The sequence below is a fragment of the Coregonus clupeaformis genome, chromosome 18 (assembly GCF_020615455.1).
Source record: "Coregonus clupeaformis isolate EN_2021a chromosome 18, ASM2061545v1, whole genome shotgun sequence".
Taxonomy (NCBI): Eukaryota; Metazoa; Chordata; class Actinopteri; order Salmoniformes; family Salmonidae; genus Coregonus; species Coregonus clupeaformis.
In genome coordinates, this window is record NC_059209.1 from 57,259,471 (window position 1) to 57,537,740 (window position 278,270).

Below are 278,270 nucleotides of genomic sequence, written 5' to 3' on the forward strand. Positions count from 1 at the left end.
AGGATAATTTGTCAAAAAGTCAGTCATCTAAAACAAAGTTTGGAACATCCGTGCTTCACAACGGGTAAATGGAGGTTGGGTTTTGATTTGACAACGTCCATTTGCCCACTAATATGGGGTGAAATGCTGCGGTGAATGCGCTCTATCCAATAGCATAGACATTGAGACAGACCTGCCCAGCAGCTCCGACTTTGTTTACATGAGACTGCACCAAACACCTTAGTTAGATGTAAAATTGCACAACTAAAACATCCTCTGCAAAAACTTTTAAATTAATTACAGATTTCTGCAGTTATATTAGATTCATTCTGGGAATTTTGAGGAAATGTCTCATGGGTACGAACATCATTAACCAAACGCGGAATCAGTCAGGAAACACACCTCCAAGACTGAAATCTTGTTTTTCTAATGAGCAACAGAAAAACACATGCCAATCGGTGTGTTCAGTGGCTCTTTAAGGTAAGGGTTAAGGTTAGGGTAAATGTTAAGGTTAGGTAAGGGTTATGGTTAAGGTTAGGGTAGGGATGTCCCAAGGATCCAGGATTGCACTAACCCAAACTGGATATGGTCAACGCAACTAAATATCAAAATTTGAAGGAGATGTATCTTCTGCTTGGGTAGTTCCATCTGTGTCACTGACTTAGGGCTCTATTCATTTGTATCGATTAATCGTATACAGATTTAATAGAGCCCTTGGTTGTTCCTGAGAGACAGTAGGATTGAGACAGAGGAGCTGGTTAGTCTGCGCAGCCTCAGTGCAGAGTGTCCACCAGCCTCTGGTAGGCCTCCCTCTCATGGTCCAGGCTGTGGTGCTCCTCAACGTAGCGCTTCCCGTTCGTCACCACACGCTCCCGCAGCTCCCCGTCTACCAGCAGCCTCTGAGACACACGCACAAATTCCTGGAGGTGGGGCAAGGACAATCAATGCTTCAGAAGTTACTGAATGAAGCACACATCTGTACTAGTATTTTACCCAAAAATAAACATTCCACTTGTAATTTTATTTATTTATTTAACAAGCCTCTAAGAACCCATTAAAGCAGTGAGTTAATTAGGTGTAACCAACCACAGCAGTGAATGACATGAGGGAATGTTGCTATTCTGACTGGTAAACACTCATTGAATGTGCTCTGCCTTGCTAATTGATGGAGACATCTGTGACCAGTTTCAAATAGGCCCGTGCAATGGCCCTTTGCAACATATTCTGATGGCTGCTGCTTCCTATTTGTTTATGAAGGGAGTGGAACACAAACAGTGTCTGTCTGCTGCTATTTAATGGCCCTGCCACACCAGCTGTCAGGATGAGATGGGGAGAAATATATCAAGCAATTACAAAATGAGTAATGACATTATCCCTGAGCACCGGTGGAAATGTTTGGAGTCCATAAGGTCCTTCTTGGATTCTGGCAGCTTTTTTAGTGGCCTGGGAGGCTGCGACCAGGGATGTAATAACACAGATTCACACAGCCTTTCAGTAAGGGCTCAGGCACAGCAGCCAAGATCTCCTGGAGCAGAGAGCCTTGTGGGTAAACAGAGCTGCAGCCAACGCCAGAGCATCAGGCCGTTTTACTTCACTCAAGTGATGTGATCATATTTGGAGTGCCTCTTCATTTGAGTTGAAGCCATATGAGAGCCATGAATTCCCAGCAAAACCATTAAAAGTCAAGTTCTTCTATATTCAATGGACTCCATCAAAAATATACTACAGTCGTTCTGAAAATGCCATACTGGTTATAGTGCTACAGGCATCCAAGTGCTTGATTTTTTGACAGCTTTTATAGTACATTTCGAACACTCTTGAGGAGTGTTATGTACCGTGTCAAATGAACAAGTCAACACCACAAATTGATGAATGGCCAATAACACATTATCAGCGCTGGGAAAGGCTTGAGCAACATGTAAATTATCCTGTGTGAAAAAGTTGTGTCAGCCAGAGAGTTTCAGTTGAAACAGCAGAAGCTGTTAGCTAGAAGTCATGGTTTAGCTAACCCTGGTCTCTGCAGCAATCTGTGTGAGGTTCCCCCTTGGAGGGATTTCTCCACGCCTCAGCTGAGCACACGTGACACGACCTCCCCTGGAGAGAAGAGGACTGACTTATCTCTTGGCATCATAGCAGCATTACGCTAATGTCGCCCTCCTGCCTGCCACCATACCATGCTGAGGACGTACCCACTGCCGGCTGACACCTACCGCTGCTCTCACATAAAACCTCTCTGAGCAGTTAGTTAAAGTGACCCTCCAAGGACCTCTCGCTTTCTCCACATGCCTGGTTGCTGCCGTGTACCATTATACAGTTCACTGGATACTGTTCACTGGTCTACATTCTCACTAAAGTCTAGGCCCCTAAGACATGTTGAATCCCTTTTTACCTACTTACGCACCACCAAACTATTATGTCATTTTGGGTTGTTATTTTAAGCCTAACAAAAAACTATAGCATAAAGATTGTGTCTAGTACAGTAGGTTAATACTCAGAAACAGCAGACTGTAATAGGGGAAAGACAGCCGCATTCTATGGTCCTTTGTAGCTGAGTTGGTAGAGCATGGCACTTGTAATGCCAGGGTAGTGGGTTTTATTCCAGGGACCACCCATACGTAAAATGTATGCAGCATGACTAAGTTGCTTTGGATAAAATTGTCTGATACTTGGTCCTGTGTAGCTCAGTTGGTAGAGCATGGCGCTTGCAACGCCAGGGTTGTGGGTTCAATTCCCACGGGGGGCCAGTATAAAAAAAACTCACTAACTGTAAGTCGCTCTGGATAAGAGCGTCTGCTAAATGACTAAAATGTAAATGTATATATTATTATTATATTCTTTTAGGTGGGTCTAATACACCTCAGTGGTAGGCTCAGTTATGTTGCTGCTGCTGGTGGCTGTCTTTCTTCTGCATTAGCCTCTTGCACAGTGGAAGTGAAAGTCATCTTACAGCTTTGACTGGTAACCATTGGAAGGGTTCTTACCTTAGGGGATGAGTAGAGCAGACCAGTGACCTCATGTTGCACCACCGCTGTGTTGCCTGGGATGTCACGAGCCACCACCGGTACCTCCAGATCCATTGCCTGAACAACACAATACATGACACAGACACAGCTACATCAAACCCCACACACCTGACTCGGGAACGGCTATTGTTAGCTAGCTGGCATCTTCTAGCCCTTAATTTACTTTACTTGTTGGTATCCCCTTGGGACTTAACTGTCATTAATTCAGGTAATACCTCATCAGAAGGTTCTGGAAGTGAAACATGCTAATCAGTGTTTAAGCCTTCTGTGGATTGTTTTAATCTACAGTGTTTAAAACAGATTAAGAGGATTACACCCAATTCTGGAAAGATAGTATGACAAGCTATTCATTCTCATAATTGCTCTGGTACAGGTCATTTAACACTTTAATCAAATAATACAAATGTTCCCAGGGTGGAATATTGGTGCCTTGAAAGAGCTGCATGTGACACCAACATATTATATTCTGAGCTGAATTAACAATATACATTGTGATAGATTTTGTGGGCGGAGCATGCCAGTGGAAATAATGACAATGATGACTGTAATGATAAAAAGATGATTGCTGACTTTGCCCCATATAGTGATCCCTCACCCCTGAGGATAAGCACCTCTAAAATGGCAGCGGACATCCCCTCGGAGACTGAACTGTTAACCAGGGCAGCTGACCTCCTCATAGCAGCATGGAGCTCCTCTTGGCTCATCTCCTGGGCCAGGTAAACCCCTGCTAACCTGGGAGAAACACAGCAGTAGCAGCACTCTGCGTGACACAGGGCTCACCACGGGGCACACACAGCCGTGAATGACAGGCAGGAGTGACAGGTGCAGGGCATGATGCACGGACCGCTGGCGCCACGGTGCAGTATGATTGACATGACATGCTCTGAAAGTACATGAAGTCCTAACCATAGAGAGACAGGGCTGTTTCCTCACTGTCTGAAACCACATTGACCAAGAGGTGAAGCCCTTTGGTTAATATCTCTCAGAACTGAGCCATGCCTCTGTCAGGGGGTGGAAAGATAACAAGCTAGACTACATCTTTTTAATTTACATTCTGCTAACACTACTGAAGACATAAGCAAAGTTTGTTTACATGCTTTCTTGGGCCACACGGGATAAAGCGTTAGATAAGCCTGGGTGTCTTTGAATTTCTCACATGAGCGGCAGGGTCCATATCAGTTTGGCAGATCTTTAGTCAGCGATAATGTTCTACTAAACTGATAACCATTAAAGAAAAGTTTGAAAGGCTTTACCTTTTACTGATTGCTTCTACTTCTTCAGTAAACACAGGATCAATCTAAGAGAAAAATCAGAGAAAACAAATACTTTAAAATACACTTTTTGACATAACTATCTATTTGGTGGTAAAAACTGTCTATGTTCCACTCAAAGCACGTTAGACTTGATGCTGTTTAACTACACTGAACAAAAATATGAACGCAACAGACAACAATTTCAAAGATTTTGCTGAGTTACAGTTAATAGAAGGAAATCAGTCAATTGAAATAAATAAATAAATGTAGGGGCGTGGATCAGAAAACCAGTCAGTATCTGGTGTAACCACCATTTGCCTCATGCAGCACGACATCTCCTTCGCATAGAGTTGATCAGGCTGTTAATTGTGGCCTGTGGAATGTTGTCCCACTCCTCTTTAATGGCTGTGCGAAGTTGCTGGATATTGGCGGGAACTGGAACACTGTTGTACACGTCGATCCAGAGCATCCCAAACATGCTCAGTGGGTGACATGGCTGGTGAGTATACAGGCCATGGAAGAACTGGGACATTTTCAGCTTCCAGGAATTGTGTACAGATCCTTGCGGAATAGGGCCGTGTATTATCATGCTGAAACATTAGGTGATGGCGGCGGATGAATGTCACGACAGTGGGCCTCAGTATCTCATCACGGTATTACATTTACATTTTAGTCATTTAGCATACGCTCTTATCCAGAGCGACTTACAGTTAGTGAATACATATTTTTTTATACTGGCCCCCCATGGGAATCGAACCCACAACCCTGGTGTTGCAAACGCCATGCTCTATCAACTGAGCTACATCCCTGCCGGCCATTCCCTCCCCTACCCTGGACGACGCTGGGCCAATTGTGCGCCGCCCATGAGTCTCCCGGTCGCGGCCGGCTGCGACAGAGCCTGGATTCGAACCAGGATCTCTAGTGGCACAGTTAGCACTGCGATGCAGTGCCTTAGACCACTGCGCCACTCAGGAGCTCGTGCATTCAAAATGCAATTGCGTTCGTTGTCCATAGCTTATGCCTGTCCATACCATAACCCAATGCCACCATGGTGCACTCTGTTCACAACGTTGACATCAGCAAACCGCTCGCCCACGTCTTCCATCTGCCCGGTACAGTTGAAAACCAGGATTAATCTGTGACGAGCACACTTCTCCAGCGTGCCAGTGGCCATCGAAGGTGAACATTTACCCACTGAAGTTGGTTACGACATCGAACTGCAGTCAGGTCAAGACCCTGGTGAGGATGACGAGCACGCAGATGAGCTTCCCTGAGACGGTTTCAGACAGTTTGTGCAGAAATCCTTTGGTTGTGCAAACCCACAGTTTTATCAGCTGTCCAGGTGGCTAGTCTCAGATGATCCCACAGGTGAAGAAGCCGGATGTAGAGGTCCTGGGCTGGCATGGTTACACGTGGTCTGCGGTTGTGAGGCCAGTTGGACATACTGCCAAATTCTCTAAAACAATATTGGAGGCGGCTTAAGGTAGAAACATTTACATACAATTCTCTGGCAACAGCTTTGGTGGACATTCCTGCAGTCAGCATGCCAATTGCATGCTCCCTCTGTGGCTTTGTGTTGTGTGACAAAACTGCACATTTTAGAGTGGCCTTTTAATGTCCCCAGCACAAGGTGCACCTGTGTAATGATCATGCTGTTTAATCAGCTTCTTGATTTGCCACTCCTGTCAGGTGGATGGATTACCTTGGCGAAGGAGAAATGCTCACTAACAGGGATGTAAATAAATTTGTGCACAACATTTTATAGAAATTAGCTTTTTGTGCATATGGAACATTTCTGGGAACTTTTATTTCAGCTCATGAAACATGGGACAAACACTTTACATGTTGTGTTTATATTTTTGTTCAGTATATTTAATGAGCTTGAGCATTCGTTTATATTTCAAGAAAGTATTCATACCCCTTGACTTTTTCCACATTTTGTTGTGTTACAGCCTGAATTTAAAATGGATTACACTTAGATTTTGTGTAAGTGGCCTATTCACAATACCCCATAATGTCAGTGGAATTTTTACAAATTAATACAAAAGATGTAAAGCTGAAATTTTTTGTCATGGCAAGCATAAATATGTTCAGGAGTAAAAATGTGCTTAACATGTCACATAATAAGTTGCATGGACTCACTCTGTGTGCAATAATAGTGTTTAACATGATTTTTGAATGACTACCTCATCTCTGTACCCCACACATACCATCTGTAAGGTCCCTAAGCCGAGCAGTGAATTTCAAACACAGATTAAACCACAAAGACCAGGGAGGTTTTCCAATGCCGCAAAGAAGGGCACATATTGGTAGATGGGTAAAAATAAAGAAAGTAGACATTGAATAGCCCTTTGAGCATGATGAAGTTATTAATTACACTTTAGATGGTGTATCAATACACTTAGTCACTACAAAGATAAAGTCACCTTCCTAACTCAGTTGCTGGAGAGGAAGGAAACCGCTCCGGGATTTCACCATGAGGCCATTGGTGACTTTAAAACAGTTACATAGTTTAATGGCTGTGATAGGAGAAAACTGAGGATGGCGCAACAACATTGTAGTTACTCCACAATATTAACCTAATTGACAGACTGAAAAGAAGGAAGCCTGTACAGAATACAAATATTCCAAAAACATGCATCCTGTTTGCAACAAGGCAATAAAGTAATTCTGCAAAAAAATTTGCAAAGCAATTCATTTTTTTGTCCTGAATACAAAGTGTTATGTGTTGTATTGGACTTGCACATAACATTACTGAGTACCACTCTTCATATTTTCAAGCATAGTGTTGGCTGCATCATGTCATTGGTATGCTTGTAATCAATATGGACTGGGGAGTTTTTCAGGATAAAAAAAGAAACAGAATGGAGCTAAGCACAGGCAAAATCCTAGAGGAAAACCTGGTTCAGTCTGCTTTCCACCAGACACTGGGAGATGAATTCACCTTTCAGCAGGACAATAACCTAAAACACAAGGCCAAATCTCCACTGGAGTTGCTTACCAAGCAGACAGTGAATGTTCCCGAATGGCCGAGTTACAGTTTTGACTTAAATCTGCTTGAAAATCTATGTCAATGATCAACAACCAATTCGACAGAGCTTGCAGATTTTTTAAAAGAATACTGGGCAAATATTGTACAATCTAGGTGTGCAAAGCTCTTGGAGACTTACCCAGAAAGACACAGTTATAAACGCTGCCAAAGGTGACTGTAACATGTACAGTGGGGGAAAAAAGTATTTAGTCAGCCACCAATTGTGCAAGTTCTCCCACTTAAAAAGATGAGAGAGAGAGGCCTGTAATTTTCATCATAGGTACACGTCAACTATGACAGACAAATTGAGAAAAAAAATCCAGAAAATCACATTGTAGGATTTTTAATGAATTTATTTGCAAATTATGGTGGTAAATAAGTTTTTGGTCACCTACAAACAAGCAAGATTTCTGGCTCTCACAGACCTGTAACTTCTTCTTTAAGAGGCTCCTCTGTCCTCCACTCGTTACCTGTATTAATGGCACCTGTTTGAACTTGTTATCAGTATAAAAGACACCTGTCCACAACCTCAAACAGTCACAATCCAAACTCCACTATGGCCAAGACCAAAGAGCTGTCAAAGGACACCAGAAACAAAATTGTAGACCTGCACCAGGCTGGGAAGACTGAATCTGCAATAGGTAAGCAGCTTGGTTTGAAGAAATCAACTGTGGGAGCAATTATTAGGAAATGGAAGACATACAAGACCACTGATAATCTCCCTCGATCTGGGGCTCCACGCAAGATCTCACCCCGTGGGGTCAAAATGATCACAAGAACGGTGAGCAAAAATCCCAGAACCACACGGGGGGACCTAGTGAATGACCTGCAGAGAGCTGGGACCAAAGTAACAAAGCCTACCATCAGTAACACACAATACGCCGCCAGGGACTCAAATCCTGCAGTGCGAGACGTGTCCAGTACATGTCAGTACATGTCCAGGCACGTCTGAAGTTTGCTAGAGTGCATTTGGATGATCCAGAAGAGGATTGGGAGAATGTCATATGGTCAGATGAAACCAAAATATAACTTTTTGGTAAAAACTCAACTCGTCGTGTTTGGAGGACAAAGAATGCTGAGTTGCATCCAAAGAACACCATACCTACTGTGAAGCATGGGGGTGGAAACATCATGCTTTGGGGCTGTTTTTCTGCAAAGGGACCAGGACGACTGATCCATGTAATGGAAAGAATGAATGGGGCCATGTATCGTGAGATTTTGAGTGAAAACCTCCTTCCATCAGCAAGGGCATTGAAGATGAAACGTGGCTGGGTCTTTCAGCATGACAATGATCCCAAACACACCGCCCGGGCAACGAAGGAGTGGCTTCGTAAGAAGCATTTCAAGGTCCTGGAGTGGCCTAGCCAGTCTCCAGATCTCAACCCCATAGAAAATCTTTGGAGGGAGTTGAAAGTCCGTGTTGCCCAGCGACAGCCCCAAAACATCACTGCTCTAGAGGAGATCTGCATGGAGGAATGGGCCAAAATACCAGCAACAGTGTGAAAATCTTGTGAAGACTTACAGAAAACGTTTGACCTGTGTCATTGCCAACAAAGGGTATATAACAAATTATTGAGAAACTTTTGTTATTGACCAAATACTTATTTTCCACCATAATTTGCAAATAAATTCATTAAAAATCCTACAATGTGATTTTCTGGAAAAAAATCTCATTTTGTCTGTCATAGTTGACGTGTACCTATGATGAAAATTACAGGCCTCTCTCATCTTTTTAAGTGGGAGAACTTGCACAATTGGTGGCTGACTAAATACTTTTTTCCCCACTGTATTGACTCAGGGGTGTTTTTATTCTGTACAGGATTGTAACGTATTGACTCCTGAACTTATTTAAGTTTGCCATCCCAAAGGGGTTGAATACTTATTGACTCAATACATTTCAGCTTTTCATTTTTTAATTAAATTTGTAAAAATGTCTAAAAACATTACTCCACTTTGACATTATGCGGTATTGTGTGTAGGCCAGTGACAAAATCTAAATGTAATCCATTTTAAATTCAGGCTGTAAGGGAGTGAACATTATTTATAATAAGGGTTACATGGAGAAAATCAGACCTCTCTGAAATGAAAATTGATGGCCCTCCTTTCAGCAAAATATATTTGACCTAAACCCTCCCTGAACGCTTAAAAAAAAAGAAAAAAGAAAAGTGACCCTACCCTTTACCCCAAATAATAACTAAAACAAAGTGGATTGCAGAGAACATGTCTACCGTTTACCCTCAATTCTTGGATAGACCAGAGCCTTAGATATGCAGTTTTAGAAACTATTCTTCGTCCTGCAAGCATTACATGGCAACGCAGGAAGGGCTGCGGGCCAGAAGGTTGTGGGTTCGCAGACTACTGTGGACAAGAGTAGGGGTGGAACGATCTCCTTTATAGTAAAAGCATTGCATTAACCCATCATCGTATTTGCAATTCCAAGAAAAAAACTCATTTTATAAACATGTCATGCAATTCTACGTCATTTTACATATTAGCAGAATATTTTTTTATACCACAGAAATGACAAGCTAAGAATGGACAGAGAGATAGGGCTGTTCAGCTTATATGTCTCCAATGCCAAATAAGTGTCTTGTTTGCAACGAAACTGTCCCAGTTTGCAAATAATTAAATCTGAGAAGTCATTAGGAATCTGAGCATGGTACTTTCAAAATGTTAGGCATATCTTTCCACCCCAGACAGAGTAGGCCTACCGATGCAGTAACATTTAAGCTTTAACTGCTGGCTACTCTTCTTCTGTGTCTTAACCCAAGTGTTTCCCTAAAAGCGGTCTGGATTTAAACATATTATAAATGTACAGAAAGTGAACAGCTTAATCAATTGATAGTGACCCTCCTCTTCCTGGTAACCATTGTGTACATTTCGATCCATCCCTAACACAACAAAATGTGGAAAAAGTCAAGGGTTGTGAATACTTTCTGAAGGCACTGTATGTAAATGTAATATTTCTGTATTTCAATAAATTTGCAAAATTTTCGAAAAACATGTTTTCACTTTGTCATTATGGGGTATTGTGTGTAGATGGGAAAATTGTGAATAATTCTCAAGGGGTATGAATACTTTCTGAAGTCACTGTACCTCTATGACATAATGACAGCCATGCCTTAATCATGACCATAAGATATACAACAATGTCACAGCTTATCATTTCTAACATGCCCAAATCATTTTCTGAAAATCCTGTATTTTCAGAGATTGGGGTCAGGGTGGGGTGGGTGCCCAATCTGATTAATTGCGCTGTGGGATTTGTGTGCATTAGCTGGCCCACCGCAAAGTCCAAGCATCATAGCAATTTAGGTCAAAGATACAGCACGCAAGTTGGTTTTTCCTTTTTTTTGTTTTATTGTCATGCTTATCACTTTTCAGAATTGAAATGTGATATTTAATGCGCATTTGTGTATCACATGCAAATAATCTTACTTGAGAATACTCAACATCCAGAAACAAAGCTAGGATTTACAAAGATAAAAAAGGGTCAGGGAGACAATGGCATCAGTGATTACTACTCCTTGATATAGTACTGATACAGATATCAATATATGAATAGATTACTGGTAATATAATCGTTTTAACAAACTAGACAGAATAACAGAATCTGTGTGAAATTGTTTGGAGAGAGAGACATACCTTTATATCTTACCCATCAACCTTAAACAACTAGATTATCTTGCATTTAATAATTAGCAATACATCTCCAGCATAGTGTTTATTTAACATAGAACGGATGGATATTTTGTTGCCTTCATATCTTAGCGAACAGAAATACATTTGAGCACAGACACCACTGTGTTTCATTTGATGTCGTCTACATGAATCACTAAAAGACTCTGCTTTCACTGAATCTTCTTATCAAACAACAACACAAACCACAGCAGAGCAGCAATAACATCAGCCTAGACAGTAGTGTGCCCCTGGCCAATTCTACTCAAAGATGCCTTTGAACAACGCAAAAACACAATAGACCTTTTTATGATACTGCTATTTCAGAGAATCAGTTAAACAAAAAAATACAAAAACAACATTATTTGATGGCGTGATTAAAGCTGTCTGTGGGAGGAGGCCCACACAGAATCAATAGGAAAAAACCAAATGGTGGAGAACACACAAGAAGAGAGAGCAGGGGTAAAAGCACCAAGGTGGCCTTTGTCAGCTAAGGTACAGCATCTCTTTGGCAGCCCTTCTCAGAAGATCAATACTCAAGCACAGAAAGTAGACTGCAATCAAATCAGTGGAAAACGTTCATGTTTTAGTGCTAGAGGTGAGAGCACCCTTCTTCCTGCTACTATGCAGTAATGGTGATTTCATCTGGCATTCTGGCTCTACTCTTTTTAACCAGGTTTTATCAACTATCATGCCAATGCAATACAAAGACTTTGAAAAATAGCAACAAATGAATCAAGACAGTGAAAGTGCATTATCAAATCAATACTATTTCATAAGCTGGTCATAATAATTGTAAATGAAATATAACTATTCATATTTTTTAATAAATCAAGCGAACCACTGCCCTCTTAACACACAGTATGTGACAGAGAGAGATCTATCAGCAGCCTAATCCCATGCTGCCCTCTATGACACTGGGGCCCAGTGGTGTGTGACCGTACCCCTGGCAGGGTGGAAACCCCTGGGTGGGCCAGACTATAAACTAGCCCAGCAGATTTCTTGGTGCTGGGGCTTGTCCAGTGGCTGCACTGCAGCAGTACAGTGGGCTGGCTGCTCTGAGAGAACAGGAAGGCAGAGAGTCAGGCGGGTAGGGGCAGCCCAGCACTGAAACTGTAACTCCCCCTGGCTCCTAAGTCTGCAGCTCGCGAGCCGCTCAATGCCGCCCGTTATTCCAGCTAATGCCGGCTAATGCTGTTCTTTGCTACATCCAATTAGAGGAACCTTTGACCTACCTCCGGAGGCAGGTTGCTGGCCGTGCACTGATCTGCTTTAACAGACACATGCAGACAGTAAAGGAGGTAAAAAAGGCTTGACCTCAGCTGTACAATCACCCTGATCCTATTATAGTCACTCACCTTAGGTCCGATGATGATGAGCACTACCAGGGGATTCTCAGTGTGCCACTCTGAAAGAGATCAACCAGAGACAGTGACTGATTTACTTTCCATGTGCTTCTGTGTGGCAATACAAATGTAAAATTAGCTCAAATACAAGATCAGATAATGTAATTGTAGCAGGGCTTGTGTCCAGTGAAAGTCAAGGCAGAGGATGTACTTAGGACACCATATAGGGACTAGGTGGTAATCCTGTACCTGAGAATGCCTCCAGCAGATAGAGAGGATCTTTCACTCTCCTCAGGCCACAGACCAGTAGGAACACATGCAGGTCCTCCACATCCTCCCCACTCACACCTGGGAGCAGACAGATAGGCAGGCAGGTAGCTAGAGCAGTGTATGACACAGACAGACAGCAGTGTATCACAACCCATTATAATTAACAGGGAAACTACCACACAGATAATGACAGCCATTCATCTGCCTAGGTAATGAGGAGGAGACAGCAGTGACTAATGCTCTAACATAACTCTCAGATCACAGCAGAAACATAGACGGAGAACAGAAGCGGTGGTTTATTGAAAAGCATTGGGAAGCTGTACTGTGTGAGTCATACAGACATATCTGTTTCATAGAAATGTGTAATACAGCAGCTGGGAGTCACATGGGTGCATTCCTAAATTGAAATTGACTGACTCAATATCAGACTAACCACATCACTGCTTTTATACTGTATGAATTGAGAGGCAGACAAACTAAATCTGCTCTTTTCTCAGATCATCCACCTTCCATGCTTAATCTCCCCTCCCCCAGATTAGTGAGGTACTGGCTGGCCTGTAGTGGGCCTGGACCTCCATGCCAGTTATAACTGCACCTGACCTGCCAAGCAGATCAAAACACAATCTCCCCAGCTAACCCCTGCCCCTAATAACACACTTTGGCCTACTAGGCACAGCAGTGTGACTCACTGTCAACAGTATGACACTCCTAGTAGCATCACCCACCTGTCATGCAACGTAATAGAAGGGACCAGCAGAGGTGGAAATACTGCTACAGTAAGTATGATCTATAGGATAGTGGAGAGGTTATAGTGGTGTAGTTAGGGGGTTACAGCTGTGTCAAGGTGTAGGTAGGGGGTTACAGCTGTGTCAAGGTGTAGGTAGGGGGTTAAAGCTGTGTCAAGGTGTAGGTAGGGGGTTAAAGCTGTGTCAAGGTGTAGGTAGGGGGTTACAGCTGTGTCAAGGTGTAGGTAGGGGGTTACAGCTGTGTCAAGGTGTAGGTAGGGGGTTACAGCTGTGTCAAGGTGTAGTTAGGGGGTTACAGCTGTGTCAAGGTGTAGGTAGGGGGTTACAGCTGTGTCAAGGTGTAGGTAGGGGGTTACAGCTGTGTCAAGGTGTAGGTAGGGGGTTAAAGCTGTGTCAAGGTGTAGGTAGGGGGTTACAGCTGTGTCAAGGTCTGAACAAATATGGGGGCATGTGGAAAGATTATACCACTTACGGTGCATTCGGAAAATATTCAGACCTCTTCACTTTTTCCACATTTTGTTACGTTAGAGCCTTATTCTAAAATAGATTAAATACATGTTTTTCCTCAAACTACACACAATACCCCATAATCACAAAGCGAAAACATTTAGGCAAATTTATACAAAATTCAAAACAGAAATACCTTATTTACATAAGTATTCAGACCCTTTGCTATGGGACTCAAAATTGAGCTCAGGTGCATCCTGTTTCCATTGATCATCCTTGAGATGTTTCTACAACTTGGAGTCCAACTGTGGTAAATTCAATTGATTGGACATGATTTGGATAGGCACACACCTGTCTATATAACGGTCCCACAGTTGACAGTGCATGTCAGAGCAAAAACCAAGCCATGAGGTCGAAGAAATTGTCCGTAGAGCTCTGAGACAGGATTGTGTCGAGGCACAGATCTGGGGAAGGGTATCAAAACATTTCTGCAGCATTGGAGGTCCCCAAGAACACAGTGGCCTCCATCAAATCAAATTGTATTGGTCACATACACATATTTAGCAGATGTTATTGCGGGTGTAGCGAAATGCTTGTGTTCCTAGCTCCAACAGTGCAGTAGTATCTAACAATTCACAACAATACACAAATCTAAAAAGTAAAAGAATGGAATTAAGAAATATATAAATATTAGGACGAGCAATGTCGGAGTGGCATTGGCTAAAATACAGTAGAATAGAATACAGTATATACATATGAGATGAGTAAAGCAGTATGTAAACATGATTGAAATTACTAGTGTTCCATTATTAAAGTGGCCAGTGATTCCATGTCTATGTATACAGGGCAGCAGCTTCTAAGGCGCAGGGTTGAGTAACTGGGTGGTTGCCGGCTAGTGATGTATATTTAACAGTCTGATGGCCTTGAGATAGAAGCTGTTTTTCAGTCTCTCGGTCCCAGCTTTGATGCACCTGTACTGACCTCGCCTTCTGGATGATAGCGGGGTGAACAGGCCGTGGCTCGGGTGGTTGATGTCCTTGATTATCTTTTTGGCCTTCCTGTGACATCGGGTGCTGTAGGTATCCTGGAGGGCAGGCAGTGTGCCCCCGGTGATGCGTTGGGCAGACCGCACCACCCTCTGGAGAGCCCTGCGGTTGCGGGCAGTGCAGTTGCCGTACCAGGCGGTTATACAGCCCGACAGGATGCTCTCAATTGTGCATCTGTAAAAGTTTCTGAGGGTCTTAGGGGCCAAGCTGAATTTCTTCAGCCTCCTGAGGTTGAAGAGGCGCTGTCACCACACGGTCTTGTGTGGGTGGACCATTTCAGATGGTCAGTGATGTGTACGCAGAGGAAATTCAAGCTTTCCACCTTCTCCACTGCGGTCTCGTTGATGTGGATAGGGGCATGCTCCCTCTGCTTTTCCTGAAGTCCACGATCAGCTCCTTCGTTTTGTTGACGTTCAGAAGAGGTTATTTTCCTGGCACCACTCCATCAGGGCCCTCACCTCCCCCCAGGGTACCAAAACATTTCTGCAGCATTGAAGGTCCCCAAGAATACAGTGGCCTCCATCATTCTTAAATGGAAGAAGTTTGGAACCACCAAGACTCTTGCTAGAGCTGGCCACCCGGCCAAACGGAGCAATCGGGGTAGAAGGGCCTTGGTCAGGGAGGTGACCAAGAACCCGATGGACACTGACAGAGCTCCAGAGTTCCTCTGTCGAGATGGGAGAACCTTCCAAAAGGACAACCATCTCTGCAGCACTCTACCAATCAGGCCTTCATGGTAGAGTGGCCAGACAGAAGCCACTCCTCAGTAAAAAGGCACGACAGCCCGCTTGGAGTTTGCTAAAAGGCACCTAAAGGACTTTCAGACCATGAGAAACAGGATTCTCTGGTCTGATGAAACCAAGATTGAACTCTTTGGCCTGAATGCCAGGCGTCACATCTGGAGGAAACCTGGCACTATCCCTACGGTGCATCATGCTGTTGGGGATGTTTTTCAGCGGCAGGGACTGGGAAAATAGTCAGGATCGAGGGAAAGATGAACGGAGCAAAGTACAGAGAGATCCTTGATGAAAACCTGCTCCAGAGCGCTCAGGGCCTCCGACTGGGGCGAAGGTTCACCTTCCAACAGGACAACGACCCTAAGCACACAGCCAAGACAACGCAGGAGTGGCTTTGGGACAAGTCTCTGAATGTCCTTGAGTGGCCCGACCAGAGCCCGGACTTGAACCCGACCGAACATCTCTGGAGAGACCTGAAAATAGCTGTGCAGCGACGCTCCCCATCCAACCTGACAGTGTTTGAGAGGATCTGCAGAGAAGAATAGGAGAAACTCCCAAAATACAGGTGTGCCAAGCTTGTAGCGTCATACCCAAGAAAACTCAAGGCTGTAATCGCTGCCAAAGGGGCGTCAACAAAGTACTGAGTAAAGGGTCTGAATACTTATGTAAATGTTTTATTTCCATTTTTGTTTTTATAAATTTGCTGACATTTCTAAAAACCTGTTTTTTATTTGTCATTATGTGGTAGTGTGTGTAGATTGATGAGGGGAAAAAAACGATGTAATCAATTTTAGAATAAGGCTGTAAGGTAACAAAATGTGGAAAAAGTCAAGGGCTCTGAATACTTACCCGAATGCACTGTAGCAATTGATGCAGGCACTCAGGATAAAACTAAGAGTGCCCTTACCGGAGACAACCCATAGAAATTCAATTTCTGTGTCACGCTTGAACTCCTTCCAACCTCTAAGAAGAATGGGGGCTTTATAATGATCCTTACCTTAGTTGATGGTTCATGTGCTGTGCACCACTGAGATTTCAACTAATCTTATTTTGGCTGCTTAATATAAGAGCTCAAGGTATACAGTAACAAATACAGACAGCTTCTTGGAATGAAACAGGGGTGATTAAAAGGCCTACAGTTAAGAGATATTGTCGCAATCTGGCCAACCAGCAATTAATGACATAGTTTATGAGTGTGACAACTACAGCAACTAAAAGGGTTGACCATAGGGAAGAAATAACAGGTTGTCAACAAACCAGGACTATGTTAAACCAACATGCAACTGATGCATTAAAGTAACCAGATCCTTCTCACGTTAGGTCAGGCAACAATTCTAACTTAAGAGTCTGTAAATCCACATGAGTCTCTGACATTGTGAAATTGTCATTGACCTAACAGGTGCGGTTAGTACACCCAGAAAATGAGACCGACAGCCATTACACAAAGGAGGATAATATAATGTACTACAGTTGAAGTCGTAAGTTTACATACACCTTAGCCAAATACATTTCAACTCAGTTTTTCACAATTCCTGACATTTAATCCTAGTAAAAATTCCCTGTCTTAGGTCAGTTAGGATCACCACTTTATTTTAAGAATGTGAAATGTCAGAATAATAGTAGAGAGAATGATTTATTTCAGCTTTTATTTATTTCATCACATTCCCAGTCGGTCAGAAGTTTACATACACTCAATTAGTATTTGGTAGCATTGCCTTTAAAATTGATTAACTTGGGTCAAACATGTCGGGTAGCCTTCCACAAGCTTCCCACAATAAGTTTGAATAATGAATTTTGGCCCATTCCTCCTGACAGAGCTGGTGTAACTGAGTCAGGTTTGTAGGCCTCCTTGCTCGCACACGCATTTTCAGTTCTGCGCACACATTTTCTATAGGATTGAGGTCAGGGCTTTGTGATAGCCACTCCAATACCTTGACTTTGTTGTCCTTAAGCCAACTTTGGAAGTATGCTTGGGGTCATTGTCCATTTGGAAGACCCATTTGCGACCAAGCTTTAACTTCCTGACTGATGTCTTGAGATGTTGCTTCAATATATCCACATAATTTTCCCTTCCTCATGATGCCATCTATTTTGTGAAGTGCACCAGTCCCTCCTGCAGCAAAGCACCCCCACAGCATGATGCTGCCACCCCCGTGCTTCACGGTTGGGATGGTGTTCTTCGGCTTGCAAGCTACCCCCTTTTTCCTCCAAACATAACGATGGTCATTATGGCCAAACAGTTCTATTTTTGTTTCATCAGACCAGAGGACATTTCTCCAAAAAGTACGATCTTTGTCCCCATGTGCAGTTGCAAACCGTAGTCTGGATTTTTTAATGGCGGTTTTGGAGCAGTGGCTTCTTCCTTGCTGAGCGTCCTTTCAGGTTATGTCGATATAGGACTTGTTTTACTGTGGATAAAGATACATTTATACCTGTTTCCTCCAGCATCTTCACAAGGTCCTTTGCTGTTGTTCTGGGATTGATTTGCACTTTTCTCACCAAAGTACGTTCATCTCTAGGAGACAGAACGCGTCTCCTTCCTGAGCGGTATGACAGCTGCGTGGTCCCATGGTGTTTATACTTGCGTACTATTGTTTGTACAGATGAACGTGGTACCTTCAGGCGTTTGGAAATTGCTCCCAAGGACGAACCAGACTTGTGGAGATCTACAATTATTTTTCTGAGGTCTTGGCTGATTTCTTTTGATTTTCCCATGATGTCAAGCAAAAAGGCACTTGACTCAAATGATGTCAATTAGCCTATCAGAAGCTTCTAAAGCCATGACATCATTTTCTGGAATTTTCCAAGCTGTTTAAAAGGCACAGTCAACTTAGTGTATGTAAACTTCTGACCCACTGGAATTATGATACAGTGAATTATAAGTGAAATAATCTGTCTGCAAACAATTGTTGGAAAAATTACTTGTGTCATGCACAAAAGCAGATGTCCTAACAGACTTGCCAAAACTATAGTTTGTTAACAAGAAATTTGTGGAGTGGTTGAAAAACAAGTTTTAATGACTCCAACCTAAGTGTATGTAAACTTCCGACTTAACTGTATTATTACCTATGCCTAATTGTCTACAATTGTTTGATTGGCATGGTCAGTAAATTAGACTTAAAAACCTGTATACTTGTCTATAATCAGTGGTGTAAAGTACTTAAGTAAAAATACTTTAAAGTACTACTTAAGTAGTTTTTTGGGTTCTGTACTTTACTATTTATATTTTTGGCAACTTTTACTTCACTACATTGCTGTAGAAAATAATGTACTTTTTACTCCATACATTTTCCCTGACACCCAAAAGTACTCGTTACATTTTGACAGGAAAATGGTCCAATTCACACACTTATCAAGAGAACATCCCTGGTCATCCCTACTACCTCTGATATGGCGGACTCACTAAACACAAATGCTTTGTTTGTAAATTATGTCCGCCAATAAAAAAATAGTGTCATCTGGTTTGCTTAATATAAGGAAGTTGAAATGATTTATACATTTTAGCAATTCCATTTACTTTTGATAATTAAGTATATGTAAAACCAAATACTTTTAGACTTTTACTCAAGTAGTATTTTACTGGGTGACTTTCACTTGTACTTGAGTAAAAGTAAAGATACCTTAATAGAAAATGACTCAAGTATGACAATTGAGTACTTTTTCCACCACTGTCTATGACCTATTCTCTAATTTAGAAAATAATAATAATAATAGCTACCAATCAATTCCTAACATATCTCTACCTCAATTACACATACAATACATACCAACTCCTGACACGGACTCACAAAAAAATATAATCCCACTCATAAGCAAATAAAATTGCTTGCACACACACAGAGCCAGTAAACACGTGACCGTGCTGCAGTGACAGACAGTGAAATCCCTTCCTGCCAGATAAGGCCAAGTCAAGAAGATAAGGCAGACATTTAATACTATTACAGAGCATCTTAAAATGACAGCGCACAGAGTGTGTGACAGTCAGGCCACTGACCCCAGGCCTGCTGGAGCGTAGGGAGGAAGCAAGCAGACTGTTGAATCCCAGCCAAAACCAATACAAAATAAAATAAAAAAACACTGCACTGTTCACAAAGGGGATGATTAAAGACACAAGCAGCACCAAGTGAGGTAGGGATCAGGGCCCTACTGTATCACAGCTTTCATTTATATAAAACAAAGCAGTAAAAAAAGATGTGGCGCATTGGTTACTTTTGTGAGATCAACAAAATCTCCCATCCACCCCATACAGTCTGTGCAGCATAAGACTCTGCAGCAGGGACATTGAAACCTGATACTTCAGCACTCCCTGATTTCCCCTTCCCTCCTCTCTTTACCAACAGCCCTATGGGACCTGGAGGAATACCACAACTCGGAACCTGTTTTTGTGACTTCCTTACCGGCCTTGTGAAATGTTCACAGGTCTATGATGCAATAGAGAAATAATACAATAATGTGTAATTTAAACTGAATTTCCTCCCACCAATTCAGGGGAGGACAAAGGGTGTCAGTTAGGATACAACCTTTTCACGACTTCAGATCTAAATGGAGACAGAGAAAGAATGTCGAAGAGCTGGAAAAAAAGTTCACAGGCCTGTCAAAGCAGGCAAAATAATCCAATACAAACAGAGAAAATAAAACCCTCCGGAGACTTAAAAACAATTCATCTTTCTTCAGGGGAGAAACTGAATTGGACAAATTGTCTGTTGTGCCAGCAGCATTTGTTTTTTGCCTGTCTCCTGTCCCTTGTATCGCAGAAACACTTTTTTGTTCTTCTGCCTTTGATCTTGAGGGGCACTTTGCATAGCTCCCTGTCATTGTTCAGTGTGTGTGTGTTCTGTGGCTCCTGTCAGTACGTCTGGGGACTGCCACATTGTAAAACATACTGAACACAGAGGCTAAATAAGAGCTTCTGAAACACTGCAGCTTTCCAAACATAATTTAAACGGAATTTAGGGCAACCATAGGGAGTTAGACTTGGGACAGATTCAGAAAACCCATTCCCTACAGTGTAAAACCTGCCTTACCTCAGAAGACCCCTGCCTGTACCCGGCCCTCACCGCCCCCTCAACCCCCTGTGATCCACCAGGGCTGTCTGTCACTCACCAGCCTGCTCTCCTTGGCCCTGCACCTGCCTACACCCTCAACCCCACAGTGCACACAGCAGGGGGGCACCACTACTGATACTGAGCCTCTTTGATGGAGCTGCAGCCTCAGGATCCTCCTAACACTACACTCTCTGCCCTTGGAGGTTTCACCACAACCAAAGGGTAATACAGAGACAGAAGCATCTTCAATCAGGCAGCTGGGTTGCCTGGGCCTCATGTTCCACTGAGGTGGTACACTACATGACCAAAAGTATGTGGACACCTGCTCGTCGAACATCTCATTCCAAAATCATGGCATTAATATGGAGTTGGTCTCCCTTTGCTGCTATAACAGCCTCCACTCTTCTGGGAAGGCTTTCCACTAGATGTTGGAACAATGCTGCAGGGACTTGCTTCCATTCAGCCACAAGAGCATTAGTGAGGTCGGGCACTGATGTTGGGCGATTATGCCTGGCTCGCAGTCGGCGTTCCAATTCATCCCAAAGGTGTTCGATGGGGTTGAGGTCAGGGCTCTGTGCAGGCCAGTCAAGTTCTTCCACACCGATTTCGACAAACCATTTCTGTATGGACCTCGCTTTGTGCACGGGGGCATTGTCATGCTGAAACAGGAAAGAGCGTTCCCCAAACACTTGGAAGCACAGAATCGTCTAGAATGTCATTGTATGCTGTAATGTTAAGATTTCCCTTCACTGGAACTAAGGGACCTAGCCCAAACCATGAAAAACACCTCCAGACCAATATTCCTCCTCCATCAAACTTTACAATTGGCAGTATGCATTGGGGCAGGTAGCGTTCTCCTGGCATCCGCCATACCCAAATTCGTCTGTCGGACTGCCAGATGGTGAAAAGTGATTAATCACTCCAGAGAACGCGTTTCCACTGCTCGAGTCCAATGGCGACAAGCTTTACACCACTCCAGCCGATACTTGGCATTGCGCATGGTGATCTTAGGCTTGTGTGAGGCTGCTCGGTCATGGACACCCATTTCATTAAGCTCCCGACAAACAGTTATTGTACTGACGTTGATTCCAGAGGCAGTTTGGAACTCGGTGAGTGTTGCAACCGAGGACAAACTATTTTTACATGCTACACACCTCAGCACTTGGTGGTCCAGTTCTGTGAGCTTGTGTGGCCTACCACTTCGCGGCTGAACCGTTGTTGCTCCTAGATGTTTCCATTTCACAATAACAGCACTTACAGTTGACCGGGGCAGCTCTAGCGATGCAGAAATTTGATGAACTGACTTGTTGGAAAGGTGGTATCCTATGACGGTGCCACGTTGAAAGTCACTGAGCTCCTCAGTAAGGCCATTCTACTGCCAGTGTTTGTCTATGGAGATTGCATGGCTGTGTGCTCGATTGTAACACCTGACAGCAACGGGTGTGGCTGAAATAGCCGAATCAACTAATTTGAAGGGGTGTCCACATACTTTTGTATATATAGTGTATCTTGGAGTGCGCTCCCTGGGCCATGACTCTCGCTTAGATTAACATTCTACCCTCAAAGACCCCCACACACACATTTTGAGCTTAAAAGGGCCTACTCTAACCTACATACAAGAGGAGAGTTTTAGTTATCAGCCATTCTCACTGTGTGTCATGGTGCAATTGCATGGGAGGGCACAACAAGCCTTGTTTGGCAGAACGAACATGCTCTGCTTTACTTTGAGACAAAACAAAAGGAAAGAAAAAAACTGATATTGAAAAGGAAAACATGCAGATGAGAAAGGGTCCCCCACTGTGCCGAAGTGTGTGTGAAGACATGGAGGGGACAAGTTGACAGGATAGGCTAAAGGATTGATCTCTTTCTGACGCTGGAGGCGTTGATTCTGCCAGCACGTTTTGTTGTGTCTGAGAAGAGCCTAGAATTAAAGTTATGAAGACTGAATAATTATTATTCTGGGAGTAGAAATAGGACCTCAGCATGCCAAAGTACAAAAGAGGGAATATAACAACTAATCTGGTAAACAACATGGAAACAAAGGCATCCAACAAGAATCTAATAACAACCACAAGACTGCATGAAAATCAACTCTTTTTCTGACACTGAAAAATATATATATTTTTAAATACTAAAAGGAGCCTACAATTTGTAACTGTTAATTAATTCTGGTTTACATGTTACAAAGTTTTATTAGTTGGATGTACAGGATACACATGGTATACACCGTACCATGTCCAGGTAGGCAGGATATTGCATGCTTTCTCACACACAAACATGCAGAGAAAAACAGCACAGGCAGTCTTTTTCACACCTTTATATTAGAAAGTATTAAACTACAAAGAATCAACAGCTGAGCAGCCACTCTTCTCTCATGTATACTGAATGGGGAAGTGACTGTTGGCAATCAGTATTACTGGCACCAGTGTAGAAACCTGGTTAGGAATGGCCTTGTATAGGAGAGCTATTAATCACAGGGTGTTGGAGAGCTGCATTCCTGAACTGCCCTGAGCTCTGATGTACCTGGGATGGAAATCGTCCTACAATGTTCAATTTAAAGTCAGGGCTGTGTGTGGGGAAGCTACTTTGAGTAATGACATACATTTAATATGGTGGTGGTGGGATAGGGACTGAGAGGAGTAGATGGAGCAAGCGAGGAGAGAGGGACGAGGGGGAGATGGGTGAGAGCGAGAGAAAAGGGCTAATGTGCATGTCCTCCAGGTCTTCTTCCATGTTGTTGCTTAAAAACCTGTCATCTATGGTTTATTTCCCCGATTTGTTTCCAAGTTAACTTTTGTGAAAAAAGTACCTGAGCGCCTTAGAAATTCCCTCCAGCTGAAGCTCTGAGCCACCTCAGTCTTGATCCCTTCAGAACCAAAGAAAAGAAACAGTGTGTCTGTGAAAGAGGCCACATCCAAAGGATATGTCATTGTATTTTCCAAGAAAGAGTTAAGTAATATTAATGGTCCATTGCAGCCGTTGTTATCTCAATATCAAATCATATCTGGGTAACAATTAAGTACCTTACTGTGATTTAAAATGATTTAAAAAAAATAAAAAACTTCTTAGCAAAATAACATTTCTCAAGCAAGAATTTTGCTAGGACTGTCTGGGAGTGGTCTGAGAGAGGGGCCTCATTAAAAGGAGCCTAATGGGAGGGATATGTAACCTTAAAACTATCAGTTATTGGCAGAGAGGAGGGCAAACTCACTTTGTTACATGTCACCAGGCAGTCCAAAAACCACACCCAGCCAAACAAGATGAAATCTCAGACAGTCTTTTTAAACAGCTCAGATACTAAAAGTGCATTATAATCATTTTCACAATATTATTCCAACCTCAGTGTAGAAATATAAAACACTGAAAAATCTATTTTTTGACTGCACTGCCCGTAATACGGACATATAGTATGTCATCTGTGGGCGGTAACTTCGGGGTCATAGGATTAATTATCATTTACTGAAGTCCCTGACTTTCTCAAAGGTTCATATCTATCATTAGGTCAGCCTCCTCCATATGAACACGCTAATGTGCTCTGCATCTCCGTGCAACTTATCACACATACTCCACATTGGGTGATGACGATTGACCACTACTGTGTGACATGAGGTAAGATAACACATCTGGGATTGCTAACTGCTGACACGTTACATCTTTCACAGGTGGGTGCATGCATCATGTTTTGTTTGTGCTGGTCCGGGGCACTATTGGCTCAGCAGACTTACGGCTTGGAGACCTACAGTACACCTCTCTGTGCTGCTTTGGGCTGACCCATGTGGTGTGACAGATAGCCAATGGCAAGAGCGACTCAAAATACTCTACTGCAGCATGTTATGGTGGGAGAACTGCCAAAGCTGCTTAATGCAACAGCAAATACTGCCACAGACACACAGGGAAGCACAGCTATGGGCAGTGAATATTTCATCCTGCAGAGCTTACCTTGCGGCTGGACGTAGATTTTGCTGCTTTGGGACAGCTGGTAGAATGAAAACAGAGAATATGATATTGGAAAAAATACTGAAAGTTGAATGCAGCAATTTAAACATAATAAATTATTTGCAAAGTAAGACATACCCCATTAAGTAGCACTAACAAGTATGGTGACAAGCAGTTTCATAACAGAATATTTTTTCTCCCACAGATAACTGTTAGCAATAATATGTGTACGGTTTTCTTTTCTTTTTTTGCGTTCAATTTGCAGTGTACAAATTATTTATAACTGCTGTATGTTCCGGCCCCCCGACCTCAGGGAAAAGGGGATGGTCGGGGGGCCGGAACATACAGCAGTTATAAATAATTTGTACACTGCAAATTGACCGCAATAATCACAAACAGATACAGTATTTGACAAAAACAGAATAATTTCAAACCTTGATGACATTGGGATACGATCACATATGCCTCTCTATGCGTGGGAATACTTGGGAACAGATTTCCTAAGTTAAAAATCACTTTGAGATAGATTTGCTGTGGAAATTATCTTTCTTGGTAATCTAATTTAACCTTGGCATATTTGTATACAGTGCCTTCAAAAAGTATTCATATTCCAAATGTTGTTGTGTTACAGCCTGAATTCAAAATGGTGAAAAGTGAAAACATGTTTTTAGAAATGACAGCAAATGTATTCAGAATGAAATACAATATATTTGCACATTATTCTTTTTAAAATTCTTCAAGCTCTGTCATGTTGGTTGTTGATCATTGCTAGACAGCCATTTAAGTCTTGCCATAGATTTAAACTGATTCAAGTCAAAACTGTAACTAGGCCACTCAGGAACATTCAATGAATGTCATCTTGGTAAGCAACTCCAGTGTATATTTGTCCTTGTGTTTTAGGTTATTGTCCTGCTGAAAGGTGAATTTGTCTCCCAGTGTCTGTTGTAAAACAGACCAGGTTTTCCTCTAGGATTTAGCCTGTGCTTAGCTCTATTATGTTTATTAAAGACTCCTGAGTCCTTGCCGATGACACACATACCCATAACATGATGCAGCCACCACCATGCTTGAAAATATGAAGAGTGGTACGCAGTGATGTGTTTGTTGTGTTGGATTTGCCCCAAACATAACGCTTTGTATTCAGAACATAAAGTTCATTTATTTGGCACATTTTTTGCAGTTTTACTTTAGTGCTTTATTGCAAACAGGATGCATGTTTTGGAATATTTTGATTCTGTACAGACTTCCTTCTTTTCACTCTGTCAATTAGGTTAGTATTGCGGAGTAACTACAATGTTGTTGATCCTCAGTTTTTTTAACTGTAACTGTTTTAAAGTCACCATTGGCCTCATGGTGAAATCCCTGAGCGGTTTCCTTCCTCTCCGGCAACTGAGTTAGGATGGACACCTTTATCTTTGTAGTGACTGGGTGTATTGATACACTATCCAAAGTGTAATTAATAACTTCACCATGCTCAAAGTGATATTCAATGTCTGCTTTTTTTATTTTTACCCATCTACCAACAGTTGCCCTTCTTTGCGAGGCATTGGAAAACCTCCCTGGCCTTTGTGGTTGAAATTCACTGCTTGACTGAGGGACCTTTGAGATAATTGTATGTGTGGGGTACAGAGATGAGGTAGTCATTCGAAAATCATGTTAAACACTATTATTGTACATAGTGAGTCCATGCAATTTACTATGTGACTTGTTAAGCACATTTTTACTCCAGAACTTTAGGCTTGCCATAACAAAGGGGTTGAATACTTATTGACTCAAGACATTGGAGCTTTTCATTTTTAATTAATTAGTAAAAATGTCTAAAAACATAATTCCACTGACATTATGGGGTATTGTATGTAGGCCAGTGACACAATCTCAATTTAATAACATTTTCAATTCAGGCTGTAACACAAAATGTGGAAAAAGTCAAGGGGTGTGAAGACTTTCTGAAGGCACTGTGCATCACCACCGCAAAATAAGCATAAACAGTCATCACCAAGTGAAAGGGGTGAGCCCATGCCAATAATTCACAGTTGATGGAAAGGTAATTGACTGGATGTTATCACACAGGCTAGATCTATCCCTCATGTGTGTTTCAATAAAAAGCATGGCACAAACTCCCTGCGCCTGCCCTGATTGCATGCTGTCACTGCTAGATGACAGTGATAAAGCGTGCCATTCACCTTAATCTGGAAATAAAACATGGTAATATTGTTTTATTGCCACATTATTATGGGACAGGGCAGGATATTGTGTTTTGGTTAGTAAAACCATTCTGTTTTATTTATTGTGGCTGTCAGGTTCCTGCTGTCTTTTGATGTGCTGTAAAATGGAAGTGAAAAATATTTAACTCGCTTCCACAATGACCTCTGAGATGGCTTGCCCCTTTAGACTGCCATGTTTTGGCTATCATTACACATATCACACACATCATTTTGCACAATATTAGCAGAAATCTCCATTACGACTGCCATGTTCTCAATACAGATTTAAATTAACATTTCAATGAACCAGCTCCTGTATAACTGAGAGACATACTGTAATTAAACACTATGGTAGACTTAAAACACACCTGGCCATGTACTTGAATGAGCCAGCTTTGAACCCCCACTTTACAGTAAGTGTACTTGCTTGGTTTAAAATGATCATATGTGAGCACTGTACTACAAGTAGTAGTTAAAACTGATGAATGAATCATAGCTACCAGAAATACTTCAGCCTCTGCCTTCAGTTTGTCAGTAAATGCAACAGCAAATCTGTAAAAAATAAGAAAAAGAAAACCCATTACTTTACATTTACATTTTAGTCATTTAGCAGACGCTCTTATCCAGAGCGACTTACAGGAGCAATTAGGGTTAAGTGCCTGGCTCAAGGGCACAGACAGATTTTTCACCTAGTCGGCTCGGGGATTAGAACCAGCGACCTTTCAGTTACTGGCACAACGCTCTTAACCACTAAGCTACCTGCCGCCAACTTTAGTTAATGGTCATGGACAGTATGATAATAAAATTGTCTTTCCGGGTTGGCATCTATGTCACACCTTTCCAAACAATAACAGTTGAGAAAATATCAGAGCAGAAATCAAAGGCAATGACAGCAACTCCACAAAAACCTCCTAACTGAGGATGAGTAGGTGAGGGTGGAGAAGTTGCTGCTGCTGGTTTGAGGAAGGATTTGTGCGTGAATTTATATGTTTTTTGGGGGGTCTGATACCAATTCAGATTTTTGGGGAGACAAACCTAACTGATACCGGTATATCTGTCGATATACTGTTTTACAGCAGGAAAATGAAAAAGTGACATTTACCACACAGACTTCTCAAATTGCCTTTAAAAGGAGCAATTGTCCAATATAAGAATGGCCGCAAGTGTTCAGATAAGCATGAGATTCCCTTTTTTCACCCTATTTATTGTATATCGGTTATTGGTGGAATAGAATTATCGCCGATAACGATAAAAGGCCAATGCCGGCTGATAATATCGGTGAAACGATATATCGGTCGGGCTCTACTAAGAATACAAAGGGAATGTTGAACAAAAGACAGTAGTGTGCTATATTTCGTAAGGATTGTGAATTGGGCCAACAGGCCTAGCTATGGGTGACTGAATTTCATGATCAAGGTTTGTGAGGAGAGGCGGTAACAGCAGGAGGTGCCATGACTGAGACGTTTGAAATCATGGGACCCAGCTTACACCAGTGCTCCCCAGAGGCAATTATCCCTTTAGACTCACACTAGATGGGTGTTTTACGGTCTGTAAAATCAAACAACACCCTTGAAAATAAAGACACAAAGTTCTCTGTGAAATAAGACGTATAGCCTAGGCTCAGATATTGATGAGCCAATGCACCACTAGCCAGCAGCATTAGGGGCAGGGCGGGATCTCGGGAAGACAGAACACACAACCAGCCCAGCTGGGGTTAGCTTCACTGGTAAGACAGTTCAACCTCACTGTTTCATGCCAGTAATACAGACCCTAGAAGGTCTCCTAGTGGTAGCTCATAGTAATCCTGTCTTTATTTTCACACACATTCACGCTGTACTTCAGCGAAACCCCTATGGTGGACTATCCACTATATACAGAAACAGTGCAGTCAAGGCAGCAATTACACAAGTGTTGTGTGTGTGTGGTCTTAAAATGTGATACTGTAAATTATAACGTATTCATTCAATAGCAAGTTTATCGGTGTTATCTTTTTCCGATCAACTGCATGTGCTTTTTGGTCATGTGTTCAGGGGTAGGCTTATTTAAAATTGCATAAAAGCAAGGGAACTGTCCAGAGTACAGTAGTTGAAAATGGTTAGCATGCATTCTGTATGCATGCTCTGTGGTTCAACTGGACATTAATGGTTTCCAAATCTAGAGTCTGAGAGGCTTGACTTCACCTGGCTTTCAGCAACACCTGCTCCATAACTGCACGCTTCTGCTCAACTTTCACATCTTCATTAATGTCTGTTCCACCGAAGACTACTCCAAAGGGCACTTGGGTATCTGGTATAAAGAGTAGAAAAGGGGGGTTATTTTAAGGATGTTGATACATTTGAAGGAGTTGGAACCTTTATCCTTATATTATTAGCTAGTTTAGCTACTATGAATGACATTATCAGTACAATTCACCTCAATGAAAGGGTGAATCAATAAGGGAATAAGAAAAGGTGATGAGGCAAACACAGTGCCTTCAGAAAGTATTCACACCAGACTTATTCCACATTTTGTTGTTACAGCCGAAATTCAAACACATTTCCTCACCCATCCACACACACACAAATACCCCATCATACCAAAGTGATTTTTTTGCAGTTGACATTTTTGCATAAATATCTAATTTACATAAGTATTCAAACCCCTGAGTCAATACTTTGTAGAAGCACCTTTGGCGGCGATTACAGCTTTGAGTCATCTTGGGTATGTCTGTATCAGCTTTGCACATCTGGATTTGGGGATTTTCTCCCATTCTTCCTTGCAGATTTTCTCAAGCTCTGTTAAGTTAGATGGGGAGCGGCGGTGAACAGTGATCTTCAAGTCTTTCCACATATTTTCAATGGGATTTAAGTCTGGGCTTTGGCTTGGCCACTCAAGGACTTTCATATTCTTGTTCTGAAGCCATTTCAGCGTTGCCTTGGCTGTATGCTTGGGGTCATTGTACTGTTGGAACATAAATGTTCACCCCAGTCTAAGGTCATTAACACTCTGAAGCAGGTTCTCATCAAGGACTGGCCTGTATTTGGCTCCATTCATTGTTCCTTCTACCCTAACCAGTCTCCCAGACCCTGCTGCTGAAAAGCATCCCCATAGCATGATGCTGCCACCACCATGCTTCACGGTAGGGATGGTGTTAGACAGGTGATGAGCTGTGCCTGGTTCTCCAGACATAGTGCTTTGCATTCAGGCCAAAGAGTTCAATTTATGTCTCGCCAGACCACTGAATATTTTGCCTTATACTCTGAGTCTTTCACATGCCTTTTTGCAAACTCCAGGTGTGCTGTCATGTGCCTTTTTCTCAGAAATGGCTTCCGTCTGGCCACTCTCCCATAAACTCCAGATTGGTGAAGTGCTGTAGAGACTGTTGTCCTTCTGGCAGGTTCTCTCATCTCATCCAAGGAACTCTGTAGTTCTGTAAGAGTGGTCATTGGGTTCCCTGACCAAGGTCCTTCTTGGCAGAGTCTGTGTAGTTCCATATTTTTTCCATTTCCCAATGATGGAGACCACTATGCTCTTGGAAACTTTCAACACTAGAAATAGTTTTATACCCTTCCCCAGATATATGCTTCATCACAATTCTATCTCGATGATCTACAGACAGTTCAGCGATATTGTTTGATACAGTTTCGGCTCTGACAGGCACTGTCAACTGTCAGACCTTATATAGACAGGTGTGTTTCTTTCTTAATCATGTCCAAACAATTGAATTGGTCACAGGTGGACTCCAATCAAATTGTAGCAACGTCTCAAGGATGATCAAAGGAAATTGGATGCACCTGAGCTCAATTTGAAGTGTCATAGCAAAGGGGTGTGAATACTGATGTAAATGCGGTTCTGTATTTCATTTTCAATAACATTTTAAAACACATGTTGTCACTTTGTTATTATGGGGTATTGTGTGTAAAAAATATATTTAATCAATTTTGAATTCAGGCTGTAACACAACAAAATGTGGAATAAGTCAACAGGTATGAATACTTTCTGAAGGTACTGTAACTTCACCTAGAAGGAGCCTGCCTCCTTTGAACAGGTGAATGGCAATAGCACCCTCGAAGGGTGGCTTCTGTTCTATCAATCTGGCCACCTCTACCGATGACTTGAAACCCGCAGCATCTCGAAGCTCACAGGTGTGACCCGCTGATACAATGTGTGCCCTGAAATGAAAAGATTGTAGCTTACAGTTAGCTAGCACTATAGCTATATCTCGATGTGTAGGTTTAATGGATAGCTAGCTAGATAGGAGCACATATTCTTATTCTATGGTATATTGGCAATTGCACCATTTAATGTGCATCCCGCCACCTACTGTGCGGGATGGAAACAGGATTCCCCCCCGAAAATTTTACAAACTACCAAAAATAAAATAAATAAAATAAATTTACTGTTAAAAAATAAACAGATCTGATCCCTACACAGGCTCAAGTGGAGCCTGGGAGTGTGGGCCATCTTCCGGCACCAATACCCCTTGCAAGTCTTCAGATGTAAAAGTCCTTAAAACTTTTCTGCCGCAGCCACAATAATGTGCAGTTTCTTAGTCTTCTTTGAGACTTGAGCCATACAGTTTATAACTGTGGCAATGAACACCACAAAAATCTACTTTTTTAACACACAGGGTGTCTTTTGACTGACAGCAAACATTTACAACAGGCTGTGGTGCATCCACTACCTAGGATTACTTGTTTTCTCAATTATTTTAATCGCCTCCGCATGGGAGATTCGAATGGTCGCTCTAACTTTTGCCACCTCAAACTCTTTCACCCCAGGAACTCGGGATCATGATCCCCACCACAATTGCAACACCGTCGTCCTTCTACACAACGTTTTTCAGTATACTCCATCCGTCTGCACACACTTGAAACATGGCCAAAACCTATAGAGTTATTACACTGCAGTGGTTTGGGAACGAAAGCTCTTACGGCGTATCTTACATAACCAAGCTTCACATGTGTAGGTAGATGCTCTTTATCAAAAAACAACAGGACCGACAGAGGCTTTCTTCTTTTTCTCCATTCACCCAGGTCAGACGCCGGGCACCAACCACACCAGGAATTCTCTTCAGGAATTCAACCTGAAAATCCATTGTCACCCTTGAGATGACTCCTTTGACGAGTGCTCTACTCTAAAGTTCAAAGCACAAAACTTCTGTTGTCCGGATTCTTTTGAGGCCCACTGCAATCTTCCTCTGTTCTTCAGAAATACAATGAATCAAAATAAGAACACTACTGGTAACTCTGACAGACTCCACTTTTCCCAGCGCATACTTCACCATTTTTTTCAACTCAAACGGGTTTCCCACATATGCATCCTTACTTAACAAACGCATCCCAACAAGAAGTGAATCATTATCATTCATAGACGTATCCTCCACTCCTATTTTAGACAATTTCCTTTTTGATCCAGTTTTCGACACTATGGTAGTCCATTCAGGACATTCATCTTCACCAACTTTGCTCGACGCGCTGCTTGATTCGAACTCAGCATCCACTTCCGCCATTTTACTCCAACTCCAATCTCCTATTAACGAAATACTTTAATTCATTTATTATGTTATGTTCGCTTCATCGGCAGTTCGGCACTGACATTTCTCCGTAAACGAACCCCCCTCTTCCTCCTCATGTTAACATCCGATCCGTCTCTAGGCGTTCATGTTTTTGATTGATCACGACTGATTCCCCGATGGGAGCGCTGATCCAGCTGATATTAGCCAATAGATTTGACAGCCAATGACAGGCGAGGTGGGTACTGACCAGAGCCGTGCAGTTAGATAAATATGTGGCTCTGGCACTGAACATTGAATGGGAATCATTGGCCATTATTAAGCATGTATTGCAGATCCAACAAGCTATGATTCCTTCTTGTATGCTAAGTCAATTGAGTTCCGGTTTCCAATCATTTAGTTCCCACATTTTCCTGACAGTGAGCTAGCTAGCTAGTACGTTACTTCCTTGTTTTCAAGACAACCCAAAAGCTAGCTATCTAACGTTACCTTATTCTCTCGGCTGTGGTGCAGTTTCCCGTTTTTGGACTGAGGCATGCAAGGAAAAGCAATTTCATAGTTATACATAGGGCTGTCTCTACATTTACAATTTGAATAGAGGTTAGATATAAAAAGAATGTTCAATTAGTGTAGAGCTGCCTGAATTACATGCTGTTTATAGTTCATCCTGCTGACACCCATGAGCTACGTCAACGTTGGCACACGTGGGACTGTTGTTTACAAATGACAGTCCGTCTTTCATAATGTTCCCCTGGAAACGAGGAACCTCTCTCTGGCCCCCTCCAGAAAAAGCCTCAGAAAAAGCCTATACCCCTTGTACAACCTAGCTACCATGTAAAAAAAACAATGTAGCTATATATGAATTTATATGGCTATATTTTTAATTCGTTTTATTCAATTTGGAGTACTCTGATCTTCATTCATGACACTCAAGAGAAAGAGGAACTGCAAGTCCTGCAGGAAGCGTTGAAGAAATTGTGTTGAATGGCTTCCTTTTCGACCAATAGATTATAAGCATGTACCATTCTGGCCAATGGATCTGGGCTAAAATACGACAGTGGGTAGAATTAACATAACTCAACTATGTGCATCTAAACAGCACAGCAAATGCACAAATCACAGATTTGTAAACTGTAGGGATTGACTGCCTCAGTCGCTCAAACTGTCAGTAGTTGTATGCGAAGTCGTTCCATCTGTTTATGGTATGCGGAAAAAAGCACAATTTAGACTGCTGAAGGAGTTTACAGTCACGCGCTAGTGCTGTGACAGGCAGTGTGATTGTCAGTTTCAGTACAGTTACCCGAGTAGCTAGCTAGCTATTCGCTTTTCTGAACACATTGATTTTGTGGCAGGTCGAGCAAATAAACTGTTAAGATAGGAGCTAAATGGCAGACGTTGGAACGTGTCATTCATTAAAGGTACTGTATACTACTTCTCAATGTTATGATGCGAATCATCATCGTGCTAAAGCTAGCATGCTGATGTCATGAACCGCACCAAACTTTGTAAGCTAGCTAATATTCCATACCTTAGTTAGCTATTTTTAAAAACAAGTATCTCTCAAGCTGAACTGGACCACCCTGTTGTAATCTCTCCAACATCTTAACTATTGCAACTATTGTCATAACACTACGTATCATTGTATTTTAATCATCTCGTGGTCATTTTGTTTAGGTTTGACGTTTTTCCAGTAAACATTTCAAGTCAACAAGTCAGCTAAAGATGGCCAGCAGGGATGCCAGTGAGAGCACCCCTCTTTTGGACAGCAGCTCTGTGACTGTAAACAGACCTGTGTCAGTGTTCCAGGGTAGAAGACTGGCATGTGCAACTATTCTGCTGGCAGAATCATTGGAACGAGTGGCATTCTATGGCATCACTTCCAACCTGGTCCTTTTCCTCAACAGTAGCCCATTTTATTGGGAGGGAACTCAGGCCAGCCAGGCACCACTGATGTTCATGGGGGTTACATACCTGATCTCACCATTTGGTGGCTGGCTGGCTGATGCATATCTGGGAAAGTTCTGGACCATTGCTGGCAGTTTGATCCTGTACTTCCTTGGCATACTGTTTTTCCCATTTATCGCAAGTACAGACTCCAGGAATACCCTGTGTGGTGATGAAATGGCATTTCCAGTGCAACCTGCTGAGTGTTTGAGCATAAACAGTACCCTTCCAAGCAATGTGACCTGCCCCACACGGGCACCTTACTGTGGGCCAGTGATCTACACTGGCCTTGTTCTAATTGCCCTTGGTGTGGGAACAGTGAAATCCAACATCACTCCATTTGGGGCAGACCAGGTACAGTATATCTTATGAGTAAACAAAGCAATCCCTCTAAGATCTCTTATGAAAACTTAATGAATGCTCAATTTATTATGCTATCCAATCTAACATAGCCTAATTTATAAAGCCTGAAAGGTTCTAAACATGATCTTACTTTGGTCAGCCTTGTATATGGACTGAAATGGTAATTGTAGAATAGGCAACATTTTGATGTAGTATGCCTGTCATCTCTCTTGGTTTACCATGATAACTCAATCTGCAAGACCCCTGCTGGTTGTCGCAATTTGTCATTTGCATCATGAGGTTTACATTTGGTTAATGCCATCAATCAGGTCAACACACCAGTCATCTAAGGCTGAGAAGAATGCTAGATGAGTAATTGTACATCAACATAGGAAGTGAAACTCACATCTGTCTCATTCTTTTTCTCATCGAAATTAAGGATTAGGCCTACCTATAAGACCCTTCATGAAAGAGGAAAGCCCATTGCAGTGGGAAATCTCTGAAAGGTTACATTGTTATTCAAATCTAGCTAAACCACACTGGCCAAAATAGTTATCAAAGAGGTGGTGACTTTGATTAGCACATATTTCAATTCCATCGTCATATGATTTTCAATTGTTTTTTCTTGCTACATTTTTAGTGGATGATTGGTTTAGGGACACCTTTTTTTCATTTTGATTGGTAAATGTTTCATGTGGGATACAAAAAGTAATATTGGGGTAAAATGGTCCATGCCACTCAGTAAAATTAGTTGTTCACCTTCAAAACATTATTAGATTAGCCTATTCATGAGTTAGTGGACAGTCGTATTGCTTTTCACAAGGTTACTTCCCCTTTTTTGAAGCACGGAATAGAAGGAAGATATTAGCAGTGTAGGATGCATCACGTGGTAGTTATACAATCATTTGCTGCCATTGAATGATGGGATTTACAATAACATATTTCCTATGATTAGGCCTACTGTGTATTTTAGATGGCCATACATGCCCATGTTAGGTCTCGCCTATGTCTTGAGTTTGATATAATACTGCAATTCAGTTTTTTTTCTAAAGGATGCTGATGGAGTACAGAGGTTGAATGATGATGAAATTGGTTGCCATAACAAGCCTTTTTGCTTCACAGGTAAAAGATCGCGGCCCAGAGGCCACTCGCAGGTTCTTCAACTGGTTCTACTGGTGCATCAACCTGGGGGCCATCTTGTCCCTAGGTGGCGTGGCTTACATCCAGCAGAACATCAACTTCCAGTTGGGGTACATCATCCCAGCTGTGTGCCTGGGTGTCTCCTTTCTGGTGTTCCTGCTGGGGCGTACAGTCTTCATCAACAAGCCTGCTGACGGTAGTGCCTTCACTGATATGTTCAAGATCCTGGGTTATGCCTGCTGCACCGCACAGCCCAAAGAGCCCAACCTGCTACGGTAAGAGGGGCCAGCCAGATCACCATTGTGTTGCTGTTACTTAGTAGTACTATCAGTAGATGGATGTGGGCTTGATCAAGGTTGTGAATGAGGCTGGGCTCTCTCTGATCTCGATGGACACCCAATACTCTTAACTTTATAGCAAACATCTTCAAATCTACTTTAGGATTTTAAAAAAGAAAGCTATGTGGTCCTGTATAGCTCAGTTGGTAGAGCATGGCGCTTGCAATGCCAGGATTGTGGGTTCGATTCCCAGCGCCACCTATATGTAAAATGACTAAGAAGCTTGCTTACAAGCCCTTAACCAACAATGCAAAGTAAAAAAAAAAAAGAAAGAAAGTGTTAAGCAAAACAACCGGGTTGGGGGTGGGGGGGGCAGTGCAAATAGTCAGGGTAGCCATGATTAGCTTTTCAGGAGTCTTATGGCTTGGGGGTAGAAGCTGTTGAGAAGCCTTTTGGACTTAGACTTGGCGCTCCGGTACCGCTTGCCGTGCGGTTGCAGAGAGAACAGTCTATGACTAGGGTGGCTGGACAATTATGAGGGCCTTTCTCTGACACCACCTGCTATAGAGGTCCTGGATGGCAGGAAGCTTGGCCCCAGTGATGTACTGGGCCGTACGCACTACCCTCTGAAGTGCCTTGCAGTCGGAGGCCGAGCAGTTGCCATACCAGGCGGTGATGCAACCAGTCAGGATGCTCTCGATGGTGCAGCTGTAGAACCTTTTGAGGATCTGAGGACCCATGCCAAATGTTTTCAGTCTCCTGAGGGGGAGTAGGCGTTCTCGTGCCCTCTTCACGACTGTCTTGGTGTGTTTGGACCATGATAGTTCGTATGTGATGTGGACACCAAGGAACTTCAAGCTCTCAACCTGTTCCACTACAGCCCCGTCGATGAGAATGGGGGCGTGCTCAGTCCTCTTTTTTTTTTCCTGTAGTCCACAATCATCTCCTTTGTCTTGATCACGTTGAGGGAGAGGTTGTTATCCTGGCACCACACGGCCAGGTCTCTGTCCACCTCCCTATAGGCTGTCTCATCGTTGTCGGTGATCAGGCCTACCACTGTTGTGTCGTCGGCAAACTTAATGATGGTGTTGGAGTCATGCCTGGCCATGCAGTCATGGGTGAACAGGGAGTACAGGAGGGGACTGAGCACGCACCCCTGAGGGGCCCCCGTGTTGAGGATCAGCGTGGCAGATGTGTTGTTACCTACCCTTACCACCTGGGGGCGGCCCGTCAGGAAGTCCATGATCCAGTTGCAGAGGGAGGTGTTTAGTCCCAGGATCCTTAGCTTAGTGATGAGCTTTGAGGGCACTATGGTGTTGAACGGTGAGCTGTAGTCAATGAATAGCATTCTCACGTAGGTGTTCCTCTTGTCCAGGTGGGAAAGGGCAGTGTGAAGTGCAATAGAGATTGCATCATCTGTGGATCTGTTGGGGCGGTATGCAAATTGGAGTGGGTCTAGGGTTTCTGGGATAATGGTGTTGATGTGAGCCATGACCAGCCTTTCAAAACACTTCATGGCTACAGACGTGAGTGCTACGGGTCGGTAGTCATTTAGGCAGGTTATCTTAGTGTCCTTGGGCACAGGGACTATGGTGGTCTGCTTGAAACATGTTGGTATTACAGACTTAGTCAGGGACATGTTGAAAATGTCAGTGAAGACACTTGCCAGTTGGTCAGCACATGCTCAGAGTACACGTCCTGGTAATCCGTCTGGCCCTGCGGCCTTGTCAATGTTGACCTGCTTAAAAGTCTTACTCACATCGGCTACGGAGAGCGTGATCACATAGTCATCCGGAACAGCTGGTGCTCTCATGCATGCTTCAGTGTTGCTTGCCTCGAAGCGAGCATATAAGTGATTTAGCTCGTCTGGTAGGCTTGTGTCACTGGGCAGCTCGTGGCTGTGCTTCCCTTTGTAGTCTGTAATAGTTTTCAAGCCCTGCCACATCCGACGAGCATCAGAGCCGGTGTAGTACGATTCAATCTTAGTCCTGTATTGACTCTTTGCCTGTTTGATGGTTCGTCGGAGGGCATAGCGGGATTTCTTATAAGCGTCTGGGTTGGAGTCCCGCTCCTTGAAAGCGGCAGCTCTAGCCTTTAGCTCATTGCGGATGTTGCCTGTAATCCATGGCTTCTGGTTGGTGTATGTATGTACAGTCACTGTGGGGACGACGTCATCGATGCACTTATTGATGAAGCCAGTGACTGATGTGGCGTACTCGTCAATGCTATCTGAAGAATCCCGGAACATATTCCAGTCTGTGCTAGCAAAACAGTCCTGTAGCTTAGCATCTGCGTCATCTGACCACTTTTTTATTAACCGAGTCACTGGTGCTTCCTGCTTTAGTTTTTGCTTATAAGCAGGAATCAGGAGGATAGAGTTATGGTCAGATTTGCCAAATGGAGGGCGAGGGAGAGCTTTGTATGCGTCTCTGTGTGTGGAGTAAAGGTGGTCTAGAGTTTTTTTTTTCCTCTGGTTGCACATTTTAACATGCTGGTAGAAATTAGGTAGATAGCGCCACTATGTGTTGTTGGTAGCCCTTTATGTTAAACCTTTCTTTGATCCCCAGCCTGTACTGTATATGTTTTTTTTGGTCCTTCCTGGCATTCATCATCATTCGTTGTGGAGGAAAGTTATTTCAATGTTCTGTTGCTTGACTTTGAACCTAAGTAGCATAATCAGTCCAAAAACTTGACATTTAATGTATTTAGTTGGTCAATCCTGCATCCTTTCAAGAATTTCTTATTAAGGCTTTTTATCCAGAGATGGGGATTATAGGCTTTAGTGTAACGTTTCTGCCCTTTTTCACTAGAAGTGTTGTTATTTTAAAGGAGAGACATTCACAAAAAACTCCTAATTAAGTCTCTTAACTCCAGAATTTATTTGAATAGTAGCTGAGTTTATGTTTATGGGATATTTACTAAATTGTACGGCCCCTATCAAAACATACAGTAGCAGCTTTGTATGTCTTTAAAGTTGTTAAAATGTGTTGTTGTATTTCTTCTCTCGTTAAGGGCTAAACCGACCATGCTGGACAGTGCCAAGGTGACGTATGGAGGGAGATTCCCTGAGGAGAAAGTGGAGGAGGTGAAAGCAATGCTTAAAGTTCTCCCAGTGTTCTTTGCTCTTATCCCATACTGGACTGTATACTTTCAGGTGAGAGATATTTATTTACCTATCCTCCTTATGGTAACAAAAAGGCTTTCGTTTTCATAGATCTAAGCAACATTAATTAACATCAGGATCAAGCACAGTAGGTTTGTTCAGTGTTTTTGCAGGCAAAATAGCATCACTTAAGAAATATGAATTTTATTTTCACTGTGCTGTAGATGCAGACAACGTATTTCCTCCAGAGCCTACATCTAAGGATTCCTGACACCAGCACAGGCACCAACAGCAGTGACGGCACCCTCCAGGTAAACTCAAATTGAACCCCAGCTGATTTGGATGGCAGTGTTGTATCTGTCTAAGTGCTGGCATGTGTGCTATGATTATACCCACTAGGCAGAGATGTGATTTCAATGTCTAGTTTTGATTTACATTTGATTGAATTGTCAACTAACGTGAATTCAATGAGAAATCAGCAAAAACATTCACCATGTTGTTGGATCTAGGTTAAAGGTTTGGTGAAAAAAAGACTGAATTCCTTTCCGTTTAAGACTTTTTGCAAATCCAATCATTTTTCCACGTTGATTCAACGCCATCACATTGAATTGTTTTGTTGAAATTACGTGGAAACAACATTGATTCAACCAGTTTTTGCCCAGTGGGTAGTCACTGTTGCTCTGAACAAATGCTAGAAAGCATAGTCTGTCACATTTTGGGCATTACTCGAACTTGAAGGTTAAATATCACGTTTTGTTTGTTGGCAGACAGCCCCACAGGTCCAGTTGGCTGTCTCTGTCTAACCTGATTTTTAGAATGGGAAGGATTAGTTTCCCTGTAGAAAAAGCATCAGAGACAACAGCTGGAAGCAGTCAAGGTTGCTAAAGCCCAGAGGATTAAATCTAAAGTTTGACCCTCTCCCTAATCACAGATAAACAACCTGGTTTTTCATTGTCTCTTGTGCTTCGATCAGACATTTTTTTCCTGGATGATGCCTCTGACTAGACTAGGCTAAATATCCTCTGTTGTAGTGTGTGCCCCAGTATCTCCCAGGGAGTAGCCTATGTGAAGTGTTTAGTTAGTCCACATCACATACTTTGACTACAAATAGGTAAGAGACTAGCACCTGTTTGGGTTTGTTGCTACTTTTAGATTCAAAATCTGACAGGCATTTGAACATACACATGCATAGGGTGATAAGGGAAGTGTGTAGAGTAAAATGTGAACTGAAACACTTTCTCTTTAACCACACATTCTAGGGTGGTAAAACATCCACCATCTTAAAGGGGGAAATCCGTAGTTGAAATAATAACAAAGCAGCTCCCTGCCACTGTTTCAGTAAAAAGTCGAGGGATGGGGCATGAGAAATGTAACCACTCTCAAATTCATAGACATAGCTATGGATGCAAGGAGTGACCATACATGATATCAACATTATAGTTTTAACCATGTTTTGAGGCAATAGTGTTTGTTTACTTTTACTTTGTTTAAAAACATTGGAGTAAAATAATCGTATATTTTGTGTTCTGATAGGGTACGACTGTTGAACTAAGCTTATGAGGCATTTATAAGTTATATTCTTCAAGAATCAATGGATACATATTATTAATTTCTATGTCGAAAAATTTACACTACCAGTCAAAAGTTTGGACACACCTACTCATTCAAGGGTTTTTCTTTATTTTTACTATTTTCTACATTGTAGAATAATAGTGAAGTCATCAAAACTATGAAATAACACATATGGAATCATGTAGTAACCAAAAAAGTGTTAAACAAATCAAAATATATTTTATATTAGAGATTATTCAAATAGCCACCCTTTGCTTTGTACACTCTTGGCATTCTCTCAACCAGCTTCACCTGGAATGCTTTTCCAACAGTCTTGAAGGAGTTCCCACATATGCTGAGCACTTGTTGGCTGCTTTTCCTTCACTCTGCTGTCCGACTCATCCCAAACCATCTCAATTGGGTTGAGGTCGGGGGATTGTGGAGGCCAGGTCATCTGATGCAGCACTCCATCACTCTCCTTCTTGGTAAAATAGCCCTTACACAGCCTGGAGGTGTGTTGGGTCATTGTCCTGTTGAAAAACAAATGATAGTCCCACTAAGCCCAAACCAGATGGGATGGTGTGTCGCTGCACATTTCTTTGGTTACTACATGATTCCATATGTGTTATTTCATAGTTTTGATGTCTTCACTATTATTCTACAATGTAGAAAATAGTAAAAATAAAGAAAAACCCTGGAATGAGTATGTGTGTCCAAACTTTTGATTGGTACTGTATGTAGCAACTGCAGATTGCCCCTTTTTAAAGATCTAAAATAGCAAAAACATGCCACTTATTCTGTTTTTCATTTGTATTTCAATACTACCTGTTAAAACAGCTTTCGGGTGAAATGGCCATTTCTCAGAAAGTGATTCTATGAAAAGGTCTTTACATTCTGAAGTATCATTTAAACTGGAAATGTTATTGCTTATTTTCATTCTCAGCATGTAATATTTCTGTTTCCAAAAAAAGGAAGTGCCTTTACCATACTCTAAGCAGTCATCAAATAGAAAATGGAAGTGAGATTAGATATCTTTACTTCAGTTATGTTGTGCGCCTTTATTTCTGACGACACATTTGAGCTGTAACTTACAGAGAATACAGTTGAAGTCGGAAGTTTACATACACTTAGGTTGGAGTCCATTAAAACTTGTTTTTCAACCACTCCACAAATTTCTTGTTAACAAACTATAGTTTTGGCAAGTCGGTTAGGACATCTACTTTGTGCATGACACAAGTAATTTTTCCAACAATTGTTTACAGACAGATTATTTCACTTATAATTCACTCAATTGAGTGGGTCAGAAGTTTACATACACTAAGTTGACTGTGCCTTTAAACAGCTTGGAAAATTCCAGAAAATGATGTCATGGGTTTAGAAGCTTCTGATAGGCTAATTGACATCATTTGAGTCAATTGGAGGTGTACCTGTGGATGTATTTCAAGGCCTACCTTCAAACTCAGTGCCTCTTTGCTTGACATCATGGGAAAATCAAAAGAAATCAGCCAAGACCTCAAAAGCAATTGTAGACCTCCACAAGTCTGGTTCATCCTGGGGAGCAATTTCCAAACGCCTGAGGGTACCACGTACATCTGTACAAACAATAGTACGCAAGTATAAACACCATGGGACCACGCAGCCGTCATACCGCTCAGGAAGTAGACGTGTTCTGTCTCCTAGAGATGAACGGACTTTGGTGAGAAAAGTGCAAATCAATCCCAGAACAACAGCAAAGGACCTTGTGAAGATGCTGGAGGTACAAAAGTATCTATATCCACAGTAAAACAAGTCCTACGTCGACATAACCTGAAAGGCCGCTCAGCAAGGAAGAAGCCACTGCTCCAAAACCGCCATAAAAAAGCCAGACTACGGTTTGCAACTGCACATGGGGACAAAGATCATACTTTTTGGAGAAATGTCCTCTGGTCTGATGAAACAAAAATAGAACTGTTTGGCCATAATGACCATCGTTATGTTTGGAGGAAAAAGGGGGTCGCTTGCAAGCCAAAGAACACCATCCCAACCGTGAAGCACGGGGGTGGCAGCATCATGCTGTGGGGGTGCTTTGCTGCAGGAGGGACTGGTGCACTTCACAAAATAGATGGCATCATGAGGAAGGAAAATGATGTGGATATATTGAAGCAACATCTCAAGACATCAGTCAGGAAGTTAAAGCTTGGTCGCAAATGGGTCTTCCAAGGGGACAATGACCCCAAGCATACTTCCAAAGTTGTGGCAAAATGGCTTAAGGACAACAAAGTCAAGGTATTGGAGTGGCCATCACAAAGCCCTGACCTCAATCCTATAGAAATGTTGTGGGAAAAACTGAAAAAGCGTGTGCGAGCAAGGAGGCCTACAAACCTGACTCAGTTACACCAGCTCTGTCAGGAGGAATGGGCCAAAAATTCACCCAATTTATTGTGGGATGCTTGTGGAAGGCTACCTGAAACGTTTGACCCAAATTAAACAATTTAAAGGAAATGCTACCAAATACTAATTGAGTGTATGTAAAGTTCTGACCCACTGGGAATGTGATGAAAGAAATAAAAGCTGAAATAAATCATTCTCTCTATTTTTCTGACATTTCACATTCTTAAAATAAAGTGGTGATCATAACTGACCTAAGACAGGGATTCTTTACTAGGATTAAATGTCAGGAATTGTGAAAAACTGAGTTTAAATGTATTTGGCTAAGGTGTATGTAAACTTCCGACTTCAACTGTATATTTTTCCAGGAAATCCTACTCTAATGATGATAGCTGAGAGCAGGTAGCCAAGGTAAGCTTGGCAAAGCAAAGGCAAGCAGTAAAGACATCAAAAAGGAATGAAAGATTTTATATTACTGGCCAGAATAATAAATAAATAATGTAGTTTTATAGTATTTTCCCCTCCCAGTTAGTTTTAATGTGTAAGTGTTCAGGCAAGGCCAAATGGGTACAGTAGAGAGGCAGTCACATGTATTCTCTCTGGTTCAATTACTTTCTTGACAATTTCACATTGTAAGGTAAAGGGCAGAAAAGCCCAGAAGAGTAATAATTCATCCTAATCTTCCAAAGTGCAGAGACTTCAGTAAAAACCAACACTCTCCAAAGTTAGACCACCTGTGTTTTTAGGGTCACTTGTCTGCATACTCAGTCCAAGGGAAGAGTAGCTGCAGGATAAAGAGCCATTCCCCTGTATGGGCTGTTTGTCTGCTTAATTAACACTTACCAATGTTATTGTGCTCCCTCTGGTAGCTCCCGAGTCGTGACTACTGGGTCACCTCTGCCAATCAAACTAGACTCACCCAGGTGCAAATACTTAGCACACTTTCATGTTTTGGATATGATAATGAGGAACGATAGGGAGGGGGGGCACACACTCTCAAACCTCAAAGGCACAATGTATAAATTACCAGCGGTTAGTCTAAGAAATGTAAATTAAATCAGAGAATTAACAGGACCATCAGATGTTTAAAACTAGAGATGTTTTGGGAGTTCAGGAGGCACTTAACATTTGAATTGCAAAATAAATAAGGACTACGCCTTGCAGTTTGCTGTAGCATTTTCTCTCATTCCAGTAGAAATTACTGTTGAATTGTATGCTACGTTTCGAATAAAACATTTCCATCTTGGTTAATTTGTTATCCAATATATTCGTATGTATAATTTCAAAGAGTATTCTGCCAATAGACTTCTTGGCCTATAATAATAATGTGCTCTCCATCTTTGGTCTTTTGCTAATGCTAATTGCTACTGCAACAGTCTATCATTCCACCCTAACATTTACATTTACATTTTAGTCATTTAGCAGACGCTCTTATCCAGAGCGACTTACAGTTAGTGAATGCATACATTCTTTTTTTTATACTGGCCCCCCGTGGGAATCGAACCCACAACCCTGGCGTTGCAAATGCCATGCTCTACCAACTGAGCTACATCCCTGCCGGCCATTCCCTCCCCTACCCTGGACGACGCTGGGCCAATTGATACGAACCAGGATCTCTAGTGGCACACCTAGCACTGCGATGCAGTGCCTTAGACCACTGCGCCACTCGGGAGACCTGCTGCTAACACACTTGCTGATGGGACAACATGTTACCCACATAACTTTGAGAAATTCTGAATTATTCTAATCCATGATTAATTGTTCTTTAGATGGAAGGCTTCATCTTACCAGATACAGTTTGTGTGCAATAGATTTTGTGAAATGTAAATTATACTTTCATTTCTGTTTTTAATATCACTTTTTAACTTGAGTTTTGGTTCAGTTTTAGTTCTGTCCAGCTGAGGGCGCCAACACGGTGGCACTGGCAAGGCCATCAGCACATCACTCCCTCACCCCTGAGGAACTGGACTGGAGTGCACTGACATTCTCTGTATTGTTTTCCATGCCTTTTGTTCTTCTTGTAAATAGTTTTTCTCATGTTTGACTTCTTCTGTATTCCTGACAGATCACGTTCCGCTTCCCTGCCGCCTGGCTGACAATGTTCGACGCAGTGCTTATTCTCATGCTGATCCCCCTTAAGGACAAAGTGGTGGACCCCATCCTCAAACGGAGAGGTCTGCTGCCCTCCTCCCTCAAGAGGATCGCAGTGGGGATGTTCTTCGTCATGTGGTCAGCTGTGGCGGCTGGTGAGTGGAGTCAGCACTGAGTGCAGCAGCTAATCCTTACTGTGAATATGGCATGTTTTGAGAGCCTGTCGTGGTAGATCATGCTAGTAAATCTTCCATTTATACCACCCCACATCCTCTTCAACCCACAGTTTCACAATGTCACATGTTAGGGAAAAACCCGGCTCCTTGATCTAACATCTCTCAGTGATCTGTGTTGCTGTTCCTTATTCTGTGGCTGGGTAGATGATGTCAGGACTCACAAGGCAAACAGGACAAGCAAGCCAATGTTGCTTTGCTTTATTTTAGCAGTATGTTGCTCATGTTTCAACAGTTTCAAGGACTTATTTGAGGAGGGAAAGGATAGGCAGACAGGGATTATTTGCAAAAATTCTCAACATCCATACAACATATATATTTTTTTATTTGAGTGAAAGGGAAGTGGGATACCTAGTCAGTTGTACAACTGAATGCATTCAACTGAAATGTCTCTTCCGCATTTAACCCAACCCCTCTGAATCAGAGAGGTGCGCGGGGCTGCCTTAATCGACCTCCCATGTCATCGGCGCCCGGGGAGCAGTTGTTGTTGGGGGTTAATTAACTGCCTTGCTCAGGGGCAGAACGATAGATTTTTACCTTGTCGGCTCGTGGAATCGATCCTTCAAAAATGATTCACACCCCTTGACCTTTTCCACATTTTGTTGTTGCAGCCTGAATGTAAAATTGATAAAATAGAGATTAATTTACAATTAAAAGCTGAAATATCTTAAGTCAATAAGTATTCAACCTCTTTATTATGGCAAGCCTAAATAAATTGCAAGGACTCATTCTGTGGGCAATAATAGTGGTTAACATGATGTTTGAATGACAACCTCATCTCTATACCCCGCACAGATTCAACCACAAAGACCAGGGAGGTTTTCCAATGCCTCTTTGATTTGACCTATTGGTAGATGGACACTTAATGTCCCTTTGAGCATGGTGAAGTTATCAATTACACTTTGGATGATGTATCAATACTCTGTTGCCGGAGAGTAAGGAATCCGCTCAGGGATTTCACCATGAGGCCAATGGTGATTTTAAAAACGGTTACAGAGTTTAATGGCTGTGATAGGAGAACTGAGGATGGATCAACAACATTGTAGTTATTCCACAATACTAACCTAAATGACAAAGTGAAAAGAATGAAGCCTGTACAGAATAAAAATAGTCCAAAACATGCATTCTGTTTGTAATAAGGCACTACATTTAAGTAATACTGCAAACATGTGGCAAAGAAAATATATATTTTTGTCCTGAATACAACGCATCACTGAGTACCACTCTTCATATTTTCAAGCATGGTGGTGGCTGCATCATGTTATGGGTATGCTTGTCATCAGCAAGGACTAGGGAGTTATTTAGGACGGTGGTTCCCAAACTGTGGGGGTGGGGGGGGGGGGGGGGCTCTTGAAAATTGTAAAAGTAGAATGCACAAGGTGCAATTTCGAAATTGGGTAGTGCATCATCAGTTTGCCTCTTGTCAAGTCAGTCATTGCATACCTTAGAGAGCTATTTCTAACTTGTAAGAAATGTCCAGATCAACTAGCCCATGTCAGCTAATGTTTTTTAGCCCATAGATTTTGTAGTAATGTTTGCGTAACTCAAATATCACATGAATACACATTAGACATGGCAAAATTCATAGAATTGCAGGAAATAAGCTTTAAACCTACAACATTTTCTCTCCGTCAACAAGAGGGGTGTGATCAATTTGTGTCATGAACAGTGCTTGTGCCCGGGATGTTCCTCAATGCTGGAAGGGGGGCCTGAGTAAAAAAGTTTTGGAACCCCTGATTTAGGATAAAAATAAATAGAATAGAGCTACGCACAGGCAAAATCGTAGAGGAAAACCTGGTTCAGTCTGCTTTCCACCAGACACTGGGAGACAAATGTACCTTTCAACAGGAAAATAACCTAAAACACAAGGCCAAAAATACACTGGAGTTATTTACCAAGAGGACATTGAATGTTCCTGAGTGGCCTAGTTACAGTTTTGACTTAAATCAGCTTGAAAATCTATGGCAATATTTGAAAATGGCTGTCTAGCAATGATCAATGATCAACAACCAACTTGACAGAGCTTGAAGAATTTTTAAAAGTATAATTGGCAAATATTGTACAATCCAGGTATGCAAAGCTCTTAGACTTACCCAAAAACACTCACAGCAGAAATTGCTGCAAAAGGAGATTCTAACATGTATTGACTCAGGGGGTTGAATACTTATCTAATCAAGATATGAGTGTTTTATTTTTCATTAATAAATAAAAAAAATTGTAATTTTTCTTCCACTTTGACATTAGAGTATTGTGTGTGGATCGTTAACAAAAAAGGACAATTAAATCAATTTTAATCCCACTTTGTAACATAACAAAATGTGTAAAAAGTTGAGGGGTGTGAATACTTTCTGAAAGTACTGTATATTTGACCAGCCTCACTGTCCTCTAAAAAGAGGAGCTGACCTTCATAGGGCTGTTTGTTCTTCAGGACTCAGCAGGTAGTCTGTCAGTAAGGTATTCATATTCTTTGCATCAGAACACCGCTCTCTGGTAAAATGGTATCATACAGACTTGGAAAATAAAAAAGCCCCAAAGGTGTACTTTGTTTCCTCATCCTTATATAGCGTAGAGAGTAGATATATGGCATCCCATCCTCTATTCTGGTTCTGTTTGACTGCACCCACATCGAGCACTACTCAGTTCAGTTCCAGCCCGTGGATTATCTTTGAAATAGTCTCAGCCTAGTCTGTCACTGGCTGCTGCATTGATGTATTCAGGCTAAAATATTTTGAGTGAGACGAGCCTTTTCTCAAATCAGTGGCACGCTTGAGAACCAATACACATTTTATTTTCACAACCAGGGTCTCTTTCCTCCTCGTCGATACATTTTCACTCCAGCATATAAGCACATTAAATGTGCTGGTGACCTTGGGGATGGTGAGACAATAACTTTTTAATTCACAGCTGAATACCGTTAACAGGCTTTTGTAAAGCATAATTCATATCTAGTGTGGTGTAAATATTTTGTTCACAGTAGCATTAAACAACATGCCCACACACAGTCCCAGTAGTCATTGCTTTATTCTTATTGATATTGCATTACATTCTGCTGTATGAGGCGTATGACTGTGTGATAGAGGGATAGTGATCCAGAGGCTCTAGCTAGCTGGTAGCTGGTGCCCCGTGTGGGGATGTCATCAGAGCCTAATGAAGACCCCAGAGACACAGCCCTCCCTCCCCATGGACAGACCGGCTCAGCTGGATCCCACTCACTACTGCAGCACCGTCATTAATAAACCACAGCCAACCACAGGCACCTTGCAGAAGGAATTACTTACCAACTTACTGTCTAAACATGGGTTTGTATGTGTGTGCATCTATACTAGGTACTGTAGTGTAGGTAGGTGGGGATGTGTATTTGTGTGAGAAAGATTTTTCATTTAGCCTGTCTGAGACAGCGCCTGTATACAGTATTTTCTTTGCTATTGTATCATTCTATTAACCAACTCTAATGACGCTATTCTTTGGACACAGACAATGCTGTCTAGATGCTCACTGTGCCACTACTATTGCGAAAAGGAAATGTATTTAGTATATGTTTGTTTCATATGGTCAAAGGCTTTTCTTGTCGTTTATTTACCATAACAACATTTAAAAAGAAAATTGCAGCACTTGAAAGTAGGGAGAAGAAAAATGTTGAATATTAAACAATTTAACTATTTGAACTCACAGTAGTGAAGATAAAGGGTTTATGGCAGTACAGCAGCCTCTACTGTGGCCACTGGTCACACAGAGGACAGGTAGGGGGTGAATGCTGCATAACTCCTTAACTCTACTCTTGCATGTCCCAACCTCTTCATACTGGATAACTGTGGTCTGACAGTTCACACTGATTTAGCTCTCTTTAATGTGTAAGGCAGCAAATCACGTAGCTATTATAGTATAATAATTTGTTTTGGAAACACTAATTTATGTCCTATACATTTCAGTGTCTGTAACATGTGCTATGTTCTACTTTGGAGAGGGCCTTTATAGTTCATTGACGGTCTATACTCTGTTACTCCTGCTAACTACTATATTAAAGAGGCCTTAATCCTCTGCTGCGCAGTAACTGACCTAATGGTGTATAGGGAACACACACCGTAGGACACAGATGGGCAGCTGTGCATCTGCCATAGTGGTATCTGTTGCCTCGGGCACAGCTAGCATCAACACTACCTTGCACGCCTGCCATCCTCAGTTCACAGGGTTGGCATCTATCGCTATGCCGACCTGCCCTTGTTGAGTGGTGGATCACAAAGCGGGCCCTCACCACATGGTGTGGGAAACATGGCAAAGCTGCGTTGACATTGCCTTTGAAGGCCATTGACATTGCCTTTTATCAGTTTCAACAATCTCTTAAACTGAATTCTAATCTGCTTTAGCTAGTGCTGAATGTGTTCTATATTAGATATGCAAAAGTAGCTCTAGCTTATTTTTTTAAAGCACCCAGGGATAGGGCTCAAATGCCAGATATGATGTTGAAAAAGCAGTATATGTGTGTTTATGGCGAGTGTAAGAAGTTGCTTTGGGCAGGGCAGCGACCGCCTTGCCTTGCCTGGGATGGACAGGCGGTATTATAGGCTAGCTGGATTAGAAGGCCCCATCCCCTCTCAAATACAGCATAAAGTGTGGGGAGATGATAGGAGGCTGTCGCTGGGCGTTATCTGGAAATAGCTGCTGGTTCCATGATAATGGTTATCGAATAAAGCTTTTAGGAAGCAGCAGCTGCTGATGACAACTGCTAGGGGTGTTATTGTTGAGTTGTCGGCTCTCCTCCATTACTGACTGCATGCAGATGTGATCTTAATGAATTGACTTGACACTTAAGCCCTAATGGAATGTTAGATCCCCTTTCTCCTGCCACAGAATCTGTTTGTCTGTTTGTCCGTGGCTCTTAATTTAGAACGCTTAGGACTTTTACAAGTATTCTGTTTTTATGACTGTTGTATATTGAGGGCAAAAGTGGTGCATCTCGGCAGAGAAAGTTTAAAAGCTGAGTCAGTCCTCATCTTTTAGATGGTGCAAATCAATATTAACAAGGGGTGATAGCCATTGCTTTCTCTTGTAGTGTTTTTTTTCCCTCATTCAGTTTACAGACAAAATTAACCATTACATATTTTCATAATTCAAGTTTTTGTTCCTATCGGTGTTTGTGCACTGACATAATTCAAGCATCTAGGCCTAATTTACATTCTAAACACATTTTGTGCCTCCTTCCCTACAGGTATACTGGAGACAAAACGACTTGAGATCATCAAATCTAATGGCACCATCGACCAGGTCTTTGGCGATGTCATCTACTACGCAGCAGATCTGCCCATATGGTGGCAGGTGCCTCAGTATGTGCTCATCGGAATCAGCGAAATCTTTGCCAGCATCGCAGGTATGTGGAATGCTGTTCTGTTGGCCAATTGATATAGAAATGGCCAAAGGAAGCGTATATTGCATATACCATTATAAAGAGATACAGAGATCTGATAATGACAATGATAATTGTCTAACAGATTTGGTTACAAGTGATAATTTGGTCTTACAGTCAGTACTAATAGATGTCGATGAATTGTTATAATTGATTATCTTGATTGCATCACCACTATTATCCAGTAGCCAATTATATAATGTTTTGTTAAAGAGCAAATTTGAAGTGCAGTAGTCTATGTAATGGTAAAGTAACCTTTAATATGCATTGTGATTAATAGTATTCCTCTCCTCCAGCCTTTGAACAACCTGACATTTGTTTTCCTCTGCTTCATTCTTATGTCCTAATTACTCATCCAATCAATGGTTTTCTGTTCTAAAACACAAAACCCTTCCTGCATCCTTACATTTGTGTAGCAACTGTTGCCTGTGCTATTGTTGAAATTGCTAGGTAAGGAATCCAGGGAGGGATAAATCAGTAGGGGTAGATTTAGCCCCAAAGAGATACTTTATTGCAGGTTTTAAAGTCAGATTTAGCATTGGAGTTTGCTGAGCAGCATGTTCTGCAGCCTCTACAGTACCTCAACAGACAATGGACAACCACGTTCATATATTTTGATTGTTCTCAGTAACCACCACCGGTGTTGGCATGCTACAGTAGTTCTACCACTGGTACCTGTACAGCTACTAAGGGTAACATTACATTCTATAACATTGACCCTGTCCATGAATTGACATCTGAGTGAATGGCAAAAATACATTGTGCATTCGGTTCAAGGATTTTGAACACAGCAGGTAGGCTACTAGAGCTCTTCTCAGAAGCTCACCCATACTAGTTGACACCCTCACACAGTGAATTGGACCTGCAGTGAATGGTGCTGTCACTGAATGGTGCCGTCTGAGTAAATGGCTAAAATACATCCATTAATTGCTATCTGAGTGAATGGAATATGTTGTGTGGTAAATAAGGATTTTGGTCTTGAGCATTTGGTTCAAATGACTTTGTAAGTAGGCTATTTCGAACACAGCATGTAGGCTGCAATCACAGAATTATGGCTGCAAGAGCTCTCCTCAGAAGGTCATCCTGGTTGATACCCTCACACAGTGATACCCTCCCCAAGGACATTATTCAATTATAGTTTTAGCTTGTTGTGGTATACTGTCCGAATAGTTTTTCCCTGAGAGTAAATAAAACCCTATGAATCCTGTTAGCATATGCGACATGATGGTTGATATTAAGCGGGTAAGGGCCACTCAGTTTCTAGCATAAGGGCTTTACTCTCCCTCAGTGTTTGCAGAGAGCCATTATATGGTTGATGACAAAAAAGTCTAAGCAGTAACACAATAGTATGCGACAAATACATGGGCTCTGTGTATGGGCATGGCAAAGCTAAAAGAAGATGCTACAATATGGATCTATAGATAATTATTATAACAATCATGTTTGGAAGTGAAACCAATTCACACTGATCCACTCAGTGAAAGTAAAGCAAAGGGAAATTATGCTTTGAATTGTGGATATGAATTGTCAGTTGTGCAGAAATCATTTGTATACTTAGTGTACAAAACATTAAGAACACCTTCCTAATATTGAATTGCACCCCCTTTTGCCCTCAGGAGAGACTCAATTTGTCAGGGCATGGACTCTACAAGCTGTTGAAAGCGTTCCACAGGGATGCTGGCCCTTGTTGACTCCAGTGCTTCCCACAGTTATGTCAAGTGGGCTGGATGTCCTTTGGGTGGTGGACCATTCTTGATACACACGGGAAACTGTTCAATGTGAAAAATCCAGCAGCGTTGCAATTCTTGACACAAACCGGTGTGCCTGGCACCTACTACCATACCCTGTTCGAAGGCACTTAAATCTTCAGTTCTTGACACATCTACACTGATTGATTTGAAGTGGATTTAACAAGTGATATCAATGAGGGATCATAGCTTTCACCTGGATTCACCTGGTCAGCCCATGTCATGGAAAGAGCAGGTGTTCTTAATGTTTTGTATACTCTGTGTATATGGCTCTGGGCTAGGCTATTTTCTACCACTTGCTCTTGAACAATTATTGTTCCTAATGTAGATGTTAGCATCTTCATTTAATTGTCAACATCACCATAGCGATCGACTGAAGAACAGCTCCACTGTTGACCCAGTGCAGTCAAAAATGTGATTTCCACACTGAGGTTGGAATAATACTGTGAAAATGATGATAATGCCCTTTTAGTGTAAGAGCTGTTTCAAAAGAACGCCTGCAATTTCAGCCTGTTTTGGTGGGATGGAGTTTTGCCCTGCCTTATGACATCAACAGGCGGTCAATTAGTTAATAGACCAATAACAAAGAGTTCCAAACCTCTCTGCCAATAGCAGCTAATTTTCAGTTTTCCCTTCCCCACTCAGAGCACTCCCAGACAGTCCAAAGAAAATTATTGCTTGAGAAATTGCTCTTTGCTTAGAAGCTATCTTTGTTTCTTTTTGACCATTTTAATTGAAAACAATTACAGTAGCTAGGTTTCCATCCAATTGGCAATACATTTTCATGCAAATATTCTAGAATCTGCATAAAGAAAATACAGTGTATTTGGAAAGTATTCAGACCCCTTGACTTTTTCCACATTTTGTTACGTTACAGCCTTATTCTAAAATTGATTACATTATTTTTTTCCCTCATTAATCTACACACAATACCCCATAATGACAAAGTGAAAACAGGTTTTTAGAAATGTTTGCAAATGTATTAAAAATAAAAAACAGATATCAAATTTACATAAGTATTCAGACCCTTTGCTATCAAAATTGAGCTCAGGTGCATCCTGTTTCCATCGGTCATCCTTGATGTTTCTACAACTTGATTGGAGTCCACCTGTGGTAAATTCAATTGATTGGACATGATTTGGAAAGGCACACGCCTGTCTATATAAGGTCCCACAGTTGACAGTGTATGTCAGAGTAAAAACCAAGCCATGTGGTCGAAGGAATTGTCCGTAGAGCTCTGAGAAGGGTACCAAAAAAAGTCTGCAGCATTGAAGGTCCCCAATAACCTTTCCCAGGCTTAGCCAGCGCACATTTGAATGGTACAACAAGTCCTGGTGCTCTGCCTCTGTGTCATTGAGCAGCTGAATGAACTGATGATGGTTAAACCCCCTTGCCCGTATAAAATTGACAAGTTCTACAACCACTTTGACAACATTTTCCAGCTTTAACACACTTTTACACAGGGCTTCCTGATGAATAATACAGTGAAGAAATATAAATTCCTCAGAGTTAGGGATTTCTTCTTTTACTTTGTCTTGTAATCTTTTTAGTAGGCCAATGTTTTTACCAGTTACATTTGGTGATCCATCTGTTGTGATGTTTGTCAGTTTTCTCCATGGTAGATTCATTTTTTCCAAGCAGGCAGACACCCTGTCATATAAGTCAGAGCCCCTGGTTGTTCCCATCATTGATTCCATCGCAAGAAGTTCCTCTGTTATTTCAAAGTTCTCATTTATTCCTCTTAACAAAAAATAAAAGTTGAGCAGTGTCTCTGATGTCAGTATTCTCATCCAGTGCTATAGAAAGCCATCCGTTTTTTTTCCGCGGCACTCATTTTTCACATCAAAAGTCATCAAGCAATGAAGTGGCTATGATGACTGAGCGCATTCTGAATCTGACTGTATGCCCAAATACAGAGCGCGCTGCCAGGCTACAGTGCCATCTATTGGAGGTTGCTTGTATATCATGGAATGAGTAATTTTAGGCTAAAAATGTCTCGCGGGCCGGATTGAAGTGCCCGGCAGGCCGGATACGGCCCGCGGGCCCTACTCTGCCCCCCCCCCTGATATTTCAGTATTTTTCTTTAAATATACATTTGCAAAAATTTCTACAAAACAGTTTTTGCTTTGTCATTATGGGTTATTGTGTGTAGATTGATGTGGGGGAAAAACAATTTAATCAATTTTTGAATAAGGCTGTAATGTAACAAAATGGGGGAAAAAGTAAATGGGTCTGAATACTTTCTGAATGCACTGTATATGCGCATTTTCCCACCAGTGGTATGTTTCAACCAAATGCACTTGTTGCGGATAAAAATCAGTGCTTGATGACGTAGTGCACACAATGTACTTTTTCGCTTACGTTTTCATGTTCTGTATAAAAATCCAAAGTTCAATGTGTTTCCATCGCATTTTCATCTCTACCTATAGTTTTGTCACAACTTTTGCATTAAATAGCAAATGTGCCTACTCTGGTCGTGGCATCTGCGCTCTAGCCAACAGCTTGCAGATACAGTGTGGGTAGGCTGTGCGGGTTGTCTAGTCTACATGATGAGATTATTATGGATGAGAGTGAGAATATATTTTTTATTTTGTCAAACTGCAGTCAAGCATCGATCATCATGTCACCAAAATAAGACCTTATATATTCATTGGAAAGCAGCATGAATCTCACCGTGCACTTTCACCCTGTGAAGTTCATCATAATGTATTTAATCTGTAGCCTAATAAACTGCATGGTTTCTCGAGTCGTAGTGGGAGGACCACACACCACATATCACGTGACTTCAAATTTACTTTGATATGATGGTTATTTTATCTATTTGCGCATAAAGGCATTTCCACCGCCATTTCCCGCATAATTAATTTTACAGACACAAAAAGATCCCACCATGTCGAATGAACAAATGATCTATCAGCATTTATAAAATTACTCAGAAACGTCATGATTCCATCCACAGCTGTCGTGATTTTATTTATATATATGACTTTACTCGCATAAAAACTGTGGATGGAATCATGGTTAGTAAGGTACTTAATTGTTACCCAGAAATGATTTGATATTGAGATAAAAACTGTGGCATTGGACCTTTTTTAAATGAGAAGGTGGTGAAATCCAAACTTTGAACTTCAATTTACAGAACTATATTAGATGTACAGTATTAGCAAATCATGTCTAGCATGTAATCTCTCCTCCCTCACATCTTTGAAGGTTAAGGTATTGTGAGATATTACATAAGCTGTTCATCTTGGCTCTATGAGCAGAGCACCATTGAAATCAATAGAATCATACCACATTATTATTTTCATTCTATTTCTCCTGCAGTCATGATCATTACCAGGCTCAGGCTTCCGTTACGGACAGATTTCAATTACCTGCATGACTGGGGTTGTTGAGACCTCTGTCCATGATTGAGCCATCCTCCTGTCTGTCTTTGATCTATTTGGCTCGCCGTCATTGCAGTCACTTCCTCACTATATTTTACATTGCATAGTTTCCAAAAAATATGTTTTGTAAATCCTTAAGGTCTATTGTTTCATATAAGAGGAATGCTTTTTTTCCTGTCTTTCATGCATAATCTCTCTATCATTTATAAGCTAGTGCTAGTTGTTACTGAAGATTGTGTTTCTCCTCCTCAGCCCAACAATGGCGTCGCCACATAGGAGACCCATAGCAACTTAGTGTTTAGTCTTTGTATTGTGCCTAGGCGAGTAGACTGAAATGTGAACCAGATGACTGACTGTTCAAGACTGTCTTGAGTATCCAGTTATCCACTCACTCCTGGTACCCTTAGCCACTGACTCATTCTAAGGAAGTGTATGTTTTATTTATTTATTTTTATTTCACCTTTATTTAACCAGGTAGACCAGTTGAGAACAAGTTCTCATTTACAACTGCGACCTGGCAAAGCAGTGCGACTAAAAACAACAACAGCACAGAGTTACATATGGGATAAACAAAAACGTACAGTCAATAACACAGTGTACAGTGAGGGAAAAAAGTATTTGATCCCCTGCTGAGACAGAATAACAACAAAAAAATCCAGAAAAAACGCATGTCAAAAATGTTATAAATTGATTCGCATTTTAATGAGGGAAATAAGGATTTGACCCCCTCTCAATCAGAAAGATTTCTGGCTCCCAGGTGTCTTTTATACAGGTAACGAGCTGAGATTAGGAGCACACTCTTAAAGGGAGTGCTCCTAATCTCAGTTTGTTACCTGTATAAAAGACACCTGTCCAAAGAAGCAATCAATCAATCAATCAGATTCCAAACTCTCCACCATGGCCAAGACCAAAGAGCTCTCCAAGGATGTCAGGGACAAGATTGTAGACCTACACAAGGCTGGAATGGGCTACAAGACCATCGCCAAGCAGCTTGGTGAGAAGGTGACAACAGTTGGTGCGATTATTCGCAAATGGAAGAAACACAAAAGACCTGTCAATCTCCCTCGGCCTGGGGCTCCATGCAAGATCTCACCTCGTGGAGTTGCAGTGATCATGAGAACGGTGAGGAATCAGCCCAGAACTACACGGGAGGATCTTGTCAATGATCTCAAGGCAGCTGGGACCATAGTCACCAAGAAAACAATTGGTAACGCACTACGCCGTGAAGGACTGAAATCCTGCAGCGCCCGCAAGGTCCCCCCAGCTCAAGAAAGCACATATACAGGCCCGTCTGAAGTTTGCCAATGAACATCTGATTGATTCAGAGGAGAACTGGGTGAAAGTGTTGTGGTCAGATGAGACCAAAATGGAGCTATTTGGCATCAACTCAACTCGCCGTGTTTGGAGGAGGAGGAATGCTGCCTATGACCCCAAGAACACCATCCCCACCGTCAAACATGGAGGTGGAAACATTATGCTTTGGGAGTGTTTTTCTGCTAAGGGGACAGGACAACTTCACCGCATCAAAGGGACGATGGACGGGGCCATGTACCGTCAAATCTTGGGTGAACCTCCTTCCCTCAGCCAGGGCATTGAAAATGGGTCGTGGATGGGTATTACAGCATGACAATGACCCAAAACACACGGCCAAGGCAACAAAGGAGTGGCTCAAGAAGAAGCACATGAAGGTCCTGGAGTGGCCTAGCCAGTCTCCAGACCTTAATCCCATAGAAAATCTGTGGAGGGAGCTGAAGGTTTGAGTTGCCAAACGTCAGCCTCGAAACCTTAATGACTTGGAGAAGATCTGCAAAGAGGAGTGGAACAAAATCCCTCCTGAGATGTGTGCAAACCTGGTGGCCAACTACAAGAAACATCTGCCTCTGTGATTGCCAACAAGGGTTTTGCCACCAAGTACTAAGTAATGTTTTGCAGAGGGGTCAAATACTTATTTCCCTCATTAAAATGCAAATCAATTGCTAACATTTTTTGACATGCGTTTTTCTTGGGTTTTTTGTTGTTATTTTGTCTCTCACTGTTCAAATAAACCTACCATTAAAATTATAGCCTGATCATGTCTTTGTCAGTGGGCGAACGTACAATATCAGCAGGGGATCAAATACTTTTTTTCCATCACTGTACAGTGTGTGCAAATGTAGTAAGTTATGGAGGTGAGGCAATAAATAGGCCATAGTGCAAAATAATTACAATTTAGTATTAACACTGGAGTGATAGATGTGCAGAAGATGATGTGCAAATAGAGATACTGGGGTGAAAATGAGCAAAATAAATAACAATATGGGGATGAGGTAGTTGGGTGGGCTAATTACAGATGGGCTGTGTACAGGTGCAGTGATCGGTAAGCTGCTCTGACAACTGATGCTTAAAGTTAGTGAGGGAGATAAGTGTATCCAGCTTCAGAGATTTTTGCAGTTCATTCCAGTCATTGGCAGCAGAGAACTGGAAGGAATGGCGGCCAAAGGAGGTGTTGGCTTTGGGGATGACCAGTGAGACATACCTGCTGGAGTGCATACTACGGGTGGGTGTTGCTATGGTGACCAATGAGCTAAGATAAGGCGGGGATTTGCCTAGCAGTGATTTATAGATGACCTGGAGCCAGTGGGTTTGGCGACGAATATGTAGTGCGGGCCAGCCAACGAGAGCGTACAGGTCACAATGGTGGGTAGTATATGTGACTGGCTGTCTGCAGCTGATGTCCTCTCATCAGGCGCCCTGTCTTGTCATGGTCATAAGCTCTGTGGATCCCCTACCATGACACAGGCCAATCATGTTCCACACTATGGCCCTTGGAGGCATTACTGCTAACAACCGCAACCAGGACTAGCCCTAACCAGGGAAAAATACACTGTAGGTAGCTGTTGTATGGCTGAGGGCATATGCTAAGACATTGCACAGATACAAAGATAATTTATTCACCTGGAGTAATGTATTCACTATTAATTTTTTTATATCCACATTATCTGTTCAATTTAACATAATTAAGTTATGTTTGGAACAGTGTATACACTGGTTTGCCCAGGTGTCTATTAAAACCACTGGCATTCATACATTACTACAGTACCAGTACACCCATTTAATTCAAATACAGACAGAATAAAGCTGTGGGGAGCCCTTAAATAAACTTCCCCTGCACTTCTTCCACATCACCCCACTGGGGATATCTTCAAGGAAAATTGGATGACAGAATTGTGACATATGTCTGGAAAAACAGTTATTATTCTGTTTGAATACATCATTTTAATACATCTAGGTACCCACCTCCTCCCCCACTACAATTCCTTCAGCCTTGGAGGGACTATGGTAATTATTTCCTTATGCACCACCCGAAGTGTGCCTGCTTTCGGGCATTAAGGATATGCAAAAATGTTGCAAAATGATCCCCTCTGGGATTTTTTAATGTATTGCTCTTTTGAATTTTTTTAAAGGTAATGTTATTTTCCAAGAAAGAAAAATCACCCCTCCAACAACACAGCCCTAGGGAGAAGGCTAAATAAAATATTTTAACTTTGTTTGTTTTTTGTGTGGTTGGGAAGCGGACATTACATTTTTACATTTTAGTCATTTAGCAGACGCTCTTATCCAGAGCGACTTACAGTTAGTGCGTACATTTTCATACTGGTCCCCCGTGGGAATCGAACCCACAACCCTGGCGTTGCAAGCGCCAGGTTGCTCTACCAACTGAGCTACATGGGACTGGACATCATTATAATTTAATCTTAACTCATTGTATCCACCTCCACATAGACAAGTAAGGGATTGAAAATTAGGGATGTGACAAATGTAAAATGTTTCTTTTTAAACTAAATGAAAAAAATCTTTAAATTAATGTGAATTCACAATTCAAATTTGGTCCTGCATATGACCACTAGGGGGCAATGCAGTTCAATCTACCGCAGTCATGGCTACCAGACGGCGCTCACCTTACTGCTGTCCCCACCCACTCAGCAACGATGGTTAATGCCGTTTTTAGGTTCTCAGTTGTCAGTACATGGGACTTTATGTCCCACTTCTCATCAATGTGATGGCTCGTTGCAGTGATGACAGTGTGTTCTTAGACATCCAACAATCTGTTGTTAACGCCACGTATGGTGTTTGAGAGCTTGCGCTTTGTACTTTGTGAGCAAACATTGTACAGTTTCTCCATCCAGGCCGTCACGGTTTTTCGACATGGCATCTTGTAGTCTGCTTCTATATATGCCATCAGGGCAGCGAAGCCGACATCCTCTACCATTGACAATGGCTGCATATCAACTGCAATCATTTCTGTAATCAGCGCTGTGATTTTCTCACTCCGACCCTTACTGCATTGCTGCCAGCAATGGAATGGGTCTCACAGTGCCTCCCTTTCAGATGGTTAAGCATTACACCTGTACTGCTACTGTAGCTCAATTCCACCTCGCAAAGTTTGCATTTCACCACCTTTCTCTTTTAACTTCCCAAAGTATTGCCATACAGGACTTCACTGCTGTCGCTTCTCTGTCTCACTCTGCCATTTTTCCAACTGTTAACGAAGATGACGTGCGGAGCACTTTATATCCGTGGCAAATCATTTTTAAAAAGGTTATCTTCTAACGTTACAGCATTGTTGCGTTAGGTTTTTGTTTAATTTGTATTTTTCCCTTTTTGATGATGATCTGGACCTGTTAGTGGTAGTTTTGTTATAACTGCACTGTGATGTACATTTTGTAAAAAAATACATCCGGTTAGGGACTTTTTCTAAACGATCCCAATTTTGTTTAAACGTTCACACGCCTATTGAAAATAGTCCTGCAAATACCTCTGTTCACTACATGTCCCATTGTACTGCTGTGCATTGTCCGAGAGACCTAATGCATTCACCCTATATGTATTACATTAAACAGTAACCAAGACCAGGGCTTTTTTTATTTGCTGTGAAAAGGTTAACTGACGATATAACTAAATGTTTACAGGTGGAAACAAATTGAAAGGTCAGGTGTGTTGTGGCAGAGCTTTCTATTAGGAAAGTGTTGTTTTGTATCGTAACAAGCTACGTTAGTCGCAGTCCAGGTAGCTGTAAGAGGAGTCGTATCTCGCATGGATTTCTTGTAATGTTCCCCTCGGAGGAATGCCTAAAAAGGCATCCGTACTTAAGAGGCTCCTTTATCTCTCCTGACAGCCACAGCTATAGGGCCTTATTTGAAAAATCACAAGTTTGAGGCACCATGAAATTATCAATGTCAGCTAGCAGGCAGCTCTTATGGCAAAATAAAAAATATTTTATATTTTTTTCATTCGCTCTCCCTCTCCCTCAACCCCCTCCTCTCTCATGACACATAAAATATTGAGAGACCTTTTCCAGAAACAATTGCAACTGAATGGGTACTTGAGATGGGTCCCCTGCTGCTGTAAGGTAGCCTGCGGGTGTAGGAGGAGAGAACAGCCCTATGTTTCTCTGATATTTAGCAGTCAAACAGTGCAGCGGCATGCCAAGCCTCTCTCTCATGTATATAAATTGATCATGAAAGGCCTGTTATTCTGATGCAAATCTAATCTCCTGTAAGTGGAGTTCTACAGTGATGCATAGGAGGTGTTTCCATAGTGATTGCCACCTGGCTACTTTGTCTGGGTGGGACCCATGGGTATTAAGTCATCCTCACTGTAAAACACACTGTCTACTGCTGACCACTACATTACATACTAGGCTTGGACGGTATACTGTATACTGGGGTATTTGGAAAAAGCCACAGGATGGTTTTTCAATACCGTCAATACCGTTGAAACTATTTATTTGACGTTTTTAAATCAATTGTAATATTTGTAGATACGTTTTAAGTAAATACCTGCAGTTAACTTGTGCAATACGTTAGGAAATAAAGAACATTGCGTTCTTCATTTCACCTGGTAGTCCCCAGTTACGTGTCACGTGGTGTTTGTTTAAAAGCATTAAACGATGAGAAACCGGAGCCTTGTGAGTCACTCACTGTTGTGCAGCATGCGCCAGGTGATCTAATTACAGTATGGAATTGACAACTAAATGTTTGCCAGCTAGATATCTTATAACTATTAAGTTAACTGTCTAAAATGTGCTAAATGCTCTGCAGTTGTGCATTTGGTTTGCTAATTTAGAAGCTAGTTAGCTATCTAGCAAACTGGTTAGCTTCTTCCAAAATCCAAGCATTCCAAGCATTCGCTTGGTAACAGCAGAGAATCCTCTCCTGGATCAAGAGCCTTGGTGGCTAATATTTGTTTTGTGCGTCCAGCAAACTGTGAGTAGCATTTTTTAGTTACTTGTATAGCTTAGGTCAGAAACTGTACAAAATGTTTTTTTAGTTAGCATTCTCTATGGGATTCTACATGTACTTGTTAGCATTGCTAACCTTCGGATTACAGAGAATCAGTGGGTTTTGAAAACAGCACCCCTTGTGTTCAGTGCCAGTATTACCAAATACCCCTGTATGACAATCTGGATACCGCCCAAGCCTACTACATACAGTGGGGGAAAAAAGTATTTAGTCAGCCACCAATTGTGCATGTTCTCCCACTTAAAAAGATGAGAGAGGCCTGTCATTTTCATCATAGGTACACGTCAACTATGACAGACAAAATGAGAAAAAAAAATCCAGAAAATCACATTGTAGGATATTTAATGAATTTATTTGCAAATTATGGTGGAAAATAAGTATTTGGTCAATAACAAAAGTTTCTCAATACTTTGTTATATACCCTTTGTTGGCAATGACACAGGTCAAACGTTTTCTGTAAGTCTTCACAAGGTTTTCACACACTGTTGCTGGTATTTTGGCCCATTCCTCCATGCAGATCTCCTCTAGAGCAGTGATGTTTTGGGGCTGTCGCTGGGCAACACGGACTTTCAACTCCCCTCCAAAGATTTTCTATGGGGTAGAGATCTGGAGACTGGCTAGGCCACTCCAGGACCTTGAAATGCTTCTTACTAAGCCACTCCTTCGTTGCCCGGGCGGTGTGTTTGGGATCATTGTCATGCTGAAAGACCCAGCCACGTTTCATCTTCAATGCCCTTGCTGATAGAAGGAGGTTTTCACTCAAAATCTCACGATACATGGCCCCATTCATTCTTTCCTTTACACGGATCAGTCGTCCTGGTCCCTTTGCAGAAAACAGCCCCAAAGCATGATGTTTCCACCCCCATGCTTCACAGTAGGTATGGTGTTCTTTGGATGCAACTCAGCATTCTTTGTCCTCCAAACACGACGAGTTGAGTTTTTACCAAAAAGTTCTATTTTGGTTTCATCTGACCATATGACATTCTCCCAATCCTCTTCTGGCTCATCCAAATGCACTCTAGCAAACTTCAGACGGGCCTGGACATGTACTGGCTTAAGCAGGGGGACACATCTTGCACTGCAGGATTTGAGTCCCTGGCGGCGTAGTGTGTTACTGATGGTAGGCTTTGTTACTTTGGTCCCAGCTCTCTGCAGGTCATTCACTAGGTCCCCCCGTGTGGTTCTGGGATTTTTGCTCACCGTTCTTGTGATCATTTTGATCCCACGGGGTGAGATCTTGCGTGGAGCCCCAGATCGAGGGAGATTATCAGTGGTCTTGTATGTCTTCCATTTCCTAATAATTGCTCCCACAGTTGATTTCTTCAAACCAAGCTGCTTACCTATTGCAGATTCAGTCTTCCCAGCCTGGTGCAGGTCTACAATTTTGTTTCTGGTGTCCTTTGACAGCTCTTTGGTCTTGGCCATAGTGGAGTTTGGAGTGTGACTGTTTGAGGTTGTGGACAGGTGTCTTTTATACTGATAACAAGTTCAAACAGGTGCCATTAATACAGGTAACGAGTGGAGGACAGAGGAGCCTCTTAAAGAAGAAGTTACAGGTCTGTAAGAGCCAGAAATCTTGCTTGTTTGTAGGTGACCAAATACTTATTTTCCACCATAATTTGCAAATAAATTCATAAAAAATCCTACAATGTGATTTTCTGGAAACATTTTTCTCAATTTGTCTGTCATAGTTGACGTGTACCTATGATGAAAATTACAGGCCTCTCTCATCTTTTTAAGTGGGAGAACTTGCACAATTGGTTGCTGACTAAATACTTTTTTCCCCCACTGTACACACACACACCACACGGCCAATGGGCTGTCCTCTGCCAAAGTCATCTAAAAAACACTTTGAACTGTTCCTCACCCCAGCCAGGATGTGCCATGGTTGGAACATGTACAGACATGGACATTGTTTGCCCAGAGTCTACAAATGTGTTTGGATTAATGTTAGCATCTGTCAATGTTTACTTTGTATGACCAGATGTACTGCATCATTGTGTTTATGTTTACTTGTTAGTATTTATTGTTTATTCTATGGATCTCTGTTGAGTTGCGTGTCTGTCTCCTGTCCCAGGTTTGGAGTTTGCCTACTCAGCCGCCCCCAGGTCCATGCAGAGTGCCATCATGGGACTGTTCTTCTTCTTCTCTGGGATTGGTTCCTTCGTGGGCTCCGGCCTACTGGCCATCGTCTCGCTCAAGGGGATTGGCTGGATGTCCTCCCACAAGGACTTTGGTAAGAGAGAGCAAACACACATCCAATACAAGTTCTTAAAGTAGGTTCTTCTTATGAGACAATGTTCATTACTCATATTATAGGAGTTGAACAGGCTCTTCAGAGAGAAGCAATGTGAGTGAGAATGACGGTGCATTGTATCGACTCAGCCAGCATAATGATCTGTATACGGACTCTAGGGAGGCCTGCCGTCGCAATCGGCTTTAAACATGGCCTCTGAAAACTACCTTCAACCCCCTGGCCATTGATCTGTATGAACACAGTTTTCCAGGGATGAGGAATAGTATAATATTCTGGCTCCACTCATGCACACTGTCTTGAGTTTCTATAGATGTTACTGTAAGATTGGTGTGACGAAAACATCAGCAGTGTGTCATAGCTTACTGTTGTCCTCATATAGAAGAACACAGGATTGACATTTGGATTCCTTCCGCATTATTTACTTTCACAACATCAACAGAAATGTAGTTCCTGGGAGGACGTGTCACAAGAATTGTCATGTCTCGTTCTGATTGAAAATCCACTTAAGGAGTTTGTAAATGAGTTGTGTCAAATAAGAAAAAATAATACTAGTGCAATTGTCTTGTTTTAAGTGTTTCCCGTAATAAATAGAGATGTCAGACTAACGACAAAAGGTTTGTGTAAATCTGTCGTACTGCTAGACTAAATAGCGTGGCGGTGGCAGCAGATGGATGTGTTCCCTGGTGAAAGGAGCCCCCCGGCCCAGATGCACTTTCCTGTGAGCACGCGGAAAATACGCAGCACTGTAAATTGTTTAGTCACAAACACCTAGTAGCTCATTAATACAGTGTGCCAACAGGTTGGGAGGTATTTTTGATGATGTTAGCACTTGGAGATGCTTGGCATGGTTTATAAATCCATCCAACGACTTGCCTCGCCTGAGGAGCCGTTTGTTTAGTAAGCATCATTTGATTGTTAAACGAGAGCCTGGTTTGCCTGCAAGCTTTCTTTCTCGCTCTTGCTGTCTCTCGCACTGCTTTTTGAAAAAGCAATTTTAAAGAGAGACCGCACAGGGTAGGGGTGGGCGAACAAACAGAATAAAACATCCAGGTGGCCAAAGCTTTGGCCTCAAAGCCTGTCAGAAATCACAGTTTGTTGTGCAGTTGCTCGTCTTTCCTCCACATACTTTGCTGGGCTTTACCTGTCTCTATCCCCCCACCCCCGTGGCTCAGCGCTCTGCAGGAGCGATGGAAGCGGATCCACCTTTTTTCCATGGCTGACGGCTGTGTGATGCAGAGCGAAGCGTGGAGTAAACAGGAGGCTTGGTGAGCTGAGTAGAGCAGTGTGGCGCAGACCTGGGGACAGACACCCAGTATTAATCACAGGCTGGGAGCCTGATTACACAGCCCTCTCCTCTTAAGTAAAGCTGCCCCTGGAGCACGCACCATAGAGCTGCCACAGCCAGCTAGCTAGCTACCTTGGCAGGCTGGAGGCTACTACTCACCTCTGTCTCACTACACCATCTTATCCGCACAAACTAGCAGCAGGCATGCACAGGCAGAGAAGCAATGTTAGATACAACGATACAGTCTAAAAGTCTGTCCAAATGTAAAAGCATATGCCTTTGGTAACTGTAGTACAGTCACAACCGAAATTATTGGCACCCTTGATAAAGATGAGAAAGAAAACAATAAAGTAAATAATTCCAATACTGAGCTAGTGTATGCTCAAAACAATCCTGAACTGTATCCAGTACCTGGACTTTTTTTGCCCAAAACCTGGTTGCCTCTGCCAGGAGGCTGTAACTTGGCTGTGGATCTTCCAGCAAGACAATGACCCCCAAGCACACATCAAAATCCACAAAGAAATGGTTAATTGACCACAAAATCAACACTTTGCAATGGCCATCTTAGTCTCTGGACTTGAAACTCATTGAAAACCTGTGGTTTGAATTGAAGAGAGCTGTCCATAAGTGCTGACAAAGGTTATCAAGGATCTGGGAAGATTCTGTGTTGAGGAATGGTCTAAGATACCTCCCAATGTGTTCTCCAGTCTCATCAAATATTTTAGAAAATGGGTCCGTGCCATTTTCCTCACAAGGGGAGGGTGCTGGAGTATTGAAAACAGGGGTGCCAATAATTTTGACCCCTATTATTTTTTATTTTATTATTTTAAGTATTACTTGTTAAACAAAATATTTTTTTCTGAGCAATTGTATCAGTATGAAATAATATATTTCTCCCTTTTTTTTGTTGCCTACGAATATAGCTCAGTATTTGTATTACTTATCTTACTGTATACAGTCTTTTTAGCTCATCTTTGTCAAGGGTGTCAGTCATTTTGGTCGTGACTTTATTTGTATTATGTTTTCGACTTGGTGACTCCTAAAATCCACAGTCAGGCTGACATCACATCTGACTGGTCATTCATCACAATCCTTTATTTGGTCCTAGAAAAGGCAGCCATCTCACCTCCGCTTTGACAGAGACTGTAATGTGCTCAGTTAACCCCACAGTCAAAGTCTATGAAAGGTCAGCCTTCTCTCCTTCTACCTCATGAGTTTGCTTGTACACATAAAGATGGTTTGTTCTGCTGAAACGTGTGCTCCTTTGAATTGTTGCCCAATGTATTCATCCACCATCGACTTTAAGGAACACAGAGCTTGAGGCTCTGAGTACGTAACTGCAGTCACAGACCAGGAAATTGTCTTTTATTTTAATTGTACCAGGTTCAAGTCCTGACTGGTCCAGGATCAGATGTCAGGGGATCTTTAGACATTCACAGTTTGGGTTGAGACCCGCATATCCTGCTCAAGACTCATTGGATGATACTTAATGAAATGCCCGTGTTTTAATGGAGGGCAACGGTGCAAAAGCAGGGAAAATGGTCACGAGCTCTACTTATATGAGCTCTTCTTGAGATTGGTGCTCAAGTCTTCCTGCTTAATAGAAGGTAGTTTTTGAACAAAAGAATAATCAATGTGAGATTTATGTTTTAAATACTGTAAATGGCAGCTTATCAACTGACAATAACGATGATATTTCCAGCCTATCTAGCTAACAGCAGATGCTTGTTCTTTCCTTTAATGGTGTCAGAAAGAGTTCAGGGTAGTGATTTCTCCATTGATAAGTTAATAATGGTATTGATAGATGCAATTATCAATGGATTTACAATTACCAGTACTCATTATTGATCAACTGCATCCATTTAGTCTCTAGTCAGTCCAGAAGAGAAGTCAGAATATGTATACAGCTGGGGCTGAAGATCATTGAGGGTCTGTGTGTTTCAGAGTTGTTGTTGTTATTGCAGCAGCTATCTGCCTAATGAACGTGTCATGGTGGCTAATATTATTCAGTTAGAGGCAAACAGACAGAGAAGTTCCCTTCAGTGTTCCAACTCTGGATAGCGTTGCATTCCACCGTATCGATCGAGTTGCACTTTTTCCTTCCCTACTCAGCGTTTGCCTGTTTTTTAAAATATCTGTCAAATATGTATGGGGTTCATTAATGGTTTGTACAACAAGTCCTTGTTTTGTCTTTTGCTGCCGTAATTACCAGCCAAGTGGGCCCTGGGGAGGCATGGGTGGAAAGGAGGTAGGCCGAGGCAGACATAATGAAATGAAGACCGTACAATTACAAATTGTGCAGGGTTTACATTTTTTTTCAAACACACCCCATAAACTGAGATGTCAAGATTTGTTTTGGTTTTAGCTAATCAGTCGTCCCCTGATATTTCTCAGGATCCAGTTATATTACTTCTTCTCTGGGGATGTTTATTGAATCTATAGAACACTACACAATTAAGGTCAATGAACGCGTGGCTCTTTCCCCTCAACATGCATTTATTCAGCTGCAGTTCTGTCATGGCCTCTCCTCTCCCAGCCCCCTTAAGGCCATCTCCCCTGTGTTAATTAAAGCTGTGCTTGCAGACTGAGTGTCGGTTAAAGCGAATTATCGATTTGAAATACAAGCAGTAGACTCTGCCGGCATACCACCCCCCTGCCACGTTCTAGCCTGCTGTGCACATTGTTTCATTCCCCATGAATGATCTATGAATAGGTCTGAATATTTTCTTTGGTCTTTCACTTACATTAAAAAAATGTCCCAGCTTGAGTAAGGTTGGCAGCACCAACAGAAAAGGCCTGAAGTGGAAAGAGGTTCAATGTGTTTGGCTCCTCCATGCTATTTGTACACTGACTGAGCTTTACCTGTTGTAGAATCACAAAATGACTCTCACCAATCTAATCAGGAGAGAGATTTCCTGTCCTTTGAATGTTAGATGAAAGGTTTTCAATTAGTGAAATTACATTCACATAGATGGGCAACGCTGTTGAATTGTATGATATTTCTAAGAAGACATGGTTAAGGTATTGTCCCCCCCTCTGTGAACATTATCCTTCCGGTCTTCTCCTTTTCCAATTATCCATAAAGAGCACAGACAGAAGCAGAGAGGCAGTGGGACACATCTCCTCTGGGTGTGGATCAGATATGGATTCAGATGTGCTAGGGACAGGAGTTACAGTACTGCGCCACTCATAAAGGTGAAAACAATCCTATGATGAACTACAAAGGACACAATTTAGACGGCTTGCAGAGTGAGTGCTCTGTTACATTTTGGAGGTTCTTTACGGTTAAAATTTCCCAACCTGCATATCTTCTGCTGCCTCCCCTGGTGAAGTGCTGCTAGCAGTGATCCATTGAGTTTGTAGACGTGATATAGTTTCAGCTAATGCTTTGAGTGAGTATGGTTTATAGTTTTATGTTTTGGAAGGGAATGAGAGATCAGAGGTCTTGGGATGCGCCCTGCATTAAATCATGTCTCCTTTTTACTGCTCTGTACAGAGGCTTCCCTTCCAGGGAGGAACAACTTTTTATAGATTGGTTTGCATATTTGGCCGTATTGTCACTAATAAGTTAATTGTTAGTGAGAATTATGCAAAAAATTAATAATGCAATCGAACGGTATATTTCTTAGTGTCGTATTTTGGTCGTGACTCAGATTGTCAAAATTATTTCAGCAAATCCCAAAGCGTGTCCAGTCAAAAGTTCAAGCCCTTGGTTAATTGGGGTCATGTTGATGACCGCACCAGTATCATGTGTGTGTTTGACCTTTTCCCCCTGTCGTGTACACGGTGACTGTGTGAGTCCTTGGCCCCAGTTTTCCTGGCCCCAGGGCCCCCATCTCTGAAGGGACCGGTATAATTGGACTGTCTCTGAACCCCAGGGTCCGGAGGGCCGTCAGACCACTCTCCCTGTTCATTCTCTCCCTGGCCATCCGTGCCGCCCACCCTCACCATGGGAAATGACAAGACTTCTGTGGGATTACCCCCTTCTCCAATTAAAATCAAGCCTGGTCCTCCTCTAGGTCGTTATTCACTGTGACAGTCCCATGCGGAGAACTTAATAGGTGCATTCTTTTGACAGCCCACTGCCCTGGAGCTTTGGACTTCCTCATTTGAAGATACAGTATATAGGCTAGCTAGCTGAGCTCTGTCCGTTCTCCCATGTATCCTTCCGGGCTAAGAAACCGTGCCATGCTGTGTGCCTATTATATAAACTCAAACCCTTTTTAATAACCTGGAGAAAAACCCTATGCTGGGTACTCGGATAGGGCAGCCGTCAAAATAATAGTTGTGATTTGCTTCAAATGTGATGCTGGCTAAACATTAAGGCCAGTAAACCACTGCTTAACATGGCCAGGGGTGGAAAGCTTCTCTAACGCCAACACAATTGTCAGACAAAGCACTGTTTTAAGTTGCAAAATCAACGATTTAGTGCAGCTGTCGGCTTTTCCCTTCATGTGAAACTGTAGCGGGGGGGGCTAGATTTTGTTTAGAATTGCCCTCCAGTGTTTGTTTGATGAATAGGGACAACCACTCCAATCAGCAGTGTCAGCATTCAGAAGTAAAGACTGCAATAACTTGGTGCAAGCATAAACCACGGAAAGAGGCTTGTTCGTAACGACGCACTGCGGAGACTAGTGATGTTGTTAGCTAAGAAAGGAGACAGAAGGGTAATGTTGGGTAATGTTGTCTTGGACAGTTTTAAAATATTTTTTTCACAGTACAGTATTCTAGATTATAAGGTGGTGATATGGTTTAAGGTTGCGGAGTTGCTCTCACGAGGGTCTCGGTTAGGGAGATGGTGTTTGTACTGTAAATGGTCAAATAGCATTTCTATGACATACGACGCCAATATCTCAAATGCATACCAAGCGTGACACACACTCATATTTCAATCCTGCTAAGCCAGATTGAAGGCTAACAATGAAGTGAGCATCACTGTGTTTTTACGCCTTGTTATTGAATCTGTTCCCCCAAGGAAACAAACAGTCCTTTCATAGTGTTGAGACTCCCTGCCTGTCCTCACAGCTGAGGGTCCAGAATGTTCTGTTATTTTCTCATGCTTCAATCCCAGATAGTCAATAATGCCATCCATATGAGCATTGAAGTGTGGGGTCAAACTGCGTCGAGCATCTCATAGTAATAAGACATGAAGTGGCTTCCAGCTGCACTGACAGAGCTGTCTTTCTTCTCATATGTAAGCCACTTTAGACAGATTTAATTTCTCTTAAAAGAACGAGCTAAACCTGGAGACATAACAACTGTCGTTGCCATGTGACATTGCCAGGTTATGCCCATATGCCTGAATGAACAGTTGTATGTATCCCTTTAATGTGGAATGCTGCTTTGTGATGTTGGTGTCATGCTCCCGTCCCTCTCTACCTCTTTTTCCCTCTCTGCAGGATGCATCAACCACTGCGGTTTGTCAGTTTTTACCCTTTCATTCTAATAATTTCTATATGCCTTTTTATTGTGACCCATCTCTTCCTCCCTACAGCTTCTTGTGGTGTCTCTTTCTGAGGTGTTGCACTTGACTTCATAACAATGCCACTGTTCCTACCTCCTCTCTCCGTCCCACTTTCCAGGTAACATCAATGACTCCCAGCTCAACTACTACTTCTTCCTGCTAGCGGGGATCCAGGGCGTTACCCTGCTGGTCTTCCTCATCGTGTCGGTCAAGTACGACAAACAGAAGAGTAGAAGAGCAGGAAGCCAGAGGCTGGGCATCACTCCCTCTTGACCCCAGGACTGACCCCTGTCCGTCTGACTTCACCCTACCTGCCTTAGTGGTTAGTGCCAAAACACCTCTGTGATTTGGTACAGGATAGAGTTTGTTCGTTTTCCTCCTCAATGGGTTTGTAAGACTATTACATTTTAAAGGAAAAAAATGAGATCATGAGATCAAGTTCATCTTAATGTATATTTATTGTACAGTAACCTTATTTAAGTGATCATTACAGTGTCTGAACCTGTTCTATCTACAGAGATCAGGGGTTTCTTGAATACGAATGGTGTAATTTTCAATCATTTAAATCAATTATTTAATGTAAGCTGATCAAATAACTCACTCCTGTTGTCAGATAAGTATGGCATTACACGACTGAGTGGCCTTTTCACTGGTATCATAGATCAATGAACAATTTAAAACAAACCCCCCCAGACACACCACTTTGAAAAACCTTAGATGCTTCATCGACTTGTTACTGACTGATCCAGTTTGTACTTGTTTGTTTGCTCTTAAAGCCTTTCTTCTTCTAGTGGAATTGTGCCATATTCCGACTGTATTGAACATTACTCAAAATTGTGATTAGGGCCTTGGTGTTTGACATTTGCTAGATTGCTTTTTTAAACGTGTGGTTATCATTGACATGTATGGGTTGAATAGAAAAGGAGCTTTTACTAACCATTATTTTCACCTACTGTATGTGTTTTCAATATGGTACTATGTTTTCAGTCTCTTAATTTTGAACAATGTCATGCTGTTGTTCATTTATACATATACTTTGTTTTGAGATCTAAAGTTACTTAAATATTGAAGGTTTGTATTACATTTGTCTGCTAAATCCATGAATAAGGCTTAGACTATTACTTTTCCACTATACAATGATTTAATCACACTTTAATCTGATTACAGAAAAAAATGATTACGTATTAAATGGCTATAGTGCCAGCTGGTTCAACTTGTATACCATTTTGGTTTATTTACCATCATCATTTACTCATAGACTAACCATTCCTAGCCTGCAAAAGCACAATATGTTATTCCTGAAACGGGATGTTCTGGGTCGTTCCACCAATTTGGTGCCTTTTGAGATGTGTAACTTGGTGAAAAAACAACAACTTTTGACCATCAATAGAATTGAAAATGCGATGGAAACCCATTTAACTTATATTTTTTACATGGGAATTTAACCGCAAATGTTACTTTTGTGCATTACGTCATCACGCACAGCCTTTTATCCGCAACAAGTCAATTTGATGGTGGGCAAATGTGTATATTGTTTTTATTTTTAAATATTTGCTTGAAAATTGGATGGAAACCTAGCTTGTAAGGTCGAAATAACATGAGGATAATGCCCTTTTTGTGATAGAGCTGTGATAGAGCTGTGATAAATCCTGGAATTTCAGCCTGTTCAGGTGGGATGGAGTTTTTGGCCCAGATCATGACATCACAATCTGATCTGATTATTCTGACCAATGACTAGTCGTATTTTATTTGCGTACAGTATGTATCCTCCTACTTTGAAGGGGTAAGCGGGGTAGGCTTTAGAGTCTAGATGATCCTATCAGCCAATCAGGGCTGTATATGTAAATATATTTACATTTATATCAACACCCCCACAAAATCAGACTGTTAATTTCAATGACAAAAGGAGGCTCGGAAAATAAATCACATTTACAATTTTCATGAAATAAACACACACAGTGATTGGTTGACATCACTAGGAAATGGCCAAAAAGAGTAGAACCAGCTCACCTGTGTTTACCCTATGATTTTACTATTAGGTGTTCAATGTTTCTTTTGAAATATGTATTTAAAAAAGGAATAGTTTCACCATAAAACGAGTTCAGTTCACGTAAAATGGTTGACCTTAAAATGAGGGACATATGAATCACTAATCACATTAAATAAATAATTTTCAGAAATGACTTTGTCAAAGCAACAAAATAACTAGGGCTTTACAATGATGGTGAAAACTTGGAGACATTTTGGGGTTAAGTGGGTTAAAATCGTCCTCTAAGTCAGAGGATGCACGGAGGGACATGTCAAAAATGCTGAATTTTGCAAGTCTTTATTCATATAAAAAAATTGGATATATAGAATTTTCAATGTGGTGTATATTAAAATGGTGCTTCATTGAATATAACAGGCATTTAAACTGCAATATTGATGCACAATTTCTACTTAAAATATCAAAGGGACACAAAAGGCACTCATTTCGTGGAACGACCCTTCTGTGATTTCTGCAGCAGCAAATTACGTGGATTGCATCAAATTGGTTGTATCGTAAAAAGTACATGTTTTTTTACTGTTGACTGTGGCACTTGAAAACTATGCCCAGCAAACCAAAATTGGTTCTGTGAACGTTCCCAGAACATTCATTAGGTTGTCCCAAAAGTTCTAATAACACAAAAACTGTCCAGTTGTGCTGATGATTATACAATGTTTGTACAAAACATTCACCTGATTTTGCAAGGACATTCCCAGAACACATTAGGTTTGCAGGTAATGTAATAAATAAGAACCTTAGGGGAATGTTCTGTGGTGGTTGTTGCAGATGTTGTGCACAAGATTTGAAGGAATGTTTGGAGGACATTTAATTTAAAACATTATCTGAATAACATTATTTGAATGTTTTGGGGATGTTATCCTAATGTTCGAAAAACCACTAATTAGAACTTAATGGGAATGTTAGCTAATGTCCTGGGAATGTTCTCGGTTTTCTGAGTGTTTTGTTAAACAGCAAGATACACAACGTATTTTTGTTTGACCCAACAAGTGATTTTTTTAGGAGTGATCTGCATGTTTGCTTTATCTAGACTTCAGTGCAAGAAGTGAAAGCTGAAAGTAAGGTATTTTATAAACCAAAATCCACTCGGGGCTCAAGGGATGTGGAATAATTCATTATTAAAGACTGCCAATACAACTGTTTAGAAGAGTTAGTAAACTACTTTTGAGATCTCATGATTTATAGCTGTTTACAGATTATCAGGTATGTGGCTTGAGTTTACCTTTAGCTATCACATTGGAACCACTTACTAACTCAATGACAGTGTTTGAAAACATTATTTTGGCCATTTATTATAGTGTTTGTTGGATGAATGGTGTTTATTTGTGGTTATTTTTGCCAATAAAATCTATTACAATCTTTTAAATTGGTCATTTTCTACATTTGATACTCTAAAGGAAACACTATTTTAAGCCTATCCTTATCCTTTAGGACTTGACATGTAATGACATCCATTCTTACACTTGCATGACTTTTAAACATGGGCAAAAGCCAAACCTTAAGCATTTTAGTGATATTGATGCTATAAGTTACCATACAGTTGTAAAACACATGTTAGCATATCTGCCATCAGCATATATCTGCCATAAGCAGGGTTATGTTATGGAGCTATCACGACAAGCCACTTCTAGTCTTAGAAATGGAAGACCCCTTGGCAGGTTGTCATATAATAGGTTGCATAACACAGTTGTATGAGACCTTATTGTGACTCATGGATCAAGTTTATCATTTCCAGTGAAGAGGAGGCATATTTCTTGATAGTTTCGTCAGACTGGGATTGAAATCGGCACATCACATCACAAATCATGCGTTAATGCTGAGGCCTTACAGCCGAGGCTACAACGCCGGGCCGTTTCCTATATAGTACAGTTGATAGGGACTGGTGGTTGGATTCAGACCACACAAGCGTGACGGAACAGGCGGCTCGAAGCTTGAACTTAACACAATGCCTCCAGGTTATTCTGTAGCTGTGTGGCTGCTTGTTTCTCATATTTAGATGCATTTTTGGCAGATATGAGTGGTTATGGAGGAAGTCTTGAAGGGCATTAACATTGAAAAATACAGAAGAATTGAGATATTGCTCTTAATGTTCAGAGTTTTGGTCAGATTTATAAACCAAGCTTTACAAAGCAGTGGAGCTGGAGAAATGTTTGCTATTTATGACATCAATTGTTTCTTATGTGTATTTCTATTCGTTATCTAGACTAATAGATGTACAACAGGGTGTGAAGTCATTTGGATAGTAGTTTAGAAGCAGGTTATTGAACAAGATTAATCAAGCTAAACATCAGTATTGATTATCATAAACGTATCAAACAGCCTCACTAATGATAATTGAGTCAAACAGTTGTAATTCTTTAAAATAAAGTTGTAATTATTGAATAAGCCAGTATTATCACTCATTTTCTCAAAATGTTCATTAAAACCCTCTAGAGCAGGGCTCTCCAACCCTGTTCCTGGAGAGCTACCCACCTGTAGGTTTTCACTCCAACCCCAGTTGTAACTCCCCTGATTCAGTTTATCAACCAGCTGATTATTAGAATCAGGTGTGCTAGATTACGATTGGGGGGGGCTTCTACTAAGCTAACATATGTAATTGTTTTAAGATGGTCATACCAAGGATCATTTAGCTATTTGATTTGGAATTTTAGGACCCCTTTAGGTATAATGTTTTTTTTTATATAGAAAATTATTTGATAGTGTGGCTTGGCGGAGTCGTGTTTCGGAGGACGCATGGCTCTCGACCTTCGCCTCTCCCGAGTCCGTACGGGAGTTGCAGCGATGGGACAAGACTGTAACTACCGATTGGATATCACGAAATTGGGGAGAAAAAAGGGTAAAAAGTACAAAAAAAGTAATAATTATATTTGATGAAACATTGAATTTGGCCTTACTACTATTAGCCCATAGAAACACACTGAATAACATATTCATACATGGAATAACAGATTAGTAAAAAAAAATCAAAATGAAGTTTTTTTTAATTGTTTGTGCTATATCCGAGAGATATAAGAAAGATCAGGATATGTGCATTTTTTGACACATATTTCACCCCTTTTTTTAGGTACTAAACTACTTCCATAAATAATTAAAAACAAATTTTTTTACTGGTACGGGGCTACCGTCAGACGAGTCTGTGATGCTTGTGGGAGGCCAAACCGTTCAGATGCTTCAGACATTTTGTGAGAAGACCAATTTTTCTGGCTGTCTCATGGTCTGACAAAAACCGCTTATAGCTCGGCCATTCCACCGCAGATGTGGAAGGCCGCCATTGGCAGATGCGATGGATTGAGACCAGCCCATGCACAAAAACATTACTCTAGCTTAAACAGACGGATTTTGATGGGGATTTTAGTATTATGCTAATTAATTTTACGCGGGGGCGGCTCTAGGGGGTTGTTTAAGATAAGCTATTGGATCCATTAAAACATAAAAATAGCTTGAGCCTTAAAGGTACCCAGACCATCCATAATAGACTAATCAGTAGTGTTTATACATACAGTAACAGTCAAACGTTTGGACACCTACTCATTCAAAGGTTTTTCTTTATTTTTACTATTTTCTACATTGTAGAATAATAGTGAAGACATCAAAACTATGAAATAACACATATGGAATCATGTAGTAACCAAAGAAGTGTTAAACAAATCAAAATATATTTTATATTTGAGATTCTTCAAATAGCCACCCTTTGCCTTGATGAAAGCTTTGCACACTCTTGGCATTCTCTCAACCAGATTCACCTGGAATGCTTTTCCAACAGTCTTGAAGGAGTTCCCACATATGCTGAGCGCTTGTTGGCTGCTTTTCCTCCTCTGCGGTCCGACTCATCCCAAACCATCTCAATGGGGTTGAGGTCGGGGGATTGGGGAGGCCAGGTCATCTGATGAAGCAGTCCATCAATCTCCTTCTTGGTAAAATAGCCCTTATGTGTCCTGGAGGTGTGTTGGGTCATTGTCCTGTTGAAAAACAAATGATAGTCCCACTAAGCCCAAACCAGATGGGATGGCATATTACTGCAGAATGCTGTGGTAGCCATGCTGGTTAAGTGTGACTTGAATTCTAAAGAAATCACAGACAGTGTCACCAGCAAAGCACCCCCACACCATAACACCTCCTCCTCCATGCTTTACGGTGGGAAATACACATGTGGAGATCATCCGTTCACCCACACCGCGTCTCACAAAGCCATGGCGGTTCGAACCCAAAAATCTCCAGACAAAGGACAAATTTCCACCGGTCTAATGTCCATTGCTTGTGTTTCTTGGCCCAAGCAAGTCTCTTCTTCTTATTGGTGTCCTTTAGTAGTGGTTTCTTTGCAGCAATTCGACCATGAAGGCCTGATTCACACAGTCTCCTCTGAACAGTTGATGCTGAGATGTGTCTGTTACTTGAACTCTGTGAAGCATTTATTTGGGCTGCAATTTCTGAGGCTGGTAACTCTAATGAACTTATCCTCTGCAGCAGAGGTAACTCTGGGTCTTCCATTCCTGTGGCGGTCCTCATGAGAGCCAGTTTCATCATAGCGCTAGATGTTTTTTGCGTTTTCTTCTTGAAATGTTCCGTATTGACTGACCTTCATGTCTTAAAGTAATGATGGACTGTTGTTTCTCTTTGCTTATTTGAGCTGTTCTCGCCATAATATGGACTTGGTCTTCTGTATACCTTGGTCTTCTGTCTACCTTGTCACAACACAACTGATTGGCTCAAATGCATTAAGAAAGAAAGAAATTCTACGAATTAACTTTTAAGAAGGCACACCTGTTAATTTAAATGCATTCCAGGTGACTATCTCATGAAGCTTATTGAGAGAATGCCAAGGCAAAGGGTGGCTATTTGAAGAATCTCAAATATAAAATATATTTTGATTTGTTTAACACTTTTTGGTTACTACACGATTCCATACGTGTTATTCCATAGTTTTGATGTCGTCACTATTATTCTACAATGTAAAAAATCGTAAAAGTAAAGAAAAATCCTTGAATGAGTAGGTGTGTCCAAACATTTGACTGGTAATGTATATACGACACATAGAGTGCATTCGGAAAGTATTCAGACCCCTTCCCTTCTTCCACATTTTGTTACGGTACAGACGTTTTCTAAAATAGATTTTTTTTTAAATGTCCTCATCAATCTACACACAATACCCCATAATGACAAAGCGTAAACAGTTGTTTTGAAATTCTTGCAAATTTCTTTAAAATAAAAAAAACTGAAATACCTTATTATTATTATTAAGTGTTCAGACCCTTTGCTATGAGACTCGATATTGAGCTCAGGTGCATCCTGTTTCCATTGATCATCCTTGAGATGTTTCTACAACTTGATTGGAGTCCACCTGTGGTAAATTCAATTGATTGGACATAATTTGGAAAGGCACACACCTGTCTTTATAAGATCCCACAGTTGACAGTGCATGTCAGAGCAAAAACCAAGCCATGAGGTTGAAGGAATTGTCCATTGAGTTCCGAGACAGGATTGTGTTGAGGCACAGATTTGTGGAAGGGTACCAAAAACATTCTGCAGCGTTGGAGGTCCCCAAGAACACAGTGGCCTCCATCATTCTTAAATGGAAGAAGTTTGGAACCACCAAGACTCTTCCTAGAGCTGGCCACCCAGCCAAACTGAGCAATCGGGGGAGAAGGCTTGGAGTTTGCCAAAAGGCACCTAAAGACTCTCAGATGATGAGAAACAAGATTCTCTGGTCTGATGAAACCAAGATTGAACTCTTTGGCCTGAATGCCAAGCGTCATGTCTGGAGAAATCCCTACGGTGAAGCATGGTGGTGGCAGCATCATACTGTGGGGATGTTTTTCAGTGGCAGGGACTGGGAGACTAGTCAGGATCGAGAGAAAGATGAACAAGCAAAGTACAGAAAGATCCTTGATGAAAACCTGCTCCAGAGCGCTCAGGACCTCAGACTGGGGCGAAAGTTCACCTTCCAACAGGACAACGACCTTAAGCACACAGCCCTTGACAACACAGGAGTGGCTTCGTGACAAGTCTTTGAATGTCCTTGAGTGGCTCAGCCAGAGCCCGGACTTGAACCCGATCGAACATCTCTGGAGAGACCTGAAAATAGCTGTGCATCGACACTCCCCATCCAACCTGACAGAGCTTGAGAGGATCTGCAGAAAATAATAGGAGAAAATCCCCAAATACAGGTGTGCTGAGCTTGTAGCGTCATACCCAAGAAGACTAAAGGCTGTAATCGCTGCCAAAGGTGATTCAACAAAGTACTGAGTAAAGGGTCTGAATACTTATGTAAATGTGATATTTCAGTTTATTTCATTTTATAAATGTGCAACAAAAAAAACACTTTATTTGCTTTGTCATTATGGGGTATTGTGTGTCGATTGATGAGGGGAAAAAAACAATTTGATGCATTTTAGAATAAGTCTGTAACATAACAAAATGTGGAAAAAGTCAAGGGGTCTGAATACTTTCCGAATGCACTGTATCTGAAATGTTGTTTATGATTTCTTGGTTCATGGGCATTCTGAAGTCCCCTCTGTTCCATTGCAGGATTTTCCTGAGCCATATTGAGGGATATTCTCAGATATTTGTTGAAGTTGAGGAATTTCGGGCACACTGGATCTGCAGTAAGAAGATAACCCTGTTGAAGGGGAGGTGGGATGTGAAGCTGTTTAGTCTCACACAGTCCAGCCCAGGATTAATTATTCACATACAGTTTCTATTGTTCAGTTCAACCACATGTTTTGTCTTCTAAGTTTCTATAGCATTGTTCTGTGGGGCAGGAGGAGCATTAAGTTGTGCTACATTAGATTGGCCAGACAGGTGATCTGTTAAACAAATAACTAGAAAAACACTTTATAGCAGGATTTGTTGCTGAGATTTTTGTCATTATCTACTGGGTTTGTTTGTGTAGGGATACAGACAGACTCCCATAGTCCCAAACAATTCTCAGCCATGACAAAGCTTGCTGCTATTAATGTTACCAGCATGTGGGTCGTTCCACAAAATAAGTGCCCTTTGTGTCCCTTTGATATTGTAAGTAGACATTGTGCACCAATATTACGTTTTGAAAGCCTGTTACATTAAATGAAGTGCCCTTTAATATAGACCACATTGAGAATTCAATAAATCAGATATTTAATATGAATAAAGGCTTGCTAAAGTGCCAAAATTCAACATTTTGACATGTTCCTCCGTCAACCCTGTGTCAGTTCTAGGAAGATTTTAACCCACTTAATCCCAAAATGTCTCCAAGTTTCACCATCATTGTAAAGCCCTAGTTATTTTGTTGCTTTGACAAAGTAATTTCTGAAGATTATTATTTATTTCATGTGATTGGTGATTCACTTACGTCTGTCCCTCAATTTAAGGTCAACCCTGTTACATTAACTGAACTCTCGTTTTAATATGGTGAAACTATTCCTTTAAAAAAAACATTGATCATCTAATAGTCAAATCATAGAGTAAAAGGAGGTGAGCTGGTTCAACTTTTATTGCCATTTTCTGGTGTTTTGTGGTGGAAAACTGAGCGGGTCGATAGACAGACTAGAAATGTAAAAAAAAAAAGAATTGTGAAGCTTGACCTTTGGTATGATGTTCTTACTGTGGATGCAGAGTTTGGTTTTCGCCAGGCATTACTGGAACCATGTCGTCCAAAAAGTTATATTTTTGAATCATCTGTCCATAGAACGTTCTTCCAAGAGTCTTGATGATCATCCAGGTGCTTTTTGGAAAACTTGAGTCAACTTTTTGGACGAGATGGTTCCCATTATGCCTGGCGAAAATCAAACTCTGCATTCCACAGTAAGAACATCATACCCAAGGTCAAGCATGGTGGTGGTGGTGTGATGGTTTGGGGATGCTTTGCTGCCTCAGGACCTGGACGACTTGCCTTAATAGAAGGAACCATGAATTCTGCTCTGTATCAGAGAATTCTACAGGAGAATGTCAGACCATCCGTCTGTGAGCTGAAGCTGAAGCGCAACTGGGTCGTGCAGCAAGACAATGACCCAAAACACACAATCAAGTTTACATGAAAATTGCTAAAAAGCAACAAATTGGAAGTTTTGGAATGGCCTAGTCAAAGTCCAGACCTAATCCCAATTGAGATGTTGTGGCAGGACTTGAAACGAGCAGTTCATGCTTGAAAACCCACACGTCACTGAGTTAAAGCAGTTCTGCATGGAAGAGTGGGCCAAAATTCCTCCACAGCGACGTGAAAGACTGATCAACAACTACAGGAAGCATTTGGTTGGAGTCATTGCAGCTTAAGGTGGCACAACCAGTTATTGAGTGTAAGGGGGCAATTACTTCTTCACACAGGGGAATTGGGTGTTGCATAACTTAGTTTATAATAATAATAATAATATGCCATTTAGCAGACGCTTTTATCCAAAGCGACTTACAGTCATGCGTGCATACATTTTTTTTTGTGTATGGGTGGTCCTGGGGATCGAACCCACTACCTTGGTGTTACAAGCGCCGTGCTCTACCAGCTGAGTTACAGAGAACCACATGAAATAAATATGTAATTGTTGTGTTATTTGGTCACTTGTGTTCCCTTTATCTAATATTAGGTTTTGGTTGAAGATCTGATAACATTCAGTATCACAAATATGCAAAAGTAGAGAAAATTAGAAAGGGGGCAAATACTTTTTCATAGCACTGTACTTTGTATAACTAATTTACTCAAGTGTTTCCATTATTTTGGCAGTTACCTATATCTCTCGGGCCCTGTAACCTTCACTTGTTTTCAAACAGGCAGAAAAATGCCCCACCCTGTCTTGGAGTGCTGGCTGATATGCTGCTCTGCCACATTTTCCCACAAGCCTCACTATTAATCTATATGACATGGTTGGGTGCACCCCTCATCTTGCAGCTGGAGGCTTTTTGCCAGCCAGTCTTTCATTGCCTTTGGGTGTTTGAGTCGTTACTGCTACTTACTGCAGTGGATCCAGGGGGTGGGGAAGAGGGGGGAATTTTGTTTGTTTCCCGCTGAGGTGCACAGGTCAGGCGGGAGTCTTTGTTTACAAGGCATAGCTACTTGGCTCAGGCACCAGGGTTGTGTTTATGAACAATGTCGTCTGCAATTCCCTGTGGCTCCATCTGTAAAAAAATAAAATAATAATTGACCGGAATGTCAAGCTGACCTTGACAGCTACTCCTTTACCTCAAATGGTATGAGGTGTGTGTGCGTTAACTGCGTTTGGTGTGAGTGTGTATGTGTTTGTTAGTATAAGGCAGTGCATTGTTTTTTACAAAGCATAGGAAAATATTTTTGGGATTAGATATAAAACAATAAGCTACACCAATCAGTGAATTCAGAGAGAGAAAACACAGGCCCTGGACGTCACTACCACAGGGAGAACAGAACAGCTAATCATTTACTGGGAGTGTACTGCTGGTCTCACATGATTAATTCAATTAAGTCTATCCAAGTGGAGCCTTTGGAGTTTTATTTCCGTTTGCCTGGACTACAAAGCAAATAAAAACAAGCCTCACACCCCTCATTCCAAAGACTAGAAAACCCTGAGTACACTCAATATATCTTCAATGTCATGTAGGTATTCCTGTTTCCAAACACAAGGCCGAAGCCACCACTGGGCAGTGGACACAGAAAAGAAAGTCACAGTGGTGTGTTAATTACAGAGGGCCCTCTATCAATCATGTCCCTTGTGGCTGACAGTTAAATTCCTACTAGGCTTTCTGCGCCCATCACAGTCCGCAGGCTGTGCACAGCGTTCACCGTCCCAGCGCACTGCATTGCACACAACCCCCACATCAATCCCCCTCCGCTCCACTGATAGAGCCACAACACAGGCCAAATCACATGGGGGAAGAAAAAAGAAAGAATCATTCATCAGGACAGTGGAGAAACAGAGACAAAGAATGAGATGAGGAGAGAGAAACAGATGGAGAGGGAGGAAGGGAGAGAAATAGAGAGCGATGGAGGTAAGGCCTTTATTTCATCTGGTGTTTTCATTCAACATAGAGCGTAAGATCAATAGAGGAACCGTAGGAGCTGCGGGGAATCAAGTAGACAAGCTACTTGAACTAAATGAATAAAGGAATGAGGAGGGTCCCTGTCAGTGCACAGCACAGGATGCTTCTGAAGGGAGGATGGCTCATAATAATGGCCCGGAACGGAGCGAATGGAATGGCATCAAACACATGGAAACCACGTTCCAGTTATTCTGCTCCAGCCATTACAACGAGCCTGTCCTCCCCAATTAAGGTGCCACCAACCTCCTCTGGTGCACAGGACCTTTCAGGAAAGCACTATTCAACGGGCCTTGTAGACACTGACGCAACAACTAGCAGTGTTTTTAATTAAGCAATATAAAGGATATTTCTGTAATTTGCTGGCTCATCTGTCTGTTTTAGAGGAGTGTTTGCTCGTTGTCGGACTAGCATCTACTTCCCAGCAACAGATATTTCAACATGATCTCACAAACTCACATTGATTATTGACCTCAAGTTGATATTATGACTGTTCTGGTTAGCTAACGGATTCATATATGAAGTATGTTTTTTCTGAACCTCTTTCCCCACCCACTTTAGAAGGCTTTTTATTTATTTATTAGGGTTCATGATGGGAATTTTCCATTTCAAAAGAGCGAGTGGAAATCCAATTCCACTTTGTCCTCGCCAAGCATTTCTGCAGGCTCCAAGACATGGGTTAATTAGACCATAATTGGTATTTTTGCAAAAGCTTACAGTAATTTAATTTGAGTTATAGTCCAATCATTAATCAATGTAATCACCATTTCATGCAGTAGGCATCATGTTATCAGTGTTATTTGGGTTGTTAATTGGATTCATTCTGACATTCTTGATTTCTTGTTTCTAGTTTTGTATTATTTGTTATTTGTGTACTTGTTTGACATTTTACTGCACTGTTAGGAGCTAGTAACACAAGCATTTTGCTGCACCCGCTATAACATCTGCTAAACTGTGTACACGACCAATAAACTTTGATTTGAGAAGCACTAATAGTTGCTGGCAGAATAATTGGTGACAGATTCATCCTTTATCCAAATCTAGATGTTGTGCTACCAAGTTTAATGGATTGGTCAAATATACTGTTGAGTTCACTGTAATTAAAGTATGTTTGGCTAAATTCTGAAAATAGAAGAGCAGAAAATGACTTCCAGTGGCTTAATTTTTCTTTATCATGGAAATGTAATATTTGTGAAATGATTCCATTCCTGGTAATTTTTGTAGTCAATTACAATTCCTACACCATATTAGGCTACGAACGGGATTTGTGCTGTGTGGCTTATATGAAGTCATAACCTGGAAAAGCACTAATCTCCATTCAGTCATTGAAGAAAGTGGGCAGGAAAAAGGAATTTATGCTGGCGTGTGTAATGTATTTGCATGTGGTTGGTGGATTGAAGTGGACACGCACGCTACATTGTTGTATGTTCTTTAAATGACAGTTATGAAAATACAATATACAGAGCAACAATACAATGCCTTGTAGGAGGACTGTTCAGTATATACATACAGCCGTTTCTCTGTGTCTTCTGGTAAAGATTAACCTAAAATTTGTGCCTTTATTTCAAACCACATGCAGGACGTTCTGTAGGCTCTGGTCTATCCTGGGGGGCCAGACATTTATCAAAAAACAAAAAAACGACAGGATGTGGAATAGGAAATCAATATTCAAAATGTTACAAAACTTCCAAAACCTTTCTATGAGTACTTTATATACACATCTTGAATATTTGTTCATTTACATTCTTAAATCTACATGTCATCATCTGCGTAACATTTCAAAGTTTTGTCAGTAATGCAGAGCTAGTCTGGGAACATGGCTTGAGTCTACCTACAAAAGAACCATCATGAAATAATGATTAAAAGGTAGGATGATATTAAGAGATAATTTGTTTATCTAAAAATTATATGTTTATTTTCAAGTTAACGATTTGCCATTAGTCCTGTGTGGTATCATTACTATTTTTGTCCTATTGAGTTCATTTTCCCTTTGGCAGTCCCACGTGATTCACAAAAATGTTGCTTCCAGATTTCAACCTCTTCTGGGTTCAGCGTTAGGTGCTGTCCAGGCCCAGCTCACTGTGAAAGGCATAAGGGTGAGTTCGCTATAAGTGCACTGAGCACACGGACTACAGCACCTCTTTTAAAGCACTGTCATTTAACCTCTCCATGTAGTTCCGGAGCTCCTTGGAGTCCCCCAGCTCTACATCTTGGCACACCCACTTAATGTCCTGGCTGTGGCCCATGCTCAGTGTGCTGACAGTGGGGCAGCCATTGTCTGGTGGGATGGTGGTGAAAGTGGTGAACTTCACACGCTTCCTCTTTGTGGTCGGCGAGTCTTCTTTGCTGTCCTTGGCCGTGGCTGTGCAGCACGCCCTGTCTGCCGCCCGGTGCACCTGGCCCTGCACGTTCTTCTGGGAAGAGCCCCCATTGAGCAGGTGGCTGCCCTCTTCCAGCCCGGCGCTGCAGTCCACCATGGAGGTAAGCTCGTCCTGCTGTGGGGACAGGCTCATGTGACTCTCCAGCAGCTCTGCCTCATTCCCCAGCCACACCCAATCGTGGGCGTGGTTCATGCTCTCCTGGCCCTCGATGGACAGCTCCTTGTGGCGGTACTTGAGGGTGTAGGAGATGCAGTTGATGAGGAAGACCAGGATGGCCAGGCAGAAGACCCCCAGCAGGGCGTACATGCCGATCTCCAGGTCAGTGAGGCCCCGGGCTGTCTGGATCAGATCATCATCCATGTTGCGGCTGCGAGGGAGGTCCACCTGGGCAGGGAAGTCTGGCATGTTCTGGACCTGGTTCCCATCGTCTGACAGCTTGTCTCCATTGGGCCTCCTGATGATGGTACTCTTGGTGGTGGTGGTGACCCTCCTCATGACCCCGTCCTCCATGTCAGAGATGGAGCTGCCGTAGTAGTGGGCTTCCAATCCAGTCCTGTCCTGGAAGGGGGACTGCTGCCTGCGGTCGCTGGCCCTGTTCTCCAGCTCCTCGCCCTCCGGCCCATAGTCACTGCTTCTGGAGGTGCCACTGTCGCTCTGGCCAAACTTCACCTTGACGTTGCAGTTCCCTGCAGCCAAAACGCTGCGCCGCTTGAACTTCTGGCAGAGCTCACAGACGGTCATCTCCACCCTGACCAGCAGGCCCTGGCCCTCGGCCTCAGTCACGATCACAGGCCACTTCCAGGAGGGGTCCTGCTGCACTGTCACCACCTCCTCATCCAGAGATGTGGCCGTCAGGACAAAGTAGTCTGGGTTGTACAGATCCAGAGGAGCCATGGAGCCATCACTGAAGTGTAGCCACGCGCTGATCAGAGCCTCCTATACAAACACACACAAAACACACACAGACAGTGAGTAGGTAATACACACATAACCACACACAAACAAGAGCAAAGAAAAAAAAAAAGAAAAACATAATATAATAATATGCCATTTAGCAGACGCTTTTATCCAAAGCGACTTACAGTTTACGTATGGGTGGTCCCGGGGATCGAACCCACTACCCAGGCGTTACAAGCGCCATGCTCTACCAATTGAGCTACAGAGGACCACCCAATGTAACACTGACAACGTCCTCACACAGGGTCACATTATCACATTTTGTAGAGCAACAACCTCACCATTAGTAGAGAATAATTTTAAAACCAATTTAAAACCCATTTATTCATTAGTTGTAAGAATGTATAAATGAGACAGAGCCTATTTCAGAAATGTTCCTGTGCTATTATTTCATTAGGCAAGCTTATCTTATACATCACTGTACAGAGTAATTGGTAACTGCCAGAATTAAAGAAATCGAACCATTTCCTTGAGTGAAACGTTTCTATCACAGGAACAAGAAAGCAAACAAAGTTGCCTGACTACTGGAGACTTCAAACGTGCAAGGTTCAAAGGATCAGAATGTAAAATTACAGCAACAAAATATACTTTTGTAAATTTTTTTGCATTTTTAGAAATGTAGGACTACAGCACTGTGAGTCATAAAGAGCCATATACACTATATATACAAAAGTACTGTATGTGGACACCCCTTAAAATTAGTGGATTCAGCTATTTCAGCCACACCTGTTGCTGACAGGTGGACCGCAGAGTGCTGAAGTGCGTAGCGCGTAAAAATAATCTGTCCTCAGTTGCAACACCAAACTGCCTCTGGAAGCAACGTCAGCACAAGAACTGTTCGTCTGGAGCTTCATGAAATGGGTTTCCATGGCCAAGCAGCCGCACACAAGCCTAAGATCACCATGTACAATGCCAAGCGTCGGCTGGAGTGGTGTAAAGCTCGCCGCCATTGGACTCTGGAGCAATGGAAATGCGTTCTCTGGAGTGAAGAATCACGCTTCACCATCCGGCAGTGCGATGGACTAATCTGGGTTTGGCGGATTCCAGGAGAACGCTACCTGCCCCAATGCATAGTGCCAACTGTAAAGTTTGGTGGAGGAGGAATTATGGTCTGGGCTAGGTTACTTAGTTCCAGTGAAGGGAAATATTAACGCTACAGCATTCAATTACATTCTAGACGATTCTGTGCTTCCAACTTTGTGGGATTTGTTATGTTTCAGCATAACAAATCCCTGTGTACAAAGCGAGGTCTATACAGAAATGGATTGTCGAGATCAGTGTGGAAGAACTTGATTGGCCTGCACAGAGCCCTGACCTCAACCCCATTGAACACCTTTGGGATGAATTGGAACACCGACTGCGAGCCAGGCCTTCCCAGAAGAGTGGAGGCTGTTATAGCAGCAAAGGGGGGACCAACTCCATATTAATGCCCATGATTTTGGAATGAGATGTTCGACGAGCAGGTGTCCATAAACTTCTGGTCATATAGTGTATTACATTAGTGGGAATCATAAGGTAGGGGATAGCTCACTAAAGACCCACTGTTTCGCTAACAGTGCTGTGCTCAGCAGTGGAGGCTGCTGATGGGAAGACGGCTCATGATAATGGCTGGAATGGAGCGAATGAAATTTGATACCATTCCACCTATTGCGCTCCAGCCATTACCACGAGCCGTCCTCTCCAATTAAAGGTGCCACCAACCTCCTGTGGTGCTCAGAGAGCTGAGGGGACACAGATTAAAAGATAGGGAAAATACAGTATCAGACAGTCACATTAAAGACAGCAAATGAGGATTTGCCACAGACAAGCATCTTAAGTCCCTTTCTGCAATTTGCTCTTTAATATGGCCACAGGACAAATCCCCGGGAGCAGGGGAGGAGATCCCTGTGGGCTGCAATTGCTCTCTAATTACAGATCCTCTAGGGGAATTCCTGGACGCTTATCCCCGCACGGACATCATCCCTACAGAGATCGGACTGATAAAACTAGCCTGTCCTCCATTCTATCCTTTCTCTAGAAAGAGAAAGGGATCAAAGCGTTCACAAGAGAAGGAGAGCAAGGGAGAAAGTGAGGCGAAAGACGATAGGACAGCAAGAGCTCGGCCTGTAAATTGTGTTTTCTTACAGAAACTTTTACACACTCTGAGATTAAGCTTCCCTTTCTATTAGATGCCTAAGGAAACACATTCTGTCACACTCTGCTTTTCAAGAGTTGGAGTTAAGAGGGTTAGGAATGCAGTGGAACGAACAAACAAGCACAGGCATTCACACACACACACACACACACACACACACACACACACACACACACACACACACACACACACACACCGTATTCACAGTACTTACTGAATGTTTACATTAAAGGACTGCAATTGTGTGAAAGGGGATCCAAACAGTCAAGGCTTACATTAAATAATCTACTATAAACTGTTTCTTAAATCACATTTTTAATCAAAGGGATGTTAACTGATCGTTTCCAAAGATCTCTACAGTATGTTGAACAGACCTGTTTTGGGCTCTGCAGCACTTCCTGTGTGGTTGCCGTGGCGAGGATTGCCCTGTTGCTTCCTGGGCTGAGCTGCAGGTTCAGAGCCAGGCCGGTGACCAGCTGCACCCCCAGCTCTGTGATGGTCACTTTCTCATTCACTACCGTCACCGTCTTTTCTGCCAGGATGGAGTCCGACAGGGGGGACAGGACCTGGGACAACACAAGGGAGAGGGAAGGAAGGAGGGAGGGGGAGAGCGAGAGAGAGAGAGAGAGAAACCCTTGGAATTAATCCAGATTAAAGATGGGACATGAAAAGCATTACTCTTTGAAAGAAACAAGTTACTTTTTTCCCCAAGAAAACATCAGAGGGGATGTGAGGTGAGCGGGTCTTTCAAAACACAGGCTTTTATATTAGATATATAAAAGCCTGGTATAACCGTGTGCATTATGCAACACACACTCATTCACATCCATGTGCTCACAGCTGTGTGGACGTCAAACATCACCTTCACAGTGTTGTCACACAACCATGTTACCTTGTTTAAGTAGGGAGACGCTCTGTAAATCCTGCAGTGATTCTCAGCTCTGACCTTGATGCCTTCCAACATTATGCTGGCTTCCATTTAATTTGACAAGGATATAGATTGAGTTATTTGTCTGTAAATGGAGTGACCTGAACAAGCCCTTCCACTATTCATTGTCAGGTGTTTATCCAGGAAACATTAATCAAATGATGATGTGAAGAGAAAACCACCAGCAATACACACTGGAGTAGGCAGAAACCTGATGTTAATGGAACTTTCCTGGTAATCCAATTAGTGCATACCTAATTTCATTTTGAAAATAAATAGATCTTTCCCTGTGTACCCATTCATTGAGATCCCTCTCTAGCTCTTTGTGAGGAAATAGGTGTGACACTAATATAGATTTTATCTACTCCACTCGACATTTGCAAATCCCATTGTTATGACTGACTTCAGATGACTGTTTTTAAGGTATTTTCAGCTCTATTATTAAAACAGACAGGGATGTTTTACTGTTCTATTTTCCAGCTCCTTCCACCTCCCCTCACTCCTCTCTCTAGTCAAACTTGTTCTGTTTATTTTTACTCATCCGTTGTACTGAAACACCTGATCATAACACACATACAGCGTACCTGGATGGTGGTCATCCCCATGTCTAGTCCCACCAGTATGTGCCCGTCCTGTAGCTGAGCTATCTGGGGGTCCTCCACCTTCAGGAAGTCCCACACCAGCCCAGTGATGTCCACTTGCCAATCACTGCCCAGCATGAAGGTCAGTTGACCACGGGGGTCGGCGGATTCGGTTACAAAGTGTGTCAACACTCGAACCATGGCATTCTGGTACTGTAACGTGCAGCTCCTTCCTCTCCGGTCTTCATCATCCTCATCATCACTGTCCCGTGCAGACCTGCCATCACAAACAAAGCCAGTCATATAACATGAGAAACTAACCCCAACACTGGACAAGTCTAACATGAACATCTCTAACACCCACCCACTGATAGCAAATTCTGTTCAGGATGCTATAGGCATCCAATCATCTTCTCAAAGAAGGGAGTGTGTCTCAATGAGAATATTTATTGCAGTGTGAAAGCAAGTGTGAAAGCAAGACTTACAAGGTTACAATGTTGCTTTTGTATGTGGAATTTACCTGTAAAGTTGCTTTTAAACAAATGCTGCCACAACAGCACTGATGTCAAGCAATGGGACAGGACAGGCATGCCTCTGGTAAACAGCAATGCTTTATCAACAGTGTGCTAATCACAGCACTGCAAAAAGTGAAATCTAAGCAAGCTTAAATATCTTATATTGAGTGATAATTCACTTAAAATTGTGGGGGGTTTTCAGTTTTTTTCTTACCAAGCTTAATTATCGAACATCATTTTGCTTATTTTAACCTTAAAGGGCAACTCCAACCATTTTCAACCTCATTTTCATGATCTCCAGCACAATAGCAGTGTCTACATATGTGAAAACAGCGCATTTCTACATTTTGTCAACAACAACAACAAAAAACTACACCGTTCTACCCGATGACATCATCAAAAGTTTAAACACTTTTCAAACACTGAGATTCGCAGTGATGTGGAGAGCAAAATAATACTCTCCCTCTAGCTAGAAACTCGTTGCAGGTTTTGAAAATCACTGTTTCTTATTTTTAATCCTACCCTGTGAGCATTTTTTAGGACCTTTCTTATCTTTTTAACCACAGATCATAGAAATGTGCCATTTTCATATACAGTGCTGTGAAAAAGTATTTGTCCCCTTTCTAATTTTCTCTACTTTTGCATATTTTTTATACTGAATGTTATCAGATCTTCAACCATAACCTAATATTAAATAAAGGGAACCTGAGTGAACAAATAACACAACAATTACATACTTATTTCATTTATTTCATAAACAACGTTATGCAACACCCAATGCCCCTGTGAGAAAAAGGAATTGCCCCCTTACACTCAATAACTGGTTGTGCCACCTTTAGCTGCAATAACTCCAACAAAATGCTTCCTGCAGTTGTTGATCAGTCTCTCACGTCGCTGTGGAGGAATTTTGGCCTACTCTTCCATGCAGAACTACTTTAACTCAGCAACATTTGTGGGCCATCTGTCTGTGAGCTGAAGCTGAAGCGCAGCTGGGTCATGCAGCAAGACAATAATCCAAAACACACAATCAAGTCTACGATTTTTAAAGATATTTTACCTTAATAAAAAATAAAAAATGAATTATCACTCAATATAAGATATTTAGGCTTTCTTCCATTTCACTTTTTGCAGTGAGGGCCTCGCCTATCCTGTTGCCTCATCTCCTCATGTCTGGCCATAAACACACACACCCACAAGGTTTGATATCATAATGGGAGAGAAAAGAGTGAAAGTTAATCTCTTGAAATATAATTATTGTGATTATCCTCTCTCGTTGTCTCTCTTCCTGTCCGACACCCTTAATAAGTATCCCTCGATGTGTGGCAGAATGGGGTCTGGCAATGAAGAGTGAAGACGCTAGCTAAGCTGGTTAGAGATCAGCCTTAAGGCTCATGATTTCCACTGACAAGATCAGAGGAATTTCAGGACAAGGGTTATTTTGACAAGTACTCACAGCAATTAATTAGTATTCAGTAAAACATAATACAAAAAGGAAAGTGAATAAAGAATTGAAAATGCCTGTCTGTGTTTATTACACTGTGGTGTGACATTTCCAGCTTAACTGTAGTTTGGGTTTAGCAGCCCATTCTCTTATGGAATATGCCTGGAGGTGTCGATTCTGCATGTACCAGATTACGTTTGGACCTGGCGAAATGTGGAAGCTATACCATCCACTAGGGGTAACATGAGTGCCTATTACCATCTAGTAGGTTTGTGGCTTGCTAGGGTGTTGTGGATGGGGATGGTGGATGGGCGTTTAAGCCGCAGACTCTGGCTCCGAGGGTCGGGTGCTAGGCTAGGTTTTAAGCCTTTCCCAAAACCTTAACCCTTAACTTAACCACGGAATTAATGCCTAACTTAAGTTGAACCCTATCACTAACCTTAACCCTAAACTTGACCATTCGAAATTAATGCCTAAACTTAAGTTTTTGTTTAATTTTTTTATTTGGCTGACAGCTAAGAGTTTGGCTGACAGCTAAGATACGGCACTAAATGGCGTAATTAAAACGTCAAGCCATGGCGTAGATTCTATGACAGCTAATATACAGCAGCACATGGCGTAATTCTGTTGCTGCAGTTACGCCACAGGTTAGCGTTTTATTTGGCGATTGGGTTGGCTAATCTAGTTTACTAATACTGTAGTGAGGGTCTCCCAGCTCCTATAGGCCAGGGTCTGGGTAGTGGACAGGTCCAGTCCAGGGGGATTATTCCAAGTATGGGCAGAGTGAGAGAATGTGATTGGGGCAGAGTGAGAGAATGTGATTGGGACAGAGTGAGATAATGTGATTGGGGAAGAGTGAGCGAATGTGATTGGGGCAGAGTGAGCGGAAAACAGAGGGCGTATCGATCAGATGTCCTGTGTGCATTTAACTCCTGACATACACTACCAGTCAAAAGTTTGGACACACCTACTCATTCAAGGGTTTTTCTTTATTTTTACTATTCTTTACATTGTAGAATAATAGTGAAGACATCAAAACTACGAAATAACACATATGGAATCATATAGTAACCAAAGAAGTGTTAAACAAATCAAAATATATGTTGTGTTTGAGATTCTTCAAATAGCCACCATTTGCCTTGATGACAGCTTTGCACACTCTTGGCATTCTCTCAACCAGCTTCATGAGGTAGTCACCTGGAATGCGTTTCAATTAACAGGTGTGCCTTCTTAAAAGTTAATTTTTTGAATTTCTTTCCTTCTTAATGCGTTTGAGCCAATCAGTTGTGTTGTGAGGTACAAGGTATGCTGTGATGAAACCAATGTTACATCATGTGTGTTGGATGAACTAAAACAAACAGCTATTAATCACTTATTTTCTGTTTTGTGCTGTAATTAGGTAATGGATCCATATCTTGTTAGCCTCCAGGACAGCCTAGACCGGAGGTTCCAACACCTGGAGATTCTGGGGGTCTTCAGTGTGTTGGGACCTCAGGCTGTGTTCTGTAGTGAGAGGATAAACATCTTTAACCTGACCCTCCTCTCCAGGCAGTTCTTGCAAGAGCCAGAGGCTGCTGTGCTGCAAGAGTGGCCCTCTTACAAGCAACGTGCTATTGGCGCATTCAATGTATGGCATGAGTGTGACAATCTTTTGAAGATAACATTTTAGGCCAGTGTTGCCCAACCCTTTTTCCTGTTGAACTACCACTCTGTTGGCTCTTCTTTAATGTTGTACATCTTTTAGTTTTTCATGTATTTCAGGTGTTGGACCAGCTGACGGCAATGACAAAGCTGGCCTCACAGTTTGATGAGTGGGGGCAGTCTACCCCTGCCTTAGCCAGCTGGCAGCATTCGCACTGACTATACCAGTGTCTTCCGTTAATTGTGAGAGGGACTTCTCTGCAATGAAATGAGTAAGAACATTTAAATGTGAAAGAAGATCCTCTTTGTCCATCTCCCTTCTCTTATTATTCTTTCTGTTATTGCAGGTCAAAACAGACTTGAGGAACAGATTGCAGGGAAAGCATCTAGCCGCCTGCATGCGGCTCTCCATCAAGGAGCTCAATTACAGGAGGGAGTTGGAAATCTTTTTACCAAAAGCCCAGAAGAATAAAGTGCTCTGACAAAGGCTGTAAACTATGTCAGAACCAGTTTTTGTCAGAACCTGGCAAGAGATTTCCAATGCCCTCCTTTATAATATAATATAATATGCCATTTAGCAGACGCTTTTATCCAAAGCGACTTACAGTCATGCATGCATACATTTTTTTTTGTGTATGGGTGGTCCCAGGGCTCGAACCCACTACCTTGGCGTTTCAAGCACCGTGCTCTACCAGTTGAGCTACAGAGGACCACATCAGGACCACACCTTTTGTGATGAACATGAATTAGTGGGCTCTAATTCATGTTCAGTCAAATGTTCCTCTGTTAATTTTGTCAAGATAAACTTTTTTATTTAAGAAAGAAGGTCTCTTGATTGACAGCCGTCCCATATAGATTGCAAAATAGTTGGGAAGAGATTTTTGACGTACCAATCCCATGGCATAGTGTTTATGAACTGATACGCAAAACGACGCCGGATTCAAAACTTAGAATTTGTATTATTTAAAATTCTTGCTACCAATAGAATGTTATTTATATGGGGGATACAATCTTCCCAGCTCTGCAGATTTGACTGCGAAGAGACAGAATCATTAGATCATTTGTTTTGGTACTGGCCATTTGTAGCTTGTCTTTGGACACAGGTCCAGGAATGGCTAAAGGATTGCAATATTTACCTGGAGCTAACCCTGCAGATAGCATTACTGTGTGCTCTGAAAAGTCATAGTCAATCGATCAATAATATAATAATACTTTTAGCAAAAATGTTTAATTTAATTTACAATCTGTAGAAACAATGAGAATAGAAAGGTTCAGAACTTTTGTAAAACATCACAGTACAGTTGAAAAATATATGGCAAATAGAAATACAATATGGATGGTGTTAAGAGATAGATGGGTGGTGTTGAATGGAGTTGAAGGATGGGACTAATAACAACTAACAACAATTAATAACAACAAGATAACTAACAATGTAAGCATAATGTGTCCATAAAAAGTATATAGGTTATAGGTTGAGAGCTTTTGTGAAAGAGCACAGTTAGAAAGATATGGCATATAGAAGCAAACCAGATGGACATCATGAAAATGATCGGAGAGGTTGAGGGTAGAGGAAGTTCAGGAGTAAAAACAAACAAAATAGAATTATTGTAAAATTGACTGTCCATAAAATGTATATAGTATGTATAAGCTGGAAGTAGAGGCCTAAGCATTGTTGTTCATTAGTTTACTCCAATTAGGGAAGGGGTGTTGGGGTTGGAAAGTAATAAAGGGAAATATATATTTTTAAAGGATATGTATATGTATGTATGTGTATGTATGTATGTATGTATGTAAGTATTTGACCCCTCTGCAAAACATGACTTAGTACTTGGTGGCAAAACCCTTGTTGGCAATCACAGAGGTCAGACGTAGTTGGCCACCAGGTTTGCACACATCTCAGGAGGGATTTTGTTCCACTCCTCTTTGCAGATCTTCTCCAAGTCATTAAGGTTTCGAGGCTGACGTTTGGCAACTCGAACCTTCAGCTCCCTCCACAGATTTTCTATGGGATTAAGGTCTGTAGACTGGCTAGTCCACTCCAGGACCTTAATGCGCCTCTTCTTGAGCCACTCCTTTGTTGCCTTGGTCGTGTGCTTTGGGTCATTGTCATGCTGGAATATCCATCCACGACCCATTTTCAATACCCTGGCTGAGGGAAGGAGGTTCTCACCCAAGATTTGATGGTACATGGCCCCGTCCATCGTCCCTTTGATGTGGTGAAGTTGTCCTGTCCCCTTAGCAGAAAAACACCCCCAAAGCATAATGTTTCCACCTCCATGTTTGACGGTGGGGGATGGTGTTCTTGGGGTCATAGGCAGCATTCCTCCTCCTCCAAACACGGCGAGTTGAGTTGATGCCAAAGAGCTTGATTTTGGTCTCATCTGACCACAACACTTTCACCCTGTTCTCCTATGAATCATTCAGATGTTCATTGGCAAACTTCAGATGGCCCTGTATATGTGCTTTCTTGAGCAGGGGGACCTTGCGGGCGCTGCAGGATTTCAGTCCTTCACGGCGTAGTGTGTTACCAATTGTTTTCTTGGTGACTATGGTCCCAGCTGCCTTGAGATCATTGACAAGATCCCCCCATGTAGTTCTGGGCTGATTCCTCACCGTTCTTATGATCATTGTAACTCCACGAGGTGAGATCTTGCATGGAGCCCCAGGCCGAGGGAGATTGACAGTTATTTTGTGTGTCTTCCATTTGCGAATAAATCGCACCAACTGTTGTCACCTTCTCACCAAGCTGCTTGGCGATGGTCTTGTAGCCCATTCCAGCCTTGTGTAGGTCTACAATCTTGTCCCTGACATCCTTGGAGAGCTCTTTGGTCTTGGCCATGATTTATTGATTGCTTCTGTGGACAGGTGTCTTTTATACAGGTAACAAACTGAGATTAGGAGCACTCCCTTTAAGAGTGTGCTCCTAATCCCAGCTCGTTACCTGTATAAAAGACACCTGGGAGCCAGAAATCTTTCTGATTGAGAGGGGGTCAAATACTTAATTCCCTCATTAAAATGCAAATCAATTTATAAAATTTTTGACATAAGTTTTTCTGGATATTTTTGTTGTTATTCTGTCTCTCACTGTTCAAATAAACCTACCATTAAAATTATAGACTGATCATTTCTTTGTCAGTGGGCAAACATACAAAATCAGCAGGGGATCAAATACTTTTTTTCCCTCACTGTATATATAAACTCAGCAAAAAAAGAAACGTCCTGCCACTGTCAACTGCGTTTATTTTCAGCAAACATAACATGTGTAAATATTTGTATGAACATAACAAGATTCAACAACTGAGGCATAAACTGAACAAGTTCCACAGACATGTGACTAACAGAAATGGAATAATGTGTCCCTGAACAAAGGGGGGGTCAAAATCAAAAGTAACAGTCAGTATCTGGGGTGGCCACCAGCTGCATTAAGTACTGCAGTGCATCTCCTCCTCATGGACTGCACCAGATTTGCCAGTCCTTGCTGTGAGATGTTATCCCACTCTTCCACCAAGGCACCTGCAAGTTCCCAGACATTTCTGGGGGGAATGGCCCTAGCCCACACCCTCCAATCCAACAGGTCCCAGACGTGCTCAATGGGATTGAGATCCGTGCTCTTCGCTGGCCATGGCAGAACACTGACATTCCTGTCTTGCAGGAAATCACGCACAGAACGAGCAGTATGGCTGGTGGCATTGTCATGCTGGAGGGTCATGCTCATTCCTTCGACGATAAACGCGAATCCGACCATCACCCCTGGTGAGACAAAACCGCGACTCGTCAGTGAAGAGCACTTTTTGCCAGTCCTGTCTGGTCCAGCATTGGTGTGTTTGTGCCCATAGGCAACGTTGTTGCCGGTGATGTCTGGTGAGGACCTGCCTTACAACAGGCCTACAAGCCCTCAGTCCAGCCTCTCTCAGCCTATTGCGGACAGTATGAGCACTGATGGAGGAATTGTGCGTTCCTGGTGTAACTCGGGCAGTTGTTGTTGCCATCCTGTACCTGTCCCGCAGGTGTGATGTTCGGATGTACCGATCCTGTGCAGGTGTTGTTACATGTGGTCTGCCACTGCGAGGACGATCAGCTGTCAGTCCTGTCTCCTTGTAGCGCTGTCTTAGGCGTCTCGCAGTACGGACATTGCAATTTGTTGCCCTGTCCACATCTGCAGTCCTCATGCCTCCTTGCAGCATGCCTAAGGCACGTTCACGCAGATGAACAGGGACCCTGGGCATCTTTCTTTTGGTGTTTTTCAGAGTCAGTAGAAAGGCCTCTTTAGTGTCCTAAGTTTTCATAACTGTGACCTTAATTGCCTACCGTCTGTAAGCTGTTAGTATCTTAACGACCATTCCACAGATGCATGTACATTAATTGTTTATGGTTCATTGAACACACATGGGAAACAGTGTTTAAACCCTTTACAATGAAGATCTGTGAAGTTATTTGGATTTTTACGAATTATCTTTGAAAGACAGGATCCTGAAAAAGGGACATTTCTTTTTTTGCTGAGTTATATATATATATATATATACAGTGGGGAAAAAAAGTATTTAGTCAGCCACCAATTGTGCAAGTTCTCCCACTTAAGAAGATGAGAGAGGCCTGTAATTTTCATCATAGGTACACGTCAACTATGACAGACAAAATGAGAAAAAAAATTCCAGAAAATCACATTGTAGGATTTTTAATGAATTTATTGGCATATGATGGTGGAAAATAAGTATTTGATCAATAACAAAAGTTTCTCAATACTTTGTTATATACCCTTTGTTGGCAATGACACAGGTCAAACGTTTTCTGTAAGTCTTCACAAGGTTTTCACACACTGTTGCTGGTATTTTGGCCCATTCCTCCATGCAGATCTCCTCTAGAGCAGTGATGTTTTGGGGCTGTCGCTGGGCAACACAGACTTTCAACTCCCTCCAAAGATTTTCTATGGGGTTGAGATCTGGAGACTGGCTAGGCCACTCCAGGACCTTGAAATGCTTCTTACGAAGCCACTCCTTCGTTGCCCGGGCGGTGTGTTTGGGATCATTGTCATGCTGAAAGACCCAGCCACGTTTCATCTTCAATGCCCTTGCTGATGGAAGGAGGGTTTCACTCAAAATCTCACGATACATGGCCCCATTCATTCTTTCCTTTACACGGATCAGTCGTCCTGGTCCCTTTGCAGAAAAACAGCCCCAAAGCATGATGTTTCCAACCCCATGCTTCACAGTAGGTATGGTGTTCTTTGGATGCAACTCAGCATTCTTTGTCCTCCAAACATGACGAGTTGAGTTTTTACAAAAAAGTTATATTTTGGTTTCATCTGACCATATGACATTCTCCCAATCCTCTTCTGGATCATCCAAATGCACTTCAGACGGGCCTGGACATGTACTGGCTTAAGCAGGGGGACACGTCTCGCACTGCAGGATTTGAGTCCCTGGCGGCGTAGTGTGTTACTGATGGTTGGCTTTGTTACTTTGGTCCCAGCTCTCTGCAGGTCATTCACTAGGTCCCCCCGTGTGGTTCTGGGATTTTTGCTCACCGTTCTTGTGATCATTTTGACCCCACGGGGTGAGATCTTGCGTGGAGCCCCAGATCGAGGGAGATTATCAGTGGTCTTGTATGTCTTCCATTTCCTAATAATTGCTCCCACAGTTGATTTCTTCAAACCAAGCTGCTTACCTATTGCAGATTCAGTCTTCCCAGCCTGGTGCAGGTCTACAATTTTGTTTTTGGTGTCCTTTGACAGCTCTTTGGTCTTGGCCATTGTGAAGTTTGGAGTGTGACTGTTTGAGGTTGTGGACAGGTGTATTTTATACTGATAACAAGTTCAAACAGGTGCCATTAATACAGGTAACGAGTGGAGGACAGAGGAGCCTCTGAAAGAAGAAGTTACAGGTCTGTGAGAGCCAGAAATCTTGCTTGTTTGTAGGTGACCAAATACTTATTTTCCACCATAATTTGAAAATAAATTCATTAAAAATCCTACAATGGGATTTTCTGGATTTTTTTCCTCAATTTGTCTGTCATAGTTGACGTGTACCTATGATGAAAATTACAGGCCTCTCTCATCTTTTTAAGTGGGAGAACTTGCACAATTGGTGGCTGACTAAATACTTTTTTTCCCCACTGTATATATATATATATATATATATATATATATATATATATATATATATATATATATATGATATAGATATAGATATAGATATATAGATATATAGATATATTTGCGAGAAAAAAACATATGGGGGATTGGAAGTGATGCAGACAATTACATTGATGGAAGTTACAATCTATCTGCAATATTAAAGCTGATTATTTAAGAAAATTATTTAAAAAATAAAATAAAAAAAAGGTATCTTGTGTTTCTTTAGATAGCTGCAGCACTCAACCTTAAAATGCATACTGTATACTATAATAATTTTACCAATACGTTATTGAGCTCATTTCTGGGGGTGGAAATTATATTTTAGATGGTTTATTTGAGGTTTTTTCCTTTTAAAAAGTCATCAGAACCAAGCTTTTCAGTACTTATACATATTTTTTTTGTTTTTTTGGGGGGGGGGAGACCCAGAACCCCCCCAACTGTGGGACCTTATATAGACAGATGTGTGCCTTTCCAAATCAAGTCCAATCAATTGAATTTACCACAGGTGGACTCTAATAAAGTTGTAAAAACATCTCAAGGATGATCAATGGAAACAGGATGCACCTGAGCTCAATTTCAAGTCTCATAGCAAAGGGTCTGAATACTTATGTAAATAAGGTATTTCTGCTTTTCATTTTTTATAAATTTGCAAAAATCTAAAAACCTGTTTTCGCTTTGTCATTATGGGGTATTGTGTGTAGATTGATGAAGGATATTTTTTTTTTGACATCTTTTTTAAATAAGGCTGTAATGTAACAAAATGTGGAAAAGGTCAAGGGGTCTGAATACTTTCCGAATGCACTGTATTAACCATCATATCAAAGTAAACTTGGAGTCACACGATAACATGTTGTGTGGTCCTCCCACTATGACTCGGGAAAGTATGCAGTTTATTAGGCTACAGATGAAATAAGTTATGATGAACTGATGATGAAAAAAATTATCTTGCTCTTTTGTCCATAATAATCTTATCATGTAGGCTATTCATGCACAGCCTTTTATCCACAACAAGTCAATTTGATGGAAACACATCTCTGATGGGAAAATGCGCATATAGTTTTTATGCAAATTTTAGAATATTCGCATGAAAATTCGTCGCCAATTGGATGGAAACCTAGCTAATAACGTACTTAATTGTTACCCAGAATTATTTGATATTGAGATAAAAACGGCTGCATTGGACCTGTAATCTAATAGGTAAATCCAACAGGTAACAACCTGCATCTGAAAGAAATGTCTCCCTCCTCTTCATTCACTCTCATTCCCAGATTGAGCTTCGGAAGAGATGTTTGTGTCATGCTGATTTTCCACTGCCCCGTGGACTCTGTTGGGTATTTGTTTTGGCATTTTGCTGCATGTTGTTTTACTGTTACAAAGACATAATGAAGATAATTTGGAGAGAGATGGACGGAACTGCAGCTGCATTTTGTCTTCCAAGAAAATCTATTGCTTTTATGGTCTACATTTCTGAATAACATTAAAATACGGGTACACAATGTACTGTCAAAGGAGGCCAGTTAGTGCCATTGTTTTGGCAAGGTCAGCATTTGAGGATAATACACAAGCACTTACAGTACCAGTCAAAAGTTTGGACACACCTACTCATTCAAGGGTTTTTCTTAATTTTTACTATTTTCTACATTGTAGAATAATAGTGAAGACATTGAAATTCTTCAAATAGCCACCCTTTGTCTTGATGACAGCTTTGCACACTGTTGGCATTCTCTCAACCAGCTTCATGAGGTAGTCTTCTGGAATGCATTTCAATTAACAGGTGTGCCTTCTTAAAAGTTAATTTGTGGAATTTCTTTCCTTCTTAATGCGTTTGAGTTGTGTTGTGACAAGGTAGGGGAGTATAGAGAATATAGCCCTATTTGGTAAAAGACCAAGTCCATATTATGGCAAGAACAGCTCAAATAAGCAAAGAGGAACAATAGTCCATCATTACTTTAACACATGAAGGTCAGTCAATACGGAACATTTCAAGAACTTTGAAAGTTTCTTCAAGTGCAGTCGCAAAAACCATCAAGTGCTATGATGAAACTGGCTCTCATGAGGACCGCCACAGGAATGGAAGAGCCAGAGTTACCTCTGCTGCAGAGGATAAGTTCATTAGAGTTACCAGCCTCAGAAATTGCAGCCCAAATAATTGCTTCACAGAGTTCAAGTAACAGACACATCTCAACATCAACTGTTCAGAGGAGACTGTGTTAATCAGGCCTTCATGGTCAAATCGAATTGAAAGAAACCACACCAATAAGAAGAAGAGACTTGCTTGGGCCAAGAAACACGAGCAATGGACATTAGACCGGTGGAAATTTGTCCTGTGGTCTGGATAAGCATTTAGGGAAAACTTTGACATCTATTGTTATCTCCAAAGTTTTGGCATTTTCCATTCAGCCGCGAATCCGCCATAGAAATAGAAAGAATAAGATGAAGCTCTGGTAATATGGATAGCCTAACTATTGAACGGTTTGGATTAGAGACGCGTTTTTCTACATTATAATGAACACGGTGAAACATTTGGTAGGCTACTGGTAGGCTATTCGGCTAAATTCAATTTAAAACTAAAACATTTCTCTCCGCCGTCAAGAAAGGGGCCACTAAAATGTTTTGCCAAGAGGTGGGGGGCCCCCCAACTAGAAGCTAGAGCCGGCCCTGACTGTCACTCCCCCTCTCTCTCCTCTCTCTCTTTCTTTCTCTCTCTCCCCTGTGTCTGTGTGGAACACTTGGCAGCCAATCAGACGGAGGCAGGTCCCTTCTCTTGGTATTGTGGCTCTGAGTGGCCCCCTGCACTGTGGGTTCCCTGGACTGTGGACAGTGCCGGTGCCCGCTCTCGTCACTAGTCACACCTCTACTTTGCAAGGTCACGCCTGTTATTCCCTAATAAACAAAGATGGTCTGTATCCCAGTGGTCTGTCGGCAGCCATGCCAGACCGGACACACTCTCATTAACAACGACAACAGAAATGAGCTATCCCTGCCAAAAGAGGCATACCAACACACATTTGGAAAACAACGTCGCACACAACAAAACAAGCCCCCACCAATCCAAACTACAGTGAGCTCCAAAAGTATTGGGACAGTGACACATTTTTGGTTGTTTTGGCTCTGTACTCCAGCACTTTGAATTTGAAATGATACAATGGCTATGAGGTTAAAGTGCAGACTGTCAGCTCTAATTTGAGGGTATTTTATCCATATCGGGTGAAACATTTAGAAATTACAGCACTTTTTGTACATAGTCCCCTCATGTTAGGGAACCAAAAGTATTGGAACAAATTCACTTATATGTGTATTAAAGTAGTCAAAAGTTTAGTATTTGGTCCCATATTCCTAACAAGCTATGATTACATCAAGCTTGTGATGCAATGTTGGATGCATTTGCTGTTTGTTTTGGTTGTGTTTCAGATTACTTTGTGCCCAATAGAAATGAATGGTAAATAACGTATTGTGTCATTTAGAATATGTTTCTAAACACTTCTACATTAATTTGGATGCTACCATGATTACGGATAGACCTGAATGAATCATGAATTATGATGAGTGAGAAAGTTACAAATGCACAAATATCATACCCCCAAGACATGCTAACCTCTTACCATTACAATAACATGGGAGGTTAGCTTTTTGGGGGGTATGATATTTGTGCATCTGTAACTTTCTCACTCATCATTATTCACGATTCATTCAGGTCTATCTGTAATCATGTTAGCATCCAAATTAATGTAGAAGTATTTAGAAGCATATTCTATTCTTATTTACAGTAAAAGTCAATCCAAAATGACAATACATTATTTACCATTCATTTACCATTCATTCCCTCAAATGAATGCTGACAGTCTACACTTTAACCTCATAGTCATTGTCTCCTTTCAAATCCAAAGTGCTGGAGTACAGAGCCAAAACAACACAAAATGTGTCACTGTCCCAATACTTTTGGAGCTCACTGTATATGCCTCTCTGTCAGTCAGTGAAAAAGTTTAATGAGGTAACAGCTAATTATAAAGGAGCCAGAGGCCTTTATTACCAGGCTGGCAGGTGAGGGAGGGGACACGTTCCAGATCCACTAGTGAATATGTCCAGTACTAATTACAGTAGGTGGACCTGACGTCTGCTCCCACCATTGGAATGTGAGACCAGCAGCACAAAGAGTGTGAGGCCAGCAGAATAAGGTGTTGGTGGATAAGGTGTTAGAGGAGACGAGGTCTCGCCCTGGTGGGAGATGTGTGACCTTCACACAAAGGTTCATACAAAGTGCAGAACAATATCATATGTTGAAAATAAGAGCTTTTGTGCATGCTCTTTCGATCATCCCCATTTTATATTGTCTGTCTACTTACCTGGCGAGGACTGCATGGGTGAAGAGTCTGTCTATGTGATTCTATGGAAGGGGACGAGGGACACAACATACAGTATCTCACAAAAGTGAGTACACCCCTCACATTTTTGTAAATATTTGAGTATATCTTTTCATGTGACAACACTGAAGAAATGACACGTTGCTACAATGTAAAGTAGTGAGTGTACAGCTTGTATAACAGTGTAAATTTGCTGTCCCCTTAAAATAACTCAACACACAGCCATTAATGTCTAAACCGCTGGCAACAAAAGTGAGTACACCCCTAAGTGAAAATGTCCAAATTGGGCCCAATTAGCCATTTTCCCTCCCCGGTGTCATGTGACTCGTTAGTGTTACAAGGTCTCAGGTGTGAATGGGGAGCAGGTGTGTTAAATTTGGTGTCATCGCTCTCACACTCCCTCATACTGGTCACTGGAAGTTCAACATGGCACCTCATGGCAAAGAACTCTCTGAGGATCTGAAAAAAAGAATTGTTGCTCTACATAAAGATGGCCTGGGCTATAAGAAGATTGCCAAGACCCTGAAACTGAGCTGCAGCACGGTGGCCAAGACCATACAGCGGTTTAACAGGACAGGTTCCACTCAGAACAGGCCTCGTCATGGTCGACCAAAGAAGTTGAGTGCATGTGCTCAGCGTCATATCCAGAGGTTGTCTTTAGGAAATAGACGTATGAGTGCTGCCAGCATTGCTGCAGAGGTTGAAGGGGTGGGGGGTCAGCCTGTCAGTGCTCAGACCATACGCCGCACACTGCATCAAATTGGTCTGCATGGCTGTCGTCCCAGAAGGAAGCCTCTTCTAAAGATGATGCACAAGAAAGCCCGCAAACAGTTTGCTGAAGACAAGCAGACTAAGGACATGGATTACTGGAACCATGTCCTGTGGTCTGATGAGACCAAGATAAACTTATTTGGTTCAGATGGTGTCAAGCGTGTGTGGCGGCAACCAGGTGAGGAGTACAAAGACAAGTGTGTATTGCCTACAGTCAAGCATGGTGGTGGGAGTGTCATGGTCTGGGGCTGCATGAGTGCTGCCGGCACTGTGGAGCTACAGTTCATTGAGGGAACCATGAATGCCAACATGTACTGTGACATACTGAAGCAGAGCATGATCCCCTCCCTTCAGAGACTGGGCCGCAGAGCAGTATTCCAACATGATAACGACCCCAAACACACCTCCAAGACGACCACTGCCTTGCTAAAGAAGCTGAGGGTATAGGTGATGGACTGGCCAAGCATGTCTCCAGACCTAAACCCTATTGAGCATCTGTGGGGCATCCTCAAACGGAAGGTGGAGGAGTGCAAGGTCTCTAACATCCACCAGCTCTGTGATGTCGTCATGGAGGAGTGGAAGAGGACTGCAGTGGCAACCTGTGAAGCTCTGGTGAACTCCATGCCCAAGAGGGTTAAGGCAGTGCTGGAAAATGATGGTGGCCACACAAAATATTGACACTTTGGTCCCAATTTGGACATTTTCACTTAGGGGTGTACTCACTTTTGTTGCCAGCGGTTTAGACATTAATGGCTGTGTGTTGTGTTATTTTGAGGGGACAGCAAATGTACACTGTTATACAAGCTGTACACTCACTACTTTACATTGTAGCAAAGTGTCATTTCTTCAGTGTTGTCACATGAAAAGATATACTCAAATATTTACAAAAATGTGAGGGGTGTTCTCACTTTTGTGAGATACTGTACCTTTGGCTGCTGGTCATGATGGGCACCCTCCATCCCTTGATCTGGCTGAGCTCTGTGTCAGACACCTCGATCTGGAGGGGCAGCCGTGGGATCCACACGTTCATCTCCAGCTGGGCACTCAGGTAGCTGTAGGTGAAGTTCACCATCATCCTCATCTTGCCCTTCATCTCCTTCCCGTTCACAAACACGTAGTCACACCTGTCTGACACCTGGACAGGAATAGGAGAGGAGGGGAGAGAAGCATGTGTAAGTATCACCTAAAGAGATCCCCAACCAAGCAGCCCCATCAGAACCAGACAAATCCAACTCAATGGACAAGGCCGGACACAAGCACGCACGTGGACACACACAACTTTATTTTCGTGACATTTTTGGACTTTTTGGGGAGTATAGATTTTTCAACATTAAAAATCTTATTTTCCCTAACCCTAACCCTAGCCCTTAACCTAACCTTAACCCTAACCCTAACCTTAACCCCCCAAACCCTAACCCTAACCTTAACCTTAACGCTAACCCTAACCTTAATCCCAAAACCTAACCCTTAAGCTTAAAATAGTATTTGAACAAATTCAGGACATGGAAAAAGTCCTGATTTAAAAAAAAAAGTTATTGTTTTCATACCTTGTCAGGACATTGGGGTCCTGATAAGGTAGGAGAACAAGTACACACACACACACACACACTTTTCAAACTGTAATGTACTGGACTGTATTGTACTGTAGGTCGTCTTCTATCTTGACCCTACAATGAGATGCACTATAGGCCAATATGAGATGCACTACAGTGTTGTGTGTCCCTCTGATGCATTATTTCTAGCGTTTGTCCTTTGAAAAATAAGATGAAAGCTTCACTGGCCATCCCTTTATTCCCAACTACAAAAGGAGAAAGGAGGAGGGCAGGGGCACATCTTAAATGTTTGGAGGGAGGGTTGCAATGCAGGCCCCTAGATGACCAATGCATCTGCCCAGGGCTACGTAGCACCAACAGATGGCAGCTAGAGAGAGGAAGGCAGGTCTCCACTGATAACATGAAAACTCAAAACCATCTGTTTTACAAATGGCCTTTCAGAGGAAATCACTGGGCCAATTGCATGACATTGAAAGAGGCAGGGCTTCACAGCTCGCCGTCGCTTTAGCTGGCTGACTCGCCCCTTCACTAGCAACTACTCTTTGATCCACACTCAGCCTCTATTTCTCAAAGCCTTATGATGAAGACAGTTTATCACCACAAATACAAAACACACACACACACATAACCAAACAAAACCACAAAGGTCCTTCAGAGGGGTGGCCGGCAGCTACAGGAGTGCATCAAACACAAAAACACATGCACACACACACACCCACACACAAATATTCTAAAAGCATATGGAGAAGGCAATTAATCTATTTTGAAAGCAGATATTATGATCAAATTTCCGTTAGCAGTTTACTACTTAAATGAGATGAATTGAGATTAAATCATACAATATTTTTTCAATTTCAAAGTTGTTTCTTTACTGTTAGATATACAGTGCCTTGCAAAAGTACTCATCCCCCTTGACGTTTTTCCTATTTTGTTGCATTACAACCTGTAATTTAAATTGATTTTTATGTGGATTTAATGTAATGGACATACACAAAATAGTCCAAATTGGTGAAGTGGAATGAAAAAAATTACTTATTTCAAAAAAATAAAATAACGTAAAAGTGGTGTGTGCATATGTATTCACCCCCTTTGCTATGAAGACCCTAAATAAGATCTGGTGCAACCAATTACCTTCAGAAGTCACATAATTAGTTACATAAAGTCCACCTGTGTGCAATCTAAGTATCACATGATCTGTCACATGATTTCAGTATATATACACCTGTTCTGAAAGGCCCCAGAGTCTGCAAGACCACTATCCAAGGGGCACCACCAAGCAAGCGGCACCATGAAGACCATGGAGCTCTCCAAACAGGTCAGGGACAAAGTTGTGGAGAAGTACAGAAACTTTGAACATCCCACGGAGCACCATTAAAGCACCATTAAATACATTATAAAAAAATTGAAAGAATATGGCACCACAACAAACCTGCCAAGAGAGGGCCGCCCACCAAAACTCACGGACCAGGCAAGGAGGGCATTAATCAGAGAGGCAACAAAGAGACCAAAGATAATCCTGAAGGAGCTGCAAAGTTCCACAGCAGAGATTGGAGTATGGAGGTGGCAGCATCATGCTGGTGGTGGTGGCAGCATCATGCTGTGGGGATGTTTTTCATCGGCAGGGACTAGAAAACTGGTCAGAATTGAAGGAATGATGGACGGCGCTAAATACAGGGAAATTCTTGAGGGAAACCTGTTTCAGTCTTCCAGAGATTTGAGATTGGGACAGAGGTTCACCTTCCAGCAGGACAATGACCCTAAGCATACTGCTAAAGCAACACTCAAGTGGTTTAAGGAGAAACATTTAAACGTCTTGGAATGGCCTAGTCAAAGCCCAGACCTCAATCCAATTGAGAATATGTGGTATGACTTAAAGATTGCTGTACACCAGCGTAACCCATCCAACTTGAAGGAGCTGGAGCAGTTTTGCCTTGAAGAATGGGCAAAAATCCCAGTGGCTAGAGGGAAAAAAGTATTTGATCCCCTGCTGATTTTGTACGTTTGCCCACTGACAAAGAAATGATCAGAGACAGAATAACAACAAAAAAATCCAGAAAAACGCATGTCAACAATTTTATAAATTGATTTGCATTTTAATGAGGGAAATAAGTATTTGACCCCTCTGCAAAACATGACTTAGTACTTGGTGGCAAAACCCTTGTTGGCAATCACAGAGGTCAGACGTTTCTTGTAGTTGGCCACCAGGTTTGCACACATCTCAGGAGGGATTTTGTCCCACTCCTCTTTGCAGATCTTCTCCAAGTCATTAAGGTTTCGAGGCTGACGTTTGGCAACTCAATCCTTCAGCTCCCTCCACAGATTTTCTATGGGATTAAGGTCTGGAGACTGGCTAGGCCACTCCAGGACCTTAATGTGCTTCTTCTTGAGCCACTCCTTTGTTGCCTTGGCCGTGTGTTTTGGGTCATTGTCATGCTGGAATACCCATCTTCAATGCCCTGGCTGTGGGAAGGAGGTTCTCACCCAAGATTTGACGGTACATGGCCCCGTCCATCGTCCCTTTGATGCGGTGAAGTTGTCCTGTCCCCTTAGCAGAAAAACACCCCCAAAGCATAATGTTTCCACCTCCATGTTTGACGGTGGGGGATGGTGTTCTTGGGGTCATAGGCAGCATTCCTCCTCCTCCAAACACGGCGAGTTGAGTTGATGCCAAAGAGTTCCATTTTGGTCTCATCTGACCACAACACTTTCACCCAGTTCTCCTCTGAATCATTCAGATGTTCATTGGCAAACTTCAGACGGGCATGTATATGTGCTTTCTTGAGTAGGGGGACCTTGCGGGCGCTGCATGATTTCAGTCCTTCACGGCGTAGTGTGTTACCAATTGGTGACTATGGTCCCAGCTGCCTTGAGATCATTGACAAGATCCTCCCGTGTAGTTTGGGCTGATTCCTCACCGTTCTCATGATCATTGCAACTCCACGAGGTGAGATCTTGCATGGAGCCCCAGGCCGAGGGAGATTGACAGTGCTTTTGTGTTTCTTCCATTTGCGAATAATCGCACCAACTGTTGTCACCTTCTCACCAAGCTGCTTGGCGATGGTCTTGTAGCCCATTCCAGCCTTGTGTAGGTCTACAACCTTGTCCCTGACATCCTTGGAGAGCTCTTTGGTCTTGGCCATGGTGGAGAGTTTGGAATCTGATTGATTGATTGCTTCTGTGGACAGGTGTCTTTTATACAGGTAACAAGCTGAGATTAGGAGCACTCCCTTTAAGTCAACCTCTGATATCAATGACTGCTTTAGACTTCAATACCCAAATGGATTTCTTTCCACTGGTTCTCTTTCAAATCCTTGTTTCGATGTCTCACACTGGGATTCACTGATAGGCGGCTTCACTTCAGGAAGAACGAATCACAACGTCTGTTGGAGACAGACAGGTTGAGTGGCGATTAAGGTGAGCCCCTCCCTTTTAATAAGGCGTCACTCGTCCTGCCCTCTGGTTATTCTCTCTCTCTACCTTGCGAAGATCACTACACTCCTAAAGCTCTCCTCAGCACGACTTGATCACTGTCTTCCTGCTCAACTGTTCTCAGGCGAACCACAAGGTTAACGCTGCCGAAAGTAGAACCTCAGCTCTTGTCTTTTTGTGTATAACAACTGACGAAAGGAAAGTTAGCTCTTTTGCTTTTTATACTCACTAATTCTTCTGTCGTAGCTAGCATCACACGGCTAGCTACTGAGACTTGGCTAGCTAACCTGACTAGCTTGCTGAAAGGCCAGCTATACCACCAAATTCGCTTTTATACCTGGCCAGACGGTAGAATTGCTAACTCTCCTCTCTCGTTTAGTGCAACCCACGTCCCCTTGTGTCATGTTGACTAGACTTACTGTCCTATCTTTACAGTTGGAAGGTCGAGAGAAACACTTTGTTCGTCGAGAGACTAAGAAAGAACACGCTTTCTCTGGCTAGCACTGTGCTAAATAGCTAGGCTATTAACCCACGAGCGAACGCTAGCCAGCTTATGCTTTACCCGAGGCCATTCTCTCATTTAGTACAACCTACGTTCACTCGTTTGTGTTGACTAGACTGACCGGTTTAGTCTATTCTACCCGAAGATGAGTACTCACGTGGTTCCCTTCGGCTAGCACTGTGCTAGCTTTAGCATGCCTTTAGCCCACAAGCTGGTTGCTAGCTAGCTAACGACTACACTAGATCCACGGCTCGATGATGCTGGGAAACCAGCTGCTACTAGCTCTTCCACCTACGATGGAATTGTCAGCTTACTCTCTCGTTTAGTACATCTAACTTTCACTCGTTTTGTTGGCTAAACAGACCAGTTATATCTCACTGTGCTATGGTCAATAGAGACTCTCAGGACGGAAGAAGCAACACTATTCACGCTGTTCCCTTTGGCTAGCACTGTGCTAGCTTTAGCATGCCTTTAGCCCACAAGCTAGTTGCAAGCTAGCTAATGACTACACTAGCTCCACGGCTATAGTGTTTATACACAGTGCTCACTTCATTAGCCACGAGGCATCTAATAAGATAGCTCACGCCTGTGAAGTCTAATTTGCAGCAGGCTCTACTGGGTTAGCAGACACTTTTCCACAAATTAGGGATGTAGGGCAGGTAACATTTGCTTGACCGCGGCCCAACCTGACTCTGCGGTTCAACAAATTATGATCACTGCTACCCCACCTGAGGGTGAACCAGGCTAGGCACTCGAACCCCCTCGCTCTTGAGCTGGTGGCTCGATGATGCTGGGAAGCAAGCTGCATCTGGCTCTTCCACCAACAATGGAATTGCCAGCTTGTTATGGTCAATAGAGACTCTCAGGACCGAAGAAGCATTGCTATTCCCATGTTTTCCTTTGGCTAACGCGGTGCTAGCTATAGCTAGGCTATTAGCCCACTGGGTGAACACTAGGTAGCTAACACAAAAGTCTCATGGCTATGCGCCGACTAGCACATGCATAAACCTGTTAGCAATACTTTTTTCCCCAGAGGTATTATGGGTCCTCGTACCCCATGGGAAACAAACATGCTCAGGCAGCCCTCAAACGAGTCCTGCAAGTTTTGTAAGGTTTTACCAAGTACCGGCCCATGCTAGCTTAAGCTACGCTACTAGCCCTCACGCGAACGCTAGCTAGCTAATCACCGTCTAGCTATTGTTAGCTTAGCTCCCATATTTAGTTCACCAAGCATTAAGTTGCTTTGTGCCTACTAACTGAACCAGTTCCACCATGAGGTGATCTGGTCCATGAGACAGCCTTAAACAGGTTAGCTAACGTACCAAGGCTGGCTGTACCACTGCTAACCTAGGCTAGGCGAAACTCTCAAGTCTCCTACCTCAGCTAGCACAGCGCTAGCTAAGCTCTCTTGCATAGTTCACATAACATTCAGCCGTTTTTGTGCTTACTTACTTAACTGGCCCCACCTACGAGGTTTTCCGGTCCAAGAGACTCAAAAACCAGGTCAGCTACTGCATCAAGGCTAGCCTTGACAACACCTGCCCCGCAGAACCAAGAGTCTTCATGTATTTTTTTTGTAGCTGTCTATTTACCACCCCAAACTGATGCTGGCACTAAGACCGCAATCAACGAGCTGTATAGGGCCATAAGCAAAATAGGAAACTGCTCACCCAGAGACAGCACAAATAGTGGCCGGTGATTTTAATGCAGGAAAACTGAAATCCGTCTTATCTAATTTCTACCAGCATGTCACCTGTAAAACTAGAGATTAAAAAACTCTAGATCACCTTTACTCCACACACAGAGACGCATACAAAGCTCTCCCTCGCTCTCCATTTGGCAAAAATGACCATAACTCTATCCTCCTGAGTCCTGTTACAAGTAAAAACTCAAACAGGAAGTACAAGTGATGCGCTCAATACGGAAGTGGTCCGATGAAGCGGATGCTAAGCTACGGGACTGTTTCGCTAGCACAGACTGGAATATGTTCCGGGATTCATCCGATAACATTGAGGAATTTACCACATCCGTCACCGGCTTCATTAATAAGTGCATCGACTTTGTCGTCCCCACAGTGACCATACATCCATACTCCAACTAGAAGCCATGGATTACAGGCAACATCGGCACTGAGCTAAATGCTACAGCTGCCACTTTCAAGGAGTGGGACACTAATCCGGATGCTTATAAGAGATCCCGCTATGACCTCCGACGAGCCATTAAACAGGCAACGGGTCAATACAGGACTAAGATCGAATCCTACTACACCAGCTCTGATGCTCAACGGATGTGCCAGGGCTAGCAAACTATCATGGATTACAAAGGGAAACCAAGCCGCGAGCTGCCCAGCGACGCGAGCCTAACAGACGAGCTAAATGCCTTCAATGCTCGCTTCGAGGCAAGCAACACTGAACCATACATGACGGCACCAGCTGTTCCGGACGATTGTGTGATCTCGCCCTCCGTAGCCGATGTGAGTAAGAGCTTTAAACAGGTTAACATTCGCAAGGCCGTGGGGCCAGATGGAATACTAGGAAGCATACTCGGAGCATGCGCTGACCAGCTGGCAAGTGTCTTCACTGACATGTTCAACCTCTCCCTGACCCGGTCTGTAGTACAGTTGATGTCCGAAGTTTACATACACCTTAGCCAAATACATTTAAACTCAGTTTTTCACAATTCCTGACATTTAATCCTTGTAAGAATTCCCTGTCTTAGGTCAGTTAGTATTTTGAGCATTGCCTTTCAATTGTTTAACTTGGGTCAAACGTTTCGGGTAGCCTTCCACAAGCTTCCCACAAAAAGTTGGGTGAATTTTGGACCATTCCTCCTGACAGAGCTGGTGTGACTGAGTCAGGTTTGTAGGCTTTTTCAGTTCTGCCCACACATTTTCTATAGGATTGAGGTCAGGGCTTTGTGTTGGCCACTCCAATACCTTGACTTTGTTGTCCTTAAGCCATTTTGCCACAACTTTGGAAGTATGCTTGGGGTCATTGTCCATTTGGAAGACCCATTTGCGACCAAGCTTTAACTTCCTGACTGATGTCTTGAGATGTTGCTTCAATATATCCACATCATTTTCCTTCCTCATGATGCCATCTATTTTGTGAAGTGCACCAGTCCCTCCTGCAGCAAAGCACCCCCACAGCATGATGCTGCCACCCCCGTGCTTCACGGTTGGGATGGTGTTCTTCGGCTTGCAAGCATCCCCCTTTTTCCTCCAAACATAACAATGGTCATTATGGCCAAACAGTTCTATTTTGTTTAATCAGACCAGAGGACATTTCTCCAAAATGATCTTTGTCCCCATGTGCAGTTGCAAACCATAGTCTGGCTTTTTTATGGCGGTTTAGGAGCAGTGGCTTCTTCCTTGCTGAGCGGCCTTTCAGGTTATGTCGATATAGGACTCGTTTTACTGTGGATATAGATACTTTGTACCTGTTTCCTCCAGTGTCTTCACAAGGTCCTTTGCTGTTGTTCTGGGATTGATTTGTACTTTTTTTGCACCAAAGTACATTCATCTCTAGGAGACAGAACGCGTCTCCTTCCTGAGCAGTATGACGCCTGCATGGTCCCATGGTGTTTATACTTGCATACTATTGTTTGTACAGATGAACGTGGTACCTTCAGGCGTTTGGAAATTGCTCCCAAGGATGAACCAGACTTGTGGAGGTCTATAATTTATTTCTGAGGTCTTGGCTGTTTTCTTTTGATTTTCCCATGATGTCAAGCAAAGGAGGCACTGAGTTTGAAAGTAGGCCTTGAAATAAATCCACACGATTTGCCAAAACTATAGTTTGTTAACAAGAAATGTGTGGAGTGGTTGAAAAACGAGTTTTAATGACTCCAACCTAAGTGTATGTAAACTTCCGACTTCAACTGTACCAACATGTTTTAAGCAGACAACCATAGTCCCTGTTTCCAAGAATACCAAGGTAACCTGCTTAAATGACTATCGCCCTATAGCACTAACATTTATAGCCATGAAATGCTTTGAAAGGCTGGTCATGGCTCACATCAACACCAGCATCCCAGACACCCTGGACCCACTTCAGTTCACATACCGCCCCAACAGATCCACAGATGATGCAACCTCTATTGCACTCCACACTGCCCTGACCCACCTGGACAATACAATAACTATGTAAGAATGCTGTTCATTGACTGCAGCCCAGCATTCAACACCATAGTCCCCTCCAAGCTCATCACCAAGCTCAGGACCCTGGGACTGAACAACTCCCTCTGCAACTGGATCATAGACTTCCTGACGGGCCGCCCCCAGGCAGTAGGGGTAGGCAACAACTAGGGGTGTAACGGTACACATATTCGTTGATAAACCAGAATTGGAGGATCCTCCATTATCATTTAAATCTCCAGTTTAGGAACATTTTGGCTTCCCAGTAGATTACAATGGAGATTGACAAAGAGTTGTGGACAAAACGTTAACAGTATGTCGTCACGCTCAACAAGAATAGCCTATGCAGCTAGCAACACCTCAAATATGTTGACACATTTATGCCGACATCACCCCAGTATACCGGAGCAAGACGGAAACGCAAAGAAACAACAAGACAACATTGTCTCCCCTCTGCAATCAAGCAGCCCTTGGCAGCTGATTCTGACTGGGCCAAAGACATTACAAGAGCGATAGGTAGGCTATGTTTATATTTTTACAGTCTTTGGATTATAGCCGCGGATATGCGCCCATTCTCGGTGGTTGAGAATAGGGGGTTTCAGCACCTCGTGAAAGTGCTCGAGCGATGTTAGGAACTTCCCTCTTGCACCCATTTCAGCAAACAAGTAGTACCCGCTCTATATAAGCAAACCAAAGTCTAAGTTTTCAATGATTTGCCCAATGCACCCTGTGTTGCGCTTGCTTAACAGTGACAGCCCATCACATTACCCCGGAGTGGGAGATATTCCAAAGATTTTTATAACCAACCCAAGATAGACCACAGCCTGTCATTTACAATGGGAGCTAATTAATCATAGTGGGCAGAACAAGCAATAAAGTGGGCAGAGCCAAGCACGAGCTAGCGAGATCCTATTGGCGCATTCTAGCATAGATTTGCATATTTCCGTTAGGGAACACCTACCCTGTAAAGTGCACGTGTGCAATAACTCAATTTGCCCTCGCACTCCTTCTAAACAATGCATTAATATTTATTTTTTGGCCAAAGGGTAAAGTCTACACAACATAGTCCACTCCATAATATATTCTAGTTTTGGAAACAGAAAACTGTATTGAGATCAATGAGAAAATTAGCAGAATGTCGGCCAAAATCGATCTTGCTCAATCTTCTCCCACTGCCAGCTATTGGGGTTCCTCTTATCAGCATATTTGGTGGTGAGTGGAAACACCAACCGGATGCCTCTGGTGAAACATCTGGCTCATTGTTCTATCTGTGGATGTACCACGCTACAGAATAGCCCGCACTATGTCATGGTGCACATACAACTGGGGGGAAATCAACTTGAACAGCCCTCAAACTGGTAATTACTAGTGGGAAACTTGTCTATCATCCTGAGCACCCTCCCCCTACATGGTGATCTGTGACGTCACCTACTAAGGACATGGCCTTTATAACAGCATTTCCAGGCAGTTAAATGCAACAACAAAACATTATTTATAAAAAGCAATCTATAATGTGGTTTTTAAACTCTATAATTTGTTTACAAGCATGCTAGCTGTACTTTTAGTTTATGGTTGACACAGCTTGTTGGCCATTAGCCAATCGGCATTTCTCAACGTGTTCAAATCACATGGATGCATCAAACTGGTATTTACAACTTCATAACTGGTAAATTCCCACCTCCCAAATGCAGCATCAGAGTGGAAACTTGAGAGGCCCAATATAACAATCCAGTCACAACAGACAATGCAAGGAACATTTTGAATGCTGAATATTATAAATGACATTGAGAATTTTCCCACTGTACCGAAACTGAAACCCCAAAACCGCAATATGTACCGAACCATTGGTTTGGTGAACCGTTACACCCCTAGGAACAACACATTCGCCACGCTGACCATCAACACGGGGGCCCCTCAGGGGTGTGTGCTCAGTCCCCTCCTGTACTCCCTGTCCACCCATGACTGCATGGCCAGGCACGACTCCAACACCATCATTAAGTTTGCCGATGACACAACAGTCGTAGGCCTGATCACCGACAACGACAAGACAGCCTATAGGGAGGAGGTCAGAGACCTGGCCGTGTGGTGCCAGGACAACAACCTCTCCCTCAACGTGATCAAGACAGAGGACCGAGCACGCCCCCATTCTCATCGACGGGTCTGTAGTGGAGCAGGTTGAGAGCTTCAAGTTCCTTGGTGTCCACATCACCAACAAACTAACATGGTCCAAGCACACCAAGACAGTCGTAAAGAGGGCACGACAAAACCTATTCTCCCTAAGGAGTCTGAAAAGATTTGGCATGGGTTCTCAGATCCTCAAAAGGTTCTACAGCTGCACCATCGAGAGCATCCTGACTGGTTGCATCATTGCCTGGTATGGCAAGTGCTCGGCCTCCAACCACGAGGCACTACAGAGGGTAGTGCGTACGGCCCAGTACATTACTGGGGCCAAGCTTCCTGCCATCCAGGACCTCTATACCAGGCGGTGTCAGAGGAAGGCGCTAAAAATTGTCAAAGACTCCAGCCACCCTAGTCATAGACTGTTCTCTCTGCTACCGCACGGCAAGCGGTACCGGAGCGCCAAGTCTAGGTCCAAGAGGCTTCTAAACAGCTTCTACCCCCAAGCCATAAGACTCCTGAACATCTAATAAAATGGCTACCCAGACTATTTGCATTGCAAATAGTCTGGGTGCTAGTCTGTTTATTATCTATGCATAGTCACTTTAATAACTCTACCTACATGTACATATTACCTCAATTACCTTGACTAACCGGTACCCCGCACATTGACTCGGTACTGGTACCCCCTGTATATAGCCTCGCTATTGTTATTTTTACTGCTGCTCTTTAATTATTTGTTATTTTTATTTCGTATTATTCTATATTGTATTTTCTTGTGATTTTTTGGGGTATTCTTTCTTAAAACTGCATTGTTGGTTAAGGGCTTGTAATTAAGCATTTCACTGTAGGGTCTACACCTGTTGTATTTGGCGCATGTGACAAATAAAAACACCATCATCAAGTTTGCTGATGACACGACGGTGGTAGGACTGATCATCGACAACGATGAGGCAGTCTATAGGGAGAAGGTCAGAGACCTGGCAGTGTGGTGCCAGGACACAATCTCTCCCTTAACGTCAGGAAGACAAAGGAGCTGATCGAAGACTACAGGAAACGGAGAGGCGAGCACGCCCCCATCCACATTGATGGGGCTGAAGTGGAGTGGGTCGAGAGCTTCAGGTTCCTTAGTGTCCACATCACTAAGGAATTAACATGGTCCACACACACCCACACAGTTGTGAAGTGGGCACGACAGCGCCTCTTCTCCCTCGGGAGGCTGAAAAGATTTGGCATGGGCCCTCAGATCCTCAAAACGTTTTACAGCTGCAACATTGACAGCATCTAGACTGGCTGCATCACCACTTGGTATGGCAAATGCAAATGCAAAGGCACCCGACTGCAAGGCGCCACAGAGAGTGGTGAGTACGGCCCAGTACATCACTGGGGCCGAGCTCCCTGCCATCCAGGACCTCTATACCAGGCTGTGTTAGAGGAAGGCCCAAGAATATTGTCAAAGACTCCAACCACCCAAGCTATTGACCATGGGTATTCAACTCTTACCCTACGGTGTCTGGAGCCTGCTGGTTTTCTGTTCTATCTGATCATTAATTGCACCCACCTGCTGTCCCGGTGTGAATCAGTCCCTGATTAGAGAGGAACAATTTTAAAAAGCAGTGGAACTGGCTTCAAGGTCCAGAGTTGAGTTTGAGGGCCATAGACTGTTCTCTCTGCTACCACACGGCAAGCGGTACCAGTGCACCAAGTCTGAAACCAACAGGACCCTGAACAGCGTCATAAGACTGCTAAACAAGATTACTAAACAGCTAATAAAATGGCTACCCGGACTACCTGCATTGAGTCCTCTTACACTGGACTCTACCCACACACACACACACACATACTTACACTGACACCCCAACACACAAATACACAATACATACGCACATACACACATAACACATACACACATGCATACTGACACCACACACACACACACTCACACACAAGCTGCTGCTACTGTCTATTATCTATCCTATTGCCTAGTCACTTTACCCCTACCTTCATGTACACAGCTACCACGGCCAAAGAGAACCATACTCTACAGGTTGGCTAGACTTACATCTATGAGCATGTGTGCTAAATTTCATCACTCAAACAGATCAAAATATATAAATATGTGCCCATTATAGCACCATCGTGTGGCTGATCTAAATGTGCTTGCATTTGTTCAGTCTTGACAGTGTTTGGAACATATGCATCATGTTTTGTTACAATACAAGTATCCATGTCTGATTTATATGTGCCAGACCATACCCACGTGAGAGTTTTTTGGTCAGTAGCGGCCATGTTGTTTGAGCTACTAGCCTGTAAAATATTGCGTTGAGAAGCCTTGGTCCATAGATGCCACATATCAAGTTTCATATTAAAATTCAAAATGGCGGAAAATCCATCATGGCGGGTCCTTGAGGAAGAAAAATCCATGTGAGGAGAGACCTATGTCCCGAATTTCAGGACTCTAGGTCTCACGGGCTGAGGGGCGTGACTTTTCAAAATTGTCATCTTGAATTGCTTGTTATAGCGCCACCATGTGGCCAATTGACATGGCATAGCTTGAGAGGGTGTGGCCCTTGGCCTTTTACCTTTTTGCAAAGTCAACATTTTGTAATTCTTATCATCTCTCTGGAATTTACATGTGAATTTTCCCTTACGGAAGAAGAATAATAAGAACGGCAACGAATACAATAGGGTTTCACCCAGCTTCGCTGCTTGAACCCCTAGTTATGACTACAATGATTTAAGATTACAGGAATAATGAAGATAATGATGATGATGACAATGGCATGGTTTTATTATAAAGACAGGCAGAATTGCTATTGCTACTGCTTTTTAATAAAGTTCTTTAGAACTCTGATCCATTTGAGCAGATTTTTCTCTGTCAGAGCTTAAACTGGTACCAGGCTAGTCTTGTGAGGCTTGTGGGCATCCTAGAGCAAAACATGTACGTGTTCGTGAGAGACTCACCTTTCCATAGAGGGGTCATATTAGTGTGTAGCCCAAACTGTTCGAACGCTACAGATATTTTCTCATTGTCTGACGAACACAGCTGTAGCTCTGCCACCTTTCACCGCAGATGCGGAAGGCCGATATCAGCGGATGCGTTGGATTGAGACGCAGCCCATGCAGAAAAAATTATGATATTTCTAGCTTAAAGTTGCACTATGCAGAAATTGCTCCACCATTTCCTGGTTGCTAAAACTCTAATAGTTCACCAAATTTCAGTTTATGTGACAAAATAAGCTACTATAGTGTAGAGAACCATCGTACCATCTAAACCGCTGTGAAATACAGTGCCTTCGGAAAGTATTCAGACCCCTTGACTTTTTCCACATTTTGTTACGTTACAACCTTATTCTAAAATGGATTAAATTAATAACAATTCTCAGCTATCTACACACAATTCCCCATAATGACAAAGTGAAAACAGTTGTGTAGACATTTTTGCAAATGTATTAAAAATTAAACACAGAAATACCTTTACATAAGTTTTCAGAACCTTTGCTATGAGACTCGAAATTGAACTCAGGTGCATCCTGTTTCCATTGATCATCCTTGAGATGTTTCTACAACTTGATTGGACATGATTTGGAAAGGCACACACCTGTCTATATAAGGTCCCACAGTTGACAGCGCATGTCAGAGCAAAACCCAAGCCATGAGGTTGAAGGAATTGTCCGTAGAGCTCCGAGACAGGATTGTGTCGAGGCACAGATCTGGGGAAGGGTACCAAAACATTTCTGCAGCATTGAAGGTCCCCAAGAACACAGTTTTTTACATTTTACATTTTAGTCGACGCTCTTATCCAGAGCGACTTACAGTTAGTGAATACATATTTTTTATACTGGCCCCCGTGGGAATCGAACCCACAACCCTGCCGTTGCAAACGCCATGCTCTATCAACTGAGCTACATCCCTGCCGGCCATTCCCTCCCCTACCCTGGACGACGCTGGGCCAATTGCGCGCCGCCCATGAGTCTCCCGGTCGCGGCCGGCTGCGACAGAGCCTTGATTCGAACCAGGATCTCTAGTGCCACTCAGGCGCAGTGGTCTCCATCATTCTTAAATGGAAGAAGTTTGACAGATTTTTCACCTAGTACGGTCAGAATTCGAAGCAGCAACCTTTTGGATACTGGCCCAATGCTCTTAACCGCTAGGCTAGCTGCCAGTGTAAGTCTGTCTTTGGACTGAAAAAGGAGTCCTCACTTCTTATCAGGCTCTATTGTTTGCTTCCTCCTCTCTCTTTCTCTCTCTCAGTCTATAGAGAGTAAAGTGTCTTTGACAAGGGTTGCAAACTACCGGTAATTTACCAAAGTTAACGGAATCTTCAGTAATTTGGTAAGTAACAGAAAACCTATGGCAATCTATCTTAACTTTGGCAATTTATACTTGAATACGTTTTTTAACAATTGTATTCATATGTAGTATTCATTTATTATATCTGTGTCAATATTGTCCATGAGTTTTAATAGATAGACCATATGGTCCAAGAGAAAATTGCCTAATTAATGAAAAAAGCATCTAATCAACAGTGGCATTATTTTCAATTAACTCTTCCAACTATTTAGTTTTTTTCACAACTGCCACCAGTTTGACACCAACACATTAAAAAAAATAAACGTTTGACATAGTAAAATAAATAAATACAAGTTTGTAAAAATATATCAAGGATATTTCATGCTGAAACCCTCATATTACACATCAATGGTATTCACTAAGTTGATGGTTTATATTTAGGATAATGTTTTACAGCTTTGTCATTCTATCATATTATTCAATTATTTAATGTGATAAGGCCAGACAGAGGGCCAGGGATTATTATAGACACCTGTGATCATCTGAAGTACCCAAAAGGGCCACTAGATGTCTTGTGATAGACTACACAAAATCCTTGAAAGATCATTGAAGATCTGGTAGTTTACTGGTAAACTTAGAACGTTTTCAGTAATATACCCTCCCTTTGCAACCCTATCTTTGACAGAACAATGTAAAAGCCACTTTTCCTAGAGTTGGAACTACAACAGGTCGGCACAGCCCATCACATTCAGATTGGAAATACCCAAAATGACTTAACAGTGATCATTGATGGTATATGGTAGTGACATTACTGGTAAACAAAATGGCACTCAGCAACATTTCTTCAAGTACCATCCATCCATGTTTTTCATCAAACACGGTCACAGCTCCAAAGCGTTCAGGTGTGGCCACCACAATGCAACACTGTTTTTGATTCACAGCAGTGCTGTCGCCGCAAAGATAATCACTGTCTAAGATATTATATTACACCTACATCTGTCAGGACTGAGTGTTGAGGAAAGCAACATGGTCTGACAGTGTGTCTGAGTGCTTGGGTTGATTAACATACAACACTATGGCACCTGACAGCCAAATGAACTGCCTGCTTGCGCTTCTCTAATCCACTCACAATAATCTGAGCAGAAACAATTATGGAGGACATGGCAGATGAAGTCCAGCCATCCTAACACATTACACTGATGGGCTAACACTGGCCCCCAGTGGCACATTATCGGCCAGCTTAACTCACAATCAATACTTTAACATAGACACTCACCTTCCTCCTCAGTAGGCAGACTGGGGAAGGCTGGTATTGTATAGAGGACTGGAGTGGAGCGACCGCTTCACTGTGAGTTATACAGTCTCTGTCAAACTCATCCCTCAAGGTATCATAAACGTCCAGGAGGATCAAGAGGCGCATTAATCAGACACATTAGGCAGCTAACGGGAGAATACTTACAGAGGACATTAAGGCTGTCTCAAGATCAAGCCCAGGAAATTAATGACTCGCCCAACAGATACAATCAGTGGCAGATATGAGGGATGGGACTGGAGAGCATGAAGGTGTGCAGGCCTAGGTGATGAATATAGAGTTGGCTTGACAGAACCAATTAAGCAGCCCACGGCCCACGGCACCCATCAGCCCAGCCTGGTCTCAGAGCAAAACACATTATAATGTACTAAAATCGGTGCCACTCCATTTAGTATGATGTTACTTTATGTCAGGTAACATTACATTGGCCTACGTAAATCCAGGACATTCAAACGTTTGGTATGAGAGCAGGTCACTTAAGGCAAAAACAAAAGGAGGGTGGTTGGTCATACTAAAGCAGTCGAACGTAATATATCATACTAAATGGGTCAAAGCAAACTGGTGCGATTAAGATGTAGGATACTATACGTCCTACAATTCATATTATATTGTACAACCGCTATTACATTGGTATGCCAATGTAATGTATCCTAAGGTAAAGGAACATATCATACTAAATGGAGTGGCACAGACTTTAGTAAAATATCATACGTTTTGCTCTCAGACCAGGTTGGTCAGCCATGCCACTCACATCAGCACCGTAATGTTGCCTAGGGGGAACACTTGAATCCTCGCAGGTTGACGTCTATTAGGTTGAATCTTGTCCTGGAGGCAGAGCTGAGCAATTTCCACTAGATGGGCCAGCAGCAAAGTCAAAATTGGCCATATATTGTAACAATTCATTTGGTCTTAATTTAAGGGTTAGGCATAAGGTTAGCAGTGTGGTTAAGGTTAGGTTTAAAATCAGATTTTATGACTTTGTGGCTGTGCCAGCTAGTGACTACCCTGCAGAGCTGCCTCCAGTACATGAGTCATCCCAATAAATGCAAACCTGCTGAATCCTCCCACGCCCCCTCCCTGGTCATGTGTGCATACATTTATTTATTTTTACATATGGGTGGTCCCGTGGATCGAACCCACTACCCTGGCGTTACAAGCGCCATGCTCTACCAATTGAGCTACAGAGGACCAGAGTTATTGTGTTAAATGTAGAATGTCCCCAACATTTGTATCTATAAAGCTACAACGATCAGAGAAGGAGAAAACAAGAATGCGTGATGATGTTGCTTTCCTGAGAACTGGTCTATACAGCTATCATTTATCCTGAGTGCAGTGGTTCCTGTCGTGACAGCAGGGCTCAGTGGAGTTGGGAGAGGAGAATTACCCTAGATCCCAGCTATCATAATCCTTCTACACTGACTCAACCTATAGTTTGTAGCTTTATGGATTACAGAGATATGGATTAAGACATAACACGTTTGGAGCACGGGGTTGACTAGCTAGTTCAACAAAGGGTTAATCTAAGCAATTTCAAGCAGGAGGAGAAAATAATTCCACATAAATATCACATACATGATTGTGAAGCCAAAGAATGAACAAAGGATAGTTACAGCAATTAAGTTAGATCAATCACAGCAGCCTGCTAAAGGGGGCTGTATTTGTGATGAAAATGTAATCTCCCTTGCTCTCACCATCTAATTCAAATGCTAGTGTGCATGGTGAGGTACAAGAGTTCATGCTCCCTGAGTCAGTTACTTCAACCCTAAAAATATTCAAACCTACATGGGAGGTTTGTATTGAAGCTAGGTCTAGCAGAGTGGCAACAGTGATTGAATGTGAGCAATCATTCTCCCACCACTATCTTCAATGAGTGATGTCAGAAGCTGGCTGAGAGGGCCCTGCGACACACATAACCTAAAAATTAATGATGAAGGCACAGTAATGCACAGAGTCTAAACGAGTCAAGAGTTAGAGCAGAGCAGAACGTGTGGGTAGGGCTGTTGCGGTGACCGTATTACCGCCACACCGGAGGTCACGAGTCATGAAGGCAGTCAAATTCCACGTGACCGTTTAGTCACTGTAATTAGGCTTCTCCAAGCTCTGATGATGCTGATGGTCATTAATAGCCTATCAAACTTGCTAACTGCCTGGTACTTAACACTCTATTGTCCCTCGAATCACTCTGACATCAATGCAAATGTGTTCGAAAATCTAATCAAACACTTCATGAGAGCCCATGAGCTCATGTTGCACAACATTTCTATAGGCTATGCAATTGCGCGAGAAAACAGATTGATGGCCTCTACTAAAAAGAGGAGGATCCCATCAGCTTTCTATAGGCTATGCCTACTATATTTATTTCTCAACGTTCCTAATATTAAGCACATTGTTTATCTTTACAACAAGAGTATAGCCTACATTGCTGGCATGAAATTGAACCACAGGAAAAGCGTCCTCCATTAATTTACATTACATTTTAGTCATTTAGCAGACGCTCTTATCCAGAGCGACTTACAGTTAGTGATTACATATTTTTTTTATACTGGCCCCCCGTGGGAATCGAACCCACAACCCTGGCGTTGCAAACGTCATGCTCTATCAACTGAGCTACATCCCTGCCGGCCATTCCCTCCCCTACCCTAGACGACGCTGGGCCAATTGTGTGCCGCCCATGAGTCTCCCGGTCACGGCCGGCTGCGACAGAGCCTGGATTCGAACCAGGATCTCTAGTGGCACAGTTAGCACTGCGATGCAGTGCCTTAGACCACTGCACCACTCAGGAGTCTCACTCATTTGCTATTTAAGTGCAAAGATGACATGTATTTTTTCCCGCTGCCCCTGTTTCGATACAGGTGCATGATAATGGTCCATTCTAAATCAAGATTAAATCAAGAATAGTCTGATGGGTGACAATATTAGCCTATCACTTGTGAATTATATATATGTGTCACGTTCGTTCATAGACGGGTCAGACCAAGGCGCAGCGTGATATGCATACATGTTTATTAAACGAATAAACACAACGACAAAACAATAAACCAACGATACGTGACGTCCTAAGGTACACACAACAAACCTCACACGGAGGCTCTGTCGTAGCCGGCCGCGACCGGGAGACCCATGGGGCGGCGCGCAATTGGCCCAGCGTCGTCCAGGGTAGGGGAGGGAATGGCCGGCAGGGATGTAGCTCAGTTGATAGAGCATGGCGTTTGCAACGCCAGGGTTGTGGGTTCGATTCCCACAGGGGGTATGAAAAAATTAAAAGTATAATAATAATGTGACTAACTGTAAGTCGCTCTGGATAAGAGCGTCTACTAAATGACTAAAATGTAAAATGTAAAAAAATGAACAAGATCCCACAACTTAACGAGTGCCAATAGGCTGCCTAAGTATGATCCCCAATCAGAGACAACGAGTGACAGCTGCCTCTGATTGGGAACCACACCGGCCAACATAGAACTACACATACTAGAACATAAACATAGATATACACCACATAGAAAATCACACCCTGACTCAACAAATAAGAGTCCCCTGAGTCAGGGCATGACAATATGTGACTCGTTTCAGGAAACTAGGCATATGATAGGAGAGCCATTTGAACGTAAACAAAACAAAACAAAAAATCTAAATGTGCCTTAACTTTCATGTGCCTTAATAACAAACTTGATGCCATCTGTAAATACGAATAAAAATTGTTAAATTACGAGCCTAGTTCGTTTAGCCACAGAAAAAGACAGCAACTTTCCCGCTAGCCATGATTGGCTGAGATAATGAGTGGGCTGGACATGCGGAGAGATTAGTTTGGATTGGTCTGCCATGTTGCACGCTTCTGTCTATTTGAGCTGGTCAGTATGTGTAGGTAATCCTGTCTAACGTGGCTTTTTTAAAAATATATTGTATAGTACAACTGCATAAGTGTTGCTCTCCACTTTCTGGAGGACCGAGTTTTGAAATCAGTGGAATTAGAGTATGATAGCTAAGGAGATGAAGAAAACATCTGTCTCCAGATTGCATCTTCAAACTAAGGGCAACCATGGCATCCGTGACAGTGAGAAGCGTCCGTCCATGTATACGGGTAAGATAGTCTAGCTGGCTACATTTTCATATATTACACGTTTCTAATTTGAACCTGGTTGGTTAGCTACCTGCAGATTCATGCAGGGTAGTAATGTCATGAGTTGGGGTTATGGTGCATTGTTTAGCTAGCTAGCTACATGTTTTAACAAAAGACTCCATTATGCAAGTACTGTTAACATTGAACCTGGTTGGTTAGCTACCTGCAGATTTATGCAGGGTAGTAACGTCATGAGTTGGGATGATGGTTCATTGTTTAGCTAGCTAGCTACATGTCTTAACAAAAGACTCCAATATGCAAGTAACATTGAACCTGGTTGGTTAGTTACTGCAGATTCATGCAGGGTAGTAACGTCATGAGTTGGGATTATGGTTCATTGTTTAGCTAGCTAGATGTCTTTTTAACAAAAGACTCCAAAAGACACTCTGGCTATCTACTCTGATTTCAAAGCAGTCTCGTCTGAGTGTGCCAGAGCGCAGAATAACTGACAAATTTACGAACGCTCAACACCTGTTGAATATGGCTGGTGTCAGTAAACGTTGGCAAAAAAGCGTAAATTGTTGCCAGCAGCACAGTTGCCGTCACCAACGCTCTGGATAACATACAAACAGCCTAACCAGCTCTGCCAGGGTGAGTAAACGGTTAGTGAGCTGTTCTCTCATTTGTGTCTGGAAGTAGCTAGCAAGCTAGCCAATGTTAGCCAGTTAGCTTGGGTACTTGACTGCTGTTGTTAGGACAGAATGCTCAGATCAACCCTTAAAGAGATGGGTAGGGCTAAAGCTTAAGAGGGTGTGAACGATGCTGAATGGGTGTAGACAAAGAAGGGCTCTCCAGTAGTAGTACCAAAACATTCAAAGGCCATTTTCTCAAAAGTGAGGTTAGGGCCCTACAAGTTTATCAACTTTCAAAGCAGAATTACTTTCCCATTGTTCCTCAATTGTAGTGTATGATATACAATTTTATAGCTCTGAGTCTACTTTTATCCAATGTAAAAAACACCATTTCAAATTTTGCTACATAAGACCGATTTGAGCCGGTCGGTCACATATGATCACTTGTGAATGATGCCCAGCACAAGAAACAGCCTTTTTTTGCGACTTTTTCTAATCATAGTCGCACACCTCATGTAGCCTAGCCCATAGGCTTATATGTTTTGATAAGGTCTGTATCACAACTAAAGTGGCCAAATAACTTCTTAAAATTAAGCACATTAATCCACTTTACAAGCGGTTTAGAGACTAACTGGCATACATAAGCAGAGAGTGAGTTTCAAGTTTGGGGAAAATAATCTTCACCATAAAAATGCACCTTTATAATAAAAGCATTACATGCATAATCGCATTTGGTGTTTTCCCGCTAATGGAACATTTGCACTTATAGCCTACTGCCATGTGCGCACTGCTGTGCTTATAATGTGAAGAAATAGCCTAATAGTTTATCAACATTTTAAGCTAAATGTTCTGATCTGTTGCGTCAGCCACATTGCGTAAAAAAGTTTTTTTTGATGCTAGTGGTTGTATTAATTTGGGATCTATTGCATCCCACAACTGTCCCAGACTATGTTTGGAATACTTATTTCTTGCACAGAATAGAATAGATCAACTTTCGTACTATGGGGGATAGTAGATTGACATAGGCTAGTGCTTTTGCTGTTTGTTAGGCCTACTCATCTTGTTGGCTGACGAAAAGTAAATGTGGACATTTCTTCCAATACTTTCAATATGAACCTCTGAATTGGATAAGGACGCGTGCAGTTGCGTCCCCGATGTGTCTGTCTTCACTTGTAGCCTGTGAGAAAGACCCGATCACGTGATGGAGAGCCATGTGAGTGAGATGTGCTTAGGAGCTCACAGCACTCAGGGAGAAGGGCACAACGCAGCACTCCAGGCCAAGGGCACAACGGCCACTGGCGGCAAAAGGCATGGATTTTTTCAAATTGAATGAGAGACTAATGAAGAGTGTACAGTCTGCGCAAAAAAACAAAGCAGAGCTCTTGCCTTTCAAGCAACTATTTTCAAATCATCATTAGAGTCGCTGTTGCACAACATAAACATAACAGGGTAGGGGCCGGGTGGGCATTCCGCCTCGGAGGCGGATCCGGCTCCGGGCGTGACGACCTCTTACTCTCCGCCTCCCTGTTGCGCCCCTGGTCTGGTCTGGACCTCGGCGCACTGCTTCCCCTCTCCTTCCTCCCACGATACGCCAGGCCCTGTCTGGACCCTGGTGAGGGAGACCCCGAACCTGGAGAGGGGCTGACGTCATGGTCTGGAGTGGAGCCGCTGACCGGAGCTGGATCAGGCACCGGTGGAGCGGACTGCTCTGGCTCCGGATTGGAGCAGCCGACCGGAGCTGGACTGGACCCCGGTGGAGCGGTCTGCTCTGGCTCCGGAGTGGAGCCGCTGACCGGAGCTGGATCAGGCACCGGTGGAGCGGACTGTTCTGGCTCCGGAGTGGAGCAGCTGACCGGAGCTGGATCAGGCACCGGTGGAGCGGACTGCTCTGGCTCCGGATTGGAGCCGCCGACCGGAGCTGGACTGGACCCCGGTGGAGCGGTCTACTCTGGCTCCGGAGTGGAGCAGCTGACCGGAGCTGGATCAGGCACCGGTGGAGCGGACTGTTCTGGCTCCGGAGTGGAGCAGCTGACCGGAGCTGGATCAGGCACCGGTGGAGCGGACTGCTCTGGCTCCGGAGTGGAACCGCTGGCCGGAGCTGGACTGGACCCCGGTGGAGTGGACTGCTCTTGCTCCGGAGTGGAGCCACCGGTGGAACGGGCACGGGCCGTGCCGGACTGGACACACGCACCACAAGTTTGGTGCGAGGAGCAGGAACAGGCCGGGCCGGACTGGCGACGCGCACCACTGGCTTGGTGCGAGGAGCAGGAACAGGCCTGGCCGGACTGGTGACGCGCACCACTGGCTTGGTGCGAGGAGCAGGAACAGGCCGGGCCGGACTGGGAACGCACACCACTGGCTTGGTGCGAGGAGCAGGAACGGGCCGGGCCAGACTGGGAACACGCACCACTGGCTTGGTGCGAGGAGCAGGAACAGGCCGGGCCAGACTGGCGATGCGCACCACTGGCTTGGTGCGAGGAGCAGGAACAGGCCGGGCCGGGCCGGACTGTGGAGGCGGACTGGAGGTCTGGAGCGGAGAGCTGGCACAACCCGTCCTGGCTGAATGCCTACTTCCGCACGGCACGTGCGTGGTGCAAGCACAGGACGTACAGGACTTTGCCGGCGCACTGGCGACACAGTACGTAGCTCCGCATAACACGGTGCCTGCCCAGTCATACGCTTCCTCGCGTGAGTACGGGGAGTTGGCTCTGCTCTGACACTAGGCTCCGCAAACCACCCCGTGTGCCCCCCCAAAACATTTTCTTGGGGCTGCTTCTCGGGCTTCCTCCTCGACCGGCCTCCTCCGTGTTGCTGTTGCACCTCTCCTGCCTGGGCATCTACCTTAGCCCATGGTCCTCTCCCCGCAAATATCTCTTCCCATGACCACACATTTCCCACCTGTGACCTGGCTATTCGCTCTGCCTGGGCACGCTGCTTGGTCCTCGTTTGGTGGGATCTTCTGTCACGTTCGTTGAATGACGGGTCAGACCAAGGCGCAGCGTGATATGCGTACATGTTTATTGAACTATAAACACACGACAAAACAACAAAGGAAACGAAACGTGAAGTCCTAAGGTAGATACACAACTAACCTTACCAGGAACAAGATCCCACAACATGACAGTGCCAATAGGCTGCCTAAGTATTGTCCCCAATCAGAGACAACAAGCGACAGCTGCCTCTGATTGGGAACCACACCAGCCAACATAGATCTATACATACTAGAATACAACATAGAATATATACAACAAGGAATATACACACCCTGACTCAACATATACGAGTCCCCTGAGTCAGAGCGTGACAGTCGCATCATGCAGCCATATAGCCCAACGTTTGTAGAACAACTAAAGTTACATTAATAACTCTAATTTAAGCATATAGGAGTACCTATTTCTTTATTAACCGCTCAACACAGAATAGCCGCATGTGCGCACTCCCTCAAATAGTTTGGAGAAAAAAATTATATTTGTTCAATTATATTCTTCATACTATAAAATAATGCCATGGAATTCTAAGCAAATCTTGTCTGCTAAATGAACTAGCCATTTGGCATAGCCAGATCAGGACCTACAGTGAGGGAAAAAATTATTTTATGCCCTGCTGATTTTGTACGTTTGCCCACTGACAAAGACATGATCAGTCTATAATTTTAATGGTAGGTTTATTTGAACAGTGCGAGACAGAATAACAACACAAAAATCCAGAAAAACGCATGTCAAAAATGTTATAAATTGATTTGCATTTTAATGAGGGAAATAAGTATTTGACCCCCTCTCAATCAGAAAGATTTCTGGCTCCCGGGTGTCTTTTATACAGGTAACGAGCTGAGATTAGGAGCACACTCTTAAAGGGAGTGCTCCTAATCTCAGCTTGTTACCTGTATAAAAGACACCTGTCCACAGAAGCAATCAATCAATCAGATTCCAAACTCTCCACCATGGCCAAGACCGAAGAGCTCTCCAAGGATGTCAGGGACAAGATTGTAGACCTACACAAGGCTGGAATGGGCTACAAGACCATCGCCAAGCAGCTTGGTGAGAAGGTGACAACAGATGGTGCGATTATTTGCAAATGGAAGAAACACAAAAGAACTGTCAATCTCCCTCGGCCTGGGGCTCCATGCAAGATCTCACCTCGTGGAGTTGCAATGATCATGAGAACGGTGAGGAATCAGCCCAGAACTACACGGGAGGATCTTGTCAATGATCTCAAGGCAGCTGGGACCATAGTCACCAGGAAAACAATTGGAAACACACTACGCTGTGAAGGACTGAAATCCTGCAGCGCCCGCAAGGTCCCCCTGCTCAAGAAAGCACATATACAGGCCCGTCTGAAGTTTGCCAATGAACATCTGAATGATTCAGAGGAGAACTGGGTGAAAGTGTTGTGGTCAGATGAGACCAAAATCGAGCTCTTTGGCATCAACTCAACTCGCCGTGTTTGGAGGAGGAGGAATGCTGCCTATGACCCCAAGAACACCATCCCCACCATCAAACATGGAGGTGGAAACATTATGCTTTGGGGGTGTTTTTCTGCTAAGGGGACAGGACAACTTCACCGCATCAAAGGGATGATGGACAGGGCCATGTACCGTCAAATCTTGGGTGAGAACCTCCTTCCCTCAGCCAGGGCATTGAAAATGGGTCGTGGATGGGTATTCCAGCATGACAATGACCCAAAACACACGGCCAAGGCAACAAAGGAGTGGCTCAAGAAGAAGCACATTAAGGTCCTGGAGTGGCCTAGCCAGTCTCCAGACCTTAATCCCATAGAAAATCTGTGGAGGGAGCTGAAGGTTTGAGTTGCCAAACGTCAGGCTCGAAACCTTAATGACTTGGAGAAGATCTGCAAAGAGGAGTGGGACAAAATCCCTCCTGAGATGTGTGCAAACCTGGTGGCCAACTACAAGAAACGTCTGACCTCTGTGATTGCCAACAAGGGTTTTGCCACCAAGTACTAATTCATGTTTTGCAGAGGGGTCAAATACTTATTTCCCTCATTAAAATGCAAATCAATTTATAAAATTTTTGACATGCATTTTTCTGGATTTTGTTGTTGTTATTCTGTCTCTCACTGTTCAAATAAACCTACCATTAAAATTATAGACTGATCATGTCTTTGTCAGTGGGCAAACGTACAAAATCAGCAGGGGATCAAATACTTTTTTCTCTCACTGTAACATAAGGACAACTCAGAGTATGCTATTCTGTTCTTCTGAAATAGACTACATTTTCTTCATATTATGCTTCTTTAGACCTGTCTAAAATAAATAATGTATTTATTGTGAAGGTGTAGGCTATATTACATGGATTTATTAGGTTTTTAAAAATGAGATTTTCTAAAGGTCTGCATCAGTGGCTTGTAGGCTATGTGTGGAAGCCAGGAGATGCTAAATGTGTTTATGTTAATTAACGGTAAATTACCGTGAGACAGACAGTTATTTGCTTGACAATCACCGGCTGACGAAATTTCGTGACCGCCACAGCCCTACGCGTGGGAATGCCTAACCCGTCCTGGAGAAGGTGACTCACCTACCGACACGAGGGGCTAATAACCTCAGCGAACCCACAAACACCACACAGAGTGGGATACCAAACTGATCTGGGACCAGGGGAGAGTATGGGCCTCTCACATACAGTGCACTCTACACATCCTAGTACATTTGCTGCATTTGTCCTTTTGAAGCCCTGTCAAAGCCATGCACCTAAATAAATAATTGACAATATATGAATGCAACAAAAAAACTATGGCAGAGCCTAATGTCTGCCTATACCTGTCAACACAGATTTGTTTAAGTAGCATTATTCTCTAGCGGGGGTTAAGGGAAAAGCATGTCAGATAACGTATCCTTTCAAAAGCATGCAGTGTAATTATAAATATACTTAAAACTGCCTTTAATTCCCCTGGCCCAAATTACATGAATTAGTAATGTTTACACTCATGTGCCACGGCTATGATTAGAAATGAACTGATACAATCTAGGTCTTCTTCACCCAACCGGTTTATGCAAGAATAAACATAGTTATTTCTACTCAAAGCACAAACATCCTGTGTCGGCAATCTCTTTATCTGAGGTTGTTCCCTTTTCTCTGAAACTCACTCTGGCGTGGAGGGACTTCCATTCTCTATCTATAACACAATGCTAATGTGGTAGAGTAGGATACAGAAAAAGTTTCCTCCTTAACACACTTTAAGAAAATCATCTTTAAGATGTTTAGCGCAAAAACAAGGCCAAATATACTTCCTCACTATAGCTCATTAGTGTATACTGAGCTATTAGGATGGCCCAGGTTTTTGTCTCCTTGGCTGAAATCATCGTCATGACATGTTCAAAGAAAGTGAAACAGACATCAACTGGCGGAGTCTTTGGCACATAATGGACCTGTCTATAGATAGCTCAGCCAGTTATGATGGGAACTGACTGTGGACAGATTGAAGTCTCTGTACTCCAGGTGGTGGTTTGGAGAGTTAGCCATTCCATGGATAATTTACCAGTCATTGTTATGAGTCAGAAGGATGATTTCTCAGAGAACAGCAGTGAGCCATTGATGTGGAGGCTCTGCCTGAATCCCACTATACTGTTCAGGGTTTGGTGTTGTGTTTTGTGCGGTGTAGCCTCGGTTTGAGAGAGGCACAGAAAAGAAAACTCAAGCGACCTGTCATTGATGTTTTCATTTCAAATGCTTTCTTTTGCTCAGTGTTTGTTTATCCTGTCTTGAGACTTAAATCTGAAAATATATACTCTAAAAATAGAGAATCTTCTTATCTGTTACGGATTTGTTTATTGATTTAACACAAGCGGTTATGTAGAATGTACAAATGCCTGTATGTTGTCAATCATCACAGATTTATCTCATTCACTCCAAATAAATGATTCCCAGTGTCTTAGTTATTTCATAATCAGGCACACCTACAGTATATGCCTTATTGTTCTCTCTTTACTGCTGTGCAAATGAAACAATTATGTTTGCCTGCTACCAGCATTTGTCACCTGTCAGTGACTAACCTGAATAGAATCCTAAGCAGTGCTTGACTTGGGCAGGAGCTCACCGGAGCTCAGTACCGGCACCTCAAATGTTATACTGCTTGAACTCCTGTTCCTCTTATAGAATATTAGCTCAAAAGTATTGTGGATCTCCTGCATCTAAATGTAAACAGTACCAGCACCCAAAATGAGTACCCGCACCTATTTCAGTCCAAGTCAAGCACTGATCCTAAGGCACATTACAGCCTGTGTATAGCCATTGAGATTATAATTAAACTATAGATAAACACAAGCAGCAAACTTTGAGAAAAAGACACCACAGAAGTCAATATCCAAAGTCGTTTCATCACCAGAAGGTTGAAAAGAATTCGGACAAAATGAAACACAAATCAATGTTTCAAAATGTACTTGAGTTTTATCCCTTCTTGCAACTGGCAATGAGTCAGGCTTGGACTGTGCCAGCAGTCAATACAACAATAAATGGCCATGCAACTGAGTGCACTTGGCCATTCTTCATTACGCTCCACCTTCCATGAAATGTCTGAAACCCATCTCACTGGAAACTCAATCTCAATCAGTCACCATCAAACCACTAAACACAGGTCACTGGACAATGGTCACTGGAATTCAATTAAGACATCTGCACACTCAAATAATAACAACATGTAAATAAACAGCAATTGCATGAGCCTCGTGCAAACATGCTGTCATTTTTTCTAACCACATTTTTTTCAGACCATATGAAAACCATATGTTAACCTGTAATATCCTTTTCAGTGGAAAAACAATTATTATAATTTTGATAATAAAAAGTTGTTTTGTCTATAAATCGAATAACTTATTTCTGATTAGACTCCACTGACTGACCTTAACCACATCTTCATCTGTGGAACGACAGTCCACTGCCTCTGAGACGTCAGTGACCATGCCGTCCGCTCCGATGGTCACCACCTTCACCGGGACAGCCACAGTCTTCCCCGTCAGCACAGCTGTATTCAGGATCTCTGTGTCCTGAGAGAAAGAGAGAGAGGACCAGCACCAGTCAAACACAGGGTAATATCAGTACATTACACACTAAGGAGAAAAACAGCGCCACAATCAGAACCGTTACTGAGTGGACAGCTCCAGAATCAGCACCATTACTGAGTAGACAGCACTAGAATCAGCACTGCTACTGGGTGGACAGCTCTAGAATCAGCACCATTACTGGGTGGACAGCTTTAGTGTGGACATCTCTAGAATCAGCACCATTATTGAGTGGATAGCTCTAGAATCAGCATCATTACTGAGTGGACAGCTCTAGAGTGGATAGCACCAGAATCAGCACCATTACTGAGTGGATAGCTCTAGAATCCGCACCATTACTGAGTGGATAGATTACATTTACATTTTAGTCATTTAGCAGACGCTCTTATCCAGAGCGACTTACAGGAGCAATTAGGGTTAAGTGCCTTGCTCAAGGGCACATTTACGTCATTTTTTTTTTTTGGGGGATCTGTTACTGTTAGTGAGTTCACAGCTCAGGGTAGAGAAACAAGCTCAGTTCTATTAGTGAGTGGGCAGCTGTGTCTGACCTCAGTATTGTTATTAAATGGAAACCCTGGTGGAGAGAGAGGATCAGCAGGGGTTCATTACTCCCAATAAAGCCCTTAACCTTTCATTACACAGCCATCATACTGTCAGAGGAGATAATTGGGCCAATTAAGACAGGCCTGGGAAAGGCTTTACTGCCTTAGCCAGACATGAACATGAAATTGTCTGTTATAGCCATTTACTTCATTACAGTTTGATTTCAATTAGACAGCTAAGCAAGCTGAACCAGCACTAGAAAGGCCTTGGAGCCAAGGCACACAGCCTTTAGATAATTGAGGACTGTCTGCTCTTTGCTTTATTGAGGACCCCACATGACATAATTTAATCCTATAGAGTGAAAAATGTCATTCCAAGCAAGGTCTTTTTGTTTAATTGCTACTGTGAAACCTCAGTTAAAGCTGTGTCTGTATTGAAGACTTGGCTTTCAAATGCTTCTGCGATGGCATGACATTATGCAGAATTAAGGTATGGTTATTAACCTAATCCAAAACGATGTCTATAGAAGACACTAACATATCTTTTCATATCACTAATACTGACACCTTGTAACAGGTTCTATCTGCTGTGTGTATGACATCCTGTCAACATATTCCTTTCTCTGCATGAGGGAAGAACACATGAATTTGTATACTGCTCCATATACTGCCAGCATGGGTCCTTAATACTTTTACTTCTGTCTGTGTGCTTGTGAAAAAAAGAGAGAAAAGGGAGATTAAGTTCCGTTAAAAGGAGCCTGGACGTTTGTAACCGTCAATTACCCAGTCCATTCAGGCTTTGGAGTGAAATGATTATTAGCTGTGCCAAAAGATACCAATGAATCACAAAAACACTTTATGTGGCACTATCTTCAAATAGCTTTTCATTACATTTTTATTGACTTTGACAGTCTTACATAGCATATAATAGCATATAAACCTCTCTCTCCCTCTCTCGTGCTGACTTTGCTTCAATTCCCCTTAAAATAGGGGCTGCAGTAAATTAATTCTATCCCTGCTGGGATTCCACCATTTCCAAAGGGTCTTTTATAATAGATGATGTGGTAAATGGTTGAGACCTGCTGAAACACAGGGCAGTATTACATTACAGCAGTTGGAAGTGACCCAGCAGGCTGGGACCAGCAGAAGAGAGAGAGCAGGTCCTGTCAATGGCCCTCACAGCCAGCCACACACACACTCACACAGACAGCACGATTAAAGGCAAAATAGAGAGATGTGGTGCACAACAGAAGAGTTACTTACAGCTGAGTCTGAATGGGACAGAGGTCATAGTGAAATATGAGCCAGATTCCTGTAGTACAGGAATGATTACTCTATTAACCAGTAGGCTGTTAAAATAGAAAGACTCAAAACACCATCATTGTGTAGTAAAACCATGAAAAGTAGTGCACCTTAGCTGAGATCTGGTGTTTGGAGGGTGTTTGAATGTAAACCCAATGCAAGTGTTATGATACATTGAATGTTTTTCAAAACAGAATGGAAGTACTCTGAAACACCCAAAGTGGCTCTTCAATCTGAATAATTGTGTTTTTAAGAGATTGTTGTGAAAACACTTTTTGGTGTTTCGGTCAAAACACATCACACATCAAAACACAAAAAATAATGCTTTGGCAGATTGTGTCTCTCATATAATCAAATGTTTTTTAATTGCAAATTATATATTGCATAAATATTGTTTGATAAAAAATATGGATTGAATTTTCTGTCAATATTTTGATTAACATTTTAAAGAAGACACTGGGAATTTAATAATTTTCCTTGGGTAGACTTAGGCACTAATTATAGGCTACAGTTGCCAGGCATTTATAAATAATGTTACAATCAAAACATTTAGGGCTATGCAAGTTAGAGCACAGGTAACATGTATGAAGCAGACCTTCATCACTGATATTCACGTGAGGAAGTGGATGTGAACCCAGGTCTCCTACTTGTCAAAACACTGCCGTAGTCCACTCAGCCATTCTTCAGGACTAAACTGTTGTGCTGAACCACCCATGTTACACTGAGCACTATGCAGAAATTGCTCCGCCATTTCCTGTTTGCTAAAACTCTAATAGTTTGCCTAATTTCAGTTTATGTGATGACATCTACACTATAAGCAAGTATAGTGTAGATGTCACGCCCTGGCTCTGGGGACTCTTATATGTTGAGCCAGGGTGTGGATTTTCTATGTGTGATTTTCTATGTTTAGTTCTAGTTCGTGTTTTCTATGTTGGCCAGGGTGGTTCCCAATCAGAGGCAGCTGATTCTCGTTGTCTCTGATTGGGGACCATACTTAGGCAGCTTGTTTGGCACTGTTTATTGTGGGATCTTGTTCCGTAAGGTTTGTTTTGGTGTATTAACCTAGGACTTCACGTATCGTTTGGTTTGTTGTTTTGTTCGTGTGTGTACGTAATAAAAGATGTACGCATATCCCGCTGCGCCTTGGTCCGCTGTTTATAACGATCGTGACAGAAGATCCCACCTCGACTGGATCAAGCAGCGTGACGAGGAGAGAGGATGGACCTGGGAGGAGATGAGTGAGAGTCTGGCAAGAGGGATGGAGGCCCTGAGCACGGGGGAGAGACAAGCCCAAAACATGTTTAGGGGGGGGCTCACGCCTTGTACGACGAGGCAGCAGGAGGCCGCGATAGAGCGGTTCAGCCGGTTAGCAGAGGAGGCCGCTAGGTTACGGGGGTCACTGGTCACGAGGGAGAAGGAGAGTGTGGAGGCACGGCGAGAGGAACTGAGTAGGCAGCAGAGGGAGCGGAGGTTTATGAGGAAACCCAGTCCCACTCCTCGCACCAAGCAAGTGGTGTGTGTCACCAGTCCAGTCCGGCCCGTTCCTGATTCCCGCACAAGGCCAGTGGTGTGTGTTCCCAGTACGGTCAGGCCCGTTCCTGCTCCCCGCACTAAGCCTGTGGTGCGCGTCGCCAGCCCGGTCCGGCCTGTTCCTACTCCCCGCACCAAGCCAGTGGTGCGCGTCGCCAGCCCGGTCCGGCCTGTTCCTGCTCCCCGCACCAAGCCAGTGGTGCGCGTCGCCAGCCCGGTCCGGCCCGTTCCTGCTCCCCGCACCAAGCCAGTGGTGCGCGTCGCCAGCCCGGTCCGGCCCGTTCCTGCTCCCCGCACCAAGCCAGTGGTGCGCGTCGCCAGCCCGGTCCGGCCCGTTCCTGCTCCCCGCACCAAGCCAGTGGTGCGCGTCGCCAGCCCGGTCCGGCCCGTTCCTGCTCCCCGCACCAAGCCAGTGGTGCGCGTCGCCAGCCCGGTCCGGCCCGTTCCTGCTCCCCGCACCAAGCCAGTGGTGCGCGTCGTCAGCCCGGTCCGGCCCGTGCCTGCTCCCCGCACCAAGCCAGTGGTGCACGTCGTCAGTCCGGCACGGTCCGTGCCTGTTCTACCAGTGCCTGGTCCGGCACCGGTCAGCTGCTCCACACCGGACCGGGGGCGCTGCGGGGGTGGTAGGAGAGAGTGGTGGTCACGCCCGGAGCCGGATCCGCCTCCGAGGCGGAATGCCCACCCGGCCCCTACCCTCTTGTGTTTGGTTGGCGCGGTCGCAGTCCGCGCCTTTGTGGGGGGGGTAATGTCACGCCCTGGCTCTGGGGACTCTTATATGTTGAGCCAGGGTGTGGATTTTCTATGTGTGATTTTCTATGTTTTGTTCTAGTTCGTGTTTTCTATGTTGGCCAGGGTGGTTCCCAATCAGAGGCAGCTGATTCTCGTTGTCTCTGATTGTGACGATCCCGGCTGTCTGAGTCGGGTCCTGTCTGGTGACTAGTGTTCCTGCTCGTATTCTCCAGTTTCCCGAGGGTTCGGGAACGCTCCGGGGAGCGCTCTGGTTTTCCGCACCTGCATCCCATCAGCAATCTGCACACCTGGTCCTGATCATCACCCTTCTTAGGCTCTGGCCCAACATCCAGTTCCTGCCGGATCGTTAGCCATGAACATCTCTCACCCGGAACCTTCACCCAACCTCTGCCTGATGGTCGGCGGCTGCCGAGCCAGTACCGGACCAACCACTGCACCCTCAACAACCCATCCACGCCACCCGCTCTGTTCCCTGGATTATTCAGCTTCACTCGGACTCTAGTAATAAACACTCACCTTTGTCTCACGTACCGTGTCCTGGTCTGCTTCTGGGTTCTGGCTTAGTTAACCGTGACACTGATTGGGGGGGGACCATACTTAGGCAGCTTGTTTGGCACTGTTTATTGTGGGATCTTGTTCCGTAAGGTTTGTTTTGGTGTATTAACCTAGGACTTCACGTATCGTTTGGTTTGTTGTTTTGTTCGTGTGTGTACGTAATAAAAGATGTACGCATATCACGCTGCGACTTGGTCCGCTGTTTATAACGATCGTGACAGTAGAGCAGGGGCATTCAACTCTTACCCTACGAGGTCCGGGGCCTGCTGGTTTTCTGTTCTACCTGATTTATTAATTGCACCCATCTGGTGTCCCAGGTCTAAATCAGTCCCTGATTAGAGGGGAACAATGAAAAAATGCAGTGGAACTAGCTTCGAGGTCCAGAGTTGAATTTGAGGGGTGTAGAGAATCATTGTACCATCTAAACCGCTGTGAAATATCATTTCTATAACCAAAAATATTGTATTTTCAGCTGTTTGAAGCTGGTGTACGAAAGTAAATGACGCAAAACAAAACTTAAGAACGAGAGGCATAGAAATAGCGCACATAGAGCAGATCTCGTCTTAGACTTGTGTCACGGATTCTGCCGAGGCTGCTCCTCCTCCTTGCTCGGGCAGGCTTCGGCGTTCGTCGTCCCCGGAGTACTAGCTACTGCCGTTCGATGTTATCAGTGTTTGTTTAGTTTTGTCTGTATTGTTTACACCTGTTCGTCATTATGTTAATTGTTTCCCTTATAATTACCCCTGTCTCTCATCTGTACTTTGTGTGTGATTGTTTTCCCCTTCACGGTTGTCTACTTTTGGTTATTTCCTGCGTGCAGTTATTCTCTGTGTCCTTTTGGATCCTTTTCGTATTAAAAGTACGTATTTGAGAGTTCTGTGTCCTGCGCCTGACTTCGTTTACCGCATCTCACAGACAGTCGTGACAGAATCACACACCTTACCATGGAGTCAGCAGGAGCGACGGCACCGGCTGGATCACTCGAGGAACGCGTCCTACAACAGGCAGCGATGCTCCAAAATCTTGGTGCCGCTATGGATAACGTTATGAACACTTTGGGACGATGGTAGAGAGGAGGTTTGCCCACACCTCCTCCAACGATACCACCACCATCGGCTACTCCTAGCGTCTCACATCCGGAGTCCAGTGGGATTCGGCTCTCGCTCCCGAGGGCTTATGATGGCACCGCAGCCGGGTGTCAGGGTTTCCTGCTCCAGGTGGAACTTTACCTGGCAACCATTCACCCGGCACCCTCGGGATATGAGAGCGTGTCCACACTCATCTCCTGTCTGTCCGGCAAGGCACTGGAGTGGGCCAACGCCGAGTGGGGAGGGATAGACGCCGCTACTGTGAACTATGCGGAGTTCACCCACCGCTTCAGGGCAGTGTTCGATCATCCCCCGGAGGGGAAGGCGGCGGGTGAGCGTCTATTCCACCTCAGACAGGGGAGGAGGAGCGCGCAGGAATTCGCACTGGACTTCCGGACTCTGGCTGCCAATTCGGGATGGAATGAGAGGGCCCTCATCGACCACTACAGATGCAGCCTGAGGGAGGACGTGCGTCGAGAGCTGGCCTGCAGGGACACCAACCTAAGCTTCGATCAGCTGGTGGACATGTCGATTCGCTTGGATACCCTGTTGGCTACCCGCGGACGTCCAGCGCTGGGGCCGTCCATTCCATCCCCCAGCACCTCCGAGCCGAGCCCTATGGAGCTCGGGGGTGCTGGTAGTAGGGAGGCCAGGAAGGAGGCTGTCCCCTGCACCAACTGTGGCCGCCGAGGACACACGACGGTTCGGTGCTGGGGAGGGTCTCCTCGGATTCGAGGCGGCAGGCAGCGCACTGATGAGTCATTCCCGGTGAGTAAGGTCCCAACTCACCCAGAGCTCTCTGCTGTTCATATGTGTTTCCAAGTGATGTTTCCAGAAGTTTCTTCTTACTCCCAGCATAAGGCGCTAGTCGATTCAGGCGCAGCTGGGAATTTTATCGATCGCCATTTCTCATATAAGGTAGGGATCCCTATATTACCAGTCGATGTGCCCTTCCCTATCCATGCCCTAGATAGCCGGCCTTTGGGGTCGGGATTGATTAGGGAGGTCACAGCACCACTGAAGATAAAAACGCAGAAGGGTCATGAGGAGACTATACAGTTGTATTTAATTGACTCTCCTGCGTTTCCAGTGGTGTTGGGACTTCCCTGGTTAACAGAGGGCTCTCAAGGGATGGTCTGATCAGTGTGTGGGGGCGGTGTATAGGTGTTTCCGTAGGGGCAACGACGGTGGAGAGTCCGAACCAAATGCCCAAAATGCACATTCCTCCTGAGTATGCCGATTTGGCAAGCGCCTTCTGTAAGAAGAAGGCGACTCAATTACCACCTCATCGACAGGGGGATTGTGCGATAGACCTCCAGGTTGGCACGGCGCTCCCTCGCAGCCATGTGTATCCTCTGTCTCAGGAGGAGACGGCTGCTATGGAGACATACGTCGCCGAATCCTTGAGACAGGGATGCATACGGCCTTCCACTTCTCCTGCGTCCTCAAGTTTCTTTTTTGTGAAGAAGAAGGATGGGGGTTTACGCCCGTGTATTGATTACCGTGGTCTCAATCAGATCACTATTAAATACAGCTATCCTCTCCCTCTGATTGCTAGTATGACGGAGTCATTACACGGGCGCGCTTCTTCACAAAATTGGATCTCAGGAGCGCTTACAACCTGGTGCGCATTCGGGAGGGAGATGAGTGGAAAACAGCATTCAGTACCACCTCGGGTCACTATGAGTACCTCGTCATGCCATACGGTCTAATGAATGCTCCTTCAGTCTTCCAATCATTTGTAGACGAGATTTTCCGGGATTTGCATGGACAGGGGGTAGTGGTGTATATTGATGACATTCTGATATACTCCGCTACACGTACCGAGCATGTGTCCCTGGTACGTCGGGTGCTGGGTAGACTGTTGGAGCATGATCTGTATGTGAAGGCAGAGAAATGTCTGTTTTTCCAGGAGTCCATCTCCTTCCTGGGACACCGGTTGTCTGCGTCAGGGGTGGAGATGGAGATTGACCGCGTTTCAGCCGTGCGTAATTGGCAGACTCCAACTACAGTAAAGGAGGTGCAGCGGTTTTTGGGTTTTGCCAATTACTACCGGAGGTTTATCCGGGGTTTTGGACAGGTAGCGGCTCCCATTACCTCCCTGCTAAAGGGGGGCCCGGTGCGTTGCAGTGGTCGGCTGAGGCGGACAGGGCGTTTAGTCATTTGAAGGACCTGTTCACCTCAGCTCCGGTGCTGGCACATCCGGATCCCTCTTTGGCGTTCCAAGTCGAGGTGGATGCGTCCGAGGCGGGGATCGGTGCTATACTGTCTCAGCGCTCGGGCACGCCTCCAAAACTCCGCCCCTGTGCTTTCTATTCTAAGAAGCTCAGTCCGGCGGAGCACAATTATGATGTGGGGGACAGGGAGCTGCTAGCTGTGGTCCAGGCCTTGAAGGTGTGGAGACATTGGCTTGAGGGGGCTAACCACCCTTTTCTCATTCTGACTGACCATCGTAACCTGGAGTACATCCGGGCAGCGAAGAGACTGAACCCTCGTCAGGCTAGGTGGGCCATGTTTCTGGCCCGGTTTGTCTTTAAGATCACGTATATCCCCGGGTCACAGAACGTTAAGGTAGACGCCCTGTCCCGACGATATGACACAGAGGAGAGGTCCATTGAGCCCACTCCCATACTACCGGAGTCTTGTCTCGTGGCACCGGTGGTGTGGGAGGTCGACACGGAAATCGAGCGGGCGTTACGTACCGACCCTTCTCTCCCAGAGTGTCCAGAGGGACGGAGGTACGTGCCGCTCGAGGTCCGTGACCGACTGATTTATTGGTCTCACACGTCACCCTCCTCTGGTCATCCTGGTATTGGTCGGACGGTGCACTGTCTTAGCGGGAAGTACTGGTGGCCCACCTTAGCTAAGGACGTGAGAGTTTACGTTTCTTCCTGCTCGGTGTGTGCCCAGTGTAAGGCGCCTAGACACCTGCCCAGGGGGAAGTTACAACCTCTCCCCGTTCCACAACGGCCGTGGTCTCACCTGTCGGTGGATTTTGTCACAGACCTTCCTCCCTCCCAGGGGAATACCACGATCTTGGTTGTTGTGGATCGGTTTTCTAAGGCCTGCCATCTCATCCCTATGCCAGGTCTTCCTACAGCCCTACAAATGGCCGAAGCCCTGTTTACTCACGTTTTCCGGCACCAAGGGGTGCCTGAGGATATAGTGTCTGATCAGGGTCCTCAGTTCACCTCTAGAGTGTGGAGGGCGTTTATGGAACGTTTGGGGGTCTCGATCAGCCTTACCTCGGGTTTTCACCCTGAGAGTAATGGGCAGGTGGAGAGAGTAAACCAAGATGTGGGTAGGTTTCTGAGGTCCTACTGCCAGGACCGGCAGGAGGAGTGATCGGGGTATATTCCCTGGGCAGAGATAGCCCAAAACTCACTCTGCCATTCCTCCACTAATCTCAATCCTTTCCAGTGTGTGTTGGGCTATCAGCCGGTTCTGGCACCCTGTCATCAGAGTCAGATCGAGGCTCCTGCGGTGGATTAATGGTTTCGGCGCTCGGAGGAGACATGGAACGCTGCGCACGTCCATCTGCAGCGGGCCATCAGACGGCAAAAGGCGAGCGCCGATCGCCACCGCAGTGAGGGTCCGGTTTATGCACCGGGAGATCGGGTCTGGCTCTCGACCAGAAACCTGCCCCTTCACCTGCCCTGCCGGAAGCTGGGCCGGCGGTTTGTGGGGCCATTTAAAGTCCTGAGGAGATTGAACGAGGTATGTTATAGGTTACAGCTGCCTGTTAAATATCGCATTAACCCCTCGTTCCATGTGTCTCTCCTCAGGCCGGTGGTAGCTGGTCCACTCCAGGAGAATGAGGTACTAGAGGCCCCTCCGCCCCCACTAGACATCGAAGGGGCTCCGGCGTACTCAGTCCGTTCCATCGTGGATTCGAGGCGTCGGATTGGGGGTCTGCAGTATCTCGTGGAGTGGGAGGGGTACGGTCCGGAGGAACGGTGCTGGGTCCCTAGGAGGGACATCCTAGATCCCTCCCTGTGGACAGAGTTCCACCGGAGTCACCCAACTCGCCCTGCTCCGCGTCCTCCTGGCCGTCCCCGAGGCCGGGGTTGGCGCACGGCTGGAGCCGCGCGTCAAGGGGGGGGGTACTGTCACGGATTCTGCCGAGGCTGCTCCTCCTCCTTGCTCGGGCAGGCTTCGGCGTTCGTCGTCCCCGGAGTACTAGCTACTGCCGTTCGATGTTATCGGTGTTTGTTTAGTTTTGTCTGTATTGTTTACACCTGTTCGTCATTATGTTAATTGTTTCCCTAATAATTACCCCTGTCTCTCATCTGTACTTTGTGTGTGATTGTTTTCCCCTTCACGGTTGTCTATTTTGTGAGCGGGTTATTTCCTCCCTGCGTGGAGTTATTCTCTGTGTCCTTTTGGATCCTTTTCATAGCTCAGCTGGTAGAGCACGGCGCTTGTAACGCCAAGGTAGTGGGTTCGATCCCCGGGACCACCCATACACAAAAAAAAATTATGCACGCATGACTGTAAGTCGCTTTGGATAAAAGCGTCTGCTAAATGGCATATTATATTATTATTATTATAAAAGTACGTATCCGAGAGTTCTGTGTCCTGCGCCTGACTTCGTTTACCGCATCTCACAGACAGTCGTGACAACTTGCTTCAATGAGAATGACAGATCTATAACACACTTTCTATGTGAATTTGGTCGGATCACCCAAAAAGTTACATATTGCAGCTTTAACATGTACTCCAATTTTTTTTTACTAAAGTAAATAAAAAGAACAGGTCCATGTTAAATCAACTTATCTCAAGTCTGAATAGGGCCTAGGGATAATGTTATTTTGTGAAATTCCACCTTATTTTTTTCTCCATACATTCATATCAGAAGACAAATGTTTAGATTAAAGGCAAAATGTTAACTTCAAACATTGTGCTGCTGTACTGTTCATAATTCCCCCAGTCTGTCATGCCCTGACTCTGGTGACTCTTATTTGTTGAGTCAGGGTGTGATTTTCTATGTTGTATTTTCTATGTTTGATCTATTATGTGTATTTCTATGTTGGCCGGTGTGGTTCCCAATCAGAGGCAGCTATCGCTCGTTGTCTCTGATTGGGGACCATACTTAGGCAGCCTATTGGCACTAGTGGGTTGTGGGATCTTGTTCCGTGTGAGGTATGTTGTTTGTGTACCGTGGACTTCACGTTTCGTTTCGTTTGTCGCTTGGTTATTCGTTCCAAATAAACATTTATGCATATCACGCTGCGCCTTGGTCTGACCCATCTGTAAGCGAACGTGACACAGTCTGAGGCATGGAGGTGGAGAGGGCATTCGAGACAGGCGTGCCCTCTAGTAAACTGTATGGTCAAGTATAAAAACAGGCAAGTTTGCATGCAGCCCCCCTATATTAGGGTTCTTCACGAACTCAGACAGGTGAGAGCACACCAAACGCTCAGATGAAACGCTCCAACACAATCCAAGAAAGAATGTCAATAAAAACGTGAGTACAAAACGTTATCACATTGAAAAAGGAAAAATATAATTCACTCAATAAGAACATTTGTTTTGTGTAGGATTTTGGCCGCTAATGCTAACAGTCCAAGTAAAACAGCCACTTTGATTCATTGATCAGTTTTCTTGATGCTACATTTACTGTAGTTAATTGACACCTCATTGTTTGCACCTTTCGTGCACATTTATGCAAATTAAGGCCTGCTTTTTAGTTAATACTTCTGGCTTGTTTGCCTAATAGCTTTATGAGTTTTATCTACTGTTTAATGTATACCCAACATACTATATGCTACACTAAATAGCCACTGCCATTTTAGCCTGCTCTAGCTTTGGCCTAACACACAACATGTTATTGCATCCCACTTTAACATTAATATTGTTATCTTGATGCTATCTATATTTGCATAGCTTAATCACGTATATGCTTTTTGCATATTGGTATTGATATGTTTAATAATTGTATTCATACTGCAATTTAATATTATAGCATTTGATAATTTAATTATGCTTTCATGTACTGTCATTATTGCTTGTTATTGTTTGCTATTTCTGTCTCCCTGCAGAAAAACATACATACTACGTTACCCACAGGCTGGCCAATCCTAACCACAGCTAATCACGACATGGATCACAGACTACTGTCAATCATATCATCTAACTCAACTGTACTATGATTCAATTAATTTGAACAACCTTCCATGCCATGTACCATCATCTGAATATAAAGACTCAGGTCAGGATATTCGCAATGGATGATCGGTGGATAGCATTGAGCCCTGGGCTGAAGTTTTGTATGAGTGCTACTTCTAACGTTAGCAGTCATTGCCTGTATTTCTTTCCATGAATGTGAAATATAATGCCACATTTCTATTGATTTTGAAGAATATGACACATCTTACAGATCTTTGAACTGTCTTTATCAATATAAAAATGTGAAAGACCTGTTAATGTTTTGTCATTTAATAATTTGCAAATAAAAGAAAGCATTTCAAGCTTCAATCAAGTATTGAAAAAGTAATTTTGTACTCATTAGTTATCCTGGACAAACAAAATAATTTATTTTCACAAAACTATATTTTCTTGTGTCCTTTGTTTGAGCATAGTAATGTACATTTGAGCTTTTGGAATTACAGATGAGCAGTTAATCAACACCATATAAGAGCAGGGAATATACAATAAGAGGAGAGACTCCCATTTACAGTATTTGGAAACTCCAGAAGAAGGAATCTAATTCTGCACTAGACAGGATTCAAAACACCATCATAGAGTTTAGGAGCTTTAGAGAGAGGGAACGAAACCAAAAGAGAAGGGATCTACAGTAATTCTGCACTAGACTTGACTCGAAACACAATAATAGTGTTTTCGTGCTCCCAGTCTCTGGCAAGGTGGTGCACAACTCTTGATTAAGTGGAGTTAGAACAAACCATGTCATGTTTCAGAACACCTCAGGATGAATGTTTCAGTACACTTTAAATACCCTCACAACCATGTGTTTCAATACTCCAGCAAAGTTAAAGTTTTGTCTCCTTTAAGGTGGTCGCAGCTCAGTTGCCACTAGTTTTAGTGTCACAAAGCACTTTATTTTAACAGTGTAATGCTACCACCTGGCTGGGAGATTTAGACTTTTTAGGAATGGGATACATTTTTGTCACCCTTATACCTGAGGAACCAGATACCTAAAACCCACTTATTTTGAGTGACTCCCTAACACTATTACCTTGCAGGCCTTGATGCGGGTTGTTCTGTGACCCAGAAGCAAATAACTACCAGTTCTGGAGATCCTATTTGATAGCCAATCAGCCCTGTCTCAGCCACACAGATTGAGTGTTTTTCAGCCTTTGCCTTGAAACGTGTGGGAGAAGTGGCTGATTATCATGGGCCTCTGTTAGCATTCAGCACGGTACGGTCGCTGCTTGGAGATGTGGTCTGAACCATAATTTCTGCCCGCGTCTGGCTTGTATCTGAAAATAAGTGAGATTTATGGTGTCAGCCAGAGTGACACAGCCAGCATGAGAAGCAGCCAGCCAAGCTCCCTGTGCTGTCCCAGGCTACAGGCTAGTGATCCGTTCACCACATCTGCCTCTGCCTGCCCTAAAACATTCACATTCTAACCCAGCCACCTTGACCACTGCTCCCACTAGAGCAGGTCAAGCACAATGTTGAGCAGGGGATTTGAAAGGCTTGTATTATTCATAAAGCACCGGTGTGGAGAGAGAGAGAGAAAGCGGTAAACACACATCTGGTGTGGAGAGGGAGAGAGACCCATCTGTGCTTATACTTATGTCAACACATCACTGGGTCGGTTTGAAACCCAGCTTAATGTGCCTTGCTCACGTAGCCTACCGTGCAAATAAGTGGGAGCATCTCATTGACCAATGCAAACTTATCTACTCAATAATACACTGCTCAAAAAAATAAAGGGAACACTTAAACAACCCAATGTAACTCCAAGTCAATCACACTTCTGTGAAATCAAACTGTCCACTTAGGAAGCAACAGTGATTGACAATAAATGTCACATGCTGTTGTGCAAATGGAATAGACAACAGGTGGAAATTATAGGCAATTAGCAAGACACCGCCAATAAAGAAGTGGTTCTGCAGGTGGTGACCACAGACCACTTCTCAGTTCCTATGCTTCCTGGCTGATGTTTTGGTCACTTTTGAATGCTGGCGGTGCTTTCACTCTAGTGGTAGCATGAGACAGAGTCTACAACCCACACAAGTGGCTCAGGTAGTGCAGCTCATCCAGGATGGCACATCAATGCGAGCTGTGGCAAGAAGGTTTGCTGTGTCTGTCAGCGTAGTGTCCAGAGCATGGAGGCGCTGCCAGGAGACAGGCCAGTACATCAGGAGACATGGAGGAGGTCGTAGGAGGGCAACAACCCAGCAGCAGGACCGCTACCTCCGCCTTTGTGCAAGGAGGAGCAGGAGGAGCACTGCCAGAGCCCTGCAAAATGACCTCCAGCAGGTCACAAATGTGCATGTGTCTGCTCAAACGGTCAGAAACAGACTCCATGAGGGTGGTATGAGGGCCCGACGTCCACAGGTGGGGGTTGTGCTTACAGCCCAACACCGTGCAGGACATTTGGCATTTGCCAGAGAACTCCAAGATTGGCAAATTCACCACTGGCGCCCTGTGCTCTTCACAGATGAAAGCAGGTTCACACTGAGCACATGTGACAGACGTGACAGAGTCTGGAGACGCCGTGGAGAACATTCTGCTGCCTGCAACATCCTCCAGCATGACCGGTTTGGCGGTGGGTCAGTCATGGTGTGGAGTGGCATTTCTTTGGGGGGCCGCACAGCCCTCCATGTGCTCGCCAGAGGTAGCCTGACTGCCATTAGGTACCGAGATGAGATCCTCAGACCGCTTGTGAGACCATATGCTGGTGCGGTTGGCCCTGGGTTCCTCCTAATGCAAGACAATGCTAGACCTCATGTGGCTGGAGTGTGTCAGCAGTTCCTGCAAGAGGAAGGCATTGATGCTATGGACTGGCCCGCCCGTTCCCCAGACCTGAATCCAATTGAGCACATCTGGGACATCATGTCTCGCTCCATCCACCAACGCCACGTTGCACCACAGACTGTCCAGGAGTTGGCGGATGCTTTAGTCCAGGTCTGGGAGGAGATCCCTCAGGAGACCATCTGCCACCTCATCAGGAGCATGGCCAGGCATTGTAGGGAGGTCATACAGGCACGTGGAGGCCACACACACTACTGAGCCTCATTTTGACTTGTTTTAAGGACATTACATCAAAGTTGGATCAGCCTGTAGTGTGGTTTTCCACTTTAATTTTGAGGGTGACTCCAAATCCAGACCTCCATGTGTTGATACATTTGATTTCCATTGATAATTTTTGTGTGATTTTGTTGTCAGCACATTCAACTATGTAAAGAAAAAAGTATTTAATAAGATTATTTCATTCATTCAGATCTAGGATGTGTTGTTTAAGTGTTCCCTTTATTTTTTTGAGCAGTGTATTTTACTTGATTGATGACTTGTGCATAACCTATTATAATACTTGGCGTGCTGGCTGACTCATTACATTTTTTTTTACTTGAGCAGGTGATGAATTAATATGACGGGATGTGCATATAAAATGTGACAGTCCTTCAATAGTCAAGCAATTTAAGTGAATTATTTACAAAAAAGCTTAGATAACCCACTACTCTGAGATAAACAAGTGTTTTCTACCTTTCACATTATTTGTGTGTGTGGAAAATGTAAAAAGGGCAGAAGAAGATGATGACATATATGTTTCAGAAAATAAATGACAATCCATCTGTGTCATGAAGCTATTAAAGTGGAACTGACAGCGTTTTAGCAACATGAAATCTTATTAAAATCTGTTCATTTACACCCCCAGGGGTGACAAGTGAGCACTTACAGTGCATTCGGAAAGTATTCAGACCCCTTGACTTTTTCCATATTTTGTTACGTTACAGCCTCATTCTAAAATTGATTCAATAAAAACATTTCCTCATCAATACCCCATAATGACTAAGCGAAAACAGATTGGATTTTTTTTGTGTGCAAATGTATAAAAAAAAAAAAACATAAATATCTTATTTACATAAGTATTCAGACTTATTTACATAAGTATTCAGACCGTTTGCCAGGTCGGAGTTGTAAATGAGAACTTGTTCTCAACTGGTTTACCTGGTTAAATAAAGGTGAAATAAAAAAAATAAAAAAATAAACTCAGTACTTTGTTGAAGCACCTTTGGCAGCGATTACAGCTTCGTGTCTTCTTGGGTATAATGCTACAAGCTTGGCAGACCTGTATTTGGGGAGTTTCTCCCATTCTTCTCTGCAGATCCTCTCAAGCTATATCAGGTTGGATGGGGAGCGTTGCTGCACAGCTATTTTCAGGTCTCTCCAGAGATGTTAGATCGGGTTCAAGTACGGGCTCTGGCTGGGCCACTCAAGGACATTCAGAGACTTGTCCTTAAGCCACTCCTGTGTTCTGAAGCCACTCCTGTGTTGTCTTGGCTGTGTGCTTAAGGTCGTTGTCATGTTGGATGGTGAACCTTCGCCCTAGTCTGAGGTCCTAAGCGCTCTGGAGCAGGTTTTCATCAAGGATCTCTCTGTACTTTGCTCCGTTCATCTTTCCCTCGATCCTGACTAGTCTCCCAGTCCCTGCCATTGAGAAACATCCCCACAGCATGATGCTGCCACCACCATGCTTCACCATAGAGATGGTGACAGGTTTCCTCCAGATGTGACGATTGGTATTCAGGCCAAAGAGTTCAATCTTGGTTTCATCAGACTAGAGAATCTTGTTTCTCATGGTCTGAGAGTCTTTAGGTGCTTTTTGGCAAACTCCAAGCGGGCTGTCATGTGCCTTTTACTGAGGAGTTGCTTCCTTCTGGCCACTCTACCATAAAGGCCTGATTGGTGGAGTGCTGCAGAGATGGTTGTCCTTCTGGAAGTTTTTCCCATCTCCACAGAGGAACTCTGGAGCTCTGTCAGAGTGACCATCGGGCCCTTCTCCCCCAATTGGTCAGTTTGGCTGGGCGGCCAGCTCTAGGAAGAGTCTTGGTGGTTCCAAACTTCTTCCATTTAAGAAGGACGGACGCCACTGTGTTCTTGGGGACCTTCAATGCTGCAGAAATGTTTTCAAATCAAATCAAATCAAATGAAATTGTATTGGCCACATGCGCTGAATACAACAGGTGCAGACATTACAGTGAAATGCTTACTTTTTTGGTACCCTTCCCCAGATCTGTGCCTCGACACAATCCTGTCTCGGAGCTCTACGGACAATTCCTTCGACCTCATGGCTTGGTTTTTGCTCTGACATGCACTGTCAACTGTGGGACCTTATAAAGACAGGTGTGTGCCTTTCCAAATCATGTCTAATCAATTGAATTTACCACAGGTGGACTCCAATCAAGTTGTAAAAACATCTCAAGGATGATCAATGGAAACAGGATGCACCTGAGCTCAATTTCGAGTCTCATAGCAAAGGGTCTGAATACTTATGTAAATAAGGTATCTGTTTTTTATATTTAATAAATCCGTTTTCGCTTTGTCATTATGGGGTATTGTGTATAGATTGATGGGGATTTTATTTTATTTAATATATTTTAGAATAAGCCTGTAACGTAGCAAAATGTGGAAAAAGTCAAGGGGTCTGAATACTTTCCGAATGCACTGTAGATATGGTCATTTTCAAGTTTTCTTAAATTCATAGAATGTTTGGGAATGACGTAGAGTAAGGCATTTGTGAAAATTCTATAGCAGTATAGAGTCGGGAAGCGGCCGTGCGGTTGTACAATTAATAGACACTGCAGTAAATAAAACCTAAGAAAAATATGTCAGTCTTGTCCAGGACCGGACTCTACACAGACCGGTGCGCCATAGCCAATCAGAAATACAGTAGGCCTTTATGCAAATAAGCCATTTGCCACCCGGGCCTGCCATCATTCACTTTGAACTGGACTGTGTGTTTACAGGCAGTAGCAACAGCGCAACTTTAGATAATTAGAACGCATTCTCCAAAAGCCACAAAATACACCTGAATGAATTTCTGCAAATATGTGACTCGTTTCAGGAAACTACAGTAGGCGTATGTCGCACATCACTACTTCACAGGAGAGGCATTTGAACGTTAAAAAATTGTTTTATCAAAATGCGTTTTTTGCCAGAAATGCCTTCTGGAACATGTCAACTTTTATGTGCCTTACATTTACATTTACATTTTAGTCATTTAGCAGATGCTCTTATCCAGAGCGACTTACAGTTAATAACAAACATGTATGCCATCTGTAAATACGAATATAATTGTTAAATTATGAGCCTAGTTGGTTTAGCCACGAAAAAAGACAGGAACCTTCCCGCTAGCCATGATTGGCTGAGACAATGGATGGGCTGGACATGCTGAGAGATTAGTTCGGATTGGTCTGCCATATAGCACGCTTCTGTCTATAACATGAGCTGGTCAGTATGTGTAGGTAATCCTTTCTAACACAGCTTTTTTGAAAGCTATCACGTATTAGAACTGCAAAAGTGTTGCTCTCCACTTTCTGGAGGTTGAAGTTTTGAAATCAGTGGAATGCCCAGTGGAATTAGAGTATGATAGCTAAGGAGATGGAGAAAATGCTGGCATGTGATTGCAAATATGCAGAGGGAGTCAAAAAGAGAACACACAGAAGGCTGTTGTATAAAATACCTGTCTCTGGATTACATCTTCAAACTAAAGGCAACCATGGCATCCGTGACAGAGAGGGAGAAGCATCCATCCATGTTTCTGGGTAAGAGAGTCTAGCTAGCTACATTTTCAGATATTATACATTTCACATTTAGTCAGAAAGTTGTTCTCATTTCAAGTGAAAGCGTACTGTTAGCTAGCTATCTAACGTTAGCTGGCTGGCTCGCTAGCTAACATTACATGTATGATCTGTGTAGTAATATTATTTGTATCTCAGAGCCATTTTAATTGCTAGTTATAGCCGAATGTTAGCTAGCTAGCTAATATTGAAACTGGTTGGTTAGCTACCTGCAGATTCATGCAGGGTAGTAACGTTGCAGGTTCATTGTTTAGCTAGCTAGCTACACGTCTAAACAAAAGACTCCACTATGCAAGTAACCATTTCACTGTACTGTTTACACCTTCTGTATCCTGTGCATGTGACAAATAAAGTTAGATTTTATTTTATATAGTATGTGTTTACCAGAGATGGTAATGTGAAGAACAACATGACCTGCACCAAAGTCAAATTAGGATATAACGTTAGGCCAACGAGACAGTGTCCAAGTTCTAAGATTCTCTGGTAGAAAGCTCTGCTTTTATTTCGTCACACTCACAACCGTAAGCTATTTTCTGTAATTGGGTCGACATTAACTTGTAAATAATGATCTTGTTGTGAGTTTTGTTCCTGTAATAATGAATACAAATGAGCTAAAGTGAAGACGTTGTCAGCTATATGACATGGTCATTATTTGAACTGGCTAGCCAGCTAATTTAACATTAGCTAGCTAGCTAACAAGCTAGAAACAAACCAAAACATTATTTAGAAAGTAGCTTTTAGTTGCCTGGTTTGCTAGATTGACATATCCTAAATTCATTTTTAAACAGGTGGGTTTATTGTTGTTAAAATACACCAGTTATGCAACTTTGGACCACCAGGCTGCTGATGTCATGCAGCCTGTAGTTTTTGTTTATATATAGAATGTTCATGATGTCACTGTGACAACTGTCGATAAACATAGTATAAACCAGCATTTAGTCTTGAAATCTTTGGTTGTTTAGTACATGGCCTCATGTGAATCCTTAAAGAGATGGGTGGGGCTAAGGCTTAAGAGGGTGTGAACAATGCTGAATGGGTGTAGACAAAGAAGAGCTCTCCAGTAGGTGTACCAAAACATTCAATGGCTATTTTCTCAAAAGTGGGGTTAAGTTTATCAACTTTAAAAGCAGAATTACTTTCCCATTGTTCCTCAACTGTAATGTATGATATACCATTTTCTAGAGTCCCTACTTTTATGCAATGTAAAAAACACAATTTCAAATGTTGCTACATATGCCCGAATCGAGCCGGTCGGTCACATATGTAAATACCACGGGAGTTCTCATACATTTGGGAACTTTATAGTCCTATTGAGAAAACAACCATGAAAAGGTAGGTGCTTTCTCCCTCAGTTATGCACATCAACAAGAATAAGATTAACAACTAATGCTAGCCAGAGCAAGATGAGCTAAAATCTAACGAGGGGACATTAGCTAAACCCTCTCAAACCTTTTCTGTTTGTTTCTTTTCTGTCTGTTTGTTTCATAGCTGCAAAGTAGTTAAAACGCTTTCAGTTCCACTTTAAGCAGGCTAAGAGAGACCTTCAAAACATAATTTATTTCCCATGTCCTTTCATCCACTCTCCTCTCTGTGTAGTGCCCAGTGTGCTCTTCCTCTCTCTCTCAGTCCAATGGGCTTTTAATTGGGAGGAAGTGAACATGGTGGAGGAGAAGAGAATAAAGTCCTGGTTTGCACCACGCAGAACGATTTATCACTGCCTGACAACTCATTGAAGTGTTGGGGACGTTTGTGAAATGAACGCTCCCTTTTAATGAGGGTCTCTCCATTTCTCTCTTTTTCTCCACCTGAGACCGAGCCACCTCTCTCTCTACTTCCCTTTTTCTCTCTCCTCAGAGAGGTTGTAACAGGTGGGACTGCTGTGTGTGTGTGTGTCACCGGGAACAGGTCATACAGTCTCTCCACCAGGCAGTCATCCCTCACTGCCTCCTAAAACAACACTAACCACTTTCCAATAGGGTCAGCTGGACCTCCAGAGCCCGCTCATCTCAGAGCTTATCTTCTCATTAGAACAGGCCAGTGCAGGGGAGGCAGGGTGAGAAGTGCTGCTGGATTCAATGGCTACTTTAATAGTGGAGATCACGACGGAGGCCTCATTTGTCTGGTGGTGTTATATTTAATTTCTCTTTACTTAATTCAGGGCCATTATATAGAGAGTTGGTTGTTTCCTGGAAAGCACTGAACTCACCACTCACTCACTCATTAACAAACTGCAATGCCCTAAAGAAAGGAGGAATGGGTTTGAAGAGAGAAGATCCAGGATAATATCTAGGAGAGATAACATTCAGACACAAGTATATATCACAAGTAAATACAATAATTTGAACAAACATTTTTAAGGAAAGTGCAGTATTCACTGATTTATGAGGTTCCTATATTCATAGATTACCCTATACGGTAAGGAAAATGACATGCTGCTCTGACAGACAATACATACAGTATACTTAAAACAGAAGACTGCCCTCCTCTCTGTCTGTCATGGATGTGTATGAGGGGGTTGCTGGGGCATGGGAATACATATTACAGCTCATGGATAGTACTGACCCTTTGGTCTCGTTGAATTGCTCTAGTTCTACATTATTTATGAGTACACATGATTTATGGGTAAACCTCTCCTCCAACAACCAAAGTTTCTCTATGACACACTGGTGACTGGAAAAATCCTTCCCTAAAATATTAATTACATTATGGTGTGTGCTCCATTCCTTAATTTGCATGGACAAGTTTACAATAAAAAAGAAAATACCTTGATGTGAGTTGAGAGGTGTAAAATACAAGGTGGACAAATCACAAAACTACAGAAGCACTTTGAAGCTGCAAAAACAACAGCATCAAACATGGATTCAAAAAAATGTAATAATTTGTTGTTGTGATGTTTTTGTGATTACGTTTTTGTTCCTCAAAAGCTTTCTGGTGATTTCTTGCTCTCTTCACGGTCTTAAAAAAGTATTTGTCTGCGAGCTCTTCAAACATTTTTCTTCAAGGGAATCACTTAAAAATCTTAGGACATAAAACCTTTTAAATTACAATACTACTCTCTCTTTAATGTGTACCCATGTTCAACGTATTCACCTTATTCACCAGCATGCTCTCTCATTAAACTGCCTCCTTCCCCACATGTACTGTAGGTTTCAAATGAGTGTTCTACACAGGTAAACATATAAGAACTCTGTGTAAGTACAAATTACCTTCCTTTTGGAAGGTAGTTTTGAGTAGTTATTGAGGGTTGGCTCTTACATTGAACAGACAGGAAGTGAACTACCTTCTGGAACACAGTGGCCAGGAATTGCTTCTTCTCATGCTGGGCTAGGAAGCTGGTGAATAAAACATGTCTAGAAGTAGAATCACTATATTTTAACTTTATAGGACAATTCGCCTGCAAGGCTTATGAATACCACACCTGCAATATCTACATCAATGGATCAGGTGGGTGGGAGGAGCCCGTATCCCTGATGAATACAAATGACAGCGAGTTTCAGCACTCCAGGAGAGGAGACACCAAGGTCAGGCACCAGGGACACAAGGGGCTCTCTGCCTGCCCCAAAACACAGGCAGGGTTTGGGGAGGAATGTGGGCAGCAGCAGGGGGGCTAATGCATCTGGACTGGTTGATGATGGTATAGCGATGCCCTGCTGACGCTCTGCTTCTGCCTGTTCATCCGTGGAGCCTGGGCTGAGCCTCAGGGCTATAGGGATGCAGCCAGGGATGTAGCTCTGTCAGTATCAGCTTTCTTTATGTCAGCCTCATATCTATCACTTTCAGTGGATCGATAGAGAGCTCTTCCCCTGCTCGGGTTCAGGCCTGGTAGGGATGACCTGATCTCTCTGACTGATTTTCTCACCCGGCTCTGATCAAGATTCATACAGCCAGCTTAGCTTGGCTTAGCTGCCCTCTGGACAGAAACCTCCCTATGCAGGCTCAAAGGTCAACTCCACTACTGACTCCATTACCACCAGCAAAATCCACCCACCCGGTTTTCTCTCAAGCCTCACAGGGTCACGTTTGCTTTCAGATAGAAGACAAAACAGACCATCTGGGAAAATACTGCCTTAGTGATATGTCAAGAAATTCTTATTTTTGACAATCCTCTCTATCCATTGTTTTAGGGATTTGATCTATCCGTTTTAAGAAAACAACACATTTTGTATCAGTGGGGCGTCTACATTTTGGGAAGATGTTTGGAGAGTAAAACCTTTGAGATTCTAATCATGAGCTTGCTTCTACTCCTGTTTACACCAATAAAATAGTGAACTTTAAAGGAAGCCACAATCACAACACATTTTTTAGCCTTTCAATTATGTAGACATTTCAAGACAGTCTATATTTTACATCTGACCCCAAAATAATACACCATTAAAATAAGCACTTCCACTCTTTTGAATATGGCAAACTCGCAAACTTAGTTCCGCACAAGTGCAGTTCTCGCCCACACTAGGCTTGCCACTTGCAGCTTTATCAAAAACAAGTGGGAATTGCATATTGTAGAGAAGGCTTTGTAGAGAAGGAACAAGGATGGATATAACAGATCCTTCTCATTTAGAATGCAGTTTAAATAGGTATTTAAACAGAGAGTCCTCTGTGATCAAGGAAAGAGTGGTTCCGGATCAGAGGACCGTTCATTACATGTGTTGTACTCATTAACATTACATGTGAACACCGCAGTAGACTCAATTAGCTAGTGCTCTCTCTCATCAGCCTCCCAGCTATTAATGGATTGCCACTTCAGGATTCATACATCAGCCTCCATTGTAGACTCTATGAGTCATGCTATGCAAAGAAATGCAATGCTTTCAGTAGTCAATCAGGCAATCAGTAGTGCATGAGTGCCATTCAATAATGGGGAGGTAAATACAGGTCCCTGTATTGTAGTGTAGTGTAGTGTAGATTAGTGTAGCGTAGTGTAATGTAGTGTAATGCAGGCGTTCCCAACTGTTTTTCCCCAGGGCCCCCTTTTTCACATTTAAAATGTTTTATTGTTTATTGACATAGCCTACAGTATATTAAATACAACACTAGCTTGATTTTGTATAATTTGAGGGACCTTTATTAAGCTAATTTCCTGCAATTATACATAGTTTAATAAGACTCGTGAAATGTTTTAGGTAGGCTATTTAAATATAATAATAATAATAATAATAATAATAATAATAATAATAATAATAATAATAATAATAATAATAATAATAATACAAATTATAATTATTAATAATAGATAAGGAAAATAAAGTCTAGACCCGATTTCCCCAAATGTTATTCCATTACCAAATATGTTTTATTATGATAATTGATATGAATCCTTAATTTAATTATACATATTCTCTTTTACAGAAAGTTATTTGATCAATTGATAGCGACAGAGTCACACATTGTATAAGATTACTTCCTAAGCAAAGTCACATTTATTTGTTTCCTCGACTTTAGAAGGTCGTAGCTCAGCTTCTCACTGTTACAGAGATAAACCAAAGATATTCCCATGTGCATCAAGTTTTACCACTTGTTTCTAGCCTAAAGCATCACGGATTTATGTGTCGCTTTAGATCGGTATAAACAATTGCAAATTGTTAATTACATTTTTTAAAACTTTGCCCTCAAAACCCATGGTGTAGTGTATTGTTGTATCGTGTTGTGTGCTGCTCAGACACTGATTGAGACCAGAGTACTTCAATCTGTTGTCCACATAATCTGACATCTCTACTTACAGGTATACCTTAATACTTGGAATATTCAGTTGTATATTATTCTATCTGCACCCAGCCCCTGATATTAAAACAGTGTACAAACTTCAAACTTCACTGTGATGTCTGTGTGCTCATGTCTGGCAGGGTGCTCTGCTCACATACATGTGTGTATGGCGACATGTTTGATAAATCACTTTCTTGCTATTTCACTTGCCTGGCACTAAGGTGCAAGGAATTAAATGAATGTGGGAAAATAATACATCAATAAGGAAACATTATGAATGCATGCATAACAACATCTACAGTAAAGTGTTACCAAACATTCAACTGAGTATCGTTGATGGATTACTGTATCATTTGGGAGAGGAAGTGACCGGAGAAGGCCAGGGTGATGATGTATTGTTTAACGATACCATTCGGAAAGCACATGAATTCAAACCCCTCCTTTCATTTCTCCTAATCTCCATGCTGTTTGAATGAGCTGTGTGTAAGTGAGCACAGTTTGCTGCCGAAGCTGGAGCAGGAAGACATATGAGTGGTGATATGATGCATGCCCTGTCCTCTCGCTCTCTCTTCATCACTGGATTAGTGCAGCGTGGGTAATGATCATGAGGCTGGGCTGGACAGGAGCGTATTACTTCAGGATAGTAAAAGATACCTCCTGCTGCATTGCTGAGGAATCAGCTCAGCCTCCAATTAATGCCTTTAAGATCCATCCATGACCCAAAAAACGCACAGCTAGTTACCACTAAAGGGGAGAGGAGAGACACCATAGGGGGAGGTGAGGAGAGGTACTACTGTATATTAAAGTCTGTTTGTCTGGAGTAAACAGAAGAAGGGAGGAAAGAAGAGAGGGGGAGAGGGAGGTAGGAGGGAAAAAGGTGTGGGAAGGAAAGCTCTTCTGAAAGTGAGAAAAGGAGAGCTGTAGACAAGGGGAGAGAGAAGTGTTTTTAAGGTGTTTCTCTGCTCTTTCTTCTCAGATAATTCTGAATTCCCTTTTTAAAAAAAAGGCTTTTAAAATAATTGCAGCCTTTGCAGAAATCCTGCTTCACGATTTGAAATGGGTGACAAACCATTGAACAGAGCAGGGAGATGGCAGCGTGCAGGTGTCCCTGCTACAGGAGGAGGCTGCTTCAAAGAGGAAAGAAGAGAGCTCATCTTTCAAAACATTCTTCTCTCTCAGAGGTGTCACCTACAGTAGAGCCCTATCACTTGGCTCTGGAAGTGCAATAAAAAGGCATTTTTTGTAATAATCAATTAGAACAAGGGCACAATAATTTAGAGCATGCTGTAAATGGGTTGAGGAGCAACTGAGGTAATAAACCATAAATGTTATCCAACCCTGAATAAGCTTGCCATTATTAATAATCATTAGCTTTATTACATTATAACCTTTAAGGCATGGTCACTTATGGATTCCCCCTTTCTGTTTAAGGGATTATTTCTGGCCTAAACTCAATCAGCTTTTCTGTCATGGCAAAAGACAATCTAGCCTATTAGCCTAATTAGTCCTAATTACAGATGAAAGCCTCTTCTTAACCAAAGTGACAGCGCTGTTGTGTCAACAGATGCCTTCAGCATGCTCTCTGAAGTCTCCCCACTCAACTCCATTAAAGAGATTAGAGCTCTCTCTCTCTCTCTCTCTCTCTCTCTCTCTCTCTCTCTCTCTCTCTCTCTCTCTCTCTCTCTCTCTCTCTCTCTCTCTCTCTCTCTCTCTCTCTCTCTCTCTCTCTCTCTCTCTCTCTCTCTCTCTCTCCTCTCTCTCTCTCCCTCTCTCTCTCTCTCTCCCATCACTGATAATAATGCTATTCAACCTGGCCTGTAAAGAGCTGCCTGCTCTCCTCTGTGAACCCTCTACATCCCCAAACAAAAGGGACCAACAGCTGGAAGACATCATTGTTGTGTCACTGATATAGGTTTCTGTCCAGTCTCCTATCCTGTCCTACCACAGAGACACAGTGTAATGCTGTCTTTGTCTCAGAAACACAGTTCATGTTCTTATTTTCCCACTGGCAGGGGGGAAGTGGGGCTGATCAAGCACTGCACTCACAAAAATATCTTTAAATGTATTACTTCCTCTGTTCCATCAGTAGGTTGAGGAGGGGAGGATGTGAGGAGAGGAGAGGAGAGGAGAGGAGAGGAAGTTATCTATGGGCTTTTCATGCCAGAGTGATCCCAAGTAATTTAATTCAGCCTTCCTCGCTGTTTTGCCTTCTCTTGCATTGACGCATGCAGATTGCACAAACACATTTACAGACACATGCTCAAGTCTGTGTGTGTGTGTGTGTGTGTGTGTGTGTGTGTGTGTGAGGGTACTGTACAGTGCCTTGCAAAAGTATTCATCCCCCTTGGCATTTTTCCTATTTTGTTGCATTACAACCTGTAATTTAAATGGATTTTTATTTGGATTTCATGTAATGGACATAAACAAAAAAATTCAAATAAATAAATAACGGAAAAGTGGTGCATGCATATGTATTCACCCCCTTTGCTATGAATCCCCTAAGATCTGGTGCAACCAATTACCTTTAGAAGTCACATAATTAGTTAAATAAAGTCCACCCGTGTGTAAGGCTGAACGATTTTGGAAAATAATCTAATTGCGATTTTTTGCCCCCAATATTGCGATTGCGATTTAATATGCGATTTAATTTATTTATCCTTTTTCCCCTACAAAACATAATGAATGATTTAAATATGACCAACACAATAGTATATACATTTAGTGTGAAATGTTCTTTCCCATAGGCTGGGTCTATTTGTTAGAATTAAATTCAAACATGTATGACTTGAAATAAATGACATTTTTATTGAACTGCTCATTACAGAAACATCTGTGGCTTTGCCACTGTGCATTTAAATAATTTAAACAAAGGCATGAACTTTGTAAACACTGTGTGCAAAAGGTACAGTCTTAAGAAAAAAATAATTTTAAATTGTATGTATCTTACTGCTCCCAAGTCAGTAACATTTCACACAACTGAAACAAGGAATTTGCTTTGAAAATATTTTGTAAAATCAAAGTAAATAAAGTTATAAATAAAAAATGAGAAATGCACTTTTAATTTAGACAAACTATTTTTTATAAACGATTTGAATATTATAATATAAAATAGATGAGCCTCACTTATCTCAAGTACACAACAATAACACACCACACAGACTAAAGTTCACTACGAGTATGGCACTGCCAGCCATACTTATCCAACAGTTCTGTTCTCAGTGGCTCACAGGTTTTTTGCTAAGAAAACCAGAATATTGACTTTTTCTGGCTTCAAGGATGAGCGAGTGCAAGTCACAATATTCCCTCCTGTGCTAAAAAGACGCTCTGAGGGAGCGCTTGTAGCAGGTACACAAAGATACTTGCGTGCCATGGTGCACAACTGTGGGTAGCTGATCTTGTGCACCCTCCACCAAGCCAATGGATCATCTTCTCCATCAATGGTAGGAGTCATCAGGTAATTGTTTATCTCTGCCTCTGCGACATCTTCAAGATTTACAGGCAAAGAAGGAGAGGCTGAACTGGTCTTGAAAAAACTGCCAAGAGACCTCTTCGTCTTTTCCCCCAAGGACTGTGCACTTTGAGGCATCTGAACAGTTTCAGTACGAGACCTCTTCTCCTATTAGATGAAAACAACAGCCATTAGTTTTCCAGTTAGATTTTACAGAAAATTTTTGTTTTTGTGAAATACATAATTATTTACCCAATGATATGTACGTTGTGCCAAGTCTACTATCTCTGTCTTCAGACGAGTCTTGATAGCAGGGATGTTGTCTGTACTGATGTACTGTATTTTGAACCTAGGGTCCAGGAAACAGGCAACATCCAAAAGCTCCTGGATGTTTGGGTCTCCATATTTGTTATTGAGGTATGCTAGGACTTTGGTTTTTATTGATTTAGTCAGGTCAGTGTCCTCAGCATCTTCAGCCAGGACTGATGTGGCAAAAAGGTGGAGAACTGGCTTGAGGTAGGAGATGCTTACATACTCCTCTCCAGAAAGAGCATCAGTAAACTCCAGTAGAGGATGCAGTGCCTTGTGAATCGACTCCAACACGTCAATATCCTGCCAGGTTGGGATAAGGGAGCGTGCATATCGATCTCCAGACAATACCTGAGAAATGGCTTTGGCCTGTTCAAGCACTCTGGCAATCATCATTTCTTTAGAACCCCATCTTGTTGGGCACTCCGTTATGAGGTTGTGCTCAGGGAGTTTGAGCTCTCTCTGTGCCTCCGTCAGGGCTGCTTTCTTCTTCCAACTGTGGGAAAAGTGCCCCACCAGCTTCCTGCACAGTGCTGTTGCCCTTGACACTCTGTCATCTTTGAGTGCATTTTCTAAAATAAATAAAAAGTAGTGTATTACACACAATTTGAGTTTTGATACAAGGCTCTCACTATTACACACTCAAATTAGCTGTAATTCTGAAATACACACATCCACAACACATCCTCTCTCTCTCTCTCCAATTCAAAGGGTCTTTATTTGCATGTCAATTCTCTCTCTCTTTCTCTCTCTCTCTCTCTCATAAACACTAAAAAAACATGTAAAAACAAAAACAAGAAAAGAAAAAAAATGCAGGTGGGCATTCCACCACAGACAGACATATGATATAAGCAAGTAAAATGAATTTACATATTAGAAAAGGAGTGGAAGTATGAATTTATTTAATCCCATCCGATTTATATAATATCATTTATATATATTTGTATATTCAGCTTTACTAATCGACGCATCTCTCTCTCTCGCACTCGCGCACACACACACACACACACACACACACACACACACACACACACACACACACACACACACACACACGATAATTTACCAATGGCAAGATGTAATCTGTGGCCAAAACATTGGAGCCTCGTCCATTCATTAAGCCGCGCAGCAAGCACCATATTCGACGCGTTGTCCGTCGTGATGCAGACGTGATTCTCCTCGTGGAGATCCCAGCTGACAAGCCCTTCTCTCAGGCCGGCTGCAATATTTTCCCCTGTGTGATCGTCTGGGAAGTAGGTAGTTTGTAGGCAGCGAGCTCGGAGGTTGAAATCTTCATCAATAAAATGGACTGTAAGACTCTGGTACGGCTCAGCTGTGCGGCTTGACCACATATCAGTAGTGCTAGCAAAAAACTCCACCGTTTTAAGTTCCGCGGCGACTTTCTCTTTGCACTTTTTGTACAGCTCCGGTATGGCAGTCTGACTGAAGTATGTGCGGGAGGGTATACTGTAACGTTTATCAAGCGTATGTATTAATGCCATGAACCCAGGCTTGGTCACCGTGCTGAGAGGCATCATATCTTTGGCTATGAACTCGGTTATTGTCCGAGTGATTTCTCCGTGCCGTTTTGAATTACGTTCATACGGAGTGACACTTTCGAACATTTCTGTCAGTGATCCCTGTCTTGAGGTATTTGGCTTGTCTCGCGCACTGATGCTCGGCATTTTGGTCATACAACTGTCATGCATTGATTTGTGGTATTTTTTAAAGTGCTGAAACAGGTTTGTAGTGTTACCCCGTGAAGTAGCAATCGGAGCACGGCATGCTCTGCACAACACCTGATGCTGCTCAGCATCTTCTTTTTTAAAACCAAAATAGTTCCACACCACCGACGTGCTGTTCCTCTTCGATATTAATGTATCAGCTGTGTCAGTTTCTGACTGTTCCGTCGAGCAAGAGGCCATTGCGCTGGACAGCATGAAAAGTCGCGTCACGTGACCACCTCAAATCGCGCACGTTGCGATTAGAAAATCGCGTTCAGTCAAATCGCGATATTATCGCGAATGCAATTAATCGTTCAGCCCTACCCGTGTGCAATCTAAGTGTCAAACGATCTCAGTATATATACACCTGTTCTGAAAGGCCCCAGAGTCTGCAACACCACTAAGCAAGGGGCACCACCAAGCAAGTGGCACCTTGAAGACCAAGGAGTTCTCAAAACAGGTCAGGGACAAAGTTGTGGAGAAGTACAGATCAGGGTTGGGTTATAAAAAATATCAGAAACTTTGAACATCCCACGGAGCACCATTAAATCCATTATTTAAAAAAATGTAAAGAATATGGCACCACAACAAACCTGCCAAGAGAGGGCCGCCCACAAAAACTCACGGACCAGGCAAGGAGGGCATTAATCAGAGAGGCAACAAAGAGACCAAAGATAACCCTGAAGGAGCTGCAAAGCTCCACAGCGGAGATTGGAGTATCTGTCCATAGGACCACTTTAAGCCGTACTCCACAGAGCTGGGCTTTACGGAAGAGAGACCAGAAAAAAGTCATTGCTTAAAGAAAAAAATAAGCAAACACGTTTGGTGTTTGCCAAAAGGCATGTGGGAGACTCCCCAAACATATGGAAGAAGGTACTCTGGTCAGATGAGACTACAATTGAGCTTTTTGGCCATCAAGGAAAATGTTATGTTTGGCGCAAACCCAACACCTCTCATCACCCAGAGATGAGACTGGGACGGAGGTTCACCTTCCAGCAGGACAATGACCCTAAGCATACTGCTAAATCAACACTTGAGTGGTTTAAAGGGAAACATTGAAATGTCTTGGAATGGCCTAATCAAAGCCCAGACCTCAATCCAATTGAGAATCTGTGGTATGACTTAAAGATTGCTGTACACCAGCGGAACCCATCCAACTTGAAGGAGCTGGAGCAGTTTTGCCTTGAAGAATGGGCAAAAATCCCAGTGGCTAGATGTACCAAGCTTATAAAGACATACCCCAAGAGACTTGCAGCTGTAATTGCTGCAAAAGGTGGCTCTACAAAGTATTGACTTTGGGGGGGTGAATAGTTATGCACGCTCAAGTTTTCAGTTTTTTGTCTTATTTCTTGTTTGTTTTACCCCCAAAAATATTTTGCATCTTCAAAATGGTAGGCATGTTATGTAAATCAAATGATACAAACCCCCCAATTGTTTTAATTCCAGGTTGTTAGGCAACAAAATAGGAAAAATGCCAAGGGGGGTGAATACTTTCGCAAGCCACTGTATGTGCTCTCTGCCTATGTCTGAGGTTGTGTGTTTGAGTTGTGTACATAATGTGAGTCTATTTTGTGTTGTTTTTTTCTCTTGGGGTTTAGTGGTGAAGAAGTTGGGAAGACTCAGGGTGTCATGTCCTTAAGATACAGTACATTCCACAAAGGAGAGGCAGCCAGTATACTGACCAAGGAAATGGTCTGACACGAGTCTGCACTTTACAGGCCAGGGTCTCACTCTCAAACTATTGATTATAGGACTGGAGTAAGACTGGACACCAACAACCCTATATCCTGTCAACCTCATGGTTTGCTCATGTCAAAATGTCAATATCAGCAATGGAAATGTCAATCGTGCATTGGCCAGGTGTAGTCCTGAGATATGCATTGACATGTTAAGTCCCCCCATTACACGTAGTGTCATAACCATAGAAATAGAATTACTAGAATGGGTATCTATTTCTACTAGAAAGGGCATCTATTTCTAAGGTCATCACTGGCTTAATGGAAGGTTTCCTGAATAGAATACTAAATCAGGACAGGATAACTAAGCATCAGAGGTTACATAGCACATCCATTCAGTACAAGTCTGTAATCTGTTCTAAATTATTTGAATACACCATCTTCTCATATGAGCCTCGCACCATAATGATTATGTCCTAATTGATTTAGCCAAGTTTAGCAAATTATTCTAATAGCAGGTTAATTATGATGGATCTTTGTCGCTATGGAAAAACCTTTATAATCAGGCTTGAACCATAAATCCTTATTCCACTCAAAATGTATAATGATTTAATCATAATACCAGACACTATTAGTGATGGATTAGTACATGGGTGTTGAAGTGTACAGTACTTTCACAAAGATCCAAAGTCAGTCTATAATTCTGACAGCCACAAAAACACCTTAAAATGTATTTCATCATTTATAATTTTGCAAATACTGTATACCAAAATATGAGCAAATGTACATGCAAATAATCAGAGAAAAGACTGAGCCTTAATTGGATATCATGCTCGTACCCACATAAAGCTCCCTTACAGAGGTATGGAATACTGCTGTGAAAAAAATAAATGCTCTATATAATTTGTGTCAATGCAACGCGTGTGTGCAAATATCCCTTTTATATGGCAGGCACATTATTGACACGTCAGAAGAATGAAAGGAATATGAAAAGGGAACTATGGCTATACTCTACCTCTGTAAAAAAAAAAAAAAGCATAAATTATCCAGGAAATTGATCTGTGGGGTACAAGAGTTAGAGTAGCTTCATTCCTCTCAGCACAGCAACACAGCTAAATACAGCCGCCTACAGGCACCTATTAAGTAGCTATAGGCGCTGCTAATATGGAACTATTTATCCTCAACAGTGCACTCACAACATTCATTATGCATACCGCAAACATAGAAATAAAGTTCTTACAGAAAATCATATATCTCAACACTGGCAAGCAACATTTCATGCTTGTAAGTGGGCGTAATTGATCTCTCTGGTATCTTTCTGTTGCTTTTCTGGATCTAACTCTGTTTAGAAAGCCAAGGCAAATGAGGTGAGAGATGTTCTGTGAAGTTCAATGGAGTAGCTTTGGTGAATCCACCCAATAGAGAGGCTAATCTGTACAGCAGCCTAAAGAGAGAGACACACCTCCAGGCCTAGCCTCAGGACACAGAGAGCCTCCAGGCCCCACACAGGGCCTGCTGAGTGCCACAGGCACCCACTCCTCCTCCATGCCAAAACACACACTCCACAGGCAAAACACTAGAGCTAAAGGTCTGCGATATCAGTGTAGTTACATCAGGAATCAAAGATCTAAGATCTAGATGTGTAATGTACAAGAAATATAAACATATTACTCCACAATAATAATGTACAGTAAGTGATTGTACATCTATTGCATTCAGTATTTTATTTGTTAACTTTCATTTGCAAGTCAAAACTGTGAATAGAAAAATTCAGTGAAGCGTCGTCACTGCTGTGAACTTTGTGCTCTTCAGAACTCTGGCACAGTCCATCTGCTCTGTGTGTTATAGTGATTGTGACTGACTGACTGACTGTCTGACTGACTGGCTGACTAGCACCACTCACCATGGCCAGGGGCACAATGCCCCCCAGGTCCTTCTGGGCCAGTCGGATCTCTGTCTCTGCCTCCTGCATGCTGGCATGGCTGCCCGGGTACTCCACCTGCCATGTGATCCAGCGGCTGCCCAGTGGACCCAGGAAGCTGTCCACCTCCAGGTCCACCTGTAGGACCCTCTGCACACCCCCCTCAGACCTGCAGCACAGACAGAGAGAAAGAGATGGGAGAGGATCAGTACTTTACTAGAAAGTAATAGTGTGTCCGTCCATGAGCTCTACCAACACTAAGTCCTAATCGAATGATTAAAAATAGTGGAGTCTGATGACTAAATCAATGTCCCTGACATTTTAGACTGTGCTTCTACAAAAGGTCAACTCTCTGGTCAGTGATATGATATGCACTGTTAATAGCTATTTCTCACAGCTCTATATTGATATTCTTCATACTGCCCATACGGCTACAGTTGCTCTATACAGTAATAAATATGAGCCTTTATCTCAGAGGGAGGCTCCAAGTAACCATCACCCCCTGCTCTGGACATGAAGGCTTGGGTGTTAACCACTGCCTTTGTTTGCAGCAGCAGCAGCACAGTATGAATATATGGCGGGCTGCATTAAGGCAGACAAATGGAGAGCGTTGATAATATCATTTCCCGGTGACACCATAAGTCTCTGGTGCTCAGAGTTTAAATATAGCCAGGAGGCAGCAAAGGTCAGCTTTACACAGGAGCAAGAGGAGATTGGAAATGGCACCAGATCTGTTAGGCTTGTCTGGCGTGTCAAACGGCAGGGCTCAGGGCCATTACATTTCACACACTGTCTCCGAGGCCCAGCGGCACTAAACAGCATCTCCTTAATTTGAGGCTGACCAGAAAGAAAGAGAAAGAGAGAGAAAGAAAGAGAGAAATATGCACCCTCTCTGAATCTCTCCTCGTGCTGCTTGGCCTCCGGACAATGACGGCAGTTTGTCTACAGTACCTATGGCACATGACACAGAGTATGGCACCCTACAGTACAGAACATAAGAAAAGCTAATTACTTTCCCAGCTACATTCCAAGACCTCAAATCAATTTGCCCTTTTTTAATGTTGTGGGGAACAAAGACCAACATGCGTAATACTTCAAGAAAAGACATCTGAGCAAATATATAATGTTCTTAATTATGAATGTGACTCAGAAAACAGGAAAACAATGAATAATAGACCAGGCGTTTTATTTGCTGAACCCTGGATTTTTGTAAGTCTCACACTCCCTCCCCATTCTCTTATTAACTTTCACTCAGAGAGAATGAGTGATCTGTTGTGTCCTAGCACACAACAACCCAATTTCTCCAAGAAACAGAAGGGAGTATAAATATTTCAAATGACAACCAACCAAATAACTTGTGCGGCATTCCATAACAGAGTAGCAATCAGTGTGGGGAGAGCATGGTTGTGCTGGGCTGTCAGAGCAGTGGCATGGTAGAAATCGGCCTTACATAACTGCTCCATCCACAGTCCCTCTGACAAAACAGATGCCAATTTGGGTTGGAAGACCAATAAAAGCCCTGAGGTCATCAACAACGATGACAGCTGATGAACAGATTGACCAGAGTTTAAAACCTTTGAACGGTGTGTACAGTCACAGGACTGCACTTTGGTCTGTGTCACTGGTGATCTGAAAAATGGCCTAGTTTCCTCACCCACTTAGATTTCAGTGCAAACATGATCCCCTGGTAACGTCATATCCAGAATACAGTAGAATATACAAAGTACAGAGTCAAACTAATGAAAGTGTCTGATGAGCCGAAGGATTCGGCTGTGCATGGTATGATGTGAACTCAAACACTGAAATGCTTCTTCTGCATAGGAACAGAGAATCCATTCAGGTTTTTGATTTAGAGATGTCAATTATTGCCCTCCCTACGGCATCAAAGGTGGCATTTTTTTATAACTGCCATGAAAATAAAGGAGTTTATGAGGTTTCAAATTTCCTCAGAATATAGAACACCAGCTCCTGAGAAACAATGGCAGAAGACAGTTTTCTTTGTTCTATGAGCTTAACCTTAACACAGACATTCTGCTAATTTTGCAATTTTGAAAACTGAAAAATATGACTGCAATAAAATGTTTGAATAATGAAGACAGTAGAAAACGAGATAGGAGGTGAGAGGGGAGGATATGGGAGGAGATTGTGAAGAAAGAGGAAATATCTAGGAGAAGAGGAATTCACATAGCTACATGTGCATATTATTTGGGCCCTTTGACTTTGATGACATCACCTTGTTCATGAGAGCACTAGCTCGTGTTAGATGAGTCCTGTTGAGCAGCAACAGTAATGCATATTAAAGAAGAATTTTGCTTTTTTACAACCAAATCTAAATTTTTGATGTAAATGGCATATTATAGAAGGGTCGAGACACTTTTTATGCAATTTCACTTGTTTTTGAGAAACTTACCCCAACCACCAATTCACTTCCTCATTCTTGTTGTGCAGTATGGGGGCTCTGAAAAAACATGAACGAAGGCTCCAAAAACACCCAAATACGTCCTTTTAGAAATAGAAACGCTCTCAGTATAGTGATGCATGTCTTTAAATGTTGTACATGAAATTGTGTCATTCGAACTTTATCCACAACGTTTATATTCCATTTTGTTGCGACAGAGATTTGGTTGTAAAAAAGCAAACTTCTCCTTTAACACTTGACGGACCGGTGTGGGTTCTACCATGCAGGTGGGGATAGACAAGCCTGGAAAAACATTATTCTACACCATAGTAACACTCACTGTGAGTCACTGAATAGGAACGGGTGCTATATAGTTAAAATACAGCGTGAAAGTGTGAGTGTCTTACGTGCTTATATTCAACAGACCTTGTAAGCTGTCAGAATGTGATGCATTTAATTAAATGAAGTAGACTTAAGGTATTGAGACAACTGTTGCTATGGAGTCTGTCACCTTTTGGGGGATCAAATTAAGCTAATCAACGTCTGAAGCTGCTAATGTTCCTGGTAGAGAAGAGACTTTACTTAATTTAGCCAATGAACTACTATAAAGGCTGAAAAGACTGTTTTATCTGCTATTTTTTCAAAACACCTGTCTGTTAATCACAGGCATCACAGGGGAAGCAGTTCTGTCCCTCCAGGCCCTGGGACCGACAATCTCTCAGACTTCCAGCATGGACTCTAATTCAATTACACCAAAGGCCTCTGGATGTGTTCTATGCGGCTGGGCTGATAATCACCTGTAAACTGGCTGTGTTGTTCTACTGAGGCGGGGATGGGGGGCAGGTCTCACAGACAGACAGCTAAGCCAACAGCACAACAGTGAGAAGTTGGGGAAGAGCTAGATAAAGACTGTGGAGGAGTGAGGAAAGAGCATCTGGCAGGCTGGCTGAGATGGGAGGCTGGAGAGGGACCTGACAATACTGAGAGTCCTGACTCTGGCATGGAGAAGAGAGGAGAAGGAGCAGACAGGCTAAACACAGGAGAGGCCATCTCAAACCTCTCATCCTCTCAATCGCCACAACACAGCATTACCAGCAGGGGTGAAATAAACACATTGATAAGACCCAGCGATCACATATAATAAAATATCATTCTGACATTTGCAATGAGAGAGGTACTCATTTAATACTAAATCCTTTACATACAGCAGTATGTGGTTCATGTTGTATTGTTTTAGTACTTCTGATATGGTCTGAAACTCACATTTGAGATACCTGAGCTATTTCAGTCACACAAAGCTAACAAAAGCCCACCTTGGTAAGAGCAGGCTAGCTATTAGGTTTTAAGCCCCAAGGAGTTTAAAGAAATAAAGATTTCAATGTCACAGAGAATAAACTGACAGAAAAAATAAAACGGTCCTTCCTGAGGTAATTCATTTCTTGCAGTCCTCTCTAGAGGAAGACTATAATTGAAACTGTCTCTATTGTCCTATTATCAGAGCCAATGTTTCACTGTGACACTCACATTTAATCTCTGGGAGATGTGATAGGGGCTTCTGTGTCCTCTCCCTTACACTGCTGTGGCTTACACTGCTACACAACCATCAGAGGTGTGTGTGTGTCTGTGGAGGGGGTAGGTTGACATTTTGGAGTGTCAATATCTCTATTTCCAGATCTTGAAGACAAAGCACTTCCATCCCTCTCTTGGTTCTGTGACATTAGAGAAAGAGATTGTGTCAGACGTAGGGAAAGTCAATCTTTTTAACTAAGTCTGGCTCCATTCGTCATGAACATGTGTAAAACATCCATAGCAAATTGGACATGGAGAAGCCAGGATGCAGACACTCACAGCACCACACAGTCTGTGAAGATGGGGAAATGAGTTTACTTGGGCCAGTGTGAGATGTGGAGATGGACATATCCTGCACACAGCGAGTAGAATAAATGCACTACACTATACTACACCACACTACAAGGAGGCTTTGCAGGGAGGGTGCAAACTCCCCCCAAAATAATCAAATGTAGGGCTCCAGTGGTGCTTGAAAACAGTACCCTGAAAGTCTGCTGTTCCCATGCTCCTCCGGGTGGAACAGTGATATTGCCTCTCTCTCTCTCTCTCTCTCTCTCTCTCTCTCTCTCTCTCTCTCTCTCTCTCTCTCTCTCTCTCTCTCTCTCTCTCTCTCTCTCTCTCTCTCTCTCTCTCTCTCTCTCTCTCTCTCTCTCTCTCTCTCTCTCTCTCTCTCTCTCTCTCTCTCTCTCTCTCTCTCTCTCTCTCTCACTCTCACTCTCACTCTCACTCTCACTCTCACTCTCACTCACTCTCACTCTCACTCTCACTCTCACACTCACACTCACACTCACACTCACACTCACACTCACTCACTCACTCTCACAGTAACTTATTTACTCTGAGAGGAGGGCTCCTCACGCATGCAAGATAACCTGTCATATTATATCAGGAATCATTAGTTCACTAACATCAAATTGCTTTACTGAAGTTCTATACATCCCAAATGTAATACATCAATAGATTAAATAAAGGCATTATGGGAATGATATTATGTATATGACTAATACGGAGACTATAGAACATGCTCAAAATTGTGTAGACCATGTTTTTAGAAATTCCTGGATGCAGTGTAAAGTATAACCTGTGGCTAAAAATATAATTTTTATTGCACATAAATTATGCAATACGCTAACTGCCAATTTCCCACTACTGCCATTCACCTGTTTCCTGACTGATTTTGTGCTTCAGTGTCATATGGCTTGTCTCTAAGCAAAGCTACCAGCAGTAATAAATATACAAACAACCCTAGCAGAAGTGAAGTGCTAGCACAACTGTAATTTTCTCCTTACATCCCTCAGCAAATGAAAGCCATGGAAGTCACACATGAAAAGAACCAGTGCAGTATACGCTTGTCTGTACTGGGAAGAAGATTTGAGCTGTGCTGAAAAGCAGTCTGTAAAACACACACACACACTTATATTATTCTAAGCTGCAATGACAGAAACGATAAAACTACACATTTACGGAAAAAGGGAAAATGGAACTAAAATGGGTCAGATATCAAGCCTTACAAGCTTACAGACTAGGAGAGGCTTTCTAAATATAGTCCCAAACAAGCCAACCATAGGTAGTGTGTACAGCATGTTTCATGTTTCTTCTCACAAGCTTTCTGCATGAATACAGAAAGCAGCTAGCTTTTATTTCTACTTTGCCCACTCTTTTCAAATGTGCCAGCAATTTGGTTAGCCGTGACAATAACAATACATCAAGGGATAGAATCAATTGAACTTACAAAGCCCTTTAAGTCAAACAACAACTACCAGGGACCAGGAGGGTGAGGAGTGAGTAGGGTGAGAGGGGTGGGGGAGGAAATAGGACGAGCAGGAGCTGCAGAGGTAATAGTCAGCGAAGCCCAGCTGAAATTTCACTAAGGTGTGGGGGAATTTCATTTCACAGCCGTACAGATCCCGTCAGAAGTGTATTAGCCCACGCACACCCAACCCAGAGGTGAGAGTCTGTTGTCAGGTCTGCATTGTGAGAACGGACCCCAATAGTCAGAGAATGAAACCCAATCTAGGAGTTGGCATGGGAGCACCGTACAGACAAGATGTTGTTAATTCAGAGTGTATATACAGTTGAAGTCGGAAGTTTACATACACTTAGGTCATTAAAACTTGTTTTTCAACCACTCCAAAAATGTATTGTTAACAAACTATCGTTTTGGCAAGCCGGCTAGGACATCTACTTTGTGCATGACACAAGTAATTTTTCCAACAATTGTTTACAGACAGATTATTTCACTTATAATTCACTGTATCACAATTCCAGTGGGTCAGAAGTTTACATACACTAAGTTGACTGTGCCTTTAAACTGCTTGGAAAATTCCAGAAAATGATGTCATGGCTTTAGAAGCTTCTGATAGGCTAATTGACATCGGTTGAGTCAATTGGAGGTGTACCTGTGGATGTATTTCAAGGCCTACCTTCAAACTCAGTGCCTCTTTGCTTGACATCATGGGAAAATCAAAAGAAATCAGCCAAGACCTCAGATTTTTTTTTACCTCCACAAGTCTGGTTCATCCTGGGGAGCAATTTCCAAACGCCTGAAGGTACCACGTTCATCTGTACAAACAATAGTACGCAAGTATAAACACCAAGGGACCACGCAGCCGTCATACCGCTCAGGAAGGAGACGCGTTCTGTCTCCTAGAGATGAACGTACTTTGGTGCGAAAAGTGCAAATCAATCCCAGAACAACAGCAAAGGACCTTGTAAAGGTGCTGGAGGAAACAGGTACAAAAGTATCTATATCCACAGTAAAATGAGTCCTATATAGACATAACCTGAAAGGTCGCTCAGCAAGGAAGAAGCCACTGCTCCAAAACCGCCATAAAAAAGCCAGACTACGGTTTGCAAATGCACATGGGGACAAAGATCGTACTTTTTGGAGAAATGTCCTCTGGTCTGATGAAACAAAAATAGAACTGTTTGGCCATAATGACCATCGTGAGGGCCTCCTGTAGCTCAGTTGGTAGAGCATGGTGCTTGCAATGCCAGGGTTGTGGGTTCGATTCCCACGGGGGGGCAGTATGGAAAATGTATGCACTCACTAACTGTAAGTTGCTCTGGATAAGAGCGTCTGCTAAATTACAAAAAAATAAAAATTATAATAATGTTATGTTTGGAGAAAAAAAGGGGTGCTTGCAAGCCGAAGAACACCATCCCAACTGTGAAGAACGGGGGTGGCAGCATCATGCTGTGGGGGTACTTTGCTGCAGGAGGGACTGGTGCACTTCACAAAATAGATGGCATCATGAGGAAGGAACATTATGTGGATATATTGAAGCAACATCTCAAGACATCAGTCAGGAAGTTAAAGCTTGGTCGCAAATGGGTCTTCCAAATGGACAATGACCCCAAGCATACTTCCAAAGTTGTGGCAAAATGGCTTAAGGACAACAAAGTCAAGGTATTGGAGTGGCCATCACAAAGCCCTGACCTCAAACCTATAGAAAATGTGTGGGCAGAACTGAAAAAGCGTGTGCGAGCAAGGAGGCCTACAAACCTGACTCAGTTACACCAGCTCTGTCAGGAGGAATGGGCCAAACTTCACCCAACTTATTGTGGGAAGCTTGTGGAAGGCTACCCGAAACGTTTGACCCAAGTTAAACAATTTAAAGGCAATGCTACCAAATACTAATTGAGTGTATGTAAACTTCTGACCCACTGGGAATGTGATGAAAGAAATAAAAGCTTAAATAAATCATTCTCTCTACTATTATTCTGACATTTCACATTCTTAAAATAAAGTGGTGATCCTAACTGACCTAAGACAGTGAATGTTTGCTAGGATTAAATGTCAGGAATTGTGAAAAACTGAGCTTAAATGTATTTGGCTAGGGTGTATGTAAACTTCCGACTTCAACTGTACACCCAACAATCTCCTAACCTACCACCTCACCAAATCCCTCAATGCTTGGCTACTTCCAGGGAAATACTGTGCAATACAAAAGCCAAGAGGTAGAACCAAGAGTAAAACATTATGTTGAAAAGAAAAACAATACTATTAAACAGAAAATGAATGGAAAGCTGTGTTACAACCATGACAAGAACCTGAGGTGTATTGTTGCCATGGATACATCATTGTCAGTACATTTGGCTGGGTATTTGACATGGCCTCTCAAGTGTATTCACTACTGACAGTAGGCAGAGAAGGTGTTGGGAAAAAGTATCTGGAAATATGAGGAGAAAAAAATAAACAAATGTCTAGTAGACTAGTTTTGTTGCAGTCCTTTGTAGCTCAGTTGGTAGAACATGGTGCTTGTAATGCCAGGGTAGTGGGTTTGATTCCTGGACCACCCATATGTAAAATGGCATATGTTATTTATATTATTATATTATTTTATAAAGGCTTTCCAGTTGTCTTACTATTCAGTGGAAACATTTTAGCAATACTAGCTAGGTTTCCATCCAATTGGCGACAGATTTTCATGCAAATATTTTTACATCCGCAAAAGAAAATATACACATTTTCCCACCAGTGGTGTTTCGACCAAACTGAATTGTTGCTGATAAAAACCCGTGCTTGATGACGTAGTGCACACAACATGTACTTTTTCACTTAAGTTTTCATGTACCTAAAGTTAAATGTGTTTCCATCGTATTTTTAACTCTACCGATAGTTTTGTCACAAAAATGATTGTGCTAAATAGCAAATGTGCCTACACTATTCTTGGCACGTGTGCTCTAGCCAACAGCTCCCAGATACAGTGTGGGTAGTCTGTGCGGTTAGGCTAGTCTACATGATGAGTTTATTATGGATAAAAGCGAGAATATTTGTATTTGTCAAACGGCAGTCAAGCATCGATCATCATGTCACCAGAATCAGACCCTCAACATTTATTGGAAAGGAGCATCAAGATCACCATGCACTTTCCCTGTGAAGTTCATCATAGTTTATTTAATCTGTAGTTTAATAAACTGCATGGTTTCCCGAGACGTAGTGGGAGGACAACACACCATGTCATCGCGTGACTCCAAGTTTACTTCAATATGATGGTTGTTATATCAATATTTGCGCATAAAGGCGTTTCTACCTCCATTTCTCGCATTATTAATTTTACCGACACAAAAAGGTCCCACCATGTCAAATGAACAAATGATCTGTCGGCACAAATTGTACCGAAACTTTTCCATTACAACTGTCGTGATTCTTTTTTATATATGGTATGACTTTCCCCACATAAAAACTGTGGATGGAAACGTGGTTAGAGAGAGAGAAACAGAGAGAGAGAGAGAATGAGAAAGAGAGCGAGAACAAGAAAGAGAACGAGAAAGAGAGTGTGAGACAGACGGGGAGCAAGCCGAGTCCCCTGTGAGACCTATACCCAACGGAGCTTTTCAATTCAGCCTGTCCAGAAAAGAACAGAGATAGCGACAAGAGGAGAAAAAACACTCCCACTAAAACACTGTCAAATAAAAGGAAGACAAGAATGAGAATTATAGTGATAAATGTCAGGGAGATGTTGCTTGGTGTATGCTCTGGGATATTCATGGTTATGCAGTGAGATGTATGGGTTATTGAAGTGGCCACTGGAGAGATGAAGCTAGCCTGGCTAAAGAAAAGGCTTTCTACTTGTAAAGAAAAGGCTGAGGAGCAAATATAAGAGTTGGATCGTCATGCTTTAGAAAACAGCAGTAATCAAACCAAACACACCCATAATATTTGTTTTCAGCGTGTAGTATTAGTATTTTGCATAATGTTGTTCAAGAGTGGTTGTGTAAGAGGGTGTTTTACAGCATGTTCCATGGTGAAAGCAGAGAGGTTGAGTACTGTTGAGTGGTGAAGGTCACCAGACTGCTATCTTTCCATCTGTCTAAACTGAGAGATGTTGAGCAGCAGGGCTGGGAGGCTCTCTGCGGTCACAGGGTCACAATTCCCCACTAAGTGCTTCTTGACTGCAGTTCATGAGCAGCAGGACCTAACATTCACTCTATAAAGCTATTGCTATTCTCTAATGGCATGGAAGTCAAGCAGTCTTTGAATTCAAAAGTGCCACTGACAGCGATTTTCTGGCTGAAACATTAATACAGACCCAGCTAAGAAAAGAAGGCAAATTGTCCATGGGATTAAGCAGTGGGAAGGAATGAATTGCTATTGCAATCTGGCTTGTGTGTGTGTGTGCGTGTGTGTGTGTGTGTGTGTGTGTGTGTGTGTGTGTGTGTGTGTGTGTGTGTGTGTGTGTGTGTGTGTGTGTGTGTGTGTGTGCGTGTGTGTGTGTATGTGTGAGAGAGAGAGAGAGCGAGAGAGATGAAATGTGCAAAAACGATTTGGCAATTAGATTTTGAATAACTTACTGTTATTTTTATTAATTAAATAACTGTTTTAATATGCATCAGATTATTTTAAATGAATCATTTATTCTTCAACCTTTTCTAGTGCGGCACACAGAGAAAAGGCTGAGCGGTATTAATTATACCATTATAATGAACCGTGGGCATAAACCAAAGGCTTCTCGCTAGTGTGTATCAAACCCAGGGAGCGGATCACATTCCTATTAGCCTAACAGCGTTCTGCAGCATTCATTAGCCAACAAACACCAGCTCTCACACTCTCATACTCCCTGTCTTGCCCCCGCACACACACACGCACGTGCGCACGAGCACACACACACACACACACACACACAAAAGAAGACTACCCTTTACAGTCATTGCATGTTCTCTGCTAAGAATGATACCTATGTAGGTGGCCATGCACTTGGGAAGAAGGACACACAAGCAGAGGTAGTCTCTTTACTTAGGAGAGTCATGCTAGGTATTTACTTTGAGCCCTACAGGACCATGCATTCAGTTAGCAGTTATGTTGTCATAGGTTGCTATATAAACAGTACAATTCAGTGCTCTATTGAGGAAGCACGAATACCAACCTCATTATTCAAATTGCTGCCAGTTTATATTTTCCTCTCCCCCACATCTTTCTGGAAAAAAATCCAAATACATTTAAGGCAAAACTTTTTGATTCCAAAATCATCTATATTCATAAGGAGAACATATTTAGCAAGTAAGCTACTGTACCACTTTGTATAAAGCAGACAGGCAGTTTAAAGTTAAACTCTGAGAGTTGCTGCAGACAGAAAGAGGTATTGGATATTATTCAGTACACAGCAGCAGTACAGCAGTGCTTGTGTTTCTAGCTCCAACAGCCCAGTAATACCTAGCAATAGAAAACAATACACACATTATCTAAAAAGTAAAAATAAGGAAATTAAGATATGTTGGAATGTCAGAACGAATCCAATGAACAACACAAATAGCACTGTAACAGTAATCCAAATGCAATCTATACGTATCTACACCGGATGGATTTACACAAGATACAGTATAGTAGGAATGATATGTACAGCAGTAGATACAGTATAAAGTAGGTAAAACAGTATGTAAACATGATTAAAGTGACCAGTGTTCAATTACTCTATGTACATAGGGCAGCAGTCTCTAAGGTGCAGGGTTGAGTATCGGGTGGTAGCTGGCTAGTGACAGTGTCTGAGGTTCAGGGCAGGGTACTGGGCGGATGCCGGCTAGTTGTGACTGTTTAACAGTCTGATGCCCTGGAGATCGAAGCTGCTTATCGATCTCTCGGTCTCAGCTTTGATGAACCTGTACTGTCTCCACCTTCTAGATGGTAGTGGGGTGAACAGGCCATGGCTTGGGTTGCTGTGATCCTTGATGATCTTCTTGGCCTTCCTGTAACACTGGGTGCTGTTGATGTCCTGGAGGGCAGGCAGTGTGTCCCCGATGATGCGTTGGGCTGACCGCACCACCCTCTGGAGAGCCCTGCTGTTGCGGACGGTGCAATTGCCGTACCAGGCGGTGATACAGCCCGACAGAATGCTCTCAATGGGGCATCAGTAGCAGTTCGTCCCGGAAGGGAGAGTAGCAATGGTCAAGAATGCTCTCACCCCGAATAGCAACATTTCGGGAGCGTTTTCCTCTGATTTCCTTTATTAACGTCCCCAGCTACAATAAATGCGGCCTCAGAATATGCAGTTTCCAGTTTGCACAAAGCCCACTGTAGTTCCTTGAGGGCCGTCGCGGTGTCGGCTTGAGGGGAATTGTACACGGAAGTGACTATAACCAAATACAATTATCTCGAGAGGTAATGCGGTCATTAAGAGAAGAAAATGCACTGTGCCACCAAGTGTCCAATCAGAAATACATGACTTTCTACAGATAAACATCATTATCACCATTAGTGGAAGCAACCATGCTGTTTTAATATACCCAAAATGACTACGGTAATCATCAACAGCCACCCCTCAACCTCAGTTTTAGAGTTATGGTTTCGTGATATTAGTGTGCTTATTTTAGGCTACTGTTCCAAAGGTATTGTTGTTCCTCTCCAAATCATTCCATTCCACCATTCCAACTCTCTCACTTCAAACCCCACAAATTCCTTTCACCCAAAGAGATAAGATCATAACATCTCAACCCCGCCCTTTCACATTCTGCAACAAACTGTAGCTTGAGTTGACCACAGCTGACCACTGGAGCAGTGGGCAGAGGGCATTGCACTCATCCACACACTAGGGGGCAGCAGATACAAAACCCAGCTGTCTGCAGCAATGATGCCTGTGCCGAAAAGCTGATATCCTTTTCCTTGCTCTCTTGGGGTGTTTAGTATGTGACATTATATGATGGCCACCTGCAGCTGAGAGACTGGGAGAGACTGGGAGAGCCTGTCCTCCTCTACAGCCTAATGACACTGGACCTTGGAAGTCCACCATTGTTGGCACGGCAGCAGAACCCAGGGCACACACAAGATCCATTGACAAGGGGCCCAGAGTGTCCGATCAATGGCACTCCATCAAAACCACTCTTTAGCTGAGGCAAAATGCAAAAGGAAAAGGTTAACAACCTCCCTGTTAGTTAAGGCTCCCTAAGTTGGAGAGTGGAGAGGATTCAGTGAGAATCAGTTTTAGTTCAACAAGGATGTGTTCCTCAATTAGGTCACTGGTAAACAAGGAAAATGCACCCATCCATGTAATTTGCCTTAACAGGGAGACAGAAATGTTCCAACATCTTATGAATAGTGGTATCAAGAACTAAATGGAGCCTATTCAGACACAATAGTACCATATATAATTATTATTATTTTTTATTTTATTTTTATGTTTCGGGGTCCTCTGGCTCTGGCTCTGTCTCCACATCAGACATCATGTCTCATCTTGCTCGACGAACGCCCGTCGCAGGCGCTGGAGGAGTGCTCTGCTGTAGCTGCTGCTGCTGTGTTGGAATATTTGCGCTACTTGTGTCATCAGTCTTTCGTTCATATCAGCCACCGTGTTGTAGTCCGGCATCTGATTCAGCCTGGCCATGAGTTGTTGGAAATCCATGCTCTCGTTTGGTGATGCATTGTTCCCTAGCACGAAGAGGCTCCTGGGGGGCGCACTGGTCTTCTTTGCTATATATTCTAGGCTTGTAAGAACAGCTAGCTACGAAGCTATTAGCCAACTATGCTTTGGTAGCTAACTAGCTAACATTAGCTTGTTTTTGTCAAAACAACAACGTTCAATTTCTTACTCCTACTACTAAAATCCATGTAACATGATCATGTTAGCTACAACATTTGTTAACTAGCTAGCTAGTAACGCTAGTTATTGACTATATTAGCTGTAGTAATTTAACTTGGCTAACTAACGCAAGTTCACATCTCTGAAAATATTTGTAATGTTGTACTTCTTGTTGACAAAATGTGTGCTAAGGTTGGGTTTTTGAGCTAGTGCCCAATAGTCTCCCATTCACTCCTTGAAGGAGAGCATTCCTTGTCCCAGAATGCACCACACGGCCCATTGACGTAGCATGGGCAATGTTTCCCATCTCCTCCAAAGTATTTCTGCCGTTGCGAATGTGAGGCACATCGATCTGCAGGTTGAACATGGTGAGATTGTAGACTTCTAAATTGATAGTGCAGTTTGTTTAGGTGATTTTACGGCTAACTAGCTACTTCACATGTTGATATTGTCTTTGGTATTATTGTGTGTAGCTACGTTTGCTAGCTAGCTAGCTAGCCAGCCAGCCCATGGAGAAAGCATTGCATTGTAGATTTTGTAGTTAACTTGAGCTGCAACAGATTTCCACAACAATTTTCCATGTTGCTACCAACCTTATTATAATGCCAAAATGAAACATTTGTTTACAAATAATATTCTCACATATTAGTGTTATTTAACACTGTACATTAAAGGAATGAGTGGTTTTGGGTGATTTTTCCTTTAAGTAGACCAGAATTGTGAAAAGAAATTAAATGGTAAACGGCCTGAGTAAGACATCTTCATTTATCCACCATCTTTGTCAACCAGCCTTTTTAGCTTGGCCTTTAATCAATGTGCTTTATGTTCTTTGATAACATTTCATCTCTTTTATTACCGTGTTTTTAATGTTTTAATTTTCTATTGTTTTAAGTGTGTAAAAATCCATGACCTTCCAGAGCCGACTAATCAAGACTGGTCAAGCTCTGTTTTTATTCTGACTTTTCATTACTGAGCTTCTACTTCTGATCATTAAAGATATTCTGACTTACATGTACACACTCGGAAACAGGACATTTTACGCAGTGAAACACACACACACACACACACACCCTTTGGGTTGTGGATAATGACAGTGGCAGTGAGGGGCTGCTGTATTGCTTGGGCTGAGGAGAGACTCCAGTCCCATGCTGGCTCTGGTGCCTCACACCCCACAGGCTCACTGCTGTCAGTCAGGGCTCAGTGGACAGAGAAGCATCGGCCCCCGCCCCACCCCGCCCGCAGACCCTTATCTCTTATCCCCCCTCTCAGACAGGAGCATTATACACACACAAGCTCAGATCCTCTTTCAATTGCGGTGTGACCCCTGAGATGGGATGTTAACACACACATAGAGCATGAACATGGTTTGACGATGGACATGTTCAATAACAATACCAGTGTACTCAGTGTTCTAGGCTCCATGTACTATACAGAGGTCATTGGGAGACAATGTACCTGTACATGTTACAGGTGTCACGGATTTAGCCGAGGCTGCTCCTCCTCCTTGCTCGGGCAGGCTTCGGCGTTCGTCGTCCCCGGAGTACTAGCTGCCACCGATCTAGGTTTCAGCAATCATCTGGATTGGTCTGCTTTGTGTACACCTGTTTCCCATTAGTGTTGATGGTTTCCCTTTATAACCCCTGTCTGTCATTCGTTTGTTGTGTGTGATTGTTCTCCGTTTGTTTTCGGCAGGACTGTGTATTGCGATTATTGTTCCTCCCTGTTTTTGGAGGTTTTGTTGTTTTGTACTTTTCATTACGTTTATTAGTAAAGTACATCTGCCAGTCTCTCGGTGTCCTGCGCTTGACTTCGTTCACCGCATACACGTTTATCCTGACAGAATCACACACCTCACATGGAGTCAGCAGGAGTGGCGGTGCCAGCTGGATCAGTGGCGGAACGCGTTGAACAACAAGCGGCCATGATCCAGGCTCTCGGCACCGCCATGGAACGGGTGGTGAGCACTATGGAGCGATGGGAAAGAGGGGGTCTGCCTACACCTCCTCCTACGATACCACCACCATCGGCATTACCCATCGCTTCTCCTCCGGGGTCCAGTGGGATTCGGCTCTCGCTACCGAGGGCTTATGATGGCACAGCTGCCGGGTGTCAGGGTTTCCTGCTCCAGGTTGAACTCTACCTGGCAACCATCCACCCGGTGCCCTCGGGATACGAGAGCGTGTCCGCCCTCATCTCCTGTCTGTCCGGCAAGGCGCTGGAGTGGGCCAACGCCGAGTGGGGGGGAATAGACGCCGCTAATGTCAACTATGCGGAGTTCACCCGCCGCTTCAGGGCAGTTTTCGATCATCCACCAGAGGGTAAGGCGGCGGGTGAGCGTCTATTCCACCTCAGGCAGGGGAGAAGGAGCACACAGGAGTTCGCGCTGGACTTCCGGACGCTGGCTGCCAACGCGGGATGGAATGAGAGGGCCCTCATCGACCACTACCGATGTAGCCTGAGGAAGGACGTGCGTCGGGAATTGGCCTGCAGGGACACCAACCTCAGCTTCGACCAACTGGTGGACATGTCTATTCGCCTGGATACCCTGTTGGCTACCCGCGGACGTCCGGATTCAGGGCCGTCCATTCCATCCCCCAGCACTTCCAAGCCGACCCCTATGGAGCTCGGAGGTGCTGGTGCTAGGGAGACCAGGAGAGTGGCCAGGAGGGAGGCCGTCCCCTGCACCAACTGTGGCCGCAGAGGACACACTGCTGGTCGGTGCTGGGGAGGGTCTCCTGGGATTCGAGACAGTAGGCAGCGCACTGATGAGTCATTCCAGGTGAGTAGGCACCCAACTCACCCAGAGCTCTCTGGTGCGCATATGTGTATTACTGTTATGTTTCCCGAGGTCTCTCCTCATTCCCAGCATAAGGCGCTAGTAGATTCAGGCGCAGCTGGGAATTTTATAGATCGCCAGTTCACCTATAAGTTAGGGATTCCTATTGTACCCGTTGATGTGCCCTTCCCCATCCATGCCCTAGATAGCCGTCCTTTGGGGTCAGGATTGATTAGGGAAGTCACAGCACCTCTCAAGATGAAAACGCAGGAGGGCCATGAGGAGTTAATTAGTCTGTATTTGATGGATTCTCCTGCGTTTCCCGTGGTGTTGGGACTCCCCTGGTTAATGTCACATGACCCCAACATTTCATGGCAACAGAGGGCTCTCAAGGGATGGTCTGATCAGTGTTTCGGGCGGTGTGTAGGTGTTTCCGTAGGGGCAATGACGGTGGAAAGTCCGAACCAAGTTCCCCCATGCACATTCCACCTGAATATGCCGATTTGGCGCTCGCCTTCAGTAAAAAGAAGGCGACTCAATTACCACCTCATCGACAGGGGGATTGTGCGATAGACCTCCAAGTAGGCGCTGCGCTTCCTCGTAGTCATGTGTATCCTCTGTCTCAGGAGGAGACGGCGGCTATGGAGACATATGTCGCTGAATCTCTGGGACAGGGATACATACGGCAATCCACTTCCCCTGTGTCATCGAGTTTCTTTTTTGTGAAGAAGAAGGATGGGGGTTTACGCCCGTGTATTGATTACCGTGGTCTCAATCAGATCACAATCAAGTACAGCTATCCTCTCCCTCTGATTGCTAGTATGACGGAGTCATTACACGGGGCGCGATTCTTCACAAAATTGGACCTCAGGAGCGCGTACAACCTGGTGCACATTAGGGAGGGAGATGAGTGGAAGACAGCATTTAGTACAACCTCGGGTCACTATGAGTACCTTGTCATGCCATACGGTTTAATGAATGCTCCGTTTGTGGACGAGATTTTCCGGGACTTGCATGGACAGGGTGTAGTGGTGTATATTGATGACATTCTAATATACTCCGCTACACGCGCCGAGCATGTGTCCCTGGTGCGTCGGGTGCTTGGTAGACTGTTGGAGCATGACCTGTATGTGAAGGCAGAGAAGTGTCTGTTCTTCCAGGAGTCCATCTCCTTCCTGGGGCATCGGTTGTCCGCGTCAGGGGTGGAGATGGAGATTGACCGCGTTTCAGCCGTGCGTAATTGGCAGACTCTCACCACGGTGAAGGAAGTGCAGCGGTTTTGGGGTTTTGCCAATTACTACCGGAGGTTTATCCGGGGCTTTGGACAGATAGCAGCTCCCATCACCTCCCTGCTAAAGGGGGGTCCGGCGCGTCTGCAGTGGTCGGCTGAGGCGGACAGGGCGTTTAGACATCTGAAGGACCTGTTTACCTCGGCTCCGGTGCTGGCACATCCGGATCCCTCTTTGGCGTTCCAAGTTGAGGTGGATGCGTCCGAGGCTGGGATTGGTGCTGTACTATCTCAGCGCTCGGGTACGCCACCAAAACTCCGCCCCTGTGCCTTCTTCTCTAAGAAGCTCAGTCCGGCGGAGCGTAATTATGATGTGGGGGACAGGGAGCTGTTGGCTGTAGTCCAAGCCCTGAAGGTGTGGAGACATTGGCTTAAGGGGGCTAACCACCCTTTTCTCATTTTGACTGACCATCGTAACCTGGAGTACATCCGGGCAGCGAGGAGGCTAAACCCTCGCCAGGCAAGGTGGGCCATGTTCTTTACCAGATTTGTATTTAAACTCACCTATAGACCAGGGTCACAGAACACTAAGGCGGACGCCCTGTCCCGACTGAATGACACAGGGGAGAGGTCCATTGAGCCCACTCCCATACTTCCGGAGTCTTGTCTGGTGGCACCGGTGGTGTGGGAGGTTGATGCGGACATCGAGTGGGCGTTACGTACCGATCCTACTCCCCCACAATGTCCAGAGGATCGGAAGTACGTGCCGCTCGAGGTTCGTGATCGATTGATCTATTGGGCTCACACGTCACCCTCCTCTGGTCATCCTGGTATTGGTCGGACGGTGCACTGCCTTAGTGGGAAGTACTGGTGGCCCACTTTAGCTAAGGACGTGTGGGTTTATGTTTCCTCCTGCTCGGTGTGCGCCCAGTGTAAGCGCCTAGACACCTGCCCAGAGGGAAATTACAACCCCTACCCGTTCCACAACGGCCGTGGTCTCACCTATCGGTGGATTTTGTCACGGACCTTCCCCCCTCCCAGGGGAACACTACGATCTTGGTCGTTGTGGATCGGTTTTCAAAGGCCTGCCATCTCATTCCTATGCCAGGTCTCCCTACAGCCCTACAAACTGCTGACGCCCTGTTTACACACGTCTTCCGGCACTACGGGGTGCCTGAGGATATAGTGTCTGATCGGGGTCCCCAGTTCACCTCTAGAGTCTGGAAGGCGTTTATGGAACGTCTGGGGGTCTCGATTCGCCTTACCTCAGGTTTTCACCCCGAGAGTAATGGGCAGGTGGAAAGAGTTAACCAGGATGTGGGTAGGTTTCTGAGGTCCTATTGCCAGGACCGGCAGGGGGAGTGGTTGGTATATAGATAGCTCAAAACTCACTCTGTCACTCCTCCACTAACCTTACGCCTTTTCAGTGTGTGCTGGGTTATCAGCCGGTTCTGGCACCTTGGCATCAGAGCCAGATCGAAGCCCCTGCGGTGGACGAGTGGTTTCAGCGCTCGGAGGAGACATGGAACGCTGCGCATGTTCATCTGCAACGGGCCATCAGGCGGCAGAGGCGAGCGCCGATTGCCACCGTAGTGAGGCTCCGGTGTATGCACCGGGAGATCGGGTCAGGCTCTCGACCCGAAACCTGCCCCTTCGCCTGCCCTGCCGGAAGCTGGGTCGGCGGTTTGTGGGGCCATTTAAAGTCCTGAGGAGATTGAACGAGGTATGCTATAGATTACAACTGCCAATTAATTACCGCATTAACCCCTCGTTCCATGTGTCTCTCCTCAGGCCGGTGGTAGCTGGTCCACTCCAGGAGAGTGAGGTACGAGAGGTTCCTCCGCCCCCATTGGACATCGAGGGGACTCCGGCGTACTCAGTCCGTTCCATCTTGGATTCGAGGCGTCGGATGGGGGGCCTGCAGTATCTCGTGGAGTGGGAGGGGTACGGTCCGGAGGAACGGTGCTAGGTCCCTAGGAGGGACATCCTAGACCCCTCCATTCTGAGGGATTTCCACCGGAGTCATCCGACTTGCCCTGCTCCGCGTCCTCCTGGCCGTCCCCGAGGCCGGGGTCGGCGCACAGCTGGAGCCGCGCGTCAAGGGGGGGGTACTGTCACGGATTTAGCCGAGGCTGCTCCTCCTCCTTGCTCGGGCAGGCTTTGGCGTTCATCGTCCCCGGAGTACTAGCTGCCACCGATCTAGGTTTCAGCAATCATCTGGATTGGTCTGCTTTGTGTACACCTGTTTCCCATTAGTGTTGATGGTTTCCCTTTATAACCCCTGTCTGTCATTCGTTTGTTGTGTGTGATTGTTCTCCGTTTGTTTTCGGCAGGACTGTGTATTGCGATTATTGTTCCTCCCTGTTTTGGAGGTTTTGTTGTTTTGTACTTTTCATTACGTTTATTAGTAAAGTACATCTGCCAGTCTCTCGGTGTCCTGCGCTTGACTTCGTTCACCGCATACACGTTTATCCTGACAACAGGTGAACAACAGCAGACATCTAAAACACTGATTACTACGATAACTATGATTACCTATCATGGCATCACCTTTAGACATTACAATAATATAGCCTATCCATATACTCCTATACATCATCCATCCATGGACATTAATGGCAGTGGTTTACAGCACTACAGTATTTTACAGCATTACAGTGGCACGAGTCCATGTTTGTGAGCACAACCCACATCACAGCTGCATCTCTCTCCCACAGTGTGTCAGGAGTATGCTTAAGTATTTAGCAGAATTTAGCCCACTCTGTGGTATACCAGTTAATGAGCTCAGTGCTAAATTACAGCCAGAGCAATTAAACACATGCATGTCACACACACACAAACACACATCATACAAACCTACCCATACACATATAAAAACAACCTAATTTGCACGCACACATTCACTTTTGCAGGAGCCTGTGCAACTTTCCATCGATCAGATAATCAGTCTGGTGTGAGCAGAGCACTCATCTCAGCAGAGGAGAAATTATGAAGCATTTCATAACTGCTAAACTACCTCCACTAACCCAGGGGTCCATCTGCAGAAATGAGACATTGATCCCTAATTGGAAGCAGTCAGTCATGAAATCTGAAGACTAATTAAAGAAAGTGAACTTAATGGCAAATATGTACATATTCGCACACTGATTCAACATTGGTTATATTGCCAGAGTGTTATGAGAGAAAGGATAAGTCATGGACAGAAGCGGAAAACCGGGCAAACTGACCATATAAGGGGGTTGATGATGGATAGAGGCACATTTAAAATGAAATACATTTTTGCTGCACTATGGTAATAAAAAAAAAACGTTAAAAACCCTAATCTAGCGCACCTGATTCTAATAATTAGCTGGCTGATAAACTGAATCAGGTTAGTTACAACTGGGGTTGGATTGAAAGGAGGGTAGCTCTTCAGGAAGAGGGTTGGAGAGCCCTGATCTATATGAATGCAGCTGCCACTTCATTAAAACTGTTAGATGCAGTCTACCACACCATACTTCATTTCATAACGGACGACAGGTTTAGTACACATCACTGCATTCTTTACCAGAAAGTAGGTTGGCACTCTTTGATGTTGTATAGTTCGATAAGTTGCTATGTTTTCATTTATAAAGCTCTTTTACAAAAACTCCCACTGTACCTAACATCATTAATAACCTTTAGACATATCATAGGGCATTGACTTACTGCTCTAGAATGTAGAGAAAAACGGGGCAATTCAAGAGGGTGCTATGAAATTAATGTCAAAACGTAGTTTCCTATGCCCTATGTCATTATAAATCACATATAATTAATCATTAGACAGTTCTCTACAATATTCTAACCTTCATATACTGGTACTTGACAGTGTTGATGAAATAAGAACGTTAATTTGCTGTGACCATTGCTTGTTTAGACAGTGCCGCTCTTGGTTGTATCTCTTCCCTATTTGGCATTGGGAGGTGGTACCATTTGGAGGTGTTTTGGCGGGTTGGACCAGTCAAAGTCAACTGGTCATTTTCATCTCCAGATCCTTGACTTTCATTGGATATATTGGCGATCAAGGCAATTTAAAGGGAAAGACTCAAAAATACACAATGAAACAGGAACAGATTGTCTTCGCAGAGGGTGGATATTAAAATTCAGTCTGTTAGCTTTGTTAATAAATATACATTTAGTCCCTATTTTGTTTTGTATTCAGCGGATTTCACTCATGAACCTGTAGCCACTAGTTAGCTTGTCAGTTCATGTTCAAAGTTAGCACTGTTCTGCTGCGGAGCAGCGCCACAGTGTTCTATTGAGCAGTGAATACTTTTTGATCATGCCGGTGATGACATTCCATTCACTCTAAACATGCTAAATTCCCAGAGTAAATTGGCTGTAACTTTTGAACCATATATGGTAGAGACATGTGGTTTGGACTATTGTTTTTCTGGTGCAATTATGTTTTGAATGGACATGTTTGTATAAACCTTGAATGAATGAATCATTTTATGGGTGAACACCCTACATATCAGTTACTACACCTGGTCTCAGGGATGGCTAACTGAAAATTCCTTCAGTCTCTTCTGAGTTAGGTAAATCGGCTTTTCGTTTTTTTGCACCTTATTTGTGAAACAATCTTCACAATTCTCTTAAATTTGATGTCTTGGTGCCTCTATGGCAATTCAGAAAGCTGATTAAGGACCATATTACTGGGATAGGATAAAGTAATCCTTCTAACCCCCCCCCCTTACCCCACCCCCCCCCAAAAAATAATAATAATAAAAAAATAAATAAAAAAAAAACATTGAAAATACATTTAAAAAAAATAATAATAATAATAATAATAATTGGTACAGTGGTTAACCCACTGGCTATAAGGTGAATGCACCAATTTGTAAGTCACTCTGGATAAGAGCGTCTGCTAAATGACGTAAATGTAAATGTAAATGTAAATGTAAATGAATGTGTTTTTTATGACCGTGTTTTCTTGCTGCTGTATTTTGTATTTGATGTGTGTATTTCTGTAATTTCTGTAATTCAGGGCTTATCTATAAAAGAGACCTTGGTCTCAGTATGACTTCCTGATAAAATAAAGGTTAAATCAAAATAAATAAATACATACTCATGTCGCTGGAGACAGAAACTCTTCTATAAGAGAAGCATGGGTATACTTTTATCGGTAACACTTTATTTGGATAGTCCATCTGTAGATGAGCTACAGACTATCAGTAACATTTTAACTAACTATCTACTAACCCTAGCCCTAACCCTAACCTTAACCTTTATCCTAACCCTAACATTAAACTTAACCCTTATTCTAAACCAAACCCTAACCTAACCTTAGCAAGCAGTTGCTCATCAACAGAGAGTTTGTTGATAGTATGACCATCTGTAGAGCATCTACTGATGGACTATCCGCACTATCCAAATAAAGTGTGACCCTTTTATCATCAAGCACTTGCATTCTTGTCAGTTGCTTTGAAAGCCATTCATTTCCCATTGATGACACCAGTGAAACACTAAGTTCTTTGATTGTCCAATAACACATCAGGTCACAGAAGTAGCCTAGCGCTCCAAGAACAACACACAGTGTTCCTCAGGCAAACACCCTGCTACAGGAGACTTGTCTCTAAATGACACTGGTGTCTCCTGTTGGGGCAGCAGGTGACATGAACAGAGTGTGGCATCTCATCTAGCTGTGGTGAATGTAGCTGGGGGGCCGAGGGCAGTGAGGGCCCCTGCTAATGATGGGGTCCGGGGCCTGGGTTGGACGTACTGATACCCTAGTGGCCAGAGACTCAGAGCTGGGAGCGCGTGGCGGCTGATTACATGTCAGCGCTGGTAAATGGCTGCTAAAGGGGAGTCAGGCAGCAGCACAGACAAGGAGTGCTTAGTGTTTTAGTTGTTACTGCATTCCATCAAGCGGACACCTATTCTACCTGTTAACCTTGGCTTGGTGCAGGAATGGGATGAGGGAAGAGGGGGACACACAACTATGGGGAGGCCATGAACCTTGCTGCTCAGTTAGCACACACCATGGACAAGACGCTCTCACAAAGAGCCTGGACTTCGCAATCCATTTATCACTTGGCAATCCATTTATCTTTTCTCCCTGTCTCATTCCCCTCTAGCTGATAGATTCTGTAAGCTTTTTGACTGAGAAGAGTGAGAAGAGCTGCTCCCAGCTCTGTGTGATGAGGGCTCCAGTGGCCCCACACTCAGCAGGAAATGTATCTTTCCTCTCTTCTTCACAATCTCAGTTCTTGTATTTTCTCAGCCCATACTATGTCCCACATTCCACTCCTCCACCTTGCTGTAGAACTGAGGCCTTCTTTTAATAGGGTCATTTGAATATCTCTCCTGCACAGGTTACAGAAATGAGACTGCCCTAGTGCCAGACAAGCCATCTTAAAGTCATATACTCTTGGAATATGCTGTGCCATGCATTATAAAAACCAATAATCTCAAAAGAGAGGGCGAGAGGAATTAATTGGAATCAACTGGAAGGCAAGGTTCTTTTGTAACATCGATAAATACAGGGAGTAGTGAATTGACCATCCCGATTATTTATAAAACTTTAAGGAGTTTTCATAGCATAAAGTTATGTCGAAGTCTTGTGGAAAGCAGAAGAGGTGATATTGCTGGACTGCATCACAATTTAATCTTCACCTTTAGGGAATGGATTCAACATTTACCAAGGTAAGGAAAGGTAAACCGGTCATACAATGTACTCTAAATACAGAACAAATGTAATAAGTAAAAATTAGAATATGTTAATGTTAATAGTAATAGTATGTTACTCATAATAGCGTGTTAATAGTGCATTTCCTTTTAGGAAATCATTCAAGTATTAATCTATAGTCTACTATAGATGGATGACTGTGTATGCAGAAGACCAGTTTGTATTCCAAGCTTAGTGCCACCTGTAGCTAACACAGCAAAGTACTCATTTTAGCAGACTCATTCCAAAACAACAAGATTGCCTCTCACCACAGGTCTAATTTAAAGAAAATTGTGTTTGGCTTTTCAGACAACATGAGGAACTGCCTGCAGGGGTATGTAGTCATAAATCTGGGCGGAATGGAAGAGTAATACATCTATGCAGGCTTATGCAGACCATGCTGTGCTTATTTATGTCCTTTTGTTTTGTATGGCAGCATTTACAACAAAACCAAAGCTCCTCGGTAGATCGCTGAATCTAGGTCTATGCTGCAGTACTGTGGTAGGCAGGCAGGCAGGCAGGGAGGCAGGGAGGAGTTTGGAAATTGTTAGAGACAACACTGTACACCAATGTGGAGCAGCCACATTCAAATCCTTTGGGGATTAACCTCTAAGAGCAGGATATTCACTCACATAAACTCATAAACCCTTATAAATCTCAAACACATGAAGCCATGGGCCAGGGAGATCACATGCAAACTTCAATCTGTCAGTCTGTCCTCTGGCTCACAATGCAGCCTGGCCCATATTTACCACATACTGTTTAGGCACAAATGAATCCAACAACAGCTATTCAATCAGTAATGAGCCTGGGAGCCGAAATCAGAATGACTCATTGATATGGACTTGTGTAACCATGATGGGTGACACACATCCTCATTGGTTCTGTGGTTTAATGGGAGTTATTACCTCCTGATTTCTGTAAACATTGTGTCACAATGTAAACATGTAAACATTGTGACACACCAGGACATTTTGTTCAATCTCCATATTGTTTACTTGGCTTGGCCAGGTAACAGAAGTAGAAAGAGCACTGTGCTACTCAGGTGTAATCTACGGTGATTAGTGTAATCACCAGGGTCTCGAAAGACATTGTAGACACCATCTCAGCTCTTTCTCAAGGAGGTCTGATTACCTGCATAACACACTATCCCTCTGCCTTGACAGAAACCCAGCAGTAAAGAGCTCTGACGTGACTGGGCTGCAGCAGAGAAGAACAGCATTGATCACACGTCATTCCAATTGTGAGAGGAGCATATAAATCGAGCAGCGGCGACTCAATTATGCATTGGTGGAAAGGCCAATGAGCCTCCTCTGAGGCTGCGTGAATGAAGGCCATGGGAAAAGGAGCAGCTTCATTATTAAGTGTGTTATCATTAGGACAGTCCTGTTAACAGGCTACTCTGGGCTTAATGTAATAGACCCATTTCATTTCTACCTTGATTTATGCTACAATAAGCATATTGCATGCTGCTCATTCTCTACTGTTGTTACAGTGCTATTGTAGAGGCCTTGATGGTTCCCTTCCCTCTGGGATACAGCGTTGAATGGTCAGAGACCCACAGCAGAAATAGGCCCACTCCAAAAGGCTTTCGGAACCATCATCGACTCAATGGGTTTTGTCCAACACGTCTCCGGACCTACTCATTGCCACAGTCATACCCTGGATCTAGTTTTGTCACATGGAATAAATATTGTGGATCTAAATGTTTTTCCTCATAATCCTGGACTATCGGACCACCATTTTATTACGTTTGCAATCGCAACAAATAATCTGCTCAGACCCAACCAAGGATCATCAAAAGCCATGATATAAATTCTCGGACAACCCAAAGATTCCTAGATGCTTTCCAGACTCCCTCCACCTACCCAAGGATCTTAATTTAACCTTGTGTAATACCCTAGACGCAGTCGCACCCCTAAAAACAAAAAACATTGGTCACAAGAAATTAGCTCCCTGGTATACAGAAAATACCAGAGCCCTAAAGCAAGCTTCCGGAAAATTGGAACGGAAATGGCGCTCCACCAAACTGGAAGTCTTCCGCAATATCGAAGAGCCCTCACTGCTGCTCGATCATCCTATTTTTCCAACCTAATTGAGGAGAATAAGAACAACCCAACATTTCTTTTTGATACTATCGCAAAGCTAACTAAAAAGCAGCATTCAACAAGAGAGGATAGCTTTCACTTCAGCAGTGATAAATTCATGAACTTCCTCGATGAAAAGACAAATAATGTATATGAAATGCTTCAGTCTGGTTTTAGACCCCATCATAGCACTGAGACTGCACTCGTGAACGTGGTGACTGCTAGAATCCTGACTAGAACCCAAAAATGTGATCATATTACTCCAGTGCTAGCCTCTCTACATTGGCTTACTGTAAAGGCTAGGGCTGATTTCAAGGTTTTACTGCTAACCTACAAAGCATTACATAGGCTTGCTACTACTTATCTCTCCGATTTGGTCCTGCCGTACATACCTACATGTATGCTACGGTCACAAGACTCAGGCCTCCTTATTGTCCCTAGAACGTCTAAGCAAACAGCTGGAGGCAGGGCTTTCTCCTATAGAGCTCAATTTTTATGGAATGGTCTGCCTATCCATGTGAGAGACGCAGACTCGGTCTCGACCTTTAAGTCTTTACTGAAGACTCATCTCTTCAGTAGGTCCTATGATTGAGTGTAGTCTGGCCCATATGGTGCGAAGGTGAACAGCAAGGCTCTGGAGCGACGAACCGCCCTTGCTGTCTCTGCCTGGCCGGCTCCCCTCTCTCGACTGGGATTCTCTGCCTCTGACCCTATTACGGGGGCTGAGTCACTGGCTTACTAGTGCTCTTCCATGCTGTCCCTAGGGTGTGTTGAGTCACAGATGTGATCTTCCTGTCCGGTTTAGCACCCCCCTCGGGCTAGTGCGGTGGAGGAGATCTTCGTGGGCTATACTCAGCCTTGTCTCAGGGTAGTAAGTTGGTGGTCTGTTGATATCTCTCTAGTGGTGTGGGGGCTGTGCTTTGGCAAAGTGGGTGGGGTTATATCCTGTCTGGTTGGCCCTGTCCGGGGGTATCGACGGACGTGGCCACAGTGTCCCCCAACCCACCTGTCTCAATCTCCAGTATCTATGCTGCAATAGTCTATGTGCCGTGGGGCTAGGGTCAGTCTGTTATATCTGGTGTAATTCTCCTGTCTTATCTGGTGTCATGTGTGAATTTAAGTATGCTCCCTCTAATTATCTCTCTCTTCCTCTCTCCCTCCCCTTCCGGAGGACCTGAGCCCTAGTATCAGGTCTACCTGGCCTGATGACTCCTGGCTGTCCCCAGTCCACCTGGTCGTGCTGCTGCTCCAGTTTCAACTGTTCTGCCTGTGGCTAGGGAACCCTGACCTGTTCACCGGACGTGCTACCTTGTCCCAGACCTGCTGTTTTCGACTATCTCTCTCTCTCTACCGCACCTGCTGTCTCGACCTCTGAATGCTCGGCTATGAAAAGCCAACTGACATTTACTCCTGAGGTACTGACCTGTTGCACCCTCTACAACCACTGTGATTATTATTTGACCCTGCTGGTCATCTATGAACATTGATCATCTTGAAGAACAATCTGGCCTTAAATGACCATGTACTCTTATAATTTCCACCCGGCACAGCCAGAAGAGGACTGGCCACCCCTCAGAGACTGGTTCCTCTCTAGGTTTCTTCCTAGGTTCCTGCCTTTCTAGGGAGTTTTTCCTAGTCACCGTGCTTCTACATCTGCATTGCTTGCTGTTTGGGGCTTTAGGCTGGGTTTCTGTATAGCACTTCGTGACATCTGCTGATGTAAAAAGGGCTTTATAAATACATTTGATTGATTGATTTCCATTTCACTATATTATTCTAATTTAAACACACATAATCTGGAATCCAAGTAAATGCAATCATAATGTGTTAGAAAATGAGTGAGGGTGAGGGAAATGTAAAAGAGGACATGCTTGAGTCCTACACTCTACTCAATCATGTAAGTGTCAATCTCAGTCTGGGTCACAGTGTCACTTCACTGAGGGATAGGACTGGCTATAATGACAGCTAGTTCTGTAAAGAGCCTGTTACTGCTCTACATGAGGTCTCTCCCAATGGCCAGTCAGGCTGGGGGTTTAATCAAATAAAATCAAATAAAATTGTATTTGTCACATGCGCCCAATACAACAGGTGTAGACCTTACAGTGAAATGCTTACTTACAAGCCCTTAACCAACAATGCAGTTTTAAGAAAGAATACCAAAAAAAATCACAAAAAAAGACAATATAAAATAGTACTAAATAAAACTAACAAATAATTAAAGAGCAGCAGTAAAAATAACAATAGCGAGGCTATTGGGGGGGTACAATGCAAATAGTCTGGGTAGCCATTTGATTAGATATTCAGGAGTCTTATGGCTTGGGGGTAGAAGCTATTTAGAAGCCTCTTGGACCTAGACTTGGCGCTCCGGTACCGCTTGCCGTGCGGTAGCAGAGAGAACAGTCTATGACTGCATCATCTGTGGATCTGTTGGGGCGGTATGCAAATTGGAGTGGGTCTAGGGTTTCTGGGATAATGGTGTTTATGTGAGCAATGACCAGCCTTTCAAAGCACTTTATGGCTACAGATGTGAGTGCTACGGGTCGGTAGTCATTTAGGCAGGTTACCTTAGTGTTCTTGGGCACAGGGACTATGGTGGTCTGCTTGAAACATGTTGGTATTACAGACAGGGAGAGGTTGAAAATGTCAGTGAAGACACTTGCCAAATGGTCAGCGCATGCTCGGAGTACACGACCTGGTAATCCGTCTGGCCCTGCAGCCTTGTGAATGTTGACCTATTTAAAGGTCTTACTCACATCGGCTACAGAGAGTGTGATCACACAGTCGTCCGGAACAGCTGATGCTCTCATGCATGTTTCAGTGTTACTTGCCTCGAAGCGAGCATAGAAGTAACTTAGCTCGTCTGGTAGGCTTGTGTCACTGGGCAGCTCGCGGCTGTGCTTCCCTTTGTAGTCTGTAATAGTTTGCAAGCCCTGCCACATCCGACGAGCATCGGAGCCGGTTTAGTACGTTTACATCTTAGTCTTGTATTGACACTTTGCCTGTTTGATGGGTCATCGGAGGGCATAGCGGGATTTCTTATAAGCTTTCAGGTTAGAGTCCCGCTCCTTGAAAGCAGCAGCTCTACCCTCTAGCTCAGTGTGGATGTTGCCTGTAATCCATGGCTTCTGGTTGGGGTATGTACGTACAGTCACTTTGGGGACGACGTCATCGATGCACTTATTGATGAAGCCAGTGACTGATGTGGTGTACTCCTCAATGACATCGGAAAAATCCCGGAACATATTCCAGTCTGTGCTAGCAAAACAGTCCTGCAGCTTAGCATCTGCTTCATCTAACCACTTTTTTATTGACCGAGTCACTGGTGCTTCCTGCTTTAGTTTTTGCTTGTAAGCAGGAATCAGGAGGATAGAATTATGGTCAGATTTGCCAAATGGAGGGCGAGGGAGAGCTTTGTACGTGTCTCTGTGTGTGGAGTAAAGGTGGTCTAGAGTTTTTTTCCCTCTGGTTGCACATTTAACATGCTGGTAGAAATGAGGTAAAACATATTTAAGTTTCTCTGCATTAAAGTCCCCGGCCACTAGGAGCGCCGCCTTTGGATGAGCGTTTTCCTCTTTGCTTATGGCCGTATACAGTTCATTGAGTGCGGTCTTAGTGCCAGCATCAGTTTGTGGTGGTAAATAGACAGCTACGAAGAATATAGATGAAAACTCACTTGGTAGATAGTGTGGTCTACAGCTTATCTTGAGATACTCTACCTCAGGCGAGCAAAACCTTGAGACTTCCTTAGATATCGTGCACCAGCTTTTGTTTACAAATATACATAGACCGCCACCCCTTGTCTTACCAGAGGCTGCTGTTCTATCCTGCCGATACAGTGTATAACCCGCCAGCTGTATGTTATTCATGTCTTCGTTCAGCCACGACTCTGTGAAACATATTACAGTTTTTAATATCCCGTTGGTAGGATATTCGTGCCTGTAATTCGTCCACTTTATTTTCAAGCGATTGTAAGTTGGCCAATAGTATCGATGGCAAAGGCAGATTAGCCACTCGTCGCCGGCTCCTTACCAAGGGGATATGGACTGAGACAGTCTTCATTAACTTGGGCCAGACATTGCACTTTTACTGAGAAGAGAAGGGTCCACTTAGACTGGGTTATGACATGCTGAGGAAGCAGGACTGCTGTTGTTTTAAATGTGCTGCTGGTCTTTAATGGCACTGCCGGTGAATTTCCAATCTCCCAGAGTGCTCTTTTAGCTGATATCAGGTACATGTAACGGTTCTGTGCGTTTCTATAGGAGCTTATTCTGATCTTTCTGTGACATGTACTGTATTAGAAAAAAAATCTGTAACTGAAAAAGCCCACTCTATCAAATGCAAAGGGGGGTAGAAGTTGGCACATTATTATGTTGAGTTAGCAGTTGTGTCTTGGCGAATGAAGTCTGGTTCTGTCCGTTAGAACAAATGAATGTACAGATATAGGATCTTAATTTGAGCCAGTTTGCTACAGAAGGAAAAGAATCCTGCAGAAATAGGACATCTCAATTATTATGTGGATTCTAATTAATGGACAATTTTGTATTGGTTTATACATCAAGTCTGAGATTTCAAAGTGGAAATTACAAACCTCAGAAGCCTTTTTAAATGTCACATTCGTTTAAGGACAGGTCAGACCAAGGCGCAGCGTGAAATGCGTATATGTTTATTTAAACTGATAAACACACGACAAAACAATAAACAAACGAAACATGACGTCCTAAGGTTGAACACACAACAAACCTATACCTGGAACAAGATCCCACAACTAATGCATGCCAACAGGCTGCCTAAGTATGATCCCCAATCAGAGACAACGAGCGACAGCTGCCTCTGATTGGGAACCACACCGGCCAACATAGATCTACACATACTAGATCATACACATAGATATACACAACATAGAATATTCACACCCTGACTCAACATATAAGAGTCCCCTGAGTCAGGGCGTGACATTAAACAAACATCAAATACACTACGCATTTTACATTTCCTGCATTGCAGGAAAGTTCTCCTGCAACAGGGTGATCAAATTAAGATCCTACATTTGTACATTTTCTGGCAGAGTTGGAGTTCTGGAGTATAATCTAATACCAATGAACAGTGTATCACTAGTCATTCTGGTTTTGAGAACATCCCATTGAAGCACAAGTGTGAAGTGTAAGTTGTACAGCTGTGGTGTCTGTGGAAATACAAAGCTGTCAGCCTAATAGACAGCACCTAGGCCTATTTACACTACATCTGCCACATACAGTAGAGCTGGGTGTGGCTAGGCTACCTGGTGCAGATTTGAGGCCAATTGCATTTGACCTCAGTTCATAGATGAAATAAAATGCAATTATTTACTTCAGAAATGTAGTATTCAATCATCGTCTCATTATATTTGTTTTACATTTTAGTCATTTTAGCAGACACTCTTATCCAGAGTGACTTACAGTTAGTGAGTGCATACATTTTTTCATACTGGCCCCCGTGGGAATTGAACCCACAACCCTGGCGTTGCAAGCGCCATGCTCTACCAACTGAGCTACACATTTTAATCAATCTAAATTTGTCTGAATTGAAATGAAATTGCCACCACTCTTCATTTTGTGACTCCTCAAATTCACCTACAGTATTCCCTTTAATACACCATAGGAAAGAGTCAACAACAATATGCCTGCTGCTATCCCCAAGTACTGGGCATAAAATACATCATAAAGGTTAAAGGTGCTAGTGAACAGGTAATAACGTGGGTAATCAAATTCCCCCTGGTAAAAGAGCTGGAGCTAGAGCAGATTGACCTGCAGTACTCACATCCACTCATTGTGGATGGAGGAAAAGAGAGAACAGGGGAGGGAGAAACGGAGAAGAAACATTACAGTCAGTGTGAGCCTGAGAAATTGGATGACAGCTCGAGATGAGATGGCTTTGTCTAATCTCTCCAAAGGGGCTCCAATGAAAAGACTGGGAGTGGGCAGGGAGGTGGAGGGGTTGAGGGACAATACAGAAACATTTATCATTGTTGTATATTATAGTCATGGCTGGGCTTCTTAGGGCTTCTTTATGGAGTGACTTGGACAGCTGGGGGATTAGGGAGAAGTAGTCCATCTGACACAGCCCGACAGGATAGCCAGGGATTAGACAGAATATGCTCGCTCTTGTCTCTGACTCCCTCACTTAAATAATAACTGATTTAACTACGCACTCATGTGAGAGAGACTCAGCCCATGGTGGTACTGCTGAGACAGAGCACTGAGAGTGTGCTCACTGTGCTGTGGGTTTTTGGTTTTTACATTTTAGTCATTTAGCAGACGCTCTTATCCAGAGCGATTTACAGTTAGAGTGCATACATTTTTTTTTTTTTTTTTTCATACTGGCCCCCGTGGAAATCGAACCCAAAACCCTGGCGTTGCAAACACCATTGACAGCCGTCCCATATAGATTGCAAAATATTTGGGAAGAGATCTTTGACGTACCGATCCCATGGCATAGTGTTTATGAACTGACACGCAAAACAACACCGGATTCAAAAATTAGAATCTTTCAATTTAAATTATTATATAAAATTCTTGCTACCAATAGAATGTTATTTATATGGGGGATACAATCTTCCCAGCTCTGCAGGTTTTACTGTGAAGAGACAGAATCATTAGATCATTTGTTTTGGTTCTGTCCATTTGTAGCTTGTTTTTGGACACAGGTCCAGGAATGGCTAAAGGATTGCAATATTTACCTGGAACTAACCTTGCAGATAGCATTACTGGGTGATCTGAAAAGTCATAGTCAATCAATCAATAATATAATAATACTTTTAGCAAAAATGTTTATTTTTAATTCACAATCTGTAGAAGCAATGAGAATAGAAAGGTTCAGAATTTTTGTAAAACATCACAGTACAGTTGAAATATATATGGCAAATAGAAATCCTATATGGATGGTGTTAAGAGATAGATGGGAGGTATTGAATAGAGTTTAAGGATGGGACTAATAACAAATAACAACAAATAATAACAAAGATAGCTAATAATGTAAGCATACTGTGTCCATAATAAGTATATAGGTTGTATGTTGGGAGCTTTTGGGAAGGAGCACAGTTAGAAAGAAAGAAAATGATCGGAGAGGTTGAGAGTAGAAGAAGTTCAGGAGCAAAAAAAAAATATATATATATATATATATATATATATATATATATATATATATATATATATAATAGAATTATTGTAAAATTAACTCTGTCCATAAGGTGTAGATAGTAAGTATAGACCGGAAGTAGAGGCCTGGGCATTGTTGTTCACTAATTTACTCCAAGTAGGGAAAGGATGGTGGGGTTGAAAAGTAATAAAGGGGAGTATATATATAAAAAATTAAAAAACATGGGGGATTGGAAGTGATGCAGACAATTACATTGATAGAAGATACAATCTATCTGCAATATTGAGCTGATCCATTCCCCCCGAAAAAAAAGAACAAAAAAAACAAAAAAAAAACACCATGCTCTACCAACTGAGCTACATCCCTGCCGGCCATTTCCTCCCCTACCCTGGACGACACTGGGCCAATTGTGCACCGCCCCATGGGTCTCCCGGTCGCGGCCGGCTACGACAGAGCCTGGATTCGAACCAGGATCTCTAGTGGCACAGCTAGCACTGCGATGCAGTGCCTTAGACCGCTGCGCCACTCAGGAGATTTTTCCCTTCAATTAAGACCTACACAACCAGGTGAGGGGAGTTCTTTACTAATTAGTGACCTAAATTCATCAATCAAGTACAAGGGAGGAGCAAAAACCAGACACTCAGCCCTCTGTGGAATGAGTATGACATACAGTGCCTTGCAAAAGTATTCATCCCCCTTGGCGTTTTTCCTATTTTGTTGCATTACAACCTGTAATTTAAATGGATTTTTATTTGGATTTCATGTAATGGACATACACAATATAGTCCAAATTGGTGAAGTGAAATGGTGCAACCAATTACCTTCAGAAGTCACATAATTAGTTAAATAAAGTCCACCTGTGTGCAATCTAAGTGTCACATGATCTGTCACATGATCTCAGTATATTTATACACCTGTTCTGAAAGGCCCCAGAGTCTGCAACACCACTAAGCAAGGGGCACCACCAAGCAAGCGGCACCATGAAGACCAAGGAGCTCGCCAAACAGGTCAGGGACAAAGTTGTGGAGAAGTACAGATCAGGGTTGGGTTATAAAAAAATATCCTAAACTTTGAACATCCCACGGAGCACCATTAAATCCATTATTAAAAAATGGAAAGAATATGGCACCACAACAAACCTGCCAAGAGAGGGCCGACCACCAAAACTCACGGACCAGGCAAGGACGACATTAATCAGAGAGGCAACAAATAGACCAAACATAACCCTGAAGGAGCTGCAAAGCTCCATAGCGGAGATTGGAGTATCTGTCCATAGCACCACTTTAAGCCGTACAATCCACAGAGCTGGGCTTCACGGAAGAATGGCCAGAAAAAAGCCATTGCTTAAAGAAAAAAATAAGCAAACACGTTTGGTGTTCGCCAAAAGCCATGTGGGAGACTCCCCAAACATATGGAAGAAGGTACTCTGGTCAGATGAGACTAAATTGTAAAGTGGTTATCCCACTGGCTATAGGGTGAATGCACCAATTTGTGAGTCGCTCTGGATAAGAGCGTCTGCTAAATGACGTAAATGTGCCCTTGAGCAAGGCACTTAACCCTAATTGCTCCTGTAAGTCGCTCTGGATAAGAGCGTCTGCTAAATGACTAAAATGTAAAATGTAAATGTACTAAAATTGAGCTTTTGGCCTTCAAGGAAAACGCTATGTCTGGTGCAAACCCAAAACCTCTCATCACCCCGAGAACACCATCCCCACAGTGAAGCATGGTGGTGGCAGCATCATGCTGTGGGGATGTTTTTCATCAGCAGGGACTGGGAAACTGGTCAGAATTGAAGGAATGATGGATGGCGCTAAATACAGGGAAATTCTTGAGGGAAACCTGTTTCAGTCTTCCAGAGATTTGAGACTGGGACGGAGGTTCACCTTACAGCAGGACAATGACCCTAAGCATGCTGCTTAAGCAACACTCGAGTGGTTTAAGGGGAAACATTTAAATGTCTTGGAATGGCCTAGTCAAAGCCCAGACCTCAATCCAATTGAGAATCTGTGGTATGACTTAAAGATTGCTGTACACCAGTGGAACCCATCCAACTTGATGGAGCTGGAGCAGTTTTGCCTTGAAGAATGGGCAAAATCCCAGTGGCTAGATGTGCCAAGCTTATAGAGACACATCCCAAGAGACTTGCAGCTGTAATTGCTGCAAAAGAAGGCTCTACAAAGTATTTTTTATTTTTTTATTTAACCTTTATTTAACCAGGTAAGCCAGTTGAGAACAAGTTCTCATTTACAACTGCGACCTGGGTGAATAGTTATGCACACTCAAGTTTTCTGTTTTTTAAAATCTTATATCTTGTTTGTTTCACAAGAAAAAATATTTAGCATCTTCAAAGTGGTAGGCATGTTGTGTAAATCAAATGATACAAACCCCCCCCCCAAAATCTATTTTAATTCCAGGTTGTAAGGCAACAAAATAGGAAAAATGCCAAGTGGGTGAATATTTCCGCAACCCACTGTATGTGTTATACATGATGCTTGCTAGTCAGTTTTGTAGTATTACTTAGGACCATGTAGGGGTACCTCCCTGGATCATGACATTAAGATGATTATACAACAGGCCTGAACAAAACAGGCCTGAACATTCAAAGTCTCTAGACACCTCGAGGTTGGAATAGCAATCACTCTTCACCTCTTTTGAATGCACAGCTCTCTCCATTGAACTAACCAAAGTAACCAAGGGTTACTGCCCTAATAGAACATTTTTAGGAATTGTTTTATACAACACTTCAAAAAAGAACACTTCAAAATGAAACAGAATTACACAAGTAAGTTTAAAAGGTTAAACTCAAACAGCCTCAGGGCATACTTTGAATTGAATTTCACAGAGTCAGTCTTGTATTTTCTTTAAAAATAAGTAGTCAGTGGAATGATGCTGATGGATTTAATACGCAGAGCTTTCCAACCTCCCAATCATTCTCTAATCCGTAAAATTACACCTGTCACTAGAAAGTTAGATTTATTAACCCAACTTCCTGATCCATGGAAGAAAACCATTAGGACACACAAAGGGCCTGGATCAGAACTGAATTAACACAAGCAGCAACCTTTTTCGCATCCCGGGAATCCGTTTCCTATTTACTAGATTAATTTAAGTACGTAATACAGATAGGAAATGACCAAAACAACTTTAAGGCTATTTCAGTTGGGGAAATTAATATGCTAATCAAAAGAGAGCTAGATTGGGCATATGCACCACCACTGAGATGATGCTTTACTCAAGCCAAAACTGTGAAATTGGAGTCAAGAGTTATAAGTTAGGCAGCGGGCCTTCAGGGGAAGGTTGTAGATGGTTGTGCGTACAGTATACCAGTGATGTCCAATAGGACACAGTGGGGAGATCCAGTAATGCTAACTGACCTTTGTCCGTAGCTGGACTCTTTCCTGCGGCAATGGAGGGTGACAACCCTGTGCCCCTCGCTCCTCACGTCCTGGCTCACCATCCACAGGGTGGGGTTGCTGGGCCGGGCACCCAGAAATGCCATGCCCTCTTTCAACTTGACCCTAGGGAAATAGAAACAACACACAGAGAGACTCAGGATGAGAGAGTGATAGAGAGCAGTGCAGCATTGGTTGGTTAAACATGTGGTTATATCAAACAGATCTTTCAGGTACTGAATCATTGAATGCATCCAGCTGAACCGGCTTCAAACAGCTGAGGCTAAAAACAGACCATGACGTCTTCACTATAGAAATACACAAAACAGGATCAGATGGTTTCAAATCCCTTTTTCTCAATATGTGTCTCATCTGTCTTTTATTTTATTCCTATAACAGGGTTTTTTATGGAACAAAAAGGGGCTTAGGTGGTGGGCATGGCAGGGGGCGTGCCATGGGGCGTGTTCGGCCCGTCGGCAAGGCTGAATTTAAGTGAACATTTTCTCAAATTTCTTCATGGAGCTGTGAGAAATGTTTGCAGTTTTAAAGCAAATTTCATGTGATTCTACATATTCTGGCATATTCTGGCATTTTGCAGTTTTTAAGCTATTTTCGTGCAATTCTATGCATTTTTACCAATTCCCCCGGACTGTGTAGCTTTTATTTTGGTAATTGTTAGTTGTCAAAGATTATATTATTTAAAAAATTATAGATCCATTATCTTTTCTACATACTTTATATCTGGTTTTAGTCATTTTTAAGCGTTTTTCCATCTCGAAAATGTATTTAAATAATATATATTACTATTTTTTCGTTTGGACTTAGGCAACCTGAAAAAACGTTTAGGCGGCCCGCCCAAGGATTTCAAAGGCAGAAAAATCCCTGATAAAATAATTACTTCAACTCTGTCAAGTTCTACAAGGAGAGGAAAATGATAGTTTGTGGACAAGTGTACATTTTTCTCTCTTTTTGTGTGTAACTACTGCTCTTTAGGTCAACAAAAACAGCATCATTTTATGAACATATTATGGAAAAAATTACATTGTTTAAGGTCAAATCAAAATGTTTGTATTGCTTCAACATATTACCAGGGCACGCAAAAAACATGAACTAAGGCTCCCAAAACACCCAAATAAGTCCTTTAAGAAACAGCAACACTCTCAGTATAGTGATGAAGGTCTTTAGATGTTGCACACATGAAATTGTGTGATTCTGATCTTCATCTGCAACGTTATATATTCAATCTTGTTGGACTCGATAGATACTTTTCCGTGTGCGAGCAAGCGCATGCTTTCTCGTTTCTTGTATCACAACAATGGGAACAAGAAAGCACAACCACGGAAAAGTATCACTCGAGTCCAACAAAATTTAATATAGCGTTGCGGATAACGTTCTGAATGAAGTGTCTGGACACTTCTATTAACATGCCATTTACATAAATGTTTTAGACTTGGTTCAGAAAAAGCTAACTTATGATTTAAGGCTCTCACCCTCCATCTTCTCCTCCAGTAATGGCTATAATAACATACACTACACTCAAAAGTTTGGACACACCTACTCATTCAAGGATTTTTCTTTATTTTTGCAATTTTTTTACATTGTAGAATAATTGTGAAGACATCAAAACTATGAAATAACACATATGGAATCATGTAGTAACCAGGAAAGTGTTAAACAAATCAAAATATATTTTATATTTGAAATTCTTCAAATAGCCACCCTTTGCCTAGATGACAGCTTTGCACACTCTTGGCATTCTCTCAACCAGCTTCATGAGGTAGTCACCTGGAATGCATTTCAATTAACAGGTGTGCCTTCTTAAAAGTTAATTTGTGGAATGTCTTTCCTTCTTAATGCGTTCGAGCCAATCAGTTGTGTTGTGACAAGGTAAGGGGGTATAGAGAAGATAGCCCTATTTGGTAAAAGACCAGGTCCATATTATGGCAAGAACAGCTCAAATAAGCAAAGAGAAACGACAGTCCATCATTACTTTAAGACATGTCAGTCAATCCAGAAAATGTCAAGAACTTTGAAAGTTTCTTCAAGTGCAGTCTCAAAAACCATCAAGCACTATGATGAAACTGGCTTTCATGAGGACCGCCCAAATAAATGCTTCACAGAGTTCAAGTCACAGACACATCTCAACATCAACTGTTCAGAGGGGACTGTGTAAATCAGGCCTTCATGGTCGAATTGCTGCAAAGAAACCACTACTAAAGGACACCAATATGAAGAAGAGAAGTGCTTGGGCTAAGAAACACGAGCAATGGATATTAGACTGGTCCAAATTTGAGATTTTTGGTTCCAACCGCCGTGTCTTTGTGAGACGCGGTGTGGGTAAACGGATGATCTCTGCATCTGTTTTTCCCACCGTAAAGCATGGAGGAGGAGGTGTTATGGTGTGGGGGTGCTTTCCTGGTGACACTGTCTGTGATTTATTTAGAATTCAAGGCACACTTAACCAGCATGGCTACCACAGCATTCTGCAGCGTTATGCCATCCCATCTGGTTTGGGCTTAGTGGGACTATCATTTGTTTATCAACAGGATAATGACCCAACACACCTCTCAGCTGCATAAGGGCTATTTTACCAAGAAGGAGAGTGATGGAGTGCTGCATCCGATGACCTGGCCTCCACAATCCCCCGACCTCAACCCAATTGAGATGGTTTGCGATGAGTCAGATGGCAGAGTGAAGGAAAAGCAGCCAACAAGTGCTCAGGATATGTGGGAACTCCTTCAAGACTGTTGGAAAAGCATTCCAAGTGAAGCTGGTTGAGAGAATGACAAGAGTGTGCAAAGCTGTCATCAAGGCAAAGGGTGGCTTTTTGAAATATTTCAAATATATAATATATTTTGATTTGTTTAACACTTTTTTGGTTACTACATGATTCCATATGTGTTATTTCATAGTTTTGATGTCTTCACTATTATTCTACAATGTAGAAAATAGTAAAAATAAAAAAATAACTTGAATGAGTAGGTGTGTCCAAACTTTTGACTGGTACTGTATACTGAACAAAAATATAAAGACTTTGAGTTACAGTTCATAGAAGGTAATCAGTCAATTGAAATAAATTCTAATCTATGGATTTCACATGACTGGGCAGGGGCGCAGCCATGGGTGGGCCTGGGAGGGCATAGGCCCACCCACTGGGGAGCCAGGCCCAGCCAATCGGAATGAGTTTACAGACAGAAATACTCCTCAGCACCCCTCTCCCCCTCCTCAGACGATCCCGCAGGTGAAGAAGCCGGATGTGGACGTCCTGGGCTGGCGTGGTTACACGTGGTCTGCGGTTGTGAGGCCAGTAGGACGTGCTGCTAAATTCTCCAAAACGAGGTTGGAAGTGCCTTATGGTAGAGAAATTAACATTCAATTCTCTGGCAACAGCTCTGTTGGACATTCCTGCAGTCAGCATGCCAATTGCACACTCCCTCAAAACTTGAGACATCTGTGGCATTGTGTTGTGTGACAGAACTGCACATTTTAGAGTGGCCTTTTATTGTCCCCAGCACAAAGTGCACCTGTGGAATGATCATGCTGTTTAATCAGCTTCTTGATATGCCACACCTGTCAGGTGGATGTTTTATCTTGGCAAAGGATAACTACTCACTAACAAGAATGTAAACAAATTTGTGCACAACATTTCAGAGAAATAAGCTTTTTGTGGTGTATGTATTTCTGGGATCTTTTATTTCAGCACATGGGACCAACACTTTACATGTTGCGTTTATATTTTTGTTCAGTATACGTTTTCTGAATCCAAAAAGGCCAGAATAAAATGTGTTCAGTGACTGCAGAAAATTACAGTAGCCAATGTCCTTGGCACAAAAGACTACAAAAAAGGGATTATGTTCAAAGGGAAAAATCTGCAATTGAAAAGCTCTGTCTTTAGTGCATTCACTGCACATAGAGCAGTGTAGTTTAGGAGGGGGAAATGAGGGCAAGAAAATGAAAAGATTTCCTTTCTTTCCATTATGAATAAGGCTGAGGCAGTGTGGTGCAGTCAGGAACAACCACCCATGTCCTGCCACACCCACCCAACACCTTATAATTACCCAACACCACACAACTTCCAACACCACACACCTTCCCAACACCACACACCTACCCAACACCACACACCTTCCCAACACCACACACCTTCCCAATACCGCACACATTCCAACACCACACACCTTCCTAGCCCTTAAAGGGAAAATCATATGATGCATTTTGCATCATCATGATGATGTGGCTGGTGACACTTTGCTTCTTGAAAGTTCCATATCTTGAAAACTTGACTGCTGACATGCAAAACATGTTGGGGCTGTATCAACAGCGGACTAATGAAAAAAATTCCAACATATTTGTTAGTTAAATTTCCCTTTAAATAAGGCTGATTCTCAAACAAGGGAGGGACCAGACCCAGCCCAAAGACCTGAAGAAGTGAAGGACTGTAGAGAAAGCAGCAGACAGGATAAGTCTGGCATTGCTGAGACTTTGTTGTCAGATTAAAGTGAGTTTTGACCATATTAACCCTGTCTCACTGATCCTTTGTGCCTTGAGACCCTGTCTAGTATAGCAGCTGCCCACTACCACAACAGCAATAAGAAACATATTATATCACCAGACACATATGCAATGACAAAACCCTCACTGGCCAGTCAAAAGGAATACTTTGATGTGAAATCTTATTAGCATGTGACAGGAACAATGATTGGAGCGGGGGTTCCATAATAAGACAGCAGCACAGATGGTATGGTGTGCTTCCACTCTCTACAGGATTGGGGATGCACTCCAGGGCTAATGCTCACTCAGAATGCATGGCTGCATGTTCCTTTCTAGAAATTTGAGGTCTCTTGACCAGCTGGTTCGTTCTCTTGGATGTTAGTGTGGGCATCAGGCTCCCTTTGGATGTAAAATAGTGAAGCCGACAGATAAGCCTAATGTGACAGGATCGTATGAAAAAGAGAGGGGAACTTCATATTAAACTTGAAAGCTTAAGATGAAGCAAACCCACTGAATGCCGTACCCACTGAATGCTCAATATTAAGTAATTAAGCTAATGTTACAGGTAAACATGTTCATTTCTTTTTTTTTTTCATATATTTTTTGTCATTTATCCAGAGCGACTTACAGGAGCAATTAGGGTTAAGTGCCTTGCTCAAGGGCACATCGACAGATTTTTCACCTAGCCTTTCGGTTACTTGCACAACGCTCTTAACCACTAAGCTACCTGCCTCCCCTATCTAAGGTGGATCTCGCCTCTCACACAATTTTTAGAGATGCTTAGTACAGTATGCCCTGCCTTTCGAAAGTTTTTGAAAGCCAAGTTAACAAACAGATCACCGACCATTTCGAATCACACCGTACCTTCTCCGCTATGCAATCCGGCTTCCGAGCTGGTCATGGGTGCACCTCAGCCACACTCAAGATATTATAACCGCGATCGATAATAGACAGTACTGTGCAGCCGTCTTCATCGACCTGGCCAAGGCTTTCGACTCTGTCAACCACCGCATTCTTATTGGCAGACTAAATAGCCTTGGTTTCTCAAATGACTGCCTCTCCTGGTTCACCAACTACTTCTCAGATAGAGTTCAATGTGTCAAATTGGAGGGCCTGTTGTCTGGACCTATGGCAGTCTCTATGGGGGTGCCACAGGGTTCAATTCTTGGGCCGACTCTTTTCTCTGTGTATATCAATGATGTCGCTCTTGCTGCTGGTGATTCTCAGATCCACCTCTACACAGACGACACCATTTTGTTTACATCTGGCCCTTCATTGGACACTGTGTTAACAAACCTCCAAACGACCTTCAGTGCCATACAACACTCCTTCCGTAGCCTCCAACTGCTCTTAAACATAAGTAAAACTAAATGCATGCTCTTCACTCGAACGCTGCTGGCACCCGCCCAACCGACTAGAATCACTGCTCTCGACGGGTCTGACCTAGAGTATGTGGACAACTACAAATACCTAGGTGTCTGGTTAGACTGTAAACTCTCCTTCCAGACTCACATTAAGCATCTCCAATCCAAAGTTGAATCCAGAATCGGCTTCCTATTTCGCAACAAAGCCTCCTTCACTCATGCTGCCAAACATGCCCTCGTAAAACTGACTATCCTACCGATCCTTGACTTCGGCGATGTCATTTACAAAATAGCCTCCAACACTCTACTCAGCAAATTGGATGTAGTCTATCACAGTGCCATCCGTTTTGTCACCAAAGCTCCATATACTACCCACCACTGTGAACTGTATGCTCTTGTTGGCTGGTCCTCACTACATATTCGTCGCCAAACCCACTGGCTCCAGGCCATCTATAAATCACTGCTAGGCAAATCCCCGCCTTATCTTAGCTCATTGGTCACCACAGCAACACCCACCCGTAGTATGTGCTCCAGCAGGTATATCTCACTGGTCATCCCCAAAGCCAACACCTCCTTTGGCCGCCATTCCTTCCAGTCCTCTGCTGCCAATGACTGGAACGAACTGCAAAAATCTCTGAAGCTGGAGACTCTTATCTCCCTCACTAACTTTAAGCATCAGTTGTCAGAGCACCTTACCGATCACTGCACCTGTACACAGCCCATCTGAAATTAGCCCAGCTACCTCATCCCCATATTGTTATTTATTTTGCACATTTGCACCCCAGTATCTCTATTTGCACATCATCTGTTGCACATCTATCATTCCAGTGTTAATACTAATTGTAATTATTTTGCACTATGGCCTATTTATTGCCTTACCTCCATAACTTGCTACATTTACACACACTGTATATATATTTTCTATTTTCTGTTGTATTTTTGACTTTGTTTCACCCCATATGTAACTCTGTGTTGTTGTTTTTATTGCACTGCTTTGCTTTATCTTGGCCAGGTCGCAGTTGTAAATGAGAACTTGTTCTCAACTGGCTTACCTGGTTAAATAAAGGTGAAATAAAATAAAAATAAAATAAATAGAAGTATGTTCCAAGGCCTCTCTGTCTTTCAGTCTGTCTGTTTGTCTGTCTCTCTCTATGTTTCTTCCAGAGGAGGCAGAGACTGGCCTTGCATCCAGTTACAGATGTAGGATCTTAATTTGAACCAGTTTGCTACAGCAGGAAAATAATCCTGCAGCAACAGGAAATGTTAATTACTATGTGGATTATAATTAATGGACATTTTTGTAGGGGTTGATACATTTTCGGAAGGGAAGACTTCAGAAGCCTTTCTTGAATGTACAGTGAGGGAAAAAAGTATTTGATCCCCTGCTGATTTTGTACGTTTGCCCACAGACAAAGAAATTATCAGTCTATAATTTTAATGGTAGGTTTATTTGAACAGTGAGAGACAGAATAACAACAAAGAAATCCAGAAAATGTCCAGAAAATGTCAAAAATGTTATATATTGATTTGCATTTGAATGAGGGAAATAACTATTTGACCCCTCTGCAAAACATTACTTAGTACTTGGTGGCAAAACCCTTGTTGGCAATCACAGAGGTCAGACGTTTCTTGTAGTTTCTTGTCCCACTCCTCTTTGCTGATCTTCTCCAAGTCATTAAGGTGTCGAGGCTGACGTTTGGCAACTCGAACCTTCAGCTCCCTCCACAAATGTTCTATGGGATTAAGGTCTGGAGACTGGCTAGGCCACTCCAGGACCTTAATGTGCTTCTCCTTGAGCCACTCCTTTGTTGCCTTGGCCGTGTGTTTTGGGTCATTGTCATGCTGGAATACCCATCCACGACCCATTTTCAATGCCCTGGCTGAGGGAAGGAGGTTCTCACACAATATTTGATGGTACATGGCCCCATCCATCGTCCCTTTGATGCGGTGAAGTTGTCCTGTCCCCTTAGCAGAAAAACACCCCCAAAGCATAATGTTTGCACCTCCATGATGGTGGGGATGGTGTTATTGGGGTCATAGGCAGCATTCCTCCTCCTCCAAACACGGAGAGTTGAGTTGATGCCAAAGAGCTCCATTTTGGTCTCATCTGACCTCAACACTTTCACCCAGTTCTCCTCTGAATCATTCAGATGTTCATTGGCAAACTTCAGACAGGCATGTATATGTACTTTTTTGAGCAGGGGGACCTTGCGGGCGCTGCAGGATTTCAGTCCTTCACGGCGTAGTGTGTTACCAATTGTTTTGTTGGTGACTATGGTCCCAGCTGCCTTAAGATCATTGACAAGATCCTCCCGTGTAGTTCTGGACTGATTCCTCACCATTCTCATGACCATTGCAACTCCACGAGGTGAGATCTTGCATGGAGCCCCAGGCCGAGGGAGATTGACAGTTCTTTTGTGTTTCTTCCATTTGCGAATAATCGCACCAACTGTTGTCACCTTCTCACTAAGCTGCTTGGCGATGGTCTTGTAGCCCATTCCAGCCTTGTGTAGGTCTACAATCTTGTCCCTGACATCCTTGGAGAGCTCTTTGGTCTTGGCCATGGTGGAGAGTTTGGAATCTGATTGATTGATTGTTTCTGTGGGCAGGTGTCTTTTATACAGGTAACATTCTGAGATTAGGAGCCCTCCCTTAAGAGTGTGCTCCTAATCTCAGCTCGTTACCTGTATAAAAGACAAATGGGAACCAGAAATCTTTCTGATTGAGAAGGGGTCAAATACTTATTTCCCTCATTAAAATGCAAATCAATTGATAAAAATTTTGACATGCGTTTTTCTGGATTTTGTTGTTGTTATTCTGTCTCTCACTGTTCAAATAAACCTACCATTAAAATTATAGACTGATAATTTCTTTGTCAGTGGGCAAACGTACAAAATCAGCAGGGGATCAAATACTTTTTTCCCTCACTGTATCTGTAGTTGAGGAACTTCCTGCAGCTCTGTAGGCCCATCAGAGTTCCTCTAACGTTGGTCATCTAACACCCCATGTGGATATACTGTTTCAAATACTGGAGCTTTTCAACTTTTCTAAACTTTTAAACTGGCATATTGCATTTATAACACAATTACATATGTTTCAGCTAAGGAGGTATTCCAGTGCACAGCTGAATACTCATAACATACAAATAGACTATGAATATGAAAACAACTACTGAGAGACTCATGAGGTGTTACACATTAGCCTCATTGCCAATGATGTACTATTACAGTGTGAGGGAGAGAGTGGGATTGCCATGGTGCTGAAAGGGATTGCTAGCGCAACTATTCTAAAGTACCTGGGATTTTCTTATGAAACATGACATTTAAAAAAATACTGTGGCCTTCATGTCTCGACAATACACACTGGACTCTTGAAAATGCTATACTTACATAATTGAAAGAAGCTCAGCTGATTCACTAAAAAACAGCATACAGACAGAGTGGACAGCTGTGAAAATACATTTTTCATATGTCCTTTTCGAGCTCTCCTTGTACATGTCCATCTGACAAATGAACTCTAATGAATGCAGTATCACTCTCTGTACTATTGAGAATCAGCACCCAAATAGTGAGTGAAATCAAGGTCCAGCTTGAGACTCACAGAATAGAATGCAGCAATCGTGTGTTGCTCTCAACAAAGTAAAGCTGTGAGCTGACATTTTCACAGAAATGAAAGGTGGAGGCTTATTATGTATAGCCATACTTGTGGGCTCCAATCCATTGTGGAATAGATTTTCTATGAACTTATTGAGCTATGTGCTAGATTGAATGTCCTGAATATCAAATAATGCACAGTAACAAATGAATAAAGAAAATACAATACCCACAACAACATGTACAGAGGGAACGTCATGTATATGTTTTTAAATGTTTACAACTGCAAATTCTTCATTAACAATAAGTTACTCTCTGATACTGCATGGTAGACACAATATGCTACTTCACAAAGCTGTCAGCACCTATAATGAAAGTTGTAAGGTCCTCTTTATTGCCTAAGTCGGAAACAAAATGGAGCTGAGCATAGCAAAATGGACACTGCAATCAAAAAGCTACTAGTGCAGTCCACTCTCAATTCTAACACCACTTCAGCTCATCATGGTCCTTTTATTGGGTGCAGAGGAATAACATCAGCCCCCCCCCCCCACCCACCCACCAGCTAACCCCCTCTCCTACCCCCTATCCCTCCTCACTGATTGTCTGCAGAAGCCACACTTGGACTCCTTGGCAGGTTCCCTCAATAAATAATGATGAGATAACTAGAAATTGAGTGATGTCCCTCAGTGAGCCGTTGAAGGAATTAAACATCTTCAGTGGAAATCCAATAAGTTGGACGCTGAGCGACAGTGGTAGTCCCCAGCCGGCAGTCCCCTGCATGCGCCTGGGCGTCTATCGCTCCCCTCTGCCTCTGCTCGCCTCACTCCGCTCTGCCTGGCTTCATGATGCAGCACAGGCCGGTGGAAAGGTCAGGGATGGCACTCTGTTTCTCTCTGTTTCCCTCCATTACTCTGCTGAGGCCCATCTGCATCCTCCATCACCAGGCTCTGCATGCAAGAGGCCACGTTTCACTGTTCCCCTGGTCAAGCCCTGCCAACACATACAATCTGGGGGGAATGAGGCGGCTCAGCAAGGAGGGAGACAGAGTGAGTTTGGCATCAGGGGACAGCAGAGCCCCACCTGTTTTGAGACCCACCTGTTAAAATAAATAATAAAAACGCTTGTTTTGAATGTAATTCTGGCAATAATTTGGTTCACATATCAGTTTAGCAAACAATGAAGAGAAAAATCCTTGAGTTAATAAAGCAGCATGCAAACTTTGTCTCTTTTTTAAAAAAATGTGTCATTTAGCAGATGCTCTTATCCAGAGCGACTTACAGTTAGTGGGTGCATACATTTTTATTTTTCATACTGGGACGAACCCACAACCCTGGCGTTGCAAATGCCACGCTCTACCAACTGAGCTACATCCCTGGCGGCCATTCCCTCCCCTACCCTGGACCAATTATGAGCCGCCCCATGGGTCTCCCGGTCGCGACCAGCTACGACAGAGCCTGGATTCGAACCAGGATCTCTAGTGGCACAGCTAGCACTGGGATGCAGTGCCTTAGACCACTGCGCCACTCGGGAGGACGACCATTCTTTGAGAAATGCAGCTCCAAAATGCAGCTGTTTCAGCCTAGCTCAGTTATTTTTGTGGTGGAGGGGCAGCGAGCAAAAGCATAGAGCGTAGTCATTGTTAATCTTCTTTGGTTGCGCCATGATTGGCACAGGGTTCTGTCACTCATCGGGAAACTACGTCACCGTAGAATCTACGGGAGAGCTAGGCAGTTCAAGCAACCTCGGGTGCTGCCATAGATTTACAGTAGAAGTGCCCCTCCAAGAAGGCTCAAGGTCATTGGCCACAGATAAAAAGATGTCAAATCAAGTTTATATTTCCCGTAGCTTTGATTGGACTGATCATGTCAACATCATACTTTCAAAATCTTAGCTAGCAAGCTAGCTAGCTAGATAAGCAGTCATGATCATGAACGACGTCGACAATCTACTGGCAAATCCATTTCAATCATTGTCATATGAAGAGAAATTGGAGATAAAATGTCTTGGTGCTCATCAGCCATTGGACATAAACATTACACAACAAGTCGGAAATCGCAAATTCAACAATGAGTGGTTTGGAAGGAAGCAGTGGCTAACTGCGAGAGTCGCAAACCAATCACTATTTTGCTTCCCCTGTCTGCTATTCAATTGAGAGTGTGTGTGGTCCAAGTCTGGGTTTAAGGATTTAAAACATCTGTCTGAAAGGGTATCAAAACATGAGAATTGTGCATCACATGTAGACAACGCTGTTAAACTCGGATTACTGGGGGAAATTAAACATTGTGGCTCAGCTAGACACTGCATAAACTGTAGACGAGCCATGACCTTCACAACCAACAAACGGAGGAGAATAGGTACGTGCTTGCCAGAATTATAGCATACACTCAATTGTGTGGCAATTGTGAGACAGCACTGCGAGGCCATGACGAGTTGGTCGACACCTACCCAGGCATTTGAAGGTGTATTTTTGAGACCATGCGTTAAGGTGATTACAGGCCACAAAGGCATTATGACAACCAACCCCTTTGAAAAACCTTCACACGGAACACCATGGGCCAGAAAAGGTTGAATGCATTGGCCATGCTGTCAATCCAGCATGACTTCATCCAGAGAATGCCAGACTTTGATGACAAAGTCATTGAGAAGTTTGCCCACAAGAAGGACCACCATGTCTTGCTGCTGCATAAGTGATGTAATATGCCAGGGAGATATGCATACTGTAGCTAAGAAAGTAACACTAAGTGTAGGCTGTTGTGCAGTACGTGTATGTTGTGTATGTTGTGTAGTAAGCTGTTAGTAGCCTATGTCTCACCCTAAGAATTTGGTCCCTCTCCCCCTCCCCCTACTGTTCTGACTTGGTAGTGTGCATGTAGCCTATAGCCTGTTTTAGAGAAATGTCATCATCAAATATTGTATAATAATATAATAATAATATGCCATTTAGCAGACACTTTTATCCAAAGCGACTTACAGTCATGCGTGCATAAATTTTTGTGTATGGGTGGTCCCGGGGATCGAACCCACTACCTTGGCGTTACAAGCGCCGTGCTCTACCAGCTGAGCTACAGAGGACCACGTAAGAGCTTTCATTGTCTGCTTATGAGCCACCGTTATTTATCCTACTGTTCTGACTTGATATACAGGGAGAATACTGTAAGAATGTTCTGTTCTGAATTCTGTCGCTGTCCATATCAAAAGTGCTGAACGAATAGGCCTACCTCGTTGCAGCTCATTTGCTTGCACTTGCTTATACTTAGAGCTAAGTGTTAATGATATAAGAACAAACATTATGAATTTACTGAAGATAAATGTAATAATGTTTGTGTATGGTTCAAAAGTAAAAACTCATGTTGGCATTCACTATTATTGAATGAGAATGCAGTTCTTATTGAGTTACACAAATCCACAAAGAGTCAGTAGAAACCATATTTATATAAGCAAGTCAGCAATATCAGCTATGGTTTTTTAAAAGGCAGTAAATTATGCTGAATGAACTGTTTCGCTGCCAGATGAGGCTCCACTGATAGCCAGGTGTAGCGGTGGTAAGGATTCATTCCATGGTGCTAAAAGGAAAGGTCCGCTGTTGGGAAAGTTTTATGTAGGCCCTTATAGTTTGTGGGCACCATTTGTCACCGTTATAGTGCATTTAATGTATTGTTTAGTGTTGTATTGTGGCTTCGCTGGCATGCATAAAAAAAAAGAGTTGAGTTTGCCCTACCAGGATTTACATGCTAAAATCGCCACTGATTATTATCATTATTATTACCATAGAGAAGCAGACAAAAATGTAGGCTACCCTCTGCCTATTGGCTTCTTTGCAAATTCAAGCCTGTCTCAAAATACAATACTGCCCCTTTAAGGCTCTCCTGGAGGATGGTTGGCCACCCTTAGTAGCCTATAAAATATTGCAACATTACAATTACAACCAAATAATTTGTATGTCTTTATAAAATAATTCCCACATTCAATGAATCAGGGATCAAATGGCTAAGGTAGGCTACTTCAAAGCAAGGTAACTAACTAAGACGTTTATCTATAACCTTGTAAGGCTAAAATATTCAGGTTTCAGGGGAGATATATTGACAGTATGTGAGTTATTTGTCAATTAGGCTATTCTAAGAATATTGTTAATGTTGTCAGAATTCAACATTGGGGAATCCCAGCTCTCCAACGGTGTCAGATTTATTTCTCAACCTGTGAGCGCTTGAGAGGTTGTTTTACAGCAGAGGTATGTACCATTGGTTTAAATAACATACCCGTTCATCAATTGTGTGTCGGGACATTTGCGGTAATGAGTGCAGGTGAAACGTTTTTTTGGGATATCGGATATGACAATGACATTAAGGATAAGGTAAAGGGGGATACCTAGTCAGTTGTACAACTGAATGCATTCAACTGAAATGTGTCTTCTGCATTTAACCCAACCCCTCTGAATCAGAGAGGTGTGGGGGGCTGCCTTAATCGACATCCAGGTCATCGGTGCCTGGGGAACAGTGGGTTAACTTCCTTTCGGTTACTGGCCCAACGCTCCTACCCCGCCAGAATACATGCTAATAGCTGAATAGTTAACTACCGAGACAGCTAGCCAGGCTATGCAATATGTTTCGAATTGGCTATGTAGTTAGTCTTTTGTCTATTATTATTATAGGCTAAATAGTGCTGCAATGTCTCTCTCTCCTCAATGCCCCCCTTGCACTGGCACACATGCAGGTGATTTATACACCATGACTTTTCCAGGATTTTCATGACCATACGAACTCTGTTTGATGACCAGAAAATTGCTATAACTGGGAAACTAGCCACAAACTAGCAAGGAATATCAACACATTTGCACATGCCTTTCAATGCAATACAGTTATGTGATGCATCCAGTCAAGATGCTCTCGATGGTGCAGCTGTATAACCTTTTGAGGATCTAAGGGCCCATGCTAAATCTTTTCAGCCTCCTAAGGGTGAAGAGGCGTTGTCGTACCTTCCTCACGACTGTGTTGGTGTGTTTCGACTATGATAGATCCTTAGTGATGTGGAGCTCTCGACCTGCTCCGCTACAGCTGTCGATGTGAATGGGGGAGTGCTTGGCCCTCCATTTCCTGTAGTCCATGATCAGCTCCTTTGTTTTACTGATGTTGAGGGAGCGGTTGTTGTCCTGGCACCACAATACCAGGTCTCTGACCTCCTCCCTATAGGCTGTCTCACCGTCATCTGTGAGTAGGCCTACTTCGATCATATTACCAGTGCTAGCATCTCTTCACTGGTTTCATGTTAAGGCTAGGGGTGATTTCAAGGTTTTACTGATAACCTACAAAGCATTAGATGGACTTGCTCCTACCTATCTCGCCGATGTTAGGATTTTGAAAGTTGTGTAGTGTAAACCCGGCATAAGTGTTAGAACTCTGTTTTTGAGATATAAGAAAGCTAAGGAAAACATCAAGAACGATTACAATGTAATATTTCTGTATGATCTTCTATATAGAAAAACATTTACCTTCTAATGAGTCCTGTGTGGCTTGTGAGCATCATACAGCAAAACATACAACATGTGCGTGTTCATGAGAGTCTCAGCTTTTCAGGATGGTTTGTAGCTCATAATAGTTTGTAGCTCAAACCCTTTTCAGGTTTTCATGAGAAGAACCGTTTTCGGCATCGTCTTTTCTCTCACTAACATCGCTTTAGCTCAGCCTCCATAGACCGCACAGGAGAATGGCTGATATAGGCGGATTCAGAACAAATCCCTGAAGTCTGTTGTTCAAACACACGATTAGGGGGGGGGGGCTGGAGGTGTCAATGTGTAGTTCACACATGCATAATCAATGAGCAGAGTTACTGTCTTACCTAAATTAGCCACGAAATCCTTAGTTTGACTGCAACTGTTTTTCTGAAAGCTGTGCTGCACCATTTTCCCTACATTTTCCCCCACACGGGCCAGCCCCCTAGCAATTCGAGTTCAACCAATTAGGTACAGGCCCTTGCCATATGAGTGACAGCTAGTAAGATGCAAATGATGCACCCACAGCAGAGCGGGAGAGAGAGCGTTGACGTGGTACACATGTGTGACGTAGTATGCAATTCTCAGGGACCACTTTTGGGTCGTGAGAGCTACTACGTCAGAACTACTGGCTAAAAAGTATACAAAAGTACCAGAGAATCTCTTTAACACACACACACACACAGACTCTAACCCTTGACCACTCAACAACATCAGGCCTTTCACACACTCACACTTTTACCCTGGACTACTCAACAACATCAGGTCATACACACACACACACACACACACACACACACACAATTACCCTGCAATACATAACAACATGAAGCCATTTACACACTCTCTTAGCCCAGACTGCACAAAAACATCTTTATACTGCAATGCACAACAATAAATTGGATGTTTTATCAAGTCTACTATTTGGATACTAAACAAACATCAGGCACTAAGAGACCCACAAAGACAGATACTTCGTTCAGCATTACATGGAGGTTGTTAAGGGTTGTCTGAGACCAGTTGAGTAAATGTTGGTAAATCATATATTTGGTATGCAGAGCTTGCAGGTTTCTGGAATGCACAGATGTCTCATTCAGCACACATATGTTACAGTAATGTGTGTTTACATATACTGTATGTGTGTGAGTCTACTGCATGGGCATGCATGTCTGGTGAGTTCTCTTCGTCAGTTCTCTGTGGGCCACTGTGGTGTGACATAAACAGTATGTTCTGCCTTCTCCCATCTGACAACTCAATAAGTCACAGTGTGTGTGTGTGTGTGTGTGTGTGTGTTTGCAGTCAGTGCTGTGCACTCCGTTGCTAGTTAAATTAATCTGTTGTGCCGCTCATCTCTGGCATTCAACAGGGAAGGGAAACAACTGCTATACTATGAGATACAACATCAACTACCGTCTGGAAATGTTCTTTCGTAAGCAGTTTTTAATCATAATAAAATGTTAATAGGATGACAAAAATCTAACATTCTGTCAACAATTGTATACTTCTATAAATATAAGTCCCACTGTAAACAGCTTAGCCTCAGAGAGGTGGAATATACTGTCTGTCAACAGCACATCACCCACACCTTAGGAAAGCAATGTAAACAAAATATCTTCCAGGACAGTCATTTCATCAGAGCCACATCAGCCTCCACTTTTAATCTTACCATGAATTATTCATCTAGTGTCTCTTTTAACCATCACAATGTCAACATGAATGATAAGAAAGCATTTGGAATTTGGAATTCCCCACCTGCGCCCATGTCAGTATTTGCATCCATTATATAGCCTCATGTATTTTTTTCATTTTACCCATACTGACAGGGGCAAGGCAAGCTGGAACAGCAGACGACCTGAAGTGACTCAGTAAAAAGAAAGGGCTGCGACCAATATGACTTGGGCGCATAACAGTGAACCTGTGGCTCCCTGGCCTACGTAACCTACTGCACCTGTATATCACGAACTGCAAGTGTCTACAACATCCCCTCAGTGGTCGGCCATTCCATTGCACAGAGGGGACATGTTTCATTGGCTTTTCATTTCAGAATCACACAGCAGAGATTACGTTGGGACATTGTTCTCCTGAGTGCCTGTACAGGATAGGGGGAAATTGTTGTGTATGCATATCTGTTTGCCAATTACACCACCCTCTGTGTCAACACGCTATGCGCAAAAAGGAAGCATTAAAAAACCCGTGTTGAGAATTCATATGCCTGCTATCATGGTGTGCGGTTCTGTAGTTTCCTCACAAATCTGTCTCCTAATTGGATTTTGACAACAGAGAGAGAGAGGGAGAGAAAGAGGGAGAGGGAGAGAGAGAGAGCGAGAAAGAGAGAGGGGGGGACACAACTTCAATGGCTCTAACTCCTTGCCTCAACTACTCCAAAAGGAAATCATTGACTTGGACGGCAGTTAGGCTGTGATTTGTACGGTTACTAATTTCCATAGAGAATTAGTTCAACTGCTCATCTATCCTATTTATGGCAGTATCTTCCCAGGTCCCAGGACATAAAAGTGTCACCCTGTTTGAGAGGAGCTGATTTAGGGAGAGAGAGAGAAAGAGAGAGAGGCTGCCGTGCTGCATGAGAGCACAGAAGTGTGGATTTCCACTGATTCCTACAGAAGGCGCAGGCTAATCTGCAGGCGAACGTGTGAGTACGGTAAACATGCCTATCATTTACAGCACAACACCCCCTCTGTCTCAACATACACACACACACGTCCTCCACTGAGCTGTGACGGAGAGATAATGCTAGGGCGTCGCCTGCGGCAGGAGACGGATTTACACTCATACTTGTTTTCCCCCTTTTTCTCCCATTGCACGATTTTTCATTTCGTTCTTACTTTTGAAAATAGGTGGAATAAATAGTTCTGTATCCGGAGGAAATTGGTTGTAAATGGAACGCATATTGAAAGCTCCAGATGTGCTCCCTGGAGATAATGATGTTCCAGTTCCACAAGATGATCAGCTGGTGAGGAAAGAGGAACGCTAAATCAGTCCACAGACCCTGTCATGGATAATGAAGGATGGAGCGAGGTCCTTCCATATTCACTTCCATGCCTATATATAGAACCAGTCAGAGCTCTGCCAATGCCACTGCTACTAAGACAACAGGTAGTAGGCTATGTGGGGAGGAAGAACTGGGCATGCTGTGACACTTGGTATTGTTGGTGGCGTCCAGGCCTTTTTCACAACCGTCACAGCCCAGGGTTATTTACACCAGTGGCTTCCTCTCCTCCTTAATGTAGCCCCCTCCCAGGGCCAATGCTCCCTCCCCCTCCACACCCACGGGGGCAGGGAGTTTGTAAAAGTGAAGTATTGTGTGGCAGCAGAGCTACTGACACTGCTCCATCAACATTATGATTTAGCCTGAGAACAAATAACTAATGCCCTGCACGTGATGGGAATGTCAGATAAACACACACCCACATACGCACACAAGCACAAAAAGCATGCATGGACACACGCACACACACGCATACACACACACACACACACATACACACTGTACGCACAAACTCTCAGTAAGGTAATGAACAGCCTGCTGTGTTACAAGGCCCCCGGCATGGCTTACTCCAATGCTCACAAAATTGCTTTTAATTGGTGGATGAGAATAAATCAATGCAAACCATGTTTGGAAACTCACATGGAGAAGGAGGGGGAGGAGAAGAAAAGAGAGTGAGTAAAAGAAAGTAGAAGAGGAACAAAGTCTAGTGGGTGGATCAACTGCCGTGCTACTCTGGAAATTCTGTCAGGTGACTGTTCTAAAAATGACAAATGTTTCTATGATACTCACTAATTTCGGCTGTATCACCAATGGAATACTAAATACAGATGTAGTGTGCAAAGACATTGGGCTGAGATGAAGAGAGAGCTGACTGAAGGCCAAATCTCCAGTGTGAGTCAGTGGGGCTGCTAGTATTGAGGAGGAGTCCTCAGAGATAGAGAGAGACAGAGAGACACACACAGAGAGAGAGAGAGAGAGAGAGAGAGAGGCCCCTGGGTGGTCCAGAACCCAACCCCCTCTCACAGCAGCTTTGATGTAAATTACCCGGCCGTCCAGGATGCACCTGTGATCAACACATCTTTATCCCAGACACGCTGACCTTTAAAAAATCAGGAATAAAAGGAGGCAGACCTCACCCTGGCAGACAGCAGAGCTGGGACCTCACCCGGGAGAAACAGAAGAGATGACAAAGCAAGAAGTTCAACATCCCTAAAAACACAATGTGGGAGAGTCGAGAGGAGAGGAGCGGAGAGGGCTTGTTGGAGGTGGTTGTGCACTGTGCAGCATCTCTGTGGAGGAGTACATCAAATGTCATGGGGGAGATAAAACACCAACTCCACAGGCAGGAAGGGAAGGAACACTAAACCGAATCAAAACTGGCCAAAGAAATAGATTAAAATATCTTGCATGTCACTGACTTCCTTCCTCCCAAATGCTTGCAAAATGAAATGAAAATCAAACATTTTTTTCTATTACTTTGAACAGGTTAATATGCCCTGAAATATTTCCAATTTCAGGCCCACCAGGTCAAATCCATTAAAGCCACACATTCATGTCAATTGAATTAGGGATGCTCCTATTAGAGCGTACTTCCATATTATCTCAGCTGAGTGGCTCTGCTGGCACCCTGTCTATCTGTCTCTAATCACAGGCCAGATGGGATTAGCAGGAACTGGGTTCACTAATGTGATATCTGAACTTTCCAAATCATGTAAAACAACTGAGCACCATCAAGAGCCCTAAACAGGACAGGAGCCTGTGTTGGAGTCAATCAGATGCCATCTACTCTACTCTTCAGGAGACTGAAAAGATTTGGCATGGGTCCTCAGATCCTCAAAAAATTCTACAGCTGCACCATCGAGAGCATCCTGACTGGTTGCATCACCGCCTGGTATGGCAACTGCTTGGCCTCCGACCGCAAGGCACTACAGAGGGTAGTGCGTACGGCCCAGTACATCACTGGGGCCAAGCTTCCTGCCATCCAGGACCCCTATACCAGGCGGTGTCAGAGGAAGGCCCTCAAAATTGTCAAAGACTCCAGCCATCCTAGTCATAGACTGTTCTCTCTGCTACCGCACGGCAAGCGGTACCGGAGTGCCAAGTCTAGGTCCAAAAGACTTCTCAACAGCTTCTACCCCCAAGCCATAAGACTCCTGAACAGCTAATCATGGCTACCTGGACTATTTGCACTGCCCCCCACCCCATCCTTTTTACGCTGCTGCTACTCTGTTAATTATTTATGCATAGTCACTTTAACTCTACCCACATGTACATATTACCTCAACTACCTCAACTAGCCGGTGCCCCCGCACATTGACTCTGCAACGGTACCCCCCTGTATATATAGCCTCCCTACTGTCACTTTATTTTACTTCTGCTCTTTTTTTTCTCAACACTTTTTTTGTTGTTGTTTTATTTTTTATTTTTTTAAAATAAATGCATTGTTGGTTAAGGGCTGTAAGTAAGCATTTCACTGTAATGTCTGCACCTGTTGTATTTGGCGCATGTGACCAATAAAATTTGATTTGATTTGATTTTAAATGTGAGCCAGGGGAGGGGAGGGCAGGGGCCCCAAAACAAAGTTTAATCTAATGAATGTTATTAATGAGCTGGTATTGGATGCTGGTGCTCTCCTCCACACCCACTCCATTTCATTACAGGAAGAAAAAAGATGGAGGTGAGGGGAAAAGAAAAAGGTTAACTCTCTAACATCCTCAATTTTCACCGAGCACATCCCATCATTTTACAATCACAGGTTCTCTCTCTACTGGCCAAAAACTGATCATAGGGTTGCAGCAAAGACACTTTGACTCATACTATAATGGTCTCCCACAGAGTAAATCATTCCTAGGACATCACTGGTTCCCCTGTCCTTGAATATGAACTGTAGAGCACATTAATGCCAGTGAGTGACAGGTGACAGAGCAGATGACAGTCCCTGTGACATGGGAGTGAGGTGAGCAGGTAAGGACGGCTGGGGAAGAACACAACAGGCTTTTTGTGTCCTTGTCCTGTTTGTCCTGTTTGTGTGCCCAGGCCTCAGCCTCAGCCCTGCTGATAGACAGACCTGTCAGACAACAGCCCAGCTTGTCCCCTGTGCCACCAGCTCAGCTTTTAAGGTGCACTCAAAGGGCCTTTTTATTTCCCTATAGTGGAAGTGTCATTCAGTCCCCATGTCCCCTCTCTCCCCCAAACATCACTGCTCTGAAACAATAGGCGCTTGTGCATGTTGGCACATGTGTGTCTCACTGTAGAAGACAGACTCAGTCAGTCATTGTGATCAAGTATTGAAATATTAGGCTAGTGAGCATTGAGTAATTAATCATGAATTTCTGTATAAGTCTTATAAAATGATGGCTAGTCTTTCTATTACACAGACCTCATATGCAACACTAGGGAGGTTAATGCTTTACGAATAATACAACACCTGTCATGATCGTTTACGGACGAGACGGACCAAGGCGCAGCGTGATATGCATTCATATTTATTGACGACTAAACACACGACGAAACAACAAACGAAACGTGAAGTCCAAGGTAGCATACACACAACATACCTTACACGGAACAAGATCCCACAACTAACAGGTGTCAAAAGGCTGCCTAAGTATGGTCCCCAATCAGAGACAACGAGCGACAGCTGCCTCTGATAGGGAACCACACAGGCCAACATAGATCTAGACATACTAGAATCTAACATAGACAAACCCAACACAGAAAATACACACCCTGACTCAACAAATACAAGTCCCTTGAGTCAGGGCGTGACAGTACCCCCCCCCCCAAAGGTGCGGACTCCTACCGAGCCACATAGACCTAACAGGGTAGGGGCCGGGTGGGCATTCCGCCTCGGAGGCGGATCCGGCTCCGGGTGTGACCACCACTTACTCTCCACCTCCCCGTTGCGCCCCTGGTCTGGTCTGGACCTTGGCACGCTGCTTCCTCTCTCCTTCCTCCCACGAAGTACCACGCCCTGTCTGGACCCTGGTGTGGAAGACCCCGAACCTGGAGAGGGGCTGACGTCTGGGTCTGGACTGGAACCGCTGACTGGAGCTGGACCCGACGACGGTGGATCGAACTGCTCTGGCTCCGGGGTGGAGCCGCTGACCGGAACTGGATCAGGCACCGGTGGAGCGGACTGCTCTGGCTCCGGAGTGGAGCCGCTGACCGGAGCTGGACTGGACCCCGGTGGAGCGGATTGCTCTGGCTCCGGAGTGGATCAGCTGACCGGTGCCGGACCAGGCACCGGTGGAACAGGCACGGGCCGTGCCGGACTGGACACACGCACCACTGGCTTGGTGCGGGGAGCAGGAACGGGCCGGACTAGGCTGACGACGCGCACCCCTGGCTTGGTGCGGGGAGAAGGAACGGGCCGGACTGGGCTGACGACGCGCACCACTGGCTTGATGCGGGGAGCAGGAATGGGCCGTACCGGACTGGCGACGCGCACCACTGGCCTGGTGCGGGGAGCAGGAACGGGCCGGACTGGGCTGACGACGCGCACCACTGGCTTGGTGCGGGGAGCAGGCACGGGCCGTACCGGACTGGCAATGCGCACCACTGGCCTGGTGTGGGGAGCAGGAACAGGCCGGGCCGGGCTGGCTACGCGCACCACTGGCTTGGTGCGAGGGACAGGAACAGGTCGGACCGGACTGGCGATGCGCACCACTGGCCTGGTGCGGGGAGCAGGAACAGGCCGGGCCGGGCTGGCGACGCGCACCACTGGCTTGGTGCGAGGGACAGGAACAGGTCGGACCGGGCTGGCGACGCGCACCACTGGCTTGGTGCGAGGGACAGGAACAGGTCGGACCGGGCTGGCGACGCGCACCACTGGTTTGGTACACGGGCAGGAACGGGCCAGGCCGGGCTGGCGACGCGCACCACTGACTTGGTGCGAGGACAGGAACAGGCCGGACCGGGCTGGCGACGTGCACCACTGACTTGGTGCGAGGGACAGGAACAGGCCGGACCGGGCTGGCGATGCGCACCACTGGCTTGATGCGAGGAGCAGGAATGGGCCGTACCGGACTGGCGACGCGCACCACTGGCCTGGTGCGGGGAGCAGGAACAGGCCGGGCCGGGCTGGCGACGCGCACCACTGGCTTGGTGCGAGGGACAGGAACAGGCCGGACCGGGCTGGCGACGTGCACCACTGACTTGGTGCGAGGGACAGGAACAGGCCAGACCGGGCTGGCGATGCGCACCACTGGCTTGATGCGAGGAGCAGGAATGGGCCGTACCGGACTGGCGACGCGCACCACTGGCCTGGTGCGGGGAGCAGGAACGGGCCGGACTGGGCTGACGACGCGCACCACTGGCTTGGTGCGGGGAGCAGGCACGGGCCGTACCGGACTGGCAATGCGCACCACTGGCCTGGTGTGGGGAGCAGGAACAGGCCGGGCTGGGCTGGCTACGCGCACCACTGGCTTGGTGCGAGGGACAGGAACAGGTCGGACCGGACTGGCGACGCGCACCACTGGCCTGGTGCGGGGAGCAGGAACAGGCCAGGCCGGGCCGGGCTGGCGACGCGCACCACTGGCTTGGTGCGAGGGACAGGAACAGGTCGGACCGGGCTGGCGACGCGCACCACTGGCTTGGTGCGAGGGACAGGAACAGGTCGGACCGGGCTGGCGACGCGCACCACTGGTTTGGTACACGGGGCAGGAACGGGCCAGGCCGGGCTGGCGACGCGCACCACTGACTTGGTGCGAGGGACAGGAACAGGCCGGACCGGGCTGGCGACGTGCACCACTGACTTGGTGCGAGGGACAGGAACAGGCCGGACCGGGCTGGCGATGCGCACCACTGGCTTGATGCGAGGAGCAGGAATGGGCCGTACCGGACTGGCGACGCGCACCACTGGCCTGGTGCGGGGAGCAGGAACGGGCCGGACTGGGCTGACGACGCGCACCACTGGCTTGGTGCGGGGAGCAGGCACGGGCCGTACCGGACTGGCAATGCGCACCACTGGCCTGGTGTGGGGAGCAGGAACAGGCCGGGCCGGGCTGGCTACGCGCACCACTGGCTTGGTGCGAGGGACAGGAACAGGTCGGACCGGACTGGCGACGCGCACCACTGGCCTGGTGCGGGGAGCAGGAACAGGCCGGGCCGGGCTGGCGACGCGCACCACTGGCTTGGTGCGAGGGACAGGAACAGGTCGGACCGGGCTGGCGACGCGCACCACTGGCTTGGTGCGAGGGACAGGAACAGGTCGGACCGGGCTGGCGACGCGCACCACTGGTTTGGTACACGGGGCAGGAATGGGCCAGGCCGGGCTGGCGACGCGCACCACTGACTTGGTGCGAGGGACAGGAACAGGCCGGACCGGGCTGGCGACGTGCACCACTGACTTGGTGCGAGGGACAGGAACAGGCCGGACCGGGCTGGCGATGCGCACCACTGGCTTGATGCGAGGAGCAGGAACGGGCCGAACCATACTGGGAACACCCACCACTGGCTTAGTGCGGGAATCAGGAACGAGCCGGACCGGACTGGCGACACGCACCACTCGATTGGTGCGAGGAGCGGGACTGGGTTCCATCATTAACCCCCGCTCCTTCTGCTGCCTAACCAGCTCCTCTCGCCGTGCCTCTACACTTTCCTTCTGCTCCCTCTGAACCAATGACCCCCTTAATCTGGCGGCCTCCTGCTGCCTCGTCGTCCACGGCGTGAGCCCCCCCAAAAAATGTTTTGGGCTTGTCTCTCCACCGTAATCATGGCCTCCATCCTCCTTGCCAGACTCTCCTTCATCTCCTCCCAAGTCCATCCTCTCTCCTCGTCACGCTGCTTGATCCAGGATTGGTGGGATCTTCTGTCACAATCGTTTACGGACGAGACGGACCAAGGCGCAGCGTGATGTGCATTCATATTTATTGACGACTAAACACACGACAAAACAACAAACGAAATGTGAAGTCCAAGGTAGCATACACACAACATACCTTACACGGAACAAGATCCCACAACTAACAGGTGTCAAAAGGCTGCCTAAGTATGGTCCCCAATCAGAGACAACGAGCGACAGCTGCCTCTGATAGGGAACCACACAGGCCAACATATATCTAGACATACTAGAATCTAACATAGACAAACCCAACACAGAAAATACACACCCTGACTCAACAAATACAAGTCCCTTGAGTCAGGGCGTGACAGTACCCCCCCCCAAAGGTGCGGACTCCTACCGAGCCACATAGACCTAACAGGGTAGGGGCCGGGTGGGCATTCCGCCTCGGAGGCGGATCCGGCTCCGGGTGTGACCACCACTTACTCTCCACCTCCCCATTGCGCCCCTGGTCTGGTCTGGACCTTGGCACGCTGCTTCCTCTCTCCTTCCTCCCACGAAGTACCACGCCCTGTCTGGACCCTGGTGTGGAAGACCCCGAACCTGGAGAGGGGCTGACGTCTGGGTCTGGACTGGAACCGCTGACTGGAGCTGGACCCGACGACGGTGGATCGAACTGCTCTGGCTCCGGGGTGGAGCCGCTGACCGGAACTGGATCAGGCACCGGTGGAGCGGACTGCTCTGGCTCCGGAGTGGAGCCGCTGACCGGAGCTGGACTGGACCCCGGTGGAGCGGATTGCTCTGGCTCCGGAGTGGATCAGCTGACCGGTGCCGGACCAGGCACCGGTGGAACAGGCACGGGCCGGGCTGGCGACGCGCACCACTGGCTTGGTGCGAGGGACAGGAACAGGTCGGACCGGGCTGGCGACGCGCACCACTGGCTTGGTGCGAGGGACAGGAACAGGTCGGACCGGGCTGGCGACGCGCACCACTGGTTTGGTACACGGGGCAGGAACGGGCCAGGCCGGGCTGGCGACGCGCACCACTGACTTGGTGCGAGGGACAGGAACAGGCCGGACCGGGCTGGCGACGTGCACCACTGACTTGGTGCGAGGGACAGGAACAGGCCGGACCGGGCTGGCGATGCGCACCACTGGCTTGATGCGAGGAGCAGGAATGGGCCGTACCGGACTGGCGACGCGCACCACTGGCCTGGTGCGGGGAGCAGGAACGGGCCGGACTGGGCTGACGACGCCGCACCACTGGCTTGGTGCGGGGAGCAGGCACGGGCCGTACCGGACTGGCAATGCGCACCACTGGCCTGGTGTGGGGAGCAGGAACAGGCCGGGCCGGGCTGGCGACGCGCACCACTGGCTTGGTGCGAGGGACAGGAACAGGTCGGACCGGGCTGGCGACGCGCACCACTGGCTTGGTGCGAGGGACAGGAACAGGTCGGACCGGGCTGGCGACGCGCACCACTGGTTTGGTACACGGGGCAGGAACGGGCCAGGCCGGGCTGGCGACGCGCACCACTGACTTGGTGCAAGGGACAGGAACAGGCCGGACCGGGCTGGCGACGTGCACCACTGACTTGGTGCGAGGGACAGGAACAGGCCGGACCGGGCTGGCGATGCGCACCACTGGCTTGATGCGAGGAGCAGGAACGGGCCGAACCATACTGGGAACACCCACCACTGGCTTAGTGCGGGAATCAGGAACGAGCCGGACCGGACTGGCGACACGCACCACTCGATTGGTGCGAGGAGCGGGACTGGGTTCCATCATTAACCCCCGCTCCTTCTGCTGCCTAACCAGCTCCTCTCGCCGTGCCTCTACACTTTCCTTCTGCTCCCTCTGAACCAATGACCCCCTTAATCTGGCGGCCTCCTGCTGCCTCGTCGTCCACGGCGTGAGCCCCCCCCAAAAAATTTTTGGGGCTTGTCTCTCCACCGTAATCATGGCCTCCATCCTCCTTGCCAGACTCTCCTTCATCTCCTCCCAAGTCCATCCTCTCTCCTCGTCACGCTGCTTGATCCAGGATTGGTGGGATCTTCTGTCACAATCGTTTACGGACGAGACGGACCAAGGCGCAGCGTGATGTGCATTCATATTTATTGACGACTAAACACACGACAAAACAACAAACGAAACGTGAAGTCCAAGGTAGCATACACACAACATACCTTACACGGAACAAGATCCCACAACTAACAGGTGTCAAAAGGCTGCCTAAGTATGGTCCCCAATCAGAGACAACGAGCGACAGCTGCCTCTGATTGGGAACCACACAGGCCAACATAGATCTAGACATACTAGAATCTAACATAGACAAACCTAACACAGAAAATACACACCCTGACTCAACAAATACAAGTCCCTTGAGTCAGGGCGTGACAACACCTCTACATTATCTAATTGATTGATGACGCAACAATAAACGCAAGGTCTGCATGACACATTTATGATGGCAGAAGACAGAGATGAGGAGTGGCTACCTGCAGGTGGAGACTGAACATCATGTCTTGTATAATGCATGAAATTCAACATCAACAGTATCCCACTGGGCACAGATGTCAGTTCAACGTCTAGTTGTGTTTCACATTTGGTTGAGTTGTCAACTAACATGAATTCAACGTGAAATCAACCAGAAATGTCACCCTGTCATTGGATGTAGGTTAAAAGTTGGGTGAAAGAAAGACGAAATGATGACTTTTTGCAAATCCAATCAGTTTTCCATGTTGATTCAACGACATCAAAGATTTTTTGGGAAACAACGTTGATTCAACCAGTTTTTGCCCAGTGGGATCAATGCTGGCGTCACATCAAATCAAATCAAATTTTATTCGCCACATGCGCTGAATACAACAGGTGTAGACATTACACTGAAATGCTTACCACATTGGAAGAGAATATGAGCTACAAAAGAGAAAATTACTATGCACACTTAAAGATGCAGTATGGGATACCATAACAAATGTGTAACATATTGTACGAATTGGATTTGTAACATATCAACATTTATATGAATATATCTATATATCTATTTTTGCAGGATGTAACATACCATACAAAATGGATGAGGTAGTACACAATTGGAGGACGTGGTACAGAAAAAAAGGGGGGCCCATTTTGGCTCATGAGCAGCACTTTCAAAACTACTGGCTGATATTATACAAAAGTTATGGAGCATAACTTTAATGTCTTTATAATAGACCTATACAAAATACTGGACACAAACTCATATTTCTCACATCCATTTCAACCAGTGTGGTTGGTTTATACTCTCACACAAACTGCATGCTGACAGTCAGCCAGGATTAGTAAGTAGATGCCATGTTAAACAGGGATTAAAGAGGCTCATTAAGTGATCTTTATTTCATGGCTAGTTCCTCCATTGACAGGAGTGTGTTAAAAAGGCATTCCAGAGGACTGAAAACAACCTTGTTCTTTTTTTAACCTCCCGTTTTGGACTTGATGTGTCAATGTACATTTACATTTAAGTCATTAAGCAGACGCTCTTATCCAGAGCAACTTACAAATTGGTGCATTCAACTTAGGATAGCCAGTGGGACAACCACTCCCTTTTTAAAATGTTTGTTATGGGGGGAAGAAGGATTACTGTTATACTATTCCAGGTATTCCTTAAAGAGGTAGGGTTTCAAGTGTCTCCGGAAGGTGGTCAGTGACTCCGCTGTCCTGGCATCGTGGGGGAGCTTGTTCCACCATTGGGGTGCCAGAGCTGCGAATAGCTTTGACTGGGCTGAGCGGGAACTGTGCTTCCGTAGAGGTAGGGGGACTAGCAGGCCAGAGGTGGATGAACGTAGTGCCCTCGTTTGGGTGTAGGGTCTGATCAGAGCCTGAAGGTAAGGAGGTGCTGTTCCCCTCACAGCTCCGTAGGCAAGCACCATGGTTTTGTAGTAGATGCGAGCTTCAACTGGAAGCCAGTGGAGTGTGCGGAGGAGCAGGGTGACATGAGAGAACTTGGGAAGGTTGAACACCAGACGGGCTGCAGCGTTCTGGATAAGTTGTAGGGGTTTAATGGCACAGGCAGGGAGCCCAGCCAACAGCGAGTTGCAGTAATCCAGACGGGAGATGACAAGTGCCTGGATTAGGACCTGTGCCGCTTTCTGTGTAAGGTACATTATGCATGTATGGCACATTATGCATGTATGGCTCATACATGCATAATAAAACCATCTGCAGCCCTCCCATAGTGGAGAAAGGCACAGAATCCTTAGATTTTTACCTGCCATCATTTAGTGTACGAGATACCCATGTCATGTATCTTAGTGACTAAATATATACATATTTTTTTAAACAAGCTGTTATTGGCAGAGAGGTTTGGAACTCTCTTTGTTATTGGTCTTACCAATTTACAGCATGTAGCTGGTTATTAAAGTATAATTTCCTCCTACTAACGTTACAGCATTGTTGCGTTAGGTATTTGTTTCTTTTTCCCTTTATGATGATGATCGGGACATCTAAGTATTGATGTACTACGTAATGATGTAGTACACAACTTTCGGGGACCCTATTTGGCTCTTGGGCGCTGCTTTCAGAACTACTGGCTAAAAATATACAAAAGTTATTGAGAGTCTCTTTAATAGACTGCGATTTATGGCAACTACGGCCCTTCCCTGAGGCTGTGATGACTCAATGTCAAGACGGGGGAGAGGGGAGGGAAGTGCTTTGTAATCCTGATGGAAACCAGTCAGACACACACATACAAATGCACGCACGCATGCACACACAGACGCGTGCAAGTGCGCACACACAGGCACGCACACACCCACAGGCATGCACACAGACACACACACAAATGCACGCACGCAGGCACATACAAGCAAGCGCGCACGCACACACAGGCACGTACATACAGGCAGGCACTCACGCACGTACGCCCACACACACACACACACAGACACAGACACACACACATTATCCATCTTCCCCGTGCCAAACGTACATTATTTGCAGTAAGCTTCATTTCATCTCAGCTAACGCTGTTAGCTCTGTTTACTCTCTCAGTCTCTGTGACAATTAATGCTGCATGTTTACAAACGGGCTGTGATGTTAGTCTAGCTAGTCAGATCCCTACTGCTGAGAATTCCCAGCTCTCAGAGGCATAGAGTCTCCTACTCAGATACAGGCAAAGGGACTGGGAAGTAAGGGGGGAGGCAGGGAGGAGGCAGGGAGGTAGGGTGGCTGGTAGAGAGGAAGTGTGGAGAATCCAGCTGTTGGAATCAACAGCAGTCTCCTGCAGTGCCAGTCCCAGTGTTTGGGTGAGTGTGCGGTGACTGAGGCTTCTCAGGAGATGGCACCAGCCCAGTGCTTAAACAGCAGCAGACCTGCTGGAGCACAGAGCATATTGCAGACCTGTCTCTGGGGTCGGCATTACACTATAAGGGCAGGACACAGAGCATACTGCAGACCTGTCTCATGGGTCAGCATTACACTATTTAGGGGAAGGTACTTATGATAAACAATCTCACCATCTGCCATAGGTTAAGAATGGAGTTCTGTAAGTAGATTGTTGCTTTGGCAGGTTAAATTTGGTTGGAAATTGTGGAAAATCTCTGTAAGGGCGGTAGGTAGACTAGAAGTTAGAGCATTGGGCCAGTAATGGAAAGGTCGCTAGTTCGAATCCCGAGCCGACAAGGTGAAATATCTGTTGATGTGCCATTGAGCTAGGCACTTAACCCTGATTACTCCAGGGTTGACATTTATAATGGCTGACCCTGGCCGTGACCCCACTCTCTGAGTCTCAGGTGGAGTTGGGATATGCAAGAAACACATTTCTAATTCACACTTGTACAGTGCCTTCAGAAAGTATTTACACCCCTTGATTTTTCCCACATTTTGTTGTGTTACAGCCTGAATTTTAAATAGATACAAAAACTAAATTGTCACTTGCCTACACACAATACCCCATAACGTCAAAGTGGAATTATGTTAATTTTTTAATAAATTCATAACAAATGTAAGCTGAAATGTCTTGAGTCAATAAGTATTCAAACCCTTTGTTATGGCAAGCCTAAATAAGTTCAGGAGTAGAAATGTGCTTAACAAGTCACATAATAAGTTGCATGGACTTACTCTGTGTGTGAACATGTTTTTTCAATGACTACCTCATCTCTGTAAACCACACATACAATTATCTGTAAGGTCCCTCAGTCGAGCAGTGAATTTGAAACACAGATTAAACCACAAAGACCAGGGAGGTTTTCCAATGCCTTGCAAAGAAGAACACCTATTGGTAGATGGGTAAAATAAAGAAAAAAAAGCAGACACTGAATAGCCCTTTGAGCATGGTCAAGTTATTAATTACACTTTGGAATGTGTATCAATACACCCAGTCACTACAAAGATACAGCGGTCCTTCCTAACTCAGTTGCCGGAGAGGAAGGAAACTGCTGAGGGATTTCACCATGAGGCCAATGGTGACTTTAAAACAGTTAACGGCTGTGATAGGAGAAAACTGTGGATGGATCAACAACATTGTAGTTACTCCACAATACTAACCTAATTGACAGAGTGAAAAGAAGGAAGAATGTACAGAATGCAAATATTTCAAAACATACATCCTGTTTGCAACAAGGCACTAAAGTAATACTGCAAACAAATGTGGCAATGCAATTCACTTTTTGTCCTGTATACAAATTGTTATGTTTGGGGCAAATTCAATACAGCACATCACTGAGTACCACTCTCCATATTTTCAAGCATAGTGGTGGCTGCATCATGTTATGGGTATGCTTGTAATCGTTAAGGACTGGGGAGTTTTTCAGGATAAAAAAGAAACAGAATGGAGCTAAGCACAAGCAAATTCCTAGAGGAAAACCTGGTTCAGTCTGCTTTCCATCAGACACTGAGAGATTAATTCACCTTTCAGCAGGACAATAACCTAAAACACAAGGCCAAATCTACACTGGAGTTGCTTACCAAGTGTCACGCTCTGGTTCCGGGACTTGGTATTTTAGCCAGAGTGTGTTAAGTATTGTTGTGTTTGGGTTGGTTGGGTGGTTATTGGTTGTTTCTGTGTTTGGGTGAGTGACTCCCAATCAGTGGTAACGAGTGTCAGCTGTCGGCTCGTTATCTCTGATTGGGAGCCATATTTAAACTGTCATTGTTCACCTTGGGGTTGTGGGTTTTTGTTCTATGTTCAGTCGGTGTAACTGAGGACGTCACGGATCGTGTTTTGTTTTGTCGTGTGTTTCTACATTAAAATCATCATGTTCACTCCCAACGCTGCGCTTTGGTCGTACTTCATTGGCGCCCGTGACAGAAAAAACCCACCACAACGAGACCAAGCAGCAGTTGGATAACGAGTGGTGGAGCCAGAAGAGCGAAGGTTGGGAGAGGACTATGGAGGCCTGGTCCACCGAGAGGAGAGACCCCCAGAAAATTTTTAGGGGGGGGCTCACGACGTCGGGGCAGAAGGTGTACGGCCCGGAGGAGTGCAAGAGGTTGGCAGATATGGCCGCCAGTTTAAGGGGGCCACTGGTTACGAAGGGGATGGAAAGTGTGGAGGCACGGCGAGAGGTACTGGGGGGTGTTTCCAGTCCGGTCCGGCCCGTTCCTGATCCCCGTGTAGGGCCAGGGGTGTGTGTCCCCAGTGCGGTTCTGTCTGTTCCTGTTCCTCGCATTGAACCTACGGTGCGCGTCGCCAGCCCGACTCGGCCCGTTCCTGCTCCCCGCACCAAGTCTGTGGTGCGTTTCGCCAGCCCAGCCCGGCCTGTCCCTGCTCAACGCACCAAGCCTACGGGGTGCGTCGCCAGCCCAGCCCGGCCTGTTCCTGCGCCCCGCACCAAGTCTGTGGTGCGTTTCGCCAGCCCAGCCCGGCCTGTTCCTGCGCCCCGCGCCAGGCCTACGGGGTGCGTCGCCAGCCCAGCCCGGCCTGTCTCTGCTCTACGCACCAAGACTACGGTGTGCGTCGTCGGCCCAACGCGGACTGTTCCTGCCACTCGCACCAGGCTAAGGGGGCGAGTCGTCAACCTGGTTCAGCCTATTCCTGCTACTCGCACCAAGCCAGGGAGGCGAGTCGTCAACCTGAGGAGGTCCGTTCCGGCCCACGTACCAAGCCGAGGGTGCGTATCGTCGGCCAGGTCCGGTCCATCCCTGTCTCCACGCGCCAAGCTAGGGGTGCGCGTCATCAGTTTGGATCCAGCCAGCTGGGTTGGATTGGACCGGGGCCATTACGGGGGAGTTATGTAGGGTGGTGGTCAAGCCCGAGCCGGAGCCGCCTCCGAGGAGCAACACCCACCCAGCCCTCCCTATTTGGGGTTTTGAGGCGCGGTCGCAGTCCGCGCCTTTAGGGGGGTACTGTCACGCTCTGGTTCCGGGACTTGGTATTTTAGCCAGAGTGTGTTAAGTATTGTTGTGTTTGGGTTGGTTGGGTGGTTATTGGTTGTTTCTGTGTTTGGGTGAGTGACTCCCAATCAGTGGTAACGAGTGTCAGCTGTCGGCTCGTTATCTCTGATTGGGAGCCATATTTAAACTGTCATTGTTCACCTTGGGGTTGTGGGTTTTTGTTCTATGTTCAGTCGGTGTAACTGAGGACGTCACGGATCGTGTTTTGTTTTGTCGTGTGTTTCTACATTAAAATCATCATGTTCACTCCCAACGCTGCGCTTTGGTCGTACTTCATTGGCGCCCGTGACACCAAGAAGACAGTGAATGTTCCTGAGTGGCCTTGTTACAATTTGGATTTAAATCTGCTTGGAAATCTATGGCAAGACGTGAAAATGCTTGTCTAGCAATGATCAAGAACCAATTTGACAGAGCTTGAAGAATTCTTTAAAGAATAATGGGCACGTTGCACAATCCAGGTCTGGAAAGCTATTAGAGATTCACCCAGAAAGACTCACAGATGTAATCGCTGCCAAAGGTGATTCTAACATGTATTGACTCATAAATGTTCTACAAATGTTAGAATTTTTCTTTCACTTTGACATTATAGAGTATTTGGTGTAGATTGTGGATTAAAAAATGACAATTAAATCAATTTAATCCCCCTTTGTAAGACCACAACATTTGGAGAAAGGCAAAGGGTGTGAATACTTTCTGTGTGAAATAGGACAAATATAAGCACCCACCAACTTATTATTATTATTATGTAATATATTAAATTCATTATTTCAGGTGGTATCATTCAAAAGCCAGAATAACTGAAAAAGTAGATCATAAATGAATGGGTGTCTAGCTGTCCCTGAAAATGAATCAGAGACATACTGTGAAGTCCGATTGAACTTTTCGCCATAGTTCAGTGCAGTGTAGCTTGAAATCATTTCCCAAACGTTTTACTCAACATCTCTTTATCTACAGTATGTCTAGAGGAGGAGCACTTAAGGTTTTCCCAGGGCTGCCATCTGCTTCAAATACATATAAAAGGCATACAAATGCTGTCATACATTAGAGAGTACACAGAACAGCCGGCTGCTTTAAACCCTATGTGTCTCCGTGCTGAACAGGGAGATGCTGCAGCATTTTCTGAAAGATTCCACCATGACTCAGGAGGAAGGCTCAATCTGAGAGTTTATGTTTTGCCATGACAAGGACTCCTGGAAGGCAGGTGATCAAATAAACCCATAATCTATTTTCTTTACCCTCAAGGTGACATCTGTTTTATAGGGACTCTGAGTGTGTGTGTGTGTGTGTTTAGAGAGAATTCACAAAGAAAGATACAGACACAGTCATGATGGTTCAGGAGCGCTCCCTAATTTTCACATTCCTTCCTAAGCTCCCGTACTACAGGAAACCATCTGAACCCTCACTGTTTCACAGAGACATCCAGACTGGCCACTGAGGCTGTAGCAGATCACATAAGACCCTGCCTGCTAGGGCTGAATACATCACCAATTTAATTACAAACAATCTAAAGTGACAAAGATGGAGATTCAATCATCTTCCTCATATAAATGCTATAGATTTTTTCGCCACTTCAATAACCTCCGAATTTCCTAACAGAACACATAACAGAATACATAACATCATACACCACATGATGACATAGTGATTAGCTGGAAGTAGTATGATTAAGCAGCATGACTCCACAGCTCTGAGAAAGCAGACCCTGCCTGGCCTTCTTGTAAGGCTGAGCACAACCCCAAGGTATCTCTTTGACCCAAACTGACAATCCACTCTTCGCCTCAATAGGTGAGACAGAAAGAATGGTTACAACACAGGCTGTTCCTAATGACATGCGGTATTGTCTATGTCCCCATGCAGCTGGCTGGCTGTTTGGCTGTTCAGTCCCCGGTCCCCCTTTGTGTGGGACAGCTATCTCCCAGTATCAGCTGGAAGTGTGATGAATGACAGGTGTAGGGAGAGTGAACAGGGCTCTTCAGAGCCCATCAGGCCTGCTCCCCCAGCCCATTAGTCTTCCGTTTAGCCCAGCACTGCTGGCCCAGCCACCCTGATCACACACACATTTATTTTCTGGTCAGTGATGAACCCTTAACCTCGATCCTTTAAGGGGATAGAAAGGGCCATGAGGCTAATCTCTGAAAAACAATGTATCTGCGCTCCTCCTTTTCTTTCAGCCATATAATGATTCAACTCCTGCCTTGGGAAAGTCTGTCATATTCTCACTGTCTGGACTTTGATATTCATTGGAAATGGACAGGATTTTCCTCTGAAGGAATGAAACATTAAAAAGCAGAAACAATTCAACAGCGGACTAGAATAAGTTCACATCAGAGACGTTCCTTATTCCTGACTCAAGGATAAAGGGTATGGGTCCATTTTTTTGTCATTCATTTGTATGTTTAGCTACACCTATAGGCCAAAGGGGCCTTGTAAATCTTTGTCGAGCCTCCGTCCCTCCCTAAAGTGTCTGGCAGGTGCAATTGTTATTCAGCAGAGTTTAGTATCTGGGTGCAGCCCATCGATTAGGCCTTGGAGATGAAAGGGAGAGTGACAGGTGGAAAAGATCACAGGGAGCTGGCTAAGAACCAAATCCTCCTGCTGATAAGCCAACTCTGCAGCCCTAACAGGGATCAGGTCGGTGAAACAGGCACTCGAAAAACTGACATTGAATACTGAAACATTGACATCGAAAGCACCAAATGAACAGAGAAAGACCATGACCTTTGAAAATGCCACCCTGTTAAATAACCCAACAAATTTGGGAAACACGTGTAAAATGTAACAGTATTGTACAGCATTTATTTTCTGGTTAAATCCAATTATACTGTGGTATGAGGAGAGGCTTATACTAGCTGAACACGTTGCAAAATAACATAAATCTACCACACAAAAATGCAGTATCTTTTCTTGTCATATGCTGACATTATTAAACATATTTTTCAATAAAGTTGAGAGGAAGAAGAACATAATCTTAATATGAAATCAGAGTTACTGAAACCACTATGGCTTCCTGGCATGAAACACAATCTTGTAAAGTCTTTTCATGTTTCATCTACATATCCCTGTGCTGCTCCCTCCAATGGGGTGTTTTACCAGCCAGAGATCTCAACAGGTTAATTATAGATCCATTTTTTGATTACACTGGAAAATCATTCCAACAGAAAATTAATTAATTTAAGCAAATGAAGAGAATTGAGAGCCGTTTTGATTACATGTGTTTAGACAACATGAGATCTAATATGTATAATTGATCAGGTATAGTCATGACAAATGTGATTTAACTATAACACTATATGGTGTTTAGTGTAAACAGTCATTTATCTTACCAACTTGAAGAGCTTTCCCTCTTAGCAGAAAGGACATGACAGCAGTGTTGAGTGTGTTGCCGTGCAGACCCTGGGGGATAGCTCACCGTGCCTGTTCAAACATACAGTACACCTAGCCAGGGGCTATCTGTCTTTACAATGAGTATACATTCAAGGGGACCCACACTTATCGTCATACAGAGACGAGATTTGGGAGTCCTTATACAAACCATGTGATAATAGTAATACAAGGTTTATAGGGACGATCTTCCATCCATTTCACATTAATATTTTACATAATTTAGTTTGAAGAATTAAAGAGATACAGCGGAGATCTAAATTGAATATATTGTACACAAAGGGCCATGACTTTACATACAGACAATAACCAAATGTAACGTGTATGCTGGGAGTTGGGAAGCAAGTACAGGGAGTGAATTTTATCATAAATGAAACATGGAACAAAACAAGAAACACGAGTAGTGTCCAGACATGAAACACAGGAACAGAATCAATAACACCTGGGGAAGTAACCAAAGGGAGAGACAGATATAGGGGAGGTAATCAGGAAGGTGATGGAGTCCAGGTGAGTCTCATGAGGTGTGTAACAATGGTGACAGGTGTGCGTAATAATGAGCAGACTGGCGACCTTGAACGCCAGAGAGGAAGTATACATGACACCAAAGAATAGTAGGCCTATAACATGCAACTTTATCAATAGATTATCATGGCCAGTTATTTTATGCAAATACACCTTATTTCTGAGAAGAAACGGGAATAGAACATGATCTGCTTCCGAAGAGCTCAGAACACTGGCGTACCACACACCACGCAGGAAACTGTGGTACACCACCCACCTCAGAATAATTATGGCTCAAAGCTGGTAGGTATTAATATGTGGTTGACCAGTATTTAAAAGCCATACATGTCATATGGATAACTGCACTGCATAGAGATACTGAAGAGGCTGCATGGTTATGATTGATGATCAGAAGCCGGAAACACAAACGTAATCGAAAAACAATGGGGCCATACTTGCGAACATTAGAAAAAGTTTGTTTAAAGAGATAGTTTGGGATTTTGGCAATGACCTCTTCCCCAGAGTCAGATGAAAGTGTGGATACCATTTGTATGTCTCTACGTCCAGTATGAAGGAAGTTAGAGGTAGTTTGGGAGCCAATGCTAACTAGCGTTAGCGCAATGACTGGAAGTCTACAGGAACAGCTAGCATTTTTGGTATTTTATTAGGATCCACATTAGCTGTTGTGGAAGCAGCAGCTACTCTTCCTGGGGTCCACACAAAACATGAAACATGACATAATACAGAACATTAATAGCCAAGAATAGCTGAAGGACAGAACTACATACATTTAAAAAGGGCACACATAGCCTTCATATCAATACATACACACAAAATATCTAGGTCAAATAGGGAAGAGGCGTTGTGTTGTGAGGTGTTGCTTCATCAGTTTTTTAAAACCAGGTTTGCTGTTCATTTGAGCAATATGAGATGGAAAGGAGTTCCATGCAATAATGGCTCTATATAATATTGTACTCTTTCTTGAATTTGTTCTGGATTTGTGGACTCTGAAAAGACCCCTGGTGGCATATCTGGTGGGGTAAGTGTGTGTGTGTCAGAGCTGTGTGTAAGTTGACTATGCAAACAATTTTGAATTTTCAACACGTTAGTGTTTCTTATAAAAAGAAGAAGTGATGCAGTCAGTCTCTCCTCAACTCTTAGCCAAGAGAGACTGGCATGCATAGTATTTATATTAGCCCTCTGATTACAATGAAGAGCAAGACGTGCCGCTCTGTTCTGGGCCAGCTGCAGCTTAATTAGGTATTTCTTTGCAGCACTTGACCACATGACTGAACAATAATCAAGATAAGACAAAAATAGAGCCTGCAGGACTTGCTTTTTGGAGTGTGGTGTTGAAAAAGCAGAGCATCTCTTTATTATGGACAGACCTCTCCCCATCTTTACAACCATTGAATCTATATGTTTTGACCATGACAGTTTACAATCTAAGGTAACACCAAGTAATTTAGTCTCCTCAACTTTTTTAACAGCCACACCATTCACTACCAGATTCAGCTGAGATCTAGAGCTTAAGGAATGATTTGTACCAAATACAATTATCTTAGTTTTAGAGATGTTCAGGACCAGTTTATTACTGGCCACCCATTCCAATACTGACTCCTTGTTAAGGGTTTCAGTGACTTCATTCGATGTGGTTGCTGACACGTATGTGGTTGAATTGTCAGAATACATGGACACACAGGCTTCTTTTTTTTCTTCTTTTTTTTGGGGGGGGTGGGGGGGGGTAGATCAGCTTAATATTGCAGATAGATTGTAACTTCCATCAATGTAATTGTCTGCATCACTTCCAATCCCCCATGTTTATATATATACAGTGGGGAGAACAAGTATTTGATACACTGCCGATTTTGCAGGTTTTCCTACTTACAAAGCATGTAGAGGTCTGTCATTTTTTATCATAGGTACACTTCAACTGTGAGAGACGGAATCTAACACAAATATCCAGAAAATCACATTGTATGATTTTTAAGTAAATAATTTGCATTTTATTGCATGACATAAGTATTTGATACATCAGAAAAGCAGAACTTAATATTTGGTACAGAAACCTTTGTTTGCAATTACAGAGATCATACGTTTCCTGTAGGTCTTGACCAGGTTTGCACACACTGCAGCAGGGATTTTGGCCCACTCCTCCATACAGACCTTCTCCAGATCCTTCAGGTTTCGGGGCTGTCGCTGGGCAATACGGACTTTCAGCTCCCGCCAAAGATTTTCTATTGGGTTCAGGTCTGGAGACTGGCTAGGCCACTACAGGACCTTGAGATGCCTCGTACGGAGCCACTCCTTAGTTGCCCTGGCTGTGTGTTTCGGGTCGTTGTCATGCTGGAAGACCCAGCCACGACCCATCTTCAATGATCTTACTGAGGGAAGGAGGTTGTTGGCCAAGATCTCGCGATACATGGCCCCATCCATCCTCCCCTCAATACGGTGCAGTCGTCCTGTCCCCTTTGCAGAAAAGCATCCCCAAAGAATGATGTTTCCACCTCCATGCTTCACGGTTGGGATGGTGTTCTTGGGGTTGTACTCATCCTTCTTCTTTCTGGATCTCTCACAGTTGAAGTGTACCTATGATAACAATTACAGACCTCTACATGCTTTGTAAGTAGGAAAACCTGCAAAATCGGCAGTGTATCAAATACTTGTTCTCACCACTGTATATATATATATACACACATACATACATATGTCATAATTTGGTTGTAATCCAGAAAGGTTAGAAAATGTATCTAGATTCTCTATGAGGCTGTGGAGTGATTCTAGTTGTGGATTTAAAAGAAAACATGAATCATCAGCGTACAATGACACCTTTGTTTTTAAGCCCTGGATTTCTAATCCCCTGATATTATTGTTGGATCTGATATTAATACCTAACATCTCGATGGCCACAATAAATAGATATGCCGATAGTGGACAACCTTGTTTCACTACTCTTGACAGTTTAAAACTTTCTGAGAAATAGCCATTATTTACTATTTTACACCTAGGATTACTATACATGATTTTGACCCATTTTATAAGAGATTCACCAAAATTGAAATGCTCCAGGCATTTATATATAAACCCCAGTCGTACTTTATCAAATGCCTTTTCGAAGTCTGCTATGAATAGCAGGCCTGGTTTCTCAGATTTTCCATAATTTTCTATTGTTTCCAATACTTGCCTTATATTATCTCCAATGTATCTTCCATGTAAAAAACCTGTCTGATTAGAATGAATAATATCCGACAATACCTTTTTAATTCTATGTGCTATACATTTTGCTAGAATTTATGCATCACAACACTGAAGTGTAAGGGGCCTCCAATTTTTTTAATGGACTGGATCTTTATATTTTCCACTTGTATCCTGTTTCAGTAATAATGAGATGAGACCTTCTTCTTGAGTGTCAGATAATCTACCATTTACATATGAGTGGTTAAAACATGCTAATAACGGTCCTCTTAGTATATCAAAAAAGGTTTGGTATACTTCGACTAGTATGCCATCCAACCCTGGAGTTTTCCCGGACTTAAAGTCTTTAATTCTATCCAGAAGTTCCTCCTTTGTAATTTCACCTTCACGTGAGTCTTTCTGTTTGGCTGTTCATTTTACATTATCAATAGAAAAAACATCTCTACAATTAGCTTCAGTTAGAGGAGATGGAGGCGACTGAAACGAAAACGTATGCTTAAAGTAACTTGTTTCCTCCTTCAAAATATCATTTGGTGAATCATGGGTTACTCCGTCAATTGTCACCAGTTTCATTAAATTCTTTTTGGTAGCATTCCTATGTTGAAGATTAAAAAATAATTTGGTGCATTTTCCCCCATATTCCATCCAGTTTGCTTTATTTTTTATAATATATTACACTTGATCTTTCTTGAATAAGTTTCTCCATTTCTTTTTGTTTTTCCTCTAATTTATTCTGAGCCTCTATGTTACAGTTTTTATTGCCATCTATCTGTTCTGTTAGACTTTCTATTTCCTTTGTTTGTATAAACTCTTTTGACCTAAATTGCTTTTGTTTTTGAGATGAGTACTGAATTGCATGGCCTCTAAATGCACATGTAAAGGTGTCCCATACAATAAGAGGATTTGCTGTACCTTGTTATGTCGGAAAAAGTCAGTTATAAATTCCTTTGTCCTAGTTAAAAATAAATTATCATCCAATAGGCTTTGATAAAATTTCCAATATCCTCGCCCACGTGGAAATTCAGTAAGAGTAATGTATATGCCAATTATATGATGGTCCGACCGCATTCTGTCCCCTATCAACACTTTTTTAACTTTTGGTGCCAACAAGAATGAGATAAGAAAGAAGTCAAGACGACTAGCTTGATTAAGTCTCCGCCATGTATATCTCACTAGATCTACTAGTTCTAATGTATCCATGACATTCACAATTTCCTTAAGAGCATGTGGGTGATTGTTTGTGGTGTGATTTCCTTTACGGTCCATTGAGCTCTTTAAAACAGTACTATAAACCCCCACCATAATAATATTGTCTTGAATTGCTTGCAGGGTTGATAATTTATTATAGATATTGTCAAAGAAGTGTGGATCATCATTATTTGGTCCGTAAATGTTAATGAGCCATATCTGTTTATTGTCCAATAACATATTTAAAATAATCAATCTACCTTGCGTATCTATTTGGACAATTTGCACATTCGGATCAAAATTACTATGAATTAATATAATCACCCCTTTTGAATTTCTTTGCCCATGGGACAAGTATATTTCGCCCCCCCCCATTCCTTTTTCCACGCAACTTCATCTAGAATTGTTGAATGAGTTTCCAGTAAACAGTAGATATTTTATTCCTTCTCTTTGAGCCATGTAAATATTGTTCTTCTTTTGTTATTATCAGCTAAGCCATTACAATTATAACTGGCTATACTTATTTCACCATACACCAGAATGAGATAAAGTTTCAAGTCTATTTATCATTATATATGTTTGTAAATTTACCAATAAAAAATACCATAATGATTGAGTGTCCATATAGCTGTACCGTGACATTTGCATTATTACTAAGTATCCCTTCAATTGTTCTCCACTAATTCCCCCGCTAAAGCCCCTCCCCATCCCAAGTTGAGCCGTCATCCCAGTGATCGGCATCCCACCCACATCCCTCCGGATCCCTAGGGCCACGAGAGGCCAGGACCCATCCATCGAAAACAGCACGCAGTGCCACGCACAAAATAGAAGCAGATTAACCGCCAAAAGCATTTCCAATGCTGTCACCTCTATATATAACTATTTAAAAATATATATCTATTCAAATATCTTGCATATCTTATTTTCCATCATTATCAATTAATATGCGTAATAATGTCGGCAGTTCATGCGTAGGATTTTAACATATAACCCGGATTGCCATTGTACTACATTTAATTTATTGACAAGCAATTATTATCCTAGCAAATAATTACCGCGGTCCATCCCATACCCCCCCCAACATCCCCACAACAGATGCCAGACAAACACACACGCACATACTCACATACTCCAACACACTCAACCCCCCTCCTCCACAATCCACCATAAAATCAGATCCTCAACGGTTGTTATATCCCAGAGCCCAACTCAAGAAAGGACCTGATTTACAAGTGCACATACAGTTACAGCTGATTGAGAAAGCATGCAAGATTGAGCAGAAATTGACAACAATGTGAGATTTGATTAATCTACTTAATCTATGTCAAGACCTAGGTGATGGAGATCAGATCCACCCTCCTCACCTGAGACACAAACACTCTTGTCTCCCGTTGTAACCATTTTCCCCAAGCATCTCCGTGCAGTCAGACCTTTGATTATTTTGTGCCACCTGGGCCACAATGATACACCCCCTCTCTGATTGTCCGAGTGTGACCCCCTCCCCATGGGTTACTACAGCCAGTGTTGCCAGCACTGCCACTACCTGGGTGGGAGTACCCCACCGGAATCCTCACCGGCTAGGTAAAAGATCATCAAGGTTCTCATTAGCAGCTTTGAGAATGTCCTTGTATATAATGCTCTCCCATCAGGGGGCTCTGGCTTTGTAGGACCAACCCTGCCAGGCAGGCTCAGAATCTTGAGGGGGCGGTGCTGCTCAAGTAGGTCTCTGACCGCATTTATTTCTCTGTTTAGGCTGCATACTCACAGCAGGTCCATAAAAGAGATGGGAACTTCTCTTTGGTGTATGGGTCACTCAGGTGGGTGTCCAGGATATAGGGTTGGGGATCTTTCCATCATGATAGGACAATAAAAAATTAGATTAGTATACTATATTTAAAAATGTATATCCCTCTTCTACACAAAATTGAAAGCTCTCTCTCACTACCCCTGCTCATAGACACCCGTCGGCTCTAGGATATGCAACCATTTCCCCTCTCACTCAATTAACACCGCACCTTTCCAAACACAAAAATGCACACCACATGGTTGACTGCGGAGGAAATGGGCAGAGCGTGCAAACGCACCCACATCCCACACCTGCCGCAAGGGGGAAAGGACGCCAGGGAGAACACAGGACCAACCTCAACAACCGTCCGCCAAAACAACAATTGCCCGCCAAAAAAGCCATGTTCTAATTAGTTGTATTTGAAGATGTATTATTCTACTTGTTATCTTTTCTTGTTATATCGTTTTATCCTTTTTTAAATACTACACTTACTATAAATGTTATTTAATATTCCAATCCCGATCATTGCTAGTATTGGGTGTTCCATTATTCGACTCCTCTATTACAACTTTTAGAATAGCCATGGAGTAGTCTTTGTGTATCTGAACATTTGGTTGTCAATATATAGTTTATCGACCACAAGTGCCACACGTTTCCCTTTTAATCTATTTTCCTTGAAGATTGGATACAGAACTTTGCGCCTTTCTGCAATCTCCCTCGGGAACTGATCATTCATGCCTATTTCCGTGCCAGCAAGTATTTTACCTAGGCTTTTAACCATTGCTTTATCCTTAAAAAATTCAAATTTGGCAACAATTGGGCGATCATATTTCTGTCCTCTTTGTCCGAAACGGTGTACACGTTCGAGTTGGATTTTATCGACAGCCTCGAGTGGGATTTGAAGCGCTGTATGCAGGAAATCCTTCATAATATTCTCGGTTATTTCTCCCTCCTTTTCCTGAATACCCGTAAGTACTAGATTTTCTCTCATCTATCTAGTTTGGATGTCTAGTAAGGCTTCTCTCAGAAGGTTGTTCTCCTTTTTAAGTTCCCTAACATCCGATTCCATCTTGGTTAGTGTCACTTTTAATTTTTTGGTTTCTGTTTCCATAATCGCTGCTTTTTCGTCACTCATTTCAAGACTCGCTTTCAACTCTTTTATGTCCTTACTGACCAATTCTAGTATGCCCAATTTGTCATTTATCGACTTCAACAGGTCGCTTTCCACACTTACCAGACCCAGTGGTGAAAAGCATATATCATCTGTATCAGTCGACAAGTCGCGTTTTCTCTTGGGGATTGGTTCTCCTCGTTTATCTTCCGCCATGTTTGGGTGTTGCGTGTTGTTGTAATATTTGTCGTTATATTTCTCTAGCCTTATGATTTGTTTTGTGTTATTATCCAGATTTAATTTTATTTACTGCGAATATATGAAATGCTAATATTTAGTCTAACTTACTGATTTGGAATATTATGTTTTTATCTTGAGGTGGTTTGTACCACTTTCTATTCAATACGCCATCTTGTCTATGCGCGCGCGCCTCCTTCAGTATTAGTATTAGTGTTACACCTGTGCACCTTGTTCAGACTTCTTTCTTTCCACTCATGGGAAACTTTGTTTAATGCCAGTGGCAGGTCATTGGTAAAAAATAGAAAAGAGAGAGCCTAGAGAGCTGCCCTGTGGTACACCACACCCTACATGTTTGACATTAGAGAGGCTTCCATTAAAGAAAAACCTCTGAGTTCTACTAGATAGATAGCTCTGAATCCACGATATGGCAGCGGTTGAAAAGCCATAAAACATAAGTTCTCATCAACAGGTTTTGGTCAATAATATCAAAGGCTACACTGAAATCTAACAGTACAGCTCCCATAATCTTCTTATTATCAATTTATTTCAACCAATCATCAGTAATTTGTCAGTGCAGTACATGTTGAGTGCCCTTCTCTATAAGCATGCTGAAAGTCTGTTGTCAAATTGTAAACAGCATTGTATTTGTTCAAATACAATTTTTTCCAACAGTTTGCCAAGAGTTGGCAACAAGCTGTAGGTCTGCTGTTAGAACCAGTAAAGGCCGATTTACCACTCTTGGGTAGAGGAATGACGTTGGCTTCCCTACAGGCCTGAGCACAAACACCTTCCTCTAGACTCAGATTAAAGATATGACAGATATGATTTTGATATAGAGTCAGCTACCATCTTCAGTAGCTTTCCATCTAAGTTATCATTGCCAGGAGGTTTGTTATTACTAATCAATAACAAAAAAAAATCCACCTCTCCCACACTAACTTTACAAAATTCAAACTTACAATGCTTTTCTTTAATTATTTGTTTTTTTATGCATGAATATGATGTCTCACTGTTCGTTGTTGTTATTTCCTGTCTAAGTTTGCCCACTTTGCCAATTAAGTATTTGGCAACATCAAATGGTTTTGTGATGAATAAGCCATCTGATTCGATGAAAGATGGAGTTGAATTAGTCTTTCTGCCCATAATTTCATTTAAAGTCCTCCAAAGTTTTTTCTCCATCATTCTTTATATTATTGATTTTGGCTTCATAATACAGTTTCTTCTTCTTTTTGTTGAGTTTAGTCACATAATTTCTCAATTTGCAGTAAGTCAGCCAGTCAGATGTGCAGCCATTAGCCACTCCATTTTGCCCCTCTTTCAACCATACAGTTTTTTAATTCCTCATCAATCCATGGAGCCTTAACAGTTCTAACAGTCAGTTTCTTAACAGGTGCATGTTTATCAATAATTGGAAGAAGCAATGTCATAAATTCATCAAGTGCAGCATCTGGATGTGCCTATTAATCAGACCAACAAATATTTTTTAACATCATCCACGAGTCACAGCAAAATCTTTTGTATGATCTCTTATACATTATTTTAGGCCCGGCTTTTGGAACTTTTGCTTTCCTGGATATAGCCCCTATATTGTCATCACTGCATCCATTGGGTACAGATACAGCTTTAGAAGAAAGTTCTACGGTATTATTAAAAATGTGATCAATACATGTGGATACTCTTGTTCCTGGAGTGTTTGTAAACACCCTGTTAGGTTGATAAATAACCTGAACCAGATTACAGGCACTGGTTACAGTGAGAAGCTTCCTCTTGAGCGGACAGCTTGATGTAAACCAGTCAATATTCAGGTCCCCAAGAAAGTAGACCTCTCTGCTTACATCACATACACTATCAAGCATTTCACACACATTATTTAGATACTGACTGTTAGCACTTGGTGTCCTATAGCAACACCCCAAAATAATAGGCTTTTGAGAGGCAGGTGAACCTGCAACCATAGCATTTCAATAACACTTGACATGAGATCTTCTCTAATTATTACAGAGATATGGCTCTGAATATATATACCAACACCTACCCCATAAGCATCCCTGTCTCTTCTATAGATGTTATATCCTTGTATTGCTACTGCTGTATCATCAAAGGAATGAGTCTCAGAAATGGCTAATATATGAATATGTTATCTGATGTTAGTAAGTTATTGATTTCATTAACCTTATTTATAAGGCTACATATATTAATATGGGCTATATCCAGCCCTTTCCTGGGTAGCTTCTCAGAGATAATATGGAAAAGAATAAACAAAGCAAGAGAAAAAAAACTAAAACATTCAGCAGTCCATTAATCAGTTGGTGTGTGTAAGTGTGTGTTTGTGTGTGTGCTGCGGGGTTGAAGCTACGAACTCATAGGCTTGGCTCTCTCATCCCTTCCAGGCTTTTGGGAGGAAGGGTGGACAATAAGCCTGTCATAGCGGATGCAAGCAATGTCCACATTCGCTCTGGCAGCTTTCATGGCCGGGATAAGTTATTTTCTCTTCTGGTGCACAGCTTCAGGATAGTCCTCATTGAGGAAAATGTACGTTCCTCTCAAGTTATTGGCTCTTTCCAGAACAGCTACCTTGTCCTTGAACCTCAGGAACTTGACCACTATTGGCCTGGGCCTGTCACCTGGGCCGGTGGTGGGTTTTTTAATCCTGTGGGCACGCTCCACCTCAAACTTCCTGTGGTCCATCTTCAGTTTCTCCAAGATAATTTCTCTCACTTTGTCCTCAGACTCCGTCAAGGTCTCATGTGGCGATTCCGCAATTCCGTCCACAACAATGGTGTTCCGCCTTAACTGTCCCTCGAGATAATCTGATTTCTCTGTCATTGTTATCATGGATTCACATACAGAACTGATGTTCTCTCTCAATGACTTACAGATTGCTGTCATCTTGCCGTTTTCTTGTTTAAACTCATCGAGCTGAACCTGGGAGAACAGCAAACTGTACTTCAGGTCCTGGACCTCTCTGGTCAGGTCGTCCATTCTTTTATTAGTTGACTCCACCAGTATTTGGACACAACACTTGAAGCTATTTTCTTGTTGTTGTAACAACTGCTTGTAGAACTTTTTTGTTCGTTTTAAAAGATCCTTCAAAAATGCGCATCAGCCAAATAATACTTAAGGGTCTATTGACTCACCGGTCAATCTAATTAACATAATACAACAATCCCCATCAAAATCCGTCTGTTTATGCTAGAGATATGTGTTTTTTGTATGGGCTGCGTCTCAATCCATCACATCCGCCTATGTCGGCCTTCTGCATCTGCGGTGGAAAGTGGCAGAGCTACAGCCCTGTTTGTCAGACCAGGAGACGTCCCGGAAATCGGTCTTCTCACAAAAACGTCTGTAGTGTCCGAATGGCCTACAAACTAATATGACAGCACTATGTAAAGAACACGATGGTATTCTCTGTTTTGCTCTACTACCCCCACAAAACCACACAGGACTCATCTGAAGTCGGTAGCGTCCAAACCATTTTGCTCTATGACCCCCACAAGTGTCACGGGACTCATCTGAAGGTAACCCGGTACCGGTTAAAAAAATGAATGGAAGTATGAAAGTCATTTTGTGCCAACAAAATGTGTCCAAAATAAAAAAAAATGTGTGCTTCGTTAAATCTCCTAGATATAGGATAGACACTTCAAAACCCTATTCCTTATTATTTATTTTTGGACTGTCTGTTTCGCCATTTATGAATGTGCTATTCAATGTGTTTCTATGGGCAATAGTAGTAAAGGCCACATTCAATACTTAATCAAATCATTTTGTACACATTTTTCTGATACCTACAGGGGTCCTAAATTTCGAAATCAAAGAGCTAAATGATCCATGGTATGACCAGCTTAAAACAATTCCATATGCTAGCTTAGTAACACTACATCACGCTACATCTTTGCTGATCCCATTAGATAACCTGGCAAATTTAACCATATGCTAACCTGCACAGCTGGCCATGAATATATCCGGTTCAAATTCCGTATCAGCCAATTAAAATCGTCGACGTAGTTGGACGTGATCCAACAGTTGTTCATGAAAGCGCACTTAACAGAAGTCCAACGGCACCTTCTGATAATCAAAGCAACTACAGTACCAGTCAAATGTTTGGACACATCTACTCAATCAAAGATTTATCTTAATTTTTACTATTTTCTACATTGTAGAATAATAGTGAAGATATCAAAACTATGAAATAACGCATATGGAATCATGTAGTAACCAAAAAAGTGTTAAACAAATCAAAATGTATTTTATATTTGAGATTCTTCAAAGTAGCCACCCTTTGCCTTGATGACAGCTTTGCACACTCTTGGCAGGTCCATGTTAAACTTAAACTTTTTCTAATGTTCGCAAGTATGACCCCGCTGAGTCTCTTCACCTTTGACTGTGTGAGGTGAGGTGGTGTCTATGGAAACAAAACACTGGGCAAATGATGTTAAAGAAACATCTGCTTGGTAAAATGAAAGTGTGAGCTTGAATACGGCAGAGACTATTTGGCAGGGAGATAGAATGCCACCACAAAATTTAAATTACACACACCATTTTTCTTCCAAATCGCATTAGTTACTTTAAATGCAATAGAGAAGCTTATAGGGCATTTATTCACAAAAACATATTATTGAATGTAGGTCAGAGAGGAGCAGGAAGGGACTGGCAGTGGTGGTGGCATGCGATGCACAGAGGGTTACACTCCCAGCAGAGGAGAGAAGTGAGGAACATAGTTAGTCTATCTGGCCTGATCTCTGGATGCAGCCAGACAGACAGATACATATAACCCACACACATACCCTACATATGCCATTTAGCAGACGCTTTTATCCAAAGGGACTTACAGTCATGTATACATATGTTACCTATCTGTGGTCCCAGGAACTGAACCCACTACCCTGGTGTTAGAAGCGCCATGCCCTACCAACTGAGCTACAAAGGACCAGATAAACATCCCAACTAGATTTAACACATTCTAGGGGGATGATCCGGGCCAATCCTGTATTTGGAGGGGTTTCCAACAGCAAATATGGGGGGAGGTCATCAGTACTAGGCCAGAGATTATGGATAGTTTATACTGTATGTCCATCAGGTTAGAAATAAATAACCTCCAGCACATTTTACATTTTAGTCATTTAGCAGACACTCTTATCCAGAGCGACTTACAGTTAGTGAGTGCATCCATTTTTCATACTGGCCCCCCGTGGGAAACGAACCCACAACCCTGGCGTTGCAAGTGCCATGCTCTACCAACTGAGCTACAGGACAGCCCCACTATGGGTTGAAGGGTGCATGATTTCCCACCCTATCTGCAGGCCATACTAAGGATACACAGGTCTAGGTACACCACAACACCCCTCTCAGAGGAGATGCTCATGCATTTGTATTTATTTAACCTTTATTTAACTAGGCAAGTCAGTTAAGAACAAATTCTTATTTACAATGACAGCCTACACCGGCCAAACCCGGACGACGCTGGGCCAATTGTGCACCGCCCTATGGGAGTCCCAATCACGGCCGGTTGTGATACAGCCTGGAATCGAACCAGGGGGTCTGTAGTGACGCCTAAAGCACTGAGATGCAGTGACTTAGACCACTGCGCCACTCGGGAGCCCATGCATAGGCAAGATAGAGTAAGATCTCAGACTAAAGACAGCTGTCTCTGTAAAAATGTAATGATGCTGAAATCATAAGATATTCTTAAAGGCACAGTGCAGCCAACATTTTCCTGTGTTTTGTATGATATATATGTATAGGGCTGACCCCAATTAGTCGACTGGTCGATTGTTTGGTCGTTAGGCTGTTGGTCGACCGAGATTGTTTTAGTCGAGCAGTAACAAATATTAAATCTATATTTGCGCCCATCTCAGTGAACTAATCCATTGCGGAGGCCTTGACTAAAAGCCAATTTATGCTTGATCCGAAAATGTGGTCGGAGGCTCCATATGGAGGGTGTGACGCAATTGCGGAGCCTCCAGAAGCATGTAGAGGCCAAATCGAGCTCTGTACCGCATCGCCATGCACATCTCAAACTTTGTAACAATGCAGAGGGCTCTGTATAGCTCCGCATTGACATGATTGGTTGACGGTAGGTGGGGTTGGTACATCCTGTATAAACACAAACTCACTTCCTTGACAACAGCCCTGCACTGCTCCGCGAAGCGCAATAAGTATGAATGCCCTGACTTTTGCTGAGGCCATATCACCGTAGATGCTTCATGGCCAATGCAGACGTCGGATTGACAATGTACCAATTTGTGCACATTCACTGTTTCATAACTTCATTGTGTGAATTGTTTGCATTTGATTGTTAGTGTATATCAATTCCCCATTACATATATCACCAGTAGTACATTTACCGTTCATTCCTATAATTTCTAATTTACAATGTTTGTTACTTTGGTTACGGTAATTTATTTTAATGCATTCAATTACTATTCTAGTCTTCCCGTTCTCATTGTCAGAGTGGACACATTGTTTGCATAGTGCACAACCTATGCTACACTTGTGAGAAACAAGTTTTGGTTTATTTCATTCCATTTACAAGTTTTGTCAATTTTGTCATTGTCTTTTGTTTGGAGCGCTCCTGTCAATGTTGAGTAAGTATGCGCACGCATAAAAGTAGGCCTATAGGCTACCTGTCCTGCGCTGAAATGTAAGCATATAAATGTGCTCATTTGGGGATCTGATAGTATTTCTGATTGGCTTAATGCACCACCACAAATGTTTTCTTCACCTCAAACATCCATTGAGAATTACAATAGTCCCTCAATGTATTTGAAAAATCTTTCCAGCTCTCTCCCTTTCGATAACCACTCGGGCGTGAAAGGGAAAAATGTCATGCTCTGATCCAGTGAAAAGTCATAAAATAGGCCTACCTGATTACGTCTTATCAGTGCTTGACTTGGACTGAAATAGGTTCCGGTACTCATTTTGGGTGCTGGTACTGTATATATTTAGGTGCAGGAGCTCCACAATACTTTTGAGCTAATATTCTATAAGAGGAACAGGAGCTCAAGCAGTAGAACATTTGAAGTGCCGGTACTCAGCTCCAGTGAGCTCCTGCCCAAGTCAAGCACTGCTTCTTATCCCTTGCGCAAATAACCTACAGCTGTGTCTGTCCTGAGCTCACTGGAGTGGAAACTCTCAGGGCCCAGAATATTTTATATAATGTTGCAAGCAAGCTTCGGGCTGGACCCAATGTAATAGTTGATACAATGTTTCAAGTTCGTTCCAGACACGTGATGTGTAGCCAATGAGATTTATAGGGTCAGGTTAAGCTTTTTTTCTTCTGGTTATCTAGATCTCTGCCGCCTTCTTGAGGCATTTGTCTTATTTCATCAAACCGTAAGCTTAAAGCATCAGACAAGCTCAATGCATATAGTTGATTTTATTAAAACACATAAAGTTGATCGGTGTTATTTCCTTATAGTTGCTGGTTGAAAATACAATCTACACAGGACCTTTTAATCGGCAGGAAAGTTTAGGCTTGCCTGGTGACATCACCAGGCGGTAAACTGATTAATAGACCATTAACAAAGACAGTTCCAAACCTCTCTGCCAATAACAGCTAGTTTTCAGTTTTCCCCTCCCCACTCAGACCGCTCCCTGACAGTCCATACAATATTCTTGCTTTGGTCCATTTTAATGGAAAACTATTACAGTAGGGTAATTAATTGTTATCCCAAAATGATTTGATATTAATAAAAAAATGGCTGCATTGGACCTTTAAGTTAAACAGGGATAATTCAATGGAATACACCCCCCTCTACCCATGGCTGAATTTGCAGAACCGTCCCTTTTAGAATCATTAGAAAACAGAGCAGACAGTGATTATGTGGGATCCCACAAGAGATGTCCTTGGGCTTTTCACACATCACATCGCACACCATCATGACTCATTCTTTTAAGATCCCAAACTGCAGATTACAGTGAGGGAAAAAAAGTATTTGATCCCCTGCTGATTTTGTACGTTTGCCCACTGACAAAGAAATTATCAGTCTATAATTTTAATGGTAGGTTTATTTGAACAGTGAGAGACAGAATAACAACAAAAGAAACCAGAAAAACGCATGTAAAAAATGTTATAAATTGATTTGCATTTTAATGAGGGAAATAAGTATTTGACCCCCTCTCAATCAGAAAGATTTCTGGCTCCCAGGTGTCTTTTATACAGGTAACGAGCTGAGATTAGGAGCACACTCTTAAAGGGAGTACTCCTAATCTCAGCTTGTTACCTGTATAAAAGACACCTGTCCACAGAAGCAATCAATCAATCAGATTCCAAACTCTCCACCATGGCCAAGACCAACGAGCTCTCCAAGGATGTCAGGGACAAGGTTGTAGACCTACACAAGGCTGGAATGGGCTACAAGACCATCGCCAAGCAGCTTGGTGAGAAGTTGACAACAGTTGGTGCGATTATTCGCAAATGGAAGAAACACAAAAGCACTGTCAATCTCCCTCGGCCTGGGGCTCCATGCAAGATCTCACCTCGTGGAGTTGCAATGATCATGAGAACGTGAGGAATCAGCCCAGAACTACACGGGAGGATCTTGTCAATGATCTCAAGGCAGCTGGGACCATAGTCACCAATTGGTAACACACTACGCCGTGAAGGACTGAAATCATGCAGCGCCCGCAAGGTCCCCCTACTCAAGAAAGCACATATACATGCCCGTCTGAAGTTTGCCAATGAACATCTGAATGATTCAGAGGAGAACTGGGTGAAAGTGTTATGGTCAGATGAGACCAAAATCGAGCTCTTTGGCATCAACTCAACTCGCCGTGTTTGGAGGAGGAGGAATGCTGCCTATGAACCCAAGAACACCATCCCCACCGTCAAACATGGAGGTGGAAACATTATGCTTTGGGGATGTTTTTCTCCTAAGGGGACAGGACAACTTCACCGCATCAAAGGGATGATGGATGGGGCCATGTACTATCAAATCTTGGGTGAGAACCTCCTTCCCACAGCCAGGGCATTGAAGATGGGTATTCCAGCATGACAATGACCCAAAACACACGGCCAAGGCAACAAAGGAGTGGCTCAAGAAGAAGCACATTAAGGTCCTGGAGTGGCCTAGCCAGTCTCCAGACCTTAATCCCATAGAAAATCTGTGGAGGGAGCTGAAGGTTTGAGTTGCCAAACGTCAGCCTCGAAACCTTAATGACTTGGAGAAGATCTGCAAAGAGGAGTGGGTCAAAATCCCTCCTGAGATGTGTGCAAACTTGGTGGCCAACTACAAGAAACGTCTGACCTCTGTGATTGGCAACAAGGGTTTTGCCACCAAGTACTAAGTCATGTTTTGCAGAGGGGTCAAATACTTATTTACCTCATTAAAATGCAAATCAATTTATAACATTTTTGACATACGTTTTTCTGGATTTTTTTTGTTGTTATTCTGTCTCTCACTGTTCAATTAAACCTACCATTCAAATTATAGACTGATCATTTCTTTGTCAGTGGGCAAACATACAAAATCAGCAGGGGATCAAATACTTTTTTCCCTCACTGTATAGCATATAAATCTATTTTTTCCTTTCTGTATGCTTTTCTGAATCTATTCACTGATACGCTACACAGTGGTGACAGAATGCACTTGACATGCAAAAGAAATGGAAAACAATTTGTTAGAATTCTTACATTTTTCAAACAAGGTTAATTGGTAGTGAGAACTCATGAAATGCACTTTACTTAAATTCTACAAGGATAACCTACTTGAGGTATATGTAGCCTGGAGACATACCGTACATTCTGGTAATCTAGTCCTAACATCAATGAAGGGAACTGTTATGGTACTGTGTCTCAATGTAGAACACATATTCCCTGCACGGTGCTCTTTTTGAAAATATCAAGGAACATGAAGAGATGTGTAATATAAAAGTATATTAGGATGAGCAACCTGGTTATTTTTTTTTTATTGACAGACTCTCTTGCAGCTGTTGTAAGGAGCTGGCCTCTGATATCTCCATATGCTTCAAAATGATATTCGTAATATCAATATCTAAAGAAGAGACCAATTTCTTTGCCCCCCTCCTCCCAACACCCACCCCAGAGAATGAGAGTTGATTTTGCTACCCACTCTATTTAGCAGACGAATTAATTTAATGACCAGTATGTGCTTGCTCTTTGAGTCAGAAAACATTTATCTGTCAACTCTGAATAGAGATTCAGAAAAAGTCTAAATGGATTAATAAATGGCCATAAAAGTACTTGTTTTACCAGATTTTGCGATTCGCTAATCAAAATGCTCTGCCATTAGTGCTAACGCTTAATTTTGTGATTCAACATGCTTTTCATGAACATCTAAGGTGATCTTGAATCAATTAATACAATCAGCAAAATAATGAAATTAGAGCTGAACAAAGGCCACATGACATTAGTCTGGATTAGAGATTGTAATTAATTATAAGAACATTGCTTTGATCAGAGACGAGGTGAAAAAACGGGCTGCAACAGCGAAATACAACACTATGATGATTGAATTTGTTGACCCATTAATTAGTTCTCTCTAATTAATAGAATATATGATCATGATTTAATTCAGTCGTGCTGCACATAGTTAATTAACTTGAATGCATGAACGTATGGAGATGTGTTAAGATCCATTCCTTACACTCTTAGAAAAGGGGTTATATAGAATCTAAAAGGATTATTCGGCTGTCCCTATAGGAGAACCCTTTGAAGAACCCTTTTTGGTTCCAGGTAGAACCGTTTTGGGTTCCATGTAGAACCCTTTCCACAGAGGGTTCTACCTGAAACCAAAACGTTTTTTTTACCTGGAACCAAAAAGGGTTCTCCTATGGGGACAGCTGAAGAACCCTTTTGGAACCCTTTTTTTCAAAGAGTGTAGAACTCTATTGTTATTAGTGTTTTTTTGTGTGTGTTTTTTTAGCATCAATAGTCTGACCTCCATTAACTTCCCACAGAGAACATTTTTATTTTTTTATTTTTTTATTTAACCTTTGTAAGCCAGTTGAGAACAAGTTCTCATTTACAACTGCGACCTGGCCAAGATAAAGCATAGCAGTGCGATAAAAACAACAACAACACAGAGTTACATATGGAATAAACAAAAACGTACAGTCAATAACACAATAGAAAATAGAAAATCTATATAGAGTGTGTGCAAATGTAGTAAGTTATGGAGGTAAGGCAATAAATAGGCCATAGTGCAAAATAATTACTATTTAGTATTAACACTGGAGTGATAGATGTCACACACTGACCAGTGTGTGAGGTGTCACACACTGGTCAGCCCTCAATTAGCGTATTCATATTCACAAATAGAAGGAGAAGAGTTATGTTTAGTCAACATCAGAAGAATAATTAAAACACAGGCCATGTTAGTAAGTAGTGATCTTATCTACACAGTCTGGGCGAGGGCCATATTAAACAACAGCATTGCATTTTGCACGTGTCTTTGCTAGTGATAAGTAGCCCTATGAATTTGTATGCAGTGTGGTGGGTGAGTGACTGACCCGGGGGGCTAGGTGGGAAGTGCCCTGCTCAGCTCAGTGAGTGGAGTGGTACAGTACAGTATTTCTCTCCGGACAGACGGTGGAACTTTGGCAAGAGTGTTTGTTAACAGGACCTATGTCACCTGCTGGCTGTGCCACAGGTGATCCAATCTTCCGGCTAATAAAAATGTAAGACCTTAATGGGCTAAGTTCCAATAGGCAAGCTCAGCAGAAAAGGTGTTGGGTTTTGACAACAAGTAGAGCCTCTCGTGCTGCCTTATTGAATACGTGAGGAGAATCGCTACCAGTAAAACTATCTTCTGCACGCTCAGATGGGCTGTGTTTTTGTCCCTTTCTACTGAACACATTTATCATTGTGCTCATGAGCTCACATAAAGAAATTACACTGGCGCACTGGGCAAATGGGAAGCTGTAAAATCAGACACACAATAATCAAACTGATCCATGCCTCTGGTATTGGCTATTGGAATTGTAGGAGGAAATATATTTCATTTATGCCAGCTGCAATTTGTGATTAATTTCGCATGTTACGAAACCACACACAAACACAACTGCCATTTGGTAGATCTCACAACAAATCCCTCTGTATCTAGAGATCACCTTGTCAACCTATCAATCTAACCATCATGTAGGCCTTCAGTGCAATTTGAATCCCCCTCAGGTTTGGATATTTTATCTCAGCTCAACCATCTGATCTCAATTTCATATTTTCATATGAAATAATAGCTTCAATCTAAATAGTCCGGGTGGCCATTTTATTAATTGTTCAGCAGTCTTATGGCTTGGGGGTAGAAGCAGTTAAGGAGCCTTTTAGACCAAGACTTGGCACTCCAGTACCGCTTGCCATGTGGAAGCAGAGAGAACAGTCTTGGGTGACTGGAGTCTTTGACAATTTTTAGGGCCTTCCTCTGACGCCGCCTAGTATATAGGTCCTGGATGGCAGGAAGCCTGGCCCCAGTGATGTACTGGGCCGTACACACTACCCTCTGTAGTGTCTTATGGTCGGTTGCCGAGCAGTTGCCATACCAGGCGGTGATACAACCAGTCAGGATGCTCTCGATGGTGCAGCTGTAGAACTTTTTGAGGATCTGGGGACCCATGCCAAATCTTTTCAGTCTCCTGAGGGGGAAAAGGTGTTGTCGTGCCCTCTTCACGACTGTCTTGGTGTGTTTGGACCATGATAGTTTGTTGGAGATGTGGACACCAAGAAACTTGAAACTCTCGACCCGCTCCACTACAGCCCCGTCGATGTTAATGGGGGCGTGTTTGGCCCTCCTTTTCCTGTAGCCACGATCAGCTCCTTTGTCTTGCTCACATTGAGGGAGAGGTTGTTGTCCTGGCACCACACTGCCAGGTCTCTGACCTCTTCCTTATAGGCTGTCTAATTGTTGTCAGTGATCAGGCCTACCACTGTTGTGTCGTCAGCAAACTTAATGATGGTGTTGGAGTCGTGCTTGGCCACACAGTCGTGGGTGAACAGGGAGTACAGGAGGGGACTAAACACGCACCCCTGAGGGGCCCCAGTGTTGAGGATCAGCGTGGCAGATGTGTTGTTGCCTACCCTTACCACCTGAGGGCGGCCCATCAGGAAGTCCAGGATCCAGTTGCAGAGGGAGGTGTTTAGTCCCAGGGTCATTAGCTTAGTGATGAGCTTTGTGGGCACTATGGTGTTGAAAGCTGAGCTGTAGTCAATGAACAGCATTCTCACATAGGTGTTCCTTTTGTCCAGGTGGGAAAGGGCAGTGTGGAGTGTGATTGAGATTGTGTCATCTGTGGATCTGTTGGGGCGGTATGTGAATTGGAGTGGGTCTAGGGTTTCTGGGATGATGGTGTTGATGTGAGCCATGAATAGCCTTTCAAAGCACTTCATGGCTACTGACGTGAGTGCCTCGGGCGTTAGTCATTTAGGCAGGTTACCTTCGCTTTCTTGGGCACAGGGACTATGGTGGTCTGCTTGAAACATGTAGGTATTACAGACTCGGTCAGGGAGAGGATGAAAATGTCAGTGAAGACACTTGCCAGTAGATCCACACATGCTCTGAGTACACGTCCTAGTAATCCGTCTGGCTTTGCGGCCTTGTGAATGTTGACCTGTTTAAAGGTCTTGCTCACATCGGCTACGGAGAGCGTGGCCAGCTATGCATAGGGCTATGGTACTGAAAAATATTTTCACATACACTGGATAGGTGCAGTGAAATGTGTTGTTTTACAGGGTCAGCCATAGTAGTACATCACCCCTAGAACAAATTCCACAGATTTTCTCACCTTGTCGGCTCAGGTATTCAAACCAGTGACCTTTCAGTTACTGGCCCAACTCTCACTAGGCTACCTGCCACCATGTCCATTACATGAAGCGGCATTCACTTGGGTTTTCATCACATAACTACTGTGCACTCTAACTGAAATAGCGGCTGATTTCATAGCTGTTTATAGTAGATGATTATCGCGCTCAAATGAGATTACTCCATTATGGGCCTGGAGTAAGTTTCAAGCCTCTGGGACAGATCAGAATGTTTTAACATTAGCTGTTGGATTGAAACTCACTCGCTTGGCCTTTTAACACCATAAGCCAGGTTGTGTATTTTCACACAGGCATTGGTTACAGTTGTCCATTATTCTACACAGGAGCACTTAACCATCAAATTCTGTAATTATTGTCCTAATGGAAGTATTTTTCTGCTCTGCCCTCCCTCTAGTTACAGAGAGATAGAGGGAGGGGAGGGGGGGGGGAATAAAGTTACAGTAAACGGAATCAACATTGTTACAGTCTGGTCTCCTGTGCAGTAAGCACACACACTATAACAGAGAGAGACCTTCCTTCCTCTATAAACCCTGAGCAGACAGTAAATTTGGGTCCAGTTTAAAGCAGTGAACCGCGTCAGGCTCAGGCTACAGTAAAAGTCACTCACCTTCCTTCACCCTGGCCTTGGATGGCCATACTGACACTCATACTGAGTACACTGCTGTTGACCAGATACATCCGAAGGAGATCTGGAGTTGAGAATTGAGACATTATCTCCTTTGGATCTCTGATCTGAGCTGCACCACTACAGAGTCAAGCTGTACCACCACCACAGGGTTCAGGATACATACATATGGCTGTAGGGTGGCAGGATTTGAGTGTACAGGACTAGGTTACTTTGGGGCTGCTATGAGTCTAAAATACAGTGCATTTGGAAAGAATTCAGACCCCTTGACTTTTCCACATTTTGTTACATTACAGCCTCTTTCTAATAAAAAAAAAATGTATTTTCAATCTCCACACAATACCCCATAATGACAAAGCGAAAACAGATTTTTAGAAACAGAAATACCTTATTTACATAAATATTTGGGCCCTTTGCTATGAGACTTGAAATTGAGCTCAGGTGCATCCTGTGTCCATTGATCATCCTTGAGATGTTTCTACAACTTGATTGGAGTCCACCTGTGGTAAATTCAGTTGATTGGACATGATTTGGAAAGGCACACACCTATCTATATAAGGTCCCACAGCTGACAGTGCATGTCAGAGCAAAAACCAAGCCATGAGGTCAAAGGAATTGTCCGTAAAGCTCCGAGACAGGATTGTGCCGAGGCACATTGTACCAAAACATTTCTGCAGCATTGAAGGTTCCCAAGAACAGAGTGGCCTCCATCATTCTTAAATGGAAGAAATCTCTACGGTGAAGCATGGTGGTGGCAGCGTCATGCTGTGGGGATGTTTTTCAGCGGCAGGGACTGGGAGACTAGTAGTCAGGATCGAGGGAAAGATGAACGGAGCAAAGTACAGAGAGATAGTTGATGAAAACCTGCCCCAGAGCCCTCAGGACCTCAGACTGGGGCGAAGGTTCACCTTCCAACAGGACAACGACCCTAAGCACACAGCCAAGACAACGCAGGAGTGGCTTCGGGACAAGTCTCTGAATTTCCTTGAGTGGCTCAGCCAGAGCCCGGACTTGAACCCGATCGAACATCTCTGGAGAGACCTATAAATAGCTTCACATCCAACCTGACAGAGCTTGAAAGGATCTGCAGAGAAGAATGTGAGAAACTCCTCAAATACAGGTGTGCCAAGCTTGTAGCGTCATACCCAAGAAGACTCAAGGCTGTAATCACTGCCAAAGGTGCTTCAACAAAGTACTGAGTAAAGGGTCTGAATGTAAATGTAATATTTCAGTTTTGTTCTTTTTTTATAAAAGTGCAAAAAAATCAAAAAACCTGTTTTTGCTTTGTCATTATGGGGTATTGTGTGTAGATTGATGAGGGGGGGAAAACAATTTAATCCATTTTAGAATAAGGCTGTAACGTAACAAAACGTGGAAAAACTCAAGGGGTCTGAATCCTTTCCGAATGCACTGTAAGAGGGCAGCAGTTGCTTAGCGGTTAGAGCGTTGGACCAGTAACTGAAAGGACGCTAGATTGAATCCCCGAGCCGACAAGGTGAAAAATCTCTCAATGTCCCCTTGAGCAAGGCGCTTAAACCTAACTGCTCCAGGGTTGCTGTTGATAATGGCAGACCCTGGCTGTGACCCCACTCTCAGTGGTAGTTGGGATACGCAAAAAAAAAACATTCCAATTCATACATTGTTTTACATGTGTGAAATAGGACAAATATAAGCACCCACCAAATTATAATAATAAAGTGACTAAGAAAAAACCTTACCTGGAGCAGAGGAGAGGTTTAGATAAATATCTGGGGTATGCCTTTCTGTGTTTGGAATAGAAGGAGAGAGACTACAACCAATACAACAGTAGAGCAATGTTACTGAGGCATTCTGGGTCATGATGTTGTATAATCAGAGGTAAAACCAGAAAAACCTTCCGATATCAAATTAACTCACTAACAATTCATCGTTTAACATCTCTCCTCTCACAAGAGGTGAAACAAGTCACCTGCCCACTCACCTTCCAAGCATTCTAACACACTCAACCCTGAAGCTTTAGTAAAGACCTGGCATCTCTGCGGGTCCCTTCCTCCACTCCCCATTCCCCTCCTCTGAGCAGCCTCTGAGTCATAGCATCCTGCACCTGCTGATTTGTCAGGCCACGCTGCATTCATTAGTTCACTGTTGTCCATCAGCACACATAATGAAGTGTAATAGCAGATAATGTGCTCACTGATGCAATGCCTTTTAAAGATGAGGCAAATTGATTCCCCCTAAATAGTTCATGCTTTTGGCATACAGAGTGTGCACCCGGTCCCGTGTACACACACACACACACACACACACACACACACACACACACATACATACATACATACATACACACACTTCCCAATTCCTCCCACAGCTGACAGCTCCAAGTTTAATTTAAATCTGTTTTCAGACCAATGTTTTGTAGATTGTTCTTGGTGGGAGGCAAATGATTAAAACAAATTACAAGGGAGAAGCAACATTATTTATCTGGCATTACAAGTATACACAGACACAAACAATTAAACATACTGTATACACCAACACTCGCAAACACACAGCCGTGCACTGTTCACGCAGACACGCACGCACACAAACACAAAAATCAGAGACCTTACATGAAGGAAACATTAAATCAAAAGCTGTTATTCTATATTTTTATTGATGCTAATTTTGACTCAGTGCCCTGTGTTCAATCTGCCCTTCTGAAGTCACTGCTGTCTCTGATGTAAGAGGTCATGCTAAAGACCTCCAACAACAGCTTTCTGATCACACAGAGGTGGTTTCAGAAGAACTTCTAAGACCTGAGCCTCACTTTATAATGTCTCAGCGTATTGAGTGTCATCATGAAACACTGCATTGTGTTATTGAGCTACCTTAAATATAATGCATCTCTCGCTGTTTTAGTAATGGACTCTGCACTTGTTTGGATGAGGAGGCTATTTAGATCATTAGACAGGGACATAGTAACCATCAGGTTTTAAGAGACTTCCCTCCTCTAATAGCAAGTCATTGTGACTCCCATCAATCTACATCAAAATGCAAGCAATGTGGCGAATCCATTGACGTCGATCAACAGTACATAGGCTACAAAGATAGTGGGGTCGGCACTAAGCATGCTGTGTGATTGAGTTGTTTGTAAGTAGGGCACTTTCATTTAGTGAACTTGCCTTTCTTTATGATACTACATGCTGTATGTCCTGAGGAAAATATAATTTTCAGTCAGTATTCTAGCTTTTGCAGTAATCCGATTTGCATATAAACCATCTAATACTGAGGGATCATAAATTATTAATAACTTATAACTACACTAATTATAGTCTTACAATGATTGCTGAAAACATATTGGGCTTTATTTTAGGCTGGCGTTAAGACAGCACAATTGTCAGACGCACGCTCGTTTGCAATTTCACCTGTTAAAGCCGGTGCACTTCTATTTTCAAACCCTAGCGCTAGGATTGGTAATTTACCTGTTTTATATGAGCTCGCTTGGACTGTGTGTCGTTAAAAACGTGCAAAGTGCTAATTTCAGTATGTGCTGGTGGGGATATTTAAGACCAACCGAAAGCTGGTCTTAGTGTTAACTCGGTTGGTTATGGCATGGAGTTTGACAACGGAAGCGCAGCCTATCCAGCAGTGATGCAAAGTGCACATGGAATAAGAGATACAGTATGTGTTTTTTGTGCCCTTAAACCTCATATTAAAAAACATTTTTAAAGTATGTTTTTTTTTTTACCATTTTGTTTCATTTTGATTAAAAACCAAGCATAGCCTCTCCTCTTCTTAATGAAGGCAGTTTTTTTGTCATGCCCAATGCATTCGCCAAGTAGTCAAGACTATCGATAAAGGGTTTGGCTCGTGAGACCGCTTTGAAATAAATCTTAATCACCAAAGCTTTATTAAAAGATCAAGTTTGGCAGCAGCAAAACAGTGAGCCGACATCCCCTTTTTATCTATGAAGGATATTACATTATTTTAGCCAGCTCGTTATTATTTTGGATGTGCCTCAAAAGCCCGGGCTCCTGTCTTTCTTATCCTTATAATGGTCTATTTGTGAGGTCTTGTCACGCCCTGACCTTTAATGCCTGTTGTTTCTTGTTAGTTTGGTCAGGGTGTGAATGTTGAAAGTGTCTAGAATGTGTATTTCTATGTTGGCCGGGTGTGGTTCCCAATCAGAGGCAGCTGTCGATCGTTGTCTCTGATTGGGGATCATACTTAGGCAGCCATGTTGCCTACCTATGTTGTGGGATCTTGTTTCTGTGTGTTTGGCTTGTTTGATGTTAGCCTTTAGAACTTCACGTTACGTTGCTTTTGTTGTTTTGTTCGGTGTGTATTCAATAAACGAACATGTACGCATACCACGCTGCACCTTGGTCCAATCCTGTACTCAACGAACGTGACAGAAGATCCCACCACCAACGGACCAAGCAGCGTGCCCAGGAGGAGCAAACACCCTGGACACAGGTGGGGAAGATGTGGTCTTGGGAGGAGATATTTGCTGGTAAAGGACCCTGGGCGAAGGTAGAAGCCCAGGTAGGAAAGGATCAACGGCGATGCCAACGGTGCCGACCGCTAAGGAAGCCCGAGAGGCAACCCCAAGAAAAAATGTTGGGGGGGCACACGGGGTGGTTGGCTAAGCAGCAGGAGGCTCAGAGAGACCTGCAGATTAGCACTCTGATAGAAGAGGCAACCACCTTACGGGGGCTGATCGCGAAGATAGAGCAGGAGATCTCACTTCAAGAGGAGGTACTGCAGGAGGCCCTTAGGGGGAAAGAGTCAATGGTTGCACGGAGAGAGGAGCTGGCCAAGCAACAAGAGAAACTGAGAGAGGAATTAACCCTCCAGCAGCAGAGAGCTCAGTCTTTAGAGCAGAGGTTAGCAGAGCCAGCTACCCGCACTCGCTGTAAGGAGCGTGTGTTCATTGTGGAACCAGGTTATGCGGAGATACGCACTGTGTCGCCAGTGCGCCTTCACAGCCCAGTGCGTCCTGTGCCAGCGCCCCGCACGTGCCGTGCGAAAGTGGGCATCCAGCCAGGTCGGGTTGTGCCAGCTTTACACTCCAGACCTCCAGTGCGCCTCCACGATCCAGTATATCCTGCGCCGGATCTACGCACTGTGTCACCAGTGCGCCTCCCCAGTTCGGTACGGCCCGTTCCTGCTCCTCGCACCAAACCAGTGGTGCGTGTATCCAGTCCATTACAGCCTGTACTTGCTCCCCGCACCAAACCAGTGGTGCGTGTCGCCAGCCCGGTACGCCCCGTACCTGCTCCTCGCACCAAACCAGTGGTGCGTGTCACCAGCCCGGTACGCCCCGGGCCTGCTCCTCGCACCAAACCAGTGGTGCGTGTATCCAGTCCAGTACGGCCTGTACCTGCTCCCCGTACCAAACCAGTGGTGCGTGTCGCCAGCCCGGTACGCCCCGTACCTGCTCCTCGCACCAAATCAGTGGTGCGTGTCACCAGCCCGGTACGCCCCGGGCCTGCTCCTCGCACCAAACCAGTGGTGCGTGTCTCCAGCCCGGTACGCCCCGTACCTGCTCCTCGCACCAAACCAGTGGTGTGTGTCACCAGCCCGGTACGCCCCGGGCCTGCTCCTCGCACCAAACCAGTGGTGCGTGTCACCAGCCCGGTACGCCCCGGGCCTGCCAGTGGTGCGTGTCTCCAGTCCGGCACGGCCCACGCCTGCTCCTTGCACCAAACCGGTGGTGCGTGTCTCCAGTCCGGCACGGCCCATACCTGCTCCTCGCACCAAACCGGTGGTGCGTGTCGCCAGCCCGGTACGCCCCGTGCCTGCTCCTCGCACCAAACCGGTGGTGCGTGTCTCCAGTCCGGCACGGCCCGTGACTGCTCCTCGTACCAAACCGGTGGTGCGTGTATCCAGTCCGGTACGGCCCATGCCTGCTACTCGCACCAAACCGGTGGTGCGTGTCTCCAGTCCTGCACGGCCCGTGCCTGCTCCTCGCACCAAACCAGTTGTGCGTCTATCCAGTCCGGTACGGCCCGTGCCTGCTCCTCGCACCAAACCAGGGGTGCGTGTTCCCAGCCCGGTGCGGCTCATGCCTGTTCCTCGCACCAGACCAGTGGTGCGTGTCCCCAGCCCGGTAAGGCTGGTGCCAGAGCTGTCCGCTCCACTGGTGCCTAGTCCAGCTCCGGTCAGCTGCTCCACTCCAGTGCCAGAGCAGTCCGCTCCACCGATGTCCATTCCAGCTCCGGTCAGCTGCTCCACTCCAGTGCCAGAGCAGTCCGCTCCACCGGTGCCCAGTCCAGCGTCGGTCAGCTGCTCCACTCCAGTGCCAGAGCAGTCCGCTCCACCAGTGTCTAGTCCAGCTCCGGTCAGCTGCGCCAGTCCAGAGCCAGAGCAGTCCGCTCCACCGGGGTCCAGTTCAGCTCCGGTCAGCGGCTCCAATCCAGTGCCAGAGCAATCCGCTCTACCGGTGCCTAGTCCAGCCCCGGTCAGCTGCTCCAGTCCAGAGCCAGAGCAGTCCGCTCTACTGGGGTCCAGTTCAGCGGCTGCACTCCATAACCAGACGTCAACCCCTCTCCAGGGTCGGGGCCTCCCACACCAGGGTCCAGACAGGGCTTGGTGCATCGTGGGAGGACTGAGAGGGGAAGCATCGCGCCGAGGTCCAGACCGGACCAGGGGTGCAACAGGGAGACAGTAAGGGAGAGGACGTCACACCCGGAGCCGGAGCTGCCACCGAGGCTAGATGCCCACCTGGACCCTCCCCTGTTAAGTTAGGTTTTGCAGCCGGAGTCCCCACCTTTGAGGGGGTACTGTCAAGCCCTGACCTTTACTGCCTGTTGTTTCTTGTTTTTTGTTTTTTTGTTTTTTTGGGTGGGGGATGGATCAGCTTAATATTGCAGATAGATTGTATCTTCTATCAATGTAATTGTCTGCATCACTTCCAATCCCCCATGTTTTTTATATATATACTCCCCTTTATTACTTTTCAACCCCACCATCCTTTCCCTACTTGGAGTAAATTAGTGAACAACAATGCCCAGGCCTCTACTTCCGGTCTATACTTACTATCTACACCTTATGGACACAGTTAATTTTACAATAATTCTATTATATATTATATATATATATTTATTTTTTTGCTCCTGAACTTCTTCTACTCTCAACCTCTATGATCATTTTCATGATGTCCATCCGGTTTGCTTCTATATGCCATATCTTTATAACTGTGCTCTTTCCCAAAAGCTCCCAACATACAACCTATATACTTATTATGGACACAGTATGCTTACATTATTAGCTATCTTTGTTATTATTTGTTGTTATTTGTTATTAGTCCCATCCTTCAACTCTATTCAATACCTCCCATCTATCTCTTAACACCATCCATATAGGATTTCTATTTGCCATATATATTTATATTTCACCCGTACTGTGATGTTTTACAAAAGTTCTGAACCTTTCTATTCTCATTGCTTCTACAGATTGTGAATTAAAAATAAACATTTTTGCTAAAAGTATTATTATGTTATATTATTATCACGCCCTGACCTTTAATGCCTGTTGTTTCTTGTTAGTTTGGTCAGGGTGTGAATGTTGAGTGTCTAGAATGTGTATTTCTATGTTGGCCGGGTGTGGTTCCCAATCAGAGGCACTGTCGATCGTTGTCTCTGATTGGGGATCATACTTAGGCAGCCATGTTGCCTACCTATGTTGTGGGATCTTGTTTCTGTGTGTTTGGCTTGTTTTGATGTTAGCCTTTAGAACTTCACGTTACGTTGCTTTTGTTGTTTTGTTCGGTATGTATTCAATAAACAAACATGTACGCATACCACGCTGCACCTTGGTCCAATCCTGTACTCAACGAATGTGACAGGTCTACCCAACATGCTTTTTCAATATTCACCCTTTTATTTAACTAGGCGTGTCAATTAAGAACAAATTCTTATTTACAATCACGGCCTACCACGGCCAAACCCGGACGACGATGGGCCAATTGTGCACCGCCCTATGGGCCTCCCAATCACGGCCGGATTGTGATACAGCCTGGAATCGAACCAGGATCTGTAGTGACGCCTCAAGCACTGAGACGCAGTGCCTTAGACCGCTGCGCCACTTGGGAGCCCATAGGCCTACCTGCAGTGCATACTCCATTCACCTCCTATCCATCCCCATTTCCAAAGAGCGCATCAGATTGAACATTTACCATTGCGCTAAGTTTGTTAAAATAGAGCCCTGTATGTACAGTGGGGAAAGAAAGTATTTAGTCAGCCACCAATTGTGCAAGTTCTCCCACTTAAAAAGATGAGAGAGGCCTGTAATTTTCATCATAGGTACACGTCAACTATGACAGACAAATTGAGAAAAAAAAATCCAGAAAATCACATTGTAGGATTTGTAATGAATTTATTTGCAAATTATGGTGGAAAATAAGTATTTGGTCACCTACAAACAAGCAAGATTTCTGGCTCTCACAGACCTGTAACTTCTTGTTTAAGAGGCTCCTCTGTCCCCCACACGTTACCTGTATTAATGGCACCTGTTTGAACTTGTTATCAGTATAAAAGACACCTGTCCACAACCTCAAACAGTCACACTCCAAACTCCACTATGGCCAAGACCAAAGAACTGTCAAAGGACACCAGAAACAAAATTGTAGACCTGCACCAGGCTGGGAAGACTGAATCTGCAATAGGTAAGCAGCTTGGTTTGAAGAAATCAACTGTGGGAGCAATTATTAGGAAAGACAAGACCACTGATAATCTCCCTCGATCTGGGGCTCCACGCAAGATCTCACCCTGTGGGGTCAAAATGATCACAAGAACGGTGAGCAAAAATCCCAGAACAACACGGGGGGACCTAGTGAATGTCCTGCAGAGAGCTGGGACCAAAGTAACAAAGCCTACCATCAGTAACACACTATGCCGCCAGGGACTCAAATCCTGCAGTGCCAGACGTGTCCCCCTGCTTAAGCCAGTACATGTCCAGGCCCTTCTGAAGTTTGCTAGAGTGCATTTGGATTATCCAGAAGAGGATTGGGAGAATGTCATATGGTCAGATGAAACCAAAATAGAACTTTTTGGTAAAAACTCAACTTGTCGTGTTTGGAGGACAAAGAATGCTGAGTTGCATCCAAAGAACACCATACCTACTGTGGAGCATGGGGGTGGAAACATCATGCTTTGGGGCTGTTTTTCTGCAAAGGGACCAGGACGACTGATCCGTGTAAAGGAAAGAATGAATGGGTCCATGTATCGTGAGATTTTGAGTGAAAACCTCCTTCCATCAGCAAGGGCATTGAAGATGAAACGTGGCTGGGTCTTTCAGCATGACAATGATCTCAAACACACCGCCTGGGAAACGAAGGAGTGGCTTCGTAAGAAGCATTTCAAGGTCCTGGAGTGGCCTAGCCAGTCTCCAGATCTCAACCCCATAGAAAATCTTTGGAGGGAGTTGAAAGTCTGTGTTGCCCAGCGACAGCCCCAAAACATCACTGCTCTAGAGGAGATCTGCATGGAGGAATGGGCCAAAATACCAGCAACAGTGTGTGAAAACCTTGTGAAGACTTACAGAAAACGTTTGACCTGTGTCATTGCCAACAAAGGGTATATAACAAAGTATTGAGAAACTTTTGTTATTGACCAAATACTTATTTTCCACCATCATTTGCAAATAAATTCATTAAAAATCCTACAATGTGATTTTCTGGAATTTTTTTCCTCATTTTGTCTGTCATAGTTGACGTGTACCTATGATGAAAATTACAGGCCTCTCTCATCTTTTTAAGTGGGAGAACTTGCACAATTGGTGGCTGACTAAATACTTTTTTTCCCCACTGTAAATGACTTCATGTTATGTATTACTTGTACATTTATGTTAATTGTCCTTCAAATCTTGGATACTAGGCCTATTGCTATGCTTTTTCCGGAATTTTGTTCTTTTAAAAGGAGATGAATAGGCCGGGTTGCAGGAATCCAATACTCATAAACAAGATGAAATAGCATAATTGGACTTGATAGGGCAATCAGTTGTGTATTGACATTCTGTTACTACCCACTCATCAACTTAGCACAGCAGGAAAATATCCAAAGAGAATCAACACAGAAGAACAAACAATAATCAGGCCTAATCCTGTGTAATCCTATTCAGTCCAGAAGGATTATTATGGTATTCAGCAATGTTCTCTGATTCCAAAACTTGTTCAAACCATGTTTAGATACATTATAGTAATTGCCAATGGAAATTGTAAATCTCAACACTGACCCATGTTAGCAGCGTTGCATCAATAGTGACTAACATGGAGAGGAACATTCACTTGTGTAATTAAATAGGTGGGGAATTTCCAATCATACAAAAATATATCTATACTAAGGTACCACATTCTTCCTCTGGGAAGAGAAGAGACTGGATCTGTGTCACCCTCTTCTAGTGAGTAGTTTGTCATTTAGTGGTTAGTGATGAGGCATTTGTGATGAGTCTGGTGGAGGGGATTGTTCCATCTAACACATGTAACGCATCAGACTTGGACCTCAAGAAATTCCAGGAGAAATAAAGAAAATCTAAGCCAACAAACCAAGGTAGAGGGGTGGACTTGGATGTTTCTTCCAAGGAATAAATTGTCTAGTTTTATCACTTTTCACTCCAGTTATTAAGTGAATGTCAAAGAGTGTGGATATGGAATGTCACTTCACAATCCATATTAGATTATTTCATTCTGTTTGTTTATGTTTCCAGTCTTAATTAACTTGTAAGTATACAAATAAGAGTAGACTTTTAATATTTCCCACTTCTGAGTTTTTAATCTCCCATGGAGCTTGGCCAGAGTCGAACTTGCCTTCTCTTCCAATCACACAAGACATGTTGTAACAAGATGGAAATATCCAAGTGGGTCCAGAAAAAATGTGCCAATCAAACAACCTATTGGCTATGATTGGACATTAAAAATGAGTTCTCATCACTGGTTTCTGTCGCAACAAGTGTCTCTGAGTAAACATGGAGTTGAGGGAGGTGAAGATTGAGAGTGGGACTCAGAGCGGAAGTTGTTTACAGTACCACTGACAGGCTGCAATTACATTTAGCTTGACCTGTATACTGCTGAATTAAGTGGCTTAGAGTAGGTTACTGTTACTGTGAAGAGAGGTTTAATCATGTTCTTATCATTCTGCATACATAACATTGCATTGGTAAGTGACAATAGGAAGAAAGATGGATGTTGGCACAAGCCTATAAATTATAATATGTATAGCAATTATAATATATTTTATAAAATGTATAATAGAATGCCATCATAGAAGTTTGACACATTTTATTGGTTCCTATTAGGGCTGTCAAATTATTGTAATAATGAATAGAGTTTATGGCATTAGTTAATAGCAATTAATCGCGATTAATCTCAATTTTCGAATTTGCTCAAATGTACCCCCCCCACACACAAAAAAATAAGCTATTTAAAAAGCAGTGCATTGAGTTATAGGCATACTATGTTTTGTTTGTAAGGGAAAGAAACACAAAATAATCTGTATCAGAATGTTTATAATGGCATTTTCACCATAAACAACACCAAAGTCACTGTAACATACAGCTATTAATGCTCCCAATGAGACCTACTCCCTCTTATCAATGTTCTTGAAGTTTAACACACACACACACACACACTCAAGTACTGTTAAAGCTTCAGGCATTCTAAATGAGTGTTCTCCCAATTTCTGATTGGAAGGTTGGACTATAGGAAAAAATAAGTGGCTCTATGGATACAAAGAACAAAAAGCTTTTAAATCTGTCCAACAATGTTAGGGACAGATCAGAATTCACAGAATGGTTACCTGGAGGAAAATTGGGGAGGGTCATGCTTTTTCAATTTCAGTCAAGGTGTCACGCCCTGACTCAGGGGACGCTTAATTGTTGAGTCAGGGTGTGTATATTCTTTGTTGTGCGTTTTCTATGTTTGTGTTCTAGTATGTATAGTTCTATGTTGGCCGGTGTGGTTCCCAATCAGAGGCAGCTGTCGCTCGTTGTCTCTGATTGGGGACCATACTTAAGCAGCCTATTGGCACTGTCTAGTTGTGGGATCTTGTTCCTTGTAAGGTATGTTGTGTGTGCTACCTTGGACTTCACTTCACTTCTCTTCTCGTTTATTGTTTTGTCGAGTGTTTATTACGTTAATAAACATGTACGTATATCACGCTGAGCCTTGGTCTTTCCCGTCATTCGACGAACGTGACACAAGGAGAGGTTTAGCATTTTTTAAATCTAGTCCAAGGGAGGGTCATGTAATTTATAATTTATAAAATTTCTATATTTCTCAGTGTTTTAGAATTAGTTGAATATTATGCAAAACTGAGTATACAAAACATTAAGAACACCTGCTCTTTCATTTACATTTACATTTTAGTCATTTAGCAGACGCTCTTATCCAGAGCGACTTACAGTTAGTGAATACATTTTTTTTAATACTGGCCCCCCATGGGAATCGAACCCACAACCCTGGAGAAATATGATAAGATGAACACATAGGCATATCTTTCTGTCCATTCTTAGCATGTAATTTAGGTAAATTTGTGTGTTATAAAAAAATTATTCTACTAATATGTAAAATTATGTAGAATTGCATTAAATGTTTATACGGCTACTTTTTCTCGGACCTGCAAATATGATAATAGATTACTGCAATGCTTTTACTATATAGGAGATCTTTCCACCCCTACTCTTGTCCAAGGTGGTCTGCAAACCCACAAAATTATCACATTGCCATGTAATATTACAGGATGAAGAACAGTTTCTAAAACTGCACATCTAAGGCTCTGGTATGTCCAAAAAGTGAGGGTAAACAGTAGATATGTTCTCTGCTATCCACTTTGTTGTAATTATTATTTTGGGTATATGGGAGGGTCACTTATTTTTTCAAGCGTTCAGGGAGGGTTTAGGTAAAATACATTTTGCTGTAGGGACGGCCATCCATTTTCATTTCAGAGATCCGATTTTCTCCTTATTATGAATAACATTCATTCCCTTATGAATTCCACAGAAGACAATAACAACAGATCAGGCAGTTAATGGAAAATATTATACAGCTATTAGATCTAGCCCACGCTACTTATGCATGTTATTCAACATGAACTAGTCACAAGCTGCTACTACTAGAATTGGGATCACTTGCTTAAATATTTTGACCTGAGAACTACAACAAAGTAGCTAAATGGAATGGATGTCCTGTTCTGATTAAAATCATTGTGGGAAGTTAGTTGAATCAAGAGGCATTCAGCCATGGCATTGTAAACATGATTTTGATTAGCTAGCTAGCTAACATTGGCATAACTAGCTAGCTACTTCTGTACAAATTGTGTTTTTTCTGTTATCTAAAGAAACGCCTGGGAATGTGTTTATTGTTGAACTTTCTGTAAGTTTTACTTCAAAATTATTGCTCAAAGCTGCACGCATAGTGTACCACAATAGAGAATGACAGCGCTACAGAGACCATGTACATACTGACTGCACACAACAGTATTGTGTGTTGCGCTTAAAAGGGTCCGTGCGGGAAACACCTGCGCTTATCCGTGCAGTGAAGAAATGGAGAAGCAATTAACGGCGTCAACATTTTTTACGGCATTAAACATTTTGCACGTTAACGCTTTATTAACGCGTTAACTTTGACAAGCCTAGTTCCTATATAAGACTCAAGGCAGCCAATGGTGGTATAACACTGAGGGACTAAGTACAGAGAAGACAATACTGTTGTGTAAAAAGAGATCCAAGTCTTTTCTTGTCCTGGTGATTGGGCATCCTAACACATGTACACACGAGGACACTCTTATCACCTAGTAACACACAGAGGCTGAAACCAAAGGCCTTTTCATATCTGCACCTCTCAGCTAGCCAGTAGAGGCTTGTAATCACAAAGTACACCACTGCTACCAAATAAAAACACCAGAGGCTAATAAGTCGCTGAGGCCAATTTGGACGCTTAATTCATTGGCTGAAAAACGAGGATTATTTATAGTTTCTGAATTACAAATTTGCCATTACCTCATCTCACTAAACTAAATATCTGGTGATTAAATGTTACATCCTAGTTTTCATTTAGATTATGATTTTGATTTCATGTGGAAGTCAGATTGCTGAGAGACATATTCAACATGAAATAGGAAAAATAGGATAAGACATTTATGACAACATTTATGACAACTTGTCCTCTATTTCCTTCGTTTAAGATGAGAAAAGTGTAACTAACTTCAACCACGCAGCCTCAGCATTCCCACTCACCTTAACAGAAAACAATCGGATCAGCCAGTTAGCTTGTTTTCATTTATACAGGTTGACAAAATTGGCTTGACCCCTA

General features: G+C 43.4%; 4 protein-coding genes across 5 annotated transcripts; 1 reads left to right on the forward strand and 3 right to left on the reverse strand.

The window, feature by feature from the left end:
* Positions 1–465: 465 nt before the first annotated feature.
* glt1d1 (glycosyltransferase 1 domain containing 1) lies at positions 466–32,937 on the reverse strand. 2 transcript variants are annotated; one of them, XM_041863613.2, is made up of 12 exons: positions 32,725–32,937; positions 30,741–30,892; positions 28,922–29,027; positions 27,242–27,293; positions 24,541–24,577; positions 23,411–23,467; positions 12,560–12,658; positions 12,323–12,372; positions 4,256–4,299; positions 3,614–3,734; positions 2,961–3,059; positions 466–899 (listed from the first exon to the last, which is right to left on the reverse strand). In XM_041863613.2, exons 1-12 carry the CDS (start codon positions 32,790–32,792, stop codon positions 753–755), a joined length of 1,032 nt encoding a protein of 343 aa, XP_041719547.1. In that variant the 5' UTR covers positions 32,793–32,937; the 3' UTR covers positions 466–752. The 2 variants fall into 2 exon arrangements, with proteins under 2 accessions (XP_041719547.1, XP_041719546.1); XM_041863612.1 differs by having other exon boundaries at positions 12,560–12,688.
* Positions 32,938–33,450: 513 nt separating this feature from the next.
* slc15a4 (solute carrier family 15 member 4) lies at positions 33,451–72,319 on the forward strand. The gene is made up of 9 exons (XM_041862388.1): positions 33,451–33,653; positions 33,910–34,533; positions 35,644–35,936; positions 38,952–39,093; positions 39,267–39,353; positions 45,026–45,206; positions 50,491–50,649; positions 64,178–64,336; positions 71,225–72,319. The coding sequence occupies exons 2-9, from the start codon at positions 33,958–33,960 to the stop codon at positions 71,377–71,379; spliced, it is 1,752 nt and encodes a 583-aa protein (XP_041718322.1). The 5' UTR covers positions 33,451–33,653; positions 33,910–33,957; the 3' UTR covers positions 71,380–72,319.
* Positions 72,320–84,567: 12,248 nt separating this feature from the next.
* Positions 84,568–205,231, reverse strand: LOC121550729 (transmembrane protein 132C-like). Its single transcript, XM_041863082.1, has 7 exons — positions 205,095–205,231; positions 168,314–168,500; positions 134,855–134,998; positions 105,895–106,103; positions 90,110–90,383; positions 88,972–89,163; positions 84,568–86,442 (listed from the first exon to the last, which is right to left on the reverse strand). Exons 1-7 carry the CDS (start codon positions 205,217–205,219, stop codon positions 85,255–85,257), a joined length of 2,319 nt encoding a protein of 772 aa, XP_041719016.1. The 5' UTR covers positions 205,220–205,231; the 3' UTR covers positions 84,568–85,254.
* Positions 162,340–164,404, reverse strand: LOC123493092 (E3 SUMO-protein ligase ZBED1-like). Its single transcript, XM_045226977.1, has 3 exons — positions 164,077–164,404; positions 162,954–163,582; positions 162,340–162,869 (listed from the first exon to the last, which is right to left on the reverse strand). Exons 1-3 carry the CDS (start codon positions 164,360–164,362, stop codon positions 162,477–162,479), a joined length of 1,308 nt encoding a protein of 435 aa, XP_045082912.1. The 5' UTR covers positions 164,363–164,404; the 3' UTR covers positions 162,340–162,476.
* Positions 205,232–278,270: the final 73,039 nt, after the last annotated feature.

Excerpts from the sequence above, each read along its gene's own strand:
- LOC121550729 (XM_041863082.1), bottom strand. The coding sequence starts at position 205,219 with ATGGCATTTCTGGGTGCCCGGCCCAGCAACCCCACCCTGTGGATGGTG. Across the intron at positions 134,999-168,313 it reads GCATTGTGCCCCTGGCCATG|GACACAGAGATCCTGAATAC; the intron begins GTGAGTGGTGCT and ends TCTTTCTCTCAG. Across the intron at positions 106,104-134,854 it reads CAGATGAAGATGTGGTTAAG|GTGTCAGACAGGTGTGACTA; the intron begins GTCAGTCAGTGG and ends ATTCCTGTCCAG.
- slc15a4 (XM_041862388.1), top strand. The coding sequence starts at position 33,958 with ATGGCCAGCAGGGATGCCAGTGAGAGCACCCCTCTTTTGGACAGCAGC. Across the intron at positions 45,207-50,490 it reads GTGGTCAGCTGTGGCGGCTG|GTATACTGGAGACAAAACGA; the intron begins GTGAGTGGAGTC and ends CCTTCCCTACAG. Across the intron at positions 64,337-71,224 it reads GTCCTCCCACAAGGACTTTG|GTAACATCAATGACTCCCAG; the intron begins GTAAGAGAGAGC and ends CCCACTTTCCAG.
- LOC123493092 (XM_045226977.1), bottom strand. The coding sequence starts at position 164,362 with ATGTGGTCAAGCCGCACAGCTGAGCCGTACCAGAGTCTTACAGTCCAT. Across the intron at positions 163,583-164,076 it reads CAGATTACATCTTGCCATTG|AAAATGCACTCAAAGATGAC; the intron begins GTAAATTATCGT and ends TATTTATTTTAG. Across the intron at positions 162,870-162,953 it reads CACAACGTACATATCATTGG|GAGAAGAGGTCTCGTACTGA; the intron begins GTAAATAATTAT and ends TTCATCTAATAG.
- glt1d1 (XM_041863612.1), bottom strand. The coding sequence starts at position 32,792 with ATGAAATTGCTTTTCCTTGCATGCCTCAGTCCAAAAACGGGAAACTGC. Across the intron at positions 29,028-30,740 it reads AGGAGGCAGGCTCCTTCTAG|ATACCCAAGTGCCCTTTGGA; the intron begins GTGAAGTTACAG and ends TCTTTATACCAG. Across the intron at positions 3,060-3,613 it reads TGTCCGCTGCCATTTTAGAG|GCAATGGATCTGGAGGTACC; the intron begins GTGCTTATCCTC and ends TGTGTTGTTCAG.